The sequence below is a fragment of the Falco punctatus genome (assembly GCF_963210335.1).
Source record: "Falco punctatus genome assembly, chromosome: 6".
In the NCBI taxonomy this organism is placed as follows: domain Eukaryota; kingdom Metazoa; phylum Chordata; class Aves; order Falconiformes; family Falconidae; genus Falco; species Falco punctatus.
The window spans coordinates 86,132,561-86,420,918 of NC_137585.1; the positions used below are offsets into that span (position 1 = coordinate 86,132,561).

Here is a 288,358-nt window from a genome sequence, read left to right on the forward strand (position 1 = left end):
TCTTTTTATTTTCTTCCTTAGTTTGAATCATAGCAGGAGTCAGGACCTGGCATAGCAATGACGTTGGCTGTAGTTACTTCCAGCTGATTCCAAACTTTATAACCAAAGAGGAAGATACAAGGGGAAAAAATATTTTCTACAAACTTACCATAGCAAAAAAAAGTAGATAATAAGAGTTTTGAATAAGTTTCCCAACAATTAAAACGAACATAGCCCGTTCCAAATAAACGGTGATTTAGTTAATGTTAGGAGTATCCTTGGAAGCCATATCGGCCAAGTGGGAGGCACAATATATTGAAAAAAAAAAAAATGTTGCTGGAGCATTTACAAGCATGAATATGAAGAGAATTAGTGCCAGATGAAGTTCCAGTAAGGCTATTGAATTCACAGTAATGCAAGATATGAGATAGTTTGGACAAACTTGTCTTGGAATACTTTTCAGTTGGAGGAAAGAGCAGGCTGACAGTATTACTGGAGGGTGCAGGTAGAGGTGTTGTCTTTTGATATGTGAATCTGATGTTGCATGCTGCATGGAGCATGAATTTTCAGCTGTTTTTAAAGAGGAAATCTCCACCCTCTACCTGGCACATGGGTAGCTCCTCCTGTGCTGCTTTCCCGTACCCTTTCAGCAGCTTCCTGGGTTGCACGAATTCCATCTAATATTTTCTGGACCTCTGGGAAAACATCTTTCTTTCTGTCTTTCACTTTTGAGGCTTGACTGCTGCTTTAGGTAAACTCTTTGTTTCTTTCAGGGATCTACGAGGATGAGCTGTTGCTACAGGCTCCCTCCTGGCTCTGCCACTGTGTATCCCCACCCTCCTGACATTTCTGCTACCCATGCATGCTTATTTGTCCTTCAGAAAGACACCACTTCCTTCTGCTTTCAGGTGGTTCCCCTCCATCCACAAGTCTGAAGCTGGGGCATACAGGCAGCCTTTCTCAACAGCAACAGTTTTAACAGAGTCTAGGTGGTGCTCAGAGAATACCTACAATCAAAAAATTCAAAAATACCATACCATGCACCAAATGCAGTAAGAACTGGAGAAATTCTTAAAGAAGTACTCATTTCTCATAAAAACAGACTTTCTTGTGGATTTTTTTGGTTCATCATGCCTCTGGTATAAGCCTGACAGCCAAGCTCTAGTGCAGGAGCACATCATTTCCTCCCACTCTAGAGCAGGGTGCAGCCGAGGCAGGGGGTGTTCTGTTGACATCTGATATGAAGACCTGGAGAGGATAAGTAAGAGAGATATTTTTGTTAAAGAGCTTTTTAAAACAACAATGCTTTTAAGAATCTATTGAAATCTTGGCTGATTATGAATATTCCTAGGGTTACTCTTTACCCTAAACATTGCCGATTACTTCTAGCATGAGGATGCAAAGGCTAGCGCCTAGGAAAAGGAAAAACAAAACCACAAACAACAAAAAAAACCCCACAAACAAACAAAAAAAACCCCAAACCCCCCCCCCCCCAAAAAAAAAAAACCAACCAAAAAAAACCACAAAAAAACCAGAAGGGCAAGAGACTTTCTGTAAAAGTCTTCCATGGTGTGAGAGATGCCAGAAGCTGCTGAAGGATTTCCTGTGAACTGAAAGACTCTTCCCTGTTAGCAAGGTTACACGCATTTTTTTCTAGGAGCTGAAATAGAAGTATTAGCAAAACTGTGGGAGTTAGATGGAGAGGTAGAGAGCGAGGAGCAACACAAAGCAGAGCTGGTGGGATGAGATGCAGCGTGAGGCAGAGCCAGGGAGCTCACAGAAGCAGCAGCAGAGGCAGCTTGCACCGTGCTGAGCTGAGTGAGCTGCAGGCAGCAGCTACAGCAGAGGCAGCCAGCGGGAACAACACCAACAGGTCGGATCAGCTTAAATCAAACCTGGGTGCCTAATGAGAGTTAAAAATGTTAATAAGTGAATTAACATTACTTCAGGGGAGGAAAACCATTAGTCTCACAGCAGTCAGAGGAAAAGTCTGTGAGGTTTTATGCTTTGAGCGCTGTTTTTATCCTGTTTCTTGGAGTTTTCCTTCGGAGTTTCTACTTTGTTGGTGTTTTCTTCCTTTAATAAAAAATATTGCTTGTAAACAATTTCAATCATGTTTGTAAGTGGAACAAATCAGTCATCTGAGTACTGGAACATGTATTTTTCCCAGGTTTCTTGATATAGACCTGACCTGGTGTTTTTGTTAATAACCTTTTACAATTCTTTTCATTTCAATAAATTATTCCACATGTTTTGTACTGGCTTCATAATCTTTTCATCATCCACGATTTAAATTTAAATGTATTGTGTTCTCTCTTCTTTATGTGACAGGACACTTCCTGTAAAGAGATCTTCCTTCAAAATAAGCTCAGCAACTCAACCCTGATTCTCTCTTCTCCTCTTCCTCACTTCTGGAACAAATTCTAACTCATTTGAAATCTGTCAGTAAAATTATTTAAGGTACATTTAGTTACATTTCACATGACTGAGTTTTAACTGAGGTAATTTAAAATTCACTATTTAGCAGCACTCTGAAGTTGTATAAATAGTCCATTGTAATGCATGACTGATTGATTTATTGATAAATATGGCTTCTTCAAGGAGGAATAGGGGTCAGTAAATATCGTCCGCAAGCTATTAGATTGAACTCCACTGCCTTCTTAGGGTGCAGTTTGACAAAATAGTTTCCAGCGAGTTGATAGGTTGTGTAGTGTATCTGTATCTAGTGGCAGAGAACATTAGCATCAGTGGAGTCTTTGAAAGTAACATTGGAATGAGTGTAATAAAATCTGAAAATAACAGTCAGCCATGCAGTGCTGGGAGATTACAAAATCTCCTACCATTTTAAATGCCTGCGCTGCAGTCCTCTGAAGAGAAAGAGTGCACCAAGACATAACGAGAATTTATTCTTTTATGGGCTTGGATAGACACAGTGCCCTGCATGCTAACCCGGGAAGGAAAGTGTTAAACACTTACTGTATGTGTAGCAATGCTTAGCAGTGAACCTTTACATCCAGTACAATTAATACCCCTTTGTGTATTTCTTTGATCTTAGTCCTTTTGATTTTAACTGCTCTGATACAGATGTCTAGACGAATCCAAATACTTTTACAATAAATGTAATCTGCTTTGAAGGACATATGGTTCAGCTCTGCGAAGTACTAACAAGAACTGGTTTTTGTAATATAGCCTATCCATCACTTCTAGGTTGAAAAATGCAGAAAATAACCAATCCCCTGAAAATGGAAGTCTAGGGATATTTTTTCTCTGCATCTGTAAGGACATAAAACAAGTAGATATAAAGCTACTGAGGGCTGATTTATACTTTTAATCTAAAGTTCATACTGACATATGTTCACATGGCTTAAAACTACTCAGGCTTACAGCAGTGACACTTCTCAGGACCTTTAAACAGCCCTGGAGAACCTTGCTTGATCCTCAGAAGCTCATGGGAGCCTAGAGATCACCTAGGTTGCACAAGCAGTAATCCTGTTTAAAGAAAATATATACTGCCTGACACATGATAGAGTCTTTGAAACAAGCAAAATCAATGTGGGAAAATCTTAAGAACTGAAAAGGAATAGCAGAAAGATACTATTTTGACTGAAAGTCTGGGATTACACTGAAGGACTAAATTGTTCTGGGTTACTGGAAATCATAAAACCAAGCTAGGATGGCTGCCCCCACAAAACGTGTGAGCATGTGCTGTTAGCAAGTTGGAGTGGTTAAACAGCCGAACTCACTTCATAACAAAAAATCTCCAACTATAGGTTTGACCATCCTTATTTTTAACATTCATATTCTTCTTATGGGTAAAAAGTAAATGCACCTCTATATAAAGCCAAGAGATTGTTCTCACCCCAAATTAAATGTAAACAGTGTAATCAAAGAAATACTGTTCAGATCTATTTGTTGCAGAAAACAAAAGGAAGAAAAAAGACAAAAAAAAAAGAAAAAATAAAAAGGAAAGAAGAAAAAAACTTGGAAGAAGGAAGAAAGAGGAAGGTGAAAAGTCTGACCAAATACCAGTTAAATTTATTGCGTGTGGTCTTGCCAGCACCTATGCCTTTCTCTCTGGTGTTATGCTCTTAGACCCTTCCACTGTCCATCAGGGTCTGAAGGGTCACTGTGGTGATGAAAGAGTGAGTTGTCTATTCCATGTTTCTTACAGGGTGGGAGATTATGGTGATAGTGGTGGTAGTACAGTTCTTCTTCCTCTTTCTAGGGTCCACTTGGACTGTTATTTCTGCTACACTTTTATACATTCACTCTTTCTTCACTGGTCTACAGGTCTGTGTTATAGCTCCATTTGCAGTGTATGGGAATGTCTTATATCCTCCATAGGTTTTTTTGTTCTCTTTGCTGACACTATGTATTAGGTTTGCATGGCAAGATTTTTGTAGCAGGGGGGTACAGGGAGCGGCTTCTGTGAGAAGCTACAAGAAATTTCCCTTATGTCTGGTAAAGCCAATCCCAGCTAACTCCGATATGGACCCACTGCTGGCCATGGCCAAGCCCATCAGCGATGGTGGTAGTGCCTCTGGGATAACATATTTAAGAAGGGGGAAAAAAACCTGTGCAACTGAAGCCAGAGAGAGGAGTGAGAATATGTGAGATGAAACAATTCTGCAGACACCCAGGTCAGTGCAGGAGACAGGAGGTGCTCCAGGCACCAGAGCAGAGATTCCCCTGCAGCCCATGGTGAAGCCCATGGTGAGGCAGGCTGTGCCCCTGCAGCCATGAAGGTTAATGGTGGAGCAGCCCATGTCCACCTGCAGCCTGTGGAGGACCCCACGCCAAAGCAGGGGGATGCCTGAAGGAGGCTGTAACCCCATAAGAAGCCCATGCTGGAGCAGGCTCCTGGCAGGATCTGTGGCCCTGAGGAGAGAGGAGTCCAGGCTGGAGCAGGTTTGCTGGCAGGGCTTGTGACCCCATGGGGGACCCATGCTGGAGCAGGCTGTTTCTGAAGGATGGCACCCCATGGAAGGGACCCACATCGGAGCAGTTTGTGAAGAAAAGCAGCCCAGGAAGGACTCACATTGGAGAAGTTCATTGAGAGCTACATCCTGTGGGAGGGAGCCCATGCTGAGGCAGAGGAAGAGTATGAGGAGAAAAGAGCAGCAGAGACAACATGTACATCAAGATGTACTGGCTGCAGCTGCCATTACCGTCCCCCTGTGCTGCTGAGGGAAGGATGTAGAGAAATCTGCAGTGAAGGTGAGCCCGGGAAGAGGGGAGGGGTGGTGGGAAACTGTAGTAAGATTTGGTTTTATTTCTTATTATCCTACTCTGATCTGATTGGTAATAAATTAAATTAATTTCCCCAAGTCAAATCTGTTTGCCTGTGATGGCAATTGGTGAGTGATCTCTCGCTGTCCTTTTCTCAGCCCATGAGCCTGTGTCACATTTTTTTCTCTCCCCCTGCCCAGCTGAGGAACAGGAATGATAGAGCAGCTCGGTGGGCACCTGGCATCCAGCCAGGGTCAACCCACCACACCCTAAAAATGGGCTTGGTCAAGTCCTCTAGTCTACATTTCTTTACCTAAAAAGTGGTGAGTATTAGGTCTCCAGCATCATCCTGTGTTCGCTTTCTGGCCATGCCTTGTTTGTTCTCCTATATGACTTTGTGGCACTCTGCTTTCAAGCCAGGTACTCCTCTGCAGTGAATCTGTCATACATACTTGTGCGCTGCTGGAGTCATACACAGAGTATCTACTTGCTAGTGTTCTCCATGTGAAAAGTATGTTAAAACAGAGAGAGAGAGAGCAGTGCATGTAAAATTCAGTAGGCAGAAATTACCTCCTGATCACTGGAAAAATGGCCGTTACAGCTAAGCAAAGTAAAAGAAAGCAGGACAAAACAAGATCATACATAGCAGGCTGAACCATCCAGTGCTCAGGCCTTGCCCAGTTCGTTCAAACCTTCTGGCCACTGACTAGCAATGGCAATAGTGTATATGCTAAACTACAGGGCTTTGCTGTCTTCTTAATTTTGTGTCCTTCTACCCTGAAAACACTCAGTCTTCCTTATTCTTTTAGTCTACCCTTGCAAAGATGTTGTGCTAATTTTTCCCAGTTCCTTCTCTCGTAATTCTTTTATTTGAGTTATCTCCATATTCTCCCTGGCATGAAGACAAGAAGCCACTTATTTTCCTGTTGTTGGACATAGCAGGAGCAGTATTTGGTAGTATTGATCTCTTCTTGGGGATATTTCATTTAAAACTGTAGAGATTAAAGGCCGGTGGTGGACATCTTGCTGAGGTCAGCCAGTGACTTTGGTCTCACAGCAGTAGAAAAAAATGACTATTTTGGTTGAGGATTAATTTTTTTTCTGCTGAAAAGATGAAATTGGAAATTATGGAGGAAATCATGACAAAAGCCGCTGTCTTCAGCTGGAGGGCAAAACTACATCAGATTTACCCTTGCCACATTCAGTATGTTGCCTGTAGTTGATCACCTATTTTCTAGGGGTTTTATCCTCAAACACTCATTCTGCCTTTACTGCCATTGCATCTGGCTGGAAAGCAGGAATAGAACCCTGGTCCTGTCTTTATAATCAGTCCTAACTAAAGCAAATGCCTAAGTACTTCTGACAATGATGCCTATGTAACAACTGAGAAGAACGTCAAGCATTAACATACTGCCTCTGACGCTGACAGGTCATCCTGGGCTTCGATGCTTTTCTCAGCACTACTTCCAAGAATAGCATTTGAACCTTGATTGCAGCCTTGCTTTTCTGAAGTGTCGCCTGGCAACAAAATATGCACCAAGTGATCAGTTTTTTTCAACTTAAGCGTGTTTTGTGGTTACATTTCCCCAGACTTCTCTGACTTGAACATTTTCTCCTTGATTAAAAGGACAGCAAAAGCTTAGTCACAAAAAGCTATTTTAAAAGGTACTGAACTTCAAAATGACTCTAATAAAGTACTGCTTTTGATGCATTCCTGCCATACATTTATATTTTTATTATTAAAAGTGAAGATTTATATGGAGAGAGGGGGGTTTTTTTATTCTTTTCTCTAGAACTTTTGGACATGGGGTGCCTGTGTTTGATCCTTCTGGCAGGAGGAAAGGTGTAAGTTGCACATTTTAACAAAGGCATACAGCTGTATATAAATGAATACACAGTTATAGCCAAGCCTAAAAAAGGTCATGGAGAAAATGAAACTAGAAACCCTTTCTAGTTGTAGAGTGGGAAAACATGGAGTCTTTAGTGAATTAACACCTTAACCATTCCTGTTGATATATGCTTTTGTGGGGATATAAGAACATATTAAGAATGAAAAGGAAAGTTCAGCAGGTGCCGGTGCTATTAAGCTTCACCTTCTCCTGTCTTTTATATCTATATATTTATGCCTGTGGCAATAACTTTCATTCCACTCTTGTATTTATAGCCAGTCACCATATGTAAGGGACAGTTTAGCTAAATGGTTCTACTGTTTACACCAGTGTGACACTGGAGTTTTTCTTTTTACATACTTTAATGAAAAAGAAAAAATCAAAGTACTTATGGTTCAAAGGGAAAGGGAACTACTGGGATCAATACTTAGAACATGCCTGGAAATAAGCCCTGGTTGGGAAGCTATATGGAACAAGGGCTGGGATCAAGCTGGATTCTGCCCTAACAGGAAGGATGGGGTGGGAGTTGTACCAGGGGAAACATGCCTGTCTCTGAAATTTTCTGCAGCCATACAGAGAGAGCTTATGCAAGTAGCAGCATGAAATGTCTTTCTTCCCTCTTCCACACTGCTCTCCTATATTTCCCAGCATGTTCTTCAGGATCACTGCCTCAACTGTTCCACCCGCTTAACCCAAATGAGCAGCCAGGTATTCACCGAGCCACCCCAAGCACCTACGCCACTTACCTGGGAAGCGGTACATGCAGATGGATCGACAACTTAGAATCAGAGTCAGAATCATTTAGGTTGGAAAAGACCATTAAGATCATTAAGTCCAACCATAACCCTAACACTGCCAAGTTCACCACTAAAACATGTCCCTGAGCACCACATATACACACCTTTTAAATGAAGATTAAAAGGTAATCAAGGGATGATTACCTTCATCCCTTCGGGGATGGTAACTCAACCATTTCCCTGGGCAGCCTGTTCCCTTGTTTGATAATACTTTCAGTGAAGAAATTTTTCCTAATATCCAATCTAAACCTCCCCTGGTGCAACTTGAGGCCATTTCCTCTTGTCCTAACTTGACAGGCTTTTGAAGAAAAAGAGAAAGCAATGCAGAAGTATCTCTGGTGCAGCTAAAAACACATGATAGAGCAGACAACTGATACTAGTGACAGCAGTCGTGAAAAAGAGAAGAGCATAGATGTTTAATGGCAACAGCTTGTGAAGGACACAGCCTCAGCTTTCAGCAAGTGAGGAATAAATGTCACATTTGACTGAATCTTTCCCTTCTCATACGGGCTTTCCCTCTGCTTTTATCATGCGTGAGCAGAATTTGGCACAGTAAAAATGGCATTCCCCTCCTGTCATGAGGGTTTTCTCCTACAGTGCCTGTGAACAGGCACCGTCCAGGATGATTCAGAGAGTGGAGCCTCTTCTGGATAGGCATCAATTGTGCTGCTTTGAATCAAACGTGGTATGACTTTTACTTACTGCTGTAAATTGGCTTTGTTTGCATATCTATGTGTCAGTTTTGCCTACATACCAAAATGTTATCTACCTCCAGTTCCTTCAAAAAGGGAAGATGCATGTCTCAACCCATAAGGACTATTTATTTATCCAGGAATATTCAGATCGGGGTCTGTTTGGAAGGCATTTCTCTCTACTTGGGAGTATTGTAAATCCGTACCCTTCAAAAGGATGTTGTATGGAGGTTGATGACTTCAGAGTGCCACAGCTGCTTAACAAACATTAGTGAAAGAAACTTTGTAGAGGCCTTTTAGATGCTTCAAGTTTGGCAAGGTGGTGGCAGGAGGGACAGGACACAGGAAGAAATACCTTTCTGGTGTGGTTAATCACAAGTGGAAGACTTGTGGTTTCATAGAGTTCTCTTTGCTTTTTTCACCCATCTCACAACGCTTTGAACAGTTACAATTTGATCCATAACCTTCACCAGTATGGAAGGCCCAGACTCTGATATTAGATGTATTTTTCTGAGCACTTTCCTAATAATTTTTCTAAGCATTCAGAAAACAGGAAAAAATTTCTTTATGTATGTTGTGTATTTGTGCACATCTGTCAGTCAGTCTGTTTGGGTGTTCAGGGCTGCCAGTAAAGGCCCAGCACTGAATCTGAAGCTCTCTTCTTGTATTGTCACACTTAAAAATCCAAATGGGAATGCTTTTCAGGCTGGCTGTATTATAGCTTCATGAAGTGTGAAGAGGAGATGAAATAAGGGCAACTGCAAGCTGCATTTATGTGATTATTTTATTACCATTTCCGATCTGTAGCAGATGGCTGTGAAGAAATTATTGGAAATAACATTATGTATGTATGTTTGTGAGTGAGAGAAAGAAGGAAAGATATTGCTTATTAGTAAGAGTGTGCTGCCTTCTGCTTTTAAGTACTAGACATACTGAAGTGATTGACATGCCTGGTGACACCTTCCTTAACCTTTGTTTTCTTAAAAAAAGCTGTAGAACTTATTATAAAGAAGGTGTTAGGAGCATCATAAAACAAAATCAAATCAGTCTTTAGAATACATAAGATACATTTAGAGGGAGCCATAGACAAATAATTTACCAGAAAACATCACCAGGCATACAAGGCCATTTGTTAAAGATCACTATGTATGTGAATAGTGTCTCTTTATAGACCTGGAAGGGCTCAGGGGGCCAATAAGGCATAAATTTAAGCTAGGAAAAATTATTAACTTTTAGTTTGAAGTGGAAAAAATTATCTCTTTGCTGGTTTCATGAAAGACAGGAACCTCCACAGTGAGCTAGAGATCACAGAATTTAGTGGTTTTTTCTTTAGTCACTTTGATTCATGTAAGGGAGATACAGCATACCCTGATGTCACCATATTTATGTTATCATCAGTGTGATTTTATAACAAAAGCATTGCAATAGAGCAGGAGCCTCCTCCTTTTCCTTATAGCTGTTTCCCAGTCCTGGATTCGCCTTTCTCCTAAGCTGTTTTCTGTGTCTTCACTCCCCTGTCTCACCCAGTGCTTTCCCACCACTGCATATTGTTCCCACCCACCCTCCAAAGATCAGTTTCTACTAAGCCATGGTTATGGTGGTTTCTGGCTCCGGTTTAAGGCTCAATCAACCTACTGAAATTCAGCCTCCCTGTCTCCATCCACTGTTCCTCCTTTCCATCATTGTTGCCTCTGTGAATACATTCCTTGCCCTGTTTTTGGTTTTCTCCCATACAGATATTAGATGTTTTCCACAGTGTTAATCTTGGGCATAACTTAGTCCTGGACTTCAGTCTGCTGCATCATCTCTTATGGAGGTAGGAAGCTTGAAGCATGGAAATAGGAACTCAAGAGAATCACTGAGGCTAGAGTTAACCACTTGTTTACTGTTAAAAAGAACACATTACCTATGATTCTCCAAGGCTTACTCTTTGGCTGGAAGTAGCTTTTAAGAGGAACAGCAGAGGGTAACATCTTCAAGTATGGATTACTAACACAGCAAGGATTTGATTTAAAGCACTAAGGTGCTAAAGGATCTAGATATTCTCAGAGCAGGAAAAGAGGAACCAGAACATTTTAGTTATAGATTACATTTTCCCTTTACTTTGCTTTTGGATTTGTTAGAAACATTCTGGCTGATACTTAGAAAGTAATGCTTAGCATGACACAGATTGCCTGGATGAGAAAATTGTGGCCCAGACCATAAATGTTTGGTTAACTTCTAACTGAGAAAAAGGTCTTTCACTGGGAATTGCTAATGTTAGCAGCCCAGTTTACAATCTAAACATCTTTTATGGGTCCTTTTAAACTTAAAGCAGATTTTGAGTATCTTTGTATTAGGTTTAAATGGTAAGGTTTTTGTAGTCAGTGGAGAAGGAAGGGAGCTGTAGGGTTGGCTTCTGTGAGAAAAGATCCAGGGCTGCCCCCATATCGGACACAGACAGATCTAGCCAGCTCCAAAACAGACGCACCCCTGCCCAAAACTGAGTCCATCCATGACACTGGTGACACCTCTGTGTTAACATATTTAAGAAAAGGTAAAAAATTATGTGCAGCATCTGTGAGAAAGGAGTGAGAAAATGAGAGAGGAACAACCCTGTATACACCAAGGTCAGTGAAGAAGGAGGGGATGGAAGTGGTCCAGGTGCCAGAGAGAGCCCATGGAGGACCCCTGCAGCAGGTAGAGATGTACTGAAGGAAGCTGCAGCCTGTGGAAGGCCCATGCTGGGGCAGGCTCCTGGCAGGAACTGCAGCCTGTGGGGATGAGCCCATGCAGGAACAGGTTGCTGGCAGGAACTGTAGCTTCTGGGGGATCCATGCTGGAGCAGAGCATTCTGGAAGGACTGTAGCTTATGGAAAGGATGCATGCTGAAGCAGGTCTTGAAGAACTGTAGCCCACGGGAAGGACCAACGTTGGAGAAGTTTGTGAAGGACTGTATCCCATTGGAGGCACTCCATGCTGGAGCAAAGGAAAAAGGTGGGGAGGAAGAAGAGGCAAAGATGAAGAGTTATTAACCCCCATTCCACATTCCCCTGCGTCACTCAGGGAGGATGTATAAGAGTAAGGAGTGACGTTGAGCCTCAGAAGAAGACAGGGTAGGGAGAAGGTGGTTTTAGTTCTGTTTTGATTTCTCACTGTCCTACTCTGTTACTAATTGGCAATACATTAAATTAATTTCCTCATGTTGAATCTGTTTTGCTGGTGATAGTAATTGGTGAGTAATCTTCCTGTCCTTACCTCGACGCATGGGCTTTTCCATTGTATTTTCTCCCCTGTCCTGTTGAGGAGGGCAAGTGACAGAATGGTTTGGTGGGCACTTGGCAGCCAGCCAATGTCAATCCTACACCATCTTTTATGACGTCAGTTTTGTTGGTATTGATTCATTCATGACATTGATTTCTTAAATCATGTTGTTCTTACTTAGACTGGGTGAGCTGTAGATGAGAATATTGCTAGCCGTTTAGCTGTCTGGCCCTGACTTGGGTCCAAGTTACATGCATACAGTTTAGGAATATTGAGAAAGATATTTTATTTTCCCCAATTAAAAAAAAAAAAAGTGAAATAAATAGAAAAGCATTCTTTTTCAGCATTTTTTTCTCACAATCTCCACATACGAGCAAAAATACGCAGCTGTAACCCGGTAGCGGTAATAATATCTTCCTCTTCTATAATTGCTTTCTCCTGATTATTTTATTTTTTGTTTCTATATATATGTACACTCATCAGAATTATTTTAACCTGAACTCTAAACATTTTGAACGGCACAAATCAAGTGCAAACTTACATATCTAAACTCTATGGCTTATACCTGTATGTATGCAATGTTTGATGCTGATAATTTTCATTAACAGCATGGGAGGAGCATACAGATTTGTAGAATGTTGGTAGTAATGTGAAGCAGCTCAGTAACTCGTACTAACAATGTTTGTGTTTTGGTATAATAGAATATTATCTGAAGCTTGATTTTTAAATCACTGCTCTCCATTTTAAGGACAGATTTTTTCTACTGAGGGTGTGATTAAACTCCTGCTGATGTCAAGAAGAGAAGGACTTGGCTTAAAATAAGCATGTAACTCACATTATCATTATGGTATAGTAATTACATGCATCATCAAAAGCAGAATGTGCCCCTAGGTGCATTCTAATGTAAACTCTAGTGTGTACTGTACACACATTCTGTAGCTCATTTTAAAAACGTGGGGATAATATTTTTTATGGGAAAATTGCAGATCTGGGAATGCATTGTATATCAGGAATGATTATTACCTGCTATAACTGTGGATTTCATTGTACTGCAAAAATCTGTGAATGTCCCTCTGTACCTTTATACCACAGTGCAGTTGCCGATAAAAGGCTAAAGTGAGCTCAGTTATTCCAGCTGAATGCCAGATGTGTGGAATCTGTGAATCCTACCTCAGCTCAAAGGTATAGATGGTACCCTGGGTGTATCTGGCTTTCAGTTTGACTTTTGTGTCCATTAATCTTCCTAGCTTCTGATTAACCATATGTATTATACTGCGGCAATCAAGTTCTCCTTAACAAGATACTTTAAATCTCAATTGAATGTAGAGTTAATGCTTGGATATGGTGCTAGTTTTTTACATATACCACTGATGTGTGGGGTTTTTTTTCACAGTAAAGGATAACGTTACCACTTTCTGACCTCTCCAATGTTCTTTTCATGTAGTACATAAACCCTTTTCTCTGCTGTACCAGTGTCAGACGGTGTCACCTGGCTAGTTTAGATAACTGTCTGGTTTATGTGATACTTTATCTCCCATTGCTCTTCCTCTTGTAATAGCCCTCCAGCAGTTCAAAATTTTTGGATCTGAATCTCTGGCTTATATGCCTTCCCAGAGAAGTGAATGCATATAAAGAAGCAGAAGACAAAAAAAAAAAAAAAAGTATATCATATGAAATTGCGTATGTCAGTTATGTTCATACCTGCTCAAGTCTCCCTCCAAATTAGAAAACCCCAGTTTAGCTGACTGAAACACTGCCCACAGGTATGCATAGCAAAGCTAAAAAGTGACTGCATGTTTTATATATATATATATATATATATTTTTCTATATCACAGTATTCAAAATAATAAGATGTCCCCTATGTTTTCAGTCCTTTTACTTATATTTCTAAGTGCCATTCCAGGTCAGCTCTCTCTCTCCACTATTGAAAAGGATCAAGCAAAGGAACTTAGGTAAGTAACAGGAAAAAAATATAGGAAATCTCTGTCTTGGCAAAGAACAGTTCTGATTGAACAAGTAAAGCACTTGACCTGTGTCTTCAGAGGTGTTAATATGGATGTCAGCATCAGTAACAGTTAGGTGCTATGGCTGTCCTCGACATCACTGCCCAGTGGCCAGTCAACCCAATAACTGCTCGTGTCACACCACAGATGCTAAGACCCAGCTCCTTATCCAGGCAGAAGGCTTTTTGAACTGGTGCTCCTCTTGCCAATCTGTATACAGCATACGCAAAAAGCAACTGGGAAACAAGCAGCAAACCTACTGCTGAGTAACACACGCTAACCCGAGGGGAAGTGCCCAGCTGAAACTCCCATGTCCGTTCGTTTGGAGATTGATTTTTTACCTGTATTGTTGAATTCTCTACTAGCCCTCTATCAAGCACATCTGTGGCAGCTCTTTGACTAAACATACAGAAGTAAATACATAGTTGACCTTTGATCTGAACCTCGGCTTCCCACTTGAGTGGAGCCTAACTCATAGCTGTATTCAACATTGGTATGGGTTGAATACATGTAGCCAAATTAAAATTGTGTATTGTATGTTGGAAGTAATCACTGTTACATTCCTTAAAACAATAAATCTCCTATAAGATCTGAATAGATTCACAAATAAAGGAAGAAAAGTCAGAGGATATTAGAAGTTTCAGTTGTTCTTAGAATTATTCTGATACAACCCAGAACAAAACATTTATTTAAAGTAATAGGCTAGATTAAATGCTGTTGTGTATAGTTCAGAGTTGCTGCAGCTAAAAGCAGGATAAATGGAGCTGAATGTGCCCTCGTAAATTTTCAGAATCAGTTCTAGCACACAATTATCAAGTGTTTAGTGTGAATACAAATTTTGCCCTCCACAAAGTGAGTACAAGCTCAACTTTCAGTATATTATGTGCCTGTTCAGTGCCATGTTGTGTAACTACTGCTAGTCCTAATGTTATATTTTGCTAGTTTTGTAGAGAATAGCTTAGAGGCATTTTAATAAAATTTATTTGGAAAAAAATTAGAAAGCAGAAATACAGTGTGTTACACTGTCCGTTTCTTAAACTTTGAAAAAAAAAATAGGGCACACAGGTGGTTATATTATTTTCTTTAGTTACACTGCATAATATTTCAGCTAATGAACTTCTTAATGCCTTTCCTAAAATCAAACAGCACGTAGTAAAACATTAAAAATAACCTTAATAATATATTTAATATTTATAATATACATAGCAAAGCAAAGAGAACACATAAGCTTACTTTCCTTATTTCATTATAATTTCTGTAAATGTCCTCAGAGATATATAGGATTTAACCTATGATTCTATGAATCTCACACAGAAAACTATGGTTTTTTGGAACCATCTATAATGCAAGAACTACCTCAAAATATTTCTAAACTCCACAACGTTTTTTTTAGAAGGTGTATTGGTGTATTATCCTTCTCAGAATTTTGTGCCTGAAATAGTCCCTTCATTAGTTTTACTGCTCTGTTACACTTGGAAAGTGAGACAGAAAAAGTACTATATTTTGAGTGACGAATTGTGTAATCATGTATCTGCAAATATTCAAAATGTGTAGAGCGTATTGAACAACTAACTAAATGAAATGTCCTGAATTTAATTTCATTTAAATAAGTAAAGGTCACACTTTAATAAACTAATCTATGGGTAGAATTTTTCTCATTTAACTTGTAGCCATCTAAAATTAGGTACCTAGCCTAAATCAGTTGTCTAAGCTCCTTTTATATTCCATACAGAGTTAGACACTTCCAGAGATAGTGAGGATAAATCTTCCTTTGGAAACAGTTGTCTTCCTTCACTTACTATGTAGAAGGAGACTAAATTTAGCATAAACACCCAACTTTTAGATTATTAAAACTAGATTGATTGAGTTTCATTAAATGCTTTCAAAGGGGGCTACTGCCAGACTGAGGTAAGAGTCACTGTAGGAAGGTAATTGCAGCCCTCCTTCCTGTTAAACCACTCACCTTTCTGATGGACCATCTGATGGACAATTTGGTGGATGAATCTTCTATTGCAAGATCAGAACTGTTGATTAGCAATAATGCAATTCATGAAGACAATAGTTCTTTCCTAAGTGAATTGTGTAAGAGCTTTACATAACAATTCATTAACAGTGGTAAAATGATTAGGCCTGAGAGCTCATTATGTAAAACACAGTGTCTATGAAAAAGGAGCGAAGTGGCCACTTGTGAAATCCATAAAAATATCTTGCAGCATAAAAGGAAGTCACAAAGCCTATTATAAAACTAACAAAAACAAAGCACAGAAAATAGCAACAAGAACTTTGTTTCTCATTTTCATTGCCTTATGCTGAAAAAAAATTGGGAGATGCCATGAAAGGGTTTGACATTAAAGCAAAAACGTGAGTAGAAAAGTAACCAAGGAATTGTCACAGCAAAGGTAGAACAATATAATAAGCAGGTAAAATATTAGTTGACAAGAAAGAAAGGCAATAAAATAATTCTCTAAAAAGGCAAGATGAATTCAAGGGTATTGACAATTATAGTAACATGTATAAGTTAAATTTTCATGGATGTTGTATCAGTAATTTATATGCCTATAGAGACAGGGACTGCATCCGAGTCTTTGAGCTGTTGCAGGTTTTGTGGACTTAGTGAAACTGGACTTCTCATTAATTTAATGAATGTAGGAGACAAGAAAGATAGTTTCATGCAAATGATCATGGATTATTTTCTTTTTTTCCTAGCAAAACTGAACAATGGATGTGATTTGGCAAAAAGGAAAACTTTGAAAAAGTGAATATCTAGTTTGTATTTTTGTATCCTGCACAATTATCCTGTTTGTATCCTGTAGAAGTTTAGAAATAATTACAGAAAAGTTTGCTTTAGCCAGTTTGCAAAACAAATGCATTTCAGTTCATACACGATTAACTTTTTGTAACAAGTGTTATTTTAAAAGATCAAGTTTTAAATCATACATAGAATTCAGTATGGTTAGGGCTAAGCAGAATTTGATTTGCTTCTGGTTTTGAAATGGAATATATTCCACTATGCAATACAAATTAATTGCACCTTTCTACTGGGCTGCCCTTCTCTTTTATATCAATGACAAATACTTTTTTTCAATGTCAAGGATATGTGTGACTGATCAGATCTCTGCATGTTAGGTCTTATTAATTAATGAAATGTTGACTTTCACATTTGACTAATCAGTTATATCAGATTTCATATCTCTGTTATTGAATTCTGAAAGAGCTTCCATGTTTCCCTCCATGCGGCCTCACATGGGGATGTGCTCCCCATAAACATCTGCCAACGAATATATTATGGACATCCAAAACACTTCTTGTTTCTATTACGTTTTACAAAGTCTTTAGAGTAATTAAGCTGTTATAGCACTAATAATAATTAAAAAAAGAGATATTGTCCTTTCTGCTGTTGCCTTTATTTTTGTACATGCCTCCACTTTTTGGGTGCAACTGTCTATTTTCCCCCAGGTAAATTCTTTGGGAAGAGGGTTTGCTTTACTTCTCTTTGTAGAGAATCTGAGAGTAGGTGTTAGTATGTGCTATGCATCTGATTGATCCTAGGCATCATGGTAATAACAACGCATGAGGAAATAATTATTCAGCTTTTTCATCATATGGATCTAGTTTCTTACGCTAGCATTGCTATGGTAATATTACAGTATTTCACATTAGATGAAACACAAAAAGTGTCATTGTACTAGGGAAAACCAAAGGTTCATCCAGTCCAACAGTCCTAAACAATGAGAAAAAACAGATGTTTAATGGAAGGGCAGAATAAAAGTTTTATAAACTGCAGTTATTTTGAGTACTCTTCCAGAGACTTGTTATTAGAGGCACAGAAAGTCCCTGAATGAGCTGTTGTTTCTACGTATCTAAGAATTCTCTAAAGATTTCTACTCAGTGAACTTGACCAATTTCTACTTGAGAGCATGTAAACTTTTAGTGTCACAAATCCTTTGGCAAGGCATTCCACAGCTTAGCTAAGTGAAATTATTACAATTGGTGTGGTATCAGTCCTAGCTGATTTAATTCATTATTGCTAGAATTAAAATTAGGTATTTGTCATTGTAATATCCAGTTGTCAAACTGTTGGATGATGTGCTTATTCACATACTTTTAGCTCAGCATGTATTTCTGTTCCCTTTGATATGTCATCCTTTACACAACACATCACATCAAGATTCCCTCTCTGTCCTTGGTGCTTGCATTGTGGCTTTCAAAGCAAAATAAAAAATACAATTGACAGCATTCCATGGCTATAACGGCTTGGCTGTGAAGTGTGTGGTGATACCTAGAATAAGAAAGAAGCAAGAGAAAAAGTTTGTTTCATTCCCAGAACAGTTCCTAACAGGATCTCACAAAATACATAATTTTGATGGAGATGCTAATTATGATACATTGTAATGGTAGCTGAATACAGACTTGAAGGACCTACACTGACATTTTTCCACCATTCTTTCATACCCTAATGACCAATGATATTAAAGAATTTATTCTCTTACTGATGCGGTTCTTTTGGCATCATTAAACACAGTGGAAGTTTTAGATGCATACAAGTAGAAGATATATCCACTGTGTCACAGAAAATCCACAAAAATATGTAATTAGCCACTAAACGTGATGCCAGCAGTTCATGTTCAAATTGTCTCCAAGGTTACAGGTATTTATTTTTAAGGAGAATTTCATCAGAATAGGGAATGAGACTTCCTATGTTTAATTTCCCCCTCATTTTCCTGAAAGGCATGATTTGCCCCCTTCTTTTAAACCTGATGAAGGATTCAGGCCACAGACATCAAACAAAACCATTTACAGAGACTCAATAAGGATGTTCAGCTTTGCCAAAGTTCTTGATATAAGAATTGTTTGCAGTCAAGATGGTCCTTGTTCATACAGCCTTCAATAATCATCAAACAACTTTGAGGAAAATATAATTTTCTCCTGTCAAACTTCTATGAAACTAGTGGGTGATCATAGCATATCCCAAATGACACCACTTCCAGTGGCTGCCTTTACCAAAGAGGTCCTTCTTTCAACATGGTCTTTGGATGGAGAAAACAGGCTTTCTGAACTTCAGGAAATGGGAGAGTTGTGGCAGCAGAGGTGGATGACTCCTTCTTTCTCTATGGAGATGTAGATGTGGGTAGATGAGAAAGGCATGAGTAAGCCCTCGGTCTGTAGGTGTTCAGGTTATTATCTTCTCTTTGGTATTGCTAAGTCTATTTAAATAGGATGAAAAATGTGTGTGTTGGTGGGAGTTTTTTTCCTTCACTCTTCTCACTCATGAAGCAAGAATTCCTGATGTAACCAAGTGCTCTCCCACATGCACTGACAGCCACCTACTCACGGCAGATATTTAACTGAAAAGAAGAAGGGAGCAAACACAAAAAATAGAAAGCATTCCTCCACAAAGAAGAGCAATATTGCATCCCTGAAAAGAGGGAGCAGAAGTACTGTGACTGAAATATCTTATGCTATTCGGTAAGCCCTAGTACGTCTTTTTTCAGTTAGGGTTGAATCTTATCCATGCACCAGGATAACCCTTTTAAACACAGCAATTAAATTCTGGTCATACACCTGGATCCAGTCTGTTTACACCCTTCCTATCCCCATCTTACCCTTCTTGTCCTCAGTTTGCACTTCATTCACACTTACCACCACTGCGAGCAATTACTGACAAAGATACAGTTATTTGTTGCTAGAACAGAAATTGCAGGTCTTTCTAGGATTTTGAGGCCGAGACAAGTTATTCTCAACAAGAGGCATAGTTATCTAATACTTTTAAATTAAATGAATTAAAATATGAAATGAAGACCAAATGACTAAAAGAGCCAATAAATATACTGAAACTTGTCTTTCACTTATTAAAATAACTTTTATGAATACCTGAACAAGATTTCTTTCTTTCTTTCTTTCTTTTTTTCCTTTTATCTCCTTTATTTACATCGCAAGGTATTACATCTCAAGGTATTATTCAGGGAATGCAAATGTGATGTGTTCCACAAATCAAACCTGGCAACTTGTAATCACATCTTGCTGCATATGATTTGATATTCATAGATAATCATTGCCATTGACAAAAGTGTGTGTGAGAGAAGTGTCTATCATTCTGCTATACAAATTAATCAATAAAAAAGTGTGCATGAGGATGCTGTGAATAAAAATGGGTATCAGTAAATTTTCCCTAAGGAAGATACATAAGTCCTTTTCCATTTCTTTCTCCACGTCTCCAGCTAGGACTCTTTCTTCAATGTGTGTCTAAAACCATCATTTTTTTAGTTTTCTGCCTCTCCCTTTTTCTAAAACACTGTATTTAAATATGAAAATGCATACTAAGTGCAGAGTATTTTAGAAGTTCTTAATAATTTTCCAACCGAGTTTCTAAAGCCATGTTGCTCAAATAAAGTAGATCTACAAAAAAAAAAAAAAAAAAGTTTTTCTTTTCCTGACAAGGTTTCAATTTGCAAATATTGGAATAAACAAATTTTACTTCTTGAAAGTTGTCGTGATATTCTGGTGTTATGGGATCATTGTATCTCCTCAAAAGAGTCAACCTGAATGGGCAGTACTTCCTCTTAACAGATCGAACTAGGTATTTGTATTTCATAAGTCCTGGGAAGGTTTTAGTTTCTCAAACGGGACTATTAATGGTGAATTACTTTTCAGACTTGCTCAGTGTTCCCAAGGTTCAATGAATTAAAGAATTATTATCTTTTTTTTACTTGTCATCACATGATTTTTTAGCTTTCCATATTTTGTACAGGATTGCATGCGGTTTCTGAACACTCTTCAGGTGACCTATGGGTAAGTATGTCATATGTCCCTAAGCTGACATACACTTTGAATGACATGTATAAGTTTTTCCAAATCTTTAAATACTGTAGAAGCTAGACACTTGTCTGGGGGTGGGGGAATAGAAGAAGGGAAGCATGGGAGAGCTTTCATGACAATAATACTTTTAAGGAAGAAAGTGAGTCATTAATAATAAGCTATGTGGAGAACTATGTCCTCTTCCTTACCAGAACCTCCCTTGTTCTTTCTGTCCAGCACTCTCTCATCTAAAACCTGTGCCCACCATTTTGAATATAAGGCTAAAGAGTGATGTTTGCTGTGGGCATTTGCTCACATGCTCCAGGGTCATTGTATAAGTGGAAGAGCAAGTGATCTGCTTAGCTTCATACAGATTCCTTTTCCAACACAGGAGATATGTATTCACGTTTTATTTATTCAAAGGTTTTCTTCTTTGCTGACAAAGTAAGCAGAGTGTAGGTCATGGATTCTATTATGAAGGTGTGTCCTGGTAGCCAGTATATTCTAGCCTGTCCAAACCATCAACATTAACAGCCTGCAGCATTTGTTTCTGAAATCAAGGGTGGACTATAAGCTGTCCCTCTATAGCTTCTTTCCTTTGTAAGTGTTACAGCTTTGTTTCCTTCAAAAGAAATGAATAGTTCTCCTTTGCATGATTAATTTAGAAAAGGAATAGCATAGACATTAAAATACTTTTTAGAATGTGGCTGTCAACCTGTTCCAATCTGCTGTTCTGATATGTTCAGATTTTAGTCTGAACACAAAAAATATTTCAACTTCCCTTCCTCTGATGATGCTATCCAGGTTTGATAGTCATGTGTTTCTAATTATGTAAAGGTAGTGTTCTGCAAAAATTAACAATTTCTTGCTTTTATGATTTTCTGAGGTAGATAGCCTTTTATTAAATGACCATAAACATCTGTTATCCATTCATAAATAATTATGTGTTGTTCTTTTTTATGCCTAATTAACAAGGTCATTATATTACCAATTATTTTTTCTTAACCTTTCTAGCTAAGAGCCTGCCAGCTGCATTACATAAACAAAAACATTATGAAAATGGTACTTTAACATTTAGTTCTGCATTACATGATTTTTGAAACACACAACTTTGAACTTCAAACCTTTTCTCATAATTTTGCTTGTTTCTTAATGTTTTAATTCCAGCACTGGAAGGACTTTGCACTATTCCATCTCAGACATTTTGATTTTCGTGGGTTTTTTTTGTTTGGTGGTGTTTCTTGGGTTTGGTTTGGTTTTTTGTTTTGTTTTGTTGTTTTTTTTTTTTTTTTTTTTTTTTTTTTTTTTTTTTGTTGGGGGTTGTCAGGTTTTTAAAATAATGCTTGCTCTTGTCTTTGCAAGGTACTCATAAGTGTTTCCCACCTGCATGGTCTTCACATTTCCTCTTCAATTTCCCTGAAATTATTTCATAGTTCTTTAATCCTCTGAGGATCATGTTAGAACTCTCTTACATTTATTTATATTACCTAGAGTTTTTTTGTTGTGGGTATTTTAATAGCATATATACATTAGTAACCAATCAGAGCAAGTCAGCACTCTCCTGGATGCTGAAGAAATCTGATTTATCAAGGTGATGGAGTTATGGAAAACATACCAACCTTAGAATACAAAAGATATCACAGAACATGGCAAATGTGGGAAAGGCATTTCAGGGCATTTCATGAGTGTATTTGGTCTGGCTGAGATGGAGTTAGTTTTCCCCACAGCAGCCCCCCCAGCGCTGTGCTTGCATCGGTAGCTGGAAAGGTGGTGATAACACACCAGGGGTTTGGCTGCTGCTGAGCAGGGCTCGCACAGCACCCAGGCTCTCTCTGCAACATTCCCTCCTGCACCACCAGTAGGCTGGGGGTGGGAAGGTCTTGGGAGGGGACACAGCCAGGACAGCTGACCCAAGGTGAACAAAGGGATATTCCATACCATATGATGTCTGCTCAGCAATAAAATCTAAAAGAAAGGAGGAAAGGGGGGGGGGGGGGGGGCATTCATTATGACATTTCCAGAGAAACTGCTTCATGTATGGAAGCCCTGCTTGCCAGGAAGTGGCTGGACATTGCCTGCTGATGGGAAGTAGAGATTAATTTTTTTGTTTTCCTTTGCTTTTGTGCATAGCCTTTGTTTTTGCTTTATTAAACTGTCTTTAAGCTTGACCCATGAGGTTTTTCCATCTTATTTCCTGCTGCGCCCCCCACCCTGCACTGAGGAGGGGAGCGATAGAGGGGCTTGGTGAGCACCTGCTATTCAGGCAAGGTCAGCCCACCACAACATGATGCATATTCTGATCCTCTTGATCTGAAAGATTTGTCTGTGGTTTAGATAATTTCAAATCGTAGAATCATTTAGGTTGGAAAAGACCTTGAGATCATCAAATCTGACTGTTAACCCAGGACTGACAAATCCATCACTAAACCATGTCCCTAAGCACTGCATCTACATGTTTTTTAAATATCTCCCCAGATGGCAATTGCACCACTTCGCTGAGCAGCTGGTTCCAATGCTTCACCAGCCTTTCAGTAAACTTTTTTTTTCCCCTAATATCCAATCTAAACTGTCATAACACTCTTTAAACTAGCCAGCTGCAACAAGATCTTTTACCACCACACACCAACATACTCTTCATGCCAGTCCCTCTACTGCCTTCTCCTTGTCTCTCAACATCCCAGGCATGCATTCTCTCTGCTTCTTCTTCTCTCTTCTTCGACTGCTCCCTGTTCACTGGTTACCCAACCACTTAACAGAACCAGCCACAGCTGCACCTTATCTACATCAGCCAACCCGCCACCCCTGAAGCCAACCCAGAGTTGTATATTATCAATGCTAATTAACCCAGCTTCATTACTCTACACTAAACTTCCTCTGGTACAACTTGAGGCTGTTTCCTCTTGTCCTGTCACTTATTATCTGGGAGAAAAGACCTACCCCGACTTGCCTACAACCTCCTTTCAGGTAGTTGTAAAGAGCAATAAGCCCCCCCCCCCGAGCCTCCTTTTCTCCAGACTAAACAACCCCAGTTCCCTCACTCATTCCTCAGAAGACCTATTCTCCAGACCCTTTCACCAGCTTCGTTGCCCATCTCTGGACATGCTCCAGCACCTCTATGTCTTTCTTGAAGTGAGGGGCCCAAAACTGAACACAATTATTTGAGGTGCAGCCTCACCAGTGCTGAGTACAAGAGGACAATCACTTCCCTAGTCCTGCTGGCCACGCTATTTCTGAAACAAGCCAGGATGGTATTGGCCTTGGCCCCCCAGGCACGCCGCTGGCTGTTACTTTCAGTCGGCTGTCAGCCAGCACCCCCAGGTCCTTTCCCACCAGGAAGCTTTCCAGCCACTCCTCCCCAGGCCTGTAGTGTTGCATGGGGTTGTTACAACCCAACTGCAGGACCCAGCACTGAGTTTTGTTGAACTTAACCTGACCTCTTTAACCTTACCTCCTTTCTACCTAACTCTCAAGTATCCTGGTTAGTCCAAGAGCAAGTATACGTCATGGCATGCCTTTCTTCTCGAAGATAGCATTCTCCTTAAATACGTAAGGAAACCTAGAAAACTGCTATAACAGACTTGACCTTGGTTGGGATCATTTCAGGTAGTCTGCTACCTTCGTAGACATCTGTTTTCAGCTTTTCAAGATGCAATTGGACAGTGTACTAGATAAACTCATCCAGACTCCCTTTTTGGTTGGACCAGATGATCTTTTGAGGTCCCTTCCAACCTGAGCTGTTCTGTGATCCTATGATATTTCCCTGCCTTTTACAACAGAAGATTAAATTAATATCTAGAAGCCCTTTTAAACCACACAATATATCTTTGCTATTTTCTTTAATTTCTTCTTACATACCTTAACACTTAAATTTTATCTACTAGCGTTTTCATGCTGAGTGTATTCTCTTGCTCGTAGGTTTCTAACCCTTAGAACCTATCTTGTGCCTTTTGTAGTCCTTCTAGAACCTCAGACTATCGTTTTTATTATCAATTATTTTTTTTATTCTTTCTCAAAAATACGAAAAGACCAAACTGTACATTTGGAGTGTTCTGCGGATTTTTTTTTTTATTTTCCACATGCAGAAAAACCTCTCCCTTTCTGGAAAGCTCCTTCTGCTGTCCCAGGGCATAGCACAGTACTCCTCAGAGCAGGATGAGTTAATCAGTGACAAATTCTAAGTGTCATTACTTCATGTTACACCATATTGACTCCTTTCATTTTCCCCCTAATATTTGTGAGGGACTTTTTAGCTGTAGAATATGCCTATGCACTTCGGTTTCTTTAGGAATAGATTGCCTGGAGAGACTCTGAAGTGTCTGACATGCTAGAAAATAATTTGTCAGGAATGGTGGGGATATAATTGATTTTATATTGGTCAGGGAAATAAAGAATATGACATTTTGGAGTCTTTCTGTTTAGTCCTGGACTCTATTTCACTCCCGGATTACTAATTATACTCTTCCCTCTCCCCATGAAGCTCTTCTATTCTTTTTTGTAATCTTTTGCATATTATTTCATTCATTCTACATCAAGTCCTGCTGTGGACTCACGAACCAGAAAGTCTTTCTTCACTATACCTTTCCTCTTGTACAGACTTTCTTCCTTGTGAGATTAACCATTCCATTCTCTTTCGTGCTGCTGATCCTTCACTACTATATCAAACCAAGCCCGAGTTTTTGGCTTGTTTTCCGCACAAGACTCTAACTATTTTAATGCATAATGATCTTTAATTTCATGAAGACTTTAATCCCTTACTGTAACTTTAGTTTTATGATGTGATGGCGGCTTTGCTATATATTACTTTAAAAGGAAAATAACCTCTAACAATGTCTTTTTCTTTTTTTCTTTTTTCTTTTTTTTTTTTTTTAATTTTTGCCTAGGAAAGTTTCTAATTCATTTTATATCTCCCTTTTCTGGATAATAGCTTGTACTATAGCCTGAAACACCTGAAACCTTATTTCCTTTCCAAGTAAAATCTGAAAATTCTTTAACCTTCTTAAGAATCAGCTCCTCTTTTTTTTTTTTTTTTTATTATTTATTCCATGATTAGCAGCTCATTTTCACTCCCAAATAATTTTGATTTTTTTTGTAGATTTGTTTCATGAATGTCTGTATCCTGATTGAATCTATTCAATACCAATTTTTTTTCAATCTCTTTGTTACTCATTTTTGACATTTAATATTTGAGAAATCTGGCTTAGAGCATGAGTTTACCAAAAACCTTTCTAGTATGTTTTATTTCCTACCATAGTTTTCCTGTATGTTAAGATTCTCCCAGTTGTTTTTTTTTTCTCTGAGGAAAAGGGTTGTCAAAAAGCCTCCTTCCGTAAGGCGTCCATTCCACAGACAAGGTGAAAACTGGAAAGTCATGGGTATCATCAGTGTTTATAGAATACACCATCTTGCCCTTGTAAATCCAGATACAGACATCTGCTTGCTGTGATAACCTCATGTGTGGTCTCCTTTCTCTTTCATCTAGGTTATAAAGCTGTTAAACATCACACAAAGACAGAAATATATAAATTACGAGGATTATTTTGTACTTGGCCAATTCAGTTCCCTGTCAAGAGCACAGCCTAATACTGGTATAATCTCAGTCTCTCCTGCAGTTTGCTTTTCATACAAAGCTTTATTTTTCAAGGCTCAAAGTGTTTTAGACTAATTAAGGTCTTCAGACTTGATATAGGCCATCTGGGTGAAACTCAGTCACCTGCATTGCATACACCATAACAAATCATCTGACATGGCTTTTTGGCTTTATATTTTGTGAAAGTCTCAAAATGTATTAAAAACTGAGCGCACAACTTGAATCTGAAGTCTTTAAATTTAGGAATAAATATTCAGCTCCAAATTCTATGGTTATATCAACAAAGTTGTACAGTCTTGAAACCAGTCACCCTTGACTGAAAGTGATTGACAGTGAGGATAGGCTTATTGGTGACAAGATTTTGAAATGTGTGTATCCAGCAGCAGGTACCCACAGGTCACAGCTCTTGGTGCCTTGGCCAGAACTTTGTGATTGAACAACTTGAAGACCAGTCGCTGACCAGTGTCTCACCTCAAAGCAATTGAGCTAATCTGATCTGATTTTTCATTCCAGAAGAATACTCCTACCATCCATATTCTACTCAGTGGAAATACCTGTAGACTATTCCATGGAGAGACATACGTTTTCAGGGGAAAAATAAAGGGAGAAAGTAATGTTAGAGATAAGGAGCCCAATATCGAAGATTGCTAGAAAAGAGGCAAAAGAAACATTACAGAGTAGATTTTTAAATTTAAGGAGAACATAAACGCACAAACATAATTGCTAATCAGATTATCTTGAGTATTAATGACTAATGAATAACATTGATAAACAATGTAAGGTTTGTTTTTTGTTTGAACAGTAAATCAATATACATATTTTTTTATTTAAATCATTTCTAGGAATTGTTGTCTCATATTTCTTCCGTAAAGCTGTAACTAAAGCCCATTCTGGGTAGTCCTTCTGTGCTTATTTGTTTTTGGTAAATTTCATCAACAGAAAATATTGGGGTTATTTTTTTTTGTTGTTCATCTATAATGAAAATTCCTCTTTATATTGGAAATGTCTCCCACCATCTATTTTGTACATTATTTTTGATACATCAGCTTGTTAAGAAAAAAATAAAGAGATTCAAGTTTAAAAAGGAATAAAAGACAATGAGACTTTAACCAGTTCTGGGAATTTTGTGTACCCTCCCAAATAGGCCCTAAAGATGTTGACAGAATTAGACATATTTATATTGCATTGTATTTCAGTGGACTGAATTAATATGTCTTTTTACCATTCAATGAATAAATACAGAAATTTAGAGAAATTAGATATTAGCTGAAGTAATGGAAGAAAAGTTTCGTCAGTATTACATTGTTTAAAAGTATAAATTGTCTGGTTTGTACAGATTAGTAAAAACCAGAAGAGAACATGAAAAATATAACACAATATGTACTGACAATAGGTACTTTCAGTTCAGATATTTAAAAAAAAAAGAAATAGGATTAGGCCAACTTAGATTATCTGTAGGTCTAAACATAGTAGGAAACATAGTTCTCCTTGCCAATATTTCTTCCTAAAATTTCATAACTTTTACTCAAAGGCTTAACTAAATAACTTTTGTACTGTGTCAAGGAATGTTACTCAGTAGCTCGAGCCATTTCAGACAAACTGTTCCTAGACCCCTGGCCTATAAGTAAGTTCCCTAGGGTTTTTTTTTTACTTCCTCACATTAATTCTAGTTACCTGTCCTTACTTTACCCTGAGTAAGGGTAAATACTTCGGGGTGTGGGGAGCAGTGTGGGGGGTGGTGGCAAATGATACAGTTAGCCTTTGTTTAATAGTTAGATGGAATTCTTTTATTTTAGTATCGTGAGCATAATCACTGTAACAGCCTCTTTTACATTTGGATTCAGGAAAGTGTCCATCTTCCAGCAAACTTCTAATCAATAGTACTTAAACACACAGATAATTCCATGCTACTTTAATTACTAAACTGACTATTCCATTCAACTGGACAATTTATGTGAGCAAAGGCTGGAATACACTATGAAGAACATAATAAAATTACTCTCCATTTTTTATGGCCTAAACCCATGGACAGTAGTGTAGGATACACTGGTTTAACACTAGAAGACAGTTATAATTAGCTGTTATTGCAATAATCACTCCAGGGCCACCTGCTGTAATCTAGTAATTTACGAAATATGAGGCAATCCCTCACCAGAAAAGGAGAATGTGTTTGGTATAAGGAAGAGATAAAAGACATGAAATCATAACTATGTCATGGCTGGATGCCACTTTCATTGTCTAAAAGTAGAGTTTCTTATAATGTAAAAATTAATCCTGTTGGCTCAGAGACATGTAACATATGCAGAAAATCCAGTCCATTCCTCTTAAATTCAACAAATTCTGAATTTCGCGCATCACAGGGCAGCAATGCTCATTAGCAGTTAATAATATCTAAATTTGGAATATGTAAATGTGTAAAGACAAAAAGTGGCTTAATGAGGATGAGGATCCTTGCTGTCACTCTTTTAAGATATGTATTGATGAAACACTGAGAACACCAGTGTTTTAATTTGGTTTCTTTACTAAGTCAGAAATCATGTTAATGATTGATTGCTTTTATAAGAATGAAAATTTGTGTCCCTGAGTAGTCAGTGTACTGCTGAAGCAAACATAATGGGTCCTGTTAGTTTGCGTTCGTAAAGCAATGACTCCTTCAAAAACAAACATGACAGAGAGAGCAATACACATAGCACAAGAAAACTTGGGGAAAAATAAAATATTCTTGCTGTATTATAGTAACAATGGAATGAGTGACAGGATGTTTTGTCTGTTTTTTCGTATGGAGCATGGATGTCATTCTGAGAAATACCAGTTAATTGGAGCACTGTTAAATATGGAGTAATTCCAGTAATACTCCAGTGCTGGCCTAAGCTGCAAAGTAGAGCACAGTCAGTAAATGACAATAAAGAAAAGTTGACTGCTGTGAATGTAATTTTAACAGGCTGTCAAAATACCTTTTGTATTAAATTCTGGTTCTGACACCACATCCTTAATTTTAATTATTGATTCAATCTGTCAAAATTTTAGTGCTGACCACTGCTAGATGTTCCTTCACAATCTGGATAACCAAAAGGATCCATTTATTCAGGGACTCCTATATAGATGTTACATTTTTTGTTGTGTATGTGAATAAATGGCATGGAAAGAATGAAATACTATGCAAACTGGAAAGTACTGGAGTAGAGTTTTGGCAAGGGAAGCAGACTGTAGGATTTAAAATAACAAATAGGGATTGTTTTCTGTGTAGGCCAAACATGCATTGCCTGAGATAACGTTTCCTAGCAGACTCCCCTCCTAGTGGTGCTGTTGAGAGAGACTGGGATGAGAATGTACTTTTGAAATCAGTTACACGTTATTTTTTCCACTGTAAAAGATATGTTTTATTTTATATATAAGCAAGTAATGTTTTAAATTGTGGGTATCAGAAATACTGCACCATTGCATTTCTCTTCAGTAAATTCCAGACAAATTCTCCTGTGAGTCCACTACAATGAAAAAAACTGCTCAAGTTGCATTCAGGTTCTGTAATGTCCATGTACCCCTTTGATTTAATTATGCCTTGCAAACTTGTATCTACATCACACAATTGAAAATTGAATTATTGCAGTTTCTTAGAAGTAACCATATTTCCAGGCACCTGGGAATAAAATTAAAAAAAAAAAAAAAAAAAAAAAAAAAAAAAAAAAAAAAGGAAAGAAAATAGCCAACACGATGTAAAAAGACCAGATCTCCAGATCTTCAATGCATATTTGAAATTGTCATAATTTTTATTTCTGCATACCTAAACTAACATTCTCAGATCATTCTAACTGTCCCACCATTGCATGGAGGGGAAGAGAAAAGAGCATGGGGTTCCTGGGACACCTGGTTTTTCAGAGCCCAGTTTCACAGCTGGGTGCAGACAGCCACACAGGTGCAGTTTTTGTGCACCGATCTAGAACTGCACAATGGCATTAGCAGAGTGTTCAGTGCACACTAAGCTATCTGTCCTCTCGGTGAAGTTTATTGACTCAGGATTAACAACTGTTCTGCTGCAGCAGTCCAGCTCAGAGCTCAATCATAGTGGACACATACCTTTTACACCCAGGTATGTAGATTTACCCTCAGGCAATATGCCCTAAATAATGGATTCCTAGCACTGGATTTCATGTTTCTGTTCTTTGGAAGGAAAAAAAAAAAACAAACTTTCTCTTCAGATAAGTTTCCTGTAACTTCTATGTCTGGCCAAGCCAAAGAAAACATCTTCTCCATCAGCGGAATTCAAGTCATTTCACATAACAGCTACTTAAAAACTACATACATATGTGACAGGCAATGTAATTTGTGTTAGGTTGTAACAGCTTTGTGAATCCTCAGCTGCACATACTGTTACTAAATCTCAGCATTCCCACTTCGATCTTAATATCCTAACATCTTAGCATGTTCATTGGAAAGAAGAACACAGTATCTTGATTCAGTGCTTAGGCAGCCTACGATCTGAGGACTAGAAAGTGTTGCTGAAAATATTCTCATGAAGAAGAAAGAGATTATTTCTCCTGCACTAAAAAAAGTGATCATTAAGAGATGTGGGGAAATGTGCAATATAGGGAATTTACTTATTCTACTTGGCTAATAAAAAATATTTGGCTAACATTAAAGAGTGGTCTGAACTCTGAACTTTTAACTCATGGCTTGAGCTGAATCTCAGTATAAAAGGCTGTTCCCCCAGAAACAAGGTGCATTTTTCTGTGAGCATATGGCAGGTTCTAGGCATAAGGAAACTAGCCCTTGATAAAATTCAGTGGGAACATCTGTTCAAAGAACCTACTTGGAAAGTAGCCCAGACATTTGGACAAACCTCAGTGCAGTGTCCAGCTGCTTGCAGTGCTGAATAACGTAGAAGAAAAAAGCCAGGAGACAGAAGCAAAGCTGGCTAATACATGTCACATCTCCATGGATTCCCAAGCCTACAAAAAAGTGGAATTTTTTACTAGGGAAGATAAGAAACACTTTTAAATGCAGGGAAAAGAACCAAGAATCTAACTTTAACTGGGTTGGTTTTCCATGTAGCTAAAAATCCTTCTGACTCAGTAAAAATCAAAGGAACCAAGAACATAAAATATGATTATGTACTGTGACTTGTTCCAATTTAGATATACAGAATTGAAAATGCCACCTTTCATAGCAATTGCCCAAATTGTGTCAAAAGAAATCGACGCCCTTCTTTCAGACAACAGTTAACAAGTAAAGTAGAATTTTCGTTGTAGTACATTTGGGAAGGATGTGTATGCAAATATTATGATGAAGGTAAATTTTAATATTGCACAAAAAATAATTTGCAGTGCAACTAAGAACTTTTGCTTTCAACATGCAAATTGCCAAAGCTTTCTTTACAAGCAAGAGGGAGGACATGGTGATGGAGGAGAATATAAAATAAAAATCCTGATAGAGGATTTTTTAGTCACTAGGCTACTGTGTTATACTGTTACTAAGGAGAAGACAGTCACACATGCAGGATGCTTTAATTAAAATCTGTATTTTCATAGCAAGGCAGGATGCTGATTTAGGTCAGGCTGGTATAAAGTGAATCACTGCTAAATTTTTATCTATGTATCAGATGCGTCTGCTGACTTTCTAAGGCGTTATCTGCCTGAAAGATCATGAGATGGCCTTTTTGTTAACTTTGGTTAAAGCTGATTTGCTATAATGATTTGTGGTTTCCTGTACATGAAAACTGTGGTGTATGATGTTTTAAACTGTTCTCTTCTGCTCCTCAGCAAGACCTAACATAAAAAGATTTAGTGAGAAAAATGTAAACAGAATTCCTCCACAAATCTGCTTTATCCAAAACTCCCTCCTCTATTCATGTTCACTACACAGAAGTCCCTGTCCTCATTGCCCCACTCACACCCTGCCATTACTTTGAAGTCCCAGCCAAAACACCCATGGAAATGCTGAACCCCTTTGGGCATCAGCCTTTAAGTCCAAGGCACATGACAGCCCTGATGTGCAGCCTGTGGAACTAGGGAAGAAGGTCCCACTGCTCTGCTGTTTTGGTCAGTGGGATCATTTTGTGGTCTTGGAGCCAGGAGGAATCCTAGTGGCAGGTAACGGTTTGGATTTTGGCATTTGACTTTTCCTTATGAAAGTTTTGCACTGTCCTCTCTCCTCACCTCCCTCCCCAATCTCTTTCTCTAGGGCTGGCAAACTCTTGGCTACCATGCTGTTTCCTGAGGCCCCTTCTCAATACCTTTCAGACTAGTTCATTATTTCTTGGACATCATGTATGAGAAAAAGCCTAACAATAAAAGGCATAGTTAAAACAGCTCAGCAGCCTTTAATCTATGTATGCTGCTATTTTGGGGTCCAGACCTGATAACAACAAAATACAACCATGATTTATTTTCTTTTCCTTTTCAGAGGGCCAAAGAAGAACAAAATTATAATCAGTCAGGTGTGCAAATAATGCTTGTACGATAGCAGCACTGACAGCTCCCATCTGTGATTAAGCTTCCCTTTTAGTAAGCTGTACCAACACATATTCTGAATCACCCTGCAGAATCTAAAGTTAAAATAAGCCAATAGCAATGAAACAGACTGCTGGAACTGGTTTTAGCTAAGAAGTCAGGCGTTCAAAAAAGGAACAGCAGTGGTTCAGTCGTTAGTGATTCAGGTGAAAATGCATTATCCACTGCTACGTAATAAATATTCTGGATTTTCTTAATCATGATGAGCATCAGAAATAAATATTATGTTGTGGGCAGCTGTTGACAGACCTTAGCCTCCTGTATTTCAAGCTGGCCAGATGTGAGCCAGCTCAGATGCTGAAGTCATGTAGCCACAGCATCACAACACTAGGGCTGAGCCAGCCAAAGTGCCTTTCTACAGGATACTTATATCTGGCTGTCTGTTGGAGCAGACATGCCTAGACTAGTTTTTTGATGCTTTATACAGGGGTTACAGGACACTAAGGCTAGCTCTGGTTCAAATGACCCTTGGAAACACAAAAACTAACAGCCCAAGGTTATCTTGTTTTGCCTGCTGTTGCCCAAATCTTATGAAACACTTTGAAATTTATTATGGTTTCCATCTGAAACTATTAAAACCCCTCCTAAGTAGGCAAAATTCAGCCAAGAATGTCCCAAAAACTGAACAGACCTCAAGAAACATGTTTGCAAACCCGCACAAACATCTGGATTTTAACAAATGACAAATCTAGAATATTTAGCCAAATGCCAGCTTTTGTTAAAGACATTTCTTGGAACTGTAAACGGTTACTCATTTGATAGACAGCATCTGTTACATTTTCATGAACTTTGAACATAAGTTCCCCACTTCCTGGATGGTTTCACAACTTGATGGCAACCTCCCTTTGGTGTTTATTCTCATTGTCTTGCCATATTTGTATACACAAGATCAGTCTGTTACAGATTCAGAAAAACAATCTCCTGGGGCATCCAGCAGTAGTCCATTTTGCCTTGTATTTGTTCTCCAATTAAGCCTGTAATCCTATGAGTGAATGATTCTAATATAATTAATCAGAACTGCATGCATTCAAATCACTGCTGTGGACAAACAGTAACACAGTTGTGTTAAAAGTCATTCACAGAACAGCTAAGTCCAGCTACAGCTGCAGAACTTTTAAAAAGGGAGGGGGGTGTGGAGATCTGGGTTTTGAGAGGAAACTTTGTAAAATCTAAAACTGCAGATTGTCTGCTCACTATTAGCAGTGTGCTGGGCTGACACCCAAAACCAGATAAATGTTTTCAATCACTGTTGGTGCCATTGTAGGAATAGCAAGCAGCTGATAAAAGCCTTTTGATCTACTTCTTCCAAGCCTACTATTAACTCTCTCTTGTCCTTCAGCATATGTAATCTGAATGTTTAAATCCAATACATTTTGAAGATTAGTCATCCAAGAGAGAAAGAAAAATTGTTATAAAGGATTTCTATTACACGTCTAAAAAAGTGGTGAAAAAGACGTACTTGAGATCTTGACTGCTCTGTTCTGCTTCCTTGTGCTGTAACAGCACTTTGCTGTGCAGGCTGGAATAACTCTTTCTACTCTTCCAGTTGGATGAATGGAAGAGGAAAGGATTATTTTTGTGAGCTACAGGTTAAATGGGGTAACATACAGCTTTCTAATAATCCCAAGCCTAATAAAAATTAAGATGTACAATAAAGACTTCTAATAGTGCACATCATACAGACACCTGATCTCACCGCCACAAGCCCCTACACAGAATACATTCTGGGTGTTGGAAAAGAAGAGGCCTGTCCCATGCACGTACTGTGATACCTAAACTGCTACATCTTTATTCACCAACATCTATGAATCTGATTCTTCAAGTCCAAGCTGCATTTTCACAAACAATTTATTTTGAATAAAAAAACTGAACAAGTTTATTTTCTGAAATTAATGCCCCACTGAGGTGGTAGCAACATCATCACTGGCAACTGATACCTTGATTTAGTGAAGCACTGCTGCAACTTGAAAACTGCTTGTACTGCTTTGAATAAGGAAGGAGGTACACTAGGAAATGCTGAGACTGTTTTCTTCTCATTTAGGTTCATGTGCATAACCTGGGATTAAATATTATGAGTATTATGTGGTGACTTTGCATTTTGCAGTGTGCATCAGAATCAGGAGATAATTTAATTTATAAGAAACTCTTTGAAGGAGGGGAGCAAAATGTGGAGTTTGGAAATGGATTTTCTGTTTTAGATTTGTCCCTGCGCTTACCCCAGGATGATTCAGTACCTGTTTTCATTTTTCTGGATACTACCCTTACAATGACATTAAATTAGCTGTTCCATCTATCCTGTTTGTGTGACCTGATGCAAGTGAATTTCAAATCACACTGGAAGAATATATACAACTGGCCAATATTTTCAAAACTTCATAGCAAATACAAAAGTTTGTACTGATGTATTTTAAAGAGGTCTGACTTTCCAAGAATGCATTCTTCCTAATGTGGGATTAGTACTTCAGGTACCTATAACTATCTCAATTTGCAAAGCAAGGTGGAAGATTCAGAATCTGCTCAAGAAAATGATGAAAAGAAACAATGTTCCCCCTACTTTTTTCAATTAAAGATAATTAGATTGTTTAAAAGCTTAAGGGCAGTTCTTGAAGAGATAGGCTACTGGTATCAGTAACATTTCTAAAATCTAAGTCAAAAGTGTTGATCTCAAGGATGTTGTCTCCAAGGTTCATACTCAACAGCTACTCAGGGCTTGCTGCTTGCCCGAGAACCAAGGCAAGCTCTTTATTTAACATTACTAAGTGTTACTAAATGTTGCTGCACATCCGAATTATTGACAGCTATCTTTTAGAAACTGATAGCAGCCACCTTTGGCACGTAATGTTTTTTCATTGGCTGCCAAAATAGATTAAGGAGGTAAGAAATTGTGTCAGAATCTTTCCCAATGTATCTTATGAAAATACAGACAAATATTTTATTTACCAAATTTATTTAATACCCACCAGTTTCCATTAAAAAATATTTTTTCTGCCTTTTTTTCTCGGAAAATACTGATAAGTGGTATATCCAAATACCACGATTAAGGTGCCTGAGCTGTTTGCAGGCTAGTAGCCCATTTGGTCTGACTAGGGCATGTATATATGTGTGGATATTTATTTGCTGTCCTGTTAAAGTCCACCCATGGACATAGACTAAAGAGGTGGTTTAAATGGCTCCTGATGGATGACTTCTCTTGAACGGTACTAACATCCTGAATGCAGAATAAGAACATTTATAGGAATATATGGTAACATATTCAATAGGTTAAATTATTTTTTTTCCTGCATTTCTAACTGACTTAGACCTGCCAGAATTTAATTATTGAAGTTGATATAATGTAATTATTGAAGAACTGTCTGTCAAAATATTCTGAGATCTGCTAAATTAATCCATAAGAACTCTGAACACTGTATGAAGTATGAACTTTGTATGTATGAACTTTAAAAATTGTATGAACTCTATGTACTGTCTCTTTCTTGCATAGAAAGGTCTAGTAACAGTAGTAATAATAAGTTGAACACACTTTCTGATTATAAACAGAAGGCAATAAAAGGGCTTAATTTGTTTTGTTATTCCTAATTAAAGAAGATAATATCCACAGCAAAATAAGAATCCAGATGACAAGCTTGCATGAGGACAGTTCCTGCTTCTTACAATACAGTAAAAGTCTCAGTTTTACTAGATGCACATTAATTCCTGCTTTCTTCTCAAGTGGCACTGCCAAGTGAAAATACCATTTATACCTGTCATACCACTTGTCTCCTCATCAGCTTAGTCCTGCTTGCTTGTCATGCGCTGCTTTGCTGATATAATGGTGGTGGGAGAGAAGGAAGTAAACAAGAATGGCATTGAAACTGCTCATAGAGAGTGCTAGAAACTTGTGCTGGTGGACAGTGTGCTCATGTAGCTAACACCTGCACTGTCTTTTGATTTAAAACTTATGTCATAACACAGAAGAGAAAGAAAACATATTTCTCTCACTGACTTTAAATTTAAAATGTCAGAGTGACTATTTGATAAGCTGATAGATGCACAATATGCAGATTTTAAACAGCTTAGAAGGCTTTTAGGTGGTTGTGGGTTTTTTTCTCTTCCTTTTTCTTCTAATTGTGTTTAGAGGTTTTAATTTTGTTTAATGCATTATCTGTAGAAAGCCTGTTAAGGTGTGTGCAGATTTTTGGGGTTTAAAATGTTTGAAAGAAACCTATTGGAGTTACCAGTAATTTGAAAATAATATGTAGAAGCAATTTTTATGGAAAGAAAGGAAAATTCCCAAATAAATATCAAGTTCATCTGATGATTAATTGGATATTCATGTCCTGTCTGAATTTTCCCAGTTTCTTTCTTCCAACTGTGATTTGAAAGTAATAAAGAGTATTACAAAGAGAGAGTTTCTCTTCCTTTGAATAATATTTGGCCTAAAGCAGTAGGAATAAAACAGAAGAGAAGCCATAGAAGTCCTGCAATATGTGCAGGATTTTCAGATGGGTTAAGCATGTTGAGCCTCCAGATTGTAAATTAAGCGTTTGGCAAAGAGTGTGTCTAGCATCTCCTACTCCTTTTTGGTTGCTAATACAACTTACAGAAGCCAAACTCAAACAGCAGAAGGCTTTACTCCATGGACAAAGAGTAAATAAGTAACATTTACAGGACATTTGGCTTCATACTGTGGACCTCTGAAAATCAAAATCAAAAGCCAAGGGAGTTAGAAGTGAAATCATGCTGCACTTTGACATGTGGTAAAAGCAATCATTCCATAGCATCACCAGCTTAGTTCTAATGTTTACAATGAAATTAGGCTACTTGGTGTCTTACACTAGAGCTGTTGAAATAGTTGCTGAAGTGGGAGAATATACAATTCATTGTGAACTGACTGCTGCCCCATTCAGCACAGAGGTTTTGGTTCAGTTAGAAAATAAGTCCTTGTAGTGCAGTCTCAAACAATAGCTATTTGTTAGCAACAGTTAAATGCAGGGGAACTACTTAGATGCTGTGAGGGGCCTTGTCAAAAGAAATGATTCATGCAATATATTTTAATCATGAACATTTATGTCTATAGGAAACCTAGCCTCACATCAGATGTTTTCTGCAATATAAACACAGTTGTGTATTAGGAAAACTAGAATGGAAGTGATAAAAGAATCTTTATTTATTTATTTATGATACCAGATAATTTGATTAAGTTAACTTTTGAAGGGAAAATTGATGATCTGATCAATGGGATTTTTACTCTAACAATTTCAAGATTTAGTTTTTAGCAAAATCTGCTGAATACAGAGTACCTGGAATCAATCACTTCCTTTCTTTTCTACATACATCCTAGGCAAGTCAAAAGAGATGCAAACCTGAACGAAGAACTGCAGGATATAGCTTAACTAAAACTAAACCTGAGGAACGATAATGAGTAATAGCAACACTTCCTTAATTTTTTCCAATTTATTATATAGCCATGAAACTCTCAAAACAATCCCTCTATTTTCTCTTTCCTTCTGTTCATGTGATATATTTAGCCTTCCTCATTTTCCCTTCAATATGCTATTTTCTCCCCCATCATTTTTAGCTTCTAGACTGTAGTCCCCCACTCTCCCTTTTTCCATCTTCTTCCCAGCTTTCATGCAGTGGATCCTGTTTTCCTTTCTGCGTTACCATGCTGTCTGCCGCTGTTTTATCATACAACTGTTGCTTGTTTTATTACCTTCACTCTAATGTGTTTTTTTTTCTGACATGCCTCTCACCAGCCCGGTAAAAGTATGGTCACTGAGATTTGTACTCATGTCTTGGTGCTGTAGCTAAGTACTGTTCTTTAAGGTCCTTTCCCTAAATGGAAAATGGGTGTAGAAAAGACAGGCAATTTTCCTCAGAATAAAATTATTTGTATAAATATTAAACTATGTAAAAATAAATTGGATACAGATTGTTCATTTGGGACTTCTTAGGCTGGATATAATAAGGTATTCAACTCTATTTTTTTTATTGTGTGATTTTCTAGGAAAAATGTATTTCACTTCCACTACATTTGTATATATTATGTCATATCTTAGCAGTTTCAATGTTACTACCCTGTAAAATTTTGCAAGCTTATATCAACAATAAGGCTGGCAGATTAGGCAGCATACATTATATTAGTAACGATTTGGTAAAAAACCTGGAGGCAACTCAGTTATCCAAACATAGACATGTAATGCCAGTTTTGGATATGCCACAGTATCCTGCCAACACTCCACCTGCTGATCTGGGAAGCTGCAGGTCTCAGACCACCTAGGGCACCTCAGATAACATTATGAAACACCTACATCAAATTCAGACAGCTGAACTGTACTCTACATCTCAGATATTAATCTGAGTTAATGCCTTAATTTAGAGCTGAATTCCATCCGCAGAGTCACTATACACATTGTTCCAATATTAGAGTTCTCTCTGGTTCCATGTTTCAAGATGGGACATAAAATAGGGGTTCTGATGACATCTGGCTCCCAGTGATTACTTGATGTTTACAATTTTAGCTACATTCACTAGGTCTATGCAGAAATCCTAGATTTCCTAGTTAACATTTTTGTTTATTATGTCTGAGCTGGTAAATGAATTCAAAGTCTCTGGAAGGTATATTACTATTGCTACTTATTTTACTGTATCTCAGATATACATACATGTGTGTGCATGAAAACGTGCTCAATCTAGCTTTCTAATCAAAAGGAATTCACGGATCAATGTTGGAAAGCAGAATTGCTCTATAGAACTGGATTATTTTGTTCACAGTTGAGGGAATAATAATTTTGATGTTTGTAACACTACATACATGAAAAATCTCAAGAATAATGTATGTCACAGCAGTATATGGATTTATTCACCTCAGCTCTTTACTCCCAGAAGAAGCCAGAGACATAAAAAAGTTGGTAGATCAGGACAGTGGCAGCAGAGGACCAAAGGAGGATTACCCTGTTTAAATGTGGAACATGATTTAGGTCATGTAAAATAAAAATTGAGAAGTGACATCTGCAGTTACCTATTGTTGTTCTCTGGGGCATATCTTGGTTTCTAGTGCTCCACATAACTGGATGTTAGGAGTGGTTGGTAGACCACGCTATATTTCCACACTATTGGTATATCTAGGTTCCTTGTATAACTCCATGTTATATATAACCATGTAATTGCATGTGTCTTGCCTGTATACAGAATAGAAGTACATTGAGGTGTGCCACCAGACAACGCGAAAATGCTTCGATATTCTGTGGTTAGCTATAGGCAAAACAGCCTAAAGCAAACAGTCCCAAAGTGTTTCCTATGACAAAATAATATATTTGGCACCTAACTTGATCTTATCTGAAGATTACTTCATGTTTTATGCTTTCCTCAGTCCCTGCCCAACATAGAAAGTGAATTTCCGACTGGCTCATGACATGATTTATTTATTTTTACAATGTTATTTCTAGGTTAAGCCTTATTTGTGAGTCTCTTCAATGTATGGCAGTTTATGTCAAGGGTCAAACAGGCTGGTCACATCAGTCTGTTACCTCGAAAACACGGTTGCAAATAACAGAATCAAATGCTGAAGATCTAATTAATGCCACAATCCACAAATAAGGGGGTGGGGGTGGGAGCTGGGGTTTAAGAAAATTAAAAAAAAAAATATATAACCGTTGTAAAAAATAGAAAGCTGGCATTTATTCTTTCAGCTTGGATGAGAGGATCAGATCAACTACTCTTTGCTAGTGGGGCACTCATTCTTCTTTGATCATGCTGCTAGAGAGACTGTCTGTGCTCTGTGGTTTGCTGAAACTGGCTATTATTAAGAAGAACTGAGCTAAACCCTTTAAATTCCCTTTAAGTGCTCCTCAGTCAAAGCTTCACCATAGATCACCAGCTATGGATATAAAGACACAAAAAAAAAAAAAAAAAAAAAAAAAAAAAAAGGAAAAGATAGGACAAAACCACCAACCAACCAAACCTAATGTCAGATTATTTTAAGACACTCAGTTCCAGTCAGTTAAACTGACTCAAAAACATGCTGGTAGAAAAACAGTATAGTGGAAATGAACTTAGTGAACTCCAAAGAAAAACAATAGCATCACACAATGTTGACTGCTTCCCTGAGCTTCCTGTCATACAGTTGGTCCCTAAATCCCAACAGAGCCAGTGAAGGCAAACATTTTATAAAGCAAACACAGAAGTCTGGGTCTTTCCTGTTTTTCATAATGAGGTCACCTGAAAAATGAGCTACATATATCTCAGGTGTTTGTTTTCTGGTGTCTCCTGCAGCTGTTATGCAGAGAAAGGAAGAGTTTTCTCTCCTGTTATTTCTTTTTTTAATAGAACCTGTGCATGTCAACACTGAAGAAAGAAAGCAAGCATGAAAAGCATGGACTGTGCAAACAATTTTTCCTTACACAGGTCATTGATGCTGTGACTCAGAAGAGGAAAACGGAATTCAGGATGCTTGGCAAACATTAAAATTACTCACAAATGAGTTGTAAATTGCTCTGTTAAAAAGGTAACAACAAGTTTGTATGAGATGTTTGAATGGCACAATATTATTCAGGAACTGCTTGCTCTTGAATGTTGTAACTACAATAACATAATCTCATGCATTGTTCAAAAGCAAAGGGAAGTCCCAACAAAGTACTATATAATTCTTATTATGAAATATTAATTTAAGTAACAAATTCTGGAAGCACATAAAACTTTGTTTAGCACTGAATTTTTCCATTCCATCAGTATCATTTACAGAAAGTTCTTACTGAGGCAAAATGTCCATTGGATCCATCTGTATTTTACAGGCACTAGAACTCAGCCATCCTCAACCGAGAAAAAAATCTTGTTTCTACCCATGTGAGAGATCATATTGCACAAGTAACATTGATCCAGGCAGCAAATGGTCACTTGAAATTGGATACATTATCCAGAAGCAATTACAAAATGGTATGGCTGTTAAAATAGCCCAGGCACAATGACTGAAAGGTGATCCATAAAAAAAAGGAGAAAACAAACAGCTACAGACTTAACATAAAGCTTTAACAGGGCAAAAGGGAAAACTAGTTCTTAACGCTTATCTTAACAGCACCAGTTTTGTGCCAGTATAATCATTAACTCCAATGTGGCTGCTTCTTTTGTTCATCCATGGGAGCTGGGTCAGTTTTAAGCAACAGTATCTCTTTGAACATGTTAGCAGTCTGTGCACTAAAGATGAGTTCTTTAATAGTTTCTAAAGCTTGTTTTTAAGTACGTGAATTCCTTAGTGACTGAGCACCAATGTGTAGGTACATAGCAAATCCGTGGTTACTGTTAAATAAGGTGCATGAATTCAGCTAGAACATAGTAAGGACTTCTTCCTGGGTAGAAGCTTCATTGCTGAAATATAAGTATTGTGGGGTTTTTTTTTCCATTTTGAGAGGTTTTGAGGTTGCCTTATGAGTGAAGACGTTGCTTTATGTGACTGTTCAATGAAAGTGATAATAATAAAACAATCACACACAGATAATTTTTATGAAACTCCAAGAAAGACAGTAGTTTTCATTTCTGCAGACTGAAAGAAAAAAAAAAAAAAAAGAGTAATTTTTACTTAATTTCATACAGCCACTATGGTTTTTTGCTTTACTGAAAAATGAACAAACAAAACCCCCAAACATATCAAAAGTGATCATGTTCATTAAATTTTAAACCACAGATATATGTAGACATTTACTGCCTGATTGGATTCTGAAAGATTAACTTAGCATAGGAGCCGCAAGTTCAGATAGATGGCTCAAGTGGCTAACATGTGGCTGATTTATTGTTCTCTGGGGACAAGGGGAATTGAAATTTGACAGACAGGATATGCTGTACCTACTTACTGGCAGAACATTAATTCCCAGAAGTCAGAATGTATGCATTACAAGCAATGCATCTCTTCATTTTGCTTTGTTTTTCAAGGAGTATGCAGCTGAAAATAGCACAGACGATGCCTGAATACCTAAGTAACTCCTATACAGTGAACCGGTGGACAGGAAAAGGAAGCGTGGCTCTACAAGAAGCACTTCAAAGAAGACTTGCAAGTGTGCTTGTTTTAATGCAACATACTCACCAAATCTTTTGAACTCTTACACAGCACAGGTCTCTTCCAGCAGCAGAAGCAACAGCAGCATGCTTTTCTGGCAGAAAGCATACAAGATAAAGAATGCATGAGCTATGGAGATAAACTAGGTTACAAGTTGAGAGCATCTGTACAATGTGATCCAAAAAATGCTTATCATACCAAGTTACCTTCCTCCCCACTGCATTTGGCTCATCTAAATCCTGAGCTATACTTGCTTATGAGGAAAAGAACAGAATGAAAATGAAATTTAAATGTCTAATACTTATTTGTATCACCAAGTTTTTCTTCCACATACATCAAATCGCATCCTCTAAAATGAACTGTTTTCAAAGTCTGCTCCAAATATTTTAGTTAAAAATTTTCTTGCCATAAAGTGCAATAATGCCAAAAGTGAAGCTTTTTATGGGATCAGATGCTTTTTCTGACAGTATGACACTAGTAATTAGATTGGCTGTATTATGACAGAGTAAAATCTAATAAGATCCATTTATTATGTGGCACCTTTGGAAAACAAAGTGTGCTTACATAGCTAAGTACACCCAATGTGCACACCCACATGGAGTCTGTAGTAGAAGCCACAAGGGGTAACACTACAAATTTCAAAATAATTTGGAGGTTTTTCTTGTTGTTATTGCAGCACTTTGCTCAAAGTCAGGTGATGAAATGTTTTAGAATGAACTATACTTACAGAAAAGCAAACTGATGGAATCAGAGCTCTTAGTTTTGTCCCGTCCACGCTTGCTCATGTTAGCTATGAGTATAATATCCCACCTAGCACTTAGTAAACCAAACAAGGCAAGCCATAAAGCAACTGGCAATTTTCGCTGCTGTTTTAAAAAACTTTTCCTGCAACTACATCTTTTTTTTTTTTCTTTTTTTTCCTTCTCTCACAAGCTATTTATGCTTGCACATTATTTCCTCTGTGTTGCCCTCAAGGTGGAGCATTTGCCATAGTATACTTATTTCTGGAGTTTTTCCATCTGTGGGGTGCTGGGTGTAGAGATCCCATTTCAGCTACAAACACAGCTTACACTCTGTGAAAGCGTAAAATGTTCTGACTAGATAGCTAATGATTTATTGTTGCCAACAGTGGTTTTCTAATTCCATTACCATAATTTCCACTGAAAATTCCATTTACAGCACTCTATGTTTAGACTCCAGGTAAATGAAAGTTAGTAATTTAGTGCTGCGAATGTGCCTCACTGTTCTAATTAACATGTTATTTGTTATAGGCCTTCTTCCTTTCTTTGTAGAAGAAGAGATCCCACAGAAATGATTGCCACACATTTTTATGAAGAAAACAAATGAGAGAACTTCAAGTGTTACTCTACATGTATCACATAAATTATCCTCTATCCTCAATACAAACTGTGCACTGTAATTTAAAGCCAACATGCAGTCACCTATTTTCCATTGCTGTTGAACTGGATTACCACCTGCCTTGACTCCATCCTTTGGGAGATTGCCAGCATTGTTACAATTTAATGCTATATCCCACTGTGTCAGGAAAGACATGCCTCCCCAATCTCACTGTCAAATGAGTGCTTGTCAACATCCCTTAATTATTACTATTATTAGGCATGAAGGTTAAATATATGTGCTTTGTGAATGGTAACGTCTATTGTCTGTTTTATTTTTGTTAGGTTCAGTTGTACTACTAGGACATAAAATAAAGATTTAATTGAAGGACGGTTTAGAGTCAGGTCTCTGAGTTTATTTGTCATTGTTTGTAGTGAATTTTGTGCAAACTGTGTTAGCATTTACATTCCAAAATGCTGGTACAAGAGGAGAGAATGCGTGTTCAGCAAACTAGGAAAAAAAGTGTCTCTCAGTTGAAACGAAATAAAATATAACTCAAATCCCTAGGACAATATACAGGTACAGAAGAATACAAACGACTTTTTCCTCCTGTGCAGGCTGGGGACTAGAAAGCTGGAAAGTGGGCACAGCTCACAAACCTGATGACTTCTTTTGTACCCCAGTGAGTTGTCACTTCCAGGAACTGTGGCCTTACAACTGGTTGACAGAAGATGATAGGTCAAAGTGTTTTCTGCCAGTGGAAATAAGTAAATTCTTGTAAATTTTTCTAAGATATAGTCAGGTTGCCCTTCAAGTCATTGCTCGCATCCTATCTGTTTCCAGTATATATGTGGCCTATAAATCTTGGTCTTTGAGGAAGACGAAATTTTTATTTGCATTGTCATGACATGCCACTAAGGAGGTGTTATAATCACCTCAGTGTCAGGCAAGACACTGGCTCTTGGAGCAGATATAACGTTACCTGTGTCTACATAGCAGCTCGCCATCGATCTGTTCAACTCCTTACTGCTTCCAGCCTCTCTGGCAGTGTAGCTCCTCCTTTTTATGTAGTTCCACCTTCTGTCTTTCTGGCTCTGGTCCTTAGTAGACACATTTATTTATTTATTATTTTTGTGTGTGTTAGCTTTCTCCTCCATTCATGACTTCAGCTGGCCCATGGAGGGAACTGCAAGCTGCAGCCAGAACAGGAGAGAAAAGAATGAGTTTACTCAAGAATGAGGGGGCAAAAAAGCCCTGTTACATTCACTCAAGCTATCTTTCTAACAAACTAACTATTTGGTTAACTTAAGCCACATTCAGCAGAAGCACAATGTTGGTCAGAGTGAGCTTCCCCATCTGCCCCCAGCTCTTCATCTTCTGTTCATATTATCATTAAACCTTCCCTTGCACTTTATTTCTAAGGCTGTAGTATCTATGAACTCAAGGAACTGAATGAATTGATCGATATCAGTACAAAATAGTACTGCTTTCCAGTTACATGAAGTTAACTTCACTGTGATCACACAACCTTGTGATCTGGCAAAACATGAGTAGAGGCTGTGTTGCAGTAGCTTAATCAGACATTGCTACGGGACTGGTCCCTGCAACCATAACCTGAAGCTGGCTGTGCCATGGAAGGGTTGCAACACCTGACAGATACGTGCTGCTCCCAGCAGGGTGATCCACAGCCCTCCACATTCCTATGGCACAGCCTGCGGTCCCACCAGCAACCCGACTTCTTGCATATATATAAATCAGGATACACTCAAACGTTGTATCTTGGAAGGGAGGTATCTGTGGAAGCAAAGTTTAAACCATGTCCCAGTGGACTAGAAGAGCTTCTTTCATCTGTTCAGACTGGAATACAAAACCAGTAGAAGTATTTTAAGTAGCTGCTTTATTCTAGTCTTCAAGCTGGAGTTTACTGGAGTCTTATGTGGTTTGCTCTTAGTACTGCCTCTGTGAGAGCTGTCGCTAGATCACTCTGGGGAGTTGGTCTCATATTCAGAGTTTCTCAGCTTGTGCCAAGCAGGCCAGAAGGGCTAGGATGTTCAACAGTTTGTGTGATTTCCTGGTTAGAATAAAGCAAGGACATTACTACAGATCTAGCTAGTTAAGTGTAAGTTATTTCTTAAAAGATGATTCAGTATATTGAGTGGGGATCTACTCATACATACGCAGTAACTGATGGCAGGCACAGGAGAAGCATCTCAGCTTCTGCTTGCCTGAAGTTTATGTGCCTGATTCAGACCTGTACACTGGTCATTTCCACCTAACTTGGAAATCAGAAGCAACAATCTTCCTGTGAGCTCTGTTTCTGACTTGGAAAAAAAAGTTCGAAGTTCAAACGCAGCCTGAGAAAGAGAAGGAATGGTAAATAATGCCAAACATTTCCATAGGAGCTAGTTGTTCGATCTACTTATCTGGAAACAGGGACGTCTAAGTTTGACCTCCTTCTCTATTAAAGGATTCAAACCTCTATTTCCCTCTTCCTAGGATGGTAGCATGTATGTTTCCTATCAAACATCCTTTGCAATCTTAAATGAAACTGCTGGCTGAATACAGACACCTCACCAGCCAGGCAGCATGTGAGAGGAGACTCCTTGGACTTAAAAGGTTAAATTCCTTCCAAGTGCTGTCTTCGGTCCTAAAGCAGATGGTCCTAATTCTTGCCCCAAAATCTTTGCCTTGGTTTACAGGGAAGGCCAGATCAAAGAAGCGAACTATCCTCCTTCCCCACATGGTTGATTTAGTGACTATTGCCTTCACTTTCTGCGCTGTTTCTCTGCAGTAATATGAAAGGAAAACAGAAAATCCAAACCCATCCCAATAATTTCAGGAATCTGCAAATAAAGTAACAAATCTTCTATAGTAATTATCTTCAAGGCTTATCATGAAACAAGCCATAACATTATAATTTTTCGATCAGGAATGTGTAGCTTACTAGACAGTGGCTAGTTTGAAGTATATAGGAAATAAACAGAAGGTCATTTCATAGATTGTGAATACACATCATTTTGAATAGATGAAGCAGGAAAAAACAAACTTAAAGTATGCAATATTTTGTTAGCTGGTGTCCCTGAAAAAATGGTTATCATGGGTACTTGCATGTATACATGTTACCATATTTTGAAAACAGTATCTGCTTGTTCTGTTTACCCTTAAAAATCTGAACAGCAAAAAAATTCTAAATATTAAAAAATATTTATCTTTGAACACTGATTATGTCAGGAATTATTGTTAATATCCAGAATCCACTATTTTTCATCTAGAAAACAAATATTCATGATCTTGATGCATTAACTGCACCAGCCTATTAGTACATTCTCTAAGCTGGAGTTTGAAAGACCAGTTTAAATTAAAAATAAAGCTCTGTTCTGGAAGCACTCCTTTTCCTTCTTTCACTGGAGCTTAATCCATCAGTTGATACCATTGATACCACTTTTTTGCTTATGCAATACCAGTGATGTTTATCTTATCCCTTGTACCACTTACCACTGAGCCTACTGTGGTAATACTGAATATTTTCTTTTCAGCATGTATTGAATATAAAACCATCAGCAACCCACTGACATGTTTGGTAAAGCACTGAAAGTCATATGCAGTGTGACTTTCAACTTCACCAAGGTGAGAGAGGGTTTATAGCTGCAGGTTTTACAAGCTATTTACTTTAGCTTTTGCATCTCACCTTCCACCCTCCCTTAAAAAAGAACTATGCTCCTCTTTTGAAGCTTTTTTAAAAAAAAAAAAAAAAATTGTGCTGAATTTGTCAAGGAGACAAAGTATTGGTACTTGTATCAGACCTTTTGGAGAGCTGCACTTAGCCATTTGTTACCTTTCTTAGGAAAATTTCAACCATGCTCAGCTGTTTCCCTGTCCTCTTAGAAGGTCCCAGAACTCCTCTCCTCCACCACAGCAGTTCTGGCTGGGCTCCAGCTTACCTGCAAATGCCCACCTTCCTGGCGCAGCTTTCACATGTCTGTTGAGACAATAGTTCTTCAATAACACCATGAAGCAAAACTTCTGAGGTGTTAAACATATGTTGTCTGGTTCTTTAGCTAAAAAAGACATTATTTACAGGGAAACGAGTTGGGAGTTTTGTCATTGAAGGTAAACTGTGTACTGGTGTGTTCTCTAAGCAAATGTTTTATTAATTTGTCTTCTCTTTCTCCACCTCCCACTTTTCTTGACTTCCTTCTAATATTTGAAACTCTACTTGGCAGCTTTTTACCTTTGGGCTTCTGAAAGCTGCAGACAGATCACCTGCTTATTGATCGTGGGCCAGAGAACACTAATCTCCTGAATATTGAGGAAAAATAAAATGTTGATGAAAAACAAAACCTCTGATTTTTTTTTTCCCTTGTAGGATGCCTACGTTATTGCTTGATATTACTGTCACTCTTCTATGTCCTTTATTTTTAAAGTTATTTTGTTATGGTTTTTCTTCTGCTCATAATTTCTAGGCAAGATTTCCAGAAATCACCAAGGAAAGGGTTCTGAACCTTTTGATTGCAGCTTTAAATCTAAATTTAGTTATCCATTTTTGAAACTCTGCATATTCAATTCTGACATACAGAAATAATGCATTAAATCTACATTAATATCATTAGCATAATTTGATCTTAGAAGTAGATTCAAGTTTCACATTTTGGATACTTAAGTATTCCAAAACTGTTTGGAATAAAAAAAATTAATTTGCTCTGTTTTAAAACATAACTACAAATCAAGGTAATTTGTAAATTCAAAGATAGTCTAATTCCTCTGTGCGAAGCATATGTGTTTATGCAGGAAGGAGGAAGAAAAGAGAGTGGAGAAGGTTTCATCACTGGGTCTTGATTTGGGTTGAACCACAGTGGTCTCTTAGCAGTGTTTTGCACTTCAAAAGCACTAAACATACACTAGGGTGATAGCCTGATTACGCTGGATTGAGTCCTGAGTAACCCTGCTGTCTACTTAAGCACAAATAATGTGAGGGAATGAAGTCATTTAAGGAAAATGAGGGCTCCTTAGAGATACCGACAGCAGAGCTACAGGCAGCATTGGTATGGATAGAGCCTGTGCTGTTCTTGACCTGCTTCCCCCCTTATATGACCCAGAGAACATGCTACTCCTGGGAGTACAGGCTACAGCCTCAGTAACTACTAAATGCACCTTCTCTGTCTAGGGATTTTCTTATAGGAGTAAAGTGAATCCAGATAACATACAGAAGCTTTCAAAAAGAAAAACAGGAAGAAAGAAAGAAAGAAAGAAAGAAAGAAAGAAAGACAGAGAGAAAGAAAGAGAGAAAGAGAGAAAGAAAGAGAGAAAGAAAGAAAGAGAGAAAGAAAGAAAGAGAGAAAGAAAGAAAGAGAGAAAGAAAGAAAGAAAGAAAAAGAAAGAAAGAAAGAAAGAAAGAAAGAAAGAAAGAAAGAAAGGAAGAAAGAAAGAAAGGAAGAAAGAAAGAGCAAGCCCTGGGTACAGTAGACATATAGTCTATAATAGACTACTTGTCAGATATTCTTCCTTCTTAACCATACAGATGTTATCACGTCATGGGATTCCCTTGTCTTTTCATTTGGCCATCCCTCATAACTACAGTTTTCTGAATTACAGATTTTGTCATCCACATCTGCTTAGAGGAGTGTTTAATGGTTCAGTATGATTCTGCTCACACCTGTGGCAGAAGATTTTACTTATTATGGTAATAGTGGCAGAAAGAATGTATGTGCTGGTATTTCTTATCAGCCCCCTTTCATGTAGCTGTGCTTTGAAATATGATGTCCTGCACTGAAGTCCACCTGAAGCCAAATTAGCTGTGAACAAAATGGTAATTACATAGCTGATTTTACTTCTAATTTTAAACCCACTGCACCTTTTTGTTGATAGCATTGTTTTCTTCAGTCATGGTCAGTCTGTCACAGACTGTAACCTACCATTCATCTGTTTCCAACTGAGTCAGTGTTTTCCTCTATGTTCATTTATGGATTGATCCTGAGAGGCACAAAGGACCCGCATCTGCAGTGCAGTTCATTACACTTCCTGCCAGCTTCTGACACTTGGTTATTTCTTCCTTCTTTACACATAGTGCATCTGTCTATGTTGGCTCTCGTTTTATTCCAGTAGTTTTCTGTAATAATTATTGCCCCTGTTCCTGACTTCTTCTATGTTTAGCACACTGTTTTGTCTTTTTCAGTTTTAAATTAAAATCTTGTATGACACCGAATGTACAATGGCCTCTAGTATCAAGGCTTCCTGCTAATTTGATAACATCCCAGTTACACTTTGTGATTGACCTTCTAGCGAAGCATCTTGTTAAGTATACAGTGTTCCTATTACACTTACATCCACAGCATAAACGGAAAATAAATGATATATGATCTCTTTCCATCTACTGTATTCACAGGACACTTCAGTTTGTGGTTTACCTAAAACTGATCCAGTCATATTTCAATGCCTAAATTTCTCATATTCAGAGAAGTGGTTAATTTAAGCCTAAAGCATATTGCCCTTTTGAGAAACATTTCCTCTTCTAATTTAATATTACCATTCATCCAAATATTTCTTCTCTTCCATACCCCCAAACATCTGGAACCATCCAGTGTGATGCATGCTACTTATTGAATATATACCCATATGGTGAAAGTGCAGAATGACACCACACCAGGGAGCTGAGTTGGGAACAAAGCAGATGGAGTCAGGGACAGGGCTGGAGACTGGCATCCCACAGCAACACCAGGGCAGGCATCAGCAGCCCTGGCATGGGCTGAAGTGTGGTCCTGGGCAATCAGCAGGGACTCTAAAGCTTAATGGTGACCCAGTGCTCTGACAGCAGCCTGGTACTTAATGTTTATCTCATCTTTGTATTGCAGTACCAGTATGCAATACATAATACATGCTATATGCGGGAATGTTATGAAAGTTTTTCCACGTTTGCTCTGATTTTATTTTTGTGGTAGGTATATGACACATTGAGCACAATTTTCATATGATTTTTTGCAGTCATACTTTTTCAATATTTATCTGCAATACCTTTCTTTCTCTGCTACATTAGTTATAGGAAAGTATATGAAAATAACATTTCTTGCTGTCATTGTTTCAAGTCCACGGACCTTTGTATCAAATGAGGTGTTTATAGAAATCATTGTGATTTATGAGTTAAGCACTCAAACAACTACTTTGTCAACATAATGGCAGCTGCAAGCGTAAAAGACATCTCTAGCAACTCAGTTGTGTGAGTCTCAAGTCCTCACATTTATTGTGCTAATAAAATGGACATTTTATTGTGAAGCATGATCAAATTTCACTAGTATCCAATATTTAATAGCTGAAATACCTGTGCTTAGGTATAAAAGCTCAATGAATCTGTCAGCGTAGAAGTTTAATACTTAAACATGAAAAATAGGTTTTGGTTCTCATTGTCATACAAATGAATTTCCACAATTTCTGTTCTTTGATGAAAAAACAAGTTGCTTTGGGAACGGTAGGATTAATAAATTTGAGTGCTACGTCTCCTTTGTGACAGTTTTCCAACTACACCACATTCTGCTGGGATACTGGCTGGAGGCTCTCTGCATCACCTACGAAGGTGCTGGAAGCAGTTCACTCGCTGCCTAGCCCCCACCTAGCCCCGATGTCCTCTCCTTTATTGAAATATACCGTATTAGCAAAGCTCCTCTGAAAGTTTTACAGACAGGTGCAAGGTGTGTGTCTGCACTGGTGAGAACAAAGACCATAAAATGGTAATAGTCTGTTGGCTGCACCTCATAACTAATCATCCCATTTGAGCACACAGAATGGAAAGGAAAAACATATATTTTTCAAATCCATTGTTCGTTTCTAATGAAACATGGAATTATCTGCTCATTTCTGGTTATCTTTCACTCTTTTCATTGTTACTTTTGCCCCCTTATTAGAAATACTTCATATTTAAACACATGCTATAAAGAACAATATTTTTTTTTAAGTAGAAATTGATGTAAACTTGGGCTTTGAGGCAACTGCCAAGTACTGTGGGACCATTCTCTCCCATTTTTATTTTCTTTCTTCAGAATTAGACCCAAATACTCTTCGTGTTCTTGATGTTCCTGTATCAGTCACTTCACAGTTCAAGTTAAGTCAAAAACCAAAGGCTAAAGACATTTTCATTGTTTTATCTCTTTGTTTTATTGCACAAACCATTGTTTAATAACTAGGATACCTCTTACTTCCTTTTCTCTTGTATAAGAAAGGTCTGAAGAAGGCTTATGCAGCTTAAGAAATTTTACAAAGTATCAGCAGGCAGATTGTTTTTAGCACATGTAATGGTATTATGAATCCAATAAAATTCAAGTTAAGCAGGCCCTAATAGCATATTTGGCTTGCACGGTATTTCATTCTGGTGGTAGTACAATGGAAAATAGGATCAACAGCAAATTTTGACTTATTCAGAAGCTGTCTGCGATTTTATGCTTTCTAGTTTAGCATATATCTATTTTTTTCTACAAGATTTTTTCAAAATACAGAAGACTTTCACTATCCAGCTTTGAGTAGTAACTTTATTTGTGAAGATACCCATCCTCTGTAGTAGAATGTAAAAGCACCTGCTGGTGATACTAGCTGCTCCCTACATTAAAAAACCTGTTTCAGCTAAGCACTCGGAAGGCATGATAAATTCACATCTTGGATTATTTTGTATGTTCAAGGTTTTCTCACCATTTAAGACTAACCTATTTATCTGATGTCTTCATCTACAAAACCACAGTTCATTTTTAAATTCAAAAATTTCACAGCTTAGTGTTTTTATGATGATAGCTTCTGTTTCATCATGAAGCTTCTGTTAGGTAACTTTAGTAAGCTGGATACAGTATTCCACAGTTAAAACTGTAAATTGTTGTTGTTACTATTGCTATTATTATTAAGGTTGTTGTTGTTATTGTTATTATTACAGATGGTCTAAGTACCTAAGCTAAGACAAATGCTCGGTGTTCTGCAGAGACAGAACCACGGCCTGCTGTACTACAGCTCATGTAATTTCAGCCTCAGTTCCATTAACATTCATTGATATCTGCAGGCTTTAACTGAATTTGAGGAATGAGTCTGAACAGACTGACAAAGCAAAAGGCTGGAGAAAGGTGGTCTGATAGTCTACTGGCCAATTACTTCTATTTAGTCAGTTGTATCTGGAGAATCAGAAAACTCTCGATGTTGTAATAATAATTTTATACTTCAGTGGAATTCTGAGCAAATGATTTTCTGCAAGACTCAAGAGTTATCTCTTAATGGGCATCCTGTATTTGTACAAATGTACTTGCTTTTCATTTAAAAGATGCAATGTCACTCTCATTTCTAAGGCCTGTGTCTTTATCAACATTCTTAATGGAAGGGAAAAAAAAAAAAGTATGCCATTTAGCCTATTATTGATACTGTTAGACCCAAAGTAATCTGACTTCCTTTGGCATTAAAAAGACTGGAATTTTCTCATTCTTTGCGAGAGAGGAATTGTATGTCTCTACATGTGTCTTACAGAACTGACACTGGATGAAATGGACGTAGAGCTGCCATGATCACAGTGGGAGTTGCCTTATCAGTCATTACGATAACTAGTGTAGCTAGAAGTCAACGCAGATATGATGTAGCATTATAGTAGTTTCTCTAGTATGTAGTGATGGAATATTTAATTCAGATTTTCTACTTATTTATTTAACCACCTACACAGATAGTTATGAATAGATTTTTTTGTTTCTTCAGAAGTGAGGTAAGCCCTTTCCCACCTTCAGAGAAAAGATTTGCATAAAAAAATGCCCTTAATGGGGCAAAACCTTAACACTCACAAGTGTCTGTGTCTCCAGTTGTATCACCTACTGCTTAGGATTTTCTTCACTGCTTTGAACATTTGGTGACCATATCAGTTACTGGAACAAATTCAGCTCTGAATTACACCATCATTAGCAACATAGGTTGCTAACTCCTAATGATATGCTTGGTTTAGCACAATGATAACTTGGGAACTTTGGTTCTAAAGTGAGCAGTATTTTATAATCAAGGCATATTTTGTATTTTGTCAATAACACACTTTGTCCAAAGACTCTGCATGTCTTTCTTTATCAAAACCTTTCATTCTGGGGTAGGTTTTCTGTTCAAAATGGCAGACATGACAGAGGACACACACATGCACTCTCTCTACATGGAGACTTTTCTTCTCCTGCTTCCATTAAGACTGCAGGAAGCTGTGCAGGGTACAAATCCATGGAGGTTCTCCAAACATGGAAACAGTACAACTGGTCCTTCCCACCCTCACTAGATGGTGCTGCAGAGTAGTTTTCTGAAAAATAAATAAATAAACAGAAATACAAACCAAATTGTTCCCAGAAATTGCTGGTTTACATTTCACCTTTATAATTGGTAAAACAATGCAACAACTCTTTAGAGGGGAAAAATATCATGGTCAATGTAGGTGTAATGAAGCTAGGATTCATAAATAGTCCAGATCTCTAAAATCAAGTTCTTTGCAGATTTGGTGTGTTAAGTGGATTTTAAATTAGAGGTTTAAAATACTAGGATTGTAATAAGAATGTTTCAGCAATTTTTTTTCTTTGTGTCTTACAGTGTTCTGCAGTAGGAAGTCATTCATTCTTTCTTTATACACCCAAGCTAGTATTATTGTAGAAGACCTCAACAGCATAGTGTCTTCCCAAGTTAACTATTCAGGATTCACAATTATGCTTTCCTGTAGACAGTCTTTAAGATTTCTCTTGGAAATTCTCTGACAGGCCTAATCTAATGCTCAGTAACCACAAGATCACAAAACAATGTTTTCATTCAAAACGCAGGAGGAGAATGTGCTTTCTGTAAGGTAAGAGCTAAAAGACTAGGACAGGTTTCCAGCAACTGGGAGGCTAAGATATCCCATCTTCAGCCTGATGAGGTGCAAGTGGGCACAGCTTATCTCCATGCAGAATGCCACAGTCAGGGAGGGAAAAGGGGAAGGGATGAGAGCACTCATCCCGCTGCTAGGGTCACATCAGCATACAGATAGGAAAAAAGGTCTTGTGAGATGTGGAAGACTGGGCACAAAATACGTCTTCATGTTGTAGCTTATTGATGAGAGTGTTCATCTGGAAGAAGTTTGAGGAAAATGAGCGTCATTTGGGGGTCTGATCCAACCACTGATCGTGCCATTTTCATCAAACACTCTTAGATAAGGTATGGAAGCTACTGGGAACAAAGACTAGAGTTCAGGCTTTCTGGAGGAGCGTCTCACCACTGATGTACATGCTTAGGCTCCTTCCTGTGCTCTCACTTGTGTTCTCTTCCCCACCCACCTTGCAGTTGCATCGTAGGAGCAAAAAATTGATTTCTGACTTTTCCAATAGGGATGGGAAAAGAAAGAAAGAAAGAAGGTCCTTGGGGCTTACATTTTGATTTTTGTAGACCTGTATAATCAAGGACTACAGTTAGATAGATGGGGGAAATCTGAGATACATATCTTTTTCTTTAGCATTTTCTAATGACTGTGTCCCCTGTTTAGTATGCTTGCATGTGCATCCCATTTTAAGGTACCTAATATGCTATATATGGAATACAGGTATTTCACTCACATCCCATTTCAGTAACTGGGAACCTATCAAGAAAAACAACTGAACTGGTATGAACTGCTGATGAGGAAATTTTAGTTGAAACACCAGAAAAAATCCTGGCTGTAAATCACATTTATCTATGAATAATACTCCAAAAAAGACAAAATCTATATACTGGATCTTCTCCCCAGGCATCTTTTAAAATTAAATGTGTCAAATCCATCAGAATAGCACTGTTTAATTATATATATATATTAACCTGACTTCTGTTAACTTCTAACTATTCTGAGTACAGCTTACTGTACATCTCAGGTGTGACTCTTTTTCGTGCTTGTTGTTGGTGTTTTTCCTTTAGAAACATAGGATTAAATATTAGTACGCTATCCAGCATATCTATTTAGTAGCAATCTGACTGTCTATATTGAAATCAGGGTTAATCAGTTCAAGAAAAATTGGCAGCATGTCCTAATATTTGTGAGAGGCTAAGTGTTAGAAAATATATTGCGTATCTTTGAACTGGCACACAGGGAAAAAATGATACATCCTTGCACATACAATACTAATACAAATGCACACACAATGCAGGCATATGTAAAGCAGATGCACATATGTCTGGTGTGTAAGAATGACTACACAGAAGCTGATTTCTCCCCATTGCTTGTTTTAAATCTGATTCCATTAATTGCCAGCTGGCTGTGAGCTGGAAGAGGGCTGTCAATAGAAACAGTAAAACCAGATTCATCCCTTGATTTAATAAGGATGGTTCAGTACACATCATCTGCACTATGCATTTATTCATGCCCTTTTCTAATTGGTCGGTTCAACTTGTAGAAGAGTACATAATTTTACTTAAATTATACCAGAGGAAGAGAGAGACAAAATAAAAGAGAGAGGAGGAGAGAGAAATTTTTAATTTATATTTCATTTTAATTCACCTAAATGAAGTTAGATATTTTGAAATGTTTAAAGTTAAAATAAAAGACAAATGAAAAATACCTTGATTTGCTTATATCTTAATTCCAAACAGTTGTCACCCACTGGCGTTTGGAGCATGAGGAAAGCTACTTCCTGTGTAAACCAAGACAGACAGAAGACATGCTGATGTAAACAGAATAAAGGGGAAGAGTAGTTTAAAAATCTAAGGTTTAAAAGAAAAAGATCAGGATTTTAATTGGCTCAGTGAACACCAGTTGTATTTTATGTGAAACCAAAGAAGGTCATAAGTATTTTGTCTTAAGATCTTGAGGAGTAAGGTCATGCTTCAGTGACTATATGCTTAAAGGCACATTTAATCTTACTGCAAAACTGTTTGGTGAGAACCTAAGTCCTCAGTCCTGAAGAGGACATTTGGATAATGCTTTCTGTAAAAGATCCCTGACTTAAGCTGCAGACAGATCCTGATTCATGCGACGAAAGCTAAGTCAGACCTGCCTTTCTCAGCTCTCTAATATAGTTAAATACATAATGTACTTAACCTGCATATATGGAGGCAAAGAAGAATGTCACTTAAAGATGTCAGTCATGTCCATGTGAGGAAAAGACAAGGTATCAAAGCCATGCCTGACCATAAATGCTAACTCCTTTCACTTTGATCTTTTCCTTCACCTGTATAAAATAGGTTTTTTACTTCCTTGTATGCTTTGAAGTTGTATAGAAGTGGAGTTTTGTTATATCCCCCAGCTACTAGTTTGGAAAATTTTTCCCATGTGAGAGAAAACATCCTGTTCCATGGAGCATTGCCACTTTATGCAAGACCTCCTTCCTTGTTAGTAGGGAGCCATACCGTACTACAGCTGGTCTTAGAAATACGTGACTAAGTTAAAAATTTCCAAGTTACTTTACATCTAAAGTTAAAAAAACCCAGTTAATTCAAAATTTTAAGAACTAACCGCATTATGCCACTGCAAAGTGTTTATTCTGTTCTACATGCTCAACCTTCTCAGTGAACCACAGGGATTTAAAGTGCTGAAAGTGCAACTTCAGAGGTGGTAAAGTCTTTGAGGATTTCAATACTTGCTAATAAAAACCCTATGATATTTAATAATATTTTATAAACAATTAAAATTTTAATATCCAGAAGACAGCTAATTTTTCATGTACTATTTTTGGGTTTGGACCACATTTCCTCTGCTTTGTTTAAGTGAAAAGAAAAAGCAATTTGAAATATTACATTTGAAATGCTTTGTCCCCCATATTCTTGACATGTCTGATTTTTTTCCCCTCTCTAGTATTTGGCTGTTGCTATGTCCAGTGATGATTAATAAATGTAGCAAAGTAACGTTTCTTCTAAAATGAAATGACGAAGAATTCTGACAATTCCATTGTCACTGATCTATTTCAAAAGCAGTTGATTTTTCAAGCATACAGCAGCACCTTCTATGAACTATAAAGGTTTTCTGCAGATCTATGCCTGCCTCACTTTTATCAGAGTAAGAGACATATTTTTTTTAATTTTAAATGAAGTTTAACGATTGCATGGCTACTTAAAAATGGCCATTTGTACTGCTACAAAATTGTGATACAAAAAATGCTCTGGTAATAAATTTATTAATTGGATGCAATTTCAGTGTTAATATTGGTTTTATTTAATCTGAAAGCATTACTCAAGCAGTGCAGATTTCTGCACAAGTAACTGTTTATGGCTTGTCAGAATGGAAATCCAGAAATGAGAATTTTGCTTTGCTGTACAGGATGCAGGCTTTGGTATAAACACTGTGGTCCCTTTACATATCCTTCTTGCACACAGCGGGGTTTGAAAGCATTGATGTGTATGGCTTGTTTCAACAGACCTTAATGTCAATAGGACCTTTTCTATGTACTTAAATGGATATAGGAAGAAGAGGACTGGTTACATTTTCACTGACTGTATCCTGTTAAGTGACCCAAAGAACGGTTTACCAGCTGTTTTGCAGGATGCTGGCCATTGTTATTAAATTATTTATTTTCCTGCGGTGTCACAGCTTTAGGACAATTACCCAAAAGAGTCTGCTGCAGTGCCTGCAGGCTATAGCAGACTCCACAGGATTCCCCTATAGATATTCCACAGGCAGAGGCCATACACTGCATAATTGGGCTGCAGTAAGTGACTTGCCACAACATATTACCCAGGGAAAGTGTTCAGCTTTCTGTGCTCACCTTTAAGAGTAAAATGTCTCTCAACAGAGACAAAAGGACTGTGTAAAGCCATCAAGGACTTATAATTTGATTTTCATAGCTGACTAAGAGACCAAAAACTCCAGTTCATGAGTTCATTACACAGCCTTTGCCAGAAGTGGTGTATTGACTTTAGAAGAGGTATTACAGGATTGAACTGCATCTAACCCCTGGGGAGGGCAATCCTGCCAGGTCAGGTCTAGTGTGTTTGAATTTGGAACCGTCTGCCTATACTCATCTTCATATAAATTTTAAAAAGCCTGCCTTCTGCAGTTGTGAGAGTCCATTAAGTTACAAAAACGTCAGTGTTTATTTGGGAAAATCATACTTTGGGAACAGGGGGAAACTGTAAATAAATTTTTGATGCCAAAGCACAATCTGAAAAAAAAATTAATTTTGAAACCTTATTAAACTAGTGATGACCAGGAGTGGAAAGTCTAATAGCCCTAATGTGAGCAGGGTTTGTCACTTAGGTCTCTCTGTGACTTACCAAAGAGCAATGTCTCATTTCTCATTGAAGTGTGTCCTGTAGGTTCATGTATCTCAAAACATCAATTTAATGATTCCAAAACTGCCATGGGCATTGACTACAGTTTTTGGAAGAGCTGTACCAATCACAATAGCCTGGGGTAAAATGCATTAATTGCAGTTCAGCATTGCCTGATAATACTGCCATTTACACAGGACCACACTGTAGTTTGGCCTGTCATCAGTGGAAAGAAGACGTAAGAAAAAGAAACAGAGAAAAGCTTGATCAGTGGTCTGAACTGGCATTTTTCTCTTACATCCCTACTGCTTTTATCCAACAACCGGCTCTCAACCCTGAAAACAATGTTTCCCAAATGAGCCGGTTGTTGGTTCATGATTGTGAATTAACACAAACTGCTAGCACATCAGGAACTGAGATCCTTTTTCCTGTTTTTCAGTTTGTAAAGGATAAAATCCTGGAGCCTGATGTTTTCTTGAGTGAGAAACATCATCCTTCCGGAAGCGTACAGGCTTGCTTTCTGTCATTAAAATGGTCTGGAGAGAAAAAAATTAATTGTTCCTGTCTCTTCAGGTTAAAAATAGATCTCTGAAGCTATTGGCATAACCTGCTGCACCTCTGTATTGTTTACTGTCAAAAGAACTTTACTTTCTGGAGTGAAGTTCAAATTAGAGAACCTTGTATTTAGAAAGGAAAAGCGTAAAAGTATAAACTTTTTCTCTCTTGTTATTGTATTTTGAAATGACTGAAATTTTACTGGGTTTTAACAGCTTCACAGATACTTCCTTGTTTATTATATCACCCTAGAAAAATGAGACACTGATGTAAAACAAACATGGAAATCTTTCTTCCTTGGTCTTCTATTTTTTTTTACTTTTTTGTGCCTTAGCTATTCTGTGTATTGTCTACTGGTCTGTTTAAAATAGAGGGATTTTTATTTTTTTTTAACTGCACATACATGCTTTTAAAATCCTCCTTTTTATTTGCTATTCAGTTATTTTTACAAAGTCCCTGACAAGGAAAGGACTTTTCAGTCCCCTTGACCCCTACTGAAGTGAAGATCTTCAGAATGTCCACTCAGCCTCTTTACTGATGGTTTAACCAAAAAGAGAAGAGGTAAGAACTGCAGTCCCCTGACTATAACAGACAACTTGGAAGGATGGGGATAGACGTGAAATCAAAGAGGACAGACACCAGAAGGACATTGCTGAACTCTAGAAGCCTCTTTGTATTCATAGAATAAAGTTAGCCGAGGTGGTGACTAAGTAAAGTTTCTGAGTTGACTTTTACCTGCTTTGACCACTCCTGAGTGAAAACCATGGAAAAATCAACTGTACTTAAGGAACTTGTTGCAAGACTCCTGCTCAAGAAATTGTATTTTAGTGTTGAAAACCTACTATTTGCTAACTGAGGTAAGAGGTCCGTGGCAGAAAACTTTGTGAGGGTCCAGAACCCTTAATGTTTTGTGGCCCCTGTCCATCAGTATTCAGGAAGGTGTGAAATGAAATATACATGATCTGTGATGCTGAGAAGAAATTCTTGGTAGAGGATAAAGATGAAAAATCTGTCTCTTATTTAGTCTGACCCCCCCCCTTCCAGGTCCAGGTGGCGTCACCTTTCTTAAAGTGAAACAAAACTGAGTTTGCTTTCATTTTATAACTGTTTAAATTACCACAGTTCTGGAAGGAGGTTGTGAGGTAAGCAAGAAATAGGTCCAAAAGGACAGATCCATAAAAGACATGTACAGTGACTGCTTTCTGTGCCCTGTCTTCAAACAAATAATTTTTGAGCTAGATCTAACTTGGAGGTCATATTGCAGTGGTTACCATACCAAAGTGCTCAAAATTTTAAGCTCTGCTGAGTGGCAAAGTTTATTAGCTCGGGCTTGGTGTCACACTGACACAAATATGCAGCATCTGGCCAACTCAAAGGGCAGGTAGGGAGTGCCTGGATCTGCCTTCAGAAGGCCTTGCTGACACGCTCTTGTAAGTGTTAATGGGAAGGGATGGGTGGTAGTGTCTTTAGGTCTACAGCACTGGAGTTAAGGCTGTGGAAAAAAATAATGAAGTTCTTGAAAGTGATTGGGCTGGGAAAAGTGGGAAATAGCTAGGCTTTAGTCCATGAGATAAGGTAGGCTACAGAAGGCTATTACTAGATTGAATGTTATTGCATATTTCCTAATCCAAGAGATGTCACTCTTGAGTATGGTCCTTCGCAATTTGGGATGTTCATGGATGCCCTAATCACTGTGGGATACTTTTCCATTTACTGTTGCCAGGGTACTGTAACTCCTTCATACACAGGCCTTGCTATCAGTCACCCACATTTCTATTGCTTTGAGGTAACTTTAATGTATATAACCCTGTGTAGGACTGCCCACTTAAAAAATAAAGATGAGGCAGAAAGTGGATGTTATTTATTATTTGATTCAAGCTTCCCATATTTACTCTGTAAATATGGTATATGTATAAAATGCAACATATGATATACTATACAACAATATACCCACTATAATGTAGCATGCCATAAATAAGGCATTTGCCTTTCTGGAAAGTTTTGGACCTGAATAAATGCTATGTTACTGAATATAGGTTATTACAGGTTCTTATTTATGGCATACTATATTGCTTTGTCATATGCAAACTTAGTTATGTACAAATTGTTATCTTTTATGTCATCTATTTTAAAGTACCCCAGAATAGGCGTTTAATGAATCAAACATAGCAGTAAGTGCATTTTGAACATGTGAATGCAATGCTTGCATAGCCACTGCCATAAAGCAATTTATAATATATCAAACTCCTTTTCAGGTATACTAGTAATTTATTAAAACCAAAATAAGCTGCTTTAAGACAGTCAATAAGTGCAACTGAATTGTGGAAAGCAGTTTTTTACAGTTCACCAAGGTCAAATAACTTCCTTTGGACAACAATACTGAAATCTGTTTCATTAATTCTTAATCTTGAGTTTGTAACCCCAGCTATGGATTTAAACTTTGTTATCAATGCACTTAGCATCTTAACTTGAAAGTTTATTCTTTCAACTAGTCACACATAATTGTTTATGAAAAACTATTTACTGTGATTTTTTTACATGTCTATAGATGTATCTTTAACATACCTTCAGGCATTTAATTTTCCTTTAAGTTTTCATTTCTGTAAATGCTTTCCAATTCTACAAATCTAAGATGTAAATACAGAGGTCATGTGAAAATCACTGTTTATCTCACATTATGGAAGGTACTTTTATTATATAAAAAATAGATACTATTCCTTATGTTTTGTATGTGCGCGATATACTCCTGTACTGATTTAGAGCTTCATTACTTACCATGTGAGAATCGCTACTTAATTTTATTCAACTTCCACTGAATCTGTTCAGTAGGGGGTTTTTTTGGATATGACTAATCTAAGCTTGTGTCAGTATTTTATTTCTCAGTGCTTTTAAAAGAATAGTATTCCATACAATACAATATAAAAAATAACTGTGTAAAAACACTTCCCTTTCAGGAATGAAATGAAGTCTTTGTTCAACCATGCTGATAGAAAAAAAAAAATATTTTCTTCACTGACTTGCTGAAATCATAAGTAAACTGGTGTACTGTAAAATCGTAAGTACAGAAAGCATCTACTTTACTGAAGGATAAACAAAAGATGGAAGGTAAATTACTCAAAGACACATTCTTCAGTAACAGGAAGAGTCAGAAATCTCAATTCTCAGGCCTCTGCTTGAACCACTAGACACAGGCCCACCTATAGTTCAGCTTTCTGTCAAACTTGTGTCTGTACTGTACTTTAACACAAGAAAAACTCTCTATGGACACATAATTTATTTCTTATAATCTCACCTTCTGATCCTTTGCTGGAGGTCCCTTGAAACTGGAAATAATTTCACTTCATGCACCAAAGACATCATTACATTCCTTACTGATAAGATGTCATATACTTACAAGCACTAGTAATTTCTTACATGGCATGGCTCAATAAACCTAGCAAAATGAAAAAAAGTCATGACATCTATTTTTGAGTCCTCAGCAACCTCATAGACAAAGGCATCTTTGTATGTAATATCAATCCTATAAATATCATAGAATCACAGAATGGTTAGGGTTGGAAGGGACTTTCAAGGTCATCTAGTTCCATCACTGTGCCATGGGCAGGGGCACATTTCACTAGACCAGGTTGCTCCGAGCTCCATCCAGCCTGGCCTTGAACAATTCCAGGGATGGGGCATCCACAGCTTCTTGGGGTAACTTGTTCCAGTGTCTCACCACCCATGCAGTAAAAAATTTCTTCCTTATGTCTAATCTAAATCTGCCTTCTTTCAGCTTAAAGCCATTATGCCTTGTCCTATCACTACATGTCCTTGTAAAAAGTTCCCCTCCAGCTTTCTTGTAGGTCCCTTTAGGTACTGGAAGGCTGCAAGAAGGTCTCCCTGGAGCCTTCTCTTCTCCAGGCTGAACCACCCCAACTCTCTCAACCTGTCTTCACAGGAAACATGCTCCAGCCCTCTGATCATCTTCATGTCCTTCCTCTGGACTCGGTCCAACAGGTCCCTGTCTGTCTTATGTTGGGGGCCCCAGAGCTGAACACAGTACTGCAGGTGGGATCTCATGAGAACAGAGTAGAATATGTAGACATCTTCAGGTATTGATGACTAAAAGAAAAAATAAACCCATACAATTTGCAATGTCTATTTGAAATCATAGCGTAAACACTTCACAAGATAAGCATAACTTTAAGAATATTAACAGTATGTGCATATTTTATACCTATGTTTGGTGCTATGCACCTGCTTATGATCCCAAGTGAGAGCTGATGGCTGAAATGAAGAGTTTAGGAAGTATCCAGGGTGTGTATTAGGAAATCTGAAAGCTTCAGGCAGGTCGTTGAAATCTGTACGAATGTCAGGTTGTTCTTAGCAAAGGGCCAGGTTTTGCTAATACAGTGTTTAAAATGCTCATGAAGGGGTTAGGTTTTCCAAATCAGACCTCAAGTTGTTGGCAGTGCAATTGTAGGGAACTCCCTTGCAGCTGTTTCTACCAGAGTTGGCCTGTAGTATAGGGATGAATAAAAGACTACAGTTTCCACTGCAGCTTTTGGAAAGTAAATGTTCACTAGGAGAGAATAATTTATAATGCACTAAAGACTATTTAATTTATGTGGTGCTGGCCTTGATTCCAAAATCTCCATCGCAAGAAATGAATGCAACAGTTCATAATAAAGTACATTGTAGAAGGCATTTTCTACCAACTATACAATCTTTAAAATATCTGCTCATGCACAAGCTGATCTAACAAAAAGAGAACAAAACAACATTTACCTCAGACTACTCTATATTGGTCTGAAGTGTAGCATAGTAACAAATCTATTTTACTGCTGCGAAGTGTCTGATTAAATGTGAAGATCAACATGATCTGTCTAATCAATAGAAAAATAATTTCCATTATAATGAACATTTTTGTCAATTATAGTTCAAAGCAAATCAGAAGGGAGAAGGTTATAACAGGGATCATTCCAGAGGATGTTGGCAGCATCTGGGATCCATGATCCCAGAAATAAAATTATAGAACTGAGAAGTAAAGAAGTACACTGAGGTGGGGTTTTATTTTGTACATGATTCCTGAAATGTATTTGTTGATAGCCTTATGCTGTCATTTCACCTCCATTTTCTGAAGATATGAACTGAATGATGGATTAGAGAGGATATACATTTCTCATTCTGTTTAAGAGTAAAAAACTTTTGCTATTCATGCATTCTCAATTCATTATTCTATCTGGATATTAATTTTCATGTTTTGTTAAAGGGAGAAAATCTAGTTGGTGGCATGTCACTTTTTCTAAAGGTGCATGAATAATTTGTGGTGATTTCATTCCTTCAACAAATTAATATTTTTTTTTGCCTGTTATTAAATGTCAAGACAAAGTCACAATTTTAGATGCAATTCCCAGTAAAAATATTAGCCTAATTATTTTTCCATCAGTAGTTCCTCTAATATTCAATAGTCAAATTTTGTTGGAGGTACTTGATCAAAGAAAAGGTCATAAAGTTTTGTTTTCTTGTCATAAATGAGCCTTCTCAAGAAACTCTGTTCTGCCTGTCATGTCTCTTCCTCTTATGTGACAAATTTGTGGAGAGGTAAGGTGTGTGCTGTCACGTTTTTGAAGATAGTATTTTTGTTCTGATTTTAGTGACTGAAACTAGAAGAGCTGGAGCAGAAAACAAACACCTGCTAGCAGATTCCAAGGATTCACATGATTTTCCCCATGCAAATAAAGACCACTCATTTCATAATACCAGATTTTCACACCAGGTTTATCCTGAACAATCCTGACCAAACCCCCTGAAATGTAGACAATTTGAAGACCATTATAGAGATCATTCAGATTAATGAATATTTTCCTAGTGGTATTACTTATTTTAGAAGTGAAATTTGTGAGAGTAGCATAAAAGCCCCATCCCCAGAAAACCCACAACTACTTAAAAAAACCTCAGTTTTGGAATGAAACATGCTTTTCAGGAAATAAACTGGTGTGTATTCCTGCCAGATCTTTTCAATGCAACTTTCAAAGCACTTAAGTTGTGGTTCTGTTTTATCTCACTACATAAAGTTACAAAACATGGAAAATTTGAGGGGGGGGGGGGGGTGAGATAAAAAGAGAGTTTAGGTTACCAACACCTCTTTCCATTTGGCTGCAGGGACCTTTTGGAAGTGAAAACAAAAAAAGCAGAAGGAAAGATTTCTTAAAAACTAGCAAACTTTCTGGTAGAGTTTGGAACTGCTAAGTAGCTAGTCAAATCAGGACTTATGTAAATTAATTTCTCAGGGATTTATAGCTGATCATTCCCTAGAGACAAAGCTGATCTTCTTAACCAAAAGTATGGATGTGATTTTACAACTTTATTATGGAAATGGCTGTAGCTCACACTGTAATTACTGCTTGGTCTTTTATAGACACAGCTTCCAGAACGCTTTATAGTAAGCTGCTTCATCATATGCTGTGTAGGGAAATGACACTTTTCTTTATGTGTTCCCATGTCCTCAGTTTGGTGATTACTTTCAGTTCATGGGGATTATAAGGTGTCAAACATTATTTTTTATAATAAAAAAAGAAAAAGGAATGAAGGAATGCGTCTCTTGACACACCCATGTCATAAATGCTGACATTACCTTTCATGGCCTTTTAGTGCATTGAGCTAAACCCACATATTTTTGCTACTCTTTGTGACACTCTCTTGGGCTTTTTAAATAGCCACTCCTTTAGCTAGCATCCCCTATGATCCTGGGCTTCAAAGTTTGGTTTTATGAGGAAACCACGCTGTCTCCCTGTCTCGGTGTGCAATCTTTCCTGTCGCCCACTCCGGAGGCCTGCTAAGCATGGCTTACTGCACACAGATTGTTTGTGAAGCTGCCAAACGGAAGCCAGCAGCTCAGCTCAGCTGAAAGAGATAAAAACAACATTATTTCATAGCTATAAAAAAACACAATACACTTGTAAATGGTGCCTTGTACAAACAGAGCTTTTCTTCAGGCAAAGAATAGCTCCTTCAGGGGACACTGAGACATCTGTATTGTTCGTTCACCTCTTGTGCAAAGAGCTGCTATTTATAGCTCCACATTAGAAAATCTTGCTATAAATAACATCTGAAATCCACTCCTCCCATAATACCCTTTGTCCTTGATATGCCTTCACTGGGACATTTGTATATTTACCATGAACAAGAGAACAAAACAACTTTGGATGAAAATGGTTATGACTATGTCCAATGATTCAGTTCCTGGGATGGCTTTCATTTGGTGGAGGGAGGAGAAGGGAGGAGATAGATATAAACAATAAGCATCTCTCTGACTTTTCTCCAATATTCTAGCTAGACTAACAGGCAAACAGACACAGCTTGACAGACAGATGATTGTCTTATCAACTGTAACCATCTTGGAAAGAGTATATCCAATTCTTCTAAAATAGCTAATTAATTGGGAACTGGTCCCTCTGTTCTCTTGATATGGGAACTTTTCACAGCAGATGGTCTGTTCCATAATATAAACTGTATATTAGTTTTCACATCTTCCTGAAATTGAAGATGTCGCTTAACAAGCCCTTCCAAATGGGGTTCTAGTAGGAAGAGGCTGATGATTTACCTCAGCAGATAGAGATTTACATGGTGTTTTAGGAGTTTCATTTGTAGTTCTTTTGAGACTTTTAGTTTGCATAATGGTTTTATGGTATGTCTTTTGTTACTTGCTTTCATTCTTGAATATCAGGAAGATACAATTTGCTCTTCTCTGGTTTTATTGACAGTAATGTTTATTGCAAGAGTGAACCTAAAGGAACCAGATTTAAGTAAGTGTTTTCCTTAGTTGTGTCCATTGGTGGTTGTTAATCAGAAAGCAAAAATGCTGCAAATGTCTGCTTGGCTATGCAATTTGTAGGTTTTCAGGATCTTGTTTCTTGCTGAATTTTAACTTCACTGTACCTTCTCTACTGTATGCCTCAAAACAGGCTACATTTTTTTAAAAAAGCAGAAATAAAAAAATTGAGAACATGATAAGAGATGTGACTCCTATTCTTCATGTCCTCAGAAGAAAGGACAAGAAAAAACAATTTAATTTTGGAACAAGGAAGATTTCCTTCTGTCTGCTGAGATCAGTTTTGCCTTCATTCATGCACAATGCTCAGTTCACCTTTCATTGCTGGACTGATCCTGGGTTTACAGGCTCTTTGACATCTCTTTGAAGAAGCTCTCCACAAAATCAACACTAACTTGTGCTGCAGCTGTTTGTCACAGCTGTTTTGTTTTTGTGGAAGAAAATACACTTCTCATTTTGCTTCCTTCCTTTCAGCTGGTTTCCTACTTCCAGGATCATAAAATATTTTACCTTTTTTAATCACTCCAGTGTTTTGGTACCTCATCATGGTTCCTCCAGGTGTCTCTGCTGTAGACCTAGAGGAAGTATGTCATTGTGTAAGGGTAATGAATTTGAGAAAGATTATATACTTCCTGAGCATGCCTCTTTTTTTGCTTATATATTTTGGAAAAAAAAAAAAATCAGCTGGATTTCAAATCCCACAACAGTACAGCAATGCAATACTGCAGCTACATTCTAGGCTTTTATCCTTGTTTTGTAAGAGGTCCCACTTGCAGAGGCACAATATATAATGTCAAAGGAAAACAGTGTGGCAGGGACAATATATCCTATTTTATCTCTTGCACCTTCAGGTGATTCAGCTTGCAGGCACCACATTTCTGTACAGCGGCATTTCTTTTCTAGACGTTCTGTCGTGTGTGTATGTGCATGCAAGTGCTTGTGAAAATATAGTTCTTCTAATGCCTCAGTCTGCACTGCAACTCCCTGATGCCGAGAACATCTACAACTCAAGTAGTTTAAGGAAATCACGATTCCTTCTTTTCACATCTTCATCACTCACATATGGCATACGTACATCTATGGCAAATAATGTACTAGCAGTCTCTAATTTAATAGCTCAATGTTATTTATACAACTGTTCAAGTGTGCACTCATCTTTAGGCAATGCCTAATCTGATTGGTTGAACATGAGTAAGAAGTAGCTGTGTGAAAAGAGATCACACCAACATTTTGCCCAGCAGAGGCAATCAGGTGTTTCATGAAGGCATTCAGCTAAATCGTGTGAGATGTTACACAGACCTTCAGATGTAAGTATATGCGAAATACAGTATCTTTAGGAGCTTTGATCCCTTCATAATTAGCTACTAGTGATGTGGTGCCTGGGTCTAAAAGCTACATTTGCTCTTGCTTAATTTAACTTAGGGAACTGGCAAGTTGAATAGCCTTTGGCCAGACCTACCATTAACAGAGATAACTCATAATAGTTATTGTAATGATACATAGGAGTTTTCTAGCAATATAATATAATTTGCTACGCTGTGCATGACAATAGAGTGGGATGATCAAGTTTAAAGTGTATTTGGAAAATTTATTAATATCTCAGTTCTTGAAATCTTTACTAGATTATGATTAATTTTGAACAGAAAGATTAAAAACAAAAATCTTTTCTCATTAACCTAAGAAAGCCGTGCTCTGAAGGAAGCAAATTGTTTCATTGCAGAGAAGCAATTTTCATCTCGGTAATTTTTTTTTCTGAACAACCTGTTCATGGGGAAGAGCCACTGTTGCATTTCTATAAGTGATCTTAGTTTCTGTGAATCTACACCTGAATAATGCCGATTTTAAATTAGAAATTTGAATTGTGCATTGCAGTTTTCTTAAAACACTTGGATTCATGGAAACAAAGGTAATAAATTCAAAATTCATGGTTTAGTAAACGATACCAATTCTTTGTGATAGGATCTTATGCCTGCTGACCCTGTGATAGACATACATACTGGTAAAGCAAGAAGACATGGTTCTGGTACACTAGAAACAGATGTTTGCGGATATTCTAAGTAGCTAAGGTCAATAAAAAGATTTCCAAAGCAGACAGCTTGTCTCTGTTTGTTTAAACAGAATAGAAAAAAATATTTCTGAAAGAAACAAAGCAATGATGGTAACCTAATATTGCAAAGTTTTATTTATTATCATCAGCAAAAATTCTGTAGATTTGTTTTTGTGGGAACTAAAATCTAGTAAAGATCTTGAAGAAGAGGAACTCTTCAGTGAAATATTCTGCTTTTTCTGAGACTATGGGTGATATCAAATACTGAAATCAACATACAAAATAAAAATATATGGAATATAAATAGAAACTCTTTTATTGCATGAGATAAATACTTTTTGGAATGTGTTCAAAAGGATGTATTATTCATGAACTGTAATCCACAAAAAAAGTTATCTAATTTTCTCAAGTAAATGTTGGTAAACTTATATATGTTGCATGTTATAGCTAAATAAAATGAAAAAGGTACTTTTGAACAATTAAAAAAAAACACTTTCAAAGATTATTTTTACATCTCATATTGAGAGAATGGATGCTTTAGTTATTATGAATCCATACTTCCATGGGTCTGGTCTGGTAAATTGGTCTAAGGTAGTTTTATGGTGGATTTTAAATGTCACATTTTAACACATTTCAATGTTATGCAATTTGGACTCTCCTGCAATGTGTCCCTGCATCATCAAAAGCCTGGGACATTATTAGGAGATGCTGGAACTCTTTTCTAATCTATGTGCCTAAGTTTATTTCTTAGGGAAACCAGAGGAAATTATGAGGATGAATGAGTAACATCTAGCCTTTGCCTCTACATTGTGTCCATGACTGTGTAGTTTGTACATGCTTCTCATGTCCCATGGTTCATATCTTCCAGGAAAAGATCCTTTCTTCCAGTTCCAAATCTCTTGCTTCCCTACCATGGCAAATTTTTTTTTATTATTTTTATGTTGTTGGGGTTTTTTTTGTTTTGTAATTGGTGGTCATGATAGGTTCAAAACTGTTCACTGTATGAGATACTCTGGCAGGTGGTCCCCTACCATAAATTCCTCAAAATACCATGAATGCCAAATTAAAAAAGACAGATAATTAAAAGTATAGAAGGAAGAATCTAAATCTCTAAGAAAATTGAAAGTTATTCCATACAGACTGGGCTTTGTTTCCCTATACTGAAATCTTGCAGAACCCTAAAGAGATCTTTACAGTGTAGGTAGAAATACTTTTTCCTTCCTATCAGGCTCATCCAGAACTTTGTGTTCATGCTTAAAAGAATAACTGTTTTGATAGATGAAAATCAGCTTCTCTTAATTCTTCCTATTTTTCTTGCTTAAGCAAGCTTGAACTGCTTACCTGGACAGAAGGAGGCACCTCAGTGTCTGTTCTCATTGTCCCAGGATCACCTCAGATAGCAAGTCCACCCAAAAACCTCTCCATGGTTTGGTGTTATGGTGCTGACAGTGCTCCAGACTGTGTTTCAAAACCTATGGTATTTTAATTAAAACTCCGTCACAGGAAATATGTAAGCCTTCTCATTAGAAATAGCAATTAAATTAAAGAAGGAAAAGTTAGTGAGGGGTTGGGATGGGTGGGGTGGGGGGAAGCGAGATCTTATAAACCACCTTGAATACTTCAGGAATCAGAAATCAAATAAAAAAGAATATACCATTGGAATCTTGGAATTTTTAATACAATTTTGTCATTCCTCAGAGCCATACTAATGACTTTTTGAACAGTTGGACTTGATAATAGTTCCCCTCTCTTTGGCATAGCTTTTACTGTCTGTACTGTACCCATCTTTTTTAGTTTGCAGTAATATGTCTGCATAAACCAAAAGTCTATTAACTTCCAGGATATCTGAGATTATCTTTATACCCATCTCGAAGCTTCAGTTGCTATGCAGAGTATTTGCACTACAGTTGAAGAGCTAGTAAGTGGTGTGGAAAAAATAAGAAATTGGTATACTTCCGTTAGTATCTTATAAGCTTAATGTTCTGGCTTGTGTTAAGGCCATGGATGAATACTGGGAGTCTCACTAAAAGGATTATCTGTAGATAGCGGCATCTGATTTATAGAAGTAAGCTTTAGACACTAACCTCTTACAGTGTTAGTATGTAGCTTGTCAGCTGAAGAAATGTTCCCTTTTGAGGTGATCAAGTAATTGGCAACAGTGAGAAAACACATGAGAGACTTCATATGTTTAGATCAAAATGAAACATGAAGAAAATAGAAAGTGCTTATGTTGTGCATCAACTCTGAGTGATAATGACTAAGAGCAGGATACCATTGCTTTTGCTCATACCAACTCCTTTCTCTTTCAGTAAAGAAATGGTTCATTCTTGAAATCCAGATTTTCGTTTTGGACAATCTTTATGACAACAGTAGTACAGTACAAAGGTATAGGGAAAAAAAATGTTTGGAAATTGTAATAAAAACTCTTTCACATTGGTGCAGGAATGTAGTGATAAGGAAATACCAAAACATGGGGTTCTGTTTGGATTTCTCCCCATTACCTTGAAGTAAAATTAGTCAACTTGATATCCTGTGTCCTGAAGGTTTAGAACATGATCAGGTAAATCAGAAAAATAATGCTATTTATGAATGTGTACACTGTACGCTATACTTTAACTTGTATCTGTAAATGAATGAAATAAGGCATCATATAACAATAACAACCTAAAATCTGTCCATAATTTTGAAACCAGCTAAATCCTCAATTAGTATCACAAATCAAACACTTAGATAACAGGAAAGTTTTTAGGAATCTGTAAAGTCAAATATTTTGAAATAAATGAAACCTAGAATGTCCAGGCTTTCAATAGTTGGACTGTTATTTAAATATTAAAAGAAATTGACCCACTGCAGAATATTTTGGAAATGTTTGCAGTCATATCATTCTGTTCTTTAGTATAATATAGAAAAATAGAATGGCTTGATCTGCTATAACAGACAGATCCTATAAATCGAAAAAAAATATTACATTACTTGTAGATTTGTGCTTAAACTTTGGAAGAGACTTTTCCTTCGGCCGTCTGCTCCAGATGTGCAGAGTGAAGAGGGCAGCATGAAAGGAAGCTTGTGCCCTTGCTTACCTCTATTTACTCCGTGTACTTCTAGTCCCATGGCCAACACATGCATATTCAGAGCATGATGGACTTCCTGTGTATGTGCTGGCCATATATGCACAAATATAAATACAATAAAAATAAAAATATAAAAGATCTACTGCAACCCAGAATATTCAAACTGCACGCTGCAAGGTGCATGGGCCTATAAACAAATCTAAGATTTCACCTGATGCTCCACACAGGTGGAATGGAATGAGTCCATCCTCTGAATGGACTCAATACTGATCTCACATTCCCATACTTCTCTCATAGTGTGGTTCTAATTATCTCCAGTGTCTCACTGATTAAGACAAATTATGAGGTAAGGAGACTGAGGGTTTTTTTCTCCTGTTTTCTGATCTGCTTGAGGGTAGAAAGCTCTGCAAAGGGACCTGATTGATAGGCCAGGGCCAGTTGTATGAGGCTCAACGAGGCTCAGTGCCGGGTCCTGCCCTTGGGTCACACCAACCCCACGTAGCGCTACAGGCTGGGGCAGAGTGGCTGGAAAGCTGCCTGGCCAAAAAAAAGACCTGGAGGCGTTGGCTGACAACTGGCTGAACATGAGCAAGCAGTGGGCCCAGGTGGCCAAGGCGGCCAACAGCATTCAGGCTTCTATCTCAAACAGCATGGCTAGCAGGACTAGAAGTGATTGTCCCCCTGTAACTGGCACTGGGGAGGCTGCATCTCTAATATTCTGTGCACTTTCGGGCCCCTCACTATAAGAAAAACATTGAGGTGCTGGAGCGTGTCCAGAGAAGGGCAACGAAGCTGGTGAAGGGTCTAGAGCACAAGTCTTACGAGAAATGGGTGAGGGAACTAGGGTTGTTTAGTCTGGAGAAAAGGAAACTTGGGGGAGATTTTATTGCTCTCTATAACTCGCTGACAGGAGGCTGTAGCAAGATGAGTGTTGGTCTCTTCCCCCAAGTAACAAGCAATAGAACAGGAGGAAATGGCCTCAAGCTGTACCGGGGAAGTTCAGATTGGATATTAGGAAAAATGTCTCCACTTAAAGGTTGTCAGGCATTGGAACAGGCTGCCCAGGGAAGTCACTATCCCCAGAGGTATTACAAAGACATGTAGATGTGGCTCTTAGGAACATGGTTTAGTGGTGGACTTAGTGTCAGTTTTACAGTTGGACTTGACAATCTTAAAGGTATTTTCCAACCTAAATGATTCCATGATTCTAATTGCTAGTAATTATTCTGAGGCCAGATACGTGTGAAAATTCTGTGCAGAATTCATAGTAAGGCCTGTTGTAATGAGACAGCAATTATACATTATGGGATGCAATCCATGTATCTCTGCTGGTCTTTAGAAGAGCAGTAGCCTGCATATGTAGTAATGTGGCACCCTCCATGAAACATGGAGCTGGGCAAGTTGGGGTTCTGTTCTGAGCGAGGTGAATACAAGCCAGAAGTAATACTTCGAGGCTTGAACTATGCTCATACTGCTACTATGATCTGACAACAAAGTTTTAGGAAAAAAATGGATCTGGCAATGCCTGTAGACTCAGGGAAGGGGAAAATTCCTCTCTGAGATTTTTCTCTATGTTTTTGTATCTCCTATTAAAATCTTTCCTACTTCTAATATGGTGGTTTTTTTCACTTGTTGCAATTAACTGTCATTCCTTTTCACTTACTCTCTCCCGGTTTCCCAACTTCCCCAACATATCTGTCATGGTTTAACCCTGGCCGGCAACCAAGCACCACACAGCTGCTTGCTCACTCCCCCCTCACCCAGAGTGATGAGGAGGAGAATCAGAAAGGAATGTAAAACTCAAGGGTTGAGACAAGAACAATTTAACAGGTAAAGCAAGAGCCACACGCAGAAGCAAAGCAAAACAAGGAACTCATTCACCGCCTCCCATGGGCAGGCAGGTGCTCAGCCATCTCCAGTACAGCAGGGCTCCATCACACATAAGGGTTACTCAGGAAGACAAATGCCATAATGCCAAATGTCCCCCCCTTCCTTCTTCCCCCCATTTATATACTCAAACTGACACCATATGGCATGGAACACCTCTTTGGCTTGTTTGGGTCACCTGTCCTGGATGTGTCCCCTTCCCAATCTCCCATGGCCCTCCAGCCCACTCGCTGGAAGGGTCCAAGGAACCAAAGCGCCCTTGATTTAGTACAAATATCACCCAGCAACAACTAAAAACTTCAGTGCATTATCAACATTGTTCTCACATCAGACCCAAAACACAGCACTGTACTAGCTACTAAGAAGAAAATTAGCTCAATTCCAGCTGAAGCCAGGACAGTATCCTGTCCTAGTTCCTGAAGGCACCTGAAGAGAAAAAGAGTGGGATTTTCAATATCGGGGGGGGGGGGGGGGGGGGGGCGGAATGTATATATATTACTCTGATTGCTTATTCTTGGTGTTGCCTTTTATAAGACTTATAGGATTTAACCTTCTCCAGGACTTATATATGCACATATTTTATTTATGCTTATACATGTATATAAGAATATCCCGTTCATAAACACACATTTAGAATGCTCTATAAGGTCACAAAACTGTAAGAAACAAAGATCTCATGAAATAAAATATGTGTAAATTGTTCTTATTTTCTTCTTGCTGTAGTGTTGTGTTTTGTTTTTTTTTTTAGTATATTTTTCATTTGCTTGCAGCTTCCTGTATTTTTGCAAATATTTGTTTACTCTTGTAAGTGTTGTCTTCATGTAACTTTGAGAATAATTTCTTAGGAATGCTTACTGGTTCTCATTATCAATGCCCACACAAGTTATATTGAAGATTGCTCTTTCCCCTTTTGTTCTATTTCATTTTGCATGTAAGGCTTTATACAACTCCAATACAACAGCACATGTTATCACATATTCATCTTCCAAAACTGATGATGCCTTTTGCACTTTCCCCGGGTTGCCTTAAATTTTGGAGATGCCTTCACATAAAAGCTACAGACAGAGCTACATATCACATAGTGAATTCAGACAACACAACCCAGTAGTTCCAACCATTTCTGTTGGACATACAGTTCCTGTGAAATCAAACCTCCAAACTGTGCCAGATTTCTATGCTTTCTGATTTCTGTCAGTGCAAATCCTTGAAACACTATTACTGCCAAACTTCATTAGCCATATCTTACTTTCTTGTTAATAAAGAAGATGCTCAAAACATCTGCACAATAAGAATAATTGTAAATTGGATCCATATTTCTGAGAAAAAGAGTTGTTATATGTCACAGCACAAACAAACTAGTAGGCTGTAACAAGGCTTTTACCACCCCATACCAGGTTAACTTCAGTAAGTAGCTCCCACGCCTTGCCCTGGCACAGCCATCAATCCCCCACAAGGTTTCAGCAGCTCATCTACTGTCTGTGCCCTTTCTTCATACTCTTCAGGCCAACCCACCCTGCTTCTTGCCTCTTCTCCATCTAGAGCATGCACACTCTCTCTTCTGCCTCTCCCAGGTCTCTCTTCATTGACTGCCCCTCTTCCATACCCCTTAGAGCTATTTAACCACTTAGCAGGAGCCAGCCACAGCTGCTCCTTAACCACATCAGCCAACCCACCGCCCCTGAAGCCAGCCCACAGCTGTATATTGTTAATTAACCCAGCTTCATTCCTCTACAGTTTTATAGAAAGGATTACATTTATTTCAGTTTTACAATTCTTAGAGGTCCTACCCCCTCAGAATTCATCAAAAGAGAATGCAAGGGTGATGCTTAAGCCAACTACTAATTTCTTTCTAATGAATTCACATATTTTATGTGTGGGCTAAGATAAATACCCTGTGTATATCTATGCAATAGATCAATTCACTCTTAGATTCATAAGTGCATGCTTTTATAAGTGTAGGCTTAAAAATTTTTTCACTCTGTGCTTGACACCAACTACTACTGGAATGTGTTACGTGTTCTTGGAGATTTTTGGTCTCGTCAAAGAATATGTAGAATATGTTGGGGGGGGGGGGGTGTATTGTTTTGGGAGTTATTTTCTAGACCACAAGTTAAAAATGACAGAAGACAGCACTTCTATACACTCCTTGAAACGTTTTACTGAGTTTATAGTCCAGCCTTTTGTTCATTCACTGCAGAGATGTACATTGGTGAATCAGGGAATCAGTGTTTAATAGCATGAATAAGATTCCTAGAATTTGGCCCTCTATGTATGTACATGGTTCATGTTGATGGTAATGGATGACAGATATTTAACATGTCAAAGAAGGTACTCATGTTGAGCTGTAAGAGAATTCTAGTAGATAGTAATTTAAACTCTCTTGAAATTCTCCAAAAATATACTCCTCACTGTAAAGGTAAGCATTTTTCTTTCAACAAATAAGAAACACTGAAAAATTTATACAAAACTGGAAAGTTAATTTGTCCCTTAAGACCAGATGTGACCTTCATTGTTGATCCGTGATAAACTCCTTCTCAAATTAAAAGTATTTTAAAATGTTTAAACATCTTTACATTGCTCTTTCTCTGCTGCCATCACTTTACTTAGAAACTGGTCTTGTGGCTCTGAAAATCAGTAAGGTCAACGTGGTGTCTTGGAAAACCAACAGAGCAGCCAGAGACACACCTAGCTTAAATGTCATTTATATGCATGAACATCAAAAAGGAACAAATCAACTCCTTTGTCCATAAGTATTAGACCAATATCACTGCTCTAAGAAACAATTTGGCCTTATAAGGTGGTTGTAATCAGACACAATCCCCAGCCCTCTCTGCTCCAAGCGTTGATACAGCCAGACACTATTACCAATTCTGGTACTTGTTCCAGCACTGTAAACTTGCTTGGACATCAGGAAAAAAGATTGTGTGAGAATGGAAAGCAAAATGCACTGTGCTGTATGTCTGAGGCCCTCTTAATATGGTCTTGATTGGAGTCTGGCGCCTATTGTGCAAGGTGCTTAACAAATGGTAGGAGACAGTCCTTGTATTAGTTCAGAGGCGTACAAGCAACCCATTGGCCTACACATGACACTTGACAATTTCACCCCTTTTTTTTCCAAAGAATTTTCTTAATGAAATGAGCCATTAAGAGCAGTGCATGAATCTGAACTGTATATAGCACACCACCTAACACTGCATTTTAGAGCATGAGAAATGTGAACATGTTCAGGCATCTGTGAACAGAAATTGCAAGTTGTGGAAAATAAACCCCTTTGTCCTAAAGAGCTTTCAAGCAATAATTCACTCTTATAGAAAGGTCTTTCCTAAGGTCATGCTACCTTTATTTCATAATCCCAGAACACAGCAAGGAAGTGAATATGGACACGACCTCTTTCAACTCCTGTTCATTAGAGCAGATGATACAAACAACACAGGCCTTTCATTGCAAGGCATGTGAACAAACTGAAATCATGACATGATCTAGCCAACAAGAGAAATCTATTGAAATTGAATACTCTAACATGTTTCTCCACTTAAATGATAATGCACATTATAGTTCTTTTAGTTTAGTAATCTATTTCTGCCTAGCTCCATTATTTCTGTGAGACTAATGCTATTCCACAATGAATAGCATCAGAAGCAGGCCATGGAGCTGTAGGGAAGCCAAAATCTTCCTTTCTGTTTATATATAAACAGGACTGAGTCAGTCCATGCTTCAAAAAAGCAAAGAGTGTTTATAGCCAGACAACCAAGGTAACCGAAGGAGATTTAGGCTACAGCTAACTAAGGTGATCTCAAGACAGCTAGATCCTGTATTGTATTCAGGCACACTTTGTGTTAATTCAGTGTCTGTTTTCCATGCATGGTAAACCACTAAATGTCTTGCAGACTGCTGCATTAGATTCCATGCACTGTGAATAGGGTCAACAATTCAATAATTTGACTTTTTAGCTGGTGTGTGTCAATCTTTCACTGTAAATCACTGAAATAACAGAGAGAAAGTGGCTGAAGGGCAGACCAAAACCAGAAAGCACATAAGATTCTTTTCAGTTTATTCCTGAAAAGTGGTGATAGAAATGTGAAACACTTTAGCTAAACTGAGGAAGTGATCTCTCTTTTGTATGAAACAGTGGATTTCTTACCTGTTAGAAGTACTGTTAGGGTAAAACATCGGGGACATATTCATTTCCACAGTGTAAAATTATACAAGATTCCTGAATACAGAAAGCGTGCCAGAGCAGAGTTCGCACTGGCACAGGGCAGATATCACCTCTTTTTTTTTTTATTCTTGGAAAAAAGCACAAAGAAACTGATCCTGTGCATCACGCAGTGATTCTCAAAGACTTCTCACACTCTGTGAGATAACATGCAATTTGGTGGTTTACCCTAGCTGCATGAAGGAGTGTGGTACTGAGTGCTGTGGTTTTAGCACCAGTCTCAGCTAGCACAGTCACTCAATGCCAGGAGAAGGTAGTAGATCACTCACCATAGTGTTGCTTTGGGCTAAACCTTAGAAGGTCTCTCTGAGAGACTTATCAGGGCCACACTGTGTTTTTAATCTCAGTGTGGGGTAGGGTCTGCTAGTCTGGCCATTTCTCAACCCTGTGTTATCACACTGCCTGGATAGGATGGGATGGTATGGGGTGGGATGGGATACGTTAGGATAGGATAGGATAGGATAGGATAGGATAGGATAGGATAGGATAGGATAGGATAGGATAGGATAGGATAGGATAGAATAGGATAGGAGGACGGTTTGCTCTCCTTCAGCTTGAACACTGCCTAAAGAGACTAAAGACCTGGCAGGTCTTCATATATCTTTTAAGTATTTGCTATCTTTTCTATATGCAGTTTTTGAAATATGGTGCATGAAATTCCGGAAGGCGTGGTGTGGTGGGTTACCTTGGCTGGATGCCCACCAAGCTCCTCTGTTCTTCCCTCCTCAGCAGAACAGGACAGGGAAGAAAATAAGATCAAAGAAAAAAGAAAAACCAACCAGTGAAACCAGACAAAGGCAGTTTAATGAAGCAATAGCAAAAGCCACATGAATGAAGCAAAGAAAAACAAAAGATTTTATTCTCTACTTCCAATCAGCAGGCAATGTTGGGCCACTTTCCAGGAAGTAGGTCTTCAGTACATGTAGCAGTTGCTCCAGAAGGCAAATGTTGTAAATAATGAATGCCTCCCCCTTCCTTCTCCTTTCTCTTAGCTTTTATGTCTAAGCAGACATCATATGGTATGGAATATCCCCCTGGTCACTTTGGCACTTTGGGTCAGCTGTCCTGGCTGTGTCCCCTCCCAAGATCTTGCCCACGCCCAGCCTACTGGTGGTGCAGGAGGGAATGTTGCAGAGAGAGCCTGGGTGCTGTGCGAGCCCTGCTCAGCAGCAGCCAAACCCCTGGTGTGTTATCACCACCTTTCCAGCTACCAATGCAAGCACAGCGCTGGGGGGGCTGCTGCGGGGCTCAGCCAGACCCCATACATGTGGCCTAGGAAGAAGATTCACTTTTCATTTGAAGAGAGGCATCATTAGAACTCAGCCTAACACAACTTTCAGTATAGGGGTTTTTTTTCCTCTTTGTAAAGTAAATAATTGCTAATGGCAGACACAGCTATATTACTGGCTATTAGATAGGTTTGCGGGGGGTTGTGTTTGGTTTGGTTTTTTTTAGTGGGTTTGTTGTGTTTTTTTTTTTCATCTACAGACAGATTTTTAGGCTTTGCACTGTTTACAGAACATCTGAAAAATGAAAAGACAAACTACGTGAAAGGTGATGCTGTTACTGTCCTCTGTTTACCTGATGAGTAGGATTTGGGGGCAGATGATACATTTTAGAAAGCACTGAAGTAGCCAGCTGAAATATTCTGATGTACAGGAACTTACTTTGTAATACAGAGGAAAGAAAGTCTGGAGAAGGATTCAGATACTTAAACACAGGCATCTAGTGTGTTTTTAGTACCTAAGAGGATCCTCCTTGGCCCCAAACCATGTAAATAAGCTCTAGTTTTGTGTAATATATGTCAGCCCCATGCAGCTGTCTAGGACACCCTAGAGAGTCTCAAATGACCTAGTAACCCTTGTTTAGGCACTTTCTACTCATTAGGCAGACTCACCACTGACTGTAAGGATGGAGAACATGCTTACTTTCTCCTTGTAATCTGATCTTTCTTTATGCAGCCATTTCATCTTTTGTTCAACAAAAAGTACTTCCTCTGGGCCAAGGAAAATGTTTGAGCTAAGGTTTAAGTCAAGGAGAATGCTTTATTCCAGAAAACTTCATGGAGAAATCCCCAAAATTTTACTAACTGCAAGACATCTCTGCGACTTCTGCTTCTCCATCTGTTCTGTAGCATATCTGGTGGTCTGTTTTACATGTGCAAAATGGATAATCAGGGTTTTTTTGCATTAGTCTGAGCAATTAATTACCCCTTTATGTACAGATTTCATGCATCCATAATGTAGATGACAGGTTATAATGTAAGTATTTCATTAATTACTCGTATTCAATCAGCTGCATGCTTCAATCACAATTCTGTGAATAGGAAGCTACACACAGTGTCTGTCCCACACTCTCAGATTTTAGGAGTAGCAGTCTTTTACCACTCTCTGCCTCCAAGGAATATCACAAATGTCTGGAAAATAAACCCCAAAATACTAATTCATTTTATTGTAGTTTTGTTATGCTACTCATATTTAAGTACAGATTGTTAAAGAAAATATTGGAGGTCAACTATATCAATGGCTTGCCTTTCTTAAAAATAAGTTCTGTTTTAAAGTGTGAGTAGAATGTGCGTGTCTAAATGCTCCAATAATGGTGCTTAAGGCAGGAAAACTGGTTTTACTTTTCACTAATTTTTCCTTAAATATTTCAGGTTTATGTAACACTTACTCATAGCAAAGATGTACTTGCAATGATGGACATAGCTGTTCTTTAAAGCAGACAGAGGATCTGTTTCAGGCTAGATGTCCCTTAAATCAAGAAACTGCTGAATTTCTAAAGAAGTTTCACCTTATTCTAAATATAAAAATTATTTAAATGAGTAGAAAATTACCCACCCAACACAAATGCACAGTCATTATTTTCTAATTGCTGCAATAATGTTGCACATGCTTACTGGCACCATAGCTGTTAAATTGATTAAAGGATTACTTTCACTGCACCACCAAGAACAGTGGTAAAGGTGCTCTGAGACATATGTAAGCAATGTCACAGCATCACAGGGTATTATACCAATGAAATGGAAAAAGTGCTGGATTATACCAGCAAGTAGCTGTGTTGAGAAACTAGTGTAAAGTTGAAGGTTTTCATCATGTGTGGAGTTTAGCCCATGTTCCAGTGAGAGATCGCTGAACTGTATAAAATGCCCTTCACCAAGTAGGTGGATATCTAATGATGGAGCAGCCAGCAACTGACTGTTAGATTGGCAATTCTTTAATTGTCAATCTAGCAATTTTTCAGTTTATAGCAAATTGGTAGGTTCTGTTAACAAGGCAGAAGAACCGGAATTTCTTGCCTCTGAGAAGGAATCCAATTGGCAAAATTAGAGATAGCTCACATGTTTGAAATGTCTTCTTACAATCAGTGTGGAAACAAGATAAAGGAGTTCCTCAGCAATGGATGGAATTCTGTAATAAACCCTTTGTTACATATGCACCCATATTGTGGCAAATAAATGTCAGTGAACTAATTACTTTGTATAAAAATTAAAAATGGTCAAATTTATCTGTTTAGTGTTTCCAGTTGGACAACAGGAAGAGGTAAATATCTATGCCTAAATTCGTACTGAACTCCCTTAATCTGCATTTGTTCTTATCCACACGCTTCTACATCTGTAAAGCTGCTGCTAGACACAGAAAAGAAAAGGGAGACTTATTTTCCTTGATAGAGATTTAACAGCATGGACAAATGTGGGTGATCAATTTAAGGTTAAGTACTGGAATAAAATGCTTTTTTTTCTCACAAATTGACAGAGATGCAGGATTATTATACTTAATATAGGTGAACTATACTTAATAAGATCTGATCAGAGGGAGTTTTAATCTTACCTCAGACTTGAGTCATAAAGTATTGAGATGAAACCGCAAGAGAATATAAGAAGTCCAGTTTGGTTTTTATCCATCTGGTCTTCACTGGCACATTCTACACACTTCTATAAAACCATTTCATTGCTGGTGTTTCAAACTTTAAGAGCAGAGCTGCATGGATTTAACTGGGGAGGACCTGTCACCACCCAGTAATCACCAAAGCTGCAGTTCCAAAAAGGTATGTGAGGGTGACAAGTCTACAGAGATGATATTGTGGTGGAAGTTAAAGAAGAAATGGACAAACACAGATTCAGGTCCCCAGTTTCACAATTGGGTTGAACTGAATTTGGACTACTGTGTCACCAAAAAGACTGTTTACTCCCCCAGTTCATCCTTGGCGATAATTCCCCATGAGACATTTTTTCCTTTGACACACTGAGGAGTTGTTGGAGTCTGTGGTGGACTACATTAGCTTGCTAATATTGCTGAAAATTAACACATCAAAACATGAGTAAGTTTTATGCTGGATGCATGAGCAGATTCTACTCAGCATGGAGAGCAGGGACCCATGGCTATGGTTAAATGGTAGGAATTGCTATCTTAGCTTAATTCAGTCATGAAAACTTCTCTGCTGCAGATGGGGGTCAGGATGCTGAGAAGGAGTGTGACGATTACATTTATAATTTTGCTTGGGGCACTCACCACCAGAACAGAAAGGAACCTAAACCTCTCAATTTCTTTCTAACTATAAAAACAAACACACACACACACACACACACCAAAAAAACCCCCAAAACCAAAAAGACAAACCCCAAAGAAAAACCCCAACCACTTTACAAAAGTAAGTTGTATTTATTTATATACTTATTTTTCCCCATGAGGGAACCCTAAGCCTGGAAACCACATGAGTTCACTAGGTAAGAAGTTTTTACACTGGCGTGTGTCTGAAGACCATATAGCAATGTCAGACAATAAGGTAGCATCAGTAAGAAAGGTGCTCTAGATGTCAGAAGGCACCTGAATTGCTGGGGTGTGATGTTGTGTGAAGATCAATAAATAAGCAAAATAACAAAGAGGCAAGGGTTTTTTTTTTCCCCCGTTTTCTTCCAGCCACATCACTTCTCCTAATTCTTCTGAAAGCCTTGTGTTCTGGAACTGCATGAGCTTTCAACAGTAAATTTTGAGAGAATATAGGAGAAGAATATAGGAGAGAGATGTTTTTTTGTTGCTGTATCATCACAACTAAATTATATGTTGTCTCTCTTTTTAATAAAACATAATTTACTTTATATAATAAAAGAGATTGCATTGCCTAAGCCGAGTTGATGCCAAGATAAGATACTTGGTCTTTCCTCTCTTCAGAGGCATAGACCAGCTCTGTATTGTAATGGTAAGAGAAACTGTTATTAAAACTAAGTCTTTTTTATGTTTAATAATGCATAACAAATGATTATTTGTTTTGTATGGAGTTTTTTTGAAGTTACACAAAAACTTTTCTCAGACTTGAAAACTTGAAAAAAAGTCTTAGAAATGGACTTTGTTAGAATCCTCTAGGCAGTATCTAGCTAGTTATTGACGATGTTCTGACTCTCTAGTTGTTGAGTCTCAATGTGAATCTGGAAGCGATGCAGCTGTTGGTGGAGGTGAGTGTCCAACTTACCTTTTTTTTTTATGGTAACCAGCTTGTGTTGAAGTTGGTACTTGACAGATTTCTGCTGTAGAGAGTAAGATTCAGATGCATGCTTGCATCAGGGCATGTGTTTCTTTTAAAATAACCACAGCCTTATAAAACATCCAATTAAACAGGAAAATACTCTTTGTTAGTAAAATCAGGTCATTTAGTCACAAAAGACTGTAGTTGCAGCAACATATTGCAAAAGTTAAGCCAATTTCTGAAAATAAATTTTTATTACTTTAAAATAGTCCTACTCTTGCCATAGTGTAGCTTTATAGGACCTAACTTTTCAGAACAAATCTTGATAGATAACATGAAATAAACACGTATTGGACATAATTTGATGAATTCCTAGGATCTAACGATTTTGACCTGATTACTGAGGACTTTCCATCTGTAAGTTACTAGATCTCTGACAGCACTTACATACAACATACACTTTTAGTGTAAAGTCAAAAGAAAAGGTTTTATATTAACAGGGGAATTCTTCATGAAAAGGGCTAAAAATGTCAAGACCTCATAATCATGAAGAAAGAGAACAAGCTTTGATGCAAACTCATCTGTATCAGGAACAAAGAGAAGGAATCAATTGGATATGAGAAAGCAATTTGCTGATAAGAGAAAGAAAGGGAAATAACAGTGGAGATAAATGAGAAATTAATGTGTGGAATTGAAATGGAAATAAATGATACAACAGAAAAAATAATCAGGTTGGTTTTAGCAGTATTATGGACCCCTTCATTGCAATCCTGGTAAATGGTATTGGACAGCAAAATTACTAAAAATGAACCTAAAAAGGCAGCATTATTCAACAGTTGCATCTTTAGTTTAGAAAAAAGCAAGCATAATATGTATTTTTTAGCAGGGCACTAGATGCACTAGACTATAAATGATGAATATTAAACAACAGTTTTGGTGATGAATATATTTTTATGAATAGAACTACGTAATATGTCCCTATGAATTTTGGATGATCTGAATGAGGACAGCTTTTAGCCTGTTGATAGTTTTTGACATATTTTAACAGTGTTTGAGAAGTACTAAAGAAACAAGAAAGTGTAAATATTATGGCAATACTTAAAAGGGCAATTACACTCAATAGGTATAGGTGGAAGGCTGGGACCAATGCAGAGCACTACTATTAACAGCCTCTTAAGGAAATCCAGTTTTGATAGAATTATTTTAAAACTCAGCCAAAGAGAACACTTTACAGCCCAACCTTATTCTAAGGACACAGAGGAAGTATGTGGGACTTTTTTGGTTTCCTAGTGATTTGCATGTTCATTCCAGCTACAGAAGATCCGATCCCTTCAGTCTTCTTTGAAGGCATTTAAATTCATATCCCACTTCCAGGAAGTGTGCTGAATTTTTGTTATCCCATGGCTTCATAGAAAATGCAAACATAAGCTTGGGGCCGAAATTCAGCCGAGTGTCCCCAGTATTAAGCTAGAGCACTGTTATCCGTCTTGCATATTCTTGACCTAATAATTCTTTAATTGTTGCAGAATGACATTACTACTTCAACATGATGTCAGAGTATTTGGATCAAGTTTAAAGGCTGCTGGTAAACCACAGGTCAGATCAAATGAAGGTATGATTCCTTCTGGCTTTAAAGATACTTTACCTCTTAAATCTGGGTACCATTAGTGAGGCAAAACTTATCTCAAGTTTAGAATCATAGAATCATTTAGGTTGGAAAAGACCTTTGAGATTACCAAGTCCAACCATTAACCCAAGACTGCTAAATCCATCACTAAACCATGTCCCTAAGCATGGCATCTATGCATTTTTTTAAACAGCTCCAGGGACAGTGATTCCACCACCTCCCTGGGCAGCCTGTTCCAGTGCTTGGCAACCCTTTCAGTGAAGAAATGTTTCCAATTTATTGAATCAAAACCTCCCCTGGTGTAACTTGAGGCCATTCCCTCTTGTCCTGTTGCTTGTTACCTGGGAGAAGAGACCTACCCTCACCTGTCTACAACTTCCTTCACCAACCTTACACAGGTATTGATAGAACAGGTGATAAGGCTAATCACTGCTGTCCCATAGAAAAGACTCATCAAGACAAAGAAGGCCATTTCCTGAAAATATGCTCTAGCGTATCTCAAAGAAGAGCACTACCAGTGAAAGATTCACTCCAACTCTGCATTAACACCACCAAGTCACACAGATCTGCCCATATCAAAGTAGGACAGAGATTCATAAGATTAAGGTATCATACTAATATATTTCAGAAGGTAGCTGATCAACACTATCCTTTTACTCTCTCCACCATATGCTGAAATCTGATTAACAGAACTAAAGAAATACTCAGGCTACTAAGTGTCTAGATAAGCAATAAGATTTTGTATTGTTTTCAGGCAAGTGTGAGTCCTGGGTTGTGGTGAGGGGCTTTAACTCTCAGATGTGAGGAGACAGAGTGGGAACTGAAAATCCAGTTTTGTTCATTTGCACTTCTACATGAATACATGCTCCCCATTAATCTCTTTCAAAGCTGACTGGAGCTAAGAAAATGTCCTTAAATAGGCCTTGGGTCAACCAATATTAAGGACCAACGGTACTCATTAAGCAATCAATATAGTGATTTATCAATGATATAATATCTAGAATAGTATATATACTATTTTCTTTCGTATAAATATATATATATAGTATATTAAGTGACTGATGGCAAGTTACACAGAATTTTGGGAAAAAGCTTGTTTTGTTTCAGTACAAGCTTAGTTCATGATAAGGTTTCATTAAAAGCCATACTTCCTGTAGGTGCATCCTCTAAAGAAAGTAGTGAAAACCTCAGAAATCTGATTTGAATTTTATATTTATAAAATTTGAAATCTATTGAAAGTTTGAAGTCAGTCTGGATGTTTTTACCCACTCTTCATCACACTTCCACTGTGTTTACATTACTATAAATAGCATCCACAAAATAAATACATATACTTAAATAGCAATGAGATAGACACTTCGAGTTATCCTCACAGCTAATGCATTTTAACTTTGGGGTGGTACAGAATTTCATAGAATTTTGCTAGAGTGAATTTATTTTAAGGTGAGATGGCTGATTTATTTAAAAAAAAGCTGATGAAGTTAAGATTTTAAATTAAAATAAAATTTTAAAATAATTTATTCACAGATATCTTAGAAATCTCTGGATGAGTGTAACATTTGTGTCTTGTAACTATCACAGTGATCTCTCACCAATATAATATCAGGTGATGTGCATGAATACAAAAATATCATTGCAATTATTAGAGATATTTTCAAACTGAAAAAAATTTCCAGTTAATCTGTTATCCCCTTCAAAATTTTAAACCGCATTGTACGTATATCAAGCAGAAGTCACTGCATGTATTCTACAAAAATCCAATAGTCATCAAACTGAAAAAGAAAAATCTGCACCTGTGATTCTTTTAATATAACTATTCCTGTCAGCACTGTAAATGTAGTAACTGAGATGCTCAGTAACTTTGCTTTACTTCTGTGCTTAGTGGATTGAAATCTGAGGCATGATGATTTGCTGTTACTGGAGGTATTGCTCACTTCTGATGAAAACGTAAAACACTCATGCCCACACCTCTTCTATGAAGAACATCATTCATTTGATTCTTAAAATCACCTCTAGTGCCACATGTTTTCTGTCCCTTTACTGAAGAAAAAATTATCTGCACCAAAGGAAAGAATCCCACAGCATTTCAATTTTTCTACTTCACTGTGTTTTCTTTGGGTCATTGTTGCACCTGGCATCTCATTTCCAGACCCTGGCATGTTCAGAGATGTGCACAGACTTACTTGTTACATGACATATGATTTCACAATATGCATTCTAGAGAGTATAAAATACAAATAACTGCTTATCTCCTTGTGGGCAATTATTTCTTCTTGGGGTCTTTTTGCTTTTGTTATGAAGTCTATTTTCCTGAGAGAAAAAAATTTAAGATTATATTTCCTTTTCATTTTATTCATGAAAATCCCCTGCCCTTCTTTTTTTGCACTTTGAAACCTACATTTTGACAAGTATTCTTTACAAGATGCAGTAAAATTAGTACCATTAACTGCAGCCTACACAGCATCTGACCTTTCAGAAAGAGACTGGAGCCCTTCCTTAATCACCAGCCTCCCTAATTACCCTTCTTTTCACAAGGGTTGTTGCATTTAGGAAGCATTTCAGCCTGCTAGCCTCTCTAGGCTATTTGCTTCAATAAACTCAATGTCCTTTTTCTATAAACTGGGAGATAGATAATCGTGTTGACAAGTCATATTATATAGTTGTTAAACATACAATCCCCTTTTTATCTCAGCTTAAAATACATCTCACTGACAGTAAGAAAGCAGTATTTTTAACAAGTACAAGTATACATCATAGGCAATGATAAAAGGAAGAAAGACTGTTCCTTGAACAGTCCTGGACAATTTCTTTTATTGAAATATTATGTTAGAGGAGGTATATCATTCCTTACACACAAAAGACAGTTGGTTATTAAATTTACATTACAAAATTAAAAGTTTAAAATCTCAATAACCCTTTTTATAGTCAATGTCTTGATGTTTTCACTAGTTGAACAACCTGAGGTTTTTTCTATGTATTCTCATGATGTTCCATACAGTTATTCAGAACTAAAAGACTTGTTTTGTCATAGGAGGAGGTGACACAGAGATAAAATGCATAATGACTACTTGTATATTATGGCAAGTAGGAAAATAGGAGGGGGAAAAGCACTATGAGTAGATACACAAGTGAAGTATTTTATGAAACTCCTCATCTGGCTATTCTGGATCCATATCTTACCTGTCCACAAGTCTTCTACCTAGTCCCAGCTCTGAGAAAGTCTTTGTGATGGTTCATTGTCAGGCTGCGGAAAGGTGGGACCATTTCTTTCCAAAGCCAGGACTGAAGTGCCAGTTGTTCCATGTACCGCACATTCTAGAGGCAGTGACTGGGGTCTGCATGCTAAGAGCTCACCAGTCACAACTCTTGTCTTCTTCCATGCCTTCTAACTACATAGTTTCCTAAATATCACTTTTCACTGATTGGTGATATTATCCTCAAGCCATAGACCCAGAAAGCCTGTGTCCTGAGGGGATGAGAGCAGAATTTGGCTTTTTTTCACACTATAGAGGAAACAACACTCCTAATAATTATGCTAAAAAATAAAATCCATTTGTGTATTTTATTAATTTCCCATAATGTAATGCTGCCTCACAAAATTCTATTCAGTCGGGCAAGCAATTTTTTTCTTTTGACAGGCCAATAAGATGTCATTAATTTTTCATTCTCATCAATCACTGTGGTAAAGGCCGTCTGAGAAGGTTTTGTGCTTTGGCTGGTAATTTGTCATGACAATTTTGCAAGGTGGTTTTAATGCCTTCTCTTAGCTGATTGAAAATGTCTTATTTACTTCAATTAGTTTTGCCAGTGAGACACTGTAGTTTTATATAAAATGAATTGTTAATTGCTCCCTAAAGCCTAGGTAGACACCTGCTTTTCTATTAAAACACAGATTAAATTGCATATGTGGCAAGGGCTAAAATTAACTCCATTGTACAGACAGACTTAGTGCCTTCTGATTTGTTATACAGTCAATGCTATTTGTGACATAATATAATTTCTGATTTTCAGTTAAGTATTATTTTTGCAATATATAAAAAATATAAGTGGAAGCTAGTTTTTACTTGCTTGGTAGATATTACTATTTTAAAAATATATTTATGTATATATTTGTATTGCCTTAACTGGTAGGTGCTTCATAAATCCTTTGCAAAGCTGGTGAATTAAACAACCTTTCAATGACAATCTTTTAAGCTTAACTACTCAGCTCTTCATAACCTATTTAATACTGAGAGATGATAGAGAAAGCAATAAGGAAGATTTAAGCATCTACATTAAACAACTTCAAGGCCTCATGGTCCAGTCTCTACCCATGCAGTAGCATTTGTTTTTTGTGCATACTGTATGCAATTCTCATAATGACATTAATATTTCTACATGGTGAGGTTGTACCACTATAGTATGGAAACAAATTGTCCACAGCTGATTTCACTAGGTCACCAACACATTCTGCAGCTGGTATGAGGCCATAATTAGTGAAATTAATTAGCCTGAGGAAATTAAGCCATGTGACCTATACTTTAACACACATACTCGTTGCTATGGTAGCCCAAATAGGAGTATCTCTCAAGCTGTTAGGGCCCCTGGTTTCCTTTCATAATGAACAGCTACAGGGTGTGGAGCTGTAGATAAAGTAAATCCATTTGTTGGACATGGTAAACTGCACCAAATAATAAATGAAGTGACACTGGTACCTGAAGGCATCATTTGAAAGAAACCTAAACATAGCATTTAAACTTTGTGATGAAAAGCTTGGCTATTTTTAAACTTCAGGCATTGTCAGAATTTTATGGCACTGGTCAGAAAAAGTACAGGCAAAGTGAACATCACAGTGTGGTTTTCTTTCCTTCGCTGTATTGATTTCTTTGTTTATATTCTAAATCCTTCTAAACCCAAACAAATGAAAGGTTCTGGGCAGATTTGGCAGGAAAACCTTTTAAATATTGGATTTATATTTTTTAAACTTCCCACCATTTTCAGACCATTCCCATATACTCTTGTTTTTATCTTCCATTTCTCTACATAATCATATTCACATACCGACAACCAAAACTTGTTACAAAAAACCCTTGTTAATTCAATGACAAAATGCCAGCAGGATATGCATTCCTGTATACTGAAGAATGTAGTAGTTTTTTCAGCAATGTGACATGGCAAAGTTTTTCCAGATGCCTGTTCAAAGACATATTTATTTGGAAAAATCGAAAAATAGAAAAATAAAAAAAAATAACAACCACTGGGGACATAAGGCATTCATGTAACATCTTTGACCATAGAAAGATTTCATTTTAAAAGAAAGTCCCAAGAGAATTCTGCACCTTTTTGCATTTTGTGAAAAGTTTATGCTGGATGACCGAGAATTTCCTTATGTTGGGATTTACAACACTATTTTCCTCATTATTTTGATAACTGTGACCCTAAACTTCATTAGTCAGCTTCGGTAGTTTAAGAATCTTTTAATCAAGACATCGATGAAGGGAGAATTTGTTACAGTAAGTGCAGTGATACATGGGTTGAAAAGATAAAAATAATACTGGGAGGTGGCTTGAGGTCTCATGCATTACAATTGTCGGAATGCTTTTTATATAATTAGTCAAATTTAATTGTAGATTATATTTGGCTCCTGCGGTATAGAGCTGGGGAGCTCCCCAAAGACCCACTGAGGTAGATGGTTCAGTTTCTACCAATACTTTACATAATGCCTACGTTTCTGCTGAGATTCAGCAATGGGGTTTATCTGCTTTCTGTAATCATCTGAAAGGGAAGGTGGCTCATTTACCCACCCTTCTCATGGTGCTTTAATGTCAATACTATAAAAAAAAAAAACCACCAAAAAAACCCCCACCAAAACCAAATGGCTGTAAATAGATTTTTCCCGAGGACTACAAATAACTGCATGGCTAGAAGTTCTTAGGAGGTTCATGAAGAATTTTGAAAAACTGGAAAATGAGTGGAAGTTAAGAAAACACACCCATAATTCTACATATTCCTTATGCAAATGTAAATACTACTGAATTTCTGAAAACAATATCCAAATTTAAACTTTGGTGACAGTGAAATGGAAATGATCCATATTTAAGCCAGCACAGCACAATGGGTCTTGATCATCTGAGCTGGGTGCCAGTGCCCTGGTGCCAGCAAGGGGCTGGGGTGGCTTTTGTGAGGCACGGCTGGGGCTGCCCTGTGCTGGGCATGGCCAGTTCCAGCCGGTTCCAGCCGGCTCCAGCCCACTTGCTGCCAGGCTCCACTGGGCCCTGCGGCCTGTGTGGTGATGAAAATGTATTTAGGAAGGACAAGGCTAACATCTGAAAGGCTTGGAAGGGTGCTCCAACCTGAAGAAAGTCTGATGCAAACTTTTAGTTAAATAGTACCCTCTTCCTCTTACAAGAACCTATTATAGATGCTAGAGAATCTTTTCTCTAGTGATAGCAATTCTGGTTTCCATGAGGGCATCTAAGTTCAAACTCAGTCTATAAATAGTATTATATTATAAATCTATAGTTTTTAATGTTTTGTGTGTGTTTGAGGGAAGGTTCTTCTGCATCTTATAGCAGTGAAATTAGATCTGAAGTTTTACCTTCAGGTACAGCAAAGGTGCAAGAAAACTAGCTAACATACCAGGCCTGATACTGATTTCACACTGATCTGTACCAGCTGTAACTCCAACTCATGTTATTCATGTAGTCAGAGATCAGAATATCAGATTTTTTATTCATTTATTTTCAAGAGAGTAGGTAAATTAAATCAATGACAAAACTTTCTGATCATGCCCAGGTTTTCACCCACTATTATCACATCACAGTTACTAAAGGTAAAAGAAAGCAAAACAAAACAAAATGCAACCCACCACCGGTCTTTTCAAAGGAGATGTGCATTTAAAAAAAGTTTAAAGACAGAGCATTGAAATCTAATCATGCAGATGATTATCATGTGTAAACATATGTAAGTTTTAAGGAACTGAAGAACAATAATTTCCTAAACACTTTTTGGAAGATGCTTTTTGACAAGCATTAGGAAGAGAAGGCTGTGATGCACAAGGGATTGAAGAGAGTGTAGAGGGCAAAAGGAAGCTCAGAAAAAGAAGGGAAGGAAAATAAAAGAATTACAAGGAGTGAGCTTTATGAGTTGAAAAAGAAGAGAAAACAAGGCAAAAGTGAGAGATGCATATAAGATGATGATGATGTCAGATGGATTTGATGGGAAAATCTGTCACTTCAAGTCAAACAAGAAAAAGATGTTTTTTTAAAAAACTTCAATAAACCTAGCTATAAATGGATTCGAAGTTCTCCAAAATTAAGTATATATGATTCATTTTCTATGGATTAGTAAACTGTGCTCAGACATTGCCCTTGTGTACAAGATTGGGAAAAAATAATTTCCCATATGCAAATGGTTAAAAGCAGAGGGTGACATATATCTGTCTTACATCCAGAATTAAATATACTGAAACACAAAAATAGCAAACATAATAAAAAAACCACCTATAATGCAAATTTCTATTGATAAATTTTACAGTATTCTTTTAGAAACTTAAGAGTACAGTAGTGAAATAGTAAGGCAGCAGACAAAATAACCAAATACAACTGTTACTATTAAAAAATAATAATGTAAAAGACAATACACACCTCTGATAGTTTTAAAAAAATGTTCTTAACTAACAGTATCTGAAGATATTCTCAGATCATCTGACTTCCTCTTTCTGTTTTTGTAAGGTACTTCAGTATCTTTAATCAGATCACTCAAAATTCCTGAGGTTCAGCCCGTAATTTTAAAAAATATGTTCTCACTTCTGCCACTAACCTGCTAAGCAAGTCTGTGCCTCTGTTTCCTATCTGACTCATTCTTCTGTGTAATGAGATAAATTCTCTAGGGTGGGGACTTTCCTTCACTGTGTGTATGTACAGCTATTATGTCACTGCTAGGCAGTGACAAAAATAGCAATGAACATGTTATCATAATATTGATATTGTGTTTTTAGTTTGTTGGTGAGTGTTGTCCTCAGTGCATGTTGTTATATAAGATTAATGTTTCCACTTTCCAGAAAGAGGAGAAAACAAGACACAGGCAAGAAAGACTATTGATCTGGCAAACACTACATAAGAATTTTATGGCAAAGCAGAGAGCACTATAAAGAAGTGTCTTGGCTTCCCAAACTGTGTCTTAATCATAAAAGAATCATTTCTACTCTTTACAAATGAAGCTGTAATAACATCAATAGTTTTAGTATTTTAAAAATAGATTATTTATTTAGAGTTAAAAATGCCATTAAGGAAGGGTGACAATATTGAGACAATTCCTTATTTCGTTTGTGACAAGTGTTTTCTGGAAAACTTGAGAAAAGAAAGAGGCTGAGTTTTGCTTCAAATAATCCTAGTTAATAGAAGGCTGTGGTATTGTGACAGATGAAACACTACCATTAGCTTCTTCCTTGACTACTGTATGTATCATGTCCACATGATGGTGGCTTTTTAATTTCATTTGAAATGTGCTTTTTAAACTTAATCTAAATTATCTTTAAAATTTTTAATTAACACCTCAGGAACAAACTTGTATGTTTAAGTCAAAATACTGGCAAATTTTATATTATAATTCTTGTTAATCTTACAATGAAATTTTAAATTACGTGCAAATGAAATTTAAACTCTAAACAAAATTCATAGAATACCTGATTGAATTAACAGAATTCAATACCTAAAGGAGTCTGGAAGGCATTACAAGAAGTTATCTAGTCCATCCACTTCCACCAAAACAGAATCACATTAGTCTGTGCCATTTTTCAGAGGTACTTGTTCAGTGTATTCTTTAAAAAACTCAAAAGGCATTTTGCAGTTTTCCTCAAGCATTTACTTCGGTGTTGAAATAATCTTCACCATCAAATGTCTGACTTACCCCTTCCTAGCCTCTCCAGGACCTAAAAGGTGAGGACTAGCAAGTTGAAGTAGGTACATTAGCTTGAACTGGGAACTAGACAAACTACTCAACAAGTAATGTTGTAAAAACTGATCTATCTTCCTTCCTCTACCTCTCAGGAACGTAGAGAATCATCTGTGTCTCCACCAGAAATTTTTTGTTAGGTGGTTTGATTAAAAGCTCATCTCTATGCACACAAAGGAGCCTAGAGGAACAATGACAGGCCAGGGAACCCCAAGAACCTTATCAGGACCCCCCTGACCTGGTTCGTCCCAGGGCTACCCTGGAAGGATGATCAGCCCCATGGCCCAGGGGTGACACTCACCAATTCAAGACAAAGGGAGAGGCTTTCCATGGGGAAAATCTTATAGGCTGGATAAGGGGCTGATGGCTACTGCGTGCAAGGGTATGGGTCTCACTATTGGATACAGTGAAATGCATTTTGCATAAGACATGGCATATTTTGGAAAAAGAGCCAAAGGTTGGCAAAGAGAGGAATCAAGGTGGTTTGGGGAGGAACAAGCATGGGAAAACAGAGCCAGGGATAAAAGGAGCCATTTATATGTAAACAGGGGGCTGGTCACTATGCTTGCATGGCCATGCCCTGTGTCTGATACCCATAGTCTGTCCTGCCTTCTCCTTAAAATCCATTTCTAACTATTTTGGGTGGTCTATTCCACATGCATGTGTGTGCATGGAGGTCTAAGTGCCAGCCACTGGGTTGGACAGCGAGTCTAGAGGCCTGTGTGTCTGTTGTGCCATTACCTAGAGAGACTGGAGCATGTGTGTGCTGTGTGGGTATGCATGTCAGCATGCAATTGCCAGCAAACATCAAGCTGGTCTAGCTGGCCAGCAGGATGAAAGACTTGGGAGCCAGGTTTTGGAGTGGCCAGAAGGCTGGGTCAGATCTTGGACAGACGAGAGAGTTTGAGAATTGGCTACTGGAGGGACCTGGATGTCCAGGCTAACTCCTGGAGAGACTATGAGGTCTGGAGGTTGGATATTCATAAGGCCAGAATTGGGAACCAGCTATGGGGAGAGCCATTTGGCCTGTGTTTGTCTGTGCATGGGGTCACAGGGAAATCCAAGAGCCAGGGAATGGGCAGACTGGGTGTCCACCAAGGCAAGTTACTGGAGAGATTGAGCATGTGTGTGGCTGTCTGTGTGTTGTGCAAAAGGGGCTCTGAGTATCAGCAACTGGAGTAGAGCTGTGGCCTCAGGAGCTTACTATGTCCAGGCACCAGCGATCCAGTGGCAGCTGCTGCACAGATTCAGTGGCTAAGCCTGGCTGCTGAAGGGATCTGTACAGGATATATGTCTATATAGGTATACCTGTCCCACTAATTGACCTTCACCCTCATTAGCCAGAGATGAGTATAGATTAAGGATTTTGACACGGTTTCCATGAATACATTTTCTGTCCATGTTGTGGTCTGTTTGACCAGCTGCATGTATGTATATATAAATATACACATTTGGTGCATGCATATGTGCACATGTGTGCCTGCTGGGAATTCAAGATCAGCCTCGCTACTGGTTAGACCTGTGTATGTGGAGCTGCAGCAGGCTTTCTCCGTTTGGCTACTGGATTAATCAACTCCTAATACTTTTTCCTACACATAATTACCTACTTTTCTTTTGGTATGACTACTTTTCCAAACATTGGTTATTATACTGTATGTATGAAAAGAAAAGATCTTAAGCAGGAAAAGAAGCTAAACATTGTACTCTTGTGTATCTCTACAATTTGGAATTTTTAATATATGTTGTCTAATTCAGGAGTAATGCTAAAAAGGTCCACAGGGGTTAGATGCTGAAAGAGAACCTTATTGGAAAAGGCAGAGAAGGTGAGGATTTTTGCCATTCACTTCTCCTCTTGCTAATCATGAATACTACTTCATGCAGCAATGCTATTTAAATGTGTTTTGATAAAGTTATAGATATATATAAAGATATATATATATAACCATATAAAAATATTCACCTGCATCTCAACAGTAACATTGTACTATCACATCCTGTCAATATATTTGAAGAAAATGAGTTTTTCAGCTGAGATTAAGTACACTTTTTTAGATCAACCACCCTCACATATGGCTGAATAAAAATGCACCTGCAAAAACTTCTGTTTCAAGAATAATGAGAAAAGTGTTCCTAAAAATGCATCAGTCACTAACGCAGCCTCAAGGGCTCAAAAATATGTTGTTAGGAATGTTTTCCCTTTAAGGAAGTTTCCATTGCTTTGAATAGCAATTTTGCCTGCATAAGGAGTACAGAGATAGTGGTTGCAGCACAACAAGGCTGTCATGCTCCATAATCGTTTTGTCCTGCAGGGCCAAGGTTTAGACTGGTGTTTCTCTTTCGATGTTAACAGCTTCTTTTTACTGTCTAGTTTTCTTTTGCCAAATCATAAGCTGTTTTAAACTAGTCAAGACCCACCTTCCACTTCTTATCTCATATGTGCAAGTGTAAGAGGAATGGGTGAGAGAAGATTAGGTGATTAACATGGCCAAATAAAGCATTTCAAGAGTTAGCAGGTCTGTGTAAAAGCCTGGCTAGAAGAACGTCACCAAGTTTTATTAAAGTAAATGCAACTACATGGGTGCTTAAATGCAGATAACCAGGGATGTCTATTATGGTCATTTGTTGAGCTCACATGATCAAATGATTAATAATTCTAGATTCAATACAGTTCTTTTCATATTTGAAATGTTTCCCAAACACTGTCTAATTAGAAAAACCTAATGTCAATTTAATTAGTCAGTCCACACTGTGTGATTAATAAGTGTTTATAAATAATTCCTGTGCTGAAAAAAGGCATAGGGATATCAATATTGGTACTGGAACTCAAAATAAAACTCAGCAGCCTCCCTCCGTGTCCTGCCTCCCTTCTATGACTGTAGAACCCATTTAGAAATGAAACTGAACTGCCTCTGAGCCTGGAAGAGTCCAATGTAACTATCAGGCACTTCTTGGCAACTCTCCAATATGTCCTATCAACCACCCCTGAAATCTGTTATTTGATTAAACTGATGTGTCTGGCTCCATGTTTAGAGCTTGTCAATAGCTTGCCAAAGACATCTGTCATGGTTGTAACTGGCTATATTTGTCTGTAACCTACCTTTAGGTGCACCTTCACCTCTTTATCCCTGCCAAGCATTTAACCTATTACCATTATTTAATAACACACAGGACTCCAGTCATAGCCTGTGATCACATTGTGCCAGGCGTTCCATAGGTTTGTACTAAGCTACTTTCCGCAATAAACAGAATAGGATAAATTATAATTTCTTTGTCAACATATATAAAGACACTGGTATAGTGATCCCTAGTTCTATTTGAAATGTTATTACCACATTGTAAAAGATTAATAGCAAGAAGAAAAATTGCCAATTAAGTAAAACAAACAAACAAACAAACTGAAAGAACATTACACAAAAAAACCCCAAAGCAAATAGGCATAAGGTGTTGCCAAGCTATCAAGAAAAAAATCCCTGTGTATTTTCATCTAGATTTATGAGAAAGCTAGGAAAAAGAGAATGGCATCTATTTCAAGATGTGCAGAGGAAAAAGGAGAGGTACAAGCTTTTTTTTAACATCTTGAGACTGTACTAAATTAGTTTAATCCAGACAGTGCTGAGTGCTTGCAGGGACACAGAGCCCATTGCAGCAACAGGTAAAAAGGTGCTAGAGGTGATGATATTGCTCAGTTTTTGGCCATCTGTTCACAGGAACCATGGTAAAGCAAAGGTTTTTGGTAGTTTGTATAACATGAAGTGAGCTTCAGGTCTGCTTCCCATTTGGTCTCCAAAGGAAGTAGATTTTGAGACGCTGCTATGACGCTTTTCAAAGCTGAACTGGCACTGCAAGCTGGCTTATTTGAAGCAAATCTTGAAGGCAAAGTAAAAACAAGTTTTACAGTTAGGCCATAGTTTGCAGTTTGTAGGTATCAGGCAGGCTTATACAAGTAGACCCATGTGGAAATCAATCTACAAACTTTTCCTCTCTGAAGGGTAAGAGGGTGTAGAGTGATGGAGATGTGCTAAGAATGGCTAAGTCAATGATTCAGTATTTTGTGGCCCACAAATAGGAAGATATGGACAAAGCTTCTCTGACAGCATCTGGGTAGAAAAGCTATGGCTCCTAATTGAGCATTATGCTGCTTCAGACCCCACATCAGAGGTGTAAGATGGTGTTAATGCCAGGTGACATTAAATATTATGTAAATTAGACCTCATGTCCACAAATATATAGTACTTTAAACATGACTAGGGCAGCTTTCATATTCTCTTGCTACATTTATAGAATACAGCATCCAGGCAATTTATATATATTTACATGGAATGAAATAGCTCAGTGTAGATAAACCAGCACAGCTCTGGAAGAAGCACAGCAGCAGTGTTGTGGACACTGTCCTGGCAGGCTTGTCCCATGCTTGCAAAGCTATACTGCTGCTGATTAGGGAAATAGTCTGCTATTTCTTCAGCAAGCTCAGTTTTGTACAGTTGAGTTACCAAAGCAGACTAAAGGCTTATGTAAAGTGAGGTGCCGGCAAATACTAAAACTAACTGGATTTCCTTTCCTTTTTTTAATTTAAAAGGTGAAGGAGGGACAGAATGCAGCTATTTTCTTTAAAGTTTTCTAAAAAAAATATATATTGCTAAGAGCCTCAAACTCAATTTTTCATAATTCAGGCTTGAACCATAGACTGGGAAATGTTGTGTATTCAGTGGGAACAAATTCCTGTCTTCCTATGGGTTTCCCTGTAAAGTACTCAGTTAATTGTGTTATTTGTGATGGGTAAAACCACATATTTCTTGGAAACATTTTGCTTTGTTTACAACGGTATTGTGACATTCTGGATTGAATGAAGCCCTCAGTTAGTTTATCTGGGGCTTATTATAATGTTTAGCACATGTTCGTCATCACCGGGGACCAAAATAGAAAATGGCCTGGAAAATAATTTCTTATTCCTAAGAAATGTTAAAATGTTAGGTGTGATAGTCATCAAGTCTCCTGATGTAAAGGAAATAATAACAATGATGTTTTGTTTTAGGGGGGAGTGGCAGGAATCATAAGGCTGTACAAAAAACATAATCTCTTACTGGAATGTAGCTTTCAAAGGTGCTAGGAATTGCTTACTCATGTTGAGCTGCCCCTGGGAGTCATATGAGACTTTTGTTGTGGTCACATGCTGGCAATCACCATGGTGTAGTACCTTTATCAAAGTCACTGAGGGAATACAAGCACTGTGCTTTTTAAAGCAGGGCTTGTGGTATGAAATACAGTTGCTTCATATTCTGCAGAATAATGAGTTCACAGAAATTATTAACAATGTTCATTTGAATAGTCATCATCTTCCTTACAATGCCTTATTTTGTACTTTAAAAGGCCCAATGACAATTTTCCTCTTCTTACAAAGCAAAACATTAAAAAACACCCTTAAAAATATAGAAAATGGCTTATCTATCTAGTTTTTATTTTCTTTGGAGGTTAAAACTGAGAATGCACTTTCCTACATCTTATTGTACGCTAGATGAAAAATTACTCAGATTATATAAATCCACCATAAGGACAGGGACTCTTTCCTTATGGAAATAACATTCATCCTATATTTTAGATGAATAAATTTATTGGTTTATGGAATTTTATTTAGTGTTTCAAAAGCTCACAGCAAGATATTTATATGCACCAAAACAGAGTTGGGCCTAATGTCACTTCTGGGTGTACAACCAGGACTCAGTAGAGAATCCTAGAGATAAATTTCCTGTGACTACATTATAATTTCAGAATGCTTGTGGAGGTGAAGACAAATCGTTCTCTGCCAGATACAAAGGGCTTGTATAAACTTACTCACAATTACACCTCGCGCTGGGTACTGAGACCTGAATGAAAATCCTACATGCAAACATTCCTGAATCCCTGTGCTACAAGAAAAGAAGGAGACTGGCCTCATATTAAAATTAGCTTAACCAAAACTGGTAGAGATTCAGCAGCAGCAAAGTTTGACCTGGTACTGTGTGACCTCATTTAAAAGTTGTAAAATACTGTGTTGCATCCTACAAAATCTTTTATTACTTGAATAATTCATTGATTTCACAATGTAGTTTTTAACCCTAAGCAGGCATTGGAAAGGAAGTCCATACTGAAGACTGGTGAGTGGGCCACAGCAGGACTAGATAGGTCTTACCCCAGTTTGATTGCTCCTAATATTCAATAGCTTGAATATCTCTACATGGAATGACCCCATTGCAGATATACTCTGAAACCAAAATAGTATTATGAGAAGAGTCCATAAGTTGCCAATGTAGCAGTTTTTCTCATGTGAATAATTCTTCTGATAAGTGCTCATGGGTGTTTCTGCAATATTTTTGGAACACAGAAATAGAGGTGAGTTCTTACAGATTCTTGCATAAATTAAAAAATAACAAGTAAAAGAGTATATTATCAAATTGGACCCCCTATGCTAGAGTTGTAACTCGGGAGTCATAGGTCATCTTTCTGTTTTGGAACTCCCTGCAGCTGTTTATAGTCAGAAACTCATACATGTCCATTTAGCACAATTAATGTGCAAGAGATTTAAAGTGATGAAATTTGTATCAGTATTGAGAAGGAGGTGTAGGAAAGGGAAATTAAAATAGATCTCATCCTACTTTTGCTTACCTCCTTTTACTCCTTGACACAGCATTTTCTCAAATTCTAGCTCTTACAAATCAGTAGGTAGACTGTAAATAGACCTAGAAAAGAGAGATTTTACAGCATCAGTTTCAAACTGGCTAAGAATAAATATTAGTATTAAAGGGCATAGAACAACTGCATTGTTTCTTATCATATATTGCAAAAGCATAAGTATTACTCCTTTAAAGGAAATATACTCACTAGTAGAGGAATGGTGATTAAGATAAAACCATAACTTTCTTATTGATTAGAGACTGCTCTCAATGTTAGAATAATAGGATGAATTAGTGCTACAACATCATAAAGTCAGAGCTTGCCAAATACAAGTGGGTGTACTTCTGGCGCCATCTCTGATAGCCACGTCTGGCTGAAGGCTATCAGATATGTAATTAAATAAATATGGTCCTGACTGATCTGACATTTTTTGTTAAAAAATAAAAAAAATGGAATGAGTATAGCTCTTTGATCTAAGAGAAAGGTTTCTGCCTGAAGTAGAATTTATGTTTTATGGACTGATTGTGAGCAGTTGTTTTAAACAGTCTGAATTTTGTTCCATCTAAATCCACATGCATCTGGATTAAGTATTCCTTGGTGCAGGACATGAAGTTAAAATGATAAAAGAAAGTAGTCACTGGGTATTCTGATTGGCTTCTGGAGATTTCAAGCCATAGCATGTTCCTGGCATAAGATCAAGTGTCACATATTGGATGCTCACCACATGTAAAATACCAGGATGCCAACTGCTTTTCATTTAGCCAAGCAACGTATTGGCCCTCTCCCAGCAGCTGGCTGATACCCATTCAAAATTCACAGGTTGGTGGGACTGTGATCTCAGCAATCTTTTCTTCCTCATTTTGCTTAATTTTTTGCTCATGGCTTTTTCACCCTCTTCCTTCTTTCACTTATGGTTTGTAGTTTTCTTCCTTTTTCTTTTGTATGTGTGTGTGCATGTCTTCTACGCTTCTGTACTCCAGAATCCCTTGTTTCTTCCTTTTTTTTTCATTTTCTTTTTTCCTTCTCTTTTCCTTCCCTCTTTTAATTTATTGTGTCTTTTTTTTCTTGTTCCTTTACCTTCCCTTCATTTTCTTCTTAAATTTTGCTATCTCATTCCCTCAATTTCTCCTTTGCAAATCAATCCAATCTGATATACACACAAAATTTATTAAACATACATTGTCATATATTATCAATATATGTATGATATGCGTATTATCTGGATAGAGTGTTGTGATATGTTATGGTTTGAAACCAACAGCTTTAAACATCCTTCACTTTGGGGGTTTAATCCTTCTAGCCATTACTCTTTGTTCTTCTGATAAGACCAAACTGTCAATTGCAGAGTACAATCACTGCCGACTTCTGCCAGTTCCCTAGGGTTATGTGCTAGTTTTCTTAAATTCTTTCTTAAAGAAAAAACATATTTTTTTTTAGTCATTACAACATTGATTAATTTAATATCATTCCTTATGAGGCTAACATTAATGCTAATGCAGATTCATATGTAATCTCTTTTCAAAACAGACTGGAGTTATGCAGTGACTTATGCCAGTATATTTGCCCCAAAATATTTTTTTTAAAATTTATATTTTATTAAAATATATTTTAATATATTATATAAAATATATAATGTATAAATATTATTTTATATTGAAATATAATGCATGTACTATAATGTAAATGTTAACATTATATTAAAATATTATTATATAAAATACATAATTGTATATAAAATCTGGAGTGTTCTATATAACCCATCTTGCATTTATTCCATAGGAAAAAAAAAAACCTAAGCCCAGTCAAGTACATTTGAATACTGCACTTCCTTATGTCTTTTGCAATTAAAGCTTTTAGGACAAATCCAGAGCCACTGCAACTTTCACGTACTCTATTTCAATTAGGATAGCTGCAGCTCTGTTAACTGCCTATGGCAAAAAACTCCTGTCTTCTCTAGTCCTAGGAGGTCATAAAATGATTGTACTGCCCCTATTACGCAATTCCACACACCATTTCAACAGTATAGTTATAAGATACCCACCATCTTCCTCACAGCATTTACTTCATATTATAAATTTTTTAAGTAAGTTTTCTTTGCATTATTCAATAAATATTGACTGCTTGAAGCTGTATGATTAATGAGCGAAACAATGCTATGTTGGGAATGAGGCTGATCCCTGAGGTGCCATATCTCATAATATCCTGCCTGAAGTTGAATAAATCTATTGAGGATTCTTATTAGAATCTTGTTCATATAAGCTCTATAGAACTGATCCTGTGAATCCTAAATTTTTTGAAGGCCTTTATCCACTATTCTTACAATCATCAGAAATCATAATTAGACAATTGAGAAATATTGTTCTTAAAGTCTCAACAGCAATCAAGTTTCTGGAAGCTTGAGAAGGAGGAAGCTACAATCAAGATGAAATCTTTGCTTCTTAGAATGAATGGTATTTGAAAGAGTGTTTTCAGACAGGCACATTTCTAGAATTCTCCTGAATTTGAGTAGGGCTCAGCTCAGTCTAGGTGAAGGAGTCAGGGTCAACAGGCCCACTTTGGACTCATATGCAACATGAACCTTTTATTAGTATTTTTTTATAAAGACTGTCATATGTATTTTGAATGCCCTCTTGAGTAGTCATAATTTACCTTGCAATATAGTTTAACATGAGGTCATTTCTATACTGGACCATCTACGTATTTAGTGGCAGCATGTTTTACCAGCTGCTACACTCTGAACAGCTAAGTACATCTGCACACTGCCTGTATTGTTTATTCTATTATACTATTGAGGAGATAATACAATATATAATAATATAATTATATTATTCTATTTTATTTAGGAGAAAGTTAAGGCAAACTAGCTGTTTAGAGCCTTTCATTCTACTTCTTAAAGCCTGAATATCATATAAAACCATCCAAGATAACAAGTTTTTAAAAATAATCGTAGTAGTCATCAAACTAAAGAATCTGGACAAATCTTTTTGGGAAACAGGGACCAAAAATGTTGATTTAAATTACACCATTCTTTCCTATAGCACTATCATTTGGTTATAGATACTGTGGTGAAAAATTGGGGATAACAAACTACAACAACTACCTTACCCCTCCAAAAAACTTTCATCTCGTCTACTGTTACCATCAAACACAAAGCCAGTCTGGATGAACATTTTGTCCAGAAGTAATCTGTAAATCTGCTATTGCCTTCTGCTATTGCCTCTCACTTGATCATTGCCTTTCAGACCTAGCAAATTAAATGGAGGATTAAATATGAAGTAAAATTTCTCACAGGACCCTTTCTTCTGCTTCTCCTTCACCTGAAAGTGAGGTACATATGTGCAAAACTGTCCTAACCTTAAGTACAATGTCTTCTAAGTCTCCTTGCTATAATCTCAGTGACTGAAGCAAATCACTCTTCATCATGAAGGCTTTAAAAAAGAGAAGATGGTAACTGTGAAAGAGTTGACTCTACTATTCCTCTCCTGTAGGAAGCGTGGGAGAAAGAAGAGGGGAAAAAAAAGAAAGTAGTAGCTGTTGTAAGTGATTGTCTCAAAAATGCTTCATATATGAATGAGCAAAAGGAGTATGAGATCAGTAGTAAAAAAAAAAAAGTTACTAGGAAAAAAATATGTACATTAGCCATTTAATTTGAACATCTACAAAGTAGATGGCTGTATCTGAGCTAGTCATCCTTGTATCCCTTTATAGTCACTCACTGGAGAAAAATAGGAACCTCTAAGTTATGATTCATGTGATCTATTTTTAGGTTTCTACATAAGGATGAGGATGAGATATGACAGAAACTCCCTATTTTTATCTTTCAACTATAAAGGGAGTCTTAACAGCTACATTTCATATGATTATGTCTATACTATAAATGTCTAATGTGATATCAGTACATAATAGTGGAAAAGGTGGAATAGTACATAAATCGCAAGTTCCTTCAAATAAGGGGATAATTAGGGTAAGGGGCTGGGGGGTAGGAGTGGAAAAAGAAAAGATTCCTGCAGACACAGACATGCAAAAGCACTTGAGCAGATGGTGGTGGAAGATCAGCCAGAACTCCATATATCTACATGGCCAAGTGAATGTGCTGATCAACCCTCCTTCCTTTTCTGGTACACAAGTATTCAATCAGAACAGAACTATCATTCTGCTAATGTATTAATAGATTTACCATTTAAAATGAAACAAAACCAAACCCAAAAAACTGTTGTCAGAATTTCCCATCCTTTTACTGATCATAATTCTGGTTCTTCCAGGTCAAGATCTGTAGGCATGTGACTGCAGTGTCTTGTAAGGAATCATGCACTAATCAAATTCAAGACTATGGTATTCCCAGCATATTGAACTTGCAGTTATCTTAGTTTAAGGAGAATACTTGCCAGCAAGACATTGCACATATGATACTGAAATAGAAATAAAGAATACTAGTGCAACAATTAGAGGAACAGAAAAAGAATCAAACCATTTTCTGCTCTAAGAAATGTTTTGGTATTTAATATGGCAGTCCTACACAGACATCTTGTTAGATTCAAACAAAACTATTTCTAAATTGCAAAACTTTAACCCACCAAAATGTTCCAACATTTTTACAATGCACCAATATTTTCTTGCTATTTTCTTCCCTGCAGCAGTTGAAATTCTATCTGTGTGGTTAAATCTTAAACCATTATAATTTTTAAAGCTGTATATTTTCCTATCAATGATGTTAATGAGGTTTGGGCAAGGCTGTCTCCTCAGCATCCATAATTAACATTATTTCCTTAAAGCAGCAAGAAATGGCAGAAAGCAAGGGTAATAAGGACACATCTAAGGAAAAGGGTACTGGAAAGGGAGCGGAGTGAAAAAGGAGAAGGTGGTGCAAGACAGAGAAGGGTAGATGAATCCAAATATCTTGTTCATTCTTCCACTCAAGGCAAATTTTGAAGACCTTAACCAAAGGTATTTTTATAATTAACAATCTCTCTATTTTTCAGCATAACACATCAGCTGGCTATGCACCCAAGTCTCATTTCTTTGCAGTGTTTTATGGTGGTGGTCTATCCTTGCAGATAATAAAATGCCATCCAATCTACTTACCAGAGCAGCTTACTTTAATTATGAAATCTCAGTATTAGTTCTATTCTTACTTTTTTGCTGGCTTTTAGGTGTATGTTCTTTCATCTACCCAAAAGAGTTGTTTAACTTCCTGCCCTGGTTTCAGCTGGGGCTGAGTTAATTTTCCTCTTAATAGCTGGTGCAGGCTCTGTTTTGAATTTGGTGTGAGAACAGCGTTGACAGCACATGGATGGTTCTAGTTGTTGCTGGGTGATGTTTGTACTAAGTCAAGGACTTCTCAGTTTCTTGGGCCCTGCCAGTGAGAGGGCTGGGGGGAGGGGACACAGCCAGGAGAGGTGACCCAAACTGGCAAAAGGGATATTCCATACCATATGATGTCATGCTGAGTATATATAAGCTGAGGGAAGAAGAAGGAGGAAGCGGGAGGACATTCAGCGTTGTGGCGTTTGTCTTCCCAGGTCACCGTTACGTGTGACGGAGCCCTGCTGTCCTGCGGATGGCTGAGCACCTGCCTGCCCATGGGGAGTGGTGGATGAATTCTTGTTTTGCTTTGCTTGTGCACGTCACTTTCGCTTTACCTATTAAACTGTCTTTATCCAAACCCACACATTTTCTCACTTTACCCTTCCAGTTCTTTCCCCCATCCTGCTGTGGGGGAAGTGAGTGAGCAGCTGCGTGGTACTTAGTTATGGGCTGGGGTTAAGCCACAACACTTCCAAAGGTAGTGGCAAGAATGGCAAAAGCAATATGAAAGTGTCATTGAGGAAGAAATGCAGATATGCTGATTTGGACTATAAACCATGAATGGACTTACACTGACTTCATCTCCCAACTATCTAAAATCCAGTTAAAGCGTGTTATTTCAAAATAGAGAAGTGCATGAGTTAGAGTTAAGATTAGCTATCTTCTCATCTTGACGGGCAACTATTCTAGCCCTCTGTTTCCTCTTTTTTTTAAAAAATGCACTGTATAAAATCCATTTATGTTTTTTTTTAGCAGAGCATATATAATTCATATTCTCAGTGTACCATATGTGATCATTGACTGTGTTAAATGGATGAAGGAATACGTGAGTAACTTTTATGCACTGAATAAAACAGTAGTGCGTAATATACAATGCAATGACAAATCATCTATTTCAGAAAACAAGCAGACAGAAATATTACGAAAATTATTGAACTCACAAAAAGCTTAAGCATATGCTTTTTGGGGAGAGACATATTTGTATATAGTATTTACTGGAAAATATCAGCTCTTATACTTAAAGTCTCAGAGTTACATTTCAATTCACATCAGAACACGTATAAAATTTAAGGATGGTAATATATTCTGCAAATAAATCTTTGTCCAGTTACTTCCAGACATGGATATGTATTTTACTACAAGTATTCAAAATTACTGCAGAATCTGTTTTTTCCTTTTCTTTCTTTCTTTCTTTCTTGCTTCCTTCCTTCCTTCCTTCTTTCCTTCCTTCTTTCCTTTCTTTAGATTATTTCAAGGTTATCAACCATTCTATTACACTCATTTAAACGGTTAGTCAGCTGAATCTGCTGATCAGTATTTTCTGCAGTATTTTCTTGACACTGTTTACAGTAATGGCTTCTGAGGAAGTTTCTAGTGTACAGCATACATTCATCACTTTCCCAGAAGCTCAAATATACTCTCTACCAGCATTAATGTTCTCTGCCAAACAAACTGATTATTTCTAATTGGAATGCATTCACAAAGTATCACTGTGTTTGGCACTAATTGACACTTCTGTTACATCATCAGCTGAGAGGTTAAGGACAGTTCAAAGACTTAAACTATCCTTTAATTTCTAAGATGTTTCCTACCTGTCAGAATTTGAGTGCATGAGCAAAGTAAGACAGGTTTCTAGTTGATAAACAAAGAACTTAAGACTGTGAGTTTTTCAAGTAATTTTGCAAATTTTCAAATAAGTTTGCCAAAATTATATTTTAACACACACCCCTACCCCAGAAAGGAAACCCTTCCATCTCCCCACAAACCCTTAAATGTTCTGAGTTTCTAGAGGAGATGAAGATCCACATGGAAAATGAAATTCTGTCAGTTTTACTTTATGTCTATGAAGTTATACTTTTTTTTTTTTTTTTTTTTTTTTTTTTTTTTTTTTTAAATACATTTAAATATACCCACTGATGGGTATTTGAGCCCTGAAGATTGTACATGCAGTGGCCAAAATGTTTTATTCTGGACAAGAATAAGTGAAGTATGACATATGTACAGAAATGGAAATACGGAGGTCTCTTATTTTAAAAAGATCCTCTTCCATCCATAGAGATATTTTTAATAATTGAGCTGTTACAAGATGTTATGAAAGGCATGAACTTGCAATTTAACGATGCAGTGTAAATCACAGTTTGAGTGCTGTGGGATTTCATCTGATGATCCACAATTCATGAGCCATTTGTTTCAGTAAATCTCCTTGATATATCAGTTCATAAGTGCCATGATGTGCCATTATAAAGCATTGTCAAAGGGTCTGTGGAAACACCCCTACAAATGGCAAAGAATCTGATTATCCTTAAGGGTTCAAAGATCCCTACTTCTGCTGTTGCTCTGTGTACCATTCATTATAGTTTCATAGTCTAATGTTTTATTACATACAAAATTGTAATTAATGGGGTGGTTATTTTTCAAGGAAGGATGCAACTATTGTCATTATATAGTATTTTTTTTTCCACAGTAAATGTAATTAACACAGAATTATATGTGACAATATAGAGCTAGGTGATAGTAAAGCAGATGATACAACAGGTGAAGAATGTTCAGCACAAGCAGGAGAAAATACAGGTTTCATATTCAAAATCACATATTAGTCTAGAGAGCAGGAGGCTCAGGGGGGATCTTGTTGCTCTCTACAACTGCCTGAAAGGAGGTTGTAGGCAGGTGGGGTAGGTCTCTTCTCCCAAGTAATAAGCAATAGGAAAAAAGGAAATGGCCTCCAGTTACACTAGGGGAGGTTTACATTGGATATTAGGAAAAAATGCTTCACTGACAGGTTGGTCAAGCATTGGAACAGGCTGCCCAGGGAAGTGGTGGCATCACCATCCCTGGAGGTCTTTAAAAAATACTTAGATGCAGTGCTTAGTGATGGACTTGGCAGTCCTGGGTTAACAGCTGGATTTGATGATCTCAAAGGTCTTTTCCAATCTAAATGATTCTATACCCAAAAGAAGACCACGTATCTCCCATGCAAAGAAGAAGCAGAAGGCATAAAGAAACACCAGAAAGATGTTGTTGCATTTGTTAATAGTGATGTAAGAGAGGCAAAGAGAGAATTAGTAACAAATGAATCATAAAAAAACATTCTCCAAGGGAATTACCACACCTGTAAAGAAAGAGTAACACTTTGGAAAGAAAAAAATGGCCGCATGATGTGAAAGGGATCATGTTTTAATAACAATAAAGACTGATACACTTTCATAAGAAAAAAACATATCTTCCAATGCACCAGGAGAGTTCAATCTACCTAATTCTGTTTCTAGCTTTCTAGACTCTTTCCATTTGTTGTGCTACTTTGTGGCTGCTTTACATTTTTGTTACATTTCATTTGCATTAAAATTCTTTTAAAAGGAAGTGTCAGATGTGTCGGTTTAGTTTTCACAGACCTTTTTATATATGAGTAAACTCCTATCTTGCGATCAGTTGTGTGCACACTCACAAATTAGCAGGCCCAAGTTAATTTATCTGCCCTCCTGTAAAAGCAGAAAATTTAGATTTACTGTGTAGTAAATAAATTGCAGTTCATTTATTATAGCTGTCCCAAGATATCTTCCCTAACTCAAAAGTAAGACTGTTGTCAGAAAAGCCATAAACTAGACTTACTTTTAGTTGTGGGCAGTAGCAGTAACTTCATGATGGATATTCATACTTGCTAATTGCATCTGCTACATTGCACTGTCTCCCATAACATCCCCATTGACAAACATATAAATGAACAGTGAGGCAGATTGAAAACTGGTTGAATTGCCAGGCCCAAAGAGTTGTGATACGAGGCACAAAGTCCAGTTGGAGACCCATTACAATGGCATACCCCTGGAATCAATGATGATATTGGTAATGATTAACATCTTCATTGATGACCTTGATAAGGAGGCAGAAAGCACCCTCAGGAAGTCTGCAGATGATACAAACCTGTGAGGAATGGTTGGTACACCATAGGGCTGTGCTGCCATTCAGAGGGTCCTTTAAGGGCTGGCAAAATGGGCCAACAGAAATCCCATGAATTTCAACAAAGGGAAATGTCAAGTCCAGCACCTGGGGAGGAACAACACCACAAACTGGTACAGGGTGGGGACTAACTGGGTTGGCAGAAAAGGACTGGGAGTTCTGGTGGACAGCAAGTCGACCATAAGCTGTCAATGTGCCCTTGCTATAAGGAAGGCTAATGGGATCCTGTGCTGCATTAGGAGGATTGTTGCCATCAGGTCAAGGGAAGTTATCCTTACCCTCTACTCAGCGTTGGTGAGACATATCTGGAGTATTGTGTTCAGTTCTGGGCTTTCCAGTGGAAGAGACATAGGGAGCAACTGGAGACAGACCAGAAAACAGCCACTAAGATGATTATGGGACTGGAAGATCTCTCCCATGCAGAAAGTGTGAGAGCTGAAACTGTTTTGCCTAGAGAAGACTCAGAAGAAGAAAGCTCAGAGGAGGATCTCATCAGTGTGTATAAATAAGTGTTTTGGTGGGACAGTAAAGATAGAGCCAGGCTCTTTTCACTAGTGCCTGCTGACAAGGCAAGAGGCAATGAATGCTAGCTGGAATACAGAAATTCCATTTAAACAGAAGAAAAAACTTTTTGGTGTGAAGGTGATCAAACACTGGACCAGTTTACCCAGAGTTTATGGAGTGTCTATTCCTGGGGATGGTCAAGACCAGACTGGACATTGTTCTCAGCAATGTGTTGTAGTGGCTTCTGCTTTGAGCATGGTGGTTAGACTACAGACCTCCAGAGGTTCCTACCAAGGTCAACAGTTCTACTGTGATTCTGTGAAATTGTTCTTTGAGTCATTTCTTCTCTGATCCAGTAATTTTGGGTAATTTTAGACTGTGGTCTTTATTTGCCTTGTAGCAAAATTCTTCTTGAACTCTGTTATAAAGGTTCCATCACCAAGCAGAATTCAGAAATTAATCTTTCCATTGAAGTTATTGGAGAGTACTATGTGGTAGGAAACACAAGTTTCAAACAACAGCTGTGTCAGACAAGTGAATGGAAGAAGTTGAAAATAATCTTGCCTATGTAAGATTGTGTGAAGCATTTGAAACCTAAAAAAAACATTTTCATAATCTGTTTACTAGTTTAGGTTTGAATAACAAAATAAACATTTCAAAGGAAGTGGTAAAGCGAAACCAGACTGTCAGTATCCAACTCTAAATGGCAAACAAGATCAGACTTGCAGTTTGTTTAGTCTAGGGGAAACATTTTGTGTACGATGGTAATGCTGTTGGAACTACGGACTGCATAGGGGTTGTGATGAGTTGAAATTTGCTGGCTGCATGATGTCCACGAAGCTGCTCTCTCATTCCCTCTGCTTAGCAGGACAGAGGGAGAAAATATGATTGAAAAGCTGGTGGGTCAAGATAAGGACAGGGAGATCATTCACCAATTTCTGTCACAGGCGAAACAAAATTTAATTGGGGAAAATTAATTTAATTTTATTGTCCATTAATGACAGAGTAGGGCAGTGATGAAATAAAACCCCCAAACCTCAAAAGCCACCCTCCCCTCGCCCTGCTTTTTACCCAGGCTTATATTCATTCCTGTCTCTTCCACCTCCTTTCCCTTGAGCAGTGCAGGGGGATGAAGAATGGGGATTGTGGTCTGTTCATAACACTTCATCTTTGCCACTCCTTCCTCCTCAGGCTTTTCCTCTGCTCCATCGTGGGGTCCCTCCCATGGGATACAGTCCTTCCTGAACTGTTTTAACGTGGGTCCTTCCCACAGGCTGCAGTTCTTCAAGATCTGCTTGAGCATGGGTCCTCTCTGTGGGGTAAAGTTCATCAGGAACAGACTGCTCCAGCATGGGTCACCCACAGGCCACAGTTCCTGTTGGAAAACCTGCTCTAGTACGGACTTTCCACAGGCTGCAGCTTCCTTCAGGGCATCTGCTCTGGCATGAGGTCTCCCTTGAGCTGCAGTGTGGATATCTGCTTTGATGTGGTCCTCTGTGGACTGCAGGGGGTCAACCTGGGTCACCATGGTCTTCTCCATGGGCTGAAAGGGAATATCTGTTCTAGGGCCTGGAGCACATCCTCTACCCTCCTTCTTCTCTGACCTTGGTGTCTACATAGTTCTCTCTCTCTCATTTTCTCACTTTTCTCTTACAGCTGTTGCACAGGGTTTTTTTAGTTTTTAAAAAATACCTTATCACAGAGGAGCGACCAGCATCACTGATAGGCTCAGTTTTGGTAAGCAGCTGGTCTGTCTTGGAACTGGCTGGAACTGTCTCTGACACAGGCACAGCTCCTAGTGTCTTCTGACAGAAGCCACCTCTGCAGCTACTCTGCTCCCAAAGCCTTGCCATGTAAACCCAGTACAGGGCACTGACAGTTCTTAAGAACTGACAGTTCTGTGAACACATACCATCTGGTAGTCAGATCTGCCCATGTCAGAAGAGGGCTGGCCAGTGAAATCTTCCATTTAGCAACATCAGGCTGTACCACAGCACTGCATCTGCAATTCAACAGCTTCCTCCTTCTTCATTCCATCACTCAATACATGGAAGCCGTTTCAACAGCTATACCATATTTGTTTGCATGTTCCTTTTTCTACAGCATACAGAAGTTTATGCTGGGACACTTAGGCTGACTGGATGGCTGGCTACCCCAGACCAGTGGGTCTCCCAGTTGCCCAGGCAGTATGTCCAGCCTGACTGGCGGTATATGTTCACAGTGAACTGATGCATTTTTACACGACCAAGCCACTGCCCTCTTGTGTAGATCTGCACTAATTTGCTTTATTATCACACATCCTAGTTCAAGTGTCTTATCTCTCTTGTCCAGCAATGTACTTAAACATGCCTAACTTTAAGACCAGGATTAATGAAGTTCCCTGAATAAGACTATTCATATTTTAAAACATTCATGTATGCTTGAATCAGGGTCCAAATGTTTCAGCTATTCCTCTTTAGATTGTTTTTGGATTGGATCAAATCATGTTCTCATGAGCCTCATGAGTAATCATATAATCATGAATCATGCATTCAACAAAACAGGACAAATCATCAGCTTTGTTATGCAGATAGATCATCTGACTAGCTCTAGATGTTTCTGAATGAATAACTGATTCTTGCCCACTATCCACTGTTGTTACCTAGTCTGCTTTTTTCTTGCCTCTATAGTCCTCTGTTAACTGGACTATAAAGGCCATTCTACCCAATCAGGTCTTATGGATAAGCCTATATCTTTTAAAATAGTAAGAGACTTGTATTTAAACCACTGGAAAAAAAAAAAAAAAAAAAAAAAAAAAAAAAAAAAAAAAAAAAACCAAAAAACCCACAACCTATGGAAAACAGCAATGACACATGAGGTTTGGCAGATGGGGACATTATAGAAGGATGCCTCCTTTTCTGAGACTTCACAGAGTTTCTCACTTTTTATAGTGAGTCAAAGTTCTGCTTCTGTGGGAGAAACTGTTGTATATAGTACTCTGATTTAAAAATGCCACAGATGTCAGCAAAGAAATCAGTATTGCTTTGTGCAGATTTTTCTCTGGCTCTGCATTTGCACCAACCCTCTGCCTACTCCTCAAATTGCCGGTAACTCCCAGACTCAGTTTGATTTCTGATCTTGTGAGTCCAGCAGTAGGATCTTTTAATTCTATATACTTTTTTTTTTTTTCTCAAATATGTCCTCCTTGGGTTTCTTGTCAGAGTTTTCATGTCACTGCTTTATATTTTGAGGTTGAAGGGCATCCTTTGGCCCAGGTTTTGTTTTCCACATCCTCACATATATCATTCTCAATGGATCAGGGTTCCTTTGTAAACTGCATTGTTTCCTCTATTAATTTTAAATCTTGCTTAAAATGATCGTCTTTTTTTATACACATATCTTCGTGCTAGACTTTACCCACCTTCAAAAGCCATGGCAATAATTACACACAAAAGAATAATCAAAAGAGGCCATGCTTTATGCAGAACAGCGTTTTTTTTCTGTTTGGTGCTATGTGAACAGCTAAACTAGTATGAAACACTGACTACTGAGAGACCACTGCAGAAAAGGTCAGTGCTTCTTTTTTTCCCCAGTGTTTCTTTTTTTTTTTTTCCTTGATGTCCCATTTACCTTTGACCAGCAGCATCCGACAGTTTGGATTTATCAGAGGCACTCAGAGTAGAACAGCTCTGTGTCACTGTGTCTTCCTGCTATCAAAGGAGCTGGGCGTAGAAGAAAACAGTTTCCAGGGCATTGTGACCGTATTCGAGCTGGCAGAGTGCCAGCAGAGAGCAAAACTAACAGGTCTTTTATTACAAATGCTGTACAACAGTGAAGAGCTATCCCTCTTTACAAAATAGCAACTCTGCTGATATGCTGTGCCACTGCTGCATAAATAATTTAAAATCATAAAAAGTAAATACGAAAATGTGCCAACAAATCCTTTCTTTTTGTATGTCTGCGTTAATTATTGATTGTCAGCTATGCTCATTTGCAAAAGAAATAAAATAAATAATTTGACCCACTTGCAGGTGTTTCACCTTCAGCCTCAGAGAAAACTGCTAGTCCCTCTGCAATAATATGTCTGCTCTCAGCTCCTCCTACCTTGTCCATGACAGAGGTTGCTCTTGTGGGAAATGTCTCCTCAGCATGACTGGCTGCACTTCGCTGATTTACAATGAATCAGTTTGTTACACTTTCAGTTGTGTAAGTTCTGAGGCACTGTCAGACTGCAGCAGACAGTAGGTATGTAGAAAGGGTGGTTCACAGCGTGTAGGGGGAGCACTTAGGCTTAAGATGCTAATTTTTGTGAAATGATGGCTGCTGACTCAGAGGCCAACAGCACCTACACAGATTCATTTTTCATAGATTTACAATTCCCTCTCTGGCACACATGCATTTTTTTAAAGAGCAAAATTATTTTTTCAGTAACTGTATTGCTCACAATAACATGCTTATGCTTCACTACCACTTCTTAAGAGAGTCATTTTCTCTTAAACTGTTAATCAAAATATTAATACATGGAAAATTTATGTGATTCAGCTGCTCAGAAGGGTGCTGTGATGGATCGTAAAATATAAATGTGTGGGTGAAAAAAGTGATGAATGACAAATACTGTATTTAACTTTGGTATATCAACTATATTGAGGATTGAAAATAATTCATAGATTATCAAGCATCTCATATAGCTGAAGTGTTATTTTTCATGCATGGTGCATTCAGGTTCAAACTGCACTGTGTCAGCCAGCCTAAGGCAGATATAGCAAGGAGGTGGACACCCCTGAGAATGTGTGGCTTTGCCACTGCAGGGGACAGAGCTGGGCCTGGGCACGCTGTGATCAGTGACTACCAGGCAGAGGATCATCATGTCAGCCAGAGAACTGCAGAAGCGTGGAATGATTTGGTTTGGAACAGACCTCCAAAGTTTAACTGGTCTAACCTGAAGCTCAAGTCACGGCCAAAACACACCAAGTTACTCAGGGACTTGTCCAGATGAGTTTTTGATCTCTCCAAGGACCAAGATTTAGAGGCTTCACAGCTTCCCCTATTTGAATACCCTCCTGGCAAAAGTTTTTCCTAATATCTGACTGGAATTTCCTGTGTTACAGCTTGTGACTACTGCCTTTCATCCTGACACCGTACACCTCTGAGAAGAGTCTGGCTCCATCTTTTCTGGAACCTCTCAATGGATAAATGAAGACAGCAATGAAATCACATTAAACCTTTTCTTCTTAAGATCTCCTTAGCCTCCTCTTTTAAGAACAGATCCAGTTTTCCCAACCTCTCCCACGTATGTTATGTGCTCCAGCCCCTGGCTATCTTGGTGGCCCTTCACCAGATTCACTCCAGTGTGCCCGTGTCTGTCTTGTACTGAGGATCCTGAAATGGACACACCACTCCAGGAGTGAATAGAAATATTGAGGTTTGTAAACAACACTGATTTTAGCTGAAGATATGCAGCCTGAAACAGCGATCCAGATTATCAAGCCTGCAGAAAACAGAAATGGTAGACAGAAATATTCACTTTACTTTGTTAATCTTCTAAATTTTTTAAATTCACTAAAGCTAGTTATATGACTTTGCTGATAATTCTGTAGGCCAAGATGGCCACCACTGGACACCCCCACCCCCCTGCCATGGTATCTTAAATGGTCCTAAAGGATCTTAAGGATGCAAATAATGTGTATTGACATAGTCTCTTCATCTAGTTTATCACATCTCAACTCGGACCATATTTACATGAGTGGATACAATATGGGAACCACAACCAGGTTAGAACAAATAATCACAGAACCACAGAATCATAGAATGGTTTGAGTTGGAAGGGACCTTAAAGCTCGTCTGGGTCCAACCCCCCATCCATGGGCAGAGGCATCTTCCAGTAGATCAGTTTACTTAAAGACCCAACCCACCTGGCCTTGAATGTTTCCAAGGAATAATAATATTCCAGGGAATAATAAGGTTTTGAGATGTCAGATTACCTAACTTAGGGTAAGAAAAGAAACTTTTAAAAATATGTCCATGTTTATAGCTGGAAGAGACTGATTTATGGCTGTAAAACTGAAATTCTGGTATTACATCGCCAGTCTCATGACTTTACCCATGCAATAGCAATTAAAAATCCAGTTTAATAATACAATGATCCTGAAATCTTGAAAAGGATTTGTGCAACACAGTCAAGTTCATCTGGAAAAGGGCCAATAGTAGAAGGTCAAGTGCAAGTGACTTTCGAGATTGCTAGAAAGTATTTCTGTATGCAGTTAGTTGTTTGCACTGGAAGATGTTCAAAGACTGCATTGTGGGACATTATCTCAGCAGGAAGGAAGGAACTGTAGTACCATTCAAAAAGGACTAAGGCCCAGGAAACTATGGTTTGTGACTGTTAGCAGCATCAAGTTTGGTGGCAAGAGTCCTTTGTGGTCATTTACAAAAAAAGGATTTTCTAGTAGCCTTCCTTATTTCTTCGTAACAAAACCATAGCAACCCCCACGCAAAGTATGTCAATGAACATGCTGCTGAATGCCTGTTTTATAGGGGAATGGCTGGCAGTTTTGGAGCTGTGGCCCTGGCAACAGTGATGCCTGGCTGTTTTTCTGTAAGCACTGGAGTTGTCTCATAGACTCTGGGAGGGAAGGAGAAGAAAGGATCGTTCTAATAATTTGCCCTGACTGCCAGCATATCGCAGACTATAGAGCTTCCCTCAAACCTTGCCTGGTTTAAGCCTTTGAATTGTATTTGAGCTAGAAAGCTGCTGCTTCTCAGCATTCATTCATTCACAGCACTGCTGTGAAAATACGCTTGAGAAATAGAGTCATCTTGACAGTTCCATATCAGAAAATTCTGTGACCAAGCTATACTTCAGTGCTTTTTGTTTAAAAAACAACCGAACAACAAATAAACAATATGAAAAGTAAGGCTAAGAAAAAGTGTGTAGCATATAATGACAAATACACCGCCTATTAGAAATACATCTACACCTACAGAATACTGAAAAAGATAGAGCTGTAAGATATTAAAGCTTGCTATTCTCATAGATTAAAAACTGAACACAGAGTTGTGAACCAGAATCCTTAAACAACAAACAATAGAGCTAATAGCTCATTAGGATATGAAAAGGAATAGAAGATTAAGAACACAGGGTTCCCCAGGTATTTCCATTTATCTGGATCAGAAATTAAACAGCTGAATGGAGTTGGCTGACATAGGTGAAAAAACTTTAAATAATTTGTAAAACAAGCAGCAGTTGTTTTGTAAGATATGCCTGTGTGACTCTGCACCTGCCCCTGAAGGTGATTGACTATGACTGATATGATCATTTCCTACTCTCTGGAGAGGTAATTTTTATTCTTAACACGTAAGGGACTTGTTCTATAAATAAAGGCACTCTCAATATCTAGGTACTATTTTTTACAAAAACAAGCAAACAAACAAACAAATGAACAAACAGACAAATGCCCTGGGTGTCTCTAGTCTTCATGAAGAACACTGAGAAAGAAGTATTGTTGAATGCCAAGGGAGGACAGGACTACAACACAAGACTGAAAGGACTAGCTAATTTTCACCCTCAGATGCTTCTAAAGGTTGAAGTTGAGAATGTTTCGAACTAGCTTGATGCGACATTTAGAGGTTAGATGCTTACAGTGACCACCATCTTAGTGTATCTAGGCTGATTTTCTTTTAAATAATCTTTTGTACTCTTCACTTTTTGAAATCTCTTTATGCCTGTTCACTTCATAAAAGTCAGTGTCTTTAGGGAAGAAAAATTGTAACACGAAGAATTCTATATATCTTTTGAGGGTTAGTAGGTATGAAATAAGATGGCCTTTTCTACATTGGAAAGAATAGTAGCTGTGAACTGTCAGCTTCCCAGAGTTTTTATTTCTCCTCCACGTGTCTCAATGATGACTGTGTACATGGTCTATATAGAAGTCTATGTACCTGCCACTTGAAGTATGAAATGGAGTACAGTACTCCATGCATTTGTCCAGAATACAATTCAATATGATTTTTTCCTCTTTTCTCTTGGGGGCATCTCTAGGCAGCTCTCTTTATCACATGACTATGGTTATGATCTCTTATCACTTTTGACATTATGATGGTGCCCTATTTCAATTGGATTAAGCCAGGCACATGTGATGTAAATCAGTTTGGCTTGCTCATCACCTTGGTCTGACTGCACAGTTTCCTTCGGCTGTGTTTCATTTGCGGTAGCATGCTGGTTTTCTCATTCTGTTCTCTATATGGTTGGATCCATGTAAAGATACTATAAATGTCAATAAAAATAAAACAAAGAAACCTATCAAATTAATATTGGTTTCTGTGAGATGCTGCATTCAAAGTTCAAAGGTCTTGTAAATACAGAAGGCTCTCCTGCCTTTAATGCCTGGCTTTGATGTTCATCAGCCACTGAAAGCCATTTATTGCCTTATAAACTTGGAGGCAATTACCTTTTTCCTATTATATCAATTGTCACATAAAATGGTTCTCCTTTATTCTTTCCTTCTCTCTGTGTCTCCACTCAGTGTTCTAATAATTTGGCAGAAATGCCTGTTACTCTTGGGATGCCTACATTTCCAGTGTACCTATGTGAAATATCTCCTTTAGCAAAGAAATTATAAACCAAATTAGAACTAGAAAGAGAAAACAAAAACAGAATTACTGGAAAAAAAGAAACATTAGCTGGTTAAGATTTTTTATTAATGGAACAATGACAATAATGTTCACTTAAGGCCATTTAGTTAACATAATAGAATTAAACATGGTGACATCCATTTTCAGCAATTGATCAGTCAAATTCTCATGTAGGAGGTAGGTTATTTTAACTAAAATTAAACAGTATCAAAAAGGGAAAGTAGAGTAAATATGGAAATTATGTGTTGAAATCAAGGAGGACAGATCCTCTGCTGGCATCTGGTGATGTAGCTTCTCAAAAAACAACTGGCATGTTTTACCCCTGCTGAGGATGTCTTGCTGGCTCTGTTTGGATTACAAGAACATCAGTGAGGGAAAAATTCAGTCCACTAAAGAGAACTATGCTTCCTAAATGTGTAGTCAGTGAACATTTTTTCAAATTACTCCTTTGGAGTGCACTCACGGGTTTATAAAAGAACAAAGTAGTGACAAATGTGTTCTCTTGTCACTTGCTTGGAAAATTGAGTTCTGTTCAGTGTTGTGAAGAGAACAGAAAGAACACAGTGTGAACAAGAACATCAAGACCTGAAAATCTGACTTTGATCTCTTTCTTAAGAAATAACCAGGAGCACTGTGACATTCTGTAAGGAGCCTCGATATTTTAAAAGCTGTAGTTGTATATGATGAGGGCTTTTACAAACAATAGAAAAGTAATCTCATTTGAAGGTCACAGCACTTTTTTTCCTCTGATGCTATACAGTGTGCATCCCCTCTTCTCTGCCAAAATGCTTCTGGGCCTCATACTAACTACTAACAAGATCCCTTCTCTTTTATTCGAACCCTGTAACTACATGAATTAAGCTCTGTATATGTCTTAGTAACCTACAAGCTATGTGTCAGGCCCTCTTCTAACCCCAGATTTTATTTCTATTATCTAATCCCTTCACGCTGAGCCTGTCCTTTTCAGTGGTGGACACCCTCTGCAATCTGCAGGAAGGAGAATGAAAAAAGGTTAGAAAGAACACTGGCCACTTTCATATTCCAGTAGGTAATGCATATTCTGACACTGTCAAAAATAGACCCTGGTAGGGAAAATGGGTGACATGAACAGTTCTATCTCTGAAGAGAAACAAACCAGTAGATTTTAAATTATAACAACTAGCTGATACATCACAGTATATTTCTGAATGCTTCAGCCCAGAAAAGGAAAGAAAATGTGAATTGCATTTATTATTTTTAAAAACCCTTAATTTATGATATTTTCTAAACTCCTGGAAAATATTTTGAAGTCTTTTTTCCTTCAACCCTTTTTTCTCCATATCTGTTTTAAAAATCCTTTTGATCTCTGTATTGTTCTCCATCTAAAAGGAATGTCTGTTGCAGATATTTGCATACTCAATTCCTGCAAAAATGTATTGTAATTTAAGTTTTTAAAAGAATTTGCACTTGAACCAAAGATAAAAGTGAGTTATACTGATGAAGAAATTACACCAAACAAAGCAAGCTAGCCTTATCTTAGGAAACAATCTGTCATTATGGACAGATTTAATTTGAATTATTGAAGCAGAATTGTTAGATATTAAAAGGACTCAAAGTGAAAGAGTCATACTCATTATTCTTTAACTGGAGTCTCCAGATGTTACTATATTTTCACATGACATAAAGGTCTAGTTCCAATCTTTTATTGCTAACTTGGATTTATCTACCATGCAAGAAATTACATTTCAGATTAACTTGAACTTTATTATGCCTTTTATCATATTTTTTCCAAATGTGTAACACAAAGTAAAGCGTTAGGACTGTTTAGTCAAAGAATATTAGATAGCCTTCCTGGAAAATTCCAACATAACTAAATTCCATTAAACATTTTGTTTTATGTAGGCTTTGAAATGCCCTGTAGAACTTCACTATAGAGTGTAGAATTCCACGAATAATTATATAAAACTTTACAGAAAGTACTATTGTCTGCTATGTTCCTTGAGTGTTGGCCCTTACAATCTGGCAAGGCTGCGTGGAGATCTGAAAGACCCAGTTCTGACTGCAGGAGAATTCACTCTGCTTATGTAGACAACTCGATATGAACCAAGTAGATGGGTAGTCTATGCCATCTTGCAAAATCCTCTGTGAGCAGCCTGTGACAAAATTATCCTGCCACCCAGGGAGCAGGATAATCAAGATGAATACATCTGGCATTATGTCACATGAAGCAGATAATCCAAGAATACTATCGTAGGCCAGTCATAACTAGAAGAGCCATCAGGCTTTTTAAATTAAAGAAACGGCTACCCTGGCTTTCAGGCAACGAATATTCTATCTTCAAGCCACAGTACACAGCCAAACTTGCAGTCACTTTCTCAGTTCCTCATTGTGCCTCTCAGCAGTGAGGCTCATAATAACATTTTTAGCATAATTATAACAGAATCCTTCCAAATTGTCTCTTTAGGTGCTTTCAGTGGTACATAGAAATAAATTAATACTAATTAATTTTAATTATGATCCGTGCATCTGTGGTGAGTTGACCTTGGCTGTACACCAGGTGCCTACTAACCCGCTCCATCACTCCTCTCCTCAGCAAGACAGTGGGGTAGAAAATAAGGTGAAAAAGGTCCCTTGTGGGTCAAGATAAAGGCAGTTTAATAAAGCAAAAGTAAAGGTCACACATGAAAGCAAAAGAAAACAAAAGATTTTATTCTTTACTTTCCATCAGCAGGCGATGTCTGGCCACTTCCCAGGAAGCAGGGCTTCAGTACACGTAGCAGTTGCTCCAGAAGGCAAATGTTGTAAACAATGAATGCCTCCCCCTTCCTCCTCCTTTCTCTTAGCTTTTATATTTCAGCAGTCATATGGCATGGAATATCCTTTTTATCAGTTTGAGTCAGCTGTCCTGGCTATGTCCCCTCCCAAGATCTTGTCTACCCACAGCCTACGGGTGAGAGGTGGGGAATGTTGCAGACACAGCCTGGGTGCTGTGCGAGCCCTGCTCAGCTGTAGCCAAATCCCTGGTGCGTTATCACCACCTCTCTAGGTACCTATAGAAAGCTCAGCGCTATGAGGGCTACTGTGGGGAAGATTAAGACCATCTCAGCCAGACCCAATACAGTATCTTTTAAAAACAGCTGTGCTGTCAATTGCACACATTGCTCAAAAAGGAGTTAAAATAATTGAAAAGCAAATGATAGTTTATATCAAAATTCTGTTGACAGTTAATACTAAAAAAACCCACATAACAGTCACAGCTCTTCACCACCCAGACATCTCCTGCTACTTTGGCTATCCACAAAACCCTAATAGATTGAATCATTTTTTTTAAAGAAAGAAAGAAAAAAAAAGAAAAAAATAATGTGTATCTCACCTTTTAATTATTTGTGCTTTTGTCATAGTAGAGTTGGGTTATTAAATTGCATTGTTCATAAACTGCTTCTTAAAAACCTTTTGGACTTTGAAAAAGTACTGAATGTGCCTGCCAAATTAATGAGCATGGTTTCCTAAAGGAGCATATTATTTCTGTGACCTGTGTCCTGTGTTTGAAGCCAAAAGATTTTCAGAAATTGAAGTTTTTCTTTTGTCTTACAAAGTATTAAATCTTTTGGGTTCAGTTTGTACCAAGAAAACATCTATCCTGTTCATCCCTTGCCTAGAGGGGGAGGGTCACCTCCCTTGACCTGCTGGCCACACCTTAGTGCTGGCCAAGTCTTAAAACTAGAGATAAAGTGATGGTGGCCCCACTCTCCTTCTGCATACAGCAGAGTATTGTTGTATCCTCAACTTCAGTACACGTCCTTTAGACAGAAAAATTTTTCCTCAAGAAGTGGGAGTGGGTGCTGACTCTTGTTCGTCATGACACAACAAACACTAGAAAAATAAAGAAGATGAAGAGAAGAGAAACAAGTATTAAACAAGAGGAAAACTGAAACAAAATAAAGGCTGAGAGGTTTCTGGAAAAATATGAATACAAGAAAATCTGAAGAGAAATTCAGAATATGAGACCTCTAATGAAAGAGGCATAGCAAAATGATGTGACACAGCAGGACAGCTGCATCAAAGGAATGGTGGCGGACGAAGCCCCTACTATTTTGTGATGGATGCATAATGGCCAAGACTGCAGAAAGCATTTATATGTAGAACTATGAATCCATGGTGCCAAATGGAATCTGCAGGTGGACTATGAATACAGAAAGCCACAGAAACACATTTTTTGTTTTATTACTATCCCTTATGTCATAAACCAAAAAGTTACTATGAAATTAAATTAAGTAAGGGAAACAGATCTCTTTAATCTTCGCACATGCAAATTGGTGAAATGCAAAATGATTTATATGAAATCATAGCATTCTACATGTTTTGCAAGCAGAAGTTTAGTTTCAGGCTGATATTTTTCTTGATAGAGCTTTACTGTGGAATTAGAAATAAAACTTTCTCTGAAATTTTATGTGACGTACTGAGACAATGAATTACTACTATTATATGTCATCTGATGATTTGACCTGATTTTTAGAAAAGAGACAGAGTTTACAAGAAAAAATGGACAGAGTAAAATCAACCCCTATTTCTCAATAATTATTCAAATACCTTGAACAAATACTTTCAAAACTAATAAAAAATCAGACTAGCACAGCAAGGAAATATCCAGAGCATGACAAAGTATAACTTAGAATACTATTTATCAGCTTCTTAGTGAATAACCCTTCCAAATTTCAGAAATATTTTATCAAATGAAATGTCAAAAGAAAACTGACAGAAATGAGCTTCTACCTGGTTTAAGGAGATATGGATGCCTCGGGGGTTTTCCTCATTCTTTTTCTAATTCCAAGCTGGTTTAGGCAGCTGCAAGGTCTTATAAGACAAAGTATAACATCTAGAATTAATTAGGAATATTATCTTCCTGGGAAATTTAGCATTTCAGTTCTGACACATTAGAAGCCTCTGTTTTCAATGGCTTTACAATGATTTATATTGGCTAAAGACCTAACCTAGACTCCAGAAGCAGTCAAGACTTAGGCATCAATATAGGATTACTAGCCCAACTCAGTAGTGACACTAAATCCATATGTCGGGTCTATGTAAATCAGTAAGCCTTGTCTACTTTTCAAAGTTATATACATTTCTATTACCTGTAGTAGCAATAGAAGTAAAATACCAAATTACAGTAGCATCCAGGGATAAGGCCTCTTTATGCTGAAAACTACAAATGGCATAAGTAAGAGAACAAGCGGGCATATATTAAGGAAAGAGAAAAGCTAGATCCCAAGTCAGCTTTTAATTAAAAGCTATTTGGAGACATCTCAAAAAAATTGTTGCATTTGCAACCTAAACTAATAACACTGATTAATGCATTTTATGTTATTATTAGTTTGGTGCTTTTACTGCTTTGATAGATGTACTATGAATTATTAAAATAGCACAGATATTCAGCTCTTCACCAACTAAACTGTAGTTTGGACTTTCATAGTGTGATAAAGGTTCTGATTTGTACTATCCTGTGCTCCATTTCTCTTCTGCAAACTGTTCAATTCAAACAGAATTAAGATATTTCTCCCTGTCTCCTTCCATTGGGGCAGAGAATGCCAGCTTCCACTGTTGTCACTGTGCATGTTTCTAAAAAGACCTTTAGCAAGGTTCCTAACAGCTTTCAGCACAGATAACAGTGACAGGGGCCTTTTGTGTTACTAAAATGATGAGAGGAAAAAGCTTTGGGGATATTTCCTTCTAACTTCTCACTGTCTCTAAAGTAGCTGCTGCTTTTTTTTAATTATTCTATGTCTTTCAGAATGCAGGGAGGGATAATCATGACCATGTCCACTTGATGAAAACAGTATACGGTTCACTTAGAAATGTGGTTCCTTTCCTATTGCGTGGAAACCTGAAATATTTGAATTAGGGACTCATCTTTGGAAATAATTTAAAAAACCTTTAGAAGAGGTGGGGGAAACCCATGCATACCAGCAGATAGGACAATGACAGTGTTCTTGCATTTAAAGTGTTCGCTACTGCATGGATTGGGAGTGATGTTAAGTTTCGCTGAGCGTGTTGAAACACACTTTCTGTAATAACAGCTCATGCTAGGCTGGTTTCTCCAAAGTGCTGAAAACCTTTAACACCCACTGAAACTGATTTGATCTTAGTCTTTGGAGCTTTTTAGAATCAATGAGAAAAGTCAATGGCCCAAATAGTTAGAGGTTCTTAGCAAGTTTAGGTGTCTAAATTAAAGAAAATTCCATGATGAATTGTTGATATATTTATCATTATGAAACATTGTTATAAGTTCAGAGTATATGTGCTAAACTGGCACTGCTTTCTACAATAATAATAATAATAATAATAATAATAAAATTTCTCTACTCTGAAAGGTTTAGTTTCAGTAGCTGAAAAATTGCTATAAGAAGCATTTTCTTTTAATTGATTCCACTACAGTGGGTACTGATATCTTTAGCAAATCATTTTTTGAAAAAACAAGACACACATCTCTCCAGCTGTACGTTCCAAACATTGCAGTGTGTATGGTGAAGAGGTGCTTTTCATGATTTTCCAAAAATTTTGTGTATGTTTTCCAGTATTTATTTCTTATTGGCACTATTGGAAAGACATGCAGATTATTTATTACTTAAACTGCAACAGTTTATGATGGAATTGTTTTACAATTATCTGAATCCATGGCATTTAACCAAGAAAAATCTTCAAAACTCTTGCCTTCAAAATTATCAATACATTTCTTGGCACACTAATAATGGCAATTATTGACTAACAGTAAACTAGTTTTAAATCATGAACAGTTGTTTAAAAAACTGGAAAATCATGCACAAGTAATCCATAAATCTTTTACTCCAGAATTTTCAGCACTTCTTTCCTGTGTCTATTATATACATGAGTACACAGTAATGATTAATTTTTTGGCTGCCTGGCCTGTGTTTCTAGTATGTAAAACATTAAGTTTGAATCAGTTGGCATTTCTCATTACAGTTTCTCTAGAAGTAACTTGTTTTCCCCAGCAAGTCCCAAGAGTTTCATCTTTGTTTTAACAACTGACTAAAATGGATGAGAATTTGTGAGAGTTCCAAGGGATGTCAGACATCAATTGTCATTTTTGAGAAACAGTTCAGCAGAAAGTTTAGATGATGTACAAAATATGGGAAAAGTGTGAATTCTCCACTTAATCCTACCTAATCTTAGAACACTGACAATATTCAGATGTAATAGAATGAGCAAACAGACCTTGGAGATAAGCTACACAGTAATATCTACTGCAAGCCATTATATTTCTGGTATATTGTTAGTAGTACACTGGCAATGAAAGCTAAATGCAAAGTTGTTGAAAATCTTGGCCAGCAAGTGACAGACATTCTTTGGAAAGACAGTAAAAATTGTAATCCTCACGTAACATGATCAGCTTTTCTATAAAAAGATTCTCTTAGTAGTCCTAGAGTCACTTCCATCTGTGTTGTCTTCTACTACCACTGCACAGGGATGTACATTGTAACAAAGAAATGCAAAACTTCTCTGAGGTCATAAGGCATTAAATGCATTGTCTGTGAAATTTTTTGTTATTAGTGGCAAAGCTGTAGCTCACCACAGTAACACTGATGATATATCCTTCAAACATAAAATTGCTTTTTGAAATATTTTTTTTCCATTCTGAATTTTTTCAGCACACGTAGAGCATCATTTTCTAGTGATTCCAGCAGTCAGCAGTATAATACTTACAGTATGGTGTCCTCAAATTTTCAAGACATACGTTGCGGATACCAGGATATGCAACAGAAATTGTCAGGCTGCACTCAGCATAACAAATAGTAAAAATAAATCATGTTCCCACTACTCCTGGCACTCGTATAGTCTGTAGCAGCAGAGCTGGTAATGAGACCTAAATTGCAAACATAATCTAAATATGAAGATACCATTCCAACTTATGAATGTATTTTCATTTATCCTGATTAAGACCTAGATTGGTAGATCTTAATCAAGCTATATGTCTCTTTCAGTGATCTGCGGACTTAAACATGTACACATTACATCTAAAACTAAATATAAAATGAGGTAATGTAATTCTAGATACCATAGTTATAATGCAGTCTTATTCCAACAGTATGGCATAAATAGGCATATTTATTACATAAATGTTGCATACAAGTCACCAGAAGTGGAGGTAGCACAACAGAGGATCACTGTGTGTATATATCCTTGGACTAAAATTACCTGAGATACCAAGACAATGTTGATTTACAACATTGTTTGCTGCTTGAATGCTTAAAGATATTAACATGACTTTTTCTGGGTGTTGTGTGTTGAAGGGAACAAAGGATTTCCAAAGTTGTTTCATGCATTTTTTCAGACATGCATTAGTTACAATTCATATTCAACATTAATTAAGTTCCAGATAACCTAATACAGTCAGTGTGGATACCCTGAATTTTCAGTCATCAAAAGCTCTTTGATCAAAGTCGGTTGTTCAATTGCAATTTATAACCCAGAACATCAACTGGTTCTTTGCAGATTCATATTCTTCATAGGCATCAGAAAATACATTGAAAATTCTGAACGTAACTCTCATTGTCACCTAATTCTATAGACATACTATGTAATAGTTTGAGGATGTTTTTTTGAGAGCAGTATTTTTAATTGACAAAAAAAGTCAGAAGTTCCTGAAATGTTATGATTACATTTTACCAATTTTATGAGCTCTTGAATGTCAAAGACTAGCCATTCTAAAAGTTTTAAAATAATTTACAGTACAAAAATATTAAAAAATGCTAAGTCCATTTTTTTTTTGTAATTATGGAAATGTGTTTTGCCAATGTTTCAGAATTTATTTTTAGGTTATGTTTTGGTTTTGATATATTATTTTTTTTTCTTATTAAGTGACTTTAAAGATAACCTAGCTCCAACAGCCTGCCATTGCAGGGACACTTTCCGCTAGACCAGGTTGCTCCAAGTCCCATCCAACCTGGCCTTGAACACTTCCAGGGATGGGGCATCCACAGCTTCTTGGGGTAACTTGATCCAGTGTCTCACCACCCATGCAGTAAAAAATTTCTTCCTTATATCTAATCTAAATCTTCCTTCTTTCAGTTTAATGCCATTATGCCTTGTCCTATCACTACATGTCCTTGTAAAAAGTTCCCCTCCAGCTTTCTTGTAGGTCCCTTTAGGTACTGGAAGGCTGCAAGAAGGTCTCCCTGGAGCCTTCTCTTCTCCAGGCTGAACCACCCCAACTCTCTCAACCTGTCTTCACAGGAAACACGCTCCAACCCTTTGATCATCTTCATGTCCTTCCTCTGGACTTGCACCAACAGGTCTCTGTCCTTATGCTGGGGGCCCCAGAGCTGAACACAGTACTGCAGGTGGGGTCTCACAAGAGTGTAGTAACAGGGGAGAGAATCACCTCCCTCAACCTGCTGGTCATGTTTCAGTTGATTGCAGTCATTTAATGGTGTTATGATAGTGTTTTTAAATACAAAATAAATCTGTTTTCAAAACCTGGAAAAGACTAAGTCAGTTTAAAAAATGAGATAAATTTACACAGATTTCCACTACATTTTTTCATGGGACCATTTCATTTTTTTTCTTTTTTGCATGGTATGAAGTCTTTTGCCTTGATGTATGAAGATCTTCATTTTAATGCAAATCTTTTTATGGGTGACAAAATTAATGAAATACAATAAATAATAAAAATTCATGCAATTACAGAAAGTTTGATTGTAGTAAATGTGCATGAATCTTTCAAGTAGTTTTGCCATTTGTTGTGAATATTTTGCTTTATCTTCTAGGTGATTGCCTAAGATCATACTAGTGCTTCAAATGTTGAGATGAGTGACCTATGACTTTTCACTTTAATTAAATTATTTTTGTGTTATAATTATTGTTTCTTACCTCATGAAATTGGTGGACAGAGGTCTATTGACTTCATTGAGATTTTTAATTCAAGAACCTAAGGACTGGATTCTGGTATAGGTGCTCACCATCAGTAGTTTTTCAGCCTGTAAGTAAATTCTTTTAATTAGTGTCTTTAACACTTAGCATTGATTTTCATATTGGTACAATAAAGAGCCAGATTTTTCCATTCAATCTTCAGTTATGAAATGTTGTGAAAAGAACATTTTCTTTTGTAGGGTTATTTTGAATCAGTATTTTTCATGTGTTTTCCATTGTAAAAAAAATCCCACAGATAAACAAAGAAAGGGGAGAAAAAAGAAAGGAAAAAAAAAAGAAAAACAAATTAGGGAAGCTGAAACCTGAGTTAAGCCTTTGCAAAAAGATTAAATAGTAAATATGGTTCCTAATTTTCATTTCCATAGAAACACAGAAATAGATTTCCAATTGTTCAGAAATAGATCTTCTAACTTACACATTTCAAGTGCTGAATCATCCCTTTGACATTTTAATGCTGATATACATTATGCAAAAAGAAACAATAAAAATTCAGATTTTGTCCACCAGCTCCTAAATAGGCAGAAGATGATGAATACACTAAGTATTTTGTCTGTTCCATCTTAACACAGAGGGAAGGCCAGACCAGACAAGATTAGCTGATGCGAGCTCTGCATTTGTCACAGAAGAAAGTAGGATAAGAACGGCAAAACGAAATCTACAACTGTCGCTTTGAGCTGAACGCTATCTTTTTAAAGCAAATGCATTTAATTCTCATATCATTCAGGCAGTTTGTGAAGATAGTAAGGATCAAAAACTTTAATTGTTGCTTAAACATTCAAACTTACCCAATGAAAATTGTCTTACATTGCTCATTCAGCCATTTCTTTCTCATATGTGTTGGCATGGGGGAAATTTTTCTTCAGTAAGAACAAGAGGTCTGGACTCAAATGTAGTATTTAAGATGGAAATTTCAAATACATGGAATAATAGAATCAGAGAACCATAAGCTTGGAAAAGACCTTTGAGATCATCAAGTCCAACCATTAGCCCAGGACTGCCAAGTCTACCACTAAACCATGTCCCTAAGCATCACATCTACGCGTCTTTTAAATACCTCTGGGGATGTTGACTCAACCACCTCCCTGGGAAGCCTGTTCCAATGCTTGACCACCCTATCAGTGAAGAAATTTTTCATAAAAGTACAATCTGACCCTATGTACTTCACAAGAACAAAATGGATTGGACCAAAGATTGTTATGTATATTCAGGTTCAAACACCCAATCAATCATCTCAGACGACAAAAATTTGTTATAGACACTAATCTAAAGGCACAAGTCTTCCTGAACTACTGGTTTTGATTGTCCCACTTATTTAAAGCCTAGCTAAGTGCCTAGTATTATGTCTGAAGGTATCTGCCAACTTAAATAGTAAGTAGAAATCATAGATACGTTACCCTGAGATACAATTCCACATTTACTGATCCTGACAGCTATTGCCTTTGTCAGGATTTGGTTTGAAGACTGGGAGATTCTCCTTTAACCATAAAAATGTCAAAGCAGAGAGCGCTGAATTTAATGGGCCTGTGAATGGTGAATAGTGAAAAATGTCCAGTTTTAAGTTAATAAATTCACCCACACAAAAATTGAAAACCAAATCTGACTAGATAACACATACCTAGGAAAATCTGGCATTCAGAACATACACCATAACTTGGAAGCAAAATTTAAGATGGTAGAAGAATTGTTAATAGACTCTTCCTACTGAAAATCTCGGCATTGTTTTGTATGTCTTGTGATTTGTGGAGGAACTATACAAATGTGACTGTTTTACAGGCTAACAGGTGGGCAATCCCCAGGCCTGGACTCAAAAAGATGAGGAAGGAAGAATTTATCCTAGTTCTGAAAATCCAGGCTTCCTTGCTTAAAAGTATCACAAACTTCTCTGGTAATTGTGCCTGTGGGACACAGGCCGATGGTCACAGAACATAGCCTGAACGTTATCTGCCCAGATCATTAGACATTGGTAATGAGAAACAGTTACCTAGAAACAATAGGATAGCCACACTCCCCCCTTTCCCTTCCATATCCCACACAACATACATTTGGTGTGCATTTTCTCTCATTCTCTTGGCAGGAGAACAAACTACAGCTTTGGAGTGGTTCTTCTAGTCTCTGTTGATGCGCTGCCATATGAAGCTTAGAAGTGGGTCTATCAACCTGCAAGTACACAGTGTTATTCTCCTTCTGGCTGGAAGCAGGAAAAGGTCTGTAGATATTGTTTTGGGGTCCCCAATAAATGTATGTGAAGTTGACTGTGGAGATAAAGGATTGACTGCAATTATATTGCCACAGTATTACATTTCCAACTCCCAATCCCTGTTACACCATGCTTGTTCTTCATAAGAGAGCCACAGAGGTAAAGAAGCTATAAATCTAGTAAGAAGAGAGTGCATTTTATCTGTTTGAAGATATGGCATGAACAGCTTTACAGGAATTCTTAAGAAAACACATCTGAGTACAGAGATGTGCCAATTAAAAATAAAATAAAAATATTAATAGAATTATGTTAAAAAGAGGGGGAAAGGAAATTTCATCCCTTCTGTTACCCTGTGAAGTCTCAGTGCCTCACGGCATGAAAGGAGGAGTAGGTAAACATTAGCAGAGAGGAAAGATAGGGTCATCCTAGGTGGGGTTAGAGAAAGGGCAGGTCACTCAGGGCAGCCGCCCTGGATGCTGCAGATAGTTATCTTCAACAATGGGAAAAAGAATGAAGCAGCCAGAAGAATTCTCAAGGGCCAAGTGGTCATTGCATAGGCTAATTACCCAGCAGTGACAAAACAGATAAACGCTGGAACACCCAAACAAAGTCCTTATTGTTAAATATAACCTTAACACTGTTTTTTTCTGGTATCTTTCCATGACCTTTATCTCAAATCACAGTTTAAATAAACACCATTCTATACTTCAATTTTACTTTGAGATAAGATTACCTCTGGGTAATTTGACAAATGGAGAGGCTTTGTATCCTTGTGGGTGTGCCAGTTGTTAAAAGCAGGGCACAGTACAGAACTCCTCACTCAGTGCTGACCATCCACGTATATTTATCCAGAACATTTGAAGAATTTTAAGGCACACCCATATTGTGATTTAGACTTTCCAAAGAAGAAATTAGTGATCAGCCTCTGACAATCTTCTGATGTTTTCTGGGACCTTCTAGGAAAGATTATTGGAATACCTCAAGATACTGCAGAAAATACATAAACAGAAAGGTCTCAAGGAAGTTTTATCAGACAGGAGTTAACAGAAATTACTAATGAGTCCAACAGTACCTACTATCATTTTCACAAGATCTATCTAGCATGAAATCATCTATAAGGAGGTGCTGATTTAGTTCTTTATAAACACATAATACATTTCTTGCCATATAGAAAGTTTTTCTGCTTTGTATATTTGTGTTCGTGGGTAAAAAAAGTTGTGTAGCAAAAGTAGGTGATGTCAAAATGTTAGTAAGGAAAGGCAAAGGAAAGGGTAAATGAAAAGATGAGCAAAAATGAATAAATTATTTAAGGGGTAGAGATAAGGTCAGCAGAGATTTTTATAGAGTTGAGTGCTGATATCAGGAAAGACTCTTCTAGCTGGGGTGAGTGGGTAGGTAATGGAAATGTGAACTGCATCTAACCTATACTGAAAGTTCAAACTTTTCAGAGTAGTGAGAATGGAAGAAAGAAGAAAAAATGCAGCCCAGACCCATTTGGCTTGAATCTTTGAAAATGAGAGCCAACCATAAACACCAGAGGCTGAAACTTCCTAGCAAATACTCTTAGGTATTAAAGACACATTCATTTATAAGTATAAATGCTATAAACACATATAACAATTCAAATTTACTTTTATGGACTTCTAGTTGCCAGTAAAGACATACTCATAAACTATTCAACTACTTGTTTATTAAAAGCCTAGGAGAATTTGTTTCATTTGCTTAACTAGCCCCATCTCTTAGATTATATGGTAGTCTGTCAATTCACTAACTGTTTGCTTGTCCAGTGCTATTAAAGCTAAAGTGCTGTACAAAAGCAGAGTGCTGTTTTCAAAGAACAGAATCCTCTTGTGTTAATTTAGACAAGGCAGACTGTGGGTGAGCACAAAACCATATTACAACAAAAAAGAGATTGTAAGATTAGATGACACATTAAAAAGTTTCCATTGTTTATTCAAAACTGTTGTAGTTTGCAAGGTGCAAGTTGTTGCTTAATATGTTATCAAAAATAAAGTTAAGAAAGTATAAACATAGGTAAGAAAACTACTTCAAAATATTGGAAAAGTATGATGGAGTGAAAGGGTCAGGAATATGAGAACAAGTCTTTCCATTTCTATTGTGACTGACTCACTGTATGGTTTTTTTGCAGATTTTTCCTTGGCTGGAATGGATGCTCTGCTTGTTGAGGACTTTAAATTAAAAGCATATGAATTTGTGAAAATGACGCATGGGTTCAAAGAAAAGGTAACCTTGATGTGAAATTTCCTGGATAGAGCACAGAAACAGAAAGAGACATTGCTTTGAATCTAGGCCATGTGAACAAGAAGATAAATAATTGTGTGTTTTGTACTGTGCAGCAACCTACCCTGCCATTGGACAACCACATCTATAATGAATAACATGCTACTGTCATGCCCAAAGAAGAACCAGGTTTAGGAGATCCTGCTTTTGATTTAGGCTTTTTCCTATTTTGTGCCTTTGCAGAATATGCTGTTAAAGATGCAGTAGCAATGGTTTCAATGAAGCAGAAAGAGGGACTTTTGCAAATATGGGAATGATATTATCTAAGAAACTTGACATGGTGGCACTGCCCAACAGATGCTGCTTTTAATTTCCATTGGCTTGAAGGTAGAACGTTGCTCTAGATCTAGGAGACCTAGAGTTGACTCTGGTGTAGACAGTCCTGGGTGATGGAGATAAGAAATGTAGGATTTATCTCCACTAACCTATACTTTTATGTTTGCTATATTTGCCAAGCTCCCTTTATAGCCTAAGCAGAAAAATAGACATTAGCAGACAATTATTGATTCCACCTGCTTTCTTAACTACCTTCCATGGAATTAATTGTTTTCTGAAAGGTATCAGTTTCTTTCCGTTGACTGGAGTACGTTAAATTAGCTTTTATTTAGGACAATATTGTCAATGTAGTTATGGCTTGCTTGGGTGAGACACACTAGGATGTGTGGTGGAGGGACTAGTAGGGGTAGGGGGGGTATTCTTGGGACTCTGTGAGAGCTTGTCTTGCTCCCTGCATGGCAAAGTACACAGACAGGACAAGGATGTTCTCAGAAGCTGCAGTCTTAGAATGCTGCAGGTCTGGGGTAAACCATCTGGGAAGTAAAATCTGCAAGTTACTTATATTGTAATAGACATCGCACGGTTTGCTATAGCAGAACCTCTGAGGAAACCCTTAGTCATAAAATTGACTCATTCTCTAGCTCACATGGCCAGAAATGAAAAAAAAAAAAAAAAAAAAAAAAAAAGACATACAGCATGAATTTTTTCCTACAGCCTATGGCTGTAAAGTGCCAGAACATGCACTAGAAGTGTTGAAGATGTACTGACTAGTTGGAGTTACAAAGCAGAAATTCTGGTTTTCAGGAAGCATCATGGTTTTATGCTTGGATTTGAATTATTCTGAACCACTTCATAATGCTAGAAAACCAAAATGATAGAGAATGATGGATAAATGGGAGCTGAACAGCCCCTGCATCTGCTTTTTGAAATTGACATTTGCATTAGCCTGTGTGTATAAGCAGCAAAATGGACAAGAACATTAATTACATGAAGCAGTTTGGGGCTCTTGGGCGACAACCAGGCCAGGGGAAGGCAATCAGCAGTTCCCAGCGTCTGCAGCCTTAGGGCAGCCTTTCTGGAGTTCAGGCCTTAGATTTTATGAAAGTTAATCAAATCTGAGATGTTTCAGGCAAAACATTTGGGGCTTATATATCAGTGTTCTTCGATGAATGTACATTTCATAAAAATATATCAGATCAATGGTATTGCCGAGAGCAGTTCTTTCTCTTTGTTCCTTTGCTTCCCCTTTGGTTTTACTCTCCTTGAACTCCCTGTCCTCCTTTATTTGATTGCTCCTTTTCTAGCCTTCCCTTCTTCCTGTGCTTTTTAAAAATCTGCTTAAAGCATTCTTTGTATCTCCTCAATCTCAAGCCAGATTTACTTCTGTGTCATTTTGCCCTCAAACACTGTATCTCCTCAGTGAGACTAAGCAGCCTCCTGGTTGTCAAGCAATCTCTCGTTTTTGTTACACAGAGGGAAAACACTGGTTAATGCCATGAATCCGTTCCATTTCATTCTTGATTCTGCAGCTAAAATAGTAACAATTTCCATTAAAAAAAGCCTCCCTCTTTTATTTTGTAATCAAAGTTCTGATTGATTAAAACTTTTTGAAAGGATTTGTCTCAAGACAGAATAGGTATAAGTTAATTTTACAATCCAAATATGCACTTAAGAAGAATGCCAGTAGTTTTGGGAGCAGTTCCCTAATAGAAAGAGGCTTAATGGTATAAGGTCAGAAAGAAAGGAATAGGAGCAATAATAAATTCAGGATGCTGCAGCCTTCCTAGATGTTTAGAAACAAAAAAAGATCAGAAAGACCTTTTTTTTTTTTTTCCTTAACATCAAAGACGTCTTTGCATGCTATGTCATTGATAAGTGATAATATATAACCTCAGAGTTACATTACATCAGAAAGAATGTTGTCACTAAAGTACACCAGAGATCTGGAACAGAGAAAAATCAAACTAACATTTGCATCAGGATATTGGTGCCCTTTTGTGCAGAAAGTTTCCCAGAAACCTTTTTAGACTTTTGATATGCTTTTTGACTTCAAAAATGCTCCATCCAGTCTAAAGTGTTGACTTGCTTTTGACTTCTCCCCATTTAATTTAGGACATTATTTTTATTACAGGTGTCGCTGGCTGAGGTGAGCCACACTGGTGGCTGGCTATATGAGGTACATTCCTCCTAGGTACTGCATTCTCTATTGACCCTAGAATAGCAGGATCTGAAGCTTGCAGCCAGCTAAAATTGCAGTATGTTGAAACTGAGTGATATAAAAGTGGGAGTTTTATAATCAACAATATTCTTCTCCACTGTACACACTGTAACAGAAAGTAGTGGATGACTAGTGTCCTTACAGAGCTGAATTAGAACACTAGGAAGACACATTTGCAGTAAACTGCAATGTCTTCCTTGCATTAAGTTCTTCATGATAATGTGTGTAATAATTTTCCAGTAGTTCAGGATACCTGATTGTATATTAGAGTAAAAGCAGGAGGAGGGTGGAAAGTTTAAAACCAGACTGCAGTAAAATGATGGTTAAATTATCAAAGTAATCCCTCGTAACCTTCAAAATTATGAAATCTTTTTATGCTTAAGATTTACAATCAGTAAAACAGTGAATTACCCATCATAATGACACGAAGACAAGAATTTATAACAGTCAATTAAGGCCTTTGCAATTTGGTGTACACAAATGAAGGAAACTATCAATAGATGTGGAGTGCAATCTTCATCACTAGTTCACCTCATGCCTAATAGCTGCTCAGCTGTTTAGGTGAAAGTAAATTATAGTTTTATTTCATGTTTTAGTGAATAAATGTCCACATAAAAGACAACCATGGTGAAAGTGGTTGGGAAACTAGAAGCATTGTCATCCAGGTCTATAAAAATATCTAGAACGAGGTTTCCACACTCAGAGAAGATTTTGGCATCTTACATAGAAATATCAAGAAGCAGAAACTCAGTTTCCAGCACTTTTTTGAAGATATAATCTAACTTCTGGGAGTGGGTTCATAAGAACTAGCTTCTCTTCATAAAAGAATAATCATGACTAAAGCTGAGAAATTCAAATTCATGAAAAGGAACTTTGAGAAATAGCTGTTGGAGCAGTATGCAGCTGTATTTACTTTTAAAACATATTTTCGTGATAGCATTGAATTGTTTGAATCATATACTAATACAGTAAAGACAGCATGCAATGTTTCAAGTCTAGTAAAATAATATGCTCCCATCTCACCACACTCCACATTGGCACACACAACCTTTCTACTACAAGTTACAGAATAATGATCATTTTTTCAAACAAATGCTGCCATATTTCCAGGGACTGTAATGCAAACAAAAATAAATGTTCATCTGAATGCAAATAGTTAAAAATTAGCTTAAAACTCTCTTTCAAAAGAAATAGGTATACAAAACTAAAGGTGAATTCCTTTCCTCATGGCATGCTAGATAATTTATATTTTTCTTTTGCATTACCCATTATGTATTTCATTTCATATATTCAATAGACTAGTTTAATATTGATTCTAGTCCAACAGAAAGAAGCTCAGAGTTAAAAACCAGGCCCAGATCTGCAATATCAACTAGCAATGCTTTATTTAGTAATCATACTAGGACTGTGCAAGAGCCAGGATTTATTCAAGAAAGCCATACCTTAGCATAACAGGGCAGGATATAGTAAGGCATCTCATTTTGTATAAATTGGCAAAGATGAAATGTGAGAACCTTAGGTTTTCCACCTTCAGTACTAACACTGATGAGCCTATTACAGTGGATCTAGAGTCCAGAACTGACAAAGAGTTGTAAGCAGTTGCCCCATGCCTTCCCAAGCACATTGTACAAGGTAGTGTCTAGCTAGAGGACCATGGAACACATCTGATAGAGCTCTCGCCGCAGTAAATGGAACTACCAAATATCTAGTGTTACTTGCAGTAAGGATTTTATTAACCCCTTCCCACCTATCTTTATTTTGCTATCCTACTGGAGAAGACACCACTAAATGTGCTGAAAGGATTGACGAAATCAGAGTCACCTGAAAATTTGTTCATGTACCAGCCTTGCTGAAAGGAAGATGAGCCAAGATTCTCCTGTGATATTAGAAAAAGTATGTTTCTTCATACGTGTTAGGTGAATCACAGTCTTTGATAGGATATTTTAAGACTTCTCCAGCATTTTGTTACTAGTATCCTGTTCTCTTTCATGCTTCAGGTTTGATAAAACTTGATTATGGCACCAATAGTTAGATGCTTTGGGACACCAGGCAAAACGACGTGGCTGTAGAACTCTAAATTTTACATCACCTTTTGGCTTTACAAAACAAAACAGCCCACAGTGATGAGTTTCTGCAACTTCTCAAACTTCTCAGCAGCTTTGGAGACATCTCCAAACCTTCAGGCTCTTAATCCCTTTCAGGGCTTTACTAGGTGGACCAGTTTCCCTAGTTGAGATATACCTTTAGAGGAACAGCAAGAACTAGTTGTATGGAAACTGATGTGATTTGTTGTTTAATGGGGTTTAGTATTCTGAAGCTTTTAGAAAGCTATTGGCTGCTGTCAAAAAACGTAAACAACATTATATAAATTTGCATTGAGTGCCTGGATTTTGATTGGTTTTCCATAATTTGTTGTCTGTGTTATTGATTGTTGATATAAGTATGATTGTTTCTGAGTTGTTTTGACATCTCTCAATACATTGTTTAATATAACATGCTGGCACAGCTTGGCTGGGCAGCATCCCAACAATACGTCATTCTCAGAAAATGACAGAGAAAATGTTAATAGTACTGAAAGACAAAGTTTTTAAAAATACGCTTATTGAGAGTATTAGAAAGTAGTAAGTAACTGTCAAACAAAGAGTTCACAAATCCTGTATAACATGAAAAAAAGTTTTCTGAACTTCACAAAATAATGAAAAAAGAAAAATATTAGCACCTAAGAAGCCAGGGAAGGGTCTTTTTGGAAAGACAGCGGTCTACACGAAGACTTACTACTGCAGCCACATTATTAGAGAAGTAGGCTGTGACACGTACAAAGGGAATGATGACGATGCTGCATATTGTGTTAGCATTTGCAGAAGCTTCTCTGTTGCCCCTGTTTGCTTCTACATCTGCATTAAATATAGAAGTAGCTTGACAGATACTGTAGATTAGAATTTTCTAAAAATACATCTGAAGCCCCAAAGGGGATGTCTGACAGCTTTTGGCATGTATAAAAACAAGTGAGTTTGTAACTGCCGATGTATTTTTGTTGTGTAAGCAGACTCATCATTGGCTGGCAGTGCAGACAGCTACTTAAAACCACTCATGAACTGCCTTGATGAACTTAGCAAAGGATAAAAGGAGATCTGGCCTTTACTAACTTCCTGCCTTGTGATCGGTCCACCAGCCACTGTTGTACTGTGGTTGCCCATAAATATAGCTATATAGTAGTGTCATTCATCTGTTATGTCTAACTTTGTGTTGCTGAATCAGTTCAAACCAAGTGACACTGGCAGGGCCAAAGCTCCAGTGTGAGACTAAAAGCAATGATAAAGATGATGTGAAAGCGACCAGAAAGTGTGCTTCTTTAGTATTAAGACATAACTTTGGTTTATATTTAATTTAGTGCTTTCAAAAGGGATTGTCCAGAAAATCCTCTGGCTATGCACAGAGCTGGTGCAGAAGATGCTGTGGCAGAGTAAGATCTCTCACAGTGTTTTGGTTCTAGAAGTACTGGAAGAGATGGGATACTTTCCTTAACACAATTTTTACAGAAGCCTATGGCCTTACTGGCTTGCAATGACTGGACTGATATATTTATCTTTCCTTTATCATTTAGGATATACTATAAAAAACTCGACTGAAATCAGGTTGTTCCACTGGGCCACTTTAAGGGCACTGTGACCTTCACTGCTAAACCAGAGTAGACAAAATCATGATGGAAGGTGAAGAGAAAGTTTTCAATTTTGTTGAAAAACATCAGGCCACTTATGCTATTGTTTTGTGCTTTTTTAATATAGAAGCTTATAGTTACAGTGGTGGTTTAAGCAAAATTTCAAATATTCTTTAGATTGAGAAGATGTAAATATATGGGGGGAAAAAGAAGGTAGTAGCCTCCCAGAGCAATCCAGCAGTAGTCAAAGCAATTTTTGCAGGATGTTCTTATAATGGGGTATTAAAATATTAAGGTCAGGATATTCAAGGGATTTTATTTTGTTTACTTTGTTATTACTTTCTGTCTGTAACAGCCAGTTGTTCTGGTTTCAGCTGGGATAGAGTTAATTTTCTCCCTAGTAGCTGGTACAGTGCTGTGGTTTTTGATTTCATATGAGAAAAATGTTGTGTCATGATTTAACCCCAGCCAGCAACCAAGCCCCACGCAGCCCCTCACTCACTTCCCCCCACAGTGGGTTTGGGGAGAAGATCAGAAGAGTAAAAGTGAGAAAACTTGTGGGCTGAGATAAAGACAGTTTAATAGGTAAAGCAAAAGTGATGTGCACAAGCAAAGCAAAACAAGGAATTCATCCACCACTCCCCGTGGGCAGGCAGGTGCTCAGCCATCCCCAGGACAGCAGGGCTCCGTCACACGTAACGGTGACCTGGGAAGACAAACGCCATAACGCTGAATGTCCTCCTGCTTCCTCCTTCTTCTTCCCTCAGCTTATATATACTCGGCATGATGCCATATGGTATGGAATATCCCTTTGGTTAGTTCTTGTCACCTGTCCTGGCTGTGTCTCCTCCCATTGTCCCGTGCTCCTCCAGCCTTCTCACTGGCAGGGCCCAAGAAACTGAAAAGTCCTTGACTGAGTACAAACATCACCCAGCACCAACCAAAACCCCAGGGTGTTATCAACGTGGTTCCCACACCAAATCCAAAACAGAGCGCTGCACCAGCTACTAAGAAGAAAATTAACCCTGTCCGAGCTGAAACCAGGACAGGTTGGCAGCACACTGATGCTTTAGTTGTTACTAAGCAATGCTTACACTAAGTCAAGGATATTTCAGTTTCCCATGCTCTGCCAATAAGTGCACAATAAGTCAGGAAGAAGCACAGCCAGAACAGGTGATCCAAACTAGCCGAAGGGATATTCCATACCACAGAATGTCATGCCCAGTATATAAACTGAGGGGAGTTGGCCAGGAGGGGCCAGTTGCTGCTCAGGGACTGGCTGGGCATCGGTCAGTGGGTGCTGAGCAATTGTATTGTGCATCACTAGTCTTTCTTGGGTTTATTCCTCTTTCTTTTTTGTTATCTCCATTTTCATTACTATTATTATTATTATTTCTATTAATATTATAATATTTTATTTCAATTGTTAAACTGTTCTTATCTCAACCCATGGGTTTTACCTTTTTATCTGATTCTCCTCTCCATCCCACCAGCAGGGCAGGGGGTGAGTGAGCAGCTGCATGATGCTTAGTTGCTGGCTGGGGTTAAATCACAACACCAGTCTACTGTGCTTGCAAGTTTTTGATTAAGGTGCTGCTTCTTTTTTGTATTTCGTAATATATTTTTCCCATCACTGATTTTTTTTTTTTTTTTTTTGCATTTTTTAGTAAGTTGAAATCATGATGATCTAAGGATATGAGCCAGGTGAGATTGTTAGGAAGACATAATATTTTTTGTTAGACTGAATCATTTGACTGGAAAAAACAAGTCTGGGGTCATGCAAGCACTTTTAAGGTCTTAAATAGAAAAGCCATTTTTTTCTGTCAGATATCTAGATTTTTTCATATTATCAAAGCTAAAATATCGCTGTCACAAGAGCCAATGTATGGGAAAGACAAACTGTTTTACTCTCAGGAACACTTTAATGCATAATGTATAATGTATAACTTGAGCAAAGGTCCAAAATGAGACTTAAGTGGGTTGTTGATACTTTTGTTCAAAACTGCAATTCAGCTTCCTACATTCAGTTTCACTGGGTGCCTATGAAAACTATTTTAACGAAAGCAACTGATTTCCACTGTCTTAAATTTTGAAGAAAAAACACTCTTCTGACATGTTTACCTTTTTAATTTCTTACATAAGGGAGAGAAGCACCCAGCAGTAGTCCTTTACTCTGACTCTGAAGTCTAAATGACTATAAGAGACTCACGATGCAATTGAACCTAGTTCATGGAGTTACAGTTATAAAGATAGCTTTTCTATGTTGTTGTTTGGTTGGGGTTTTTTTATAAAACCTATTGCAGCTGGAGAAGACTTCTCAAGATCAGTGAATATTAGAAACATATTTTGTATGGTAGTTGTGACCGATGTAGGAGTGACAATATCAAAAAAAATTAGGACATCCCTTCATGAAGTCAACATGGAGATTTTCTGTTTTCTTCCTGAATCTAACACTCCTACAAAAAAATGTCTTATGGTAGGACTTGCTCTGCTTATTAATTAGGACATAAATATATTGGAATATTTACCTTGCAGGAAATGGGATCTGTGATGGCTTTTGTTCCACTGGCTTTTTGTTGGCAATGAAATAGTGTCCAGACTGACTATATTTCAACAAATTAAGTTGACTGCATTGACTATCCTGTTAGTAATTTTGCACAAAATACAAGGTTACAGTTTTGGAAGGTGTTTGAATGGTAATACAAATCTAAATATACACATAGATAATGATACTTTCATATACATTACTATATATCAAAACATACACTTTTACATTATTGTAAGTAAAAAGCAGCTAACCAGCTTCCTGGTGTTTCAAGTTTTTACATTCAGCTAAGGTATGCTTCCATGAAAAACAAAAGTGTTCATGCTAATGGTCATCTGTACAAAAATGATTCTTCAATTAGCAAAACAAGTGTTAATTCATCCACAGCGGTGCTATTGTCTCTTGGGAAAGATATTGCTCCCTCCATGAAATCAAATAACATTTAATCCTATCAAATGAAAACATAATGTCATTTAAATTATGGTTCCATTCAGAGATTGAGATATCTATTTTTATTCTATCACCTTTATTGCAATAGCAGCAAGAAATGTTTATGAAGGCATCACATACAGTGATAAAAATCTCAGTGCTGATATGACTGCTATTAATTACAACCAAAATGTTAGACTGTTGCACACCCTATCTTTGCATGCTCCTGTCTTCCATTTTCTCTTTATTATTCCCATGTTCACTGTTCTCTTTTATCTCTCAATGTAAGAATGACATTGAAAAGCATGAGTATACTAGAACAGATTGAATGCCTATCAAGCCTGTACTGTGCCTCCAACAATATCCAGTAGCAAACACTGTATTTATTCCTACTTCCAATGATCGATGGATCACATACATTTGGAGCAAAAAGTGGTTTGTGTTTACGAGTCCCAATGGATTTTCTCTCTGATTAACTTACCGTCTTCTTGTTCTATGTAAACTTTTCCCATTTATAATTCAGAATCATGGAATCATTTAGGTTTGAAAAGACCTTTAAAATAATCAAGCCTAACCCTTAACCCAGGGCTGCTAAGTCCATCACTAAGCTACGTTCCCAAGTGCCACTTCTATGTGTCTTTTAAACACCTCCAGGGATGGTGACCCAACCACTTTCCTGGGCAGCCTGTTCCAATGCTTGACAACCCTTTCAGTGAAGACATTTTTCCCAATATCCAATCTAAACCTCCCCTGGTGCAACCTGAGGCCATTATCTCTTGTCCTGTCACTTGTTACTTGGGGAAAGAGACTGACACCCGCTTTACTACAATCTCTTTTCAGGGAGTTGTAGAAAGCAATAACATCCCCTGCCCCCCCCCCCCAAGTTTCCTTTTCTCCAGACTAAACAACCCCAGTTCCCTCATCCATTTCTCATAAGACTTGTGCTCTAGACCCTTCACCAGCTTCGTTGCCCTTCTCTGGACACGCTCCAGCACCTCAATGTTTTTCTTATAGTGAGGGGCCCGAAAGTGCACAGAATATTAGAGATGCAGCCTCCCCAGTGCCAGTTACAGGGGGACAATCACTTCTAGTCCTGCTAGCCATGCTGTTTGAGATAGAAGCCTGAATGCTGTTGGCCGCCTTGGCCACCTGGGCCCACTGCTTGCTCATGTTCAGCCAGTTGTCAGCCAGTGCCTCCAGGTCTTTTTTTTTTTTGGCCAGGCAGCTTTCCAGCCACTCTGCCCCAAGCCTGTAGCGCTGCATGGGGTTGGTGTGACCCAAGGGCAGGACCCGGCACTCAGCCTTGTTAAACCTCATGCAGTTGGCGTCAGCCCATTGATCCAGCCTGTTCAGGTCCTTCTGCAGAGCCTTTCTGCTCTCAAGCAGATCAACGTTTCCACCCAACTTGGTGTCATCTGCAAACTTATTGAGGGTGCCCTCAGTCCACTCATCCAGATCATTGATAAAGACATTAAACAGGGCTGGCCCCAGCACTGAGCCCTGGGGAATGGCACTTGTGACCGGCCACCAGCCAGATGTAACTCCATTCATGACTGCTCTCTGGGCTTGGCTATCCACTCAGGTTTTTACCCAGCAAAAAGTATACCTGTCCAAGCCGTGAGCAGCCAGTTTCTCCAGGAGAATGCTGTGGGAAATGTTGCCAAAGGCTTTACTAAAATCTAGGCAGACAACATCCACAGCCTTTCCTTCATCCACTAAGTGGATCACCTTGTCCTAAAAGGAGATCAGGCTTGTCAAGCAGAACCCCGTGCTGGCTGGGCCCAATCACCTGATTGTCCTGCACGTGTCACGTGATGGCACTCAATGGTGACCTGCTCCATAACCTTCCCTGGCAACAAGGTCACACTGGCAGGCCTATAGCTCCCTGGATCCTCCTTTTTGCCTTTCTTATAGATAAATGCTGTGTGTGGTAACCTCCAGTCACTGGGACCTCCTTGGTTAACCAGGACTGCTGATAAATGATTGAAAGAGGCTTGGTGAACACTTCTGCCAACTCCCTCAGTACCCTTGGGTGGATCCCATGTGGCCTTATAGACTTGTGCCTTAAGTGATGTAAGCAGTTCAATGACCATTTCCCCTTGGATTATGGAGGCTTTATTCTGCTCCTTGTCCCTGTCTTCTAGCTCAGCAGGCTGGGTACCTGTGGTCCTACCAGCAAAGACTAGGCAACAGTAGTATTAAATATCTCAGCCTTTTCCTCATCCTTTGTCATGAAGTTTCCCTCTGCATTCAATAAAGGATGGAGATTCTCCTTCGCCCTCCATTTGTTGCTAAGGTATTTATAAAAACTTCTCCAAACAAAGAGTTCCACAAATTAATTCTTTGTCAGGAAAAAAAAATAAAAACCAAACAAACCACAAAACCTCACTTTTTTTTTTCATTTTGGTCCTGCCAGCTGATTATTTCAGTCAATGTCCCCTGTTCTACATACATGGCATGGCATTTGCTTTGTTACCTCTAAACTCTTTCTTATCCCACCATAGCAAAATAAAGTGAGACTTCAATGAAAGAAATATGAACACAACACAAAATTAATCTTCCACTACACTGTGATGGGCAAATAACAACCAGGTGTCTTCCCTCACTTGGATTATTGCAAAGCATGATTCACCCAGAAGCCAGTGTTTAAGACCAACTATAGCAAACTGTTTACTAAATTAACTTGTTCTACATTTCTTTTTTTGCCTAAAGAATGTTTGTATTTTTGCACATCGCTTTTGATAGAATAATACCATTTGCTATCCAGACATGTTTGGAAAGAAAATTCACAGAATATTCATGAAAATGTACAAGAATCCCCAAAGCTTTCCTAATTTAGGAACAAGTAATCAGCATTTGAAAACTTGCAGGCAAACTAAGTTATTTGTCATTCATTATTCCTGGCTAGTCTCCACTACTCCCTATTCCAGACTTTTCAGTTAGTCAGAAAACAGAAACAACATGTGACTCAGGTTCTCAGCTAAGTAATATGAATAATAAATCACTAAAAACAAATAATTAAAAGTTTAGTAAACAAAAACTGTCACAGTGAAACTGTGCAATGGACATGATAGAGTGCTCCAAAACTTTAATTTATTACTCAGAGCAATCATACTACTTCGTGGAAAAAAGATCAAACAATAAACTACTCTCTAATTGTTAGGGGGTTTGGGGTTTTTTGGGTTTGTTTGTTGTTGTGTTTGGAGATTTTTTTCAAAATCACTTATAATGTTTCAGTTTTTTGCTTATTACTTTTTTCCAATGCCCATTTAGCTAAAATGTGCTTGACACATAATCTCTTTTAATAAATCTAATTGCTACTTTTTCTTCAGGGGCCTGTTTGTATTATTGTGCTGCTGAACCACCTATCTTGTTTTCTTTTTTGGAAAATAGAAAGAGGGATTTTTATCTAAACATAAAGGCCCGTTTTTTGGAAATATAGCAAAATGTAACTTACAAGAGGTTGAACATAGAAAATCACCTGTCATAACTTCATCACCACTAGACCCTGGAGAATGAATGCCCTAAAGTCAGTAACAGAGTCTTCTAATTAAAAGCATAAAGCACCATCATGTCAGTGTGTGGGGGAACCTTTGTAAAGAACTCTCACATTCTCTGGTGTGATCCTGATATGGCTAATTGCATTGTGACTTGTCTTTATGTGCTTATGTAAATAGCACTGGCTTCTGAAGCAGAGCTTTCAGGCTGCTTTTGTCAGGAGGAGAGTCGTTTCCCCAAGAGTTTTTTCTTTGTGAAACACCAGCTGGTGGGAGTTTTGCATTGTTAACCCTTATCGCCCGTGGCAAAAGGTGTGTGTGTGTGTAAATAATCAGGAGAAAGAAAAACCGGGTGATTTTATCTTTTCATTTTAATAGATCCTTGTTCCTTGTGCCCCCCTTTTCCCAAACTGAAGCTTTAGGGGCCTACAGTAGACTCCATTTATCTTTTCTAAGTATACATAAAGATAAGGTTCTAGCTCTAAGTCTTTCCGCAGGGTGTAGTGCTTTATTTGCTGGCATTTTGCAAATGTGTTCAATTGAAAATTTTACAGTCAAACATTGCTATTTAGGCTGTTGCCTCTTCTTCAACCCAGGCACTTAATCCAAGCACTTTCTGTTTTCTGCTGGTTATAATGCAAAGGAAAAACTGATAAAGAGAAAACATTTAAATAAATTCAGAACTTCCACCGCTTCAGAAGCACCCAAGCAAATGCTAATATGGCGTGAAATGTACAATTATGAAATGTTAAGATTACTGTTAATAAGCTAGACAAGAAAATGTAATTGTGTACAATAATTCCCTGGTTCTTGTGAAATTAAAGAAATACTGAACTTGATTCTTTGCAAAAATACAGATATTTCTTACCATCTCTGTATTAGACAGTAATAGAAAAAAAAGCTGTTAAAAAGGGATTAAGTATATATTCCTTTTCTTCAAAATCTCATTCATTATATTTCTGCTATAACGTTCCTCATGTACTTCGAGCCCAGTGATGAAAACTTACTATGCTGTTGTCAGCGTGGATTTCCTCCTTACAAGACTTTTAGTCATGTTACAAAGACCTGAGCTATACTATGAAAGAAAAATAGCTCAAATGGACGCAGTTATGACTTTTGAAAGTTCATTGATTTAAGGGTATTTTATTAAAGTTAGTGGTGAAAATAAGAACAAAAGACATTAAGACTCCACTGCTTATGCATTGGAAGAATGACAAAACCAGTACTCTGTAGAAGTATCAAATACAATAAGAAAGCAAAATGTGGGGAAAATGTACTTATTTTTTCTATCTCTTTATTTTTTCTTTTTTTCTGTCCAGATGTCTTCTGCATTCTGTGCTGTGCACAGGGATTTACATGATCGCATTCTGTAGAAATGTTTATTGTAACACAGAAGAATCTGACTGTTCACATGTCATTATTTTCACACTTCTCCCTGGTCTCTGTAAACCTGTTTTAGAATTAACCTCTAAAAAGTTGTTTTACTAGGAAAAGATAAAAGGTAGCAAAATTAACTCCTGGTGAATAGAGCCAAGTATTTGCATGAGGTAAACTGGCATCACTTCATCAAAATGGCATTATGCCAGCTTCACCATTTCAGTGATTGACCTAGCATTAATGGTTCCGAAATATGAACCTGCATATATTTACTACAGAAATATTTGCATTTGCTACTCTAATTATTCAGTGACAGACTTTAAATGGTTTGTCAAAAAGAGGAAACTCTATATGAGGTTTGTTCTCAATTTAAATGAGTAGCTTTGGGAAGATTCATGAAGATGATAATGGTATCCAGATGACAATGGTATCCATGATCCTACTGTGAATTTTCTTTTTCAGTTATATTTGTTCTTCAGCTTCTCTGTATTTTAGTTTATAAAAGGGACCTGCAACCTCTGAGGCTAAGATGTACACGTCACTTCATTTTCATATGGCTAAGCACAGAAGAGCAACAAGAAGATTCAGTGTGACATTGACATCATATTTCTACTTAAATTATTCCCTTTTGCAGTTCAACTGAACTTTTTCAACTATTCAAAATTTTTGTGCTTAAGCAATAAAATGAAATATATAACCTGGAACTATTTTTTAACCTATAAGGGACAGGTTCCTTAGCAAATTTTATTTTCAGAAGCATTACATGTGAAAAACAATGAATCAAAAGGAAACATTGTGATTTGCTATTACTTTGTTTAATAGAGAAATAAGCCTGAAAAACTTCTCCCAGTGAACTGCAAAACCTGTAGACATTTTTCAGAATGTGTTGCCCACATTTTATTTCTTTTCTTTCTTTAGCAATCCAGTAGCTGATACCCAGACAAACACATTGGTTAATTATGCCTTATCCAGTAGGTGGAAAGGAAGATACAACATTTTTAAGTGTTTTCAGAAAAGCATGTATTTGTTTCTTCAGGGACTTCAGTATTCTTAGTAAAACTTTTTGAAAAACACACCATGGAACTGGAGCAAATAAATACAAATATTGCGCCCTTCTTATTTGTTTTCTAGGTTTTGAATCTTCAAAATTAATGTTTTCTACCTTTGTCCTACAACCACAAGATTTACTTTATAAATAAATGTTGAACTTTTTTTACAAGTGACCAGACTGCAGTACTTAAATAACACACTGAACTTTTAATCAATGCCAATTAATAAAGGTTTTAAATGTTGCAGATATACTGGTACTTATTTTATTCAGAAAAAGTATTAGGCACAGAAGAGTATTTATGTTCAGGTTCAAGCAGAGAACAGAATATGGTAGTGGTGGTTTTTTTTGTAGATTCTACAATGACTTCAAGAGAACAGATGATTAACTGGTTTTAAAGTCTGTCGGGAAAGTTACCTTCCAGGTATTATTTTTTTTTTTTTTAATAATTACATTTTAAATTATGTTTCCACAATTCGGTGGTCTTCATTGTGTAATAGCATTTTTTATAAGGTGTCATGTACTTCAACAATGCACTTTGCACACTATGAAACCATGGTGTAAGTATAGCAAGATCTGCAAGATTGTCAGTTAGCAATATTGATTTATTTCCTCACCAATACAGAAACAAAGAGGCACCAAGAACACCACACAAAAGTTGAGAACAGGATGCTCATTTACAAAAGGAGAAGGAAATTTGTTAAGTTTTCTATCAGTTTAGAATCTTTTTGTTTTACTTTACTGTTTACATGTTCCAATAATACAATTAAATTTAATAACTAAATATGGAAAGAGAGCTTGCTGGCCTCCCAGTGTTGAAACACCATATTCAGTAAGCAATCCACTTGAACCCAAATTTGGCGATATTAGATCACACTTATTAATGCCCAATTAGTGATATGCAAATTCAAAGAATTCAAACAACGACTAGAGTATTTTCTTGAGCTTTTTCTTTTTGTGTTTGTGTTCCCTTTCTGTTGTGTGGAGTTAAGAAAGGGAAAATGCAGTAAAATATTATATAATTTATGGAAGAGACAATAATAAAAGGCTTTTCCGTGGTAGTGGGTGATAAAAGTGTATTGGTCAGTGAAGTTAAAATTTTACCATTCTTTTCATAGTACAAGGCAATAATCCTGTCATTGGATACAAACCAAAGTAAAGGTGTTTACAGAAAAAAGCTCCTAAAGTCAAAGGTCTTGAAATTTATTAGCCTCAGTCTTAGTTAGCAGTGATCATGAATTAGAAAGAATAACCCTTTGTCATTATCTTTATACTGACATTTTTAATTAAACAGTCACATTTCATTAAGTATAAGGAAAAATGTTGAAAAATTATACAGACTATTAGTAACTTCAAAGCAAACTGTTTAAAACATATATTTAAATAACTCTAACCTTCTTTGCTCTTATTCACACTGCTCATCTTTCTCCAGTCTGACCTCAGACTACTCTGACTTTTCGTTTAGGAGAATATTTGGCTCTTTCCTTCTGAACAAATGACTACTTTGTAATGTTGACATTAAAATCAAAGGAAGGAGTGGAATTTGGCCCAGCTGAGCAAACTGTGCAAATATAAATAAATAGCAAAGAACAAAAGTTTTATGGTAGAAAATACAGCAAAAATCCTCCTGGATTCTCTCTGTCTGATCAGAGCTGTCAACCACTCAGAATAGTCTGAACACATATATAGTGAAAAGTAAACATACAGGGCCTATTTTTCAACCATGGGTATCTAAGACACATACTCAGGCATATTTAGTAAATAACCTAATTCTCAAAGTTGTTGATAACTGTATCATGTACTTACATGCCTAGCTTTAGCTGGAGAGAGCTGCCTTTTGTCACTTACATTTGAAAGCTGGATACAGATAACCATAGTCAGCCCATAACAAATTACAGAAGAGAATGAGAAATATCTGGTGATAAATCAATAATGATACAGTGTCCCAGTACACTAATTGGATCAGATATTCCATTGTGCTATAACTTGAATAATTGTCTGACATACTGCCCTCATAGGTAGAAATGTGTGACACAGATTTTTAACTATTAATCATTAAACATTAAAATTGTCACTCTCTAGAAAAGATCTAATTTAATAGAAAATAAATTCTGGAAACCTGTGAATATCTTCTGGACACAGTTTTCTTGACTTGAAACTTCCTTCTAGTGCATGCAGTAATGTGAGCCATGGCAACCACTGTTACTGATACCAGTTCTCCCATCATAAATACGTAAGGATAATGCTCCCAGGACTTTGTGAGGTCCGAATTAGAACAACTTGTTTTCCATGCCTGTTTTTAGGATTCCAGGTGATGACATTGGAGGGGAGGTGAGCAGGAAGGAGGCTGTAGCCCTACAACGTGATCTGGAATTAGTGCTCTGTACTGAGTAACAGTAGAGGAGGGATCTCAGCAATTTAGTTGTCCCAAACAGCTTTTTCACAAACAAATCTTAGACTGCATGTACCCACCATACATATGTGTGATTTTAGCTTAAACCTTTTCTGACTTTTAAAAAACCATGTTTTTACACTACCTACTTAGAAAGCTACTGTCTTGAACCATAAGTGTAACACCTGAGTCCCTGGTACTGAAGTATTTCTCTTCACAAGTCTGTGAAATACTAGGTCTACATGTACTCAAAGACTTACATTTTTCAAACTAAGTATAAAAGCAAACATCCAAACTCTCTGGGAAATTAAGCACTTAAATGCAGAGACTACAACCCTGAAAACCACATTACAGCTATGGGGAAGCAACAGGGACAGTATGCAGTTTTCTTTATGTCTGATGTCCCTTGATATGAAAATTATGCCCGTGACGTTTTACACAATGTTGAGGTACCAGTATTGTAGAACTGCACAGTGCCTGCATGAGTGGGGCTTTCTTCACACATGTGATCCACACAGGGTAACTTAGAAGGTACCTTACCAATGGAATATATTTATCTTATTAACCTGTTGAAAGAACAAGGCAAGTAAGAATTATTATTAACATTCCTGCTCATGTTACTCATATGCTCACCTGAGATTACACTTCTCATTTATATTTTCTATTGATGAAATATCAAAATAGCTCTCTTTGCAGCAAGATGGCTTTCTGGCTTGGGTATGTAAACATCTGTCTCTCCCTGTGGGAAAAGCTGTATGGATTCCACCACATGTCAGGATTCTTGTAAGTTATGGATTGCAACAACATACCTAGAGCTCATTTGTAGATGTACCCCTAAGTCACTTGCTCAAAGTCATGCCGAATTTGTAGCAGACCAAGAAATCCAATCCATATTGCAATGCCCTAAATACTCTGTCCACGAACAGTCTGTCCTCCTATCTTCCTACTAACCTTCTTCCCTAAACAACCAGTAAGATGAAACAAAAATCCCAAGGCTATTTCTCACAACTTTATCTAAAATTAGAGTCATGACGGTGCATGGCATTTTTATGTTCAGACACAGAACTTCAATTTGTGTCATTTTCATCTCTAGTAGATTAAACACTCCACACAAAAAAATAAACACGCATTATAAACATCTCAATGGCTGTGGAAAGTCTTCTAGGCAACAAGACTAAGCACCCTGGCAGCTCTGACAAACCTGTAACTTTGCTTTTATTCCCAATATGGCCATGTAGCTCAATCTTCCATCTATAAACTGAATAAACTAAGCTTTAGAGGTACTCAGTTCTTTTATTTTAATGAAGTATCTGTTGACTTTTAATTTAACTAATACCCATACCCTAAAATAAGAATCTTCCTTTCACTTCATGTCATAGTAATCAGAACTTTTCAGTTGCTTACACGATCACAAATTAAAGGATCATTTGGACTTCTTTATTTGAAATTTAAAAAGTCAGTTAAATTATGGAAGTCAGAAAGTATAGTTTGGGGGCTGAAATAGCCTCTTTTGGACCAGTGAGCATACTAGGGGAGCTGCACTGGTAATTTATAGTTGTCAAGGAAAAAAAGCTCTTGAGTTGTGTGAAATTTTAGCTGTTTTGTTAACCCATGATTTTAGGTTCAGGGACTATTGGCAAGAAGCCCAGACACTTTGGACTGCTGCTGGCAGGCCCTGTCAAATGCTCTTCTGTTTATTTTCTTTGTCCTGCAGACAGTTTCTTTACAGAAAAAAAATGACCTCATTTTTGAGAACTTTGCTATTCAGAGCCTTTGATTTTATTATTTTCACTAATATTGGAAGAAGTAGAGAATAGGAGATTTTAATTGGGCTTTCCTGAAGTGAAAAAGGAAATGCTTTGTGCTGAGGATGTGTGGATTGTTGAATTATCAAATAAAAATACTTCAGGCAACCGAAATATCATAAAGACAAATATTTGGGCACTTGATTTGCATTCAGTTTTTGTTGGTTTTCTCTATATATTTCTATATCTGTCAGGAAAGAAGTTATTTACAAACTGTAATTCAAAGAATAATTGCAGTGAAGAGGCACTACAGCAGAGATGCTGGACAAGTCCAGTAGTGTGTGCAATACTCAATTTAGCATTTGGCAAAAGTGTCAGCTATATTAACATTAACGAAAGCCTCGCCTACCGATTTACTTCTCGAGGGCTTGACTTTGCAAACTGTAGCTATTTATGTGAAGAACTCCAAGTATTTCCATTGACTGTTCTCAGTACCAGGTGAGAATCACAAGAATTTAATCCTGCCTACATCTGTAATTTCCCAGGGAGTGAGTTAGTCTTGTTTAAACAGATCAACAATAGTCTTAATCTCTGTTCTTCCACAATAAAATTCAAAGGAGTGAAAAGTAATGATATAATACAGAGAAATTACTTTAATTTTATAACTTGCTTACCGATCTGTTCTGAAGTACTCCCCTAAATTTACCTTAGCCTATACAAATGCAGACATGGAGATATGTATACAGCAACTTTACAGTTGTTAACATGCAAACATAAATCTCTTGATGTGAAGCCTATGCACCTGCTACTAAGTTTTAAAAAGTGCCATATTTAACATGCCTTCTTTCATACCTGAATACACAGACAATTTTAAATGGTTCTTTTTTTCTGGTTTTGCTGTCTTAGCCAGCTATTTTGCTCCGGGTTTCTGTGGATTTCTCAGTTCTGGAAATAAAGGAAAAAAATCCCATACTTTAACGTTTGTGGTGGGTCTGCTTTTGTGTATGTGGGTATGATGGCAGGAATCTGATTGGCACCTGGTTCTCTTGGAAATGTGCTGTGTTGGGAACTTGTTTGTAATTCCTTGCATCGTGCTTTTCCCATGCAATGCTTATGAAGTCTTTACAGAATGCATAGCCAAATAATTTCTAAAACCCTGCTTTGACCTGTTTTTCATGAATGAATATGTTTGTTTTCCGTAAAATATCTATCGATCCGCTACTGGAATTTCAGTAAAATATCTTTTCTTCCACCCATTCAGATGGGCTGAGATTTCTCTCCACAGAATGCAAACTGTGTTCCCAAGATATTTTTGCCTTGAGGATATGAGGACATCCTGACAGAATCTTTCAGTTGTAGGTGCAGGGGTTTTTACACCATTTTTTTTTCATAATTCAGTTAGAGGACAATCTCTCCAAACCTTTTACAACCACTAGTGTTTAACTACCATCAAGCTTACTCCTAATTGAGACCTACCGATCCATTAACTCCATACACAACAATACACATATGGCTCTGTAAAACATGATCATCAGCTTGCATGGCTGTGTGAAATACAAAAACTAATATATGAAAGAAAACAATCCATTTTAAACAATATATAAACTGATAGAAAAGTGTGTATTTTTCACCATAATGGATTAAAAATTTCTTTATAGTTTAGTCAAGTCTCAAGTTGTTAAATGATTTACCACAAGCAAATAAGAAAACTCTTCCTTTATGAAGGAAATGGCATTTCCACAGAGAGGCAAGCAATTCACAGTCCATAGGCAGTGTGAAAAAACTGCTTTCTAAATGGCTTAATGATTGAGAATTCTTGAGGAGGGAGATTTGAGTGTAAAAGAACACACTAGAAAATTGGGTATAAAAGGAAATCTGCATCCTTCATCTTTAAAGTTATGTATATTACACAATGCTCTCACAGCAACCAAGTTCCTAATCCCAGGACTCTCGGTTTTGATATTTGGATTAAAAAATATGATTAATGTCTCTTATTTTATTGAAAACATAGAGCGATATATTATTTTATTTTACTTCTGATTATGTGCCTTTCTAATCTTTGAAGTGAATTCTGTTTAGAATTAGCAAAAATCTGTTTGCCTCTTTTTGCTTTTCATTTCTTTGTATTAAAGTAGTTTGTTAGGACAATTGATTAACAGCAACACATTCTACCCCTTTAGAAGCAGGAATTCTGTTTTAATGGATATCACCCCATTACAGTTCTCTAGGGTATACAGGATACAACAGGATGCAACTCCAGTTCACTACCTGCAACACTGTAGGCACTGGTATTTGGGAAAGCTGCACAGAAGAGTCATGGAATTATAGAATCATTGAATAATTCAGATTATGTGACCTTAGAAACTTACCCGGTCCAACCCTTTGTTTAAAGCAAGTCCAACTGTACCAGTTGCTCAGGGCCTTGCCCAGGTGAGTTTTGAGTGTCTACAAGGACAGATATTCCACAGTCTGTTTGGGCCCCTGTTTGTAACTTGACAGCCCTCATGTTGAAAAGATTATTCCTCATGTCTAGTTGGAATTTCCAGTGTCCCAAGTTGTGTCCATTGCCTATGCACCTCTGAGAAGAACCTGGTTCCAACTTCTTTATCAAGTAAAAAGATGAGCTATTATGATTAGGCAGATTAGGCACCATTAATTAATTAAAGACAACAATAAACTCTCACCGTTGCCTTTCTATAACTGAATGACCCCTGTTCCTTCAGCCTCTCTTCAGACCTCGTCCTCCATCTTCCTGACCAACCCGGTGGCCAGCTGCTGGATCTGCTACAATTTGTCACTGTTTTTCTCATACTGGGAATACAAAATCAGGATGTAGTTCTCCAAATGGAACCTTACAAGTGCTGAATAGAAGTGAATAATCACTTCCCTCAACCTGATGACTATATGTCTTAGGTGTGGCCCAAGATGTGGATGGTTACAGAGGCAAACCGTAGTCATGTGTTCAGCCTTTCACCTTTCTGCAGAGCTGTTTCTGCCTAATTGGAACCTAGCCTGTAATGTTACTTGGCCTTATTCCACCACTGATTCAGGACTTTTCATTACCTTTTGTTGAACTTTCATATAAGTCCCATTGGCCTATTCCTCCATCCTGCCCCGACTTCTCTGAAAGACAGCCCTACACTCCAGCTTACTGACTGCTTCCCACAGTTGCTTGTCATCCACAGTCTTGTGGGCAGCGTACCCTACTCCATTCTCCAGGTTGTTGATAGACACATTAAGTGCTGTTTGCCCCAGTACAGCCCCCTGAGCGACACCGTTAATAACCAGTTTGCTGCTGGACTTTGTTTCACTAACCACCACCGCTTTAAGTTGATGGTCCAGACAACTTTACAGCTACCTAAACATCTACCAATCCTGAACATATCTCACCAGTCTGACCACAAAAATACCACAGGAGAACATGAAGAAGACCTTGGTAAACAGTTAACAACATCCACTACTTTTCTCCTTATCCATGGAGGCAGTCACCTCTTCATAAAAGACAACCTAGTGGTCAGACATGATTTGGCCTTGATATATCAAAGCTGGCTCTTCCTAGTCATCTTCTTGCCCTTCTTAAATTTGTAAATGGCTTTGAAGAGCCATTATGGTCCATAATTTTTCCCAGAGACTGAGGTTCACCTGAGCAGTCTGTGAGTTGCCAGATCATTCTTTTCTCCTTTTTGAAGAGGTGCCTTTGCCTTTTTACATTCATCAGGAACATCCCCCAACTTCTGTGATCATTCAAAGCTCATAGAAAATTATCTTACAATTATATCAACCAGATCTCTCAGCACCCCTGGATGACCCCTGGATGGGAATATCTGCTTCCATAGGCTTTTCCTATGTCCAACTTGTTTAAGTGCACAATTCCCTTGCTGTGCTCCAGTCCTCACAGACTATCCTGGTAAGCTTAAAGATCTGGGATACTGTAGAGGAATGAATCTGGGTTAATTAATATTGATAACATACAGCTGTGGGCTGGCTTCAGGGGTGGAGGGTTGGCTGATGTAGATAAGGTGCAGCTGTGGCTGGTTCTGTTAAGTGGTTGGGCAACTAATGAAGAGAGAGCAGCCGAGGAAGAGAGAGGAGGAAGAAACAGAGAGAAGAAAGAGAAGAGAGAGAACAGGTGTGCTGGATGAGGAGAGACTAGGAGAAGGCAGCAGAGGGACTGGCATGAAGAGTATGTTGGATGAGATGGTAAAAGACCTTGTAGCTGGCTAGTTTGGAGAGTGCTGCAACAGGATACTACACTGAAAATCAAATTGCTGAAAGAAGCAAAAAAGACATAGAGTCCATCAAAATTCCTGTAACTAATGTTGCTAGATCCCCTGTGTCATTCAGCAGTAGTCCCACATTTTCCCCAGCTTTCCTTCTGCTGCCCAGACACTTACAGCAAAACTTGTTGTTCCTCATGTTCATCACTAGCTTCAGCTCTTGCTGAATTTTGGGTTTCCCAACATCATGCTTATAAGCTCAAAAATATTTCTGTGTTTCTTCTTGGTAGCTCTCTCCACTTCCACGTTCTATGTACTTCTGTGCTATATTTAAACTTAGTCAGGACATTCTCGTTCATCCATGCTGGCCTTTTGCCACACCTGCTGCATATCAGAATAGACCATTTGAGTTGAAGGAAGTTTTCCTCGAAGATCATCTAGTTCTCTTTGCCCTCCAAAGCAGATTCCCACAGGACCCTTGTCAAGCAGATCCTTGAAAAAGCCAAAATATGCTTTCTTGAAGCCTAGGGCTGTGATTTTTGTAGTTGCCTTACTTCTCCCAGGATCCTAAACTCCACAAACTCATGCTTGCTTCAGCAGAGGATGCATTTAACCTCCATATCCCTGATTAGTCCTTGCTTCTGAGAAACAAGTCCAAAACGAGTATCTCTTGTGGTTAGACCATCAATCACTTGTACCATGAAATTGTTGTCAATACACTCCAGAAAACCCTTAGTTTGCTTGTGCCAGTATTATTGCCAGAAGATGTCAGGATAGTTAAAGTTTCTGAAGTACCAGGCTCTGTGAACATGTTGGTTTGTTTTTTTCCTCTGATTGCTTAAAAATGACCTTTTCTATTTCTCTTCTGGATTATTCAGTTTGTAGTCAGACTTCATGTGCCTTGACCTGTTCTCTTAACCTCACCTTAAGATTTTTACTAGCTCATCACCCATTTCAAGACAAAACTCCATGCATCCAGGTTCCTCCTTTCTATGAACTGCAATTGCCCCCCTCTCTCAATACCTAGAAGCAGACAGGAAAGTTCCTTGTCATGCTCAGGACACTGGGGAGACTGCTAACAGTTTCAAGAGGTTTTTAAACAAGTGTCTTTAGCTTGTTGATCCCAAGAAACTTCAGTTTTTGTCTGCTTTCCCCTTGCAAATGTTCCACCACTCTCTGTTTCTGCTCCTGTTGAGAAAACATTAACCACAATTGTAATACCAGCCCAAATCACATTCAGCACTGGATCACCTTAAGATTTTCTAAATTATTACAGAGTGCCTCTCTGACATTTTCTTTAACAGATTCTTATCAGCCTATATATTTCAGCCCCCTAAATGGTCTCTGACTAGACATGTATTTGTCTACTGAACTGGAATTGATTTATGGCATGCTGTGAAGACATTACTTTAAGTGAGAGGCAAACATTTGTTCCTATAGCACATGGACATTTATAGAATCACCAGCTTTCAGCAAAAAATCACATTTTTCCCTTCATGCTAAGGCTTTAAGAAACACGATGGTCCTGTACTGCCTCTTATTGGAGAAGAGAAGGCTGAGGGATGAACCCATCCCAGTCTGCAGCTTTCTCAAGGGAGGCAGTGGAGGGGGAGCTGCTGATCTCCTCTCTCTGGGAACCAGCAATAGGACACTAAGGAAAGGAATGAAGCTGCATCAAAGGAAGTTCAGGCTGGACATTAGGAAAAGGTTCTTTGCTGAAAGGGTGATCAGTCACTGGAACAGGCTCCCCAGGGAAGTGGTCACAGCACCAAGCCTGTCAGAGTTCAGAGAGCATCAGGACGATGCTCTTAGTCACATGGTTTAGTTTTAGGTAGTCTTGCAAGGAGCAGGGAGTTGGGCTCAATGGTCCTTATAGGTCTATTCCAATGTAAGATATTCTGTGATGCTATGATTATTAGTGTAAAGACTGGATGCAACAGCTTTTTTTTATTCAACTTTTTGTAACAAGTTTATTGCTAACATTGTCAAATTATTCTTCTAATGAGAATGTAAAAAATACAATAGTGATAACTAGTGATATTCTCTAGACTAATCTAGAACTTGGGTGAGTTATGAGTTTTGGACACCTCCACAGACCTTCCAAAGTCACGTGACGTAACCTGCCTACTTTACAGGAGAGGGAGCAGCTCACAGAACCAAGTTTCTGGAGAGGCACAGGTGCATTAGGAAACCACATCCAAGACAGCACTTCAAAACCCAGCCTGTACTTTCTCCACTCTGTGCCCATTAAGTCCTAGAAAGGGTGACAGTTCTCTCAGGCATTGGCTTCTGCATTACTGCCTAAGTTTTCGGCAGTACAACCATAATTTTTCACCTCTGTATGTAATCCAAACTTATTTATTTTCTGTTCAAACAATATTTAGGATAGGAAAATGTACCTGTTAAGAATTCTGTACGCTTAGTATTGAGAAGCCTATCCTACTTTATGAAGATGTCACATGAGCATCAAATAAAAATCACTAACAAATCTGATCTAAAAGCCACTTTTACTGGCTTATTGATTTCCGCTAAAAAAGAACCTACATATCCTAACTCATCTTCTGCCACTGAATAGTTGACAGAATAGTTTTCTGCTAATGTCACTTACATCTCTTAGTTAAATGAAAAAAATAATCCCTTTCTAACATTCATAACTGACTTTTATGTTACTGTTCCCCAGACTGTTGTGTGGCCACTCTTCCTTCAGTTTTGGAAACACTGTATTATGATTTTTATCACATCTGGCCATAGAATTACGAAAAGCTATTTAAATATATAAACCCACCGGCAAGAGTCATCCTTAGCATCCAGAGTAAATTCATGATCTTCACCTGTTTCTACATTTTCTTTTCTGCCTCTTAGTTTTCTCTCTAATCATTTTCTCAACATTCGGTCATAGTACTGCCTCTTACTTTGTCCCAAGATTGATGATGCACACTGGAGCAACATAAAAAAATAAAATAGGGAAAACCCCTTTCTTTTTAAATATAGATAAATTTTAACACTATTTTTAAAGTGGCTTGTTTGCAAAAACCTATGAACAATATTTCTTGAGATACTTCCAGCATGCAGGCTTATGTATACCTGTACATACACAAACATATTCATGTGCAAATCTTCTGAATTACTGTTTTTAATTCTCCTTTAAATTGTGTTTGTTTGTTGTTTTTTTTTTTTTTAAATTGTCTTTTAATCCAAAAACCAATATAACAATAGTTATATAGAGAGTAGCGATAGCTTGTGGATTTGGAGTTTCCCAATCTTTCATATTGCTTAGTCAGTGCTATGAAGACAACTTTATAACTTTTTCCTTCATAAATGAATGAATAAATAAGGGTGAACATTAAAAATGAAGAAAAAAAATCTGTTGTGCCAACTCTGGAGCCAAAGTTAGCACATCTTTATTCAGGCACCATTGTTAAACACTGTATCTATGCCAATGTGCTGTAGCTTGCCAATCTGAGAAAAACAGTGATACTGTTGAACAACATCAAGGGCCCATTGTCTTATTCCCCTCTTTTCCTCCCATTCCTTTAATGACTGAACAGTTCAAAGACCACAGGGCACTGCAGAACAAGCACACATTAGCAGAAAGTGACATAACCTGTGCCCATGTAATTCTAATTCAAACAGTAGTTATTAACCTGTCCATGGGACTTCCATTGTAATGCTCAGTCAGAGAATGAGGAACATCACAATTGGCTCAAACTCATACCAAAGCAGATGGACTGGTTCAGATAAAATAAAAATTTTACCTTGTCCTGCTGTCCCAAAGTTATCACCCCTTTCTATAGTAGCCATTGTGGTTCTCTGGCCCCACATAGTATGCATGAGAAACATGGATAGTTTAGATGGACACTATTTAGGGAAAAACTGGAGCTCTCAGTAATTATAGCTAGTGTGAACAGACAGCTTCTAATTTTCCTATAACAAGGTATTAGGCTATTTTTAAGTAAAATGAGAATACAGTGAAAATCGTCATCTCAGAACACTGGTAGAAAGAAAATAACCTTCGTGTGGTGTAATATCAGGATATCGGTTGTACAGGAATGGAAAAATAGTTTACACTTGTGAAAGAACATTGTTTTTAAAGATAACATATAGTCAAAGATGGTAAATAAATAACTGTACCTAAAGTATGTTACATTTTTTTTTCTGTGAACTGAAGAGTTACAGATGGTAAAAGTGTCAAAGGAGGAGTTTGCGTCGATAAGACCATAGTTTAAGCCTTAAATGGTTTATTTGGGATTCACTATCGAAATGACAGTTTCTAAAATTGGACTTATCTTTATGGTCCTGAGGATTTAGTGTCAAAGAAGGCATTGTTGAACAAATGTGTAAAATCTTACTATGACTAGGTGGTGTTCATTCAAAAGTTTAAGACGCTCATATATGATACTACGGACATATTGACTTAATGTATGAAGCGTCAATTACTTTCTCAGTGCCAGAAGGATGGAAGAAAACAGGTATTCAATAATTAAATTGTTATTTTTTTAAAAAATCTCTCTTTAGGGAAACCTGTAGCCTGTCAAATTTGATCTTCATATTGTGACAATTAATAGAAAAGAAATAAGAGTTAGGAGGCACAGATAAAATATATATTGGGGAAGGATGAGTGTGGCTTTTTTAGAAAGAATGGCAATAGTTATTACACAAGTTTATTCATTCTTTAATTCAGTGTAAAATGCACATACAGCAGAATTAATTTGCATAAACATGGTCATCTGGTGTCATTTTGGGTAGGGTGGGACATTCTCCTTCAGCTCTGGCTGATACTCCTGGGCTTCTCGCAAATCCAGTCTCATACCTGCTAGCCCTATACAGTCATCTGGGGTACCCTAGAGCATCTCTAATGGCTTTGGCTGCATTTATACAGGTGCATTCAACCTTTACTGCTCAAGGGGAACTTAGTGAAATAAGACAGACATTCAATATAAGGTAGGGAAGGCAGGGCAGCAAAATCCATTCCCTTCAAAACATTATTTTGCCTTATTGACACCATACGTCTTCCCCATCATTTTTAAACTGAGCAGCCTGGTGCTTTTTAAGAGATCTTTTTGATGATTGATTAGTGTCATTGTACCTGCCTGTATCTCCAGGATTGTTATGGTAAGACAAGGTAAATCAAGGATGATTTACAAGAGGAGGAGCGTAAAACCTTAGTCACAAATCCTATGAATGTTATTTGGTCCACCTGATGGCCAAGCAAAGAAGTCTATGAACATTATTTTTACAGATATGGAGACTGATGATCAAACAGTTGATTGCAAATCATCCTCTTTTGAAAGCTGTACTCATTCCAGCTTTAAAAATTGGGACATTAAAAATATTGTTTACACCATATTTTAGAGACAAAATGGAAACCTTATATTCGTATGACAAAAAGGTAGAGGATATTTATGGACTGTTAGCCCTTTAAATATTATACTATGTCACATCTCAGAAGTGTTAGACACACCACTGAATCATTTCACAACAGCAATGCACCAATGAGCTCGCAGGTAGTTCTTAACAACACCACTCCCTTCTTCACTTTAATTGGACAAATCAGCTAGCTCCTATTAGATAAAATTAAAATCCAGCTTTTTTTTCTGAGAGAAACATTTAGAAGCTGCTAATTGGCTATTCTAGAAACAGTCAGTTTTCAAACATATACACATGCCCATGTATTAGTGACAACCATTAATTATACCTGTCCTTTTGACTTGGTCAAAGATGAGAAAATTAAATCCAAAGGAGATTGAGGACTTAATTCTCCAGTCATGTGTGTTACATGATCGTTTGCAACTGTGCAGTGTTAAATGACTTCTGGTAGTGTTTTAAATTCCCTTTGCATTCACCTTGATTTTGTGTATATAAATACAAAAAAGACTCAGCCCTCAGCATCCTTGTGTTTTTCCTCTCCCTTCTGCTGTTCTAATAACCTTTTCCTTTCCTTTCTTTTTTTTTTTTTTTTTAATATTTGTAATGTGTAGAATTTGAAAGGGATTTGTGAAAACTTTACTGTTCTTACTGGAATGAGCCTGGTTTCAATGAAAACAGACCCATATGAAAGCTAGTGAAACAATTTGGAGGGTAATTTCTTAGGTGTGGAGTGTCTGACCTCAGGAACCTGACAGATATTGCTGCAGCATTATTAGCAGTCACTTAGGTCTCCAGGTGGAATTTGGGAAGCAGGAATGGCCACACATTTCAATGTGCGCAGTTAACCTACTTAGATTAGAATCTATTATTTATGGTGATTATCAGCCACTGCAGCTCCTGTAAATGGCAGTAGGTCAGTGCTTTGATAATAATTAAGGTATTCATTATAGAACAAAAACAGAGGTCAGCTTCACTTCCCTCTTCTGAAGCAGAATTGAACATAAGGAATTGCAAGACTGAAGAAATTATTCCAGTAATAAATGACATAGGTGTTTCTTTTTTTACCTTCTTTATTCTGAAGCTGTGTTTTTCCAGCCTTCTATATTCATTGTAGCAGTAAAACTAAAAGGTCCCTGACGCTGTCTTTTAAGGAGTTCATTAGAAAACCATTAGTGAAGTTTTGTGTTTTTATTACTACTGCACTTCAGAATGAGACACACAATACCTATATGAGTCTGAAATATGAAGAAAATTGAACATGCAAAGCATATAAACTTTGTACAGTTTGCTGTCTTTTTTTATTGCATTGCATGATAAAGCCCCTTGTTGTTTGAACATATACACTACTTTAGCCTTTAATAATGCAACTTAAATGTCATGGATGTCTTACAAAGCTTGTGTTTATAAAATTTATTAGACAGAGATATGCTAAATGACTCTTAAGGGATTTGGATATTGCTGAACATTGGAAAACCAATGAAACATAGGTAGGACTAGCAGATTTCCTGCTATTTACCCACCGAACTAAATCAGCCTGAAGATGTACCATATTTAGAGATTAAAGAGAACAAGGGGAAATGTTTGCTTTTTACTGCATAAAATGCCTGTTATGAATTCAAAGGTTTCTTAAAATTGTTAGAAAATTGTCAGGTTTTAGTGGAATTGATTTTAGCCAGTGCCAGTGTCCATCCATCATAATCAAAGAACCTTCATCATAAAAAAAATCTCCAGCATATAGGTCAGAGAGGTACCAAAACCTACCAGTACAGTACATAACATTAATATATATTAAAATTATAAAATATAAATTAAAATTATGAAAGAATAATTTGTATCATCTACCTATGTTTCATTCTTTCTTTTTTTTTATGATAGAAGAATTGTACTGGTTTATAAGAAGTGTTTTAATTTGGACAAAATTTGTGAGTGTGAGAGCCACAGCTCAGTTTATCCCATATGCAAAAAATGCCCTAACTCTCCCCATCTACCCACAACATCCTTCCTAGACTTCTAGTGGTATGGGAGTGTGGAAACTGTATGCTAATTACTTGCACTTCCTTACAGACCTACAGCAATGGACTGGAGACTAAGTAGAGAAGAATGATGAACGGATGAAATAGCAGAAAGGTCTCCATAGAACTGTCCTGCACATAACCCTGGGAAGGTGAAATTGGTCCTGGTTAAGGTCTTCTGCCAGAATCAGATTATTCCAATTTTAGAAAACCGTTCATTTCATGGGATGTAAGATAGTCTCACCCACCAGTGCTGCACATCAATGTCTTTTAAAAACTGGATGTAAGCCTTTGGTTAGTATCTGGGTATGAAACATGCATTGTGTGAAGGCAAGGACTCAATGATTGTGTAAAAGCCTCTAAAAAACGAAGTCATTAAGAATGTATCTTAGAAATTAATACAAATATATTTTATTTTTATTTGATTTCTAGAAATTTGAAAATTCTATTTGATAAAATTCCTGCCTTAACTCCATTCTAAAAATCAGAAAATATGAAAATCCAACAAATCTTGAATTTTTTAAGCAGATGGCTTTAGGAATGATCTAGAATTTGGGGGGGGGGGGGAAGAAAAATATATAAGCTAGTAGATTCTTAGTTTGAAAATGTAGACATAAAATGGAGATAGAAAATGTAGAGGAAGGTAGGAAGAAAAAGAAAGGAAGGAAGGAAGAAAGGAAGGAGGGAAGGAAGGAAGGAAGGAAAGACAGATGGACTGATGGACGGACGGACAAAAAGTGTGTTTCACCATTAAAACTTTAATCAAAATACAGTCCACATAAATGCTTGAATAATATAAGCAATGAAATCTCTTTGCATAGGTCAGAATTTCCAACATGTTTGTAATAATTTATGAAGCTGATGTTGTAGTTGTGTTTTGCAGTAATGCTCTGTGACTTCTAAATGAATTCTCTACCGATTCTGATTTGCCATTACTAGAAAATGCTGATTCACTGTCAATTTTAGCATTAGATTCTGAGAATGACTAAAACAAATACTTTGTCATGATGAATGAGATTATACAAATGATAATGATAACCTCAGGTTTAAATGCAGTTCCCATGGAACTGTGTGTAGTCTTAGATCACCATTCGTTTTAAATGGAGTTCCTATTATTATTTTTTCAAAGAAATAATATTTCAGAAAAGCAGGCTCAAAAAAAAAAGCTATCACAGAAAGTGCGCTCCTGGTTAATACCATCATGGATAGGTTTCCTTATCCTTTCTTTTTTGAGACCTTAATAGGATTCTTATTTGAGACATTAATCAGTCAAAATTTGATTTCAATCTTCCACTTGATCATATTTAAATTCAAAAATCTGCTATTTGATTCTGAAGACTAGTCTTTAAAACCTTCAATACCTTATACATAATAAACAGAAGGGATGGGAATGGTCTACTGTCTGTCTTTCCCAAAACTTTCTATCCTATTACATTCTCTTTCCATTTCACTTTTATTGTTTCTGAGAGAGGTTAAAGTTTCCTAAAGGAAGAATCAGAATAGAAGACAAAATATTATGAAGCCTACATACTGATTTTAAGTTTATTAGTCTTGCTTGTCTTTGGCTTGAAGCTCTCTGAATTGTCCAAATTGGCTTCAGTTATTCCCAGACTTTTAAAGTAGCAGAAATGCTAGGGACTAATTAAAGAAGAAAATAAATTCTAAAGAAGAATGTGCCAAGCTTCTATTCAAACACTCTCCTTTTACTGTATCCTTTCTTCTCCTCCATGATATTTCCACAGTGTTGAGAGGAGCAAGTGGAAGGTTTTGTTTCTGTTGAAAGGGCTCCCTGAAGACCTGTTCTGGTTGTTCCTCATGTTGCAAAACTGGAAAAAACTAGATTTTAGAGATTTTTATTTTATATTTTTTGTATAGCAGCACAGTTCCCACCTGGAGACTGGGATACAGCACTAAATTTCCCATTCAGTTTTACTATATTTGAGGTTTGTGGAAAAGAATCTGAATGAATTTATAAACCTTCAAAAAATTCAATTAGATCCAGATGCCTGCTTTTGATTATCGCAGAATTGTTGAGGTTGGCAGAGACCTCTGGAGATCATCTAGTCAACCACCTGCTCAAATAGTCAGACAGAGCAGGTTGCTCAGAGCACATCCAGTCATGTTTTGAACATCTCCAAGACTGGAGACTCCACAAACACTCCGGGAAAGCTGGTCTAGTGTTCAAGCTCACATAAAATAAAAGTTATTTCTCTCTTTAAATGAAATTTTCTTTATTTCAGTTTGTGCTCATTGCCTCTTTTGCTGTTTTTAGACACCACCTAGAAGCCTGGACTGTCACAATTATCTTAGCCTCTTGATGTAGCTCAGATATTCCGGTCCCTTAATCATCTTCATGACCCTTCACTGAACTCGCTCCAGGATGTCTGTGTCTTTCTTGTACCTGGGAGTCCAGCACTGGACACAGTACTCTCCATGCATCTCACCAGTGCTGAGTCAAGGAGAATTGCCTCCTGTGACATGTTGGCCATGTGCTGTCTAACAGACCCCAGGAGGCTGGTGGTGTTCTTTTGTTTGTTTCTTTGACTAGTTCAGTCCCCTTCCCTGGGCTGTGCTCAGTGTTTCACTCAGACACCCTCTCATTTGGTTCTTTCACTTCCCTGTATGCACCTTTTCCCTCTGTAGCCTTTCTGCTGCAGCGCTCCTGCTTTTGTATTTCTATGAAGCATAACATGGAACACCCAGTGCAAGGAGAGATGCACAAAGTGTATTTTTCTGTTGATTCTGGCTCAGGCATTGTATTTAAGAACCACAGAATGTTACTCCATCAGCCTTCTCTTCCCCCTGCTCTACCTGGGCTGGGACTTGGAAAAAGGCCCACATGAAGCTGCAATGCAATGCAGTGCCTACAGGAGAGGAATTCTCTGCTAAGCTCAGTCTGCCTTACAATCAATTTTAAGGCTGTGGGAGTCATTATACTTTCACGTTTATGTCAAAATGAATCAGTCAATTAGTCACATTTTATACAGAGTGGAATTCAAGTAAATCTTCCCCAAAGTCACCAGAATACTGTTGTGTTGCAACTACCACTATGCAATGTTCATGAGTCATGTTATAAATATGTTGAAATAAGCTAAAAATTATGAGATTTAAAAATAGTACATGTAGACATTTATTTAGTTTTGTTATTTTTTATTTTCCCTACTACTCCTAAACCTTCATTTTCATGGTTGGTTTTTTTTTTGTTTTTTTTTTTTAAATTTAACTCTGAGAACTAGAAACGGTATTTTTATTTTGAAATTACAGGCTCTGTTATATTCAAGTAACTGCAGCATCCAGTCTTTCAAAAGGACTCTGAATATCATGAGGTTTGGCAGGTTTGCCACAAGACTTCATTCCTTTGGGTACCCTGACAGGCTGAAAGCAAAGCATAAAACCAATACTTATTAAATCTCTAGTAGCCCATATTTCTTTTTCTATATTGTCTCCCTGAACTGTTATTTTGTTGTCCTTAACTTTGAACCATGTTACCATAAGAGTAGAATACTGGCATGCATTTTTCTGTCCACTCCAAAGTGGATCCAACATGAATAAAAGAATGAAAACCACTTGTTTTTGTTAACCAGCCAGGCTAACACAGGGGAACATTTTAGAAATGTTCAGAAATGTCAGTTGCTTCATTTGATCTTCATCTTAACAGGAACTCCATATAAAAGTATCAATGTGTGGTGGATGGGACTAATTTTGTAGAACGAGAGATTGGTTGGTGTCCTGACTGCATTAGTGTTCCACAAGGTTATTTTTCACCTAACGATCATCTACTTCACTGAGAGTTAGGTGCCCAGATATGGGAGGGGTGGGGGTGAGGGGGTGGGGGGGGTGTTTTCTGCATTTTCCCCCACTATGTTTGTACCTGCACATTGGTGATGTACAAACTATCAACTACTTTCACAATTTTTAAGATTATTCTTGTTGAAAATGCCACGGTGCTGTTCTGTAACCAATAACAATGACCCTAATGGTTTCCAGGCATTTAACCTCAGATACCTGGAAAAGGTTAAGAAGATTTAACTTTATAAACCGTGGAAAATGATTCTTCTATATGTTTTCAAACCAATACAGACTCTGATCATGTTATCCTAGTTCTTAGGACTTGTGTTGAGCACTGAAGAGGAAAAAAAGATAAATAAAACAACACTCCTACACAAACAAAATGGAAAAGGAAGGTGCTTTTGTCACTGGCAAATTGAACACTGAAGTGTGGTCACTGGGTCAAAGTCAGCTCTTGAGAAAAATCAATACCATTCACTTCCCAGGGTTTTCTCTTCTTTACTGGGCCCTAGTCTCCAATGGCAGCCAAAATACAAGTCTGTGCTGGCTCTTCACTGTGAGGAATACCCAGATACAAAAGAAATGTTGACACTTCTTCTGTTTAACCTGACAAATCATCATTCAAACTGTGTAGTCAAACAATGAAAATCAGAGAATGACCAGTGAAAGCTTTAGACAGGGCATGATCTCACCTATACAATTAAAAGGAAAACCAGTCTCCTGTCTTTTTCCTCCCCTTCACTTTAAAGCAAATATCCTACAAATTTTCTAAGAAACTAGCCTGTAGCTGTTTCATTTAGAATTTGGCCTTTGTAAAGACTTATATTGTCTTGTCACATCTTGTCAGTCAAAAACTGCTGGGAAAATCCTAAGGCAGGAAATTCAGGAAAACATATAAAATCCAAGGAAAAAAAAAAAAAAAAAGTATGCAGTGTCCTGATTTTAAAGTGTTCTGAGGATTCTCTACATGCTTAGATTCTCCTTGTAGTAATTTGCATCTAAAGCATGCTGCTCATCGTAAGATTTTGAAAGTAATTCTAAAACTATTTGGAGCTTGAATTTGGGAATGGTTGCTACCCTATGCAGAAAGATAAAAGATATATCTTCTGCATAAGTTATTTGAACATTGAGATAATTGTAATATCTGTTTATTCCCCCATTCCACCCTCAGCTGTGAAGGAAACTGAAAGTAGAAGGGAAAACAATCAGCAGAACCAACAGTCCAGCCTATAACACATTAGTGATCAGCTCTGAAATGGTACATGAGAACTGGTAATTTGCAGTGGTTTAAAATATCTGGAATAAGTGAGGTGACATGCCATGAGCCAGATTCTCTTTTCTGGCCAATAATGAGTCTGACTTGCGATTTTGTCTGTGGGAATAGCTGCATAATATACTCACAGCAGAACGTATTTTTGACTCAGTCAGGTTCCACATTCACTCTTTCCCAAAGTTATACCACTGTAAAAATAACTTTAGTATTCCGTTATTATTAAGTTCCCTAGAATTAGTTTAAGAATTTAAAGTAGACCAGAAAAATATAATACATAACTAATTTGAACTAAAGTACATGTCACTATTGGTTTTTAATTTTCAAAATCTCCATTTATACAGCCAGATTAGCAGCAGCTGTGATGTCACAGAGAAGTCTGTATTATTCACAGAGGGCATCTTGTGCACTTCCATGAAAACAGGAAATTTCTCCAATATCCTGTATGTTCCTGCGTGCACAGAGAAAATGCAGTAATATGTACAATATGCTTATATGAAAGGATATTTCCTAGGAAATCTAAAAAGGCAGTATATTTTAAAAGCTTACTAACTGATTATGCAGGATCTTCATAAAGATTATAAAAATGTAAAAGGAGGAAAAAAAAATATAGGCTTGTACTTGGAGTTGTATCTGGTTTTACTTTTTGATTATTTCCTTGGTAACCTACAAAAAAACCTTGGATTTATTTCTTTCTGTTATAGTAACAACTGCCTTTATTCACAGACTGGAAAGCAGGAGTGTTGGAGGTGTAGTGATTGTGATTAAAAGCTATATTCAAATCAGTTCCCCTGTATTGCTGACTATGGAGACCAAATTGACCAAACCTCTTTGTTGAAAGGAAGGGGGTCATTTAGACACATGTCAGAAAGTGTCTCTAAAGGCGTCATTTCTCCTTGGACTCATCTAGAGTCAGGAAAGAAGCCTCAGAACTGCTTGGGAATAAGCAAATCCTTCATTCTCCAGAAATTAATTTTTAGTTAAAAAAAAATAATTCTGAATTTGTGGGTCATAAAGAAAAAATAAAAATAACCCCCTGATATTTTTAAAGTGAGGTCTAAATATCTCATGTAAAATGTAATTAATATGAATTACAAAGAAGACCTCATAATGTTGTGACTATAATTTTTGGGGTGAAGTGGGAAAGGCATGATATTAATGCCCGATTTTTTAATTACTGGATTTGGCAATACTGAACACTGAGATAAAAGGCCAAAATGTTCATTAGATAAGTATCATACAGTGAGAATGCATGAAGAGGAAGCATAATTCTCCTTTAAGAAAGGCAGAAAGAAAGTAGTATGACTTATATGAAGGAGGATGAGGTTTAACAGTAGGAATCAGGTTAAACAGGTGCAGGTTTTCTGTATGCACAGGCAAGTTACAGGCAAGGAATTTTCTCTGGATTTAAAAACACTCGCTGATTAAGGAATAAATTATTGGATTTGGAAATCATTTACTGACATTCTAACAATATCATTATAGGTAAATGATGCCTAAAAATAAACTACAGCAACAACTGAAACTATTATTCATAAAATGGTTTTGTCCAGGAGTAAAACCATAAATCAGAAGGTCAAGGATAAATGTTGAGATTTGGTGAGCTGGCACATGAAAAAATAGGTTTATCTCTTACTGAGTATCTGCCAATACTTATAGCTTTATTCAATGGCTGTTCTGATCATATGAGCAGTTCTTGTTCAGAGTCACAGAACGGTCAGGGTTGGAAGGGACCTCAGATCATTTAGTCCAACCCCGGCTAAAGCTAGTTCACCTAGATGGGGTTGTACAGTCATGTTCAGGTGGGTTTTGAATGTCTCCAGAGAAGGAGACTCCACAAACATTCTGGACAGCCTGTTCCAGTGCTCTGTGACCTTCAGAAGGACCTTCCTGTGTTGCAGTTTGGGCCTGCTGCTCCTCCTAATGCCCCCCAGGATCCCACTGGCCTTCCTGGCCACCAGGGCACACCGCTGGCCCATGGGCAACTGGCCGCCCACCAGCACTCCCAGTCCCTTCCCCGCAGAGCTGCCCCCCAGCAGGTCACCCCTGGCCTGTGCTGGTGCTGGGGTTACAGGTGCAGGACCCCACACGGGCCTTTGTTGAACTCCATCAGGTCCCTCTCCACCCAGCTCTCCGGCCTGTCCAGGCCTGGCTGAAGGGCAGCGCGGCCTCCTGGGGGATCAGCCGCTCCTCCCGGTTCTGTATCACCAGCAAACTGCTGAGGGTGCCTCTGTCCCCTCATCCAGGGCACCGAGGGAAAGGTTGGGCAGGACTGGACCCAGTTCTTGGAGGATCTGCTGTGAAGTTTTCCCTTCAGCTGCTAAGATGAATGTGTCACTTTCAAATTGCTGCAGATCTTACTTATGTTTATGTAAAAGCAGTTAAAACTGAATTTTCTTATAGAAAGAAAAGAAAAAAAATGTTAAAATAATTTCTGGACTTGGTTAAATTTTCTCCATCCATAAGATGATTATGCCATGTAATCTTAGCTTGCATGAAAAAAAACATTTTCTTAATTGTTGCTGTCATTTGTGTAAAAAATTAATTTGAATAGCTTTACGTATGGCTGGTATAGACATCAGTAAGGGAACTATTCATCTTAGCTCTCCTCCACAGTCAGAGACTACACATACAATCAATGGAGTCTTGGCTACAAGTCTATTTTATATTAGAATATAAAGCTCAAATAAATAAAACCCCTATTTCTTTCCAATCTCTATAAAGAGAGCTGAGGATGGCTATCCCAGATGTAGACCTCTAGCTGTTGCCATCTAGAGTCTCATGAGACATATACTATATTTTTATTAATAATACAATTATCTGCAATAATTTTAAAAACAATTAAAATAGTTTTGACTGGTTTTCTCATAACGATTTCTGTTTTCCTTGTGTATTGCTCTTATGCAACTAAATCAATGTTAACTTCTTTTGCTCAAGAGATTTGTTACATATTCATACACAGGTTTCATTCACAGATTCCTAAAGTAAGTTGTTATATGTGCTTGAAGGTATGGAATGTTGTCTCAGAATAATACTATAGGAAGAAAGTCATGCTTTGTATTTCTGTTGTACAGCAAGACTGTACTAGAACAGATTGGATGTGATGGGAACTGAAAGATGCAATAGAAGTACTATTGGTTTGTGATAATATGTGGGAAGAACTAAGTTTGTCCGACAGGGAGGAGCTTCAGAGGAGGAGTTGTATGAAGGGAAGTGGAAAAGTAATAATTATAGAAATTATGCTCCAGAAAGCAGATGACTAAGTGACAAGAGCAGGTCAAAGGTTGTAGACAATATTTGTGAAGACACTTGGAGACAAACCAGAAAATTTGGAAGTGAATGGCACATGTATGAACAGGCAGAATTTTATTTGATAATCCTTAAGTGATTTACAACAAAAGAATCAATTTACACTCAGAAAAGTATGTATCTTAATTCATATGTAATTCTACGTTGCTTTTTTGTGAGGTTACATAAAGCGTTATTGTCAAACAGATGGTTTCATATTTCCACGAAAGACACTACTTCAAGAGTACTTGGAGGGTGTCATGTTGTTCCTTATTAAAAGAAACATTTCACCGTAATGAGAAACATGCTTTTCTTATAAGGCCTTTGTGTGAAAAATTAACAAGCGTTAGCTAATGTTCAGTAAAACCAGGGTTTGTAAAAGGAAATACACATGACAGATAAAACAGCTTGTAGATAAGCAAATGTGGACTTGCCATTACTTGTAACGGGTCACAGGTGGTGTGCTAAGCTAAGAGCATAAAGCACCAAGACCTGTCAGGCTTTGTCAGGACTTCTCTTGAATTCTCTAGTAATTTGTTTTAGCTTGTAACAGTAATTATCTAAAGACCAGGTAACTGTTACTTACACTGTGTTAGCTTTCCTTTTGCACAAAGCTGCAGTATAACACTTTTTATGTATGTATATTTCTAACTAATGGATACTAATGCAAATGGTCTTTCTGTGCAGAATGAACTGTCTTTGACCATAGTATAAAATGCAGCTGTGGTGGCTTGAGGAGGAAAGGTATGGGGTGATGTCAAGGACATCGAAGTACAGGCACAGGTTGATACTGGTTGTAAACAATTCACCAGCAGTCAATTACTGGTCATCAAAAGCATGTACCCAGGGGACAGGTATAAGCAGCTTTAGAGATAAGAAAGAGCACAAAGTACAAATATACAATAAATTTAAAACACATCTTATAAGTAAAGTTGGATGTAAAATTAATTTACAGACAAATAAAAAAAGAGCAAGGTGTAGAGCAAGTCAGCTGATAGATGAAAGTGACTCCAAACAGATTCTAGACAGGGAAACCACCAGCATCAGCACCATACTCCTCCAAGCAAAGATGCTGACAACTAAACAAGCAGCCTCCCCCCCTTGGCCTTACAAAAGTGACTGTAACATCAGATAAATAAGTAGACACTAGAAAGTGTGTGTATGCATCATTTTAACTATATATAATTTGAACTATCTTAGTATCATTGCATCTGGACTAATGATATTTTTTTATTAGACTGTTAATACTTCAGTTAGACAAACAGTAAATTATTTGCTTTGTGTATATATGGTGTGTTTCTTTTGGCCACAACATTTTGAGTACAAGAAACTGATGGGAATACAAACAGTCCTTTTTGAAACTTGGGTACAACAAATTGGTAGCAGATACTAATCATAGTCATTGTCAGTTGTTTAGCTTTGTAAAACTGTAGATGACATACAGGGTACAGTGTTATTAATTTGAAAAAATAATCTAATATTTTCTAATTTTAAGTAGATCTCAAATTTTGGTGAATTTTATAATGGTAAATCATTCTCTTAGTCATTATTTTAAAGCATTGGATCTGGCCAGGAAAACCTAAATACAGAGATGTTTTCTATCAGTCTTTACGAGAGTATTTTTCATAAAGTATTTTTACAATTACAATCTCTTCGAATATGTCTGTAGTAGTTAGAAAACTTACATTCCAATGACACTCAGCAAGGAGAAACTTTTATACTAGGTGGACAAGTTAGTTTAACAGCAAGAGACAGACAAGACTTTTCTACTTTCTGCGCTCTTGTACTGACAGTATCCCTTTGCAAAAGGGGTGCGATGGAGTATGACAAACAATTACAAAATAACAAGCACCATAGAAAAGCTGAATGGGAAGTCATTATTTCCTGTAGAATCTAGGGACTCTCCTTAAATTTCATGTCTCAGTGCATATTAAATTGTGATACTCATTTGCATATAACTGTGAGCCAAAATATAAAATTTTGCATCCGTTCTTCAAGCTATTATATTAAGTGGAAAAAAAAAAAAAAGTCAGGGATGCTCAAATTCTGAAATTTCAATCCTGACTCATGAACGTACTTGTAGTACATTGTAACAGCAGAAGCCACTGGAGTATATTTTCAAAACAGAGTGATAAAATCATTGTGTATTTCTTCAGTTCTTCATTGTTTTAACCTGTGATGCTCTCAGACACAGCTACTTTGCTAAACAGCCCTTCTATTTAACTCTCCTTTTGCTATATTTTAAGACCAGGTTTACTTTGAAAACATCATGTTGTTCTGGCATTCTCCAACAGATATTTTTTTTTCATACACAGATTTAAAGTAGGGTTTTTATACATCATTTTAATGTACTTATTGCACATAATTATTAGTAAAATTTATTATTGCAAAACACTATGGACCAAATAGTCTCCAAAAGTATTATTTTAATTATTTATTTTTAACAGGCTAGGGTCTGATATATGTTTTTTTTTTATTATTATTATTTTAAAGTTTAATATTATTTTCACCTGGTTCTGAAAAAAAAAAAAAAAAAAAAAAAGAAAAAGATATTGTGCATTAAAGCTGTGTTGCATGTGTGTTATCCAGCTTTCAAACCTGCTCACTGATTATAACAAAGTTTGACAGATGGACAGAGGTCTTAAAAATGTTAAGTTCTTAACTGTAAGTAATAACTGTGTTAGTATCTCCAATGAAGAAGTTCCTGTGTGAACTTATTCTTTATTAGACACTTGAGAATTTACAAGGCATAGAGGGGTACTCAATTTTTCAAATGACAGGAAAGCTCTGTTCAGACTTTCTGCTTTATTTACAGAGAACCCAGCCAAGCAGCACGAATTCATAGGAAGTCAGGCTTTGCCGGTTCCACTGTTTCCAGAAAAGCTTTTCCTTGCTTGTTTCAGCTGAGTCACCCAAACCCAGATTGTCTGTTTTCTACCATTTCCTGCTCACCAGTCTTCCAGGGTATAGAATCAAGTTTTCATGGGTTTGGGGTTTTTTTTTTGGTCTTTCCACTCCCCCCACCCTCCCCCGCACAATAACTTCAGCTTTGCAAACCTAGTAGAAACTCCCTTTTCAGTCACTGAAGAAGCAGGCAAAGGAATAATTAACAAGAAGAAGATTTTCCTCTCCCTTTCTGGAAAAAAAGAAAAACAACATATTGCAGCAGCAAACTACATAGTTTTGATGGGCAGTGTATTGGTTCTCCATACCCCAAATATTTTACAGTCTCACAGGGATTTTTAGTCACCAGTCAAGTTATTTTCTTTATTCTGCTTTTAATTAAATTATTTTACCAGTGTAGGCAAACATAATTCGTATCAACCTATAAGTCCATGTTCATTCAAGTTGTTCAGATACCTGTTTCTAACACTATTGGATTATTTTCTGAAGAGTATATCTAGTCCAGCCTTTTCATACTTACATGATATATTTTTGTGTATTTTTGAAAGAAAATATGATTCTCCCCAGGTTAAGCCAGTGGACCATCTGATGAGGTCAAATACTTTTGTTTACACCTTGAGCAGCCAGTTCCTCTGATGTGATGGGAAAGTCTCAGAATGATCCATGTGACTTCTAGGGCTGTGAATCCCTTGAGCCTAAGCATCTTCCTCCAGCTCGGGATGGAAATCTTTCAATGTAATTAGTTACCCTACAGATATCTCTCTATAACCTCTCCTCTGCTAAATCCCTCCTGACATCTACAAACAAAACCTCACTGCCTTGGAATGAACCAAAACCGATTCCCTGTGACTGATCCCACCAATAAGCTTGTTGTTAACAAAGGCCTTTAGATCCGACAGTGGGTCTGTGCCATGGGGCCTGAGGGTAAGTGCAGTTCCCAGGTCAGGGTCCTCTGCAGTGTGCAGATGCTTCAACTAGCACTGTCTGTTTAATTAATTTCAGTCTGCTTCACCTATTTAAGGTTTTCACTTGCCTGCTGCTTTCCCTATCAATAAATATAAGTAACAGATTATGAAAAGAGAAATTCTGTATAGAGCAGGATGAATCATTTATGCTAACATGATTAATCTCTTTCTGTCATTACACTTGAAGGTTTGAATGCAACACATCAAACAAATTATTTGGGTATGTTGTATTCCTCATACAGATGAGGTTTTCATATATAAATGATATGTTTGTAAATGTAAAATGTATTAGGGTATATCCCTCTTTACACACACAGCTCTGTAAATATGAAATATATTAGGATACACCCATCTATACACACACAGCTCTTATCACTGGATAGTTATAGTTTTCCTACTTTCATTTCAGTATGTTACAAAATACATTTTTGACAGAACTTGTTGAACTTTGTTTGTATTAGAAATATTTCTAGTTTCAGGCAGTCTTGGGGCTCCATTCTGTTAAAACACAACACAAATAACCAAGTCTACTAAGCTGTATTGGTGGAGCTATGCTAACCTAACTGTGCCAGCAAAACATTTGAGTGCAAACACTGACCTTATACAAACAAAACATGGTTTTCTGGGACAGTTGATCTACCTTTTCAAAATCCGTATCAGTATTAGGACTTTAGCTCTTCAGCAGAAATAGTTGTCTCTATGTAACAGTCCTATAAACAAAGCTATGGTTTTATAAATTGGGGAGAACAGGTATATAGCAATTCATCACCTCTGGAAAAGGTCTTGATCCTATCCATTCCCTGTCCTTGGATGAGTTTCTCCATCATCTGGGAAAACAGTCTGGTCTTGTTGGACCTCTCAAGGAACTGATTTAACTCATTGATCAGAAGAAACTGTTTAGTTTTCTGCCTGGTTAGTTGAACAGTCCTACATGAGACTAGGAAGAGCACTACAGCTGACACAAGGAAGAAGGGGAATCCATAAAACCACAAGTAGAGACAGAGAGGGAGAGGCCAAGGCAAGGAGGAACAAGAGAACAAGACTGTCTTTTCTCAGTGTAGTAAATGATGAGCTCCACACAGCTACCTGTGGAAGCACAGACCAGGTACTTGTAAGATTGTAACTCAGCAAGTGCGTACAGGAGACATAACATGGCACTAAAGAGTGACAGTGTCCAGAAGACATGGTGAGAATAATTAGGTGAATGGATATTGGCCAGTTTTGAATCAGCTCTTTTTCTTTTATTTTTTGTATGACTTCAAAAATGCAAACATAGTAATAATAATAATCACAGTAGCCCAATACTCTTTTTTGATTCCTTTGTTGTAAAACTTGTAACCATTGAATTCTAAACAGTGTTCTGAATGTGATGGAACAGTGTAAAAAATGACAACAGGAAAAGTCATTGTGCTACTAAATTATCAAAGCATGGGAATTTAGAAGAAAGCTACTTTTATTACTTTGTCACATTGCAAGATGTGGGAAAGGAATGCAACTTTCTGTGAATATCATCTTTTTGTGTTAGAAGAACACTGTTCCTCAAGTACAAAATGGAACACAGCTCTTGAAAATAACACCCAAGGCTAAAGACAGGAAGAAACTGAGTTAAATGGACCTGTGACTAAAGGAGTCTGAGAGTAGCTTTTTCCTCTCAAGGCATAAAACTTCCAGGAGAGGGACACTTTTTCTAAAACTGAGTTAAACAGAATAGTACTTTTTTTCTCCGTAAAAGTTAGCAACAAAAACATTCCTTTAATAAGTGTGATTAATTTTGGTGATCTAAATAGAGGAAAACACGTGAACAACTGCATGTCCTTCTTCTTTTGTCTTTGAACATCAGAACATTAATTCCTTCTTTCAGTTTTCATCTACAATATGGAGAAAATTAATCTTAACCTTAAGGTCCAGAGATAAAACACCTGTCGTTTCAAAATATTTATAATATCTTTTGAAAAGAATGGCTCCCCAGTGAAAATGTGACACATCTTATGTATCTCAGTAAACAAAAAATACACTGTTTAAAAATTAGCACTGACACTCCACTCTAAACCAGCTGTCCTCAAACAGTAGTCAGTTAAAATTATCAAATTTATTTTTCATTTAATAGTTTTAATTGAATAGAAGTTTTGCAAACCATATTTTAATTAACTTTCTTGTTAATACTTACCAACATTTTTACCATACCTGGTTCATCCTGTTCTGATCACCTTTTGCTGTAAGCCCAAAGCAGCTGACCTGGCTCTGCAGAAATAGCTACCCACAGCAAACAAGCTGCTCTCTGGGAGTCTGGGGTTTTCAGCTGTCGGGTATGTTACACCATTTTACTCTAATCTGTCAGAGCAACTGAAGAATCCCAATTATCCACGTGATTGAAAGATTATGCAATAAACTACTTGGTTATTTGCATATTCTAAATAAACCTGCTGCCATATTTCTATGAAAGGTTCTTTCAAATTAATAAAACATCATAGCATGACAGGTACATTCATCTACAGTTGATGGATAGTGATAAGATGACAAGCAGCAATGAAATAGTTAAAAATGTTGGCATTTAAATTAATCTTGAAAGTTAAGTCCTCCAATTAAGATGTGGAGGATGTCTAGAACTGTATTAGTGCTATTGTTCCAATCTTTCTATACCTATAAAGACAAAAGTACATGCCTTATTAAGGCTATCTTTTCATCCAAATGTAATTAAGTTGAATAGCCAAACTTTGCATCTTGGAAAACTGGATAAGGAAATTTCTAAGAACACTTTTTCCCAGTAATAGATTTCTACTTTCTAGAAAAATATTTTGCCATGAAAACTTTCCAGCCTTTCACCACTTATATGTGACTTTTATAAGATTTATATTTGAACAGATACCCACAGTATTTCAGCTGGAGAAAAATAAGTACCTAGTATAAGAGATAAAGAACATTGTTTCAGTCCCTTCATATGAGGTTTCTGCAGTGCAGTCTCGAAGTGACTCTATTGAGCTTTCTCAGAAATTCACACATCTGGTGCAGAATTTGGCAGTTTGCTAGCTGCATAGTACCTGTTTCTGGGAATGTCTGGCATTTCTCACTGCCTCCTGAATTGATATGAGGTGTTTATATAAAGTCCTGACTTTTAAAGGGCTGCAGTGACTTGGCATGAGAGGCTGGTTTTCACCCAGAGAGCCAGGGATGTTCCTCAGCTGATGTCCAGTTTCCACAAAGGGAAGGTCTGCTTGGGCTCCTGCTCTGCTCAGCCTACTCCTACACAATACGTTATGAAGTGGGAAGTTTGGTTTTGGTCTGGTTTTGTTTTTTTCTGAGATGAGTGCCAGACTTGTGGGAAACCAGAAGTATGAAATAAGATTTGAATTCTGAACTCTGTATTTATTCATCATGTACACTCTAAGGGTGAATCCTTAATGGATGCAGGGATTGGGACCCAGCATGCACTTCTCTCCATTCCCACCAGAGACAGATTTAGCTCACTCTGGAGAGGAATCTAGATCTAAATTAACAGGTACACAGTCATAAGAGTCTAACTGAAACAAGTGTTAATAACAACGTGACTGGACAGACAAACTGCAAGGTCTTTAGTAATCCTGCAGATCCCAGTAACTCCACAGTGCTGGATGAAGTACAGTACAAGAAACAATTCCAATTTGTATAGCAATTCCTGGATGAAGGGGTGAGATGAAGGTCTCAGAGAAACACTAAGGTGTAAAGAAGCTGTATTGACCACCTACAGCAAGGAATATTTGCTTTCATGATGTCTATGGATGCAAATTAAGTAAAGAACCCTGAAAACAAATGACTCTTGAGGTAACTGAAATATACTCTCAAAATGAACACCTAACGCTAAGCCTACTCAGTAAAAGATCCACTTCATGCCTTAGAAGTGTCTCCATTTTACCACACTTTGACCATCTAAGTGGGATTTGCTCTATGCTAGACATTGAAACTGTTCCAATCATCAAGGAATGAGACAGCCACCACAACCTGGGCATGCCCTCCCCAGAGGAGAAAAACCTACGTCTGGAAGTATAATCCCTCCCTATAGAAAGAAAGGAGCCTGGATGGGTAGCTTACATCAGAAGCTTAGCAGCTAGATAGCTGGGTCTGGCTGACCTGAATCCTACCCTGAGCTGGTGTGCAGCTCCTCTCCCTCAGCCCTGCACAGTTCAGGGGAAGCTGCAGCTGTGCATTCATTTTTACTTTCTTCAGTGTTGGTGGGATCTTGGCTCTGTACAATCTTCCAGCAGGTTTATTGAACACAGATGAGTCAAGGGAGGAAGTGAGGGAGGAGGTTGTCATTTCTTCTGGTATTGGACCAAAGTAAATCTGCTATCTCCTCTCTCCACAGCAACGAACTTGGAGATATACATCTGCATCACATCACCTTTGTGGATGACTCAGGACTCAGCCTAAAATCACAAGATAGTCCTTACACAGAACCCATTTCTAAAAACACTTTTCTCTTTTCTTACTCCTCAGTTGTCAGTGGTGAAGAATCATTTTATCTTAATCCTTCTTCGTCTGCACTTTATTTAAGCGCTAGTCTGTAAAGCTTTCAGCATTTCTCCTTGCTGCTGAAACTGGAACAAATTTTTCATGTTGGCTGTACTCATTTTTCCATTTCTCCTAGTAGGAAGAAAATGCCTCCACACAAAACCAAACTGCTGTTTTCCAATCTGATTCTCTCTGTATCTCTTTTATTTTAATAAGAATTTATTTATGCTATCTTTAATTATGTTATTTGTATGACTCTTTACTGTTTCACAAGGCTCAGAGGATCAAAAAACTTGCTGCATTTCTGTTTTGTCTATTTTCAATCTACTAGTCCATGAAGTTACTATCCTCAAGTTTAAAACAAAATATTGTGTTTAATTCAATTACTATCAGAGAATTTTTTAGACATCATTATTTTAATTTTTCTGTCAGGTCCCATCAATGATGTCAGTATCTTCATCACAGAAACAATGTTTCCTCATCATGATCTATTCTGTTAGATTTCCTTCCATTGTATTGGCAACCTTTTTCTCTGCCAACAGTTACTAGCTTTAGCAGAAGATTTTGCTTTTTCCTGCAGTTTGAAGTTGCAACAACTTGTTTCCACACTAACTTACTTTTCCCTTTCATTTTGTGGGTTGGAGGAAGATAAAAGAGTTAATGTTTTATTCTTTCCCTTTAAGGCTGCAATGTCAGCATGCAGTGCCGTGATTATTTCACGCCTTTCTTTTACTGCATTTAAAACTGTTAAGAGAAGGAGCTATGTCCAGTGGTTAAGCAGCAGGAACTGTGGGTGAGGCACTGGTAATTCAGTGTCTCTCTGGCATGGCATTTCTAAGTAGGCACAAGCAGGCTGCAACAGTACTTGCATGAATGATGAACTAGTGGAGGCATGTTTGGAAGGTGGATATAGAACCAAAAATAGATCAGTCGGGTTCAAGCAGAGTTACCCATTGTAATTATATTTCCATACAACACCATAAACACTGTCCACGAGTAATATAAAATGGCATGGGATTATCTGCAGGAATTTTATTTGCTCTTTCTATAAAACCTACATGTTCCCTAAGAGACTTTTTTCCCAAGAAATAGATGAAGTAAAGAGAGAAGCATATTTTTTACAGTGATAGTTGCTATGCATAGAAGTGAACTTTTTCACCTTCCCTTAATTCCTGGAGAATAAAAAAAGATTTACTTCTGTTATCAGTCTCAAGAGGTTGCTGCCAAGTAAAGCTAATTTCGTAAGTGCTACTGCGGAGGACATTTTCTGCTCTCAACTAGAAAAAAAATCAAAGCATTTTAGTATAAAAGGTGTGTTATTTTATTTTCCTTCTTCTTCTCCTTGTTCTCCTCATACAGATTAAGAGTATAAGGTCAGTAGACATCATTAGACCATCTCATCTGACTCTTACATTTACTAGTTAAGCCTTGGGTTCCTCCCAACAGCAAGTATTAACTAAAGTACATCTTGACAATGTCTTTAGACCATGCCTCATTCACAGTCACCTCTTTGTGCCTCATCGTTGCACACAGCTCCTAGAGGGACAGTTTCTTTATCTGTAAAAAAATTTCAGTGAATCATCCAATTTTACAACATTCTTCTAAAATGTGAACACTATATCTACCACTCATACCATATAATTATCATAGGGACAAAGGAAGCTCTGCAAAACGATTCATCACAGCTAATTTAGATATCCACTCCACAGATGTCTACAACTGAGCTAGTCAGGACTTCTTTATAGACAACTGAGACAAACAGGCGCTTCCAGGGCATGACTCATTTAGCCTATTTTAAATGCCTGTGTTAGGACAACTTGAATCATATCTCATTAATGTAAAGAGAGGCTGCAGAACTTTTTCAGTTGTTGGATGTTGTCTACTCATTACCACCCTGTTTATGCATTCTAATTGTATTACCTTTTCTTTTTTTCCATGATTACTAATGAGGAGTCTTGTTGAGTTGCTTAACTAATGTGTCTCCTAATTTCTTACAGAATCACTAATTTCCAAGAAATTATTTCCATTTCTGTAGTTAGGGCTATGCTCCTTGTACCAAAATGCATTCAGTGATGATTTCTCTTTGACTCATATTTTTTGTACTATAATAAAGGCAGGAGAGCTTAAACCTCTGTTTGACTAGGTCAAATTTAAGCAGGAAGAGTGATAAACTCTGTCCTGACTGGGTAACAACTTAAATATATTAGGAAAGGAGAGCAAAAAAAAGAAATGCTGACTACAGAAAGAAGTTATATTACTAGGGATCTGCTACTTGTATCCCATGAAGTACCTAGTAGCTCAAAAATAGTGTGAGACATCTTTTTAAACTTTGTTTACTATGTTTTTACAAAGTAATAATTTCATAGAAGAAGATAAAGTACATGCTAGCAAAAATTTGGAAATATTAGAATAAGAAATTATTAGAAATATTCCTGATATTCAGTTTTTCAGCAGAAATATGCTTGCAACATTCTTCTATAACACAAATCAATCCTATTTTTAAAAACATTTTGGCACATACAATCCAGTACAAGATGGCATTAAAAGTTAGATAGTTTGTCCCTTTAACACCATCTGTTATGGTTTAGTATAATCATAAAAAAGGGGAAAATTATAAAAGGAAAATTAATCAAAATACTAAGTTATTTAACAAAAATGAGTTTTAGAATATTCAGTACAGAAGTGATAAAAAATAGTCTAATTTCTGGGAGGTCATTCAAGATCCCATACTAATATCTATTAAAGAAGCTAAGTAACCCTCAGAAAGAAGATAGTGAAGGGCTTTGAATGGGTAAAAACACTGGTTAAAAGACAGAAAAGTATTGATTGTAGGTTGGCCATTTTCCACAATGAAGGTAAGTCACCCCTGTAGTATGTCAGAGACCTCTATTGGAACCAATGTTGTTCAACGTATTCATAAATAATCTACAAGAATGAAATTAAAATGTTTTCAATTGTTTTAGTTTATGCAAGCAGTGTAAAGAGGATAGCTGCCTGTAAGAACTGCAGGCAAATTGGGTAATTGGGCTTGACCAGTTGGAATTCACTGTAACTGAATATCAAATGAAACAGGAAAAAATGACCTTAACCTGATGACCTGGAACAGGGTCTTGAAGCTTCAGTAGACAATTTTAGGGAAATGTCAAATCGGTCCTATACGAAGATCAATAAAGCAAGTAGTAAGCTACTGAGATAGGAGTAAGACCTGAACAGGAAAGCTCATTATACCTCCATCCATTCATAGTGCTTCCATTGGAGGACTGACTGAATAAACAAGGGCTCGTAGCTGGAGAGAGGGAGATCTGTCATGTGTCTGAGAAATTGTAGGTGACATTGAGAGGTCTGATAAAGAACAGCTGCTCTCTCTCACTTCCATTAAAATAACTAGGAGCTGAAGATCATAAGCAGGTTTTTTAAAGCAAGGAGAAAGATAGTTCATCTCAACATAGGTATGAAGATGCAAAACTCCCAAGTGAGGAAAACTGTGGATGCTAAAATCTTGATAACTTTCAAAAGTCAAAAGCTGGACAAGTTCATGGAAGAGAAATAAGTCAAGGGCTTAACAATGCACAAAATTGTCGAGCCACCTAACACCAGAAACTGGGAAAGTAGCCAGAAAAATACTACTATACATTCTGCCTGTTCTTATATATTCTCCTAAGCCTCCATGCATGGCCACAACCAGGATGGAACTTATTCTGACCCAGCAGTCCTCAGGAAATTGGTATAAAACCTCAGAATTCTATTAAAAAATTCTTAAAAACATAAGGCACTTTATAATATTGTTGTATCATTGCATTTTTAAAGAGTCATTTTAAGAAATTATGAAAGAATAAGTGGGGAAATTACCTTAATTATTTTGATAGCAAAAAGAGGAATCTAGTTATATTGTATCTCATTGTGACTGAGGTGGGTTTTAGTATGTTTAGGGCATGGACTGTGCTGTAATCTATAGATGATAGCTCCATAAAGTCCATATTATACATAAATGTCAATAGTTAAAATAATGTACAACAGAAATAAAAATAATAGAAAGAGAGAACATATAGTAGAAAGCTCTGCAGAAACATTTGATGTAGAATGTAAATGACTGCCAGAACTGTTAACATTTAAATTGGAAAAGCATGTAAAGCCAATGTCTATATATAAACTGTGAATCAACAATAAACTTTAATTATAAATATATATATATGTTGAAATTCTCTGCACTAGATAAACTATTTGAATGTGTTTGTTATAACTTCAAGTAATTTAAATAGTGAAGATAGTGAAGATGACATATGGAAGAAAAACATGGTGCAATGTTTGATGCCGAGATTCTGTGCTGCTTCTGCATGCATAACATAGTAGTAAAAGGTCCGTATGAGATTATGAGGGTGGGTGGGTCAGCCTATGGAAATGCAGCAGCACAATGGGACATAAATGCAGATTCAGAACAAAAATAATCTGAGGACAAGCGGAGCTAATTAATGTAGCATTCCTCTGTTATGTGTCATGATTATTTTTCTGAAATCTTGTAGTCAGGAGACCTCCCACAGCTAATTTGACACCTCTGCATTCTGAGATTGCTACCCAAAGACTGTTTGGCCTGTCATAATGAATAAGTATTTGTTTTCTGTTCCAAGTATTATGAAAGGAAACCATTGCTCCATCCTGTCTCTACTGGAAGCTCTTCATACCTGTTACTTTGCTGTCTAATGGATCATTTTTACAGTTACTTATTTGTGGCAACTCTAAATAGTCTAGATGTAATTAAACAGTTTAAAAGTGTCTTTGTTCAGGAAGAAAAACATCCTTTAATTTTTAATCCTTATGAAAATATGCACAAATGAAAATTCAATTATGATTATATATAGAGACGTTAAAGGCATGCATGGTAACAGGGAAATCAGATAACCGACTTTGACTGACATTCAGTAAGAACTGGGTGCTTAACTCTGGTTTATGTCATCTCTCCAAGCCCAGGCTAAGGCTAGTCACGAGGAAAAGCTTTCTAATGATACAGACAGTGAAACACTGCAAAAGACTGCAGGACAGCTGGAGTAGACTGCTGACCTTTATTGTTGGCAGTTGCACAAACATCTGTCTCCATGACCTAAGATGATCCGGTATTGAGGCAGAAGGATAGATTAAATGAACTGCCACTGTCCCTTCCAACCCTGTATATCTGTCATCTTAGTCATTGAATTATTTTTCTGTAACTCAAACTCTTAAGGTTCATAGGCTAGGGAAGGAACTTATATTGAAGAAAGTAAAGATAACACATAGCAGAGTTGATAAACAAGAGTGATTTTACAACACAAAATATACAAGTATAATATATTCTTATTATATTATAATAAGATATAATATTATTAGACATTATGGAATGTAGTTCTATATTTGTTGAGATAGTCAGTTCAATATGTTAATTTTTGATCATCAGGATTATTTTAGATTTTGATAGAATAGAGAGTGCTACCCTAGCTAGCTGCTGCATCAGCATATACCAGCAACAAATGTAGGGTGATATCCCTCAAGATATTAACTTCTCCCAAATTAATGAGTGAATTAATTAATTAATTAAATCTGAGTGACCCCCTAGAAAGTCTTTTAGTTGAACATGAAGATATTCAGAGAAATACTTAAAGCATAATTAAACTGTAGAAATACACATCTGTATATAGGTTTTCTTTTGTCTTTGTTGAGAATCAGGACTCCAGGGTATAAAAATGATGTCATTGTCTTGAATTTAATGATGTTTTCATTCTGGATTTCAACCTAGAAAATGCCACCTGACAAATACTTCCTGGTATATTTCCTTTGGTGAAAGCTGTGAAAATCAGAGACTTTATCTCACATCTTTTTTTCACTAGAGGAAATGGATGGTTACCAAAGCATCTTCACAGCTATCTTCCATTTTGGAAATGGACAAGAACAGCCACATATACACAAGTGCTAAACCAATTATGTTTACCTGACATTAACATTTGAATGAATTTGAACAACAAGAATGATAATAATGCCTGGATAATTCATAATCAATGTCCTTTCCCCTTTAAAATATCTAGAGAATGAGTGGAACACTTAACAAAGGGAGATTCAACAAAGCAGGTAAATCAAGAAGGCCAAAAAATATAATAAAAGTAAACTATCAATGAGAAAAGTAAATCTATGTGATTCATGGTATGAAAATCTTAGTATAAAACACTTAATGACAGTGTTTCAATGGCACTCACACCAAAAACATTTTCAAGAATGCTGGAGAAAATTTACTGAGGTTAAAATAACTTTTTTTTGCAGCTCCTTAGATGTGATTTCACATGGAAAATATGAACATGTGAAAATTGGTGGACTCAATTTAGGGGTAATAATGGAATCCACTAATAGTGAGTTACTGCCAAATATTGTTTAAAAATAAAGGACACATATCCAGTACAGGCAGGCAAAGAAGAAAGGAGAGAGACAGATGAAAGAAAGAAAGAAAGAAAGAAAGAAAGAAAGAAAGAAAGAAAGAAAGAAAGAAAGAAAGAAGAAAGAAAAAAAAAGAAAAAGAAAGAGAAGAAAGAAAAAAGAAAAAAGGAAGAAAAAGATGTATAAATTGTTAGAGAAAATAAAAGAGAAAGTAAAAACTTAAAAATCAGAGATATTTGTGAAGTACTGATCAGAATGTGGTGACCATTAGCTTATGAAAAATAAGGTCACTTTAGGGCATCTCTGTGTGAGAGTCACACACTTAATTTAGAACAATGTATCATGATTCATTTGTGTGGATGGGTTAACTATTGCATTCCCTTACTACTTCTGAGGTGAAAATAGATTAGCAGGAATTGGTGACCAGAATCCCTTCAGACGGTCTGAAGTCTTGCTAGTGTCATCTAAGACAGTTTCTTCTGGTGCAAAGCTGGGATTGCTATTAAGCAGTTTCTTAAAATGACTGTTCTGAATTTTAAAGGGTTATCTGGCCAACCTATGTTGCCAGTGAGATACCAATCTTTTACCAAAAGCTACATTATTAAGCTGATAGTAGAATAAGGTGTATAAAATATTAAACAGAAAGTATTTTATGTATGTATATATGTGTGTGTGTTTGCATATGTATTTATAGACACTACACAAAATTACTTAACATATGATTATTAAATATGAAAAATACGTAAGATAACTAAATACTATCGAATGACTTAATGACCTAGTTGCTTCAGGTAATTTTACATAAAATATGTGCCAAATTAAAAGCATTTCTTGGATTTACAGGGAAACATATGAACTAATCTTTTTTTAAAAAAGACATTGAGAGGCTGAGAAGAAAACTTGAGACAAACATAGTTTTGAGAATTCGAAATTTTGTGAGAACTGAAATACCTTACAACATTCAGATACCTTTTGGAACTTTGCTTTAAATACTTTAAAAAAAATCCAGCTTCTCTTTTTTTTTTATCCCTTTAATATTGAAACTGTATTTAGATTTCATATAAACTTGTATCAACAATATAAAGAAGAAATAATAGATATTGAAGTACAGTAGTGATAGGAGATATAAAATTGCTTTGTAGCATTTCATAGTTTCAGCATTTACTGCTACTTAGAAAGAAGCTACATTTGCAATGATGCAATGTCTGTTCTTCACAGAATTCTAGAGTTAACTTTATTCCCTCTATTCCCAGCAGCCATTACAGTTAAGAATGTTTTATACCTTTTACCTCCCAGAGCTTCTTGATAGATCACAGGCTAGATTTGCTTTGTTAGCCATTTATACTTTCTGAAAACAACCCCTTTGTAAGGAGTGCTCTTGTTGGTGACTCCTTGCAGTCTTTAGACCCTGGGACACAGGCTGCCATATCTGCAATAATTAGATGTAATTTTATAAGAAGTGTCTATCCTCTGGACTCCTTCTTTCTAATTTTATCCAATAGAAACTACCTAAGTAAAGTCATGTAAAGCTCTTACTGGGGAAGAGCATTTCAGAGGTAGTGTGAGACTGTAGTAATTTATGGTCTGTAACAGGCCTAATCAGAAGTTCCTGATGAAAGGGATTGGTTTTGATGCTTGTTCTGATTAGGGTTATTTAATAGTGTAGCTAATGCATTCATGGGGAAATGTTCCAGAAACACAAGCCATTCTTGTATTGCTATGTCCAGCAACAGCAGAATTAGAGTCCTGAACTCTGGAAGACTATCAGCCTGCAGTCACCTCCAGAAGAGTCAAAACCAATGTAAATCACCTCTGATACCTTTAAGAAAGCCAAGGGCGAGATGCTCTGATGATCCTCCTACAGCTTGGAACTGAGAAATTCTTGGCTCAAAATACTGACTTTTAGCCAACTAACTGTACAGTAGGTTTACTTTTTGGTGTGTTATAATCACCTCAGAAAAAGCACAAGGTGATCATAGAGAAAGGTTGAGGTAAAACAAGGGCAGAAAACAATAAATAGTTATGACAGAAAAAAATCTGAAAAGTTCTAGCTGTAATGAGCATTTTATACTTAGATTAAGGGACTTAACTGTATGCTAGAAAAAACTTTCTTCTATCAACATTACAGATTGTACTTTGTCAGACCTCAGTTTTATGCTTTGCAGCTGTCTGCGTAAATTGGGTATGAATAGACACAGTCCCCAGGATTTGCATTAACCTGATACTTTAGTATCAGATACTGAAAACTAGTTTTCAGAACTATACTTCAGTAAGTTTTGGTTCTTTGATTCCACAATGTCAGTGGACATCAGAGGTGTTAACGTGTTTAGCCCAACAACACACAAGTACGAAGTACACGATACCTGACTCCTGCAAAGGCAGAAGACCTCAAGCACGAAGTCTGGGCTGGAATTCAGATGGAGAGTGACTGTTCACTGGCAGTAACTAAATGGAAATGATTTATATGCAGGGTGAAATAGCGCTCTTAGAAATAATTTGAAATTTGATGATAATTGTACTACTCACAGAAATGAAGACAAAACCATGTAGTTTACACAACTGTGGACTAGGTGATCTAAATATCTGAAAATAAAATCCAAACATCACTTTAATTAACAGGCTCCCCTACCTGACATTACTACAGTAATAGGATCCTAGAAAGTAGAACGTATATTTGAAGTTCAGATAAAAGAAATCATCCGTTGGGTGGTTGGTTGTTTGGTTTTTTTTTGGGGGGGGGAAGGTTGTGTGTTTTTTTCTTTAAGTAAAGCATGTTTAGACTGAAAAAAACCCTCTGGCACTATTTTATTGCTTTTTAAAAGTCATATCTGAGGTATCTTAGAATTAAATTTCACCATAATACAAATATAACTCTTACTTGTATTGCTCTTTTATTTTTATTTTGGGAATACACATAAAGTATGTATGTGCTTCATTAATATTGTTTTTGTTTTTATCTTATGTAAATGGGAAAGCCATGCTCCAAATTCTAGTTACACGGTTTATTATTTTTTTTTACATATTTCAAAGGATTGGTCTATGAACATGATTTCAGAAATAAGTATAATCTTATAGCTATGGGTATTGTCTGTGAAATCTTCCATCATATCTTACAAGCAAGAAGTGGACTTTTGTAAGTCCTTTTATATGGTCCCAACAACTTCTTTCTGTCTGAATTAGTGACATATGTTTTTCAGGGGTGGACTGTTTGGTGGATGAGGAATTGGCTAGATGGTCGCATCCAGAGGGTAGTGGTCAATGTCTCAATGTCCAGACGGAGACTGGCGACAAGGTGTATCCCTCTGGTGTCTGTACTGGGACCAGTGCTGCTTAATATCATCATCAATGATACAGACAGTGGGATCGAGTGCACCCTCAGCAAGTTTGCAGACAACACCAAGCTGAGTGCTGCAGTTGACACACCTGAAGAATAGGATGCCATCCAGAGGGACCTAGGCAAGCTTGAGAAGTGGGCTCATGTGAACGTCATGAGGTTCAACAAGGCCAAGTGCAAGCTCCTGCATCTGGGTTGGGGCAACCCCAATATCAATACAGGCTGGGGGTGAAGGGATTGAGAGCAGCCTCACCAAGAAGGACTTGCAGGTATCAGTGCATAAAAAGCTGGACACAAGCCAGCAGTGTGCACTAGCAGACTACAAGGCCAACTGTACCTTGGGCTGCATTAAAAGAAGCATGGCCAGCAGGCTGAGGGAGGTGATTTTGTAACTCTACTCTGCTCTGGTGAGTGCTCCATCCCTGGAAACATTCAGGGTCAGGTGTGTCAGGGCTCTGAGCAACGTGATGTAGTTTAAGGTGTCCTTGCTCATTGAGCAGAGAGGTTAGACTAGATGACCTTTAAACATCCCTTCCAACCCAAACTATTCTATGATACTATGATTCTACGTTCTTATGACTAATCCCTAGAATACAAAGAACTGTATATGACAAGAGATAGAGATATGATCATTATTTCATTTTTGTTATTATTCAGCAGGTTTCCATTTGACACTCACAAGCAGCATCAATAAAGGACAGCATAGTACTAACACTGCCAAAATGGCAATATAATCTCATTTAAAACTGGCTTTAATTACAGCAGTAAGTGATTAAAAATCTGTCCTTAATGCATACAGCATGCTTGTTAAAGACAGATTATTGGCCTGACTTGTTCACACTGGCATCTACAGATAATCCTATAGGTGCTCTTTCTTCAGCTTTCACAGTGTGCCCAGTGTGTACACAAATGTAGATATCTGGCTAAACTCTGAGAACAAAGAGCCTCTCCTATTAGCTTGGATGGAGGAAGATGCACTCCAGCAGATGTTTAAAAGAAATGGTACTACACTGTTTGCACATCACAAAAGTTGTGGTCAAGCATAAACAGAAAGGCAGGGACTATGAAATTCATGGTCAGTGTTGCACTGCCCTCAGGCAACAGGAGAACAGGGAAGTAACTAGGTTCTTGGAAGGCAATTACAAACCTTTGAGATATCAGAGGCAACACAGCTTGCCTCCTTGTCTTGGCCCACCACAGAAGACTTGAGTTGCTTGCTGGTTTCCATGAGTTAGTTCAGTGACTTGTTTTCTCCAGTGTTTGCCTAAGGTTATAGCGTAACTTCACTGGGATGACTGGGCAATGCCACTCTGCCTTGAAGACTAGTGAAATGAACAAAATTAAGATCAGTTTCCATGTCTTCTGTGTGGATGTTGATGTGAGCCAAAGCTGTACAAGGGAAGAAGAAAGAACACGCTTTAAGTATGCAGAACAATGAACAAATGTACAAGTTCGTAATTGGATGATTCTTGTACCAACTTTCTATCTTCCAGATTATTTTGGTATATATAACATAGTTCCTGTGGCATATTAGGAAGATACACATAATAAATATAGATCACATCAGCAGAGAAACTCTTAAAGGCAGAGGATCGAATTATTACTTCTGCATCAGTCTGTTTCTTCTCCAACTGAATGAGTGTTGGTTCTGGGTTCCGGAATTAAATAGAATTATGGAAAGAGATTTACATCTTTTGTCAAAAATATAAAACTGGTGTAGCTAACATCTAGACTCAAGCCTTCTTTTCAGCAGGCACTGAAGAGATTTTCATTGTTATTTATCTCTTCCATCATACACAAATTTCTTACTGAAATTGAAACAAAGACTTAAAAACCCACTATGCAGATCAGACAGTTGCAGAATTTAGCCCTACATTTGTAAATATGTGTCATTTTTTTATAGGCAGAAGGTAAAGGCGACAAAATTTACTGTTTTAATCAGCCATTGGACAACACAGGGCTCAGGAAAGCAATTAACAACATATGAAGCATAGAAAAAGCACACACAATTAAGAAGACAAACAACAGAATAAAGACTGTCTCCTCTGGAGAAAAGTAAGCTTAATTTCCCTGCCACCTGAATTTGGCTCATTACTGAAGAGAGTGCTAAAGATCTCCCTAATGACAGAAAATCATCAGACCGTAAGGAAAATATATAATACTACATCTGCTCCATTAAGAATGGCAGCTATAATTCTTTTAAACATAAAGCTTTAGCTTGAATCAAATAACTTACTTTCAGTCTTTCTAGAAATCGTAACCCTACCACTTGTTAAATGTCCATGTGAACTTGAGCACCCTAAACCCACTTTAGCTCAGTAATGATTTAGAAAGACCAAATCCAAGTTAAAAATGGGAATTCAAAATCACAAAATGAAAGTAATTTCTTAAGCTATGTTTGCTAAAATTTATTCCGTGACAAACTAGAGTCTAATCCAGTTTTTGTAGAGTTCCTACTCAGTTCAGTAAAATTTGGATGAGATCCTTCTGACTTAACATTATTGCAGTACCAATATATTTAGATATGCACCTCTACCTACCATTTCCTCATATATTCTAATGAAGCAAAATATTTGTGGCAGTGGTATGAGTCCCAGATCTGTGCCCAACAGACTGTCTTTAAGCCTGGTAGATTCTGTGATAGGTTCTGCAAATGTTCTTTCTTTTTAAGCATTGCCTGTGAGGAGTAACACCTCTGATAGTTGCTAGAGGTCTGCAGACCACCAAGTATTGACTGAGTTCATACGCCTGACCAACAATTTAGACACAGAGTATTACTTTCCTGCTTACTTCCTCTGCTGCCTTACACGATGAGCTGACTCCTTAAAGTGAGCAAGGTTGCATGTACAATAAAGAGAACAATATAATCTTTGGTAATAATAAGCTGACCCTATAATAATTTTCAAATAAGGAAATTCCACTTGAATTAGGAATGAATACTTTCTTGTCTTAAGTTTCACTACAGGTCAAATTCATACCAGGACTAGAAGTGTCTATCATGAAAATGGAATTTTAAAACAAGTTCTGATACTATGAATATGCTGTAATAACAACATGACCTACGTTTTTTATTATCTTTAAAATATTTTCTTCATTACTCAACTGGTTAAAGACTTTTTAAATAATGTTTATAGAAGAGGATTGTTTTATTTTGCATATTATTTTTTTTTCCTAAAGAACAGATCCATCTTGAAAGTTTATCTCAAATGTTGAGTTTTATCCTTTTTAATTAGAGGACATAAACAATCGCCTTTGTAGTCTAGTAGCTCTTTGAACTGCCTTTGAATCAAGATCAGAGACTACAATAAAAGAACTTCCTACTGTACATTTTCATAGCATTCTATGTGAGATGCTTAACATGTTGAAAAACTTAACATTATTCAATATTTGCAGCACTAAAACAAGACCAATGTGGAGTTTTGGCTGTCATTTCTTCTCATGTATTTTGCTAGAAGAAAAATGTATTTTCAGCAGCAAACTTCATCTACTAAAAATAATGCTTTGCAGAAGGGAAACTATATTTATTTTAAGTTTTCCTACCATTGTTCAAAGCAAATAATATATGTATAGTGAAAAAAAAGATCTGAAATGGAAAACATGTATCTGAAGAAAACTCCAGTCCCAAAATAATCAGAAAAATAGTAAAATTAAAGACAAGTGTGATTTTTTATGACCAGTCCGCATTTAGCACCCCTTTCCTTTTACAGATGCTAATTTTCCTTCTCAGCATCCTAAATATTTTGAGCTCTCATGACTGTCCATGCCTTGCATATTTTTTCCTTGTGGTTTTAATTTGCAGGAAGCTGGGCTGCTAATGCAATTGCAAGCGAGCCTGGGCCGGCGCGGGCAGCAGATGAAAGGCACGGCCGTGCCTCCCGTGGGGTGCGCGCCGTGACCCACTTCCAGGGCAGCCAGACATAACACAGGAACCACGTGCTCCCACCCCGCCGTCAAAACAAACCATTAAAAGCAGCAGCTTAAGACTGATTTAGGACCCTCTGGTCTTTAAGTGGCGTATGACATTTTTGATCTGCTAACGGATCACAGGTGGATGAAAGGGGATCTCTGAGATAATTAACTGAATTCAACAGGTTCACTGTTACAAAGGGGGACAGCTAGAGTTTCACAGATGAGAGCATTAAAAAAACAGCACTCGGTGATTGCCATGGCAAAAGCATGACTGAAAAGCAGAAGATGAAAACATGCTCTGTTTAATATCCATGCAAAAATTCTACCCTAAGTGTTGCATCCTCCTGATTAAATTCTCGGTTCTACCCTCGCTAACGTCGCATTTCGGCAGCATCAAATATTCCATGACAAATACAAGCATGGCTGAAAACAGCTGGGGAAAACATCGTGCATAAAGAAACCCTATCAATGGCTGGGAAAGTAATATTTTTCAGTAAATAAACTAGTTATATCTTGCTCAATAAACCTAGTATTTTTAGAAAAAGGAATCCAAACTTACTAGGTTGATATTTCAGGTTATTTAGTCTTTCACGCCCTCCATCTAATTTTAGTATCATACTTAGCAAAAGCTGAGTAGAGACACTGAGGCAGGGTACCCGTGGCAACAGTTTCAGAGGTAGCTAGCTGAAGTGTCTTGCAATAGAATTACAAAATAACTATTATTTATCAACCAGTTATTATTATTATTTTGGTGAGTGTTATTAATTTTGAATAGCATCAGAGTACATGATTTCAGCCCGACAGCCACTGAGACATACAAATTCCTTATTCAACATGAAAAAAAAGGGTGACAATTACACTTTTCTCTTTTTTTTTCATTGACCATGATTTTTTTCTTTCTTGAAATGGAAAGTTGGTACATGAAGTCATCAGACTATTAAAATCCATCCCTATGTGCTGGCAACAGATGGGGCTCACTTGGCTCTAAAGGGGAAAAGAATCCTACGTCGGGAGTTAGCAGGGCTCATCAAGAGAGATTTAAACTAGATTTGAAGTGGGGAGGGAATAAACCCAAGCTCATTAGAGATGAGCCTAGGGGCAGCACGCCAGGGTTGAAGGCGAGATCGATAGCACAGCTGAAGTCCATCTCTGCCAATGCCTGATGCATGGGCAACAAGCGGGGGGAGCTGGAAGCCATCGTGCGGCAGGAAGACTATCACATAATTACCATCACAGAAGTGTGGTGGGAGAACTCCTGTGACTGGAGTTCTGCAATGCATGGCTGCAAAACCTACAAAAAAGGGGATAGGCAAGGAAGGAGAGGTGGTGGAGTATCTCTGTATGTCAGGGAGAGTGTCAGCTCACTAGAGCTGAACGGTGGTGACAGTAGAGTTGAGTGTTTATGGGTAAGAATCAGAGGGAGGGCCAACAAGGCGCATATCCTGGTGGGAGCCTCTTACAGACCACCCAACGAAGATGATGAGACAGATGAAACGTTCTACAAGCAACCAGGAGAATTCTTAAGATCACAACACAGTGGGCAGGAAACAGTCTAGGAGTGTGGACACAGCTGGTCAGTGAGCCAGCCAGGGGACATGCCCTGCTAGACCTGCGGTTTACAAACAGGGAGGGACTGGTGGGTGATGTGGTGGCTGGAGAACATCTTGGGCATAGCAATCATGAGATGATAGAGTTTTTCATTTTCAGAGAAGTAAGGTCTCTCCAGGATGCCATGGACTCTAGACACCCACGGGGCAATAGCATGCCTTTGGGCATGGTAAGCTCCCAGAATAAAGAAACAGAATTGCTGGTAGGATGCCTTTTATTTTCTAGATGTCTGTATTTACACCACTTTTGCTTCTTAGCAGACTCCACAGGTGTAGTCTGAGTGCATCTGGGACCTTCTGCTCCCATGTTAATTGCAGCAGGGAACAACCTAACAGCTAATCTAGAATCTTTCACTTTGGGCAGGAGTCATCTTTTTCATATTAGAATCCTAGAAACTAGGCTTTTAGTTTTAGTCTAACTCCTCTCACTTGGGTGTGTGTGTGTGTGTGTGTGTGTGTGTGTAGATATTCAGAAAACAAATATGCCTGTCTAAGAGATGCTTTGGGGGTGAAAAACCTTCTAGAAATATGCATCCTGCTGCAAAAGACGTCACTTTACTTGTGAATTTTCCTCCACTGTCAATAGGGGAAAAAAAAGGAGAAACCACTACCCACCAATCCTAGAAGAAAAATAAATAATCTCTCAGCCTTCTAGGCAAGGATCCCCCCAAAAAATTAAGAGTATAAATAACTGTGTGATGGGTTCAGGGATTACTTTTTCATCTAAGCATTCTCCATGTCACCTTTTTTAGAAGTTATCCCTTTAAAACTTAAAAATCCTGATATAGCTTACATATTTTGTAAGGGCATTCAAAACCAAAACCCCGTTATTTTGTGATGTGATAACTTCTTTTTTATACAGTGTCCTTCAATTTTTCTTGAAAGAGGACAAACCTTGACTTCTTGATACATGTTATCTGAATTTTTTCTTTGAGTTGAATTAAGATTTGTTTCCTAACTTTTCAAAGTTCCAATGAATAAATCTGTTCCTTTAAACATTTGCGTTTATATAGTTAAACAAATGTTATATATAAAACTTTAAGGCTAAATGGGGCAATACAATTTGCTCAAAAACTTTGAATGTTGAGAAGATTTAGGTCTTTTAAACTGTAACAGGATTGGGGACAGGAGGGAAATGCTAATAGAATCCTCCACTGCAACATAGGTATTTCCCTGATCTGTGTTTGTCTTGTTTGAGTTTGGGGTTCTTTTTTTTTAATATTACGATCACTTTCAAGTCTTATATCCAATAGAATCTTAGGAAAAAAGTAATGTAGTAAAGTAAGGACAAAGTATATATTTTTTAAGAAGGTCAAAAAAAAATGTCAAAGCTAAATGAAGACATGAATGATAATAATCTCTCCAACCAGTGTATTTTTTTGAGTGCAGCTTTCCCACAGAATAAGGGAGAAGATAAGGGAGCTTCTGTACTGTTTGAGGTAATAATTGCTTGTAAAACACTCTTCCAGTTTTCTTACTCTGTTCCGGTTCTTCATGTTATTGATTGGATCATAAATAGTAAATCTCCCCATAACTTTTTGTTATTCCAGTTAACTAAATGCCCTTGAATAGCCAGTTTATATAGCAACTTCTTCTATTTGAGGTACAGTGATACCTAAAACTGTTTGCTTACATGAAATGGTTCCCAGGTGAAATTATTCTACTTGTGCTTTGCTGAAATGTACATATTAAAATATGAATAAAAAATATTATATTATTCACTGTCATTATTTGCACTATAACATCATTGTTCTAAAATCTGTATTCTTCTCTTAGCATTTCAAGTTGTTCACTTGTACTTTCAACTTTTCTTTGAAAAAAACATGTTGGCATTAAATAAAACCATATATTGCATTTGGTCTTCTAAAATCTTTTTTCTAAGATGATTGTACCAGATAGAAGACTTTGAAGTGTTGTCAGTTTTCTCAGGGTGAAAAAAAAACCCAAGCTTGCAGCTTGTCATTTCAATTTCTTAGCAGTCTTTTTGGTATTTAACAAAAAGTGGGATTTATTTCAGCTTTTTGCTTGTTTTGCTGTTTGTTGTTTGTTTTTTTTTTTTTAAATTTTATATTGCATATTTTTTTTTCTTTCATTTACTTATCTAATGTAACAGATGCTATAAAGAAAATTCAGTAACATTCATTACTGAGAAAGCCTTGAATGGTTTCTCATTCCATGTTTATTTTGGAAAATGGATACCTATTTGTTAAAGTTATTTATCCAGTTGATCTGTTAACATGTAAATTTTCTACAGGAATGTTCTTTTGGTGTTGCATGTATGATAATAGAAAGAAAAAAAGTCTAATAAAATAAGATTAACTAAAAGTAGTGAAAATTGCATCATTGTGCTTTTATACTGATCTGTGTAAGTTCTTCTTTTCTTATAAACACTTCTTGGACCATTCTCTCTTTTTACTTCTGGGACTTTTTTCAAGTCCATGTAGAGTTCCAAGAAAAATAACTAAGGGAGACAGTTTAGTTTCCATCATACTTGGCAAGTGAAAATTCTGGAGAACTGGCGGCCTGAACCAGAACAACAGCTGACTCACTCTATTTTCTCTTTTCCTTAAGATACAGTTTATATTTCAAGGACATAAACAGGAAACTCAAGGAATTAAGTGCAGTAGCTTCTGGTTTTTTTTCTTTCAGTTACATTTTTAAGAAACACCTTTGTGGTGAGATATTAATTGATATTTCTCAAAGAAAATAGTACAGTAAGACCATATACCAGTAAAACTAAGACTGGCTAAAGTCTCTTGAAGTCTTGAAACAAGTGGCAGCCCTGCCATAAGCTCCACAAACTGCAGCGTCTGACGGGACTGCTGAGGAATACTCATGTTTCCTTTTCTTTTTCCCCATGCACTTTATAAATATGCATATATACTATACACATATGTATCTATATATAAAAACTGAGTAGCTTGCAAAGTTAATAATAAAGATGTATGCTTTGTTAAGAAATATTAACAATCATAAGAAGATTTCTAAATTAGATAGATTGATTTTCACCATATTGATAACTGTAAAGATTAATTTTCAAAACATTTCTTTTGCTTGCATTGTGACCAACCAGACATGATTTCTGGATACTTTGAAATAAACTGTGATTTAACAATTAAAAATATTTTGAATGCATTCAATTTTGTTGTAATTGCTGTTAAGTGTGTGTTAATAGTTTAGACTGCATCTCACTTTGTGCAAAGCTGTATTGCAACACCATGAACACAACAAAAAAACTCAACAGACTTTAAGTATATAGAGAGCCTGTGCAAGTCCTTAGAGATGTGACCTTTTATCTTTTACTGTCATATTTCATAGCATCTTGACTCTTCCAACCACCCTATTCCTCATTTGATTTTCCTCATGTTATTATGATGGAATGTGAACCCAGACTTCCTTGTTTTACTGCTTTTAAATGCCAGTCTCAGGCACTAATATCTGCCTCTGTTGTTTTAGCCTTTAATTTAGTCTACTGTCCAGGAAGTGGCCAATTTAATGCCCTCTCCCTTTTAGTTAACTAAACCTAGCTTGAAATTTCTAAAAGGAAACAGCTGCACTTCAGTAAAACACCAAAATCACTGGATACACTTCCCTTTCCTTCCTGGGACTGAGGGGGAGGATGGGTTGCTAAACTAGAAACAGACACTTCATGCACTAGCAGGTGGCTATGCAACCTTTCTTCCACACAACATCCAAATTTTGCCTTCACCTAAGATCTGGTTCTATTCATGAAAAACAAAATCTTGGCACAAGAGACCCCGCAAGTTGAAGTCCCTGAAGTTTCTGAAAAAGAGTTTAAAATTGAACTCAAAGGCCATAAAATGTAGTCCAGAGTTTGATTCTCCTTTGGTCATCTCCCTGGCTTGCCCACACCGCACAATATATTTTCCAGAAAAACTTGTTCTCATCTTCCTGGAGAACCAAGCTGAGTAACAGAAAACTGTGGCACTGTAAGAGCGAGCTAACAGGCCCAGGATCTCCAACGCTTGTTGAGAGAGCAGAGCATCTGGCAGCACCTACCAGCCTCTTGTATTATTTCTTAACTTTGACATTAGCAGCGCCAGCTGCCGGCAGGTTGGAGGTCCTTAGACATTCTGTTGCTGGTTTTCCTCAATATCATCACAACTCTCCAGTGTAGTTATCAGAATAGTGAGTGGTTCTTGCCAGTGGGGATTCAGGGGAGGGTGGAAGTTCCCTCTGGCTCCAGTAACACGACACAATGCAGAAAGTGGTTTTGAGAAAGCATGTTACAGGGAGGAACAGCCTTCATGTGCTTCCCCCTCACCTATGGTTTTCAACTGCATCGTGTGGTCCTTAGGTCTGAGACGGTCTTTGTGCTGAGCTGTGCGTTCATTATGATTTCTTTAAAAGGCTGGACTCCTCATATTACACCGGCATTTATAACTCTGATTAGTTTAAATAGTTCCAGTTCTTCTGTATCCAGAATATCCTTCTGATGCTTTTACAAAATGTGGCTGTGTTTCTGTCAAACAAGATTAACTAAAATAAAAGGTGTATCAGTTTTCTAGGAAGTATGTTGGCCTCTTGCCTACTCATTCTCATCAACAAAGCACGCTACAGTTTGTGTCTTGGCTATCCCAGACATTCTCTCTCCCAGCAAGCGTTGCTGTGACAGCTGAGATGAGTCAATATTTCAGTATCTAGATGCAATGTCTCAGACGAGTAGCAAGGTGCTTCCTATTAATGAAATTGCATATCTAGTGTATTTTCAACTTTGACCACATTTTGACAAATGATAGTAATATCCTCATACACGGGATGAAGTTTTTCATTTCAAACCTAACATCAGTGTCAAAATTCATACAAGCCAGAATCAAGTTCACTCTACCTATTACTGTAATTCTCAGTCAGCTGCTGAAAATTCAATAAGAATGATAATAAGGATATTTTACAATGCAAATTCAGATATATGCATTGAATGGTCATACCTGATTGTACTTTACTATTGTAATGTGTATTAATACTTGCTTCCTTGCTTGGCATGTCAGTAGTGTGGTCTGCTGGGCAGTGGGCAGGGAGGAGACTGTATTTCTGACCACTGCACAGCTTTCTCCTGCACTTCTGCCACCAGCCTGTGGAGTTGAAGAGAAGCTCTGTTGCAATGGAAGGGCAGGAGTTCCCTACACTCCTTTAAAAATGTGGAAAATGGGATATTGGTGAGGTAAATCTCCCTGGACCCTGTAGTAAATCTCAGATTTCAGCTTCTCTTCTATCACTGTATTTTGCCCTAACAGACTGGCACAATTCACTAAAAGACCTTTTGTTCTTACCTTTCACTCTCCTACTAAAGAAATGGAATCTCATCTTCTCAGCAGTGGTTAGTAAAAATGTATGTAATTTTATTTTTTTTAAAACCTTGAACTTGTTGAAGGGTTTTTTTCCATTTTTGTTGAAATGAGATCATCAGTGAGATTGCAAGAGGTAGGTATTTAAAGGAACACCTGGAATAAATCAGTTCCAGGAAACAGAAATGTTAAAGGGCAAATGTAGCAGGGGATATAGGAATTTTACAAAGAATGTCACCAGGTACCTCATAACAGCTCAGCTGCTGAGGTTTTGCTTCTGCCTTTCAGTACAGAGCAACCTTTTCCAAGGTAGGTTTACCTTGGTATAGGTCCTTGTGCACAACTGCAGTATATTGAATACCATTGAAATTTTGTGCTAGATTGTCGTGAACTATAATTTTCCAAGGGTCATATTTTTGCTACTGTATTTTTGGACCTTTCTATGATGAATTATTAATACAGTGAAATATCTATCCACTATACATAGCACATCTATCTTATTTGGATGTTTTGGACAGTTTAGAAATGTGGTAGCACTTTCTCATGAAAGACAGAGCAGAGTATTTAATCATTAAACATTTTTTAAAGAATAATAGAAAGATATGTAGAGCATTTATATGGCTAAACTTTAGACACCTTATTCATCCAGATGAACTAGCTGGATGGCTACATCTACTGTAGGGAACAAAACAGGGAGAAAGCAAAGACTCAAGGAAAAGACCCATAACAATCTTCGTTGTCTAATTCTTAGTTCACGGCTGGTATGGTTTAGACCCACTATCCCAGGTGACAAAGTACAAACTGTTCCTGTAGGTATTCTCATTATAGCTTCAAGACTGTAATGTACCACTTCAGTAGGCTTCAACATAGCCTTCTTAGTACTGCAGGCTTAGTAAAGTGAGAAAAATACTCACCAAAAAATATTGTATAGGTATATCTATTGTAGCTATAGCTATCAATGATGGTAATAACTGTCCTACAAGGGACCTTTTGCCACTCAGCCAAGGCCCAGGGACAAGTGTTATTTAGTATAGATGTAAGCAGCCTTGACAGCTTAGTCTTTGAGCCAGGTATCAGTTCCTGGACTTGTTTCATTTAGCTGTTTAGGTGTCTCTCTAGTCTCCTTTTATCTCTTTTAATGTCTGTGCAGACACATGGGGTCCTCCAGAGAGTGACTCAGGTGACTGAAAATAGACTTACTCTCAACTGTTCAATTGAGAAGACTTGTTTCTGTTGGCTGAGAAAACTAACCAAGGAAGATATTGCAGTAAATAAGCAGCTTTATACTGGGAGGTCACGCTGCTCACTGTGGTTGCAGAATCTTGTCTGCAAAGCTAGCCAAGGTTTTGGCAAGTATAAAGACAGAATGTTTTGACTTGATTTTCGGGCCTATTTTCTTTCTTTTTTTTCTTTTTTTTTCTTTTTTTTTTTTTTTTTAAAAAAAGGAAGTTAAATTGGAGAAACCCACATCTTTATCTTTCCCTTTGAGACACAAGTTTTTTGAAATCAAATTATTTTTTCATTTATGGCTTTATTGAACTGTGGACTGGAAAAGTGCCAGGGATAATCAGAAAAAATGAAAACTAATTTTGTATAGTTTCTTTTCTTTCTTACTTAGGTAAGTTCAATAGACACATTTTGTACCGTGCAAAGTATCTGATAGCTGGTAATTACAAGGACTTTAGGGATAACTATCTTTTTGAGTAAAACAACAAAAAAAAGTGCTTACAGGCTGCCCAAGTCAATAACCAAAACTTTAAAGTGAATAACTATGACTATAAAGCAATTAAAAATGGGGATGTCTGATAATGTCTTGTTGCTTGAATGTCTTCTCACTAGTAACCATGGAAAGGCTCCTGAGCTTCTTATGGACAAGGGACACAGGAAGGATGCCTTGCATGGCTGAAGAAAGGTGTGCAAATCTTGTGCCATAATCTTACTGCAGAGACAGAGGAGAGTCATACCCTGAGATATTAATTGATTGTTAGAAAACCTTATTCACAGTTTTTCCAAAGCATTGTTTTCAGCAATTTTTAGATCAAGTGTGCACTGATTTTAATACAGGCCTTTTGTCCCTTACTTTGATCTCTGTATACTATAGTGACCTAATATTATGAATCCATTTGATTCAAAACAATTTTGTAATAAAACTGTTGCTAGATGCTTTCATCTAACACTGCAGGTGTTAGAAAGAACATTTTCCTGTTCTTAACAATTCACTCCTACTCCATTCCTAGTAGTGTTTCAGAACAAACTAACTACTTACATGTCAAATGCAGCTAAAGAATATATTCAGGCAATTATACAATGTGAGAGAAATTAGATACCAACAGGTAATTAATTCTGGTATTTCTGTGTTTCAAATGTATCTTTCTGCTCAAATTGTGGGAATAAAATATTTACATACTTATTTTTGAATTTAACTATGAAGTTTTCAGAGATTCCACTCTCCTTCATTACCTTGCCTCCAAGATACAGTATATCTGACCTTAAAAGGCTACAAACTTCTTTTGTATACACACTGGAATTCACATGGGGACCCTTGCTGGAATCAGCAATACATGCATTGGGAATCTAACTTTCATGTTTCCTAGAACGCATATAATTTAAAACTACTTATTTGATCAACAGGAAAATCTGTTTTCAGAAGCAACCCATGAGAGTGAAATACGTACAACATAACAGCTATTATTTTTACTATTGTTGTTGTTTTGGGGTTCATTTTTCAACAAACTGCACATCTTGCCTCCAAAGCAGAATTTAGGTATTTTCTGAACAGTTTATGAATATAATATTGAAATGCAATGTTGACATTAGATCTTAAAGGAAAAATTTAATAACCTGTATTTACATACAGCAGTCTGGCACCATCAAAATTAGTAGCAAGATGTCCATCCGTTCAGTTGGGGGATGTTTCAGCATGACAGTGTGTAAGGCAGTCTTAAAAAGAACTGAAGTTCACATTGAACTAAACTTTTTGTGCCTTACTTAAAGCTATTATGGAAAATATTCTTCCCCCACATGTAACAAACACAAATAGCCAACATTGTACCCAATGGTTCTCAAGGCTGGGCGAGGAATACATCACTGCTAACACAATAGCTGAAACACAATTGTCTGTCTTCGGGGTGGGCAGAAAGTTGTGCACAGCAGCTGGAGCTTTAGAGAAACTGACAAGTTATGTTTTTATGAGCTGCTTGAAACAATCTGTTTCGACATTTTAGGAATTACCACAGCTTCTGGGAAAAGCCAAGCATGCAGTCTGAGCCCAACAAGCCAGTACTCTGCGTGGAAGTTTAATTAAGCCACCTACTGAGAAAACTACCATAGGGGAAGCTCTTCTCTGAGCATAGGATTTTCAAACCAGTGGAGAGCATCCAGGGAAGACAGCAGTTTCGACACCCAATATATTTGCCCTAGTTCCTACAAATTACACGCCCTACTTCTTATGAATTATGCATATTGAAAGCTCAGTTAGGAATAATGTTCACAAATTTGTTGGTTACAATGCTGGAATAGTCAGCGTATCAATCCATAAACAAAGTATGTGTTTTATCCACCCATCTATTTTGGGTTTGTAATTGAGTGGTATAGTTAGACTCTAGTTTACTAATTGTCATTACCACAATCTATTTACTTTTTAAGCTTCTTCTGGTTTAGTTTTAATCCATCAATATCAGTGAATTTTCAGAAAGCTTGTTACAGGCTGCAGTATGCCATTTGTGCCCTCAGATAGCATGATAAAGGAATGAAGAAAAGCACAATGTCAGGGAACGAAGATCATTAGATGAACTTAAAGAGTTTGCATGTAATAGGTGTCACTTTATGTTAAATTAGAAAATGAGCTACTCTTAACCATAATTTATTTTCAAAATTTTCAGTTATATTTTCAATGAAATATTCTTTAGACTTTTGATATAATACATGATGAAGAAATTGTCAGTGATTTTAAAATAAACATTGCATTGATGCCAGTTGTATAGTTCTTGCAAGTGAAACTTCCTACAGCTGAAGTCAGATGTGAAAAGTTTATGTGAGGTTTTTGGAGTGTAAGTAGGTACAGCTTAATACTCATTGGAGTTTTCTAAGATTAGGTTTTAGATCATGAATGGATGTGAAACAGGACTACACTCCTTTTCTTGCCACTTCATCTTTATTCCCACTTATTGCTTTCTTCAGAACTGGTCCCATGTTCTACCTGGCACATGGAAACTTTTTTATTATTATTAATTTTGAATAACAATGAAATAATATTCATATTTTTGAGACACCCCTTTAAAAATGTCTTTCCCAATATCTTTCTATTTTACTGTTTAATCTACTGTGTCCAATGCAGCCCTTTAAAAGGTGCATTGAGTACCTATTTGTTACATGAAGTCCCTTATTTTATGTGAAAAAGAATTAAGTATTTCATTCAGGAAAGCATGAAGCAGGAAAGAAAATTTGCAGATGTTTGGATTAGTGTCAAACTAGCATTTTAGTTTTGCTTTTACTAATCGGCCGTTTTCTAAAAGGGAGGAAAAGATGGGATTTCTATATTGATCTCAGGTTTAATCTTATCCTAGAAAAACATCACAGAGATGTTAGAGAAACATATTTTCACATACAAGCTAAATAAATACTTAGAGGTCATCTTTCACTAACTTATGTAGTTCACCCTTATCAACTGTCTATTGGAGTAGCTGGAACTTTTAAAACTGAAATGTCATATTTGGAAGGTATAAAACAGATATGCTTTCTATAGGTGAGTTCTGCTACTTGCCATTAAAATTAGTGATACCTTCAGCTTTGAAAATTTAGTAATTTGTGCAGAATACATCAAGAGAGGTCGTGGGGTTGTTCAGTTTGCTGGAAACACACTGGTAGGGGTTTTTAAGTATGAAGAAATTAAATGGCCTGGGAGCTGTTTTCTGAGTCAGTTTCACTCCTTTGAAGATAGTAATGACATTTCCCTATTTTTCACTTTAAAAGCTAGATTCAACCTCCACTAAAATCACAAGAAAAAAATTCTACTGGCTTCCTTGAAATCTAGAGTGACCTTTTCCGTGTTTGTCTACTACTGAAATGCTCCAGGATTCTCTAGCTCTTCTAAACCATAACTTCAGAGAAGCTTTAAGCCATTGAGTACTTTCCAGAAGAATCTCTACTAAAAAAATGTAGCAAGCACAGAAGAATAATTTAAAACCTTGAAAATTTCTTTAGATTTATGAATTTGATATAGAAAATACTTGTTCTTTGTAGTCAAATTTTAAAAGCATTTACTGAAGAAAAGGCATCAAATATATCGCAAATTATATATGCGGTATGTGCAAATGGTAGATTGTAAAATGACATGATTATAATTTACTTGCTGTGATTTGGAGATGTTAGCAGAGTACTAGAATGAGAGATCAGCTTTATGAATGTAAGTAACAAACATCATTAAAGCCTGTTTTGGTTTCAAAATTTCATGGCTTCATTAAAAAAAGTTTACATATGTATACAAAATGCTTGCACTGTACATGTATGTATATATATATGTTGAAATAGTTAAACAAATGACTAGAAGTAATAAGATTAAGATCCTGAAGAATGGAGTATGCGGGCAATAGACTCCCAGATTAGTTTAGTCAGACATGCAGAGGTTCTTAAAAGAAGCTGCATATAAGCTTAAAAGCCTGAGCATCTGACAGGCAGAACAGGAAAAACAACGTAAGACACGAGATTGCTGGGCTCTAAGTCACATTTAAACACCCAATAAATGGATCTTTGCTAAGCTGAACCTTTAGCATCTGACGGTTTATCAGATGTGCCAGACGAGGCAGGCTGCAGGGATCAGAGCAGGGCGAAGGGAGCAGCTATGGCACAATCAGTGCTCAAAGGGCCATATGTTCTTCCCGGTTGCGCAGGGTGTTGTGGCTGGTAGCCACAGAAATGGAACCAATGTGCTAGGTGAGGAACGACAATGGGAGCGCCACAGTCCAGTGCAGAAGAGCCACAGCCTCCCAGAGGAACAGTGCAAGGGGCAGCAAGGGGATGGGCTCCACCAGGGAGGGAACCTGCTGAGTCACCATCTAAGTCTGCCCAATACTGATTCTGCTACTTCGACCCGAGCAGAAGCACTGAATGACAGTATCCGTATACAAATAGTAGGAAGTGAGTCAGTGACCTAGTTTTAGTTGTTGTTTTGATTTAGTGTACAGAAGTTTCTTTACAGGGCTGCTAGAACAAGATGAGTTCCAGTCACCTGACTATGATCATCTGTATGAGAACATTGATTGGATTAATTACTTACTTCAAGGTTTCTTACACATGACCCTGGTACACTTTAAGAAATACTCTTTATCCAGTTACAGGTTTTGCTACCAACAATACAAATAACTAGGAATATTCTCTTCAAGATTTACAAATTTATGTTGAAGGTGCTATAGATGTAATTTAAGATCATGTCAAAAATCAATATCATAACAGCTTCTTACTTACGTTTCAGTTGATTTGTAGGAGAAAGCGTGCTTGGGCTTTTTGTTTTTGTTTTTGCCGTGTACAAGATTAGGGCAGACTCTTAAGTAAGGATTAGTGTCCTTGTGTAGTCTGCAAATAGGATCTCTATAAATAACCATAAATCTTGGTTTAGTTTGTATTTTTTGTATGTTCCAGGATTATGAGAACAGGACCAGAGTGAGAGTATGAGGTCAGCATGCGATAAATTTGTACATGAGGCAAGAAGAATCACCTGGGGCTGTTTTTCATGAAGTTGATTTCAATTCAAGGCTACCTTCTATCCCGTAATTTTGCTCAGGTATAGGAGCATAGATTATTGTAATTATTATTCCAGTTGACCAGTAGCTTATTCCTGGAGCACTCTCTGTCTCAATTTAGGAAATGAAAATATAGATAGGTTTGCATACCAAAGAAGAAAAGGTGTGATGACACCTGACAGGTACATATCAGATTACTCATTTGTCATAGCATCAAAAGAGCTTCAGCTCAAAGTACGGGAGAGTAGGAAGGTTAAAGGAGCACGCGTTGTTGGGACTGTTTTGAAATGACAGCATGAACATTTGTTTGCTTGTTCAATGAGTTGTGACCTTCAAAATGCTGCAGGAATAAAGATATGCAAATGTCAAGATAAAGCCTCTCCTCAGAGACTGTCAGTACCAGCAAGCTACTGCTGACTAGTGGAGAAAGGAGGACAAGTGTCATCACTAGATGATTTGCCTTTCCTGATGTTTTTGAAACAACTTAATAAAAGAAAAAATCAGAATTCAATATTTCTTGAAAAGTATTTGCTTCATACAGGAGGAACTTCCTCAGTAGTCTGTAAATCTGATTTTGGATTCCAGAACTCTCTCCTTGCCTCAAAAAAAGAAAAAGCACCCCATGAAAACTTAACTACAGAAGTGTTCACTGGGACGTGCAGCACTTTCAGTCGCAGGTTCTGTGAACTACTCATAAAATTACCGAGTGTCAAACTTTCAACTACTGTATACATTTTATGTTTTATAAAATTTATTCATTAAAATACATTTAAATGGAAAGTTTGGTACTTTCCAGTATTATGCAAAGACATAAAGAAAACTATTTTTTCAGTTATAAATAAATATGCTTTAGTTAAAGGTAAAACACAAGTTTGTCTCAGATTTTCCACTGGTTAGTTTTCCACTGCTTAATATTTTAGAGATGGATGACATTTATTGACAGTCTCACAGAAGAAACCTCAAGGAAGAAAATCCCTTCAATTTAGAAGAAAAATGTATTTTTAAAAGTGGTAGGGTGAGAGAAAGTGAAAAGAAGGAGGAACAAAGTTTTAAAGTTATACAGAAATCTCTTTATTGTATTAGAAGTGACTTTGAAAAGCTCTAATCTCAGCTCTTCACACTGATTTACTTTTCAGTCCCAAGCAAGTCACTAATCTCTTTGTTCTCTATTTCACAATCCAAAGTGCTGTTCAGAGACTGTAGATAGTGACAATTTGGATCTTCTGGATAAAACTTTGTACTGGTGATATGTGCACAAGTGTGGGACTAGGCACCCAGTGACAGTGTTGCAGGACAACATGCAAACTCATTTCTCTGTGGCAAAGGTGGTAAGACTGCAGCTTTCTATATGTTGCATCTCTCCAACAGCCTAAATGAGTGGTAACAAAAATAGATCTGCAAGTGGCAATTCAAGGCTTTATCTCATGGGGAATTGTCCTGGGCACTATTTCCTATGAAATAGTCTCCACAATGAAAATTTTGAGGGGGATTTCGGAACATCAGAAGATACAGTCTATTAATTTCAGGGTACAAGGATGCAAACACTGACTTGAACACAGCATTTGCTAAATAGAAATTATGGAGGGGAAAACTAACTGCAATTAAATCAGGTAAAGACTGAGAGACATTCTAGCCAAAAATCAGTTTTATTTCATTATAAAAGGTTTTATGGTTCTGCTGTCCTTTAATTTTAAAAAATGCAATTGAAGCAGACAAGCTGATTTTCAAATTATAGTATATGGTTCCAAGAACTCTCATAGCTTTGCTAATTTGTAGTGTTTAGAGATCACAAGAAGATAATCAATCTGCTTTAGCGAAGTACACTAGGCTTTTACATACACTGTCTTCCTGGGCAGCTAAAAAGTTTTGCTTCTCACCCTGCTTTGGGTACCTAAGTTCAGTGACAGTGGATTGTTGTCGCTTGAGTTACTCAAGTTTATTTCAAGTCTCATGTTGCAAGCAGTTTCATAAAGCTACAAGGTCTGAATAAATAGGTCACTTAAATTTAGGGTCAGTATATATTCACTTGTACATTCCTGAGCCCAGCTGTCACTAAATGATGAGCTCATAGTCAGTAGCTTAAAAAAAGAGAACAAAAATTTCTGTGAACTGTCTGTGGCTTAGTGAGTTAACAAACAGGATTGAGTAAAAATAGGACAGTTAATCATCTGTAGTACAGACAGCAAAGCTGTTTGTGGCTGGGCCCAGGTCACTCGGTGCTCTATCACTTCTCAGTTACTGTTTGTTGTGTCGGTGTTAGAACAGCAGTGAAGCAATTGCACTACTGGTAAAGCCAGGCAAGCATTCCTCTGCTGCGTGCCGAACCCTCTGGACTCTCCCATCCCTGCCAAACCAAGATTGCTTGATCCTTTCTTTTTTGGAGCAGCATGCACAAACGCAGGACTGATGTGTTCATATCCAAAATCAGAGTGGTGAATCAGAAGTGCAATCTGGATGAAACACCTGTAAAGACACAAACAGACTTTAACAGACTGGACCATTGTCTTGGCCATCACTCTCTTTGCGCACAAGAAAGGTGCAGAGAGAGACACAAAAAAAGAAGTAACTACAAATTTTGTGGATTCTTTACATTTGAAAAAAAGATGAGCAGAATCAGAAGTTCCTGTAAAGTAGAAAAGATGCCCAGCATTTTAGATGCTGTGAGCTATCTTCTTGAACTAGTTCGTTTCCAGCTATTTGCTTAGGGCCTGATTCTGCCTACTTGTCTTGCACTGAGCAGCATTTTAGGGAAAATGTTGTTTCCAGGATGGGACATGGGGAATTTACTTTCAGATGAACACTGCATTGTAGACACAGCCCTGTGCTAAAGGCTCAGCACAACTAATGAGTCTTAGGGACATCAAGTATTGTTCTCTCTCCAGAAAGTGGGGCATTGCCATTACGTATTGGTTAGCTGTCTTTCAGCCATGCAACAGCTATTTTCAGAGTTCTGTATGTACTTGGGTAAATGCAGGCAGGCGTTAGCAGTTCTTCCCTTGGAGTACAGGAGGTGCACCTTACCAGGATGATGTAATCTTGAACTCATCCTCCTCTTGTGTTGTCAGAGGGGGCCTTCAAAGCAAGAGTTATGGTTTTTTCTTATAGACATATCTGTCCAACTAATTCTCCTCCACCAGCACTTTCCATGGAGTATTCTGTGTTTTCTTCCTTTCCCCATATCAATGACTGCATGGATCATACACATCCCATTTTACTGCTGCTTCCAACTCAGTAGTGTCGCTGTCTAACTTTAGAAATCTTAGCTTGCTAAGGCTTAGCTCAGTTCACTGACTGAGCATTCAGCAATCAAATACAGGTCACTCTTGAAAATGACAAAAAGTGCTCAAATCCAACAATAAGTGTTAAATATTAACAAATATTAACAAAAAAATTTTCTAATTTCAAAACATCTCTTCTGACTTCTGATGACATTCAGTGGGATGAGATTTTTTTCTGTTTTTTCTAAACACTTGCAGTCTTTGTGACTCAAGAGGCTTATAACCAGCATGGTATCTGAAGCTGACTGCAGATGTTTCAGTTTCACTATTTGTTCTCCATTGTTTATGCTTCCATCATTTAAAGCCCAGAACAATAACCCTGACTCCCTAAAAGCAACATTAAAAGCACAGTAAGCTGTACTATAACAAATATTTCCATCTCCATTGACCACGAGACCTCAAGTTTACTATGGTCACTGACACATTCCTTCCTCCCTGTGAGATAATCCATTTGGTGTTTTAAAGTGGGTATTTACTACATGACTTCTAGGCCCCTGATCAAGTGGATTATTTTTTATTTTTCATTTCTGTCACAGTAAAAACTAGAGTGAAAAATGCAGAGGTACTAAACTATAACTATTATGTGACTTTAGTAATTTTCTTCATTGTCACTTGGCCTATTCTGCAATATAAGATATTTTATCCTCCAGTAAATTTTCAAACAAATATTGTGAATACTAAACAAAGAATGAAAAACTATTGTGATTTTTTATTGTTGTTTTTGATAAAATGAAGAATAGTCCTGGAAACTGCAAGAGAAATCCATGTATGCAAATCCTAGCCAGTAACTGCAGGCCAAGGAGGTCTTGCAGGACCATTTTTGGAAAAGGTTCAAAAACTTCATTAAGAGACCCACACCTTTGTGTATATAACCAACAGAAAGAAAGCTTTGCAATGCCTGCAGTATATTTATGATAAATTAGCTATTAAACAGATTTTTCTAACAGCAATTTTCTTTGTGGTAGTCCCACTATGATATTAGATTTATTAAAAAAGAATAAATTTATTAGAATCTGAGTTTAAAATGGTTCTGCACCTTTTACAATCCATTGTCTTGACTCTAAAGCAAAGTTCTGGATCTTTACCTTGTAGGTTTTGGATAGGACCCAAAACTGATGTACAGTTCAGACTCTTCCAAAACACCAAATCTCAGCTATACCTTAAATAAAAGGTGACTGTGAGTTTTGTTACAATATTTTGGAAAGATTGTTATTTAGATCTTCAAGAGGCTGACAAACTGAAGCTGAATGGATAGCTTGTAAGTGTAGAAATAATCTGTATTAAGAAAGTGTAGTAGAATAATGTTCTAAAGAAATATTATTTTTAATTCATGCATGAAAGTGACCTGATGGCTTATAAAAGATGAGCTATGATTGGGCTAATTTTCTTTCAAATAGATTACAAATGAGACCTTATAAATGTCTAGTTAATAAATCCTTGTTAAAATTATTAACCTGAATAATTTCTCAAGGAGGGAAGATAATTCCAATAAAAAAATCTGCAAATATTTTGCAGGAAAAATTCATATCACAACTTATGAAAACAGCATTCATTTATTGAGCTATTTCTCAACATTTCATAGTTCATAAAAGAATAGCAATTATATATTTTGCTTTTAAATGTACTTAATTAGATTTGTGAAGTATTCATCTAACAGATTAAAGGATCCACCCTGTTACATTTATATTGCCATGTGAAAAGCTAACAGTGAGATTGTGGACCTCCCTAACCAAATCTGGAAGTGATACTTCTTGCTCTTAAAGGAAAAGCAAGTGTTTTCATCTTTTCCACTTTTCCATAATTTAGGTTTAACTTTTCAAGAAATTTCATGTTTTGAAACTGAAAAGAAGGTTGTTGTTATGAGATTGCTCTCCAAGGAAAGGGTAGTTTTACACTCCTGGCAATTAGTGGTGCTCCATGTGCCTACCCTACCAAGACCAATTACAAGAGAAGACTAAAAGAGCTGTAATTAGATATGGTGTGATAGGTGCTCAGTCCCTGGTTCTGTCTCATGATAAGGTCAACACTGAAGCATGCATGTGTTATTAATTACTTACTGAGAACCTTAAACACAAGCTGGACTGTATTCACAATACCATCTGAGAAAATATTATTATCACTGTATTGGTAGAGAAGGTTGTGGTAGACTGATTAAATTAATGCAGGAAATTCCCTGAAAAGAAAACTCATGTTATTTCAGAGGCAGTCGGTTGCCTGAATGCATAACTATCCTTCTTCTCTGATTTACAAAGTCCTTCCACCAAAACCACTAGGATTATATGCTGAGAAATGAAAGGCTGAGAGAGCTGGGTTTGTTCAGCCTTGAGAAAAGAAGGCTTAGGGGTGACCTTGTCACCATGTTTCAGTATTTAAAGGGTGGTTTCAAAGAAGATGGAAACTCCCATTTTACAAGGAAGCATGTGGAAAAGACGAGAGGTAATGTGTACAAGTAACTTGTGGGGAGATTCTGACTGGACACAAAAGGAAAATTTTTGACAGTGAGAACAATCAGCCATTGGAATAATGTCCCCGGGGAAGCGATGGATTCCCCAACATCAGACACTTAAGATTCAGCTGAACAGGGTGCTGGGCCATCTTGTCTAGATGGTGCTTTTGCCAAGAAAGGTTGGACCAGGTGATCCTTGAGATCCTTCCAAACTGGCGTTCTATGATTCTATAATTGAAAACCAGTGTGAAAAAAATAATAATAATAATCAGGTTTGTAGACTATATTTGTATCCCAAATATGAGATGCTGGGCTGGTTGACTATTTTATTTTCTTGGTACCTAGTCTACCTGTAAATTGGTCATACTAATAATTTCCTTTCCCTTGAAGTTTATATGCTTGGATTTTTTTGTTTTGGTTTTGGGTTTGTGGTTGGTTGTTTTTTTTTTTTCTTTTGCTTGATTGAATGAAATGCAGCATTCCCAGATACTATAAAAGAGGTCTGAATATCAGAAAAGAAGGTTTCTCTCTGTTCTCTGACACAACTCCTTGATAAAGGGTCCCATTGCAGTTCTCTTATTCAGACTAACTAGCGTTTCTTTCCTCAGGCAGGGTAATGCTTTTATTATGACAGTTTTATATACAAGGTATTATTCCATATAATGATATAACGATCTAGCTTATGTTCATTTGCACTTTGTAAACTATATTGGAAACCAGTATTAATCTGTTGTAAGTGTAACTTAAAAGAGTTAGAAATTATGCAAAATCAAGGGTAAAAAGATAAAGATTTATGGCTCCAGCTCCCCTGTTAATAACTTTACACCAGTAAATGGAGTAAGTCCTTAAATGCATGAGTCTAGTTTAAATATGAAAAAGTTGTTTTCGGTGTTGGAAAAGGTGACTGCTCTTCTGCTCCCATTTTCCTCTCAGTGTCTTTATTCAGATGAATTGTGATGAGTTTAATGCCAGAATTGTATGAGAACCAACAGAATATCAGACATGAAGCTATCTAGAGCAGTCATGGCAGTTATTTGTGAATTATTCAAGGCACTGACGGTGTGCCACAGTGCCTGTTGCTACTGAAGTGGAAACAAAATCAATTGTATACAATATGTATAGTAATATGTACAGTGTGAAGGGAAAGCAGATGGCAGGGATGCATAAAACTTTAATGTCCTCCAATCTGTTAACGTATTTTAATCAGCTATCATAATCATCACCCACTGTGTGCTTTGTTTACATGGGGAAGTGCTGGTGTGATCAGCCAGAAGAAAATCCTGAGAAATGTGCCAGTTCCAAAACCTAGTAATTAGATTTAGAAAGCAACTGTATGCTACAAAGGATTAGGACAGATTAGAAGATACCATGAAGAGTTACCTTCCAGTTAGGACTGCATTTACTCACAGCAAAACTGAGGTGAAATCTGTGCCAGCACAGGTTTAGCAGGTGACACATATGGAGAGATGCTATGTAAGCACTAGCCTGTGTGGCTCATATTTCCACATCCCTTGAAGTGGTAAACACCAGAGATGGAGCATTTATTTTCCTCAGTTCATAAAGAACGTGGTGATTTCTGGTTAAAAAATGCAAGATGTAATCCTCAATATTATTTCTATGACAAAATGTGACTTGGATGGAGAATGTGGGCTTTTTCCCAGTGTTGGTTTTTTTTTGACATACACGAAACTGAATGAGCAACTCATATTTTAGATGAAAGTTTCTGTCTTCCAATGCTGAAGGAGAAAGAATGATGCAAAATACTAAGCCCTTCTGAGATTAAAAATATTCATTTTGTTATTTATTGAGTTATTTCTTAACATTCCATAGCTCACTTTTGTATAAGCCTTTAAAGCCCCAGTAGGGACTTCAGGAGTGTGTTTGACAAATGTCTTACCCTGGAGGTATGCTTGTGATGACTAGGGTGGAGAAAGCCTGCAAATAGATTATAGCACGTAGCAAGTGTGTAAGAATTTGTCAAAGGCATATCCATTTTAGACTTACGTGCTCTGCTCTGATTCTCAATTCTTTGTTATGATGCTGTAAGGATTTATCATATCTCAGTCTTGCTGCAGGAGACTTTGCCCAAATATATACTGCAAGTGGGAAAAAACATTACTGCTCACAAAATAATAGTGTTTTCATGACAGATGCCATTTTGTATCCAGTTTAAAGGGAGGATGACAGACATTAGTTGTCAATATTTTAAAATGTGGCAGAGAAATTGTTTTTATATACTAAGCATATGCTACAAACTGAACCTATGACACTAATAATAGAAATATGTAGAAAGAATACTCTGTGAGGGGAAGAAAGTGGTGTACAGGAAAGAATTGGTGTTGATCAAGTTGATCAGGGCCCCACAAATTAAGCTCCTTGTCCAAAGTCAGTGGAAGTTCCTTCTTCTTCAGTAAGTGGACGGAAATGTATCTGGTTGGTACTTTGACCCAGATTTTATCATTCTTAAGTTAGGGAGTTCCTAGTGTATAATTAAAAGTGAAGCAGCTGATAAACTATGAAGGAAATAATCTCACTATAGGAAGGATCACCTGTGGAGATGTGACTGCTGATCTGCAATCCACTGTTCTGTGGGCTGCAAAAATACCTGATAGGAATGAGGATGTGCATCCGGGGCCGAACCCAATGACAAAACAGATTTTTGAAAGTCATTATGGGAGGGGTATTCCAATTTTCTTCCTACACAGATTCTTTCAGGGACGTTGTCTACGATCTTATTTCCTCCTCTTTGAAATGGGAAAAATAATAATTACCTTTGAGAACTAAATCTTGTTAACAATAATGTCTACAGTACCTGCAAGGTGCCTGCCTCATGAAGATATTTATTCAAGAAATGAATATTAATGCCTTGAACTTACTTGAACAAAGGACTAAAAGTCTGGGGAGTAACAAACAAGTCAGTGACTGTGGCTGGATCCCCACTCTCCATGTGGAGTTGTGATCCAAGCTGGGACATAGTTGTCCCCAGCAGAAACTCCCAGCAGCAATAAGGCAGTGAATAGAAGACCTGGAATTCATTTCTTCTGTTATCTTGTGTTCATTAGTTTGAATGACTGCCCTCACCTAAAATGCATCAAATTGTTCCTCTTCCCTAAAATCTATAGAGTGGAGAGTGTGAAGACAACAGCGGCTCACTAGGCTGTTTCTGTGATGGAACAGTTCTGTGCCTCCTTTTAATTAAGTCCACTTTTTTTTTTTTTTTTTTTTTTTTTTTTTTTTAATGGGATACATGATAATATTATCATTTTGTTTAATCTTTATAGAGGTTTCCACGGAGAGAAGAGATTAGTGCCTCCAGCATGTGAAGGTGTTTTCTTATCCTCAAAGGACTGATGTTACAAAGCCAGGTAGAAATTGTCAGCTGGAAAGCCAAAAAATCTTTCAAAAACCGATAACAATGCAACAAATGGAGTTATACACCATTCAGACACAACTCCTATAAATAAGGTATTTCACTTTCCTGTAATTGCCAGGTATCTACAAGTTCTTTTTTGTTTCAGTTATAGCTTTCCTCATTAACACCTACACTTATGGCAAATTATGTTTGAAAAGCTTCTTGTTTATTGTTATGCTTAGAAGGTCGCTCTGGGTCCAACAGAGTGTACCTAAATTGCAGGTCAGTTGAGGTGACTGCAGTGGCTCCTATCTTAGCAAACACAGTTGAAGAATGAACTGGAGGACTTGAAAGCCAAACACATTCCCCTAGGACCTGAGCATCTAGTTCATCTCAAGTATGCCACGAGATGCACACAAACAGATGGGCACAACCTTCTCAGACCATTTCAGCAAATACGATGGAGTGTAGGAGAAATACAAAGCCTGACCTGCCCAGTGTCAGCTGAATAACAGCTTACCAAGTTTGGTGCAGTCCTTTACAAAGCATGGGTAAGGCTTACAAACCCCTTGCTCAAACTGAAAGAAAATCTTAACATTTGGGTCACACTAACTGACCTGTCCTGACACTCAACAAACCAAGCAAGCCTTAGTAAGTGTCTGAAGAACATCAGTTTGTTTAAATGAGGGTTCCTTGATTATCAGACTATTCTATCCTTGGCTGATACCTAACTATCAGGCTGTGTCTCTTCACTTCTGCCAAGTTTGTATGTTTAGAAATTTTTGAAAGGTTGAATGAAAAAGCATTTTAATCACATACAGTTAAATAAAAAGCTAATACTGACCTGTCATGACATTCAGGCACAGTTTAAAATCAACTCACAGGAAGACAAGGTTATGTTTAGTTTGGGGAGTTTTTACATCTACTTTGTATAAACTGACAAAGCTGTTGGGATTGAATGGAAATGACATGAAAGCAAAGTAAAAGGGCATGTCAGGCAAAGCTGATTTTTTTTCCCTCTCTTTTCTTTCTTATTTAATTAAAACAAATGCATTTAACAATTTAAATACAAGTCTGTTGACATAGATATAATTAGATGAATCTCAGTTGAGTAGAGGGTTTAACTTAAGACAGAAAAATCTGTTTTCTTTGATTTTTATTCCTTAAGTTTGACCTGGATCTCTGCCTGGTGCCTTGGAAATAACCACATAACCAAAAGTTAAATATTTAAAATCTTGTGATACTCTATCTTGGCACAACAAGATACAGAATAAATTCAGAAATACCCATATTAGAACTATTAGTTCATATAGGTCCCAGATATTCCAAAAAGGCAAAATATGAGATGTAAAACAATGACAAGAAAAGATTTACAATGTATTCCAGAACTTGTTTTATAAAGATGAATGCTATGTATCATAGTCCATTTTGAAAAAAAAAAAAAAAAATCTGTTGAAACTGAGGTAAGTAGGTTATCACACAGGCAGTTTATAAGAAATCTGGTGAGCCCTGGTACATACAATTAAAGTACATGATGCAAAATTTAAGGTGGGAAAAATATGTGCATAAAGCAATATGATTTTGCTGTATTCAGCAGGAATATGATGCATTTATGTGAGGCTGCAGCAGACAGCTTTTCCTTCATTCCCTCTGTGACATCTATGTTATGGTACAGATGGAACAGAGGCAGCAAATACACTTATCCCCGAATCCCAGCCTTCACTTTCTGTTTTCCACTGAAGTGGAGTTTGTTTGTTAAAAGGTACAGAACAAGAAAAGAAGTGAGCTCAGCTTTTGCAGGGAATCAGACTAGCAGAAAAGACAGGGAGCGAAACCTCTTCAGATGGATATTCCTCTGTCTTTAACAACCTATTCATCAGTACCAACTGCTGTTTATACTTAATAGACAAATAAGCAGCAACACATGAAAAAGCCAAATGTTACCCTACTTTATTAAAACAGGAAAATCATGCACCTGAAGGCTAGGAGATGCTGGAAGAGGGTTACCTGGGTACTATCAATTCAGCAGTCTTTTGTAAAGGCTTCTGATTTGTATGAATTACAATACAATTTTAATTAAATTATTCTTTTTCCAGGGAGCTTCTGTTTCATTCACAATACAGAGTGAATGATGCTTACTTAATGAGCAGCTGCTCAATGCTTTGTTTTTGTTTCATTGTTCAGCACGTATGGTGCCATTTGTTATTTACTAGATACTAACAATCCAGATTCCTATTGAGAACTATTCATTTCCTCACGCACTTTTCTTTTCTGATTTCACTATCATGTAGGAACACATCACAGAAGCCTTCTCAGAACCCTGTGATACCAGGGATGATGTCATTCCCATCGGAGATGGAGTTTTCGTATGTGAAGGGATTCCAGCCCAACATTTCTGTTGGGCCAGCTTCAGACAGCCATGAATTCTTTATTTGTAAATTAAATTTAGCTTTGCGTGTTACCTCTACCTATTGAAATCTATCTCCCACCAATTTCTACTGTAACTGAAGCAGTCAACAGAATAGACTCCAGGAAACCTGGTTAGGCAACCAGAAAATGAAGGACAACAAACAATTGACAGAAGTTTGGTTTAAGTGACTTGAAAAGCATCACACGGCAACTTTTTGACTATGACAGAATATGCATTTCCCTGGGGCAGCATTCAGCTCCCATAAATACAAGACAGATTTTTTGCCTAACATCTGTAGGACTTTTACAGTGAACCGCCTCTGTTGCCTCTGTGGTGTATGGTGATTCAGATACCTGTGCTGTGCAACAACCAGTATCGAGCCAGGTTATGAACAGTTAACATAACATATACTCACAGTGGGGAGGGTAAATTCAGATTGCATCAACAATCTTAATTCTGATGTGTTGACATCTCTCTCTTCAGTTTTATAACCCTCACGATATTTCTTTACCGTACCTTTCACCTATGCCTAAAAAGGCAAAAATTTTAAAGCAGAATCTTCCTGGCTCCTCAGCACATTTACATCTGTGCATTGCAATAAATCTGTGCTGCTATAGATTTAACAGATAGCAAAAGCTTTTATCCTTTCTGTGGTCTCTCTTTTAGTTCCCAGTTCAAGCCTCCTTGCCCAGCTGTCAAGAGTAAGACAAAATAAATGACAACCCACAGCAGGGCTGGGTACTGGGATCTATTTAAGAGCACTTCTCCCCTGTTTGATTATCTGACTTGCTCCCCTGCAATGTTACAGTCACTAGGTCTGCACTGCTCCGCTGGGAGTCCCTGCTAGCCCTGGGAGGGCGGGCAGAAAGCCGTACCAGCTCATGCCGTACCAGCTGCTTGCAGCTACCTGTCCCGGCCGCTGCCTGCCAAGGTCCCTGGGCATTTCCCAGCACTGTCTCAGCTCTCAGATTTCCAGAATCCTCCCTGATTTGCAGGTTGTTTCCTCCAGTCAGGATCATCACCTTTTCCTTTCCAGGCCTGCTTTTTCTTCCTGAAACTGCTTCTCAGCCACCCTCTTGTTTGGCATCCAGCTCTTCTTTCAGGAACTCAGTTTTCCCACCCAAACGTACGCACAGAAGCACAACACATGATCCACTTCTTAACTGGTGGATCCATCTATGTCTTTTTATTAATCAGAGGATTCAGAATGTGCCACTTTTGTTTAGTCCATGTGTTACCAAAATTTACAGCCAGCTGGTACTAGTTGCACCCAACAGGTAGCAAATTTCTGCTTTAGAGTTCAGAAGTTCAGTTCCAGGCATTCAACGCCACCCCCACCCCAGATGCACTCAATTGTGTACACCTGTTAGCATTCACAATTGAAGCTATTTCTGCCTACAATACTAGCCTGTATTGGTTTTGTTCCTTTTTCTAGTTCCTGGTGCCATCAAGCTCCCCGTTTCAATCTACCTTTTGTTTTGTTTCAGCTCTCTTGCTCAAACATGATTGCTTTCTGTTTCTCATTTTCCAAAGCCAGAGGGAGACTAGTGAAGAAATGACCTCAGTCTGGAAATTCTGGGATCTGCCACTATGGGGAAGGTCTGTCCTAAAATGAATTATTCTGAATATGTGGCATATTTGAAACCAGTTCATCCTGGAAACGGTGAAAAACTTGTCCATATTCAATGATGATGAATCCAGAGACATGATTTTCTGAAGACCTGAATGATTCTGCCTTACACTTGTGTACCAGAGCTTTTCACATGAATTTGATTTCACTTCATAAAGATTAATTTCTTCACATGATGTCAAGTCACATTCCCAACATAAAAGACATTCCTTTCCTTTACTGGGGTCCTTATTCTACTTTTTAACAAAAAAGGCCATTCATTAGTTTGGGTTTTGTTGGATTATTTCCCCTGCCCCCACTGGCCAAACTAAATGTTTTCCTTCAACTTCGTTTCCTTACATATTTGAAAGAAATTGTCTTGTGATAATAATGATAATGGTAATTGACATTCCCATTGGTATATGTCTTCAGTTCCCATATAAATTTCAAGATGTTAGGCACAAGTTTTTATGCTGAAAAAATATGAATTATTGTCGATCCAGGAGGCTAGCAGATGCTCCCATTATTTTTATTTTAAACCATAAGGTATAGACTGCATGTGCTGTGCTAAGTTTTGAATATTTTGCCTAAAGAAGCTGACCTCAGTCACAGAGTTTTAGTGGTTTTCTAGGGGAGGAAACACTTAGCCAAGCCATCATTTCAGTTCTGTTCTATCATTCAACCATAGTGTTAGATATTTCTATTTTATTTCTAAATTACACCATGGCACCTTTTTTGGTATGTGAGCAGCTCAGCTTGCATGTTATTTAGCCTGTATATAATTATCAAAATACATTATGCACTGCATTCTCCAGTTATTCTAAAAAGTATATTTGAATGTCCAGCCATTATCTGGTTCCTAAAAACCAGACTGCAAGTAAAAGACATGATGCACTTTATGGAGCTGGAAGGGAAGTTTGTACCCTGATATATTCGGATTCAATCCCATGCTCAGAGTTGTTATAGGGGTGGCTGAGGACTTGATTTCATGAAGTCTACATAACACAGTAAACATGCAAATTTATGTATCATTGGCATCAGTACAGTGTCTGTATTCCACAAGTGTTTAAAAACACAAATATGGATCTGAAGAAAAGGAAGTGAAAGAACATTATATTAATCACTAGCATGGCAATACTGAATTCTTATATGTGGTAACATGTTCTTAATAGGAACTCAATAAAATTACTTAGCTTGAATGACCAAATCAAATTTGAGGCAGAATCTCTACAAGCAATGAAATGTGTTTCTGAAGTTCCATGTTGTAGTAGTGGGCTATGTGCAGGTGCTCATTTATTGTCCCCTGGCAGCATAAGTTAGAGGTTATCCATTCAAATCTGCAATGTCTCCAGTAAATGAAAAAGTGAAGGGACTGATACATGGATATCCACCATAAACATTTTACAGACACTCCTTTGTTAATAGAAAATTGCTCAGTAGGAAAAAAATAATTTAAGAAACAAGCTCTCTAAATAAGACTATTGACTATTCCAGCACTATTTTTTAACTGATTAAAGGATCACGTAGGTGGAAGGGAAGCCACTCCTAAGCCAGGCTTCTTTAATATTCTTTTCAAGGAGACTATACTCCTTGTGTTCTGTCCTGTAATGCTGAGACATGCAAGGGCAACAAAGACAGTGTCTTATCCTCTATTTTCCTGCTATATGCTGAACTGGGCAAATTATTGGGGGTGGGTGTGTGTGTGGGGGGTGGTGGGTGGTGAGAGGGGGAATCAGGGAGAGAGGAAAAAAAGTATCTATTTCCTAGTGACAATCCAGGCAAAATGGCAGCCCAGATGTTTTCTTTCAGGGTGTCATCTCTGAATATCCGGTCACCTAATTTTACCCATCCCTATTGGTAACTCAGCCAGCGGAAATAGGGTGTGAATAGGATATCACTCACCTCGGCGTGCTTTTCTCCTGTGCTTTCCTAAATGGACCCACATCGGCTCTGGATGGACTACTGGGATCAAGAAATGCAGAGAAAGGACATGTGGTTGCTTTGTGCATGAACCAATGTATTTTAACATTGTATTTCAACTATTGCCTGTGATCTGGCCCAGTAGTAAACTTCAGACTTCAGAATAAATTATATCAACTTAAGTAGGGCAATTCTGTGATGACTTTATGAAAAAAATCGGCATAGAAATCTGAAAGCCTATCACTGTTTTTTTATCAGATTAATATGAATGGTAAATAAAGGTCACATGAGAGAGGTACCAGTGAAAGCTAGGTCTGTTACACTAGTATTGACTAGTGAGATGTAACAAATGTAGTTCAGCGGAGGTAGGAGGCAGAAGTACTGACCTAGAGAATCTCTTAAATATTTCAACACATACCTAAAAGAAGGGAAAGAAAAGAGATAGCCTAACATTGGTAAAGATTTTATTTAGGCAGAAGTTTGTGAGATTGTGTTTAAAACACATCACATCTCTATAGATGCGATAAATATTTTATTTTCAAATATTTTTAAAACACAAACTCTAGCTGCCACTAAAAAGTTTGACAAGCATAAGAATGCAGCCACCATATGTGCTTTTATATCAGCTACAGTTATAATATTGTATGTCACAGTTTATGAAAGAATAAAATATCGACTTGGTTATCAGTTAAAAAAATATTTTAACATATGAAAAGTGGGCATTTGACATCTTCACTTTTTACACTTTATGCTTCCTACTTTTTGGAAATAACAGAAGATAAAAACTGTAAAACATCTTAAAACACAATAATTTTTTACTTTCCACCTATGAAACAAAGAAAAAAAAAAACCTGAAAAGCATGAAAATGCAATAAATAAAATTGAAATGGATTTAAATTAAATAATAAATTTTATTCTGCAATGTATGTGTATTGTTCCTATATTTCTTTCTAGGAAATACAGCTACAAATGGCTAATTTGTCGAAACATGTTTATAAATATGCATATTATAAATAAAATCCACATCTTCATTAACAACTTCATGCACTGGAAACCTTCTTGGTGTGATTTTGCCTGACATTTAAACTTGGAGCCTTGCAGCATATACTAAGCAGAACAGTGGTGCTCTCACTGGAGGTTCCCTTCTAATGGAAGTAAGGTTGAAGTTACCATCTAGCATGCCCCATGTGCAGTACAGACACAAGTACCTTTACCAGGACAAAACCACATCTTACCTATGTTTCTCCTCCAGCTTGCTCTCTGTGCATGAGCTGATTCCTGTTTGTAATGAGAAGGCTATCTGCGCAGAAATGTGGTTTCCATTTTAGCTAGGTCTAGAAATGTGGTACGGGCTTAGTTACAACTAGCGTGAAATTCACTGACAGTTCAAACAGAATGCAGACATACGATCTTACAGCCATAACAGATCCTGATCCCTCCCTCCTTGGACTTCGCCAGCTGCTAGTGTAAGGGTACCAAACTGATCCAAAATTCTGAGCAGGTTTTGGACATGCCTTGAATGATTGCCACAAATTTACAGTGAATTCTCAGCATGCCTGTGAGTTCTGGATGAATTGGAACTTCTGCATGCGTTCATATCAAAAGTAAATCTGATTTCTGGGATGTGTATGGTACCCTACACTGTGCTTACATATGTCCTGGCTTCGACTGGGACAGAGTTAATTTTCTTAGTAGCTGGTGCAGTGCTGTCTTTTGGATTTGGTGTGAGGACAGCATTGATAACTGATGTCTTTACCTGTTGCTAGGTAGTGTTTGTACTAAGTCAAGTATTTTTTAGTTTTTCAGACCTTGCTAGTGAGAGGGCTGGAGGGGCACAAGGAATTGGGAAGGGGCACAGCCAGGACAGCTGCCCCAAACTAGCCAAAGGGATATTCCATACCATGGGATGTCATGCTCGGGGCATAAAATGGGGATTGCTGCTGGGGCACTGGCTGGGCATTGGTCAGGGGGCAGTGAGCAGTTGTGCTGTGCATCACTTGTTTTCTTTTCTCCATTCCCTTTGGACTTCATTCCTCTCCCCCTCTCCCTCCCTTTCATTATAACTGTTATTGTTATTATTATTATTGCTCTTTCATTTTTATTTTATTTCCATTATTAAAATGTTCTTATCTCAACCTTCAAGTTTTACGTTCCTTTCCAGTTCTCCTCCCCATCCCTCTGGGTGAGGAGGGAGTGAGCAAGCAGCTGCCTGGCACTTAGTTACCAACCGGGGTTAAACCACGACACACAGTAGGTGTGATGCATCCAGAGCAAGTCGGTGAGCGCAAGCTAATACGATGACACATGTATAGGAAGTGAATTCATAGCGATCATTTACAAAGGTGTTTCAGCGTCTTGCAGTCTAGTGTAGCTTAGCTATCAGCTGTCCAAGAAGCTAACCAGAAGCACATTGAATGTCTGCTAATGGGTCATTAATGCTCTGAACTTTCTGCCTCTTCCTCTGTTTTCCCTAGTTTGAACCTGCATTGAAGTATGTCATGGAACAGTACCATGGGCAGAACATGAATTACACAGTAATAACAGCCCAAATGCTTACTGTACACATTTGGACTAGTTATTTTCAAATCTATCTCCATAAAAAGATTGGAACTGCTTTGCTTGTCCAGAATCTCAGTCTGCACTACTTGTTTTGTGGACTGCTCCACTAGTTGTTCTTAGCTTAGTTGCTGATGAACTCTTTTCATACAGGTTTTCTTTCCTTTTTCCAAGGGTAGATCCTTTTCTACAAAAGGCCTATTTGTTGGTTTGGTTTGGGGATTTAGGGGCTATTTTGTTCTATTTTGTTTTTCCTGTTCTAAACCTGGTAGTTCACTGTCAATTACTGAAATCCACAATCACAAATTAGGAACCCTGGCTCCTTATGCATGATGTACATAGGAACCTAAGAAAGATTTTATTTTCAGGAAAAAAAAAAAGAGGTGTGTCTTTTGTCCAACAATCTACTGATTGAAATCCATACCAAACATGAGGGTAAACATCACATGAAACTGTGACAGTGCCCGACAGTGAAAGATTAGCAAAGAATGTAATAAGAAGTCAAGTATACAGTGACATTGTCCTAGAAGACTCTGTGGTTCAGGAAATCTATAAGACATATATATATGTGGTTAATAGTCCTTGACAGGTTTTGTTTTCTTGACTATATACCAGATGAAAGTGTTCTTGTTCAGGGAAGGATTTGAAATTACATTGCACAAGTGTGTCTTAATGGGAAAGCTCAAGGTAGTTAATGGCCATCAGAGGTTCTTGATTTTTCTTTGAAGGTTTATGTATTTTGCAGTAGTGTTTCATCAGATTAAGTACAGTCCAGGAAGGAGAGGTGGAAATTCAGGATGCTTTTCACTAAGGTGAAAGTTCAGCTAGACAACCAGGCTCTCTTTGGTGCTTTCCTTTTGGTCTCCAGAATCTTTAAACATTTTCTTCATAGCAGTCTAACTTTACAGGAAGAGAAGGAAATGCTTTTACTACCTATTACAAAGTTATGTTACGGTGGAGTTGTGAGATGCAGGGTTTGAACCTGTCAGGCTGAGTGCTTTGAACCCGTGGCTTCACCAGTGTGAATTACTGTTTTGACCAGTGTTTTTGTGTGTGTGTGTATACATATATATATAAAATATATATATAAAACATGGTTACACCATAGTCTCAGATTTCTATAAACGGGAATAAGACCAAGGAACCCCCCTTCTCAGGTCAAAAACAGGGCAGTTTCTCACTTTTTCATGGTATGTCTCAGTTTCATAGCCAGTCATTTAACAGTATAAAAGTTAGATCCAAACTGACAGTTCTGGCAGTTGTCAAAATTAGAAACAAAGATAGAGCCAGTAGCAACAAACTGATTGATTTCACTTATTGCTTTTGAGTATTTTTAAATCATTATGAAAATTCATCAAAGTGGGGACATTAAGTTCATGCAAAATAAATTAAATTCAGTATCAGTAATATTTTAAATTCAGTATTAGGAATATTCTAATATACCATTGGCATTCTAATATTTGTTATCATACACTGAAATGAAGTCTGTTTGAAATGTAATTTATTCCTTTATGACAAACAATAAAAAGAGTATCTGTTCTGCTATACTGTAGATGTTGTCACAAGCCTTTGAGCTTTTCATTGCCTTCAAACCCAGTTACAAAGAAAATAAACTTTCTAGGAAACGGAAGCATTGTTAAAGTGTTAATCTATTTTAAGCCTCAGGCTATTTGAAAAATCACAGATTTGCCACGTGTCTACAGAGCTAAGAATGAAACTAGAACAGTGCTGAAAATCTCATTTTGTGCACTGCTGGCAAAAAGAGCAGAAAACATGACTGTGCAGATTTTCTATAAGCGTAACAGTGTTCTGTTTTCTAACCTTGAGCCCATTTTTTATATGAATGAAACATATTTATTTTGTTGGCAGTAAATTGTTCATCTTTTTATAAGTAACAGTTATAGGAGAAAAAACATAGGTCATTACAGTTCATAAAAATAAACCAAACAGTTACATATGCATAGAAATGCAAGTGCATGCACACGTAAAAAAATGTTCAAGTGACACATTACTGTAAGAGGTATTGCAATTTAGGAATTCCGATTAATGTCAATGTGATGGTGGTTCAAACATAGGAACAACTTGTCCAGGAGGCTGTGAAATCTCCATCTTTGAAGATACTCAGATCTTGCCTGGACAAGATCATGATCAAACTGATCTAGTTGGTTTTGAGTGGGGAGTAAAAGTAGATTATTTTTAGGAGTGTAAATTAAAGCATAAATATTCTATGATTCTACTGTTCATTAAAATTATCACTGAAATTAGTACCTGCTAATATCATCTGAGATAAATTAGAAAATACATTTTACAGTATCTTATTCTTACAGAAATGATAGAAACCTTCCCCTAGGATGTTTCATATTTTCAGTCAAATGTCAAGCCATAACACTGCTGGGTGAAAGTGTAAATTGCATTCCTTATGCTCTCCTTCTTTTCATGTTCTGTTTTCTTTACTGCATGATAATTTTCCTTTCTTGAGAGGTGAGGCCAAACAGCCACGTGGCTAGAGTGCCTCTTCAGAGCTGAAGTTCTTTGGTAATGCTCGCAGAGAGGAAGGACAAAATGAGAAGACACTCCTAATGAGTTACTGGTAACTGATAAAAAGAAATTAAGTACTTTTTTTCTTCCTCCCCCCCTAAGAAAAAATTAATTTTTCAGCTGAAACAAAATTATTATTTTTTAAAACCCTCAGAGAGTTAAAAGTATATTTGCCTTTTATGAGAAGTTTTGTTCAGGCATGTTAATGTCATTAAGTGTTCTTTAAAGCATTCACTTACTTATATTACATCAGAAGGGAGAATCTACTGAAGCTTACATTTTTTTCATAAAATTATAATGTTTCTAGTCTATTGCCCCACAGCTCTGTAAATGTCCTTTTCTCCTTCTGTCTCCAATCTCTATCTGTCAAGGGAGTAGTTTTCCTTTTGCTGATAATTAACAGTAAAATCTTTCATGTCTTTCTTCCTCTAGCTTTTTCTTGGTTAGCAATGAAGTGCAACTCCACAGGATTGTCTTCTAAAAGTAAACTAACTGGCCTGTCATTTAATACATTTTTCCCAAATCAAGACATTTTCACAACGATTTTAACACATTTCCAATATTGATATTAAAGATTTCTTGCTGCCTTGATGGCTCATATCTCGGGGCAGTATTAACTGAAGTTTCTCATTTTGGAGGTGGAATGAATGAAGATGTGATCTGAAATAACCAAGAGAAAAAGACAAATTATGTAGCAGCCTTAATGTACTGCTTCAGCCCATTTGGTCACTGTTTTCTCATGTTCATAGAGAATTATGGCATAGTCAGTTAATATAGTTTTTACTCTAGTGGTTCTATTTCAAAAAACGATCAACATATTGTATGACAGTAAATATAGAAATTAGATTCTAAATGAATCTTTGACTCTTGGCCAAAGGTGGTGATTTGGGAGGCATAAATATTTTTTAATTCTGTCAGTAGTTTTGAGCTACAGAAAGCCCAAAATTCTGAATAACAAAATAGTTTATCATTAAAGGAAAAACAATGTTTAATTTTTTAAAACACACGGGTTTTATTCTATACTGAAAACCATAGTGTCAGATTATTTTCTTGATGAAATAATATTACTCAGGCAAAAAAGGAATAATTCTCAGGAAGTAGACCTATGTATGAAGCACCAGAGGCGGAGCTAAAAAACCCCTGCAAGTCATCCTATTTTTTACCATGTCTGAAACTTGATTACTTTTTTATTACAAAACCTGAATATGGCAAACTGGAAATGGACAAACTCAGCTCAGAATAATTCTGCACTAAAACTTGTAAAATTATACACTTGGCCTTATCGTGACACAGGAAGGGCAGTGAATGCAGATCTATGCAAAAAGAGTAGGTTTGTGGCTTTTTTTTCCCCTTTTGAACTATTTGAGCACAAAGCCCTGTTGCCCTCAGAAGGGGTTTCTGGGTACTTAATGTTAGAATTTATTTAGCACACAAATAGAGTCCACCTCACTGCTGCACAGTTGTCCAGGCTCTGCCATGATGGTAACAAATCTCCTCTTGTTAAAGATACTTGGAAACATTTGTATTGATTGCAATGATTTTAGGATGGTATGTTGAAGTAAGTGGATATAAAGACTAGTAAAAATCAACAGTACAAGAAATGAGTGCTCCATCGAACATGGACTCAGTCATAACATTTCAGCCTTCACACTGCAAACTCTTGTAACAGAGACATGGTCTAGTTTGCCTTAAGTTGTCAATATAAGAGATATGAAAAATGGGCTACTAAAATAAATGCCCACACCAACATTTTTCAGAGATTAAAAAATACTCAAAATGTCTCTAAATAGATATTGCTAAATCTGTCCTCAGACTACTCTTAGGCAAAGCTAAGAAAAATCCCATTCGTAACAGAGTTACTGTGTTTCTATCACCAAGCCAAACTGTTAATTTATACCATGGTTTTTTCCACAAAGGACAAGTACATCAGCTTAAAAATTTCATTTTGTTCTATAAAATTTATGTTAAGGAAGTAAAAAAACTTACAAATCAACGTCTTACTTGTCTTATTCTCAGTTTCTGAAAAGATCTTTGTTAATGTCTGGAAAGCAATTACATCTGAAATACAATGGGCGCCTTTGAATTCTGTTGTTGTATTATAAAGAATTGTATTTTTTTGTAAGCTGGAGGAACTTCAAAAGTTTGGGAGATTTAGGTCAGTTGAATACTTAAATAGGAGTGTTTTTCCCTGATCTTAATCAAAATGTTTTGATCTGTAAAACTAGGTTGAACTATCACAAGGACTGCTTATTGGTGAATTTATCATACCTCTGTTTCTGTTTAGCAGGCAAAAGCACGGTGGCAGGCTATGGAGAGCAAGTGCAGCATTTTTGGCTTGATGGAAAAGAAGACATGGAGAACTGTCATGCCCAGAACTAGTGCTTCATTTCTTCTTCTGTCGGTGTGTATTTCCCATTTCCTTTATACTCCTTTCATAAAGTCTTCAACTAAACCCAGACATTTTAATGGATAATATAATTACTCTGTCATAAAAATCTTTATTGATCCCATATAATCGTGAAGAGGCCCAAGGCATAGGATATACAATATTAATGGACAAGGTCCAGGAAATTATGATGCTAATTGTCATGACAGATACCATACTAAAATACTAACTTTTAACACAATTGTGGAAGAGAATCTTCTGCAAGATTATTTAGCACGGAGGCCTCTGATTACACGGGGAAAAATTGAGCAGCTGTCAGTTGTGGAAAATTTTTGCTTTTTGTAAACTATGTTGTCAGTTTTGTGCATCAAGAGGTCACTGATCTGGCTGAAATGCTTTAAGTGAGGATTGCAGTGATTTTCCAGGAATAATCATAATAATATCATCTCTATTAGACAGCACTATTCACTCCAATAGCTTCCAGACAGTTTTACAGCTAAATGTACACAGCACTACTGAAATGCAATTACCAATGAAGTGAAATGCTCAGCCATCCACTATGTAACACAACAGTGAAAACTCAGAATGTTTCGGCTAAAGGAATTTACTGAGTTCTAGGAACGTTTTTAAGGAAAAGTCACAGTGTCAAAATGGAGCAAACCAGGTCTTGTGCTTAGAAACTGTTCTGAAAGATCTGCTTATAACAAGTGCATTCTGTTTAGCTTATCCATCTAAGAAGGCTCTGTCCTGAGTCATGTGCTTAACTCTTGTAGTTTGGGACTCTCAGTGTTTCGAATCCTAACCAACACCAGGAGAAATAACAAACTGGCAGACTATTGTAAGCAGTGTTGAGCCAATGAGCCAGTTCTTTATGTTTATTGTACAAACTTATGCATTTCTGAAGCAATGATCTGCAATTAGCTTGCAGTATCTAACTCTTAGCTACTTTCCTCACATCACACAGAAACGTTCTTTCCGTGAACAAAATTAAATTAAAGTCATTTAAAAATGAGGGTTCTTTGTAGGACATCTCAGGACACCACGCAGCTAAATCATGTAGTAAAACATGCAGTGCTTGTTTTGAATGCCAAGTCTTTTTCATCAATGTGTGTTACCCTATTGGCAGACAGATAATTCCATTAATAGAATGCGATAGCATAGCTTGTCCTGTGAAAGCCAGTTTAGGTTTGGTACAGTTGTTAATATATTATTAAAGAACTTCAGTCAAATAAAGCTAATTTGACTGTGTGATGTTGTTATTGTATCAGACTCAGCCAGGCTTAATAACCCATGTTCACTAAAAGTTAGCTCCACACTTGAGGGATGGCTTTTCGTGTTTCCAGAACTGGAGCTCAAATATAGATACCTGAGGAAGGAAGACAGAGCTCAAAAAGTCCTTGAAGTAGATTTTCCAGAAACCTGAATGGCCAAGCCACCCCAGGGAAAAGTTATTAGCACAGCACTGCAGCAGCGGCTGTTGCCCTGTTTTGGCAATATTTACCCTAATTGTGCAAATTGTGCTCTGTTTTCCCAGATAACAGACAGCTGGTAATCTACTGCTCACAATATATAATATTTCTCTCTCAAATCTTTAAAGCCTTTATACTTTCAGAAAACGATAAATCTTAGAGTGTTATTCACCACTTCCTCCTACAAGTTCTAATTGTTCTGTGCCAAAAACAATGAAATGTTTCAGAAACAAGCCACACAATTAGAAATGAATGAGCATTTCAGAATTTCAGCATCTCATATTCTGTTATCCTAAATTAGCACTTTAAAATGTTTGATTTTACCCTACTGACATTAATTAAGCTCACCATGTGCTCATATATGACAAATTAAGGGAATTATTTTTTAAAAAAAGAACTCATCTAGCTTTAATTACAACATACTGTACATTACACAAAAAATATTGCTTCAAACTACTGCTTTCAATTCACATCTGATATATTCAAATTAATTAATGGCTATAATTTGAAATGATTAACAAAGAAACAAAGATAGTTAAAATGGATAGTTTAAATTACTGTATGTCCAGCTACTTGAGAATAAGATAATTATTGTCTCACAACACTCATGGGAGACAGAAAAAATCATTGACTAAATTAATGTGGCATAAGCTAATTTTATATTTCCACAGTGTCTGAATAATTCTTTTTCAAATCTGACAAAGCCTTGCGTGGCATATCCGGTCCTAATTTAGCAAATCGTCTTAATTCATACAGAGTATGCAATCATTTGCTTAGTAGGATGAAGAATTAGAATCTTCTTTTCCTTTTCATTTGTATACCTTGTTCTCTTTAAATTAATTTCTTCCAACAAAGAATTTAAACATGAACTTTAATCCCATTTACTTCAGAGTTTTAATTTCAAAAGGTGGTTAAGTGAGACTGCTTTCCTGAATCAGGGCCCATTTCACTCTTATCTTTCATTCAGTCGATGATGAACTTTCTTTGTTATATGGATGCAAAGACTATTTAGGTCTTCTTGGGTACCTTAGTAAAATTCAGCTAGTCTGGCGGCCCAAACAGTTAATAAATTGCAGTCACAGGGACTAGTTTGGGATCTCTACCCAGCCCTGCATTTGCCATTCACATGTGAGGAAGTTTTGTGGATCATTTAGTCATCAGGTAACTAATAACTGTGACTTCATGTATTCTCCAGATGAAAACAAAAAAACAAAGCAAACCTAAAACGTTTTCTGAAGCATATCTTGAAAATTTTACAATAATTTGAGGAAAGTAATTACTTTTTGAGACTGATCCAATTGTATTCATTTCTTATTGGTAAATAACCAATAAAAAAGAATTTGAATTCAGGACAATGAAAAAGAATGCCATCCCTCCCCTTGGCCCAGGGGGTAAAAAAAGAAAAAAAAAGAACAACCAAACAAAAACCCCAACCACAGAAGAACAAACAAAACACGAAAGGGGTCAAATTGAGGCACCTGACACCAACTGTCTGGGGTTCCTCTTCAGAGACCAAGTGCCTAACATCTAAGTTTTGGGGAATTAAATATGTCAAGCAAGCAATCTGGATCTTGCTCAAAGTCAATATACAGAAAAATTACTACATAAGGTCAATAAAAGTATCCTATTTGATGATGAAGAATAGAGAAGAACTCAGACAAATATTAAACCAGAGGAGGTGATAAAAAGGTAAGGGGACATAAACAAAGATTTAAACAAAAAGATTTATCAAAGAGCGTCTCATGAACTAGCTGTGTTAGGGATAGACTGAACATGCTGATGAGAGTTGAAACCTCAAAACGTAGTATACATACAAAACAGATATTTCATTAAAAACTTAGCAGTAATAAAAGAGTAACTTTTAAGCTAAGGCAAGTCAAAGAGGCCATATTATCCCACCAATTAAATGCAATCAACCTGGCATGCAAATAAGAAGTGTTACTTTCTTTACTAACTTCAAAACACTACTCAACTTCAGAGATTCCATAATCTGAAGTTGTTAATAAAAAATCTCTAGAAATGACAGGCTGTTCCCAGGTTGATTTTTAGATAAAGGAATAATAACAGGTAAAGAAATCTAACCAATAGCAAGTCTGAAACAAAGGTAAATCTCTGAGACCTGTGGATATCTCCTCTGAATTTTAGTGGACCTTTAAGCAGATCCTTTGGGGGGGACCTTTAATTCTGTGAGACCCTCCTCTTCTGTAAAGACCTTATCATAAGATAAGACTGATCTTATGATGATTTTAAAGGCCTGAACCTGTCAGTCATAAGAAAAAAAAAAAAAAAAAAACTAGAAACACACTAGCAGCCAAATTAAATTCTACATTCTCCTTTCAGTTAGACAGTTCAAAGTAGATTCATAAAGGACAAAACACTTTGTAAGTAACACAAGAACTGTTCATGGTGCCAGATCAAAACCAAATTAATTTCTACTGCTTCCACTGAGTTTAAACACACCTGTAATAGAATAGGATAGAACTTTTTACTTACAGTCCCATCCCACACAGTCATTTCCTCTCCTGCTCCCCTCCAGGTACTTGAATAGATTGATTATATTTATTGAAGGCTAAAAACAGCTGCCTAAATTCATGGGGTTAAATCACTCTTACTTGAATTGCAGAGAGGAACAAGGCATGTCCATTGTCTCTTTTGCTGTTGGCACCAAGCACAGAGAGAGGGTGGGACCCAATGAGTACACTGTAGGGATCCAACTTGGAAGAACACAGAAGAAAATTATCTTATATGTTGATGATGTCATGTTACTTTTATCTAACCTAACCATTTGTTTAAAATAAATAGGTAAAGCAGTCTGTGATTTCAGGAAAGTGTCTAGCAATAAAGTAAATAATGCCTGATAAAAACTGCCAGCTAAATCTGCCTGACTCAAAGAAGGTATTTCACCAGAAAACACTTATAAATTATTCAGGAATTAAAATTTCATGAAATCAAGAAGATTTCATTAAAAATGAAATATCAAAACACTGATCTAACAAACAAACAACATCTGAAGTGCTGAGAAGGAACATTATCCCTTAGTGTGTGCTTGTGGTTGGGGGGGAACCAATAATATTTAAGTGAAATTTTATTCAACGTATCCTTCTTGCTTCAATTTTATCTCTTAATCCACTCAGAGAAGGCTTTAATAGGTCCAGAGAGATGTATGTAGAATGCAAAAAAATCAGGAAGAGCAAAGTTTATATGAGAAACAAGACAATTATTTGACTTAAATGTTACATACTGCTATCGAGAGAAAGTTCAATGTGTAAGAGGAGTCTGCATCTGGAGAAACCTACATTCGAAAAAGGAAGAATATCACATAGCTTTTGTTAGCAAGAAGTGGGGCAATAGACAGAAATCACCTCAGAGGTTCTCTCTTCAGCTTTAGATTTGTCCCATTTTTAGGAGCAAAGCAAATCTATTAACGGTTAGACATCATTGCAATCTTTATTTCACTCCATTTTTTAACACAGGCTAACACAGAGTTTTCTAAACTAATTTGAAGTTGAACTACATTGCACATTGAACAAGTAAACCACTTGGAGCTTAAAACCATCAGTGAGTCCATTAAAAGTCCATATAAGCTATTCACGTGGCTAATTGTTCTCTAAGTATGTACACTTCACGGTTAGCCTGAATTCAGCTAGCATCCTCCTCCAGCCAGTGGACATAAAACATCAGCAGGAGACCTCTGTTCTAATGTGTATGTGTCCACTGCTCTTTGCAGAATTCAAACACTGCTTTTGAGAATTAATGTATCCAGAGCAATGTATAGGAGGACTGTGTCAGCACATTCGGCATAAGAATCTGTTTTCTTTCTGCATGGACCTTTACTTCACAGTTTGTTTTTAAGAAATATATCTATTTTAGAATATTGTGAGACTCATAACCTTAGGTAACTGAAGAATCCTTTCAGACACCTCCTCATTACTCAGAGAAAGAAATATTATCTTTTGATTCCAGGTTATTCCTGTTTTAAAGTGAGAGTCATGCCATGCAAAGCTGCTCTTAATAAAACAAAATATTTATGGAATTGAATTTCATTTCAAAACAATTTAATAAAAGAATCCACTAGAGACAAAGATACTTATAATAAGGAAATCAGAGAAAATCAGAAATACTTTAAGTGGGATGATTTTCTGCTTCTACTGTTTCTATGTTCTCTTTCATCCTTTTGAATATCGAATCAAATCTTGCATTAAATGAAAAGAAGATACTTCAAGATCTCCCACTTTCTAAACATGTTCCTTTTATTTCTCTTTTAGGTGAGCAGTAGGTAGGGCTTCTCACAACTTTTCTTCAAATGTGTCTGCACTTCTGATTTGTGGGAAATTCATATTAAATGGGCACATCTTCTTCAGATCATCTTTTTTTATGAAAACAAAGGTATGTTAAAAAAAAAATTATGCTAGTAATTTAACAAGCTTTTCACTGTGATCTTTTCCCACCCAAGAAATTCCTTTCCCAAAGAACAAGGTTTATGCTTCTAGTAAACATTTACTAGACTTTCTCTGTTCTAATCTTCCACCATAGCCTTATAAAGCCCTAGACTTTGTTCTTTTTTTGATGAAGGAAATTCTAATGAACTATTAGCTGCAACGTTTTGATTCCACTGTAAATAATGAAAATTGTTATGTCTGAGACTGCATCTGACTTTGAAGAGTTTAAAGTGCATGTACTCTGGCTGTTCTCTTTTGCCTTGTTTAACTAGATAATAGTCATTGGCACTTTTTACAACTTGATTTCTATCCAGAATGATCTGTCACTGCTGAGATTACCAAGGATGTTCTACAACACAATCTCAACATATCTTCATAAATTCCAAAAGTATCCTGGTCAGCACAATTAAATATTATCTAGCCCACTTAGATGTTTGCGTATGTCTCTCACTATTACATTGAACATGAAATTCTTCTGTTAACCTGGCCTTCTATTTCTTTGATAACAGAGTATTACTAGCATTAGTCAAACATGAAGGTATTTCTTATTTTAATTTCAGAGTTCTACACACACTTCACTTCCTAGATGGTGTCATTGATTTTTCTCCTTTTAAAAGGATTATGTGTTATATATCTATTTCAGTGATGGTCTTTTCCTCTAGCTTCTTTTTGCCTTTCTTTGATATGTCTTTACAATCTATTCCTCTAGTGAATCATAGAAGATATATAATCACTTATCACTTCCTTTTTTCTAGGCATGCTTTAGATATTAAGATCATAAAACTTAAAGTGTTACAGTATAATTTGATTATAGTGCCATGCTTTTTTGCCTTCTTTAATTTCTGGGATACAATTGTATAAAACTAAATATTTATTTCCACAGTTTCATAAGAAGGCATTCATTATTGCTCATATCTTTTTTTTCCTAATTTTCACAGGTTGCTTCTATATATTTCTGTAAAATTTGGTTTTCCATAAATAACTTTTTGCCATACTCACATTTCTTTTGAGCCACTTATTAAATTGATTCACTTATCTTTTTTTTTTTTTTTTCCCCATCTCAAAATATGGTTTTAACTAGTTATTTTGCTTATTAATTTATAAGGTAAAACGTGACTGACTTTCAGCTTCTCTCACTTTCATAGCTGAAATGTACACCTTGAAATAAAAACAAATATTAAAAGTCAAGCACCATAAATGAATCAAACGAATATACCCTACCATCTCCTTAATTACTCCATATCACCTGTTCCCTATTTCCTTTTGCCAATACTCTTTCTGAAAAGATTGTAAGACATGAAAATTTACTTTTCACACCTTCTTTTGCTATCTATACAGTGAGCTATAAAGAAATTCAAACTTTTTCAGAATTCATGTTTCTTTCCTGATTTTGGCCAATTTGACATTAGAAAGAATCATAGAATATACTGACTTGGAAGGTACCAAAGAGGATCATCGAGTCCAACTCCTGCCTCCACATAAGGCACATAAAAGTTAAACTATATATGCCAGAGCATTGTCCAAACGCTTCCTCAATACCAACAGGTTTGGGGTCATGGCCGCTTCCCTGGGGAGCTTGTTCCAGTGCTTGACCACTCTCAGTAAATAATGTTTTCCCTAATATACAATCTGAACTTCCCCTGATGCAGTTTTTTAAGCCATTCCTTCATGTCCTATCAACAGGCACCAGAGACAAGAGATCAGCACCTCTTTCTCTGATGCCCCTGATGAGGAGGCTGCAGGCAGCAATGAGGTCACCCCTCAGTCTCTTCCCCAAGCTGAACAAGACCCGTATCCTCAGGCGCACCTCACAAATCTTGACCTCTAGTTCTTTCACCACCTTTGTTGCCCTCTGTTGGACACATTCTAGCATTTTATATCCTTCTTATATTATTATATATGTGTGTTTATATACATAGGCTATATGCATATTGATTGTATATATCTTTTTTACGTATATTTTTTTAATTGAAAACTATCTTCATGAAAAATTTAAATAATGAGGATATGAAAATGCAATTTCTGAGTCACAGTGTTCCTAGAAAGAAACCTCAGTCCATCCCCTCATTGCTTCTTTACATTTTTCCAATTTTTGTATGTACAGCCAAAACTGCAGTGAAAATCAGTGTCTACATGCAAACACAAATAGTTTCAACTTTCAATAATAAATGAAGTAAATTTGTAGTTTGAAGCACTAACAGTTGTTCACCTAAACATATGATTTTCCTTATAAAATAAAATGAAATAAAATACACATGTCTTAATTCTTAATTTTAAATTCGCAAGTTTATTAACCTTACAATAAGACCTCTTCTCTTTACATATGTGAAACAATGTAGTATTTTTGGTTAGTAACTAAATTAACCAGCTCATTAGTAAGTGAATTTAGTTCATGAACAGAAATTCTATGTATCTGTATCTGGCAATACCAAGATGTCAATATATGAATTATGGTCTTCTATATAGTCATGTAAATGAAAGCAGAAGAGATATAGTCTTACAAATCACCACTGCTAACATGTGCTTAACAAACATCACCTTTTGGTTTTTGGTTTTTTTTTTTTTTTTTTTTTTTTTCCTTGCATCCCTGATATTGCTTTTGAGAAATTCTTGGGTAGCTTGAGTAGGGGCTTTTTATAGAACGAAAACTTGCTGTAGAATCCATTACCTGGCTAGATTAAAGAACGCTTAATGTCAATCATATCAGTAAAGTCCCTTCATCTTAAGGATGATCTTCAGGGCCTTTTCTAACCTAAATGATTCTATGATTCAAGACAGTTCAGCGTTTTCAGGAGAACTTGAGTTTCAAAAGCTTTAGGCAGCCTGTCAACCAAATAAATGTTTACATTTTCAGAACCAGATGTTACAGACCACTAGTTCATTATGTGAGTCCTTGCTTTTTGGGTACTTAGAGAAAATCTGTTATTTCATTAAAGTTATGAAAGAGTTCTACTATTCATGCTCTCTAACTTCCTATCATCACAACGTCATAAGGGATTTCAATACAAAGTGTTAATGTGTGTGTATGAGCAGTTGCTCTTGGGTCTTAAAAGACCTAACGGGCTTGAGACATTGAGCTAAAGACTAAAAAAATCTTGCAGCAGATACTCACATAATAGAACTTAAGGGCTTTCCTTGGCTCAGTTATCTACGTGAAGTAGCAAGGGGTGTCCATTTAGATTTTCTACTAATACATTCATAAAGAGATTTATCATTATTAACCAGGCCAACAATTCAGTCTTGCAATGTCTCTAGGTGCAGTGGATACTCTGAACAGTAGAAGAACCACTTTGGTCCATTCAGTCAATTTTCATACACTTCTTTGAGGATTTAGTTAGAATACGTTTATTCTCTATCCACCTGTGTAACTCATGCACACAAAAACAAATTATACAACTGCTGTTCCAGATTACTTTTACATCTGGCCAAAATGAATTGAAAAGAATAGAAATTACCTGTGAAGTTTACTAAAGAAGTTTTGGAAGCAAGGATAGAATATGTCAGGACAATAAAGGAGGAAGGAATATCAAGAAAAAAGGAAAAAAGATGGTGATATAGGTTCCTGAGAATAAGCTTGTTGTATCTTTTTGGTTGGCTGTCATACATATTATGATATCTATTACAGTTACAGTGATTTAACTTTTTAGCAGCTCTCTTCTCATGCATCACTAAAATAAGTCTGCTAAGGAATGACAAAAGCTGAATCCTGGTCTAGGATATCTGATCAATAACATCTTGTAGGAAATGAAACCCATACTTCACCTTGATCTCATTTGTGTCATGATGTACCTTTGCATAGCGGATTAGGCAAAGTACACACAAATGAAAAAAAAAAAAAAAAGACAAAATCTTGAATTTACAAAATCTTCTAAGAACAAATAGAAATAAAATGTATGTCCATAAAAAAATGTAAAACAAATCATTTACAGAAGGGGAAAGAAACCCAGAATGTCACTGAATTTTCTGTAAATTATATATTTTTCTGTCATATTAGTCTACAGATTTAATTTATAAATGATTTTTTTATAATTTGGGATTATAAGAATTATCTCTTGCTTTCATCCTCAGAATATAGAATTGATATTATTCAACTATGTAATACTTCTGGAAGACCTGAGAAACACCAATAAACAAGGAAAAGACATTCAAGCATAAGCATTTGCCAAAAATATCATGCACTTACCACAGCTATTTTTATTCTAAGCAGCTGAAAATTATAGTAAGGTTCTTGATTACCCTGTTTTAATCATTGATTTCAAAGGACTTTGGATTAGACTGTTAAATGTTATTGTATGAAAAGTGTATAATAAAATCTATCTTTTAAGTTATTAATTTAATAAGTATGCATAAGAATGACTTCCAGATAGAGGAGGAAATCTGATATACTTAATAATGTCCAGGGATGCACCTTGATTTAGCTAATTCTTTCTAAATGCTTCTCGATACTACGGGATGTTAGATGCTGGTAACATGAATGATCAATTCTCAAAGGGTTTTCAAAACTTAGTGTCCATTCTCTTGGAAATTCAAACATTTAAAGAATTCTTTATTTTCTAAGACATTTCACACATTGGAAAACATAAATGTTGAGAAATAGATATGAAGGTATGGTCTGTAGGCCTGTCAAGCTCCTAGCTGTGCCCAGGGGAATTAGGGAACCTAGAATCAGTAACTCTCAGGGTTTATAAGTGCCATGCCCCTAGCAAGTTGCCTAAACTTCCAAATAAGCCAGTGTGGATTCTCTGTGGCATGCAACAGAATAGGAGTAGTCCTGGACACTCCAGTTCCTCGGCAGCTACTCAGGGAAACAGGGGGAACTGGGAAAGATTCTGACAGCAACAGACATGTGCTTTGGCACAAGTTAGCTGAAACAAAACCATTCCTGAAATATCTGGGTTTGACAACGTGGGTGTGTGCTTCTCCTACCCCTTTCAAGGTAGAAAATTCCTCATCAATGCATCAGAGTTCCTCTAATTAATTAGAAATCTTTCCTTGGAACAGCAGCATGCTTAAATAACAAATCTCTTGGGCTGGCACAAGTAAGCAAGTAGATAGTTTCCAATTTACTACTAAATTGGTTTCTACTAAGAATTGCTGCGTTTTCTGGAAAAAGCAAACCTGTCCCCTGCCTCCCCCCCAAAAAAAACCAACCCATTGTGATGAGTATGAGCAATGGTTTTCTTACTCATTCTGGTAAAGTTTCTCCACAATATCTTCTGTAAAATGCTTTAAACTGTCCATGGGGTTTCTTCACTGAAGCGTTAATTCACAGTTGAACCTGATGTTGTTATATTTTATTAAGAAAAAAATCCATAGTTAGAAAAATTTGAAATAAATTGCTGAAGCTGTAGCAAATATTCTGGTACTCATACTGAATATTTCAAGTGCCTGTATCCAACAAAAATATACCACAATCTGATAAATATTTGTGGAACGTAAATAGGAAGGTAAGGCCAACAACACAGATGTTGATGAGAAACTCCTTAAAATTTGAGAAACTGAAATTTGCTTCGTATCCTTTCTTCAAATGTACTTACTGTGGAACTACAGAAAGAAATGTGCATCCAGTTGCTGCAATTTTAAATGTTATTTTTTTACACACTTCTGTCTCTAGACCTTGCTTTACATTATCAGAGTTGGATTAAAAAACTGTCTCTACACTTTCCCTAGCAGAAATTAAAATAAATGTGCTTTTTAGGATTTACAAAAAGGATTACTGCTTTGCTGATTTCTCTGTTTCTTCAAATATACCAGAACAGATGTGATTCTAGTTTTAAAAGCTGTAATATTATGTTGTATCTACACTGCATTTTATTTATTTTTTAAAAGAAACATGTAATTTGAGTAAACGAAACTACATACTTATACCGCTTGGGAAGCAGAAAAATATTATTTGCCACTATTGCTCATTAGTTCTGTTAAGAGGTAATTTTGCATAAGTACTTGCTTCTATCACCCTTCTGGATCAAAAAATACTAATATTGTCATCTTGCTACCAGTTCAAGTATTTGAAATCCCTATTTGAACTTGGTTTACTTTTAGTAAATTCTACCATCTTACAATATTTAACCAGCAGGTGAAATTAGAAAAAAGAAAAGACATTTAGGACTGAAACAATATTTATTAACTTAGTATTTCTTTCCTCTGAAATCTGGAGAATATATACATAGAGGAAGACACGAATTATCAGGCTTAGGTTTCTAGCTGAGTCTGAGTTCTTGATATTTTTATTTATTTATTTAGAAGAGTTACAGAGAGTAATGGCTTCCTAAATAAAAACAATTTTTGTAAACTTTTGTTGGCACTCCTAATAGAAGCCAGCATGAGCATGTGCTCATTATAAACACTTTTTCCAGGATTTTGAGCCCGGGAATTGCTAATTGTTGCTGAATTTTAGAATACTTCCTTGTAAAATTATGAACCAGTTCTCAAATAATTTCAAGGCTGAAAATAGCCAGGGTTTAAGTTCATGACTGTGGTTTAACAGCCTTTGGGAGCATGGTACAGAGTGAAGAAGTGTGAGTGGATCTGGCCCTAGATCACACTCCTCCCATTATTCTTCTTGAGCTTCAAGAGTTAACAGCTGAAAAGGAGCTTTGAGGCTTGTGTCAGAATTTGCCTTTCACACTGTGTGCTGAGAACACGATCCAGGCCACAAGCCCGAGACATTTTCCAGCTGAATGGCAGTCATGAAAAAAGCAAAACACACCATAGAGTGAAAGTGATTTATGGTTTTATTAGTAAGATTAATATTTACCTAAATCTTACATCTATTTTTAGGCAGTCTTTATCCAGTATTAGGTTAAACCAAAACCAAAAGCATCAGATATTATTAGCCAAAGTTTTACTCTGAAAAGTGTGTAGGCAAATGATAATAATAAAAAACACCTCATCAAAAAAACTAATAATGTTCAGATTTAAAAAATACTAGATACTAAAAAATGTGAAGGTCTGAAACTATCAGAACAGTTCAAGCAATACCATCATAACATTACAGTCCTGGTTTATTTTCCTGGAGACTACGAACTCAAAATGACACATTTTATGATTTCCTAATAAAGGGTTTTAAATTTAATTTAGCATTGATTTCTTCATATTCTAGCAGTAAACAAAATCACTTCCTGAAGTTCATCAGGGTGAAATCCTCTGCCATTAGTTCTTAAAAGCAACATTCATTACACAGCACTAGGAAAGATCCATTATGACTCATCTGTCATTTTCATATGTTACATAAAATTCTGAAAAAGACAAACCCTGAAAAGCATAGCACCACAAAGAGAGGAAAATCAAAGCCCTATCTATTTATCTAGGCTTTGACTGGGTAGGATACTGACCTGGTTTCAGCTGGGATAGAGTTAATTTTCTTCATAGTAGCTGATACAGTACAGTTTTGGATTTAGTATGAGAATAATGTTGATAACACACAGATGGTTTATTTGTTGCTAAGTAGCGTTTATTCTTAAATCAAGGATATTTCAGTTTCCCATGCTCTGCCAGTGAGGAGGTGCACAAGAAGCCAGGAGGGAGCACAGCCAGAACAGCTGACCTGAACTAGCCGAAGGGATATTCCATACCACAGAATGTCATGCCCAGTATATAAACTGGGGGGAGCTGGCTGGGAGGGGCCGTTGCTGCTCAGGGACTGGCTGGCCATCGGTCAGCGGGTGCTGAGCAATTGTATTGTGCATCACTTGTCTTTCTTGGGTTTTATTCTTCTCTCTCCTTTTGTTATTCTCCTTTTCATCATCATCATCATCATTATTGTTGATGTTAATTTTGATTATTAAACTGTTCTTAACTCACAGGTTTTATCTCCTGATTCTCCTCCTTATCCTAATAGGAGGGGGGTGAGTGAGCACGCTGAGTGGTACTTAGTTGCTGGCTGGGGTTAAACCACTCAGTTCTCCATACGAACTAGCATTTAAACTTCCCGTTGGCCCCAACCATACTGCCAAGAAATGCTTCAACTCCAGCTTAATTTTATGTACCTGCAATGACTAAGCTAGGCCCACAATAGAAATGGGATTATTTTTTTTTATAGCACAAGTTGGAAGTTGGATCTGAAGTAGCTGTTTCCATGCACCCACCACCAACAGTGATTTCAGATACCACTGTTTGCATTGCTCTGGATACAAAGTAATTCACAGATGAGAGGCATTTTAGGAAACTATAACCACTCCTACGAGATACCGTTTTCTGACTGAGAAACTAGTAGCTGATCACTTAAGAACTTCTTTCCTACTTTTAAAGAATGAACTGGTCAGCAAGAATAGGAGGGGAATTCTTCATCACAATATGGGTATTGATGAGTTTTTAACTGTTAGAGGCAAAAATATCAATTATCCCTGAAGACAAAGAGATTTCAAGTGCGTTTTTTGTACTGTACTTCAAGCGCATTGTACAGCTCTCTGCAGCTTAGGGCGGGGGAAGCTCACGAAGGTTGTCTGTGGTCTTCTAGTCTCCCTGGGCTGGTTAGTGGCCCAGAACAGCTCTGGCTGAAATTTAGTTGGTTAATTCTTGTTTCAGTCCAATCTTTTCAGTTGAACACCCAGGAGCCTGAGCTCCATATTGAGGTTTGCAGACACTGCAGTCCCTGTTTTTTGACTTTGCAAGTTCCCCTCTGGCTACACCTGAGGCTTTTAGATGGTTTTATGGCACTCAAATCTTTTCACTAAGTGACAGGGACTGCAGAAAGCATGTGAACCTCATGTCCGCATTGTAAATCAAACGATACTAGGACATACCAGACATTGCAAAATGGTAAGTGACTACTTGTGAGTCAGGGAAAACAATAATGCAAGGTTGCATAAGGTGTTGCCCTGTCATGTTAGCGTGAGAAACTAGTTGTAGTATCTTTCTGCTTGAACGACACGAGGGTATGATACTACATTTTTCACAGAACAGTCATATGTGGCCGTCACATTATGCCCACACACTTGAATAAATCTTAATCTTTCACATCCTTTTATGTAAGTACTCTTTGTTTTAGTAGTTCACACGGAGATACTGGGGGTGGAAACCACCTTTCAGATTACTATACATGACAGTGTTTTGTATTGTTGAATTTCACAGCATTTAGATTCAACATTCAGTTGATGTTGAGTTGACATACGTAGTAGTTAATGCATTGATCTCCTTATAAAAGAGGTATAGTTTAGCGGATTTCTTTTAAAAATCTTCTAAGCAAGATGTTAGACTTTATACAGCTAGCACTGAAAACACAGGTTTCGTGGTCAGTTCTGCAATCTCATCACAAAGAAAGACCTGTTGATTTCACCAGCATTTGAAATGGCAGATTAAATTTTCTGTGCATAATTTTCAGTCTTTGAATCAGTAAGTACATCATATCTGTCTTCTTAATATTCAAAATTTGTAAACGTATTATGAATTGATACCCTGACAGCTGCTCCTAGAAACAGAAAACGTTTCTGATAAATGAAACCCAACTAGAATTAAATGCATTCAGCAGACTAGTGAACCAAGAAGTATGCTTGCAGCTTCTATGGGGGTAACTGTCTCCACACCTGCACTGAGTCCAGCAGCTTGATAGACCTCAGGTTGTAGTCACTGTATGATAGCGTTATGATTTCAGAATGTCTACATAAAATTAATGTAAGTAATCAGCCAAAACCTAACTAGATCCTTGGCAAGGGACAGCAAACAAAAGTGATCTTGTTAAATGAGTTATTTCTAGTAGGAGCAGACAGCATGTCTGTACTTAACAAAGCTGAGGCAGGAGAGGAAGCCACACCAACCATTAGGTAAGTTGCCATCGGTCACAGTTTAAGATTAACAAGGATTTCATATCGTGTACTGTTGTACTTCTCTGCCTAATATCAAGTCAAAGTGCAATTTCTCACTGCTTGCTGGAATATTTTTTTTCTGGTTTTCAGCATTTGGAGAGAAATACCAAGAGGATCTAACTGTTATACTGGTGTAACAGACTTGGAACTGTCATTCCCCTTAAAGCCATTGCCAGGACAGTGCTATTTCAAGCTTTAATAAGAGACATTCTCATGGGTTCTCTAGTACTCTACAGAGGACTTCTAAATTTTCAAGGAAAACTTACGTAAATTAACACTTTAAATAATGTAAGAGATATGACCTATAAATTAAAAACTAATAAAGGATGTGATTTTTAGAAAAGGCAACCCTGTTCCAACTCCTATGAACTGCTGTGGTTGCTGAATCGAGGTTCTCAGACTGTTTTGCTGAAATAACGGTGTGTTTTAATTAGTCAGAGAAAAACTGCATAAATGATCTTGACATCCTGAATTATATTTATTTCTATAAAAAGGGTATTTATTTCTATAAAAAAATGGTATTTATTTCTATAAAAATAAATGCAATGTTTTTTAAAAAAATAAGGTATTATCAGGCACCAAGCAGATATTGAACAACATATGTGGAAGATAAATTATCGATAACTGGTGTTTTCCACTGTATTTATGGTAAAATATTGCAAGCTGGCCTGAGAACAGAAAAACAGAAAAGCTTTGGCACAAGCACAGCTACTAAGCAGACACAAACACTGGTGATTTCTCTGACAAAGCCCAGTGTCAGAAATTACAGAAAGTTTATTTTACTTTCTAGCCAGCTTAGGTATATGGTTCTTTTGGTCTGGTACTAATCACAGTGATACATTAAAGGTACTGCTCTGAAGGTACCACACAGACTACCATCAAAGTGGCAGAGGAATAAGAAACATACAAATTAAGTTCATTTCTGTGCAATGGAAGAGTTACTTCTGAACTGATTACGGGAGAATCAAAATGTTCTCAAAGGTTTTAATTTCCAAGAACAAATATCCTAATTCTTCATCAACAAATTACAGGTTGTTTTCCTTGAAATAAAAGCATTTGTTACTATTTATCAGCTGATCAGAAGGAAAAGAATTTATTTTTTTTTTCTCCCACTTCTTTCTACACAATGAGAAAACAAGTCTGAGGCATCTGTAAAGAATCACAGTCTCAAATGTGCTGACAAAAACGATGTGCAGCACATACTTAAAAATTAAAGTCCTTGAGGCAGGTAATCTGAAGGTTGTCATATCACATCTTCCTTTAAGAAAATAACATAGCCTAGAAGGTAGAATGTGGTACAGGGAACCAAAAGAGATTTTGGTTAGGTTTTACTACAGGCAGTGTAATTTCACCTTCCTTCTATTTGCTTGGATTTCACATAGGAATTGTAGGGGTGTTCATTACATGATACTGAGCGATTTGAGCATGAATGTAGATATATTAAAACTAGGAATTACTACTCCCGTACTATAAAGATACTTCTCTTGTAATTTGTTTTCCCCGCATTTCTAATTATTCCAGATAGTTAAAAATGTTCCTGATTTGATTTCCAGCTTACACACCAAGATAATTCACTTCATACTTGTTGTATCTTCAGTCCACAACTTTTTTCAGTCCTTACTTTCCTGGTATCTTTCACATTAATGTTTTCACTTATGAAAAAACTTAATGTAGCCCATATGGGATTTTACATTGTTGTATCATTTTTACAGTATTGTTAGCTGCCACTATGTGCAATAATGCATTTGAGAGGTGCTTGAAGCCAAGCTGATGCCCTGAAAAGGTACTAAACAGGGATAGCGCAGAAGAGGAAAGTAGACAGGACTTTTTCCTTTTTTATTCCTATCATAAGACTACTGAAACAATGGGTGTAGTGAGACCATGATAATGTCTATTTCTGAAATAGTACATATTTATGATATAATTGGGGGCGGGGGGGGGGGGGGGGGGGCGGGGGCGGGGCGGGCAGGGAACAACCAGAAAAACAACAGGCTTGGGTGTTATTTTTCTCAGTTGTTACTTTAAAACATCATACTCTTCATGGAAAGAGTTCATAATAACTTTTAAAATTCGAGGGAAAAGTTGAAATAAATTATCTAGGTCAAATCACAGTCAATACTGTTTGCAGTCTCAGAAACAGATCTAACAGTTTGTCATTTGAAAATGATCTTCACAGAATCACAACCATTGCATCAGCAGACAAAAAGACTAATACTTTTAGAAATAAATTTTCATCCTCAAGGAAAACAAATATAAATATTATTTAAAAAGAAAATCCTGAAACTACTGGCTCTACTGCCTTTCAAAGTGAATAAAAATCTGTTATGATCTGGGAATAAAACAAAGCAAATGAATGAGTTACTGAATCAAAATTGTTTGAGGCACAGTGTATACTGTGAAAATCTGGACAGACTCAGTTCCTGTGTAAAACGAACGAAGCAATGAAGAAAAAAGTAGGCATGTTCTTACATTTTAAAGAATGAAAGAACAGACTACATAGATGTTAGTCTTTGGAGTTCACTGAAGTTGTTGGGATGTGTTCCAACCACCTTTGGTTGGACACGAGGTTGGTACAGAAGTCCTGCTAGTATATCAAAAGACACTCTCAGATTAGTCACAGTAACGGTAACAATAATAATTCTGAGACAGGTTTTTACTGAGCAGTCAAGAACAACACTTGTATTGGTGACTCTGGCCTGTCTAATCACAACTAAAGAAATAAAATCAGTGAAGGTTTGGGGTTGTGGAGTGCTGGGGGGTGTCTAAACCACAAACAGGATTCCTGAAATCGCTGCAGTTGGACCCACTCACGGCTGTTTACCTCCCCATCAGAAGCTTTTGCCTTTGCTATAGAGACTGACTGAACACGGGGCAGGAGCTGAACTTTGTATTTTGAAGCCTGGCACAGTAACCTGGGCTGGTGTTGGTTTTGATTTTCCTTATTAAGCTAGGGTAAATAACTGCTACATGAGCAAGACTTTCCCCTGCAAGACAGGCAGAGGTGGCACTAGGTAGCAGGAACTTCTATGGATGACTACAACCCCAGGATGACTGTCTCCATCACTCAAAAGCCGACTGGGTTGGCTCTACATCTTAGTGATGCAGAGTGATTCACAGCAGGGATGGTAGCTCTCCCAGTACTGGTCCTCTGATTTAAAAGCTGGTGAATTTCATTCACTAATTCATAAAAGCTGATGATCCCACTCTGTATATCAGAATTCAAATATTCACACATGAAAAGTGTCTTAACTTTTTTCATGGTAGAGGACAAAGCATGCATTAAATTCCTTTGTAAAGTTTAGCTGCTTAACCAAACTTCTCTTCCCTCTGATGTTAAGCAAGCTCATCTTTCATCTCGATGGGGTTCACCAATCCTTATATCGATTTGCCTCTTAATAAAATCTAGAAAATTATTCTTAATCACTAATTGCTAAATAAAGTGCAGCCTAGAGGAGAGAAAGCTTATTGGCTGTTTCTTCAATACTAAAAAATGTTATACTTGAATTTTAAAATTAGATAAACTACTCAGAAGGATTTTCCATCCTTCTGGCTATTGACCTATCAATCTACTGAGCCACTGATAATTGATCTTTTGAATATACTGAATAATACTTTGTCTGTCCATAAGTCTATAAGCATGTTTCTGTCTTGTCCCACCAAAATGAATGTGTTCCTAAATGTGTTTCACATTAATGTTATTCTTTTCTTGATTTTATTGAAAGGTTCTTTGCTCTTTCATCAGTTGTGGAGCAACTCATTATGTAAACTATTAAAACACATTCATAAGGGCAAAAATCAGAAATACATAAAGAATACAGTACCACTGCAACATAAATAGAGAACGAATTCCTGTTCTGTGATATATTTCCAAGCTAGCAGTTTATCAGAAACTCTCTCTATAAAAAAAAAAAAAAAAAAAAACAAAAAAAAAAAACCACCACCCTCTCAGTTAGCAAGCCTGGAATAAACTAACTGAAAACTAAAAGGTCTGACCCATCTGTTGGCATTATTCATATAAAATATTTCACTGACATAATAAAAAAAAAAGACTTCAATGTCTTGTTTCAAGTATTGTTGAATGCAAATACTGCAGTCCAAGCTCTTTCTTTCAAAATAAACGAGCAGTTGCAGAACAATAAAAACAGTTGAGGCATTTATGCTAAGACATGAAAAGCGGGATGCCAAGGCCAGTTTCTAAACCACATTCCAAGCATTTTAAATGCCTTTTGATTGTTACCACAAATCCACCGATTGTTGTGAAAAGGGTATGTGTCATCAAGCCACAGGCAAGGCCTTGAATACATCTGGCTCAGGGCTCGTGGCATTGATGTTAAAACACTGCACAGTCACAGTTATGCAGCAACTATTCCCAGTCCCACACCACCACCCTTTTGTAGGAGCATGTCTGCCTCTCTGCTAATGGCATAAATTAATTCAGAAGATCAGGATGAATTCATGGACTATACGTACATTGCATTCTTCTCTACATGAAACACATTTATGATTTTAAAGCTATACCACACAGTGAAACTCCAGATCCCCCTAGAATTTTCCTGTCTATTCCTTTCTGTTTGATACAGTATGGAGGCATGTTGTCTGTTCATACTTTAAGATGCTGTTTTATGCCACTTTAAGTACCAAAATAAGACCGCAAGTAGTTGAAACTGAAACGTGTCCTGTATAAGTTGCTGTCACCCTCTAAACTAGTAATGGTGATCACAGCAGGGTTACTAGGGAGGATCTTATAGCTAGGACCTCTTTAATCCATTTTTTCCCCAAATATCTTCTCTTTTTCCACCTCAAAATTTTGTTTGGGTGGAAAGTATAAAATTTGTCGAAGGTTTTGTTCAGGCAAAAGTCTGCCCAGCAGAAAATCCTCAATAAATACCTGCTGCATGCACACATTGACTAAGCAATTGGTCTTCAGTGTATGAGAGTAGAGGACCTGATACCTCCTGTATTCAACAGCCTCATTTCAGTTGGTCTGGAAAGTCTATAAGCGTCGGTGTTTAGAAACACGTATCACTGGCCCTATGCATTGGGGATTCATCAAGACTAGTGTATCCTTAAATCTGTACAGAATTTCTGGGATCAAAATATACAGGAAAGCAACAAAATCACAGTGTCTTACTTAATCATTGTAGATCTGATCTTGGAGGAAAACAGCAGAATGAGATGGCATTTGCTGTTTTAGAAATAATATTAAATTATAGAGTAAACCAGCAAAAGATCATAACATATTTGGTTTTCCAATGTGTGTGCAAAAGACAGGGAAACTGAATGCCAGCTGTAGGCATTCACCTCTAGATAACAATACTTCTGTGATGCAGATATTGCCTTCATACTGCAGAAAAGTTTTCTCAACATTACATGAAAGAGATGAGATTAGACCTCAGGCACTTGGTTCCCTGTCCTCTCTACAGACATCACTTGACTTTAAGAAGTAATAGAAGAAAATCTTTAATTTAAAGTAGTATTGGCTGGACTTCAAATGATCCAGTGAGCCTTGATACTTATCTGTTCCTCTTTGATGAGATGTCTGGAGGAATTTCCTGCTTCTGCTGTAATCTAAAATATTGAGACACTATCCAGAGTAGTTTCATAACTTTTCACTTCTGATGCTGTTTACGAGGAAGAACAGTCTTTGAAAAACAGGGGAACTCCCTCATAAAAAGTTCCAGGAATTTTCTGAGCTTCCTGGAAGTTCAAAATTTTGGCTCAGTCAGCATTAGCAAGGTCTTGAGTCATATCTTCCTTTTTTTCTGATGTGTCAGATCTTGCTTGTGTTTTCTTCACAAATTATGAAAGAGCAGAGGAAGAACTTAAGAGACTAGAAAAAACCCAGATGTACTATCTTGGGCTTAGAAGTTCAACTTTAGTCTTCTTTCAACAGCTACACCTGACAAGATAGAACAAGCGTGTGCTATACAGCGAGTAGGGAAAAGGGGATGGAAGCATAAGGGTGAGAGATTATTTACATATCAGTTTAACAATATGCCTCTGTTGTTTGGGGGAATTCTTTTCCTTTGAAGACATCCTTTCTGATTAATAAAAATACAGTACTTCTATAGAACGTGCCAGGGTGGAATCTCAATGGCCATGGAACTTTTGTTGTCCATAGAACACTTGATTTCATTTTAAACTCTACACACTACGTACTGTTGTGACCATAAATCATTCTTCTGGTTTCAAAACAACTGCTTTTAAATTAGTGTTATTTCTATTGTCATTTTCTGACATATCCTAATCTGGGGTTAATGGACTCTACCCGATGTATCCATTAGAGGTAGGACAAGATCTAGAATTATATAGACAATATTTGTTTCTCTTCTTGCGTCCTTTGCAGGAAGTTTGTAAACTGGAGCAGATAAAAGCTGCTATTGAATGCTTCAACACATACAAGCAGTTAATAAGACAAGAAAAATGCAATCAGAATTGGAATCTTATTTCTCATCCAGGCAATGTAAATACTATCTATACAACAGCAACAGGATGAAGGGAGGAACATTAACTATAGATAAAACAAAATGTAGGGAATGTACAAAGTTTTAAAGACTCCTTTTGCGAGCAAGGTGAATAAAAATACCACCACATATGACTGTGACTACATGATACAAGGGAAAACAGAAAACAAAAAATAATGATTTTCTGAATTAACATGCTAGCAGCCTGATTGCAATTTTAGAATGCCTAGTATTTTTCCTCATTGAGGAGTTCACACTCAGTAAGTTTATGTGGCTGGAAAGGATAGCAAGACTGAAGAAAGAAAGGAAAACTAGATTACAAAACAGAATAGTCTGGATGGAACAGGACAGAGGGCTCAAACTCAAAGTGTCTGGGTTGAGGAATGTAAGCCAAGAGGACAGCTCCTTCTGAACCTTGTTTCCAGCAAACATTCTTGCAGGGAGTACTACTTAGTATTACCATCAGAGATTAGTTCATATGCTGACAGTCAGATTCACAAATTTAATTATTTCAGCTATACAAAGGATGGAAGTGACCATCAATATTTTGTCACCAAGTGGATTTTTTGTTGGATAGAAACTGCTTTGAGGATTGGCATTTGTGTGTTTTTTTCTAACCTGCAATATTAAACAGCTATTTCAAAACAAAGACAAGTATAATTACACTATTTCAAAATATTGTAATCTAAGATTAAGCAACACCAAAATTATGTTTTCCTGAGCAATCTGAATTAATCTCTTTTGTGTGTATGCACACATTGACAGTCTTTAATTATATCACAGTCATTATTTTTTTTGGCCTCGTTCAGTAGTCAGGGTGGCTATGGAGATGAATCAGAGTTGAAGAGTGAGCAGTGAAAGGACCTGCAACTTTTTTCACTGATGAAACTGCTTTGTTCATTGTTTGCTAAATAAAACACAGTATGAGTGGGAGATCTGGTACTGTCTTCGATTAAATTAGGAGAGTACTGGGGACTGCAAGCCTCTGAGAAACCTGATGTTGTACAAGCCTCTAACAGTCACTGCTTCATTTGATACTTTCCGTTTTTCAGGTACCCACCATAATATCCTCATCCAGATTTATAGAAATACTGAGCATTAACACCTCCCTCCTGAGTTACATCGAGCTGTCTGTTGAAATTTTAAGTATTTAACAATGCTAATTTATGTTAACAAAACAAGCCTTAATGTGTTTAATAAGGCACCCTAAATTAGTGAAATTTTGACCCTTATTTACCCTTGTGATATGCAGAGGAATGAATTTATGTAATAGAAATAATACCAACCCTTCCCTTTGCTGAAATATTTCCAAGACTAATTCCTCAATTTGTGAAATATTCATATACGATAGTGACAAATATGAATGAAAACTCATGAGAATTAAAATTCCGCCTTTGAAACAATGTTTGAATAATGTGCATGAAGTAGGATATTGGGCCACCTACTGAACAATAAGACAAAATATAAAAGTTTCTCATTTAGAAACAACAATCTATCATTTGCACTTACTGAGGCAGAGTCCCCATGAGGGGAAAAAGTTATATGATCATGTAATTGAAAACAGTTATAAACAGTTCTTTAACATAGCAGGAAATGCATTAAGATTTCAGTCTTAATCCTTGACTTTTTTTTGACACTTCTCTTAATAGTGTTTTTCCTTTTCGTTCTTTTTATGTATTATTTTGCATGTTGGTCAAGGAACTTTTCCCAGAACTGCTTTTAGATATGAATTCTGCCTTTGTTGAACACTTGTTTTCTGCTCCCAGAATCACAACTTGTATTGACATAAACAGCTATGTCAAGATGACTTGTCAATATGCTTTCCTGCTTGTTCACTCTCAGATTATTGTAATCTTCTGTTTGTGACATTCAAATCACTCACATTGCATAAGACTGCAAAGTCTTTAAAGGATTATGGCTTTTTAGTTTACACAAGCTGGGTGTAGTAAAGGAGAACGAGTAAGATGAACTACAGGAGTATTAACTGATTTGCCACTGAAGTTGCAAATCACAGAGGAAAAGTCTGGGTGCACAGCTGCTGCCTCAATGTAATAAGGACATGACAGGAGCTTATGGAAGAGTTCCTTCAAGCTGCTTGCTCAGGGTCTGTAGGGGTGTATTCTCTTCAGTGTTTCCTTGCCACCTGAAAGAAACTCAGCTCTTGGAAGCACAGGGAATCAGTATATTCAAAAGTTAATACAGTTCAAAACTGTCTGATATTTCGCAGGGCCTTCCTAGTAAAGTGCTTGGTTATCCTGTCTGGAAAATTCCTCTTGAATAGGCATAAGTAACAAAGCCACAGACAGCCATTGTGTGAGCCCTCTTTGAACCAGCGACACACCATGGATTTCATGTGTGGAAGCATAAAAGGTAAGGGAAAAATCAAAGTCACCACTTTGACACAACCAGTAAGCTGAAACAGCTGGAATGTGAAGGGCATTTCAACCTTCCCACAAAAGGTCAGGGCCAGACTGAGAACTGGGTCATGAAATATGTAGCTAAGCCAGCTACATATCCCTTAGCCAGATCATTCATTCTTTCTAAGCCCTTTAAGAGATATTTACAAGCTTAGTATGAGGCAATATCAACTGATAGGATTCCTAGTGGTGAGGTAAATTCAACAAGCAAATTGCTTCATTTATTTTTTAACAGTAATGAATTTCCATGGAAGGACAGCTGTTTGTGAACCGCAGGCCTGACAATTTAAGGCTCCCCTCCTATATGTCAGCCAGGTTTCATACAGGTGTAGGATATCAGCAAACAGAACAGCAAGCAGCTGTTTCTCAGACATGACAGTAGAGTTGGGAGCCAACACTGTGTTTGTAATTTGTAATTCTCATGACCACTAAAGATCAGAGTGCTATGCACATTGCATTGAATTTACCTTTGCAATTTACAGCAAGCTAATCAGATAACAATTTTAAAGTTCAAACAGAGAAGGAAATGTTTCCAGCAGATAACAATTTTATAGCTATTCTCATAGCAAAACAATGCAAACTCTGGAATACTTCCAGCTCAGAGGAATGTGAATGACTCCTCCTAAAGATACCTCCAGCAATTATGATGGCTATCGTAAAAACATTAGGAATATTGTGATAAGTTACATATTGAGAAAAGTGACTCTATCAGCAATTAAAATCCACTCATGACAAAACAAACCAAAGATTGAACTGTGTCATCCTTTGGAAATGGAGAAAGAATTGACAAGGAGGTCCCTATTGAAGTCTGAACTTCTCTGCTTCTGTATAGTGGTGGTTGCATGATATAGGACAGACCAGGACACAGTAGCTAGCAGTTTACACTCAACAGACACTTTTTGGAAAACCCACCCTAATTTCAGCCTGAGGATTGCACCAGGTATTCCTTCTTAATGTTATCCGTTTATTCCTCTGACAATAAAGCTATGTACTAAATTGGACTATAAGTACTATCAGAACAGAAAAGTATACAGCAGTATGTTTGTGGTGTGCTTTGTATTCACATTTTAAGTACGCTACAGTATCGAAAGTAATCAAAGCATTATTTTCCCCAGTTGTTGCCAATACCTGTTTCAAAACTTCATGTTCAGAGGAAATAAAAAAAATCTGTAAATTCAAGAAGCCAGGTTTGGCTTCTCCTTTGGTTTGCATCAGTAAAAAGGCTGATGCAACGTACGTCTGTGAAAAGTTGTGAATAGTAACAATAGTTTGTTACATAAGTTAGACAGGAAAACTATACTGTTTTGGTTTTTTTTAATAGCTTTCAAAACAATTCCATGTAATTCAACATTATCTCAATGCTATTTGAAAGATATTGATGTCAGTCAGAGCTACTCAACACCATTAAATTACCCTCTGATAGCAAGGAGGTTGCCGGAGGGCACCTGAGGCCATTAAAGAAAGCAAGTTTTACTTTCACATTCCAGAGAATTCTGCAGAACTGTTTAAAACCTGCTGAGGCTACTTTGACAATACAACTCAAACACTTCATAGCTCTCAGCATTCAGACTGTACGCTAGCTTGGGATTTTTCAGTATATTGCAAAAGAGCAATCACACACAGAAATATTGTGGTTATTAGTCATCATCAGTTGCATCGTGCATGTACCTATGAGTGTGTTCAAAAGCAAAAGTAATATTATAATTCCTCACACTGGGAATACTCCAGAAGGGAAAATTTGAATGGGGTTCGTCCCCCAAGGATTCTTATTACCAAACACTCTGTAAACCAGCTGTATATATGTAGACCTTTTTACCTATTGTTTCCAAAATATCTCAGATCATATTCTGCACTCTTATCTTGCTCACAACGCTTCTGGAGCACACAGAAAACAATTTAAAACTGCTAAGGGACCTACTCCTAGAAGGAATTCCTGCATATGGGGGTGTGTGTTCAGACTGCTTCCACTGAAATCATGCAGCTGCACAGATCTGAGGCAGAGGCAGATGCCTTTGCAGGAAAGCAGTTGTTTTTCATTTATTTGCTAAGAGCAGATGAACAAATGTTTCCCGCAAAGAACTAATACAAATATGTTTGCCAAGAGACATTTCGTCACTCCCTGTTTATGGTTCTGAGGAAGTGTTTTGTTTAAATAAGGTAACAAATGATCACATTCTCATGTTATAAGAAAGGTTACCAAATGCTTGAAGTAAAAATGATGCTTGTGGAAGGTCTTGCTTAAAATATTTCCTACATGTCTCTCGGGCATAAAGGTGCGAGGGAACATGAAGGTAAATTCTTCAATGTTAAATCACTGTTGTACAGAAAGTGGGACATCCCTTCCTCAGACCTCTTCCAGAAATCAGAAGAAACAACACAAATTTTTCAAATTATTTCTGCAAGTTTCTGATCAGGCCTTTAATCCTTGCAAATTTTAGCCCGTGCTCTGCAGATTTTATCTTGGAAACAGACTATCCCCACTTTTTCATTCTGCATATTTCTCCCATCCCTCACCGGTCATCTTGATCTATTTGTGGCACTTTAGAAGTGCAACCTTTTAGCACATTTTTCCTCTGTCCAGGGTGTATTGCAATACCTCCACCTCCGTCTTTCTGCAGGAGCCAAGCTGACAAAGCCCAGGGAGTGACAAGCTTGGATACACAAGCAGTAACAAGTAACTACCAACAGAAGGTGGGGAATCACAGGGAGGGAAATTCTTCAGGAGTGCCTTAAGAAGATATTGTTGCCCAATAACGAGCCTCATCCCAATTATCTTTGTAATTATAAGCTTGAGGTCCGCTCAGGTTAGTTGAGTTAGTCAATAAAACTTCAGTCCCTTTTTTAAAAATAATATCTGCATCTATGACTGGAGAAACTGTGGGATACAAAAAGGAGTTGAATTGGTAGTAATTTACATTTGAAAGTTAAGTTTGATTTAGCTTTTCACAAAATTTAGCCTGAGTTCAGACCTGACTGGTGGAGACAGAGCATCAGTGTTTACATTCTAATGCTTGGGCATTCAAGGCAGCAAATGGGGCACCCTGTACTTTCTTGTAAACACTTAAATTTGGAAGTTCTTGTTGCACTGTTTAGTCAGGTAAATTATGCACTTGGGTAAGCCAAATGACATAAGATGACTTAAGTAAATAATCAGTAGACTTTATGGAGTAAGTTTTAAAGATCATGTAGCACCTCTTCACTGATCATTAACAGCCCAGTTATTTTCTGAAACACTTAAAAATAATGCCATATAACTACATTGAGAGTTTCATAATCTTTTCATAGAGCACTGGTAGATACATTTTTTTTCAGTGCTGAATAAAGTTCTGAAATATGTTCTTATTAACCAGACAGACATATTCCAATTAAGGCTGCATGATTAGCTTATTTTAAAATACAGACTGGAATTTCCATATATTATATACTATGCATACTATGTGTTATGGCAAAACCAGAGAAGTACACTATATTCATGGCTAAGCCACTTCTTAATTTTATATAATGTTCCTAGCAGATACTTTGAATTTTAAGTTACATCAGTAGCACGATATCAAATTACATTACTAGACAATCATATTTACATAATAAACAAACTATTAAGCTACATTGGACAGTGACCATAATCTGTTCCTATCCTTGTCCAGTTAGTCTTGGCTAATGAGCCCTAAATTAATGAGCAAATACAGAGCTCTCAAGCATAGTTCTGAGTAATCCCACTGAGAACAAAATTTGCATGCTGACAGGCACTGAAGTGAAACACGGTAGAATATAAGGCTGAACATTCTTTCAGCAGAAATCATTTGCATACATCTGCACTGGGAAAACATGGGGATTTTTTATTTATTTTTGGGGGGTTGAAACAGATTACTTTTAAGAATAAATATGAAATATTAGCAAAAGAAAATACAAACACATTTTCTATAAAACTTACAGCCTTGTCCAGCTTGACATAAATAAATTAATGGTACAAACAGTAGACTGCATGCTGTGAAATTGTAGCTCCAGTGCTTAACTAGTGCGTTTTATTTTGCTGAATTAATTTAAATTTTTGCTGATGTCAGGTCAACACAATGATCTGCACTTTTGCTAAATAACCAAATAGGATTCTTCATCAAGAATTTTCTGAGTACATCTATACTACTTTAGTTTCTCTAGTTGTTGATCAGCCAAATGGAAAGCAAGCATTTCTCATACCTATCAAGAAGTTCTATCTGTCTCATTTATTTGAAAAAAACTTATCCAGGATAAACCCACCATGTTGTGATTATACATAAGGGAAGTGGGATATTCAGAGGGGTTCTGTACTTTTGTGTGCAGCTCATTGCTGTGGAAAGGGTTAGATGAGAGTGAGGAAAAGTGGCATTAGGTGGAATTCAGAGGTTTTGTGTCTGCTGTCCCCAAAGCATCACTACATCTTCATACAGTGACTTAAATTCTCCTTATGATTTACAATTATCCTGTGCACCACAGTAAAGCTAAGCCAGTTTCCCTTTAGAAAATCTTGGAGTCCTTTCTACTATGCTCCAATGAGAGAAATAGAGCAGTGCAATATTATTGTTACTCAACACTAACATTGCAATAATTATATCTGTTGAAAAAGACAAAATATTAAAAAATTATACAGACAATATTGCTACTGGAACCACATGTCTACGTATTGTAGCAACCATGATGTCTTATGTTTATTATCCAGTAAATGCCTAACTGCTGACTTTTCTCCCTGAGGGCAGAAGTTTATATGTTTGTGTGTGTGTATAGATAGTTTCAAAATTACTATTAATTTTGACTGTCCATTCCTTGCTAAGCACCTCTCTTTCCTCACCTCTGGCACAGAGGAATTCTAGAAAACTTCAGGAAAGAATGTTCAGACACCTATTATTGTGTGTCTGCAGTGTTAGAGAGTGCAGGCAAGACGGAATTTGCTTCTGTTGCCTAAATGTAGTCTCTGAAGTGTATGATGAGATGTCCAAGGGTTTGTGAGACATTCATATGTTGTTAATAATTATGACAAAGGACCTACAGGTGACTCATCGTCTTCTGTAGTGGCAGTCATAGGCCAGACCAGGTACCCTAGAGTATCTCAGGAGAACTAGACAACCCTGTCATGGTAATGGTATATAAACTCATACATAGTCAATGGAATTTTGTTGACACAGTGGCATCCATAAAGGTATTCAAAGTACTCTATAATAAACATACATTTGGTCAACTGAAGTTTAAATTAGCGGAATATTTCTCTGGTTTGCAATAACTGTATCAATTTCATACATTTTGATTGGCTATAAAGTCAATCTAGAGTATAATGACACTATAATATCTATAAAATAGACATATACATTTAAGTACCTTAATCTGTGAGCTGAATCCCATACTGTAGTCTCCAGAATGATTTGAGTGCCCTGTGTGCCCCATGTCTTGTCCGGAAGCCTCAAGCGAACTTGCTGGAGCTCCTGGGACATCTCAGAGGGCCACTGTGTCTCTGCAGATAAATGAATCAAGCCCTGGATATCTAAAGTCAGGTGCAGTAGATCCCTTCCTCACCCTCTAAAATAATACATCAGAAATGTTTACTTGGGACTTGTCCTCATACTTTGGTGTTAGTGAGGAGTCAGAAACAATTTAACAAACAGATTTTACACAATCAGATCAAGTCATATGTAATCATTAGGGAAAAGGCAAACTAAAACTTCCAGGATGCCAAACAAAACTTAAATTCTGATTCTAGTTTTGGATACATCTTTTAGTGGCTGTTTTGCCTGACAGAATTTATATAATGGAGATTTGAATAACTACCTGATTGTTTAAATCATTATGGCTTTAACGGAACTTGACAAATGTCAATTTAACAGACATTCAGGTGTCTTGTAAGAAGTTATAACTGTCCTAAATTGCTATTTATTCTACCTTAGAGCGCAAGTAATATTATGCAGCTTAGAAATAAACAGCTTTTTGACACAAGAATGCCTCTTCGGAGGCTTGTTCAGTCATTCAAGTGAGCTCTCATAAGAGAAATATTCTGTTAAGAAGTTCTGAACTTCAAGGAACAATTACTTGAAAAATGGCATCAGTATTTGGATGGATTATCTGACTTAGATGACTTGAAAGCAAACATAAAACGATACCTCTCCTCATTATCTGCAGAGGGTAAAAAAAAAACTATTAAAGAAGTTTTATTAAAAATACATGTACAGGGTAACCTATAAAGTATTGTCTGTTGGAAAGTGTGCACGTCAAGAACAATAATTAAAATTAGTCTACAGAACTGTATCCAAATAATTAAAGTTGTAGTTTATTTACATACCACTATCATAGATCTCATGCTTTGCAAAGTTTTGATATGAATTCCCTCTCTGTCAGATAGGTGCACTAAAGTATGAAGTAGAAAAGTTACTTGTTCAAGGTTTTTTGTGGCTTCTGGTAGACCTAATTCTCCCAAAACCAAACCTAAGCCCTATCCACTACTTAACACAGTAGCATTTTATTGAAAGAAACTGTTATATTCCAGTTAAAATGACAGACATGGTAGTTGTTACATATTAGTCCAATGATATTAAAGATATTGAACAAGCTAAAAGAAAAAAAAAAACACACACACACACACACACAAAAAAAAAAAAACCCAATACCAAACAAACCATTATCTGATTGATACAGTGGTGGTTTTATACACAAGGTCCCTCTGAAAGTTACATCAAGGAAACTTTAAAATTTGAAAGCAGATTTTAGAAATACATGCCAAGACAAAGGTGATGGAAACTTTTAGGCATTTGATTCCTTGCTTGTGGGTAGCTCTACTGAAATTGGTGAAACTGCTAAATGGTCTTATAAAAATCCTGTTCAAACAACTGGAAATATTTCCATAGACTTAAATGGGTCTTATCAGGTCCCATCCATCTGTGTGTTTTCAGGGTCAGAGCCTATGCTCTCATGATCATGTTTTGGAGCTGTACCAACCTGCCCCTCTGTGTAGATGTGATTACAAACCATTTTCTAATCAAAATTCCCTGTGTTCACTATGACAGAATTCATTACTTAAAATGTCCCTATATAGGCCTGACATTCTTCTATGTGCATTGTAGTTATTTAATCCATTTTCACACACCACTATGTGGTTGAACATATTGAAAGTTATTTTAGATCTAAAACATATTACAGAATCCCTAGATTATATACCCTATTGGCACTGGACAATTTATATTTAATACCATGGATTAGAATAACAGTGTTGTCTTACCAGCTATAAGGGTAAATGGCTGGCTGAAGATTCCCTTTAGGCAGGGGACTATTGGGTTTTAGCTACCTGAATTACGTTTGAAATGAAAAAAGCTTGGAATGGGCTCATACCCTAAGATCATAAAGGAAAACAGAATTGTATTTGTGTTTACATTGTGCCACACAGCCACATTGTGTGATTCCTTCTGCCCCTTAACACTTTTACTGAGGCTGTAATTTCCATGGGGCAGAGGTTTTCTTTGCATTCTTTGTTTCAGCGTTACCTGACAAGTGGAATTCTAAGCAGAAATAAAAACTGAAAATCCATACACACTAAAAAAAGGGCCTTATATATTGGTTGACCTTCATTTCTTTTCCCTCAGATGCTACTGAAAAAGATAACAATAACTGTATTACTATTGTTTTAATTGTAAGTTCAGATAGCTCATTATTTAATAAGCCCAAAGTAAACTGTCCATTTTTTTCTTGCACAAGCAGCTTCTCATAAAACAAATCTCTTTCTCCTCACTTTGACCAGTCTTTCTCAACTCCTTATTTTATTTGCCAAAAATATTTCTCTTTTACAAAACCATATCACAAATCAGAAGAGCTTTATGTTCTAAACAAAGGGATTATAAAGAGGCTGGTTTACCTTGTCAAGCCCCTCAAGGTAGCTATTTTGATGTAAAATACAGAAGGACAAAAAGAATGCAGTTACCACCTCAGTGCAAAACCTCATGACCATGCTATGGTTGTATTTGATTTTTCTCAATTTCAGAAATCATATTTATATCAATTGTGAATATCCAAACTATTCTGAAACTACTGTGCCACTCAGCTGGTTGTGTCTGCAAAGTGGCAGTTCTTATTAGTTGTAACATAGCATTGCACAAGCAGGACTTCGTTCCAGTTCCCTGCCAGCCCTCAGTTATGACTAGAGCTGTGATGAACTACCAGCATGCAACAGTAAAATCAAAGTTAGCATACAGGTCTCTGCTCCAAGCTCCAAACAATGTGACATGCAAGCTCAATTCTTTCTTTAGTGAGAGAGAAGCCTAAATTTAGGCACTTAGTTGCTTAAATCTCCTCAACTGGTCAGCAGAAAAGGAGACATACCTCCAGGGAGATCGTCAGTAGGGTGTCCACTGAGTGCGTGAAGAAGCCTAAACATGCTAACCTCCTAACGTAGGTACCTGAAATAAGATGCCAGCTTTACTTCCCATAATCCACATAAAATGAAATATATAACCCTTTATATATTACTCCTTACTACAAATTTAGCCCTAATGATTATTGCGAAGAGATGACGTGTTGCCCTCCTCTGTGCCCCTTGCAATCTTAGATGTAAAAAGTCTGAGAGTTATCGTCCCTATAGTTAAAGGCAAAAAGACATGAGAAAAAGTTCTTGGATAACTTCACTCCACTAAGCAGGCAGATGAAGCTTGTAAAAATCTTGCTATGAACAAAGGCAATCAAGGACATCATGATCCAGACTGAAACATACAGTACAGTGGTACTAGAAAAGATGCAGAGATTTTAAAACAGCCTTCTAATGAAAGCTCATGTAACATATGAATGTTTAGAGACTTATATTTCCGATGACATCTGTTCTGTTTAGCACTCATCTCTCCATGTGTAGACCACAGATGGACTGGCAGGCAACTAAACCTCATCTGCACATAGAGAATTTATTCTTTTATATATTACAGTGATATATAGGGATGATATATTTCTGGAAAACATCAATCACCAATAAAAATGGTGCTCCCACATACCTCAGCTAACTCCCTCGCTGTCAATCTGAAACGAGGAGGAAGACGAGCATGCTTTTGGTAGATGAGCTGAAAAGGACAGCCAAACCGCTGGGCTACAACTTAAAAGAACAGGACACCTGGCTCTGCCACAGGCTTCCTGCATTAATTTGACCATGATGCCCATTAAGCCTCAGGAATGAATCAGCAAAAAATGGTAACGTCTTGCACAGCAAAATTGCAAGGAACAACAGCATGAGTTTATAAAGTCTGAAGAGACTTGTATGGAAAACAGTCTTGTCCCCATCTCCCTGCTATAGACATTAACAAGCTGGGAATTATACAGTGTGTATGCAGCAGCCAGCCCTCATCCTACCCAACATGAGGCTTGAATCATTAATATTTTTTAAGTGTTCAGATGTTTTCCTGATGACTGATGAAGGAAATACTTGTATAAAGAACATACATTACCCTTTAATAGTAACGAGACTTAACACTATTTCTGGACTAGTAAATACTATGAATCAAAATCTGCTCTCTCCACCTGCAGCCAGCTGCAAAAGCACAGTTCATAGTGATAATGTCTAATCTCACTTACCTTCCAAACTTTTGTGAATGGTCCCTGGCCCATGCAAAATCTGCCACTATGCCTAGGAATTGTTGTGATTTAGCTTGAACCATTAACGGGTCCTATCAATTTAGTGCCCTGGCCCTTAAGCTGCCTTCAAACTTGGTAGGATTGTGAAAATACCCGATTAAGGATAAAAGGTACTACTTGTATCGCAAGAAAAGAAAATATGTAATAATTATATTTTCAGAAATCCCTCTAAAAGCATTTTAACAGAAATTCCTTTCCCTTATAATGTCAAAACTCACTGTTTCCAGTGGCTGACTTGGGCCTTGCCCAATAGAAAGAAGAGTCAACTCAAAACAGCCAACTGTCCCAAGGGAAGTGCTCTTCATCAGAATAGCTGGGGTTAACTAATTCATGGTAGAACCTCTTTTAAGAGCAGAGCTTTTTAACAGCCATTTTATCTATCTTATTGATTCCCACCCCCCTTATTTACAAATAAACTACTGTAATTTCCTTTTACCTGCAATATTTTTCTTGTAAAGTGTTTTCTTTCATCAAAATACATTAAGGAGCTATGGGGGAAGGAACCAAGCTTTGTTTTCTTTGTTTGTTCTTAAACAAGTAAAAGCTTCCAGTCATGATTTTAGTACGATTTCCCCATTGTTTGCATAATTTTTGATAAGTAAAATGTGTTGACTAGTTAAATTTATTGACCACTCATTTTAATCAACAGAGAAGTAAAAGTGAGAGTTTGCATGGTCTCACTTCAGAAAGGTTAATTTTTTCTTCCTATTCTCTTTTTCTTTTTGTCTGTCTCTCCCTCTGGATGTGAATATATGCCACATCATTGCTGACTGGATGCCAAACACAGGACCCTGGGACCTGCCTGATTCATTGTTCCAGTGTGGCTTCTCTGGCTCTGTGCTTTCAGTTGGATGCAGTAGCTCTCAGGCACTGTATTTGCATTCCTCAGTATTTTTCAAGCCATTTCACTGGAGACAGTAAATATTAATTAATGGTCTTGGAATTTGTCCAATAAATTACCAGTGAGATACAATAGTACTGTTAAAAGCACCTGAGGTAACACATAGACTGTGCAGTATGTGACATTTTGAAATCCACTATCACATTTCTGAGAAAAGCAAATATATATTTATCTTCAAAAAGCTAAAACCAATATCCAGAGGTTTAAACAGGATGGGGTGGTTTATTACTTTTCAATTCTTTCTCTTTTTTACTTCTTTCCTGATAATTATTGCTATAGAAAATTCACCAACAATTTTCATTTGATATCTTTAAGGATATTCACATTTCAGTCAACCATAGTTTACAGGTATACATCAACAAAATTATATTTAAACCCTAGACCTGTACACCAAAAATACATTGCTACTTGATGGGAAAAAAACATGGTACAGACACCACTTAAAGATTAATCAGCAACTTTCCAGAAGTCAGACTGAGAGTATAATGCAATGTGAAACCTGGCAGGTTGTGTTACCACGTACTTCCCTGAACAAGATAAAGACAAGTGTTACATCACCAGTAACCAAACTTCCAGGAACCTTCTCCAGTTGCCAAAACCGATCATGTCAATTTTCTGTACACAGATGTGTTAGCAATCTTTTGAGAACTACTATACATAGTAGATTTACCTGGTAGCCAGCATGGCAATGGATCTCAGATCTCTAAAAACATTGCTCTAAAAGCCAAGGGTGTATTTTAGAGACTCACGGTAACTATAAAAGCTGCTTTAAAACTTGTATATCACAGCACTCTCCAAACTATCAAGCTGCAACAAGATCTTTTAGCATCTCATACCAACATATACTTCATACCAGTCTCTCGGCTGCCTTCTCCTCACCTCATCCAGGGCACGTGTTCTCTCTCTTCTCTCTTATTTTTCCTCTTCCTCTTCCTTAGCTGCTCCCTCTTCACTGGCTGCCCAACCCCTTAACAGAACCAGCCGCACCTGCACTTCACCTACATCAGCCTTAAAATAGTATTTTTTAAGAAATGTTACCAATAGTACTTCACTTTTTCTGACACAATTAGCATTAGATTTTTATTCCACTTTCTTACCTGCCAGAAACACAAAACAACACAGTTCTTCCACATTTTCTTTACCTATTGTATTATAATCAAGATTGCATTTGTCCATATAACTTTTAATTTAGTATCTTTTTTGGCACAAACTTTTAATCTAGTGTTTCTTTGCAAACTGTCTCAGTCATGACAGAGGACTGCTTATCTTTTACAATTATATGAGTTAGGAGAGGAGTTTCTGTGATTCATTACCAGTTTAGTCCATTTCCCATCTATTTAACCTTGAAACCAGAGGCTGGTGGTGCCTTTGCATTTACAGTAGAAAATAGTCATTTTTTTTCAAAGCCCTTTCAGTGAGCTAGTGCCAGGTGTTTCTCTTTGTTCACCTCATAATCCGTGTCAGATTGGTAGAGCACAGAGTTTTAAGAAAATTAGCTTTCTAAATACAGCCAGGAGTATTACATTAATCTCTGCAGTTTTACCAAATTTGACATGTGTCGGAGTGCAGCTTCTTAAAAATACCTTGTGCCTGTTCACTGTCTGGCTAGTCTCATGCAGATGAAATCATTCCTAATTCCTGCTTTTGCATGAACGAATGCTTCCTCATAGGCATAATCCATGTTCTATTACCTCATCACGATACCATCTGAACACCTCACAGTCACTAATGAACCTTATCATCACAATAGTCCTGTTTCTATAGATGAGACACTGACATACAGTAAAAAATTAGTCCAAGGTCATCATGGGAATGTGTCTGCACTACATACTGCAGTATAGAATGCAAGCACTCAGGGTAGTCCTACCATTCTCAGCAGGATAAACATCCTGCATTATTTGCCTCTGGCCTTATCTGTATTGTTTTAGATATTAGGGTGAGATACTTTGGGTGTCTCTAGGCTTTTCTGTAAACTTATTTTTAGATTCAGTCCAGTGTGGAGCTATTTAGGGATAGCTGCTGCCTGCTCTTGTTGGGACTCTATATTCTAGCAAAAGAAGCTAATTGTCTTCAAAAAATGTTAAAATTAGTTTTAAATTCCAGCCTATCTTCTTATGTATTTCTTTAAAAGAATGAGAAAGGCAAGCAATTAAATAGATGAATTTTAATAAAGGAAGAAAAGCATCTGCAAATCCCAAAAGGCCTGGTGTCTCACCTCCTTTTAAACTATACTTACTCCACATACTTTAAAGGTGTACATGCTGTTAATGCATGAAATGGTTATCATGTAGGGTCTGAAGACTAGCAAATGCTAACAGCTTGAGGCTATACATAGCTCTGCTTATAATAGAATTTCAGATATCTGGGTTCAAATAATAATATGGAAAGGGAAGCTTCAGGACACATAGGATCAAACTCTTGAGCTAAAAAAGTAAAAATTTGTTTCTCCTCTATGAAAAAATTTATTGAAAAATTGAAAAAAATAGCCTTTGGATGTTGTAATGATCAGATCTTTTCCTGCCCTCTGATGACCTGGACAAGGACACAGTCTTTGCAAAATTTTGCCATTTTCTATACACGTGTTTCAGATGTTTGTTCCAAATCTAATTTAAACATATCCATTCAATCACAGAGATTTTTTAGAATAAAGTATCTGGGATTCTATTGCAGGAGAGACAGCACTGCTGTAGGAATCCAGATTTGATTCTCAGCATTGCCTGAGACTTACAGGTGCCCTTTGACACATCTATTTGAACATTAATTGCAAAACCAGGCACTAGTTTCCAAAGTTCAAGTTTAAAATTTCCAAAATTTACCATTCTGGTGCTTACTGTTAAGCTCTAGAAAGATATTTCTAAGCAGCTGAGGGGCAGTACTTCAAATGGAAGAACTGAGTTGGGACGTGTTGGCTAGTTGTAACTAATGCTACAGAAGAAGCAACCTTCCCTTTCCTGTTACTCTCTTTCCTATCCTTTTTCCTATTATTTCCTCTGTTTTACATTAATTTCTTCCAATCAACAGTTTACATAAATTTAAATTCTAGTAAGAATTTAGATGGGAGATGAAGTTGCTCAAAACCTCTGAAAATCCAGCACTTTGGTACCTTATGTTGGGACAAAAGCTCTTGGAAATTTTGGTCTTTCTTTGCCTACTTTTTTTAAGTCAGGTATGAAACACATATGTGATTAGATTCTCAGCAGGAGCAATGTCATGTGGCAAAACTCAAGAAAAGAGGAAAGAAGGATGGTTGGAAGAGCTGTGGCTCACTCAGTGCACACCATTGTCTGATATTTGGAAAGACTGAAAATTTTAGTAGTGTGCAATGTTTTGAGAGAAAAAAATTTTGTAGTGTGCAATGTTTTGAGAGAAAAGGAACCTGTTCCTTTTTTTTTTTTTTTTTTTTTTTTTTTTTCCCCTGAATATGCCATGTTCATGCTTGTTTGCATATAATTGATACATGGTGAAAATAACAGTTGCTGTAAATGGCAGCTCCACTGACTTCAGGATATGCAATTCGTGGATCGCTCCATGATGTCTACTATCTACATTGTGGTGCTGTGTTTGAAATCAGGACAGATACTGAAGTCCTTTGCAGTTTTTACATTAAAAGGTTTATAACACTTCTCCCTCTCCACACTGAACCCAGATGCTAAATGAACTCAGCAAAGTGCCTAAAGGAAACAAAAACCCTCACCTTGCAATCAAGCTGTGTATCTTCTGTCTTTCTCAGTAGAAATAAATGCATACATTAAATGTGTATGCATTTATGCATATTATATAAATATACACACATAATAAGTAGCATCTCTGTTCCTCATTAACACTTATGTATTTTGGCAGGCACTACCAAACAAACAGGTGGTCTGTTATGAACTGATAGTGTTGTCAAAGCCTGAAGAGCTGAGGGGAAAAAAGTCGCGGCTTGCATTCAGCCAAACTCAGCATAATTGTTATTGGCACTTATTGCCATGAAACCTGTCAGGGATGGAAAGAAAGATATGTCACTGTGTCTGGCCAAACACAGGAGAGAACAGAAATGTTTATAACTCATTTGTGTGTAGAGTTCTTCCTGGTGGAAAGCCCATCTCCTTATATTTCTGTTTGTTTTGTAAGGCATTCGTACTTTATGCATTTTAATAGAACCTAGCCAGCTATACTATGATAACGTACAAACATCTGATGGAAAACTCTTAACTTCCAGTCACCACATGTTGTGTCTGGATTCTCTCTCTAGTCCTGTATCCTCCTAATACTAAATCCCAGATGCTTCAAGGAAAGATGTGATCCCTGAAATGTGTTTACTGAAATACTTTTATACCTATGGAGAAAATCCCTTCCTGATTCCACTTGTTCAAGCTGTGCCCTGGAACATCTATATAAGTTGCACCTGTAACACTGCCCCTCCAGCCACTATTTTTCCATTTCCCATTATGATACCTTTGAATATTATTTTTTTTCTGAAGAAGAATTGAAGTCTTAGAGAGGAAATATTAGTCTTCACAGTAACTTACCACAGACTTCATGTGTATACGGTGAGTAAAATATTTACTCCTTTTATAATAATTCTTAATTTCCTTTAGCACTCAAAGACTTACACTTTCTTAAGTCATCACACCACAGTGCAGTGAGTGTGCCAACTAGTAACATCACAGGCGGCAGGGTATCACAGACAGTCTGCGTACAGCCTTGATGGTGCCAGTGAAAAGGAGGGGACAGAATGGAGTCAGTACTTGGAAAAAATTGATTTACATTTTCTTAGCATGACACGTTATGGATCTCAACCAATGGCCTGGGAAAAATAAACTGCAAAGATTTTACACTGAATGTCATGTGCCCCCTTTCCTTTGCAGTGGGCAGGCCTCAGGATTGAAGCTGAGACTCATACGTAGTTTTCCTAGAAAACACCATTAACACAGACTTGCTAGCTGATCTATTGGGAAGTTTGGAACCTATTCCTTCATGTGTCATGCTGCTACGGAGTAGTCCACAAAAAGTACATTTTTTTTACCCGTTCCATAAATTAACATGTTCTTATTCACAGAGTATCAGAATCATGGTTGGAGCTTGACTTTCCTTTCTATACTGTGCAAAGATTTGTCAAGAAATTAAGAGCTGCATATTTTCACTTTGGACTCCATACTGACATTTTCTAACATATGCTTATGTCTAGCGTATCTAGTGTTAGTCTGCAAAACAGCATGACGAGTGCTAAATTGCCAAGAACTCCTCCTCTAGTTACATATGTATATGTGCGGCTTCCGTGTATATATAAGTGATGAAACTCACTCAAACCAGCCCTCTAGGAAACCAAGACCAACAGCTCAGATAATTAACTGTTTCATTTAAAATTTCATGTGTCCATATACCACCAAAGCAGAGTGTTTCAATCTTTGTGCACGTGACCATACATTCATGGGGACAGGCCTTGCTACTAGTTTCCTGACAGAGAAGCACCACAACAATAAATATACAAGAAATCTTCTCAAGTAGAATTATAAATGTTGTTACAGAAATGATTTCACACTTAATCTGATCAACTTTAATATAAAACTGATTTATTTGTACAGTGGAAAATAAATTGCAAACTTTAAAAAATATATGTGCAGATACTGCAGTATTAAGACTTTCCTTTCACTAAATCTGTTATTCTTTGTACCCACCCTTCCTTTTGTTCCTTCTCAAAAAAAAAAAAAAGTAAAAAAAAAAAAAAATCAAAATATGACATGTCTAGTAGACTACAATTGTGTCTGACTTTTCAAGTAAATGAGAAGTGCAGAGCTGGTAAAACTGGTGCTTCAAAATGTTGGAAAAAATTATTGTTATATTTTGTTTAAAGAAAACCTATGTTTGGGGATGTTTGAAAGTTAACAACCTGATAAAAGAGGGGGAAAAAAGCCACCCAAACAAACCTCCACATATTTGCATAAAATACTTCCAGGTTACATTTCTACCTTGCTGGTTTGGCTAGCATTTCCTGTAGGTGATGCCACAGGTGAATCTGGAGACTAAGGTTTTCATGCTTCTATCCAGCCAAGAGCTTTCCCAGACTTTGGTCCAGCTCCTCTAGCAAGAGGCCTATAAAAGGCTTGGGAGAAAGGAAGAAGAAAAGAAAGAGGCCAAATGATGAGGAGCTTGATTTGTAGGGGATTGCAGTTTACAGTCCAACCTTTTAGGAGTTAAGGCACAAATACTGTAAGTGCTGAAGTGCCTTTGAGCTGCCACTGATCCTTGTGTGAGCGCAAAAGGGTTCTTCTGTGAAAGCAGGAGACAGTCTAGCGCAGGCATCCTTGCAGAGGTGCTCTGCTGCTTGTCACGCAGTTCAGCAGCACAGTGCTATCCCTGTCCCTCTGAACCCCACCGAAGACAGAAATGTTAGTGTTCACAAGTACACTGGCTGGTTTATGAAATGCTCTGTGCAACCATAAACAGTAATTTTGTTCTAACTTAGGGAGTGTGCACAAGGCAGCAATCTCTGGCACAGTCTCACAGAACCAAAACCTGAAGAACCATGAAAAGATCTCCACAGGAAAACTATGTACATATAATTCCAAGACATAACTATCGACAAAGACGGTCTTGGGTCACGCCTGAACTTCAGAGTAGCATGTCCTGGTTTTTATCAAAAGGGAATCATATATTCATGGGCTTCAAAGGCCCATTTGTTAACTAAATGCCAGTTACACTTGGGAAACACTCGGGGAAAAAGGAATTTTAGTGAACTGGGAAGAAACTGGAAAATCCACATCTGTGAATTGAATTCTGATGAATTAACAAGCTAGAAAATGGATTCTGACTGGTATGGCTTTTTTCAAATGTCCATCTAAAACCCAGTATGAACCTCTCAAGCCCAGCTGCTCTGATCACTGGGATATTGAGGTTACATCCACCTTAGCTTTGTAGTTGAGGTCAGGGGTGTGCTTTTGAGTGAACCTCTCAATTATCCTCACCATACTTTTGCACACATTGTGAAACTCTCTGAAAGTACACAATCTGGATTCTAGACCTAGACCGCATGCAGAGCCCCAGGGACATGTGCATCACATTGCTGCCACTAATGAGCACTCAGCACCCTGGGCCAAGCAACACCCAGGCCAAAGTAAACCCCTGAAACATGTTTAACATAGTTGTCAGAGCTTTGGCAACAGCTCTTTCCCCATCCAGATCCACTGCACTGCACTAGTTGCTTGTGTTGACATAGCCTGAGTGAAGCTCTTCTTTGTCTGACCAAGTACAGCAGGAAAGGGCTGGCTTTGGTTCCTAACTGGAAGGGGGGGGCTGGGGGGGGGTGGCGGGGAATAATTACAGATGTGTGAATGTTGAGTGGAGAGAGGCATTCCTCTGCACCTCAGGCTTAGAGACATCTTTGTGGCTAGAGGATTAAGACAGTCCTTCAGCGTAGGTTAGACAGTTCTATTAGTGTCCTGAATATTATGGTTCCCATTTTTAAGTAATGAATTGACCACACACATGATATAAACAGCTGAAGTACTTGATTCAGCACCAGGGATGCTACAAAATGCTAAGTACCTAAAACTTTGTATTTTAGCTAGGATTTAGTACTTCTGAGTACCAACAACAGAACAACATGCACTGTAGTTTTCAGATGTCACTCACAAAGCTGTCTTCTAAGACTAGGCAGATCTTGGGACTTCATTTAAATACTCTAAGAAATGAGCTGATGCCACTTGTACTACCTTGTATTTGCCAGAGGTTAAGAACATATGTGCAAACAGTGACTGTAGGTCAACTGATATTTTTGTTACCTTATGTTTACTTGCTTGTATGTCTGTATGTTTGCAAAGCTATTCAAATTAGACAATTGTGATTACATGTTTTGCTGCCCAGCTGCCCACTGGTTGTTTGGTTGCAGGAGGCATTTATTAAAACCAACAGATGAGACAAGAGGCCCAAAAGATAACGGCTAACACAAGCCCATGCTTTTGCTGCTGAATAATATCCACTAGCTTACTGCTTTGTAAATATATGGAGCAGTCAGTCTGTTCTGAACTTAAAAGCCATCATCCCATAAACACTCAGAGCTGCAGTAGATATTTCAGTGCAAAACTTGATGTAGATTTCCCTGGGCTACAGCAGTCCGTAAAATAACCACCCAGTTTCTCCTTCCACAGACAAAGGGTAGCTTAAAACCAAGGGGTTTTCTCCAGTTTAAATTAAAAAGTTGAAGTAGGAAAACCAGGACCCAGCCAAATGACAAAATGGGCACTATTTGTTTCCTCCTGTGTCTGCCTCCTGAGACGCAGAGCATGTGCAGGACAGAAATTATAAGGGTTCACATTCAATGAGATTTGGGTAGAATGTTGAATTGGAGCAAAAATCCTTTTCTGGCCTGAAAGCCCTCTTGAAGCTGGAATCCTCTAGTGTGCTAGTAGAAATACTGTAATGACATCTCAGCTGGCTTTGGAGAATTTGGTAGCTGCTACCTTGAACTCTTCTCCTTTCCTAAGGCAGTCACATAGCATGCAAACACCCTGGGAATGAGGTATATCCCTAGAAGTGTCTACAAGCTGGACATCGATACAGGTAATAATGACCCAGTTCTCAGAGTCTGAGTTTTCTTCCTTTCCTCTGTGATACTCATTAAAAAATCAATAGTTTTATTTTCTGAAAAAAGCAGCAGTGGGAAAAGTGATCATACAAATCCATCTTAATCTTCACAAATACCATTGGCTCCTTCACTGAATATCTCTGAGTCACTGTCTTCCTAGACAGGGGTTAGGCTGGCTTCCATCAGTATTCACATTGTCTGCTCTTCAACAAAGCTCTAAACATCAACTATGAAATTGCAGCATCTCTTCCTGCTCTTGAGAATTTTGCTAGAACATATACAGCCATGCCCCAGAGCATTACCTTAGTTTTAGGTCACCTATTGCTCTGACAAAGACAATTCAGGGGTGATTCCAGACAGACAGAGGATGGGTGATTTAGAGGTCAGAGTGTGCTGTCAGCAAGAGGCCAGAACTAAAATTGGATGGGCTGAATGCATATTCAGAAATGTCATACTTTTCTGCCTTTATTATTTTGGAGACATAGTTGTTGAAATCTGTAATATAGAGACCAGAAGGTGAGCCTCAACTCAAATGATTGCAGCATCTTCCTTTATAGTGTGACTTGGCTTTTTGCTCATTTTTTGTATGCTGAATTTAAGAAGCCACAGAAACCCTGATTATTTTTTTTTCTTTAACTGTGTCCAGCCTTTGAAGTCAGATACTCAAAATCAACATCAGTTCTATAAAGATGCACACACACATGTCTAAAAGGGAAAGAGAGAAAAGAACTAGGCAGCAAACTCTGGAATGTCTTCAACCAGGCTATAAATTTACATTGTTAAGAAAAGCCAAACCACAGTCACTGCTGATTTAAAGGAACTCTTGTACTTAGTGATCATCTTCATGAAACAGAATGCATGGAAAACAAACATTAAGGTTTATAAACAGAAAGTAAATAAACGGTGCCCAGTGTCGGTCACCACAAATTCATTTATAGACTGCTCCACTCAAACCATCTGACATTAAAACAAAAAAGCATGGAAGTCCTTTGAAACTGTAACTTTTATTACAGAGTATGAAAATATCCCAGACAAGCTGAAATTGAGACTCCTTGTCATTGTGTGTATGTGTGTGCATATACATGTGCTTTCTTGTTGACATGCATTATTATAGAGGTAAGCTTTCTGCAGACATTGGACTACTCCTTTACACCAGCTATTTTGAGACCTAGAGTAAACCAAGTAACAGTTTGCAAAAAACGTCTCATCCTTACCCAGAACATCAGCATGAACATTCAGTCCTCTAAAGAGCGCTTCAATTTAAGTGGTGCATATGACTTGTGCCTGACCTTAACAGTTCAGTCTTACTCCTGTAGGTGCTCTTTAGTTCTAAAAAAAATTCCCTGAATAGTTGTCTGGAAAACAATGAAAATAGCAATCACATCAGGGTGCCTGTGATCCCAGTGTCATTAGGTAGAGCTAACATCTGTTACTAATTCTATACACTAGAATAGAATAGAATAGAATAGAATAGAATAGAATAGAATAGAATAGAATAGAACAGAACAGGGCATAATTTTGCAATAAACTTTACTAACAATCCAGTTGAAAGTGTATGATAATATATTTTGTTATTATTTTACTATTTTTTAGTAAACATGAAGAAAAAGGAAGTGTACAAGTATTAAAGTAAAAAAAGGTATATATCAGATCTCTGAATTTATTTGAGCCTTGTGTGGCAGGCCTTCAGTCAGAAATTGTAACAAAAAATTTCCATTGACTTCAGAATAATGTTATCTAGGCTCCTATACCTAGTAGATTTGACAAAATTATGAATTCTTGAAGAATTTTTAGAAATTATTTTTAAAATTTCCCTCATTATTTTAAGCTGATAATAATTACCCTTCGAATAACCAAAATGCATGTTATTCCTCATGTAATACCTTTTCAGCTAAAATCTCCTATGATTTACCAGCTCCAATAATAATGCAGCTTTGCTCATAACTTCTTCTCCTTTATTTACATTCTAAACAGGGATGCTATTAAACTAAAATGTTATGTGTTAAAAGTACATCCTGTTCATTTATAAAGAGCTGCATATGTTTGGTGCGATTTGGGGAAAAGGGGTCACCTATCCTCCGTAATGTTTATTGAAGTGGAAATGTAACGTGAGGTGGTTGCCAGGGCACACGGAGCGGTTCAGAAGTTCAGTGGTTAACCATGACCCAGTTGATCCCTTCCTACAGGGAGGTCCATAGCAGAAAGAATTGTGATTCTCCCAACTGCTTTCTCCAGTGGTGTCCACTTGGGTAAAGGGTTTCTTTCCCCCCAACACATGGTTCCTAAGTTCCAGAGCTGCTGTAATGTACAGAGCTGGAGAAGGTGAATGCTAGAGCAGTTCACTGAAGATCCTGTACCATAATATTGGAGACTGAGGGTGTCTGCCTTCTCATACTGCAAATGCAGGGTTGCTTCTCCTAGGTAAGAGGAGGTTTTCCCCTAAAACAAAATCATGCATAAGAAAAGCAATAAACCACCTTTTTCTGTTGAAGAAGGAATGCCTGCTAATAGCAGTGAAGTTAATAATAATAGATCGTGGCAAGATACCACCCACTGAGTAAAGAGCAACTTGATAACAGAGCAAAAGTGCTTAGAAAAAAACCACAATGACTCCTTCCAACATTAATTTACTGCTGATTGCCATTTAAGATGTAAAGAAGGAACAGAATCTGGTCTCTTTAGTGTATAATGTCCTCTGTTAATGAGGGACCAGAAAAACATACCATGTGCCTTAACCACTGAATGAAAAATAACTAAGCACCTCTTCAGATTAAAATAGCAATGTTTTTCTAAAAAGGCACTTTGCCACAATTTAAAGCCTAAGAATTATTCTTTGAAACTATCTAATAAATATTGTATAAGACATAAACATCTGAGGAACATGCTGTTTGTGATCAACTGAAAATCAAAAAAAGAAGAACCTTGACACTTGCAAATTATTAGTTCACATACAATTTTGATATTGTCATTTTTTAAGACTTTAAATCAAAATCTCTTTACTGCTCTTTTGGTTTAGGGTGTGGTCAAATTAGTTTAAAGACAAATTAAAAAAATCAATCTGTTCAAGATCTTCAGTAATGTGAAAATTGAATATATTTGTTTAAAATGCAAAACATAGAAGCATAATTTCCTTCATAAGATCTCCCTCCTAAAATTTAGCTGGATATTTACAGAGTATTGTGGTATAACTTCATTAATCTAGAAAAATCTTTGAAAGGTTGAAGCCCAAGGAAACGTTATGCTGCAACACTGTCTGCTGAGTAGCTAAATAAAAACAGAGACAAAACATCTAGCTCTCTTTGGCTGGGTATTCAGCTGAACATATCTCTATTGATATTTATTTTTCTCCTTCAAAAGATGTTGCATTGCAGAAAAAAAATACCAGAAATGCCAACAGAACCAAACCCAACAGGCTGATCTTAAATGATCGCTTTATATCCTGAAAACAAAGTTGTAATAAGCAATGTCAGTGATCTGCTAAAAAACTTCAAACCCTCAAGAAATCTAAGGGAAAAAAAAAACCAACAAAAAACCAAAAAACACAAAAACAACACAATGCTGGATGGTTCTTGTACATCTCCAGAAAGCCACTGATCGACCTGAAGGTCCTGTTTGCTTTCCCGGGCTCAGATAAAGTCCTTCTTCCTGAATAGATTGTGATGAAAAAAAAACAAAGAAGGGAAGGGAAGGGAAGGGAAGGGAAGGGAAGGGAAGGGAAGGGAAGGGAAGGGAAGGGAAGGGAAGGGAAGGGAAGGGAAGGGAAGGGAAGGGAAGGGAAGGGAAGGGAAGGGAAGGGAAGGGAAGGGAAGGGAAGGGAAGGGAAGGGAAGGGAAGGGAAGGGAAGGGAAGGGAAGGGAAGGGAAGGGAAGGGAAGGGAAGGGAAGGGAAGGGAAGGGAAGGGAAGGGAAGGGAAGGGAAGGGAAGGGATTTCTGACTTCATATTCATTGTAAATTCTCCATTAAGCACTCTCCATTGGAAGGGACATGCAATACAGTTGTCAGCACCTGTCTGCTGAGTTCCTGTGCTTCAGGCTCATGAAGAATCAGTCATGAGGATGAGGCTTTCCCTGTTGCTATAAATGCTGTTCATATTGTTCTCTCTCCCTGACTGTACCCAGATGAGAGTCAGGTTCTCGTGAGAGTACTACCTGTTAAAGAAACAAACTGATTGAAAAGCACAGGAGAGCTCTGTGTGAAATAGAAGTCCCCTCTACTTCCAGGAGTTAAGACACCATAAGACACGGAGGACTGTAAACCCTGCTCATTTTGTTCAGCAGGGCAAACAACAGCCCCCAGGCAATGCTGCAATGAAGGATACAGGCACATCTACAAGTCAGTTCTTCATTTGGGAAGGTTGGCCCCTTGAGTTAAGTGAATAATGAATTGTAAACAGAAGAATTGTGTCTGTGGGTATTTACACAAATAGCTAGGGAGAGTATCAACATTTATTAGGTACCAATGGAACAGACAGGTGATTAAATGGTAACTGCTGCAGCAGTAACTCTGAAAGGCTATTTGTTTCCAGCATGTACCTGAACGTATTCCAAGTACTTTTATGCTGACTATATCCAGTTCAAAAATTTAGAAGCAAGAACTGGTTTTAGTCAGTAATAATATGATGCTGGGTGGTAAAATGGTGTCCTAGAGAGGATTTATCTTAGAAAAAATAATCTTATGACTTAGCTAGTGCTCCACAACTTTTAATGACCCAGGCTATGTTTTGAGGCTCTGAGCTTGTATCTAAACTGTAACTTGATTCCCTGCAGCAATGGGCTGGGGAACCCACTGGATTGCAGTAGAATTTTCTTCTTGACCACAGTCCCAAATCTCTAAGCAAAGCCAGGGGATACAGGAGGATGGGTCATACCCATATCTCAACCCTGAGTGACACTGGAACTTCACAGCGGCTGGTACCCAGCCCTGGGCATTTGGAAGAGTTGAACAGTTTTGTCTGTGTTTAGGAAGAGTTGGTCTTGTATCTGTGGATGTTTGGAGAGATGACATTTCCCTTTTATGACCAGTAGTCACTTCAGCCTGTACCAGAAAGTCGTGCTGCTTGGCTCACAGAACCTGAGGCATGGATTAACCCCACCAGTGGTGGGGCTTGTACCAAAATAGAGTACATCAGCTAGATTCACCTGGAAAATGTAATAATTCAGAATTTTTGTAACTGTATACACTGCTGAGTGAGGACTTGATAAAGTAAAAAATTCACACAGAAATCTGCCTTAATTTGGGCCTCCAGTCAGGCCCAGTCATTTGCCTGATAGGTGAAAAACCACAGGAATGTTGGCTGCCTATTTCAACCTGGGATAGCTATTACAGCCTATAAGGGGGATGTTGAAGGCTGCTGACTTGCTGGAACAGGTGAGATCCACCCTGCATGTAAGGGATATGAAAGTAGCCATAGGGAAGAGGATGTTAGCATCTGGAACAAATACTGTGGGAAAAAGCCTGTTGAGTAAGTTTTCAGTACAGTCACAGTGTTTTGAATTATGTTTCTTCATGGTAAAACCAATTTCCAAACATGGTGACTTATTACCTCACTGCAATGACTGTCAGGGTGGAGATTCCTTTGGCTTGCCCTATTCTGTTAACATTACCATATTAAGTTGGGAATGAAGGAAGAAATATAAGCCTGAAAGAAAAGAAAGACAAAAAACTTAAAAAAAAAAAAAAAAGAAGAAAAAAAAATTACTGTGTTTGTAGTACTTCCAGCATAGATTTAAGCCAGAAAATACTGGAAGATTCATTGGGAATATTGTTTGCATGAGGTCTCTAGTGTGATTTCCATGACTCTGGGTGAATTAATTTGAATACTAATCCAAATCGGGTCTGCAAAGCTTTTGTCAAATGCCTCTGTGATTATAAATCTGATCAGAATGCTACATCTATCCCTTAAATATTCATTGCTAGCATTCAGCAATTGTGTGCTACATGAAAGAAAAAAATGGACAGTGGCCAAAACGGTGAGTGGCTGGATTCCTATCCAGTGATCAGCAGCAGCCTAGTAATAATGTGGATTTTTCTGCAAAACTGACACCAGCTTAGAACTGAGATGTGTTCCAAAGGTGGAGTTCTGAAAACATTCCTCTTCAAATTAGTTTTTCCTTTTTATTCCTTGGAAACTTTGTTCCTCACCCTGTAATTATCTCACCACTAATAATCTCTAAAAGAAAATGGATTGATATCTTCTCTCCTGTGATACTGAAGCATTATTCCCAAGCAACAATATGAAGTCTTAATAAATGGTCACTATTATTCATGTCATTGCCTGGAGTTGGTCAGAAGTCATGGAAAAAGGAGTTAAATTTATTGGTCTGTGCAATAGCTTGGTGGAAAAGAATGTATGCATTTGAAGCCTGGCTAAAAAAAAATTAAAAAATGAAAAAAAATACTGCTGATAAATACCTCTTAAGGCACTGAGCAAAACCAAATGAAGTTCCATTAATCTGTCCCAGATCTGGAGATAGCATCATCCCAAATCCTAAATCACTACTGGCAATCCATCAGCTCGAGAAACCCTTCTGTGTAGAAGCTTCTAGAGAGCCTGGGGACTTCCAAATGGCATTTGGCCTTAAATGTCATCCATTGTATATCTGTTGTAACAGGTGTGCTGAATTACAGATAGCCCAACTCAAAACATACAGGAAATCACGTAACTTTTTTGCTGTTGTTTTAGGTGAGTTTTCACATACAACCCTGAGTCCTACATCAGGAGACAGAGATTGTTATTGTTGTACAAATATACTCTTCACTACTTAGGAGTGGTCTATTCTTAAACCCATTGTGGTTATTTTACTCTAATGTAAATAGCAACAGATACAAGTGTTTACAAAAGAGACTTTGCCCCCATACCTCTATCAAAGCCTTGCCAGCTTCCTGGAGGGAAACTCAGTGATGCAAGCCTTTATTCACTGGAAGGCCTGTGTGTTTATTTGCAAACAAAACATTTGCATGTGATCCGAAGCCTGTGATTTGCCTACAGTATGTTGTCATCCCAACCATGTTTGTTAACACCAGACTGAACAAATCGGAGGGAGTACAAATGTCAAAAGTTCAATGGCAGATCGAAAGCCTGGGTGTGTCTAAAGCATTCACTATTGTTTATCAACAGTCACATATAATAGCATGACATCCTTTGTGCCTATACGGCAAATGAAGATGGAAAGTAAACGATAATTGCTCTACTTACACATGGTGAGCTTGTTAAGACTTTAGGGCAAATCATGCCTTTCTTTTCTCTGTAACAAAAGAAGCTTTTGAAATAGCTTTTTTTCTGATTTATTTGAATGCTTGTGTTCTACTCCTTAAACTTTATGTTGTGGAGTCACTTTTTTTAGAATTTAAAATTTTCTTCTCTTTCATCCTATGAAGAACTGGCAGCACCACATTGCCTGAAGGGTCTTACGGATAAAAGCATTAGTTTGCTAAGCCACTTTACCTGCTTCCTTATTTCATTTAATTATTTTAAACGTCTTAGTCCCTTCATAGTCCATGTATAATCCAGACCATGCGTTTTACAACTGCTGGTTTTCAGCAATCAGTGCTTTTGACAGCTCATACAAGCATGAACTGTCCGAACATTTGAGAAGATCATCTCTTACAAACAAGCAACAATGGAAAAGGACTGTCAAAAACAGCTCACATTTGCATGGAAACAGCCAGGCAAAAGACACTGACCCCCCTCTGGCGCAGAACTCTTATGGCATAGTTCGTATAAGCCTCACTCCTGTTGCTGGCATGAAAAAATTATTGGTAGTAAAGGGAATAATATATCTTAATCTTCACACTATCATAGTGTTTCTGGCTACTGTATAACTAACAGCCATTGTGGGGCCTGAGGACTACTGTTAGTTAAGTTGTTCTAATTCAGGTTGTGTAGACTGGATCAAGGTACTAACCATGCTCCAGCAGGGTTCACATGTGGAACACATAACTATGTATAACACCTAACTAGGGGTCCAGGGTTCTTGAATGATCAACACGCCAACAGAAGATACTGACTACAGTTAGATTTCAGGCAGGATTTGTGAAGCACCACGCTCAGAATGAGTTTAACCCACAAATGGAAATCATAGAGCTAAGTCAAGGAGCCACTCAGCCTAGAATAATCTACCAAGCTATTCAGCTATTGTAAGAAAATTCACACAGCACTGCTCTGCACTAACATATCTGTATTGCTCCTGGGACTGTCTGCAGAGAGCTGTACTGTTTCATAAAGACATGGCAGCTACTTTAAAGCTCAAGTATCTCTCATGTACTTATGCCTTCTGAGGCATACAGATTCCTAGACTGCAGACATGGTGGAGGATACGTGCCACAGTGGGATTTCTGGAAGTAAGGAGATAATGTCAGTTAGAACTCTACAGCGAAAGAAGACTCTTCAAAACCATCTTTCAAGTTTGAAATGTCTCAGCAGCTTCAGCTCGGTAGCACAGAGACATATTGTGATTTTGGAAATACCTTGTTTTTCTTACTGCATTTAGGCCAGAAGTGGTAACAATAAACAAAAGTAACAGCCACATTCAGGACCCCACATATTCTGCAGACTTCAAATTTTTAATTTTCTTCCTTTACCAATGTTTTACTGAAGCATCACACTGCAGTATAGAAACCTGTATCTAGCCAGTAAAAGCCATTCTAGCAAAGAAAATGGATCAACCTCAGAGGCCTATCTTCCCAGACCTCCTGTTCTGTACCATCCCTCATATCAGATCTAACCTGACTAAACCTAACTAAAGGAATGCATTTGAAAGATGGGTTCCGCAAGGAGTGAAAACGGCTAGTCTAAAAAAATTGGACTGCCAGGTTGTCACCACACCAGCTCCTCTAGCCATTTCCTAAGAGAATCCAGATGCTACAATTGCATGTTCACATGTTCAGTGTTACTTTGACTGTTGATGTTACTGTTCTAGCAATAAATGTGTCTGATCTGACCCTACTTGGTCTGAATTCTTTAGCAGAGAATTGGTATTGGATTTGGGTGCAAAGCGGGAGCTAAACTTGGTTTTATCTTTGCCAGTAGCATCATTACAATAGCTTGGCACTTTGCATTAAAAAACAAAAAAACAACAAAAAAACCCCAAACAAACAAACAAAAACAAAAACAAAACAACAAAAAAACCCCAAACAAAACCAAAAAAAACCCACAACCCATAAGGTATCTATGGAGCTTAGGTACCTGTGAGCTAGCAAATTAATAAGGTATCACAGGACTAAAACTGAATTTAAGAGCCTATTTCACTATTCTGCTCTTGAAGTTTTAGCTTATTCTCCTTATATTGGTCCTGGACCTACATCTTCCGGTTTCTCTTCAACTTGTTTCTGCTAATATGCTTTTATATTACTCTTGTTTCTTGCTCCCTGTTTCCTGATCACCCTTTCTCTCCCACCTCCTTTATTAAGTTTTCTACTGACAGAATGATTTTCAGGCCTTGTGGACTTGAAAATATCCACCTTCAATTTTGCTAGGCAATGAAACTGTAGAGACACACATGTGGAGAAGTGCTAGATTCTCTTTTATCCTTTTAGCCAAGAAGTCAATTTGTACAGGTTGTTCAGATTCTTTAGTAAATTATTGCTATGCTCTATGTGTCTGAATAGAAGTAAATTTCATCCTGTATATTTGGACAGGTCCTTCTGACAGGACCTCTTTTTATCTAGACTGTGTATTTTAAAATAATTATATTGCCTGGAAATTAATGTACCTTTCTTATGAAGTTATTATTCTTAACATTTCCAGAATGAAAACCATATCTACTCTAAGTTCTACTTCTGTACTTGCCCACATTTCAGATTCAGATCAAATCAAATGCAAGTGTAAGAATGAATTGAAAAACCTCTACATGTGTTTTTTGTTTGGATGAAATATGTAATAAATTCTTATGAAGTCTACTTTAGCTTCTAGTGCTAGACCCATTGAATGAAAAAAACATGAGGGAAGAGAAATAAGAGCATAGCTGTGATTTTTTGGTATATATATCTACTTACATTAAAGCTAGAGATAAAATTAAATCATAAATGCTATAAACATTTGGCAGGCTTGGGAAAGCTGTAGTCTGAAGAAAAAAATCATGTATTAATAGAGATCTAGCAAAGCAAGCAAGCTACTAATATCTTGTCAGCACTGGGCTACTGCAGCTGTCCAACACCAGCAGTGCAACAGTCTCTAGAGCATGCAGAGCTTGTATCCAGACAACATCAGCTGGTGTCGCTCTCATTGTTTATTCCTACTTGAAATAGAGCAAACATGAAGGGAAAGTAATATGGAGAGCAGTTGTAGGTAGAAACTGAATTGAAACTACTAAACTAGGAATGTTCCTGTGGGTAGGTTGTTGGCCAGACTATGCTCCAATTTCATACCAAGAAAGCTATGGCCATATGCCATACTTGTTTGCTTATTTCTATGCTTAAGGGTTTCATGCAGTTGTCACTGAAAATGACAACCTACTCTAATAGTTCCTTCTCTGGAATTTTGACGGGAAGGCACTGTGATGCATGTAATATTTGCCTTTACAGCAATTTGTTTAATGTTTTATAACTGGTACTGCAATACAAATGATGTAACAGAAATAAATAAAAATCAGGGGGAAATCTATAATAGTTTTTGCTTGCCATGAAACCATAAAGTCAGCCAGCAGCTGACTCACAAGGTACACTCACATTACTGAGTGATGTAGTACAAACAGGGCAGAAGTGAGGGTTTGTTCACTGCAATCTGTTGCTGTTATAGGACCATGTGTCCATTTTACATCTTTGCTGGCAGTTCCCAGCAGTTGCTGATGCTAGGTTCTGACCTTCTGTGCAGAGAACATGAACTGCAGAAGGACCTCGCATCCATAGCAAGAGCAGTACTCATTCTAAGTGCTATCCTACTCTGTGTCTGAAACCTTGGATCCAAAATGGAGGAAAGCACTTTGAGCATGCAGGGACATGTGTCCTCAGGGACATATCTCAAGATCTACTATATAGATGTAAAGCAAATATGCACCAAAAAAGGAACCCTTCCTGTGCACTGAGCAGCTATGCACCCACTATATCTACGGCCTGCAACAGGCACTGCTTGTCCTGCACAGAGAGACTACAGTCTAGTGTTGGATGAGGATGCTGTCAGAAGGTATATTCACTGTATTGTGGGCATTGCCTAAAGATGTCATATGCGGTGGGAACTGAGTGTTGCAGAAAAGAAAATATTTAGGGCTTTCTAAAGACTACAACCTCTAACTCATTGTGGTTTTAATAGGTCAGGAAAGAAAGCTGTTGGGTTGGTCTAGATATAATTGCAGATTAAGGGGTGCCTTAGTGCAGGATTTTGGACTTGCTGTCATCTTGCAATTCAGTGCTAAATCTAGTATCAGTTTTCTGAAAACCTCAACTGCAGTATGCATACATTCTGTCAGTCTGTATGTCCCCTGGGGAAATTTAGACATCAAACTGTTTCTGCCGTTGTCCTTCGCTGAAATGTCTCACACAGTTCTGTTTGAGGCTTGGTGTAATAGGATGCTCATTAGAATCCATTCTCCTTCCCTCCTGGCTGACTAATTTTCAATCGTATCAGAGCTATTGTTCATGTATTTTCTGTGCCAGTTTTATCTCATAATTTTATAAATTAAACTATTTCTGTAAGCAATGTCAAATGTTCTTTTTTTTTTTTTTTCCCACATACACAACACAAAATTCTTGACATTTTTCTGCTCTTAGGAAGCTCCAAGTTATTCTCAGCATTTTTGCAGAGCGATGCAATTTGAAGCCTGTAGAAAACAAATTGCCACTGGCTCACACCATAACTGCATCTTTTGATTGTCAGAAACTAACACCATCCCAGCCATCGCACATTTCACTACATATGTAACAAATTTCATTTTGTTAATATTTGCACTATATCGGGGTGCAAAGGAATCATTAAATTCCTACTTAACTTAGCTGATGAATGTCAGCACAGCCTAACTGGGAGTTCTCAGGTTCATTGCTGGTTTTCTTTTTTGTTTTTTTAGGGGTTTTTTTGCCCATGTCATTGGGGTTACTTGGTGAATATAATAATACGTTCTGTGAATAATGGTGACACGATCAGGCCATCATGGATGGAATATTTGTATCAGAGACCACTGATGATGCCAGATGCCACACAGGTTTGCCTTTTAATCTGCTACATCATAATGACATCAAAAGTACCCACCTGTATAAACACAAAGGAAGAGTTACATCCTGAATTCTTATGGATGAAGTAAACTACATTTTTATGGTCTTAATCTTGATAAGGAAAAGATTACAAGGGACTTTTTGTGTGTGTGTGTGTGTGTATTGAACAATAAAATTAAAGTCTAATGAATAAAAAATAACCAATTTCATAGTATCAAATAAGTTTTTTCTTCAACTCCAGATCTGGCAATGTTAGCTCAAAGAGATGACAGATACCAGCAGTGTAAAGGGAAACATAAAATCCCATATGACTAAAAAGTTTAATATTTTGTGTTTATTCTTTATGTATCAAAGCTAACTCCACTTAGAAAGGGTTTTTTGTAACAAGCCACCACCATAGGTCAATCTCTGACTCAAACAAGTAAAGCAACAAGAGAAACAATGTGTTGCAGAAAACAATTTTTGCAGAGATCTGTTTTACTGATCTTGGTAGTGAATCCAACCAATGAAAAAGTAAATAAACAATAATGTTGATGTATGAACTATAACATTACTTACAAGTTACAAACATATTTTTATTAATTTTTTAATGAAAAACCACACTTCAAGTGACTACAAACATGCTTTGCTCAGACCAGCTGTTCTCATCTAGAAATCAATCTTTTTCCTACCTTTCTTTAATGCATCACACATCATCATGGAAAATAGCTCTTACTTATTATTCTCATTGCTCCTTTACCAAGAGCATCTTCCCTTCGAAATTTGACACTTGGAGCAGTAGAGGGGCAATTAAAGAGTGAGAGTAATTATAGGAAGAGAAAAGGTTATTGCACATGCTACTAAATGTAGAGACACTACTGTAAGAAAATCTTGCAACAATGCTGAGGCTAATGCATTTTGAAAATACCCACCCAAATACTTCTCACTCTTTGACCCAGTTTAATTACCCTGAAAATGAGTA

At 37.3% G+C, this 288,358-nt stretch overlaps 3 long non-coding RNA genes across 3 annotated transcripts; 1 reads left to right on the forward strand and 2 right to left on the reverse strand.

Annotated features, from left to right (window-relative positions):
• The first annotated feature begins 23,620 nt into the window (after positions 1–23,620).
• Positions 23,621–49,352, forward strand: LOC308066563. The gene is made up of 2 exons (XR_013929202.1): positions 23,621–32,302; positions 41,108–49,352. It is a non-coding gene; the product is annotated as an uncharacterized lncRNA (long non-coding RNA).
• LOC308066565 lies at positions 27,168–73,268 on the reverse strand. The gene is made up of 2 exons (XR_013929204.1): positions 71,018–73,268; positions 27,168–68,204 (listed from the first exon to the last, which is right to left on the reverse strand). It is a non-coding gene; the product is annotated as an uncharacterized lncRNA (long non-coding RNA).
• Positions 73,269–87,629: 14,361 nt separating this feature from the next.
• On the reverse strand, positions 87,630–145,199 carry LOC308066562. Its single transcript, XR_013929201.1, has 2 exons — positions 115,365–145,199; positions 87,630–101,587 (listed from the first exon to the last, which is right to left on the reverse strand). It is a non-coding gene; the product is annotated as an uncharacterized lncRNA (long non-coding RNA).
• Between the last annotated feature and the right edge of the window lie 143,159 nt (positions 145,200–288,358).